The following is a 288,358-nucleotide window of genomic DNA, read 5'->3' on the forward strand; positions in this document are numbered from 1 at the left end:
ACCCCTCTTTCCCAAAAGAAATAAGGTGGAATTAGAAAAGATATCAAAAAAAGACAAGTAGTATTACGAGAGGCAGGGAGCGCACACCAGAAAAACTTACAAAGATTCTTCAATCTGGAACAGAGACCATTTAATCTGAAATATACTAGTGGTTCAAAAGATAAAAAGTGGAATGTAAAAGATTGTTCAGTGTCTCTTTCAATATAGTCAGTAAAGAACGGCAAGTGAGATGATCAGGGCTAGATTCAAAAATAACAGAAGGAGATCCATCTTGACCACTATGCTGTTTAAGCTATGGAACCCCTGGCCATAGAAAGTTGTGGATGCTAAAGATCATGCAGATTCAGAAAGGGAACAAACAAACCCACAGGAGGAAAATCCATCAAAGTCTTAAATGGATGTTTAGATTCCGGGCTGCTGGGAGAGTATTCTGGGGAGATATCAGTATGCACTTGCCTGTGCTTATTGTCTTCTCTTGCCACCTTCTACAGACCACTATTTCTGGTTTGGTTTTGAGGCATTCATTGGTGTAGCAATGCTACAAATTTAGAACTTCAGATTCTGGAAGAACTGCTTATTCTTATAGTCCTGAATCTTTCCTCAAATTTTACCTCAGCTTCATACTTGGCTTTGCATATTGGTACTTAATGCCTGAATGCAACCTTATGGACAGCAGTTTTATACAAAGGACTATCAACAGAATAGCTGTGGGCATCAGGTAGTTGTAGTTATAAATCTTAATAGAATACTTGATCTGCAACATTTTTTCTACCTTCTCCTGCCCATTGCAGCTGCTTGTTTCCATGGGTAGCAATCAATACTTGTCACCTTGGTGTCTATGTTCTTCACTATTATGGCCCTATGCAGGGAGCAGCAGCTGGTTTCATGAACACTCCTGCCTCAGAGATCCTACTGCAATAAGGGTCAGGCCATGTGAGGGAACCACTGCTCCACTGACCATTCACCTTATGACTCCAGTACATAATTTCTGCTTCTTTTCCTGATATGAGTCCTGCTGGAGTTAGGACAGTGTTAGATGGATCTTTGGTCTGACTTGGCATGACTTTCATTCATCATCATCACTATCTGCTTCCCTAACTTCACTCTCCTGCACACTTTCCCCTATGGTCTACTTCTCACTGCCTCCTAGAGTTGCTAAACTCTAATTGCCAATGCCTCTGCAAGCAGGAATGGCTAAAAGTAGCTAAAGAAAGTTGTGAGTAGACATGAGAGGACACAGTGCAGAAGGACATTTCACAGCTTACTATCTGGGTGGCAGCAGCAGTAATTGTGACTTTCTATCTCTTTCCAAAGAGATAGAAAGGATCAGACTCCTCGTTTTTCATTATTCCACTTTGATGGCTTCTTCTGTTTAGACTATCAGTTCTTTGCATCATACTCTCTCAGAAGTCTGTACCACTGCCAGCACAAAGGGGCCTTGACACTTGCAAGTGTTGTTGCAATAAAAATGAAGTCTGGTAGTTGTGGCAATTTTCAGTCTTGACCTTCTGTCCTACTAATTGGATCTGGGTAGGATCTTTCGGATCCTGTTCTGTTCTTCATGGCATTCCAGGCTAGGGAAGTAAAATGAGTGATCTGGCAGCCGGTTTAAGGCAAAAGCAAGGAAGAATTTTTCACTCAACACATTATTAAAATGGGGAATTCATTGCTACATGATGTGAGCACTAAATGAACAACAAGGGTTCAGGATATAAACTAATGGAAAGTAGGTCTATTATCATGGCTAGAAGTGCTCTGGATGCAGTTTCTAAACCACTGCTTGAGGGAAACTGAATACAGAGTTCACTTGATACATTCCTCTCTAAGAATCTTCTGCTGGACAGTATCACAGGCAGGCTGGTAAGCTACATGGATCACTGGTCAGACAAGAAATGGCTGTTCACATGTTCTTACAATATCATTTCTGTAATTGATTGATGTCTTTAACTCCTTGTCAGTGAGGAAAGGAGATGAAGGACGGATTGGCTAGTAAAGTAACCTTTGGTAGAACACAGTTTGAGATTCTTGGATGCCATTATAAATGTCAGTCATTAATGTTTTATTAGACTGGGCACTCCTAGCACACAAAGTAGTTAAGCTGACAGATTTGTACTGAACCTAATAATATCTGCAAGGTGAAGGTGAAAGTAAGGAAGCTAAGATTGCTTTAGCAACCGATCTGACTGCCTTAGTGAGTAAAGCTGTTCCCTAGTTAAAAGACCTAAAAGTTCCAAATATGGACACATTATAATTTTTCTCCTAATGTTAAAAAACACACTAACCTTTTTTTCCCTTTGTCTAAATATTAGGAAAATAATTAATAGCTATTAATATATTGTTATATTAGTATTTAGCATATGGACTGCAATACCCTCCTGAGGTCTCTGCCAGTACCAGGATTCACTGTATTCACAACTGTCGTGGTTTAGCCCCAGCCAGCAACTAAGCACCACGCAGCCGCTCGCTCACTCCCCCTACCCCGATGGGATGGGGGAGAGAATCGGAGGAGTAAGAGTGAGAAACACTCCTGGGTTGAGATAAGAACAGTTTAATAATTGAAATAAAGTAAAATAGTAATGCTAATAGTAACAGTATAATAATGATAATAATAATAATGATACACGAAGCAAGTGATGCACAATGCAATTGCTCACCACCCGCCGACCGATACCCAGACAGTTCCCGAGCAGCGATCGCTGCTCCCTGGCCACCCCCCCCAGTTTATATCCTGAGCATGACGTCATATGGTATGGAATAGCCCTTTGGTCAGTTTGGATCAACTATTCTGGCTGTGCCCCCTCCCAGTTTCTTGTGCGCCTGGCAGAGCATGGGAAGCTGAAAAAGTCCTTGACTAGCATAAGCAGTACTCAGCAACAACTAAAAACATCAGCGTGTTATCAACATTCTTCTCCTACTAAATCCAAAACACAGCACTATGCCTGCTGCTAGGAAGAAAATTAACTCTATCCCAGCCGAAACCAGGACAACAACATAACATAGATCTTGCAAGGACAATATTGCACTACAAAGGTTACAGCCTAGGAAAGCACACAGTGTACAGAAGATGAGAAGATATTGAAGCAGCCAGACAAAATAGTTTTGTGAACTTCATGTTTAAACAGTCAATTAGTCCCACTGGGGCAGCTGTGTCCTATTGCTCCCTGTGAAGATTCAGGAAGAAATGAATAGTGATGTTCAAGAATGGACTCTGATCAGTCCTGTCAAGACTGTGCTAAATCTGAGATATTCAGTATAGGTTCTTCTTCCCTCAACAGGAGTTCATCAGTGAGCACAATCAGATCCCTCTCCACAGGACACATAATGGTATATGTGAAACTCAAGTGTCACTCACTACACCATGTCTTAAATGAGAGTGAAAACTTCAAAACAGGGACATGCTGAAGACTTTTGTCAGCATCAGAAGATGGTTCTCCACTAGGGAAGGCAAAGGAAACCCAAAGGAAATTGGCATCTTGCCTTTTAGATGGAAGGCATTCAAAAATAAACTTCAGACAATGGCTCTAACACCTCCCTAGTGATTTTTACCAGCCAAGTATCAATTTGCAGTCACAGCTCAAAACTGTGCCTGCAGCTCGGAAATGTCATTATGGAGCACTGGCTAATACTAAAGCAAACACAACAACTGCATTTGCCTCTGCAGGACTGAATTCTGCAACAATGGAAGCAGACACTGTGGTCCAGATTCCAGGATCTTATGGACTCCTTTCCATTACAGGGTGTAAAACAATGCAAATTAAACACAATGCTCATAAGCAGGATGTGTTCTACCAGCTACGCAGTAAAAGCTATTTTCAGCTTCAGAGTTTCATTTCAGTTATTGTTTGAGCTGTGAGCTTAGGTAGTATATAAGGTGGTGGAGATTGGCCTACAAGTTACAGAAACCAAACTGTAATTTCATGTAAAGCTTCTCCACACAAAGAAAATGAAGAGGAAAAACTGGTTTTCAGACTCTTGCAGCGTAAAAATAATATAGCTGAAGACCAAAAGCTGCAATACCAGTTTCTTCTGTAGAATAGAAACAAATGTATCCAGATTCTGCTATACTGATGTCCTGGTTTCGGCTGGGATAGAGTTAATTTTCTTCCTAGTAGCAGGCATAGTGCTGTGTTTTGGATTTAGTAGGAGAAGAATGTTGATAACACGCTGATGTTTTTAGTTGTTGCTGAGTACTGCTTATGCTAGTCAAGGACTTTTTCAGCTTCCCATGCTCCGCCAGGCGCACAAGAAACTGGGAGGGGGCACAGCCAGAATAGTTGATCCAAACTGACCAAAGGGCTATTCCATACCATATGGCGTCATGCTCAGTATATAAACTGGGGGGGGTGGCCAGGGAGCAGCGATCGCTGCTCGGGAACTGTCTGGGTATCGGTCGGCGGGTGGTGAGCAATTGCATTGTGCATCACTTGCTTCGTGTATCATTATTATTATTATCATTATTATACTGTTACTATTAGCATTACTATTTTACTTTATTTCAATTATTAAACTGTTCTTATCTCAACCCAGGAGTGTTTCTCACTCTTACTCCTCCGATTCTCTCCCCCATCCCATCGGGGTAGGGGGAGTGAGCGAGCGGCTGCGTGGTGCTTAGTTGCTGGCTGGGGCTAAACCACGACAACTGATGTTAGTCTCCTTAAATCTCTGATTTTTCAGTTTTGCTGTTACTAAGTTACTGAAGTATTTTTTTTCCTATCTTACAGTAGATCGGACTGTTGTAATGCTACCTAAAGTACTTAGGACAGACAAGTCCTGCATGGGATATAAACCAACAAATATCTGCACCCTACCAATCACTCTCCATCTTAATATAGAGGTTTCAGCTATGATTTTTTGTTCTATGAAAAAAGGTTTTATTTCATTGTCCTATTCAGCCTACAGTCTTGATTGTGGAAGAGTCAGCAAAATCCCAAATTTGTTAGTAGCTCTATTGATACAAACTTGGGGTCTTTGAGTATAACTTGCTCAGGCATGGCCATTGGCCACAATGACAGCTCTGGTTCCCAAATTTGTGCTGAAAAGTACATATGAACAGAGGAAATGTGCCTTTAACCAGAGCTAGTTAGAAGCTGTAACAGTTCCATAAACTTGTGGTGCACTTCTGGTAAAGAGATAAAATGCAATTAAGAAAAAAGGTATACATAGTAGAAGTTAAATGTACCTTATTTGCATGTTTCAACAAATAAAAAAACTATGATAATGGGAAAGTAATGCTTGCTTCTTACCTTATAACCTTTTCATATTCAGTGTTGTCTGGGTAATCTCCAGAAAGCAGCCTGATTTCAACAGCAATCCATAGCAATGATTTTAATAGCAAAACTGGGAGAGTACTCAAGCTTCCAAAGGTGGGTTGGGAATAGAAAATATAAGTGCTCACCAAAAACTACAGTGTTTTAATCTTTTTCTCAACTACAAGTTGTTGAAGAACTCTCTTGAATTCCAGTTAAAAATCTCCAACTCATGACAGCTCTGCCAAGTTCTCTCTTTCCCTGGCAAAAAAGCTAACTCACTGAAGATCTAAAAAAAAGGGTGTCTTTTTTCCAGTTTTTGTTAACTACATATTCGGAAAAGTATTCAGAAACATTACAAACTAAATCATGTTTGATATTAGATATCAGCAGTGAAGTTAGAATTGATTTTGAATTCATATTGAATGAAGAAATTGTTCAAGGTTGAAGAAATATTGGAAGTCTTTCTTTTCTGTATCTATAGCTACAAAGTAAAGCTTTTTATGTTTTCTATAAACACAAAGTGGCATCATTCGTATGAACTGCAAATGACAGTTCAGCTCTTTGAAAGAAGTACAAGCGTCAGCTGCTACCTCAACAGTAACAACTGATTGTGTTTGCAAGGGCCAACTGTAGACTTCAACACTCTCCATGTATATAGAATGGATATCACACTGGGTTCTGAAACTGGTCCTATTGACATACAATCAACAAATGGTTAATGGGTAGGTGATTAGGGATCCCATGACAGAAGTGTCCCTTGAGCTGTTGCTGAGTAGTGCTCAGTACCAGGTTTAAAATCTTTACAATTAAAGAATTGTAGCATAGCCTTAACATGCTTAGATTCAGTATCCATAAAACAGGGGAAAAAAACCTCAAAAAATCTACACAGTTGCATTCACCTTCGAAAATAAGAAATAGATAAGACCACAAATGTTTCTTTTAAAACAAGCTAAAAGGAACATCTAAGAGAGTTAAATCTTTTCAAGCAGCATGGTGTTTATCTAAAGGTGCCTTACTAGAAGCACATGGTGAATGCATACTACCTATTAGGAAGTCTTATGAAGAAGCAAAATTATACCAACATGGCTAAGTGCCCTGGTTTCGGCTGGGATAGAGTTAATTTTCTTCCTAGCAGCAGGCATAGTGCTGTGTTTTGGATTTAGTAGGAGAAGAATGTTGATAACATGCTGATGTTTTTAGTTGTTGCTGAGTACTGCTTATGCTAGTCAAGGACTTTTTCAGCTTCCCATGCTCTGCCAGGCGCACAAGAAACTGGGAGGGGGCACAGCCAGGATAGTTGATCCAAACTGGCCAAAGGGCTATTCCATACCATATAACATCATGCTCAGTATATAAACTGGGGGGAGTTGGCCGGGGGGCAGCGATCACTGCTCGGGGACTGGCTGGGCATCAGTTGGCAGGTGGTGAGCGGTTGCATCTCTTTTTTTTCCTGGGTTTTCTCTCTCTCTCTCTCATTGTTCTCCTTTCCATTACTATTATTACTATTATTATTATTATAATATTTCAATTAGTAAACTGTTATTATCTCAACCCACGAGTTTTCTTACTTTTGCTCTTCCAGTTCTCTCCCCCATCCCACGGCGGGGGGAGGGTGAGCAAGTGGCTGTGTGGTGCTTGTTTGCTGACAGGGGCTAAACCACGGCACTAAGTAGGAAGATGACACATATAATTAGTAAATTCAGAAAAATAAAATGTTATCCAAAACAAACACACAAAAAAATCATTAACTCATATGAGTTAACTTTAAAAATACCATGCAAAACCACCATACTGCAGACATAAACTTTGGAAACAACTTTCAAAAAACTAAAAAAAACTTAGAGTAAAATAGCTACACACTGTTGTGTAGCCTCTTGCTTAATATGATCTTGGTACCTAAGAGCGGGAAAGTGTCATATTTGATGCCAATTCTTAACTATTATTCCAGTGGAGAGCTGGAGAATTAGGGATCAGTAAAGGACAAGTTGATAGGGTCTGTAACAGAGAATATAACTGATAAGCACATGGATAAATTTGATATCCTGGGGAAAAATTAGGATGACTTTGGTAAAGGAAGTCATGGCTCACAACCATGCTGGAGTTCTTTGAGGAAGTCAGTAAGCATGTGAGTGGAAGAGATCTGACTGGAGTCTACTTGCATTTCCAAAAGACTTTCAGCAAAGGCCTGCACCAAAGACTCTTAAAGAAAATAAGTAGTCATCACACAAGAAGGTGTGATTTTTTTTTGAGAAATAAAAGGTTTGGAAAATAGGAAGCAGAGGTACGAGTAAATACGAAGATTTCATTACAAATGAACATCACTTGCCAAGACACACAGAAATCTATGCTGGTCAACATATTCATAAATTACCCAGAAAAGTAAGTAATTAATTTACAAAGTTTGTTCATTAAATTATTCAAGTACTGAAGAGGACTTGCAGAAGGACTTCATAATTTTCATGTGTTAGAGGAACAGAAGATGATATGTAATCTATGTAAATGTAAAGTGCCAGAGGTGGAAAAAAAGATTAATTCCAATTTCACATATAAAATTATGTGACCTGGACTAGCTATTGCCATCCAGGACAGATCTTGTAATCTGCCGATACTTCTGAGAGAATGTCTTCTTAAAATTCACTAGTGGCTAAAGAGCAGCTGATATACAAACAATTATTAGAAAAGGAATAAAGAATAAAACAGAAAGTGTCTTTACACTATTATATGAATTGATGATGTGGTTCTGTTTTCCCCATCTCAAAAAGGATATACTAGCAATGTTTTCAGAGAAGGACAACAGTACTGATCCACAGAGCATCCATACAAATAGGGTCTTCTTGACTCTTCAGTTTGGAAAATGACAACTGGGATGGTGGAGGCAGGAGGATACGAGTGATTTGTCAAATCACTGGTATTAAAGACAGGTTGGAGAGACAGATCATTCATTAAAATTCTAGGTGCACATAGATACGAACAGGGACAGCAAGAACACGTGGGATTTCTCCATTGAGGTTCTACACTGGGCCAGGCCCTGAATCATCGGTATGCAGAGGGTGAGCTTTGTTTGACAGCTTCAGCCTGGACTATCTGGCCATGTCCTACTGCTGTTGCTACTTTCCCTGGGCCATCTAGACAGTTCTCCAGCCTCTATCAGTAGAAATTCCTTGAGACGGTTTCCCAGTTGCCATACTTTAACCCTGTATTTTATCATTTATCGATGTTAAGTTTGGGGTCAGGTTCCATTCCCTTCACCAGATTTTGGCCCATAAAGACAAACAGAATATCTTAGATATTTCCATGGCAATAAATGCAAAACTCCTATTCCTGAATCACATGCTAAGTGACAGATACATTCAGAAGTCTCAAGATTCCTCCCTCTCAGTTGACACACGGAATGACAAAAGAGCATATCAAATGTACCCCTCAAAGAGGCAGGACTTCCCAGCTCCTGCTACTTACAAAAGAGAGAATGTCAGACAGGCATGTTCTCTTACCTTGCTTCCAATATCCCAAAATGTTTTTACTGTGCCCATCCTCCAGCTGGTAGTCATAAGCCTATCCACCTCAATTTCTCAACTTTCTAATCCTTTCCCCTCTTAGCAAGCATTTGTAGATGCAAAGTATTTTATTTAGGAGTAAATGGAGAGCCATACAAGTTCTCTGCATAATTCAGAAAATATTCGTACAAAATAAGCACTACTTTGACCGACATATTTTAGAAACATATTAACTTAATTTTTCCTCCAACTTCTAATAAAGGGTGGAGCTAGGCTGAACGGACACTGTTTGGGTATCCTGCCTGTTACAGATCAAGTCCTAGGGCGAATACATGCACCTTAAACTACCCACCTTGTGCAAAAGCCAAACGTCTAACAGGCTGTTTGGCTGCTCCGTGCAGACATGTATTGTTTACTCTATTCGACTGTGTTCTGTGGAGCCAAACTTCTTGGAATGCCACTTAAATGTTGCCTGCCCCAAGGGAGCTCTGGCTTGCTCTCCACAAGGAATAGGACTGGCAGAATCCTCCATTAAAAATCTGTCTGTGAAAGAGTTAATATCTCACTAACACACAGTTTCTAACTCAAGATCATTTAAGGAAGAGTATGGATCTGAAAACAATCCGTCTTCACAGAGAAAGGCTTTCAAATTTCACTCTGAAGGCTCTGCTGTTCTGCTCTAATACCAAAAGCATTGTTCTGTTTCTCATCAAAACCAGGAAAACTAGATTTACCAGACATTGTATTCATCTAGATGGTCTCAATTTTAAGATGATTGAAAAGTTTTTTTGCATTCAAGTGCAATTCTGACCATTAAAGACCAGGTATCTTCAGTTGGCATGGTCTGAGTACAGGCAGGATGCTCTCACCATCTGTCAGGCTTTGGATGACATACTCATTTCCCAGATACTTTAGGGCACTGGGAGGGCACTTCAGTGCCAAAGGCTTAGCAGGAATTGTATTCTGTTGTTCAGCTAGCTGGCTGATTTGCTTATTACTTCTCCCTTCAGATGGCTGTTTCTGATTTAAAGCATATGTAGCCATTTTTTCAACCACCTTCAGGTTCCTCCTCAAAATTAACCACTCCATAATGCAAACAAAACCTGCCATTTCTACTATAGTACAAATGTAAACCAGAATTGATAACAATATTCAGAATACCTCAAGCTATAAATAACTAATTAAAGTTGCTACTTTTATGTGAATGCATCTAAAGTAAATTACACCAATTCTGCAAACTGAGTCACTCATCCTAATGAATTATCCACTCCACTATAGATATTAGCTCCTTAGAGCTGTGAATATTTTTACAGGGCTTTATTTTATAAAAACATAAACCCAATATGTGTATTAATATTATAGAGCAACTTGCAAGAATTGGAACTGTGATTTGTCTGAATTGAATATTTCAAGTTCAAGCATTGTGAAGTTTTTAAGATGGCCAAAAGTTGAAAAGAGCTGGAAGTCTTGTAATTTGACTGCACCTTCTAGGTTGTAGCATGAAATACTGAATTTCATGTTACTGTTGTGGGACTTCCAAAATCCTGCCTGCCTGATCAAAGACGGAACCCTGTGCACTAGATCCTTCACATGAGCACTGTCAGGGTTCCATTCTTATTGACTTAACAAGAATCAGAAGACTGAAGTTTGAAATGCTCCTCAAAGGCACAAGAAAAGGAGATATAGTCAAGATAAAGAAAGAGAATCCTTTGTCCTTCCTGAAATGAATGGTAATTTTGCAATGTACTTGACTGGGACAAGATTGCACCCATGGTCTATATATGGCATCCAGAAACTGAACTTTGATGCCTTGATGTCTTGCCTTCCTTTTGATTGCAGAAAGTTAAATTTCTAACTAATTTTGCTGAAGAGTGGAAGTTCTGCTTCTTACCTAGATTTGTTAGACTTCTCTCCCTTCTTTTCAAATGTCAATTATCTTCCAACATCTCAGAAACAAACTAGTGGGTATTTAAAATGTTTGCCAACAGAACACCTTAATAAAGAAGTGACATAAAAGTACAAGCTCAAGCACTGCCTAATCACTTTGAATTAAGCACATTAGCTTTTGTTCACTCAACTGGAAAACTAACATTTGCTCAGCTTGGCAACTCTTTGTGTTTACTGGTGTCTGAACGTAATGTACAGATCTCTCCAGCACAGTGTTTGTTCAGTACCTGTGCAAGCATCTACTGCTTGGTTAGATTAAGCTGACAAACTTCCAGAGGTATTTGGCATTCTCAAAGAAAATGTTTAAAATAAAAATCTTTAGTGCTTGGAAGGATCCTGTTTTCTTCTTTTCAGATTCTCCTCTGTGGAAATTGGTACGCTTCTATTGTCTGTGAGGTTTTGACTCAGTCTCATTTTTTCTTTAATGTGTGCCATTTAAGACGAACAATTCAATTAATAAAAGTTGCACTTCTTTTACCAGCAACTCAATAGCTATGGGCAAGGCTATCCTAGTCACAAAGGAAACTCACACAAGCTTTAAGTTAGCCTGCTCGGGAGGCAGTCCTTCTGTGGAAGCACAGATCTTGACAGGCTATATATCCTAGATTAATTGAAAGTCATGTCATGCAGGCTAGCACAGCATTGTCTTTTTCTTTTATTTAGAGTATATCTGAAGAAGGCTGGCTTGTTTCAGCAGCATGAGAGAAGGTATTTTAATATGCACAACAGTGAAGTTTTCATTTCCAGGGACAACTTTGGTTGTTTCCCACAAAGCTTTCCATGAACAGCCTGAAAACTGTTTTGACAAGTCATAGACTTGCATGCTTGACTTGCATGTATAGACTTGGTAATGCAAGACTTGCATTATCACTTACCTGTTTGCCAGTAAACAAAATCATGTTTGCAGTGTTTCTTTATATCTCAACCTATTTGTCCTTTCACCCTTTTAGGAAGGCAAATAAGAATCTAATTGTTCTTTTTCCTCTTCCAAATAAAATTAGCATTTCTTCCTTAAGTCATCTCAGTGTTTTCAGCATGCTCTGTTTGGTCTTTGACTGAGATAACTTTGTCTTGGATCATATATTATATTATATCTTAAACCTCCTCTTTCTCTCTTCTCTGCATCTTATTCACCTTCAATTTTCACTGGTATTTTCCTTAGCTCTGATACTCTTACTCCCTTCTTCCATCACTGATAATGTGAATTTTTTCCTACCTGTTGTCTCTCATATTTGTTCTTGGCATTAGCAAGGACTTCTCACTTTGATATCATTTGTTTCCATCTCTAAATTTCTCTCCTAGAGCTGCCAACTGGCTATTATTTTCTTAGCAAGCAGCACAGCTACTAGATCTACTGCACAAATACAAGATGATGTACATATGCAGAGCAGACATTGTTCTTAGGTGACCAAGCTGAATTTCTGCAGTGGCAACTCTATCCTCCCATATTCTCTGTCTTCCCTCATTGAGCATCATTTTCTCACTCTGCATTTGATGAATTCTGATTGCATAGTCTCCTCAACCAGTCTTTTGCTGCCATCTCTCCAACAGTTCTGCTGCTCACAAGTCTCTGACTCTCCTCATTCTTTCTGTTCTGTTTCATACAGGTTCCTATATGCATTCCTCAGTGTTTGATAGCTTTATCCTGTTTGCTGGACTTCCATCCATCCATCCATCCATCCATCCCTCCATCCATCCCTCCATCCATCCATCCTTCCCATGGTCAATTTTTGCACACACTTTACCAGCAATGGCCTCAGGATGGCAGATTCCCTTGGTTTTGGTAGCAGCTCTCTAGTCTCTCTAGACTGACTGTATTGAATAAGGTAGGATGAGAATATGTTCCAGCCAAAACCAGTGACAGCTATGCTTAAGAAGCTGTCTCTTAACCTTTTTTTTAGGGTCAACTAAACTGCAAGGCAGAAATCCCAGAAATATATGGTACTGACCTTTTTTCTTCTGTGTATTGTTTCATTTGTCATAAGATCCAAATGATACTGTCTTACACTGTAAAATAATCTCAAAATACTGAGCATAACTCTAGCTGTGATAATAAAAACTGAATATGAATCTTCAGTGCAATAAAAGAAGTATGACCACAGAACTGCAACAAGCAGATAAGGAGTATATGAACTGATTTGTATTATGGTCTATGCACACACAGCATCAAACTTCTGATGCTCATTATTTTCATTCAGATAGTTTGCAATCAAACAGTACCACATATCTGTGAAGGTGAAAGTGGTATTCAAGAAAAAGGTAAATATTACCAACTACTTTAAATGAAGAACTGCTCACAGACAGAACAGCTGACACTTCCCAAAGTCACAAAGGCTATGTCTACATTAGCAAGCAATACAAGAGGATCTGTAGATCAAAGCAGTTTGTTCTGAGACTCCTACATCTCAGCTGTCTGCTTTTCAGGGGATTTTATGCCAGACTAAGTTCATTTTGGTCACCTAGAATGAAAGTGGTCAGGAATATGTTTTGAAGCTCTCTGAAGGCCCAGTTCTCAGTGCTGGTGTCTCTTAGGGGCTGCTGTGCGTTTGGCAAGCTGGAGTGAAACTTCTAATTTCCACTGAATGGAACCTTGTTCTTATGCACAAAAACTGCTAACTGAACTAATATTTAACAAATTTTAATCTCTAGCAAATTGTACTTGCTTTACCTTGAGCAATGGAGTTTTCATACGAATTGTGGTCAGATACAACTAACTTAAAAGAAAATGTCCATCTTTCAAGCTCAGTATCTAGACCCTCAAACAAGCATATCCGGAACAAAATACTGAAAGAACCATTTGCAATTCTTACAAATATACTGAAATTCTGGGGTTTTTTTTATTTTTAAAGATTGGTGCAAATCAGCTGGCTGTGCATCTGACAGGTTTTTAAGGTGTCTAAAACTTATTTCACTTTAACGACCCACAGAAAAACAAGGGAGGTAGTAATGCTAATTAGCATCTTGTTAAATCCTCATCCCTTAGCTCTGATGCTGTTTGTCTTTCACACACTCCAAAGTCTTCTGTTTCTGAGTGGCATGGAATATTTATCCTCATTCATTCACAGATGATAGTCCACTCTGAGGCACATGAGGCAATTTATATATGAATACAGAAAAAGTCAAAGTGACACTTAACAGCAATAGCTCCACTCACACAGTCCCTGAGGAAACAAAGTTCAGTTGGAAGCAGTGTGGAAAAGGCAATGCAATCATCATGGTATTTTAAATTACTCACAACATTGTGTAACCCAATTAGGTTATGCTCTATTGGAAAAGAAATGTTTTTATAAGGCACTATTTTAGACAAAGGTGGATAAGAAAGGTAAAGATAAAGATCATAACTGGGATTATCAGTGATTCTCTGCTTTTGTGTTTTTGAACCAGCATAAATTGTATTCCTCCTCATAGCTTTTTTTTGCCAGGATATGTGCCAATGGAAAGTCTGATCAACTTTAAAAAACAAATAGCTTTGTGCGGCTGTTAGTGATATTCACTGGCTGATTTTTGAGAAAGCTTTGTGAAATTTTGGGAGCTGAAAGGTAATCATTATTTTTTTAAAAGTTCTAATTAAGATGTCAGGCTGGGCAGTGGAATGTATTTAGAATCCCATGTAATTTGATTGTGTTGGCCTATTTAGATAAATTGCTTTGGAAAGACAAATAAACCAGCTACTTAAAATGTCCAAGAGGCCCAGGCTTTGTTCCAGTGTTTCAAGTAACGACTGAAGCAACAGCATTTTGTAACTAACAGCCAACCCAATGACAGACATCCAAGTGTCAAAGTCTGATACAAAGAATGATACAAGCGCCTGGATCACCATCACTAATAGAATAAACAGTACACAGTGTTATTTAAGCACAAATGCTCAGCTTTTTTCCCCCTTTGAACTGCAGACCTTTGGAGACTAGCATTAAAGGAAATGAACACCCAAAGTTCGAAACATCTGAAGCTGAGACAGCGTCCTACATAAACCCCTGGGATTATTTGGGTTTGTTTAGTTAGTGTGATTTCCGTTCAGTAGATGTACTAACTCTGTATGACAAACCCAGGATTTAGAACATATTAATACTGTGCTGTCATTAACCTGAGACTCTAAAATCTATAGTACTATTTTTGAAAATTCAAAATAATCTGACCCATTAATATATATAGCCAGTTTATCAGTTTGCACCACAATGAACTTTACAGTTCGTTGCATTTTCCTTTTATCAGCAGGGAGTGTCAAGAGTGAGAAGGGTTAGAAAAGCGTGTTTGATTTCCAGAGGAAGTAGCTTGGTACTTTCTTGTCCTTGCATCCATTGTTGTAGGGTGAATTTAGGCATGGACAGCTCTCCCAAGAGGAGGCAGATGAGCTGCTGGTAATCTATCCCAATGGCACACTGATGCTCTTGGAGCACCTTTTCTTCCCTGGTCGTTGATTTCATCTGCTGCTCCTATGCAAAGGGCAGCATTTAAGCACTCGGTAGTGCTTTAGATTCACTCGTGTTTTGGGATTTTTTGTGCCATTGATTCCAACCCGGTTTTTCTTGCACTGTGCATCTCACGTGACACAACCACGGCTCAGTTTCAGGGGCTTAGAAGGGGAATTGCGAAGTTGCCAAAACAGATGAAACAAAACTTTCTCCCTGAGCTGGGGGCATGGCAAACACAGTAGGGCTCTGTGGCACTTTGGCATGGCAGCAGGGGCGTGCTGCCTCCCCAGGTCCCCTTCCTCTTCCCAGGCTACTGTGGATTATGCTCTGAACTTCCTCCAGGGTACCAGGACACCCAACTACTGTCATGCCACGCAGCACCAAGGAGGGTAAGAAAGGTATTTGCTCTTACTTGGGCAGACCTTCATCATTCTCTTGATTTTTTCATTTTTTGTTTGTTTTTTTCATTCTTGCTGTTGTTAAGGCGGGGAGAAAACATTTTCCTAGCTGGAAGGTGAACAAAACTTAGAAATAATTTTGCATGTCTTGGCAGCTAATGTACCTACTTTAACACTGCCTGAAGACTTTATTGGGAGGGATAACTTACATCCTACTTCCTTCCTGTTATTTGTATCTGAGTTTCCAGAGCTTAATGAAACAAAGTTATATTGAAATTTAACCTACTGTTCTTCTCTGCCTTTCTTTGAAGATAACAGGGAGAATAAAGCAATAGGATCTGAGAATGTTACTACACCATTAATTTTATGCTGGTACCTGAAGTACTAAATCAACCCAACTTCCAATTCGTTAATAAGATTTAAAGCAACACGAACAGAGTGTTATGGCACAAAACCAGAATAATCCCAAAGCCTTGGGGAACTGCAGTTCACATGACAGGCATGTATAGGAGAACCCAGCCAGGGCAGCAGGCAAATCATGTGAAACATTAGGTACAGGGTAGGCCCTGGTATGATCAACTTCCCCAGCGTGCTATTTTATATAATCAAAAATAAATTCTTCAGATTTCTTTTCTTTCCTTAATTAGCAAAGAAGATTGGGAGCAGGACTGATGTTTCCTGACAGCTGTAACCAGTCAGACTCCTGCCTTTTGAAGTATTTTTTTTTCCTTCAGTGACTTGTTCATTTTCTTTCAAGGTCTTCCTGTGTTGATTTACTCTCAATTCCCCTAACTGATATCTAATTCTGCTCTGTGCTTGGCATGGCTGTGCCCCCCAATTGCTCACTGACACAGACTTAAAATTAGCAATGCAAAATCTACAGAGGTAATTCAAGCCTCTTGCCAGTTCTCTTTAAAAATTTCAAAATTGGACAGTAGAAAGATATTTTACATTTTCTGATGAAAAAAGTGCCACTGCATTCTTTCTTTCTGCTTAGCCTACTAACAAAGGCAACCTGTTAGACTGTTTAATGTCATTTTTAGTGCAGATAAAGAACTTTACTGATAAATACCTTAAGTAGATTACTGCAGAGTCTTACAGTTAAAGCAAGGAGACTTGGGACCAGGACTCTTCCTGGCTGAGCCACAAACTTGCAGCTTTACTTTGGCCAAGGCACTTTGCATACCTGGAAATCAAGATGAAGGTTAAAAGTAGATATCACTCCTTACCTACCATAAGAAACAAGAGGGCAGGTTTCATTACAGGTTTGGCATGTAGGAAGAAAAGCTACAGAAACAGTGTGAATAGGAAAACGTTTTGCAGAAGTACGAGCTCACTGAGGTTACTCACTATGCAAGGGGCCAATTTTTACGAAACTATTCTCAAGCATAATACTGATTATTTTATCAACCATCTTCTTTGCATCCACAGTATTTGGCATGTAGCATTACAAATATAATAAATAATAATTAAAATTTCATCAAATACACAATAGAGAAGAGAACCAAACACTAAACAGAGTAATAGAGCATTGAAAAGTAGGCTTTTACATCTTATCCCCCGTATAGCTTCCAGCATCCTGCTGGGACATTGTTTCAGTACTGAGACAGATGGAAGAACAACCCCTCTTGAGTCACCCACATCAGTCCTTCTGGCACCATGGAGGATACTGCTGTCAGCAGCCCCTCCCTGCAATACCCTCTCTACTGCCTATAACATAGACACTGCTAGCAGTAGGCCAAGACTCCAGTGGTCATAGGAATTGTTACGGAAAAACACTCCTATATTCCACAAAACAATGGACTTCCCCCAGAATTGCTAAGCTTGAAAAAACTTGGACTCTTCAGGATCAGTCAAGGATGAAAACACTTCCAGATAGGCAGAGATGAGAGCTGATTTAAGAGCCCAGTTGCGTGTAGTGGCAGCTGACATTCTGCAGATTAGATTTTGTGTATGCTTGAACAAAACTGTGGCTGTATTGTAGGCTTGCCTGCACACTGTAGTCTCTCATAGAGGTTAATTCTTTCTGTGTTACAGCAGTCTGTTGAGATCCAACAAAGATTACATGGGCTTTGAATTCCAGTATAAACCAACAATCCAATATGAAACAGCAATCTTCTACTGTTCAATAAAAAGACGTAGTTGCAGTTACGCGCCTGATTAGTCTAGGCTACTTGAGGGAACAGGGGACATCGTTCCTCCCCCACTTCATTCAGAAACTTCACTTTGAAGAAAGCAGTTTTGCTAGACCCCAGGTGTCTTCTGTCCATTCATTCCCTTCAAGAATCTAAATGAGCTAGTCTCATTTATTTTATTAGCCAGTCTTATCTGTTCAGCAGAACAGCCCCGGTTCCTCAGAAAAATAAGTGTTCTCTTGAGACTAGGATGTGTCTAAGGGACAGATCCTCCATCAGAGGTCATGGGATCTCTGTTTCACACATTGTCTTCCAGGTGCCACGGAATAAAACCAGAAGGGTCCAACCTCTCTCCAGTAACTAATAACTGCAATAAATCTTTCTTCCTTGTTAAAATATTCCCATCCAGATGGGATCCTTGCTGCTAAAGCACTTCCAACATATCAGGCAGCCACAGCAGAGACTGACCAGGAAAGAAACAACCTGAATCTTTTATTTTCTACATTCATTTTAGAAGAACATAATTTATAATAAAAGAAAGGTCTTCAGGAGACATATATTACTATAATAAGAATTAGGTCACTTGAATTAGAAACTTGCAGGAGGCATATTCAAAAGGGTGACTACACCCACACTGCATGGTTAGGTGTCAGAATTCTGCTGAAGGATCTTATGGATGCTAGAAGTTTATACAGGTTCAAAAAATGTCAGCACAAATTCATGGAAGCAAAAAGAAACCTCGAGGCTATTATTAAATGCAAGACTATCACCACAGGTTCAGGAACTCCATGAAACCAAAATTGTTAAATACTAGGAAAATTCCCTTAAAATAACACATGCTATAATTGCAAAATTCTCAGTTCTGTTCCTTGATATCTGGAGACAGGATTCTAGATTAGATGAAAATTTTGTTTGAAATGGTACCACTGTTCTTGGGGTTTATGTTCCCAAAAGAGTATCGCCTTTGCATTCAGGTACTTTTTCTTTGCAACAGAGCATTTACACCTTGGGCAGTTTGCTCTGAGCTCAGTTCTTGCCAATAAATGTATGATGAAAGTTGGCTGAATCAGGGGTTACTGCCAGCCAGGGCCAGCTCTAGCCATAGCATCAAGATACTTCAAACTGGCAGTGATAGAACATGTGGAGTAGCTGGAACTGAGCAAGAAAGGTTTCCTTTGTGAATCTAACCAGAAAGATCGCAAAGGAGGTGGAATATATATAACTTTCCCTGGATTATCAAGAAGTTTCCTTACCAGAGGGATTATGTGCATGTTAAGTAATGATAAGATATCAAGAAGGAAAAAAATCTCTAACCCACTTCTGACTAGTTAATTGTCTTCTGGAAAAGGAGTAGCTGGCTCCTCCAAGGACAGAGGCTGGAGCTGAGAACAGGAGGCAGGAAAGAGAATTAGGATGTAGATTAGAATGGCTGGCAGAGAATGAACAGGAACAAGAAAGTAAATGAAGATGGACAGGTGTATGTAAATAACCCTGCTGAGCAGGAGTTTTGTGCACTGAGACCTGAGATAAAGGGTAATGAGCAGTACAGCTCCAGGATTTGGCCTGCTCTGAAAAGAGATGGAAGTCTGAAAAAGAAAGAGCTTGAAGACACAGCATGATGGGCCCTTGAGTCAACCAGGGATGGAAGGTGGATCATTGTAAGCAATCAACCTAGAGCAAATTCCCCTACAAAGATTTTAAGCAGGAAAAAAGAGGCATTGTCAGAACACAGTTTAGAATAATTAACTTTTCTAGAAAGAGAAATCTTAAAATGTTTAAGTAAAACAGAGTAAGATTAAAAGCATCTCTAAACAAACTTCCTCCTGCCCACAAATGAGTCCTTTCTTCCAAGCTTGGTCTCAGACCAGCAACATGGTGTTTTCTGAGATGTAGCAAATGATGTATAGTCCCTCCTAAGTCCTCAGGAATGTTTATTTCCATCACCTCTCAGGCTTGTCTGTTCCCTCCTTCTCTCTGCAATGTCCTATTTTTGCCTCTTGCTGAGCCCTCCCTCCCTGAGCGCCCCACCTCACATACTGAAAACTTCTCTGCCTAAGCACATTCAGTTACTCCTTGGGGAGAAGTCGTCTTCCTGCCTTTCTCCAAAGGCTGCTGACCCCATCAGTCTCTTTTTAAAGAAACATGACGTATAAACTCAAACAAATAAAGCAAATGTGACCCATTGCATGGGGATTACAAGACAAAAGGATATGGGAAATGGAAAGTTGCATGTGCTCTGAGGTAAGATCAACAGATGAGATGCCAAGAAAGCAACTCTCAGGAACTCTGAAAGAATGACCAAAAACCTGGCCATAAAATCTGAAAACCCATTCTCCTAACTTGATTTATGCTGGTAAATTTTGTTACGTCTGTATTCGGTGGATGTCCTAAAGGTTGAGTTTATTCTATTTCTACCACAAAATGGAGTTTACAATAAAGTAAAAGAAATAACACTGCTTTTCTAGACAGGGTAGATATGGGGAGAATTTTTGGAACCATCTCTTAGCAAAGTCATAGTATAGTTTGTTCCAAGGGACTGTAAGGAAATTATAAGCAGCACTCATCTCTGTCACTGTTGGTTGCAGCAGTCTATGCTAGATTCAATGTTATATATATCCTTGCCTGTTTGGAAGTTATCACAAAATTGACTATTAACTGGCTTGCACATTGCTGTAGACAGACTGTTTCAGAATTCTCAGCTCCTGAGATAAAACCCAGATTTTAATTTTCAGCATTGCCTATTGTTCTTATTCTACAGTTCTCGGGAATCTTTCATAGACCCAATCTTGTTCTCTGGCTTAGTTCCTATCTAAATTTGAGGCACCAGGAGGTACACAGGGCCAGGCCAGGAAGAAATACCACTTTGTAGTTCAGTGGGTTCCTAGCTTATAAAACAAGCATAAGGTGAGGTCCACACTACTGACCAAGGCCAGCTGGAGCTTCTATCTGAAGAGACAACAAATGTGTTTTCCTGAGACTACCACTAAAATGCCCATTTGCCCACTCTTTATATCAATCTACCTTCCTTACTCATTAAAAAGTCTTGTTTGAGCTGTGATGGGGTGCATAGCCAAGTGCATCAAAGATGTTGATTGACTTGTCCTCATAGTCATCCTGTCTTCTGGAGAACCATTGGTGCTTCCAGCAGTGGTTTTTCAGGCAGCCTTTTCCAGACAGTATTTGCGGCTTTTTTGATTCTGCCTAAGGATTACATATTCTTAAGGTATCCAAAAGGAGACTAGAATAAACTTCTTGTTTTCACTTGTAAAGGATCCTGTACGGTATTTGTCTGCCATCATGAAAGCTCTATTGTCAGGGGATGCATCTCAAGCTGAAGTCTCCATAAGCAGCTGTAGACTGGTACCTTCTTCAAAAGCAATGAAGAGATGCCTCATTACTTGAGGCAGTACACTAGGCCATAACACCATGCTACAGGCCATCAACACAAGACTGCCCCAACTAATGCTGATCCCCATTCAAAATTTCCAGCAGTTCTGAAATACCTTTCTTCCGTACCTATTGAACGCTGGGAGAATTCTAGAACTGTTACGGTTTAACCCCAGCGGGCAACTAAGCACCACACAGCTGCTTGCTCACTCCCCCCCGTGGTGGGATGGGGGAGAGACTCAGAAGAGTAAAAGTGAGAAAACTCGTGGGTTGAGATAAAGACAGTCTAATAAGTAAATCAAAAGCTGCGCACACAAAGCAAAACAAAAAACGCATTCACTGCTTCCCATCGGCAGGCAGGTGTTCAGCCATCTCCAGGAAAGCAGGGGTCCCTCATGCATAACGGTTACTTGGGAAGACAAACGCCATCACTCCGAACATCCCCCGCTTCCTTCTTCCCCCAGCTTTATATGCTGAGCAAGACATCATATGGTATGGAATATCCCTTTGGTCGGTTTGGGTCAGCTGTTCTGGCTGCATGCCCTTCGAGCTTCTTGTGCACCTTCGCCTCCTCGCTGGCAGGGCAGTATGAGAAGCTGAAAAGTCCTTGACTTAGTGTAAGTACTGCAGAGCAACAACTAAAACCTCAGCGTGTTATCAACATTATTCTCATACTAAAACCAAAACACAGCACTATGCCAGCTACTATGAAAACAATTAACTCTATCCCAGCTGAAACCAGGACAATAACCCATTCTTTAGGAAAGATGAGTTGAAACAAACTAATACAAAATTTGCATATGCATTTCTACTTTTAAAAGCTTTTCAAAGGCACCTGTAGTAAGTTTTCTTCTTTTTGTGGTATTTAATACAATGGGATCCCGGTTCCTAAGTGGTTTAGTAATGCAAATGCCATATAGTAGGATGTTCCTGGCATTTTTTTTAAATTGTGGATTCCTATGACTATTTATTATTCTTTTTGTAACTCTTTTTTTCTTATAAAGTGCCAGCAAAATTCCATCATGTTCTCTCTGGAGTACCTGTGACTTCAACTAAGCACTGGCCTTAAAAAACATTTTAAAATGTTTTGCTTTCACCATGTAACTGCTTTGCTTTCACCGTGTTCATTGGAAGCTGCAGATGGAAATAAGAAACACTGGAAATAAACACCACTAAGAAATTGATAAAAGCAAGGTAAATGTACAAAATTTCAGAAGTTACAGTGTATATAGGGGAAACCTATAACAATTTTTTTTAAAAAAAATTTACTTCTTTAAAAAAATATGGCAAACCCCAGTATCTTAGAGTTGAAGCTGCTCTTTGTTCCACAGCAAGGTAAATATACCAGCAAACATACATTACATAAAACAAAACAAAACAAAACAAAGCAAAACAAAAAACCCAAACCAAACCAAAATGGATTTGTACTTGAAATTTGACCTTCAGAACCAGTGGGAAAATTTTGAAAATAATAGTTTGTTTAGGTAGTGGGTTTTTCCTTCTCTTTAAAACCACTTGAAAACATGTTCATACTCACACATTACCAACTACAAATTCATCTTAGGGAAAATGGTGTAAGAAATCCAAGCAGTTCTGGAATTAATGAAGCCAGGTTTCCTATGGCTCTGTGCCTTACAGTGGAACTGTAATACTCTGTGGCTGGTGTCACCGCCAGAATTTTGTTATTTTCAGTAATGGGATGGTCTACCCAGCACCAGGCCTGCTGGCGTCAGATGGGATTCATCTTTCTCAAAGGGGGAAGAGGGTCTTTGCTCACAAGCTAGCAGGGCTGATTGACAGAACTTTAAACTAGACTTGAAGTGGGGAGGGGATAATATCAGGCTCACCCGTGACAAACCACGGGACGACACACCAAGGTTTGAGGGATGGGGTGCTAGCAAGGGCCCTCAGCCTGTTGCTCTGAGACATGCTGGGTACACTGGAGCATACTTGAAGTCTTACAGAGATGAGCCAGGGGCTCCTGAGGTAATAGCAGCCAACAAGGAAACACCAGTGAAATACCTCAAAGGAACTAAGGTGTTCCTCTAAAAAGGTGTCACAACTGACAGCCCAACTGAATTGTCTCTACACCAATGCATGCAGCATGGGCAACAAACAGGAGCTGGAAGCCGCTGTGCTGATAGAAAGCTATGACCTAGTTGCCATTACTGGAACTTGATGGGATGAATCCCATGACTGGAGTGCAGCTATCAATGGTTACAAGCTGTTCAGAAGGGACAGGTAAAGAAAGAGGTGCAGAGGGGTTGCCCTCTATGTCAAGAAATGGAGAGAGTGTGAAGAGCTGTCTCTAAAGAACACCCATGAGCAGTTTGAAAGCTTATGGGTAAGAATTAGAGACTGAGCCAACAAAGGGAACCTTGTGATTGATGTTTACTACCAGCCACCCAATCAAGGGGAGCCTATTGACAGAACCTTCTTACTCCAGCTACAGAAGGCATTGCTCTTGTAGGCTGTCATCTTGCTGGAGGACTTCAACCACCCTGACATCTGCTGGAAAAGTAGCACGGTGAGCTGTAGGCAATCCAGGAGACTCCTGGAGTGCCTTGAGGACAACTTGTTAAGCCAGGTAATAGGCAGCCCTACGAGAGGGGATGCATTACTGGACCTTTGGTCACCAACACAAGAGAGCTAATCAGAGACATCAAGATTGGAGGCAGCCTGGAATGGAGAGATCATGCACTGATGGAGTTCACAGTCCTGAGGGATATGGGACAGGTGAAGAGTAAAGTCAGGACCTTGACTTTTAGAAAAGCAAAATTCCAGCTGTTCAAGGACTTAGTCCTAACCCAGGGGGTTAGGAACCCCTGGGAAACTGCTCTCAGGGACAAGGGAGCAGAAGAGAGCAGGCAGACCTTGAAATGCACAGGCAGTGAAAGTTGGGAAAGGTATCCTGGGAAGAGTACAGGGAGAGTGCCCGGTCGTGTAGGGATAGGGTCAAGAAGGCCAAGGTGCATCTGGAGCTGAACTTGGCAAGGGAAGCAAAGAATAATAAGAAGGGCTTCTATAGGTATGTAAGCCAGAAAAGGAAGGTCAAAGAAAGTGTACCCCCCTGATGAACATGACTGGCAAATTGGTAACAACAGACAAGGAAAAGCCTGAGGTACTGAACAACTTTTTTGCCTCAGTCTTCACTGGCAATCTCTCTTCCCACATGTCTCAAGTGGATGGACCTCAAGGCAAAGTCCCTCCCACTGTAAGAGAAGATCAGGTTTGAGACCACCTGAGGAACCTGAACATACATAAGTCTATGGAACCTGACAAGCTGCATCCCAGAGTCCTGAGGCAATTAGCTGATGGGACACCACTGGCATCCTTGCCATCATCAACTGGCTGATGAACTTGGCAAGGGACGCCACTCTTCATGATATTTGAAAAGTCATGGCAGTCAGGCGAACTCCCTGGTGACTGGAAGAAGGGGAATGTTGTGCCCATTTTTAAAAAGGGAAGAAAGGAGGACCCTGGGAACCATTGACCTGTCAGCCTCACCTCTGTGCCTGGGAAGGTCATGGAACCCATCTTCCTAGAAGCTATGCTAAAGCACATGGAGGACAGGAAGGTGATTCAAGACAGCCAGCATGGCTTCACCAAGGACAAATCTTGCCTGACCAACCTAGTGGCATTCTATGATGCAGTGACTACATCTGTGGACAAGGGAAGAGCTACTGATATCTATCTGGATTTCTGTAAGGCCTTTGACATGGTCCCCCACAACATCCTTCTCTCTGAATTGGAAAGATATGGATTTGATGGAGGGACTGTTCAGTGGATAAGGAATTGGCTGCGTGGTCACATCCAGAGAGTAGTGGTCAATGGCTCAATGCCTGGATGGAGATCAGTGACAAATGGTGTCCCTCAGGGGTCCATATTGGGAACAGTACTGTTTAACATCTTCCTCAGTGACACACACAGTGGGATTGAGGGCACCCTCAGTGAATTTGCAGATGACACCAAGCTGGGTGGTGTGGTTGACATGCCTGAGGGATGGGATGCCATTCAGAGGGAGCTGGGCAAGCTCAAGATGTGGGCCCATGTGAACCTCATGAGGTTCAACAAAGCCAAGCACAAGGTCCTGCACCTGGGACGGCGCAACTCCCGTATCAATATAAGCTGGGGGATGAAGAGATTGAGAGCAGCCCTGTGGAGAAGGACTTTGGGGGTACTGGTAGATGAAAAGCTGGATGTGAGCCAGCAATGTGCATTCACACCCCAGAAAGCCAACTGAATCCTGGGCTGCATCAAAAGAAGCGTGGACAGCAGGTTGACGGAGGCGATTCTGCCCCTCTACTCTGCTCTGGTGAGACCCCACCTAGAGTACTGCATCCACCTCTGGAGCCCTCAGCACAGGAAAGACATGGAGCTGTTGGAGCAGGTCCAGAGGAGGGCCACAAAAATGATCAGAGGGATGGAACACCTCTCCTATGAGGAAAGGCTGAGAGAGTTGGGGTTGTTCAGCCTTGAGAAAAGAAGGCTCTGGGGAGACCTTGTTATGGCCTTTTGATACTGGAAGGGAGCTTAAAAGAAAGATGGGGACAGCCTTTTAGTAGGGCCTGTAGCGATAGGACAAGGGGTAATGGTTTTAAACTAAAAGACGGTAGATTCAGACTAGATATAAGGAAGAAATTTTTTACAATGAGGGAGGTGAAACACTGGAACAGGTTGCCCAGAGAAGTAGTAGATGCCCCATCCCTGGAAAGATTCAAGGTCAGGTTGGATGGGGCTCTGAGCAACCTGATCTAGTTAAAGATGTCCCTGCTCATTGCAGGGGGGGTTGGACTAGATGACCTTTAAAGGTCCCTTCCAACCCAAAGCATTCTGTGATTCTGTGAATACCCTCAAGCTCCTTCTCCACATTGTTACTACTGTAAGAACATATAATTTATATACAAGCAATGTGATTAAAAAATGTGGACCAACAGATACAATTATAGATTTTATTATAGTCTACATTATATAGTTATATTACAATTTTAGATTTATAACCAAATCAATGGCCCTATGCTTCAGAAATCAGTTCTGTGAGATGGGAAAGTTACATACCTATGTCAGGTATACAGACTGTAGGACAGCTCTAAGTTCATGTCACTCAGGTTCTCTGTTGCATTTCCCCACCCGACAGATTTTGGACTAATCTGTCCTTCCTCCTACTGAGAACAGCAGTACAAAAAATGCAACATTGATATGAAGGAAGAATTCCATATCCCAGTGAAATGCCAGAGGGTAGAAAAAGTGTATGTAACAAATTAAATTGGAATTTGGCTAGAACTTCCAGGTTAAATCATAGAAGCTGGCAAAAACTGTTGAGATGTATCAAGAAAAGTGATGACCAAAATCCTTATGCTGTTTTTTTAAATAATGTCAGCTGAGAGCTATTCCAACTTAATATGTTTTAGGCCAACCCAACCCTAAAACCCCAGAAAATGGGACTACCAGCAGGCTAGCAGTAGCTAGAGCCAAAGACCAGTTTTTTACATCCAATGAACAGCTATCATTCGTTAATATCAGTTACTAAATGTTCCTTTCAAATGTCTTTTTTTTAATGCAAGAATGTGTTAAAAATATATTTCTGCAAAATAGCATCTATCTGCTCCAATAAAATATAAAACATTCACAGTAACATTTGTCCCTGATGCTGTTTCGGTGGCATTAGTGACTACTCCTATTCAGGTACTGCTTGTGTGTGCGAAAACTTGTAAGCTCATGATTTCTGTTGACATAGCTACAGGCCACTGTCAAGTATCAGCTGCTTTTTCAACCTTACTGACCTTAGTTTTACAGGTAAAATTAGAACCAACATACTGATGTGTATTGGTTTTGCACAGCATGGCTTTGGTAGCTGGGGGGCTATAGGGGTGGCTTCTGTGAGAAGATGCCAGAAGCTTCCCCCATACCCAATAAAGCCGATGCCAGCCGGCTCCAAGACGGACCCACCGCTGGCCAAAGCTGAGCCCATCAGCAATGGTGGTAGTGCCTGTGCGATAACGCATTCAAGAAGGGGAAAAAACTGCTGTGCAGCAGCAGCTGGAAGAGAGGAGTGAGAATATGTGAGAGAAACAATTCTGCAGACATGAAGGTCAGTGAAAAAATGGCCTAAGAAGGGAAAAAAATGTTTGCCATAAAACAACTGCAGATCACCAAACTATGTAAAAGACATGCAAAACCTCGTAACTCCAAAAAGCAAGGGAATATGTAATTGAGGAGAACTGAATTAGTAAAATAATTACAGGCTTTCAATGAGTGATTTCTCAGCACATAAAGAAACTGTAGTTTAGCCATCTCGTCATGAGAAACCAGAATAAGAAAACTTCTTTATGTGGAACGATGCAACGCATATTATTTTTTTGGGGGGTTTACTTTGTATTTTAAAATAGAATGCAAGGCTTTGTTTTTCCATGAAATGCTTCCATAGAAATTTAGCTCTGTGGAACTTCCCAGCAACAATGATTTTTGTTCCATTAAATACTGTGGTGTCTCAGACTCTTTGCGTTTTAACTGCATCCCGTTCCAATGACTCCAGTGGTGTCTTTTATTTAAGGTAATAAATAACTTACCCTGGCATCCAGATGAAGCACACATGGATAGACCCCACCCCGCAGGTGGACATGGTGAACCCCACCTCACTTATACCTATAATGCAGACATATGCACCTAAGGTAGCTGTCTGTTTTCCCTTTTTACTAAACGGAGATCTAGTCAATATAGTTAGACCAGTTTGCTGCAATTCATTTGATCAAACCCTGGTGTTTACTTTGGGGTGAAATTAATGATGCGATAGATCCCAGGTACTCTGTGGACTACAAAGGCAGGTTCATTTAGATGGAGGCATGTGTTCTGTACAAACCCAAGTTCAGTCACATGAATCTTGTTCACACACTGTAAGAGGCTATAGGCAAAACAGCCTTGTCCCATTCAAGGACACCTCTGGAAACACTCAGTGATTCATGGCCAACGTAAAGACACAACCTTATTGTAACACTGTAATACATTGCCAGATTTATTTTCTTGGACTGTAATGGGAAAAAAATCTTTTACCTAAGTAAGTGTTTTAAACACACACTTTTGAAGAAAATGACTGCTTCTCACCTTGAAACTACCATCTTAGTTTTTAAACAAATTTTATAGTAGAAGAAAGAAAACAAAGAAAAAAATCCATGAGCACATTGTTGTTCTGAGAGGTAAGTTAAAAAGCAAAATCAGACAACATAAATCCACATCACGCATCTATATTTCACACAAAACAAAAAAGATCAATTACATAAAACAGGTCTTTACAAAAGTTTGGCAGTGTTAGCCAAATGAATACAGATGCTATGCACTGCTTGGAAAAATAATTTATTTTGTTAGCTTACAAAAATGACAACGTTTCATGTTACACTTTAAATTATGTGTACAGCTAGCAACTTTGATCCTGCAAAGGTACTATCTCCTGAGATGCAATAAACACTTGCGACCTTGCTTTCAGGAATAGCTTGGAGTAAGTCCCAAGTCAGCAAAAAGCAATGAAGTTTTATATTTTTGTTACTACATTATTGGCTAACATTTTATATTCAGATTGCAGAAACTAGGTACAAATGGTGACATTAAATTAACATATGACCTTTCCAGGTAGAGCCTTAACCAAACTTAAACATACCTGCAGACTCTGTGTTAAGCTATCAGTTTGCAGCAACATACTCATAGCACAAGACAGCTTTCATATACTTCGTACTGTAATCATTTGACATGATCTCAGCACTTAATATTCTGATTGGTACTCATGCTTTATACACAAGATTTGATTCTGGCTTCATATTGGTATAAATCAGGCATAGGCATTCTGGAGCCAATGCAGCCACACAACAATAAAACTGGTGTGCTGGTGTGACACAGGAGTCAGAACTCATGCGTGTAACCGAGTACCACAAACTTCACAGGTTGATGAGGACCTGTGCTTCAGAATAACATGGTAACAAGCTTTTCCTTTTATACTTCTACAATACTTTGTTCCTAAACCTGCAAGAGCTGTTCTGAAAATGCAAATTGTAGACTTGGTTTTATGTGCATCAATGCAATTCACAGAAAGTAATAGTCAAGCAGTAGTTTGGTTGGATTTCATGATCTTAAGGGTCTGCCTCTGCTAGCTTTAGTGTAGTCAGGATTTCCAAGCACACAGGATTAATTTTCTGTTTGACCAGTAAAGTTTTACAGCGTATGAATTTGTTTATGCATGTCTATGTCTATAAGAAAGATACATAATTATGTGAACAGGACTATACATGACATCTACACAGCTATTAAAAGTTTGAACACACCTTTCAGAAATCAAGGTTGAAGGAAACTGCACTAGTTCTGGTTACTACAGCGATGTCAGCTTCAGCATGCTGCCTTCTCTGGTGCATTTGACAAGAATGAAAAGTAGCAGCATGTTTATATGTACACACAGAACCAAACTCCTAAGAAAGGATAAATAAGATGAAAATTCAACAAAGAAAAGACAGATACACATTTTTTCACACAGATATCCCTAATATCCTGCTGAGAGTTGAGCTTACATGGGAATGTGGTCACGGAGCCTTTTATATTAAATCATAGAATCACAGAATCATTTAGGTTGGAAAAGACCTTTAAGATCATCCAGTCCAACCATTAACCTAACACTACCAAGTCCACCACTAAACCAGTTAAGGGTAGAGTAGTAATTTCATGTTTCCTGGCTTGATGGCTGGATTATTTTTTAATGAAGGTAAAAACTAGGAATCATTAAGGTTGGAAGGGATCTCTAAGATCATCAGTCCAACCATCAACCCAACACCACCATGCCCACTGCACCATGTCCCAAAATGCCACCTCTACCTGTTTTTTTTAACACCTCCAAGGATGGTGATTCCATCACCTCTCTGGGCAGCCTGTTGCAATGCTTGACCACTCTTTCAATGAAGAAATTTTTCCTAATATCCAATCTAAACCTCACCTGATGCAGCTTGAGGCCAAATCAGGAGCTGGACTCCTTGCTTAACTACTGGCAAAGGTCTTTCAAGGACTTTATGTCAGGAAATAATTGCATGTTGAAGAATTTCATTCCACTATGCCTATCTCCACTATATTAATAGGTACAACAAGGTTTAGAGGTATTAAACTGACCTTTCTGACTTCACAACAGTACAGAGACATCCTGCATTCATGTAATTTGTTGAAATTCTGCAGATTCTTTAAGATCACTTGACAGTGTACTGCAGTGGCAATAGTCGACTGGGAAATGTGATGTAATACGTTCAGTGTTACACATATAAGATGCCTGGGCAATCTTAGTTTTAGAATTTCCCAACCTAAATGCTAGATCACAAGACTAATTTTGTTCCAGTTTTAGAACACTAAATATAAAAAACACTATATTTTATTCAAATTAAATGAAAACAAAAGATCCAGAAACAAATGACTCATGCATCAACTACCTTAATTATGAGTGCTTGTAATGAGGTATCAGAATTAGCTGCTTTTTTAGTTATCCCCTAATTAAATAGAAACTAGCAGCATAAAGTGACAAAACATGTTCCAGAACTCAAAAGTGACTGACATATTTATTTCTCACACCCTCCAAGGAAAGAAAAAATTAAAAAATCAGCTTTTGCTAATAAGCACATATAGAAATTTCAGCTTCATAAGTGATTCACCTTTAAAACTGCAGTAATACACTAAATGGACACTCTTACCTACAGTCTAAATATTTATCTATTTGTCACTTTCTTCTGGTAATGTAATACCAAGGCTGAAATTTGAACATCTGATCTATCTGTTAAAATACATTGTGCCAGGCAGCACTCCATACATAGCACATCAGCTATTATCAATGGAATTATTTCAAGTCTGAGATTCAGTGCACAGTGCACATAACAGAATTTCCCAAAGTATAGGGCATAATTAAGTCTAAATCAAAGTGAGCAACTCTCTCACAATAAGAGATGACATGAAATGGGATTGATGTCTCTTGATTAATATATTCAGAGGCTTCAAAGATAGTCTATAAAAGGCTGTCACTCTAGTGAAGTTTAAGAAATTACTCGCATTCTGGAAAAATTCAGTGTTTCATAACTTTGATACTTGATTTTTCCATTTTCATAGAGATTTTTTATCTACAAAACAATAATAATTTGTCCCACTTTTTTTAAACTTTGTTGATTAGTCTTTTGTTAATTTAGAGACTTCTAATCAATCAATGGATAACATGCTAACAGATTCACATTGCGTGGCTAGTGAGCCTCACCACCGATGTAGCTCACACTGACTAAGGTTTCTGCATTTTCTAACTTTATGACTGCACTGGAGACCTCTCCAGTGAAGACAAAACAAACAACTCCATGGTTTCTGATGGAGTTATTGACATTCTGTTAGTCAAAACATATAACAAAAATTCTGCCAGCTACATGTTGTCTTCATGGTTGCAGTTGTTTGGCTGAGATCGTGTTGTCAGTGCTGCACCCAGCAGTGAAAGCCTCATTAAAAATGGTGCACTCATTGAGCTCCATACACAAAACAGCTTATGCCACAGATGCAAACTGTTCTCTTGGCCAGCAGTAAAACACAGCTCATCTTCATCGTTTTCCACACTAAGTACAAAACTGGGTCACTGGTGGTTTCTGTGAAGAGCCTAATGCCAGAACATAAATAGGGCTGACTTCCCAGTTCAATGCTTGTTTAACAATGTGAGTGACACAGAAATCCACATTTGCAGAATGATACTGTATGATCGGTTGGACCTGATGATCTTGAAGTTCTTTCCAACCTAAACGCTGCTATGATTCTATCGTCTTTAGCATATTTTAGTATTGCTTCTCAGAAATATTACAGATGTCAGCAACTGTTTCTACTGAGGGCAATTTGATGTTAACACACTGAAGAAATATACTTTGTAATATGAGAGGTTTTTAGGTTTTAGACTAAGCACTTAGGCAGATCTTGTAAATTAGTTGTAGCCTCTTTTTCTGCCTGGAATCAATAATATTTCAGGGTTATTGCAGCAAAGTCTATCCTTTACTATTTTCCTCTACAAACTGATAGTAGAATGAATGGTACCATTTAGAAAATCTAGAAAAACGTAGTAAGACACATTTACCTTTGCCTGTGGGATAATCTTGAAAATTAGGCAGCATGTGACCTGATATTAGTCAGTTTACCAAGTAGGTTTTATTTTAGTAAACAAATAAGAGTGGCAGAATTCATATGAAAGGAGATTATGTTATAAGAAACAACTGCCTTCAAAATTAATGTCATTCCCTGGGCATATCAAGTACCAAAACTATTAATGTGGGGTAAGTGAAGAAATGATGGTACGTCTTCTGACAAACTACTGCACTGTAGATGGCAGATGAGAAAAGCAGTCTAAGATCAAAACAACTCTGTTCTGAAGACAGATGAAAATAACAGACAACTCAGGAACAACTGCTGTACTTATTCAAGCAAAACACCTATTAAGGAGCCATGTCCCTAAATAAAGATAGCAGAATTATCCTAAAAGAGATATTTTATGCAGTTCTTGTATTTAAATGTAATACTTTAATGAAAACATGTTAAAAATCAGATTAAAAAAAAATTTAGTTCCAAACAGCACCAAGTAGGTACCTAAATAAAATTACTAGAAATTTAAAAAATGTCATCACTGTATATTTTCTCAAGGCTCATCATAATACAGATTTTGCCACTATTAAGGCAAGAGAAAACAAAATCTCATTCTTACAGCCTGAGAAATGGCAGACGTGCAACTTCAGCTTTAGAAACATGAGAGCTGGATGTTGCTGTATTTTAACCACAGCAATCTCTTTCATTTCTGTTGTCAACATTCCCAGAGGCACTAGTTTATCGATTTTTGAAAGACCGAGGTTATCAGATTCTGCTCTGCTGTACTTCTGTATACAGCACTAAAATGTTCTTCAGATTTAAAATCTAATGCAGTTCTTTACACAGAAAAGCAAAACAGTTCATACAACAGCTTAGACATGCTTATAGTAAAGTTGAGATGAATTGTGCTAGAGTGGAAAGTATTTTAGTATCAAAAAAAAAAAGCATCCAAGATGCTATCTTATTTAGGGATCACTTTTATTTAGATGTAAAAACTAGCTCTAAAGCAGTTTTTAAATTAAGACACCAAGAATAAAAGTGTTCTGAAATTTTAATTTAATCATGAGCTGCTTCCCATTCCTTCTACTACTAGTTTTCCTCTACATCTGCTTCTGAATTCTACAGTTAGATCAAAATCACAAGAATTTGTGTGATGCCCTCCTGCACATCCATTTTTGACAAGGTTGCATCCCCAGATACTGGCCTGCAACTCACACTAACTTCAGTATGAATTCCTTCTGTGAGGTGAAGACAGGGCTTAAAGAGAGATAAATATGTTACTAGCACACTTTGAACATTAAGAGTTTAACAGAGCCATGGTAAAATTCGACTGTAACAAGCAGTCCCACATAAATTCATAAATAAATTCTTCTGCATGTTGTAGATATGAGGATGTACTCGGGTTTCACACTACTAATTTTTATCCATAAAACTGGTTACAAAAACTGTTAAAAAAATACCTACTTATTTACTTTCAGGGTGATATTGGCACTTTCATTCAGGAAAAGTCTGTTCAGTGCTACACAGTGCAGACTATGCCTTGTAAGCCAGAGATGAACTGATATGGAGATTCCTTAGCTCAAAAGTGGATTTTAGAATAGTATTTTCTTTGTTCTAAGAAATTTTAATATATCTTCTGTATTTATTTTGGTGGGATAGCTAGTAAAAATGTGGCTGAGGTTTGAATATCCAAGGAGTACTTTTACCGACAGGCTTCCATCAAAAATTTGAAAAGTAAATGTAAGAAAATTGCTTTGTTTTACAATGTAAAATTTAATTTTTCATCCTGGACTAAGTTTTGTTTTTATTTTGACTTTTCTTCTTAGGATGACATAATTACATAATAAAAACAAATTAATTTGAATATTTACTGAATAGCATCTCAAAAGTAATTAAGAATAGGTGCTCTTAAGTCTGCTGTAAAACATTAAGGAACTGAAGGGCATAAAATTTAAAGGTTATTCAAGTGATAATTATCTGATTTTGAAATAAAGGGCTCGTGCATTTCTGAAAGCACAATATTGAATCACTGTATTTCAGGACAGCATTAAAACCATGGATGCCTGACATTAGCTTGTTAAATCTGTATGTACTTAGTACATACATACAAAGTTGCCTGATTTACCAAATCTTGAACAGAACAAAGAAACAAACCACCATTTTGAGGTGTGTTACCACATTTTTTGATTATTGAAAACTACTGCTTTGGGCAAGTATCGAGGAACAAGTCATTAAAGGGTTAAAGTATTAAAAAAATCTGATTACCAGAAGGGACAGCAATTTTTAAGATCTGAAATATACAAAATGTTTTATTAAAAAATTATCTGGTTTTCTACTTTAAAAACCGAAACTGGTCAGAGGAATATTATTTCAGGCCAATATGGAAAAAATATTATTTCTTAAACCACAAAGGGACACTTTCACATAATGTCATGAACGGAACTTTAGCCTTCAGTAAAAAGGAAACAAAAATTCACTTTGTAATATGAACCTCTATCAAAGGTGGAAGAGAGACAAATATTATATGCTATCTGGACTGCCATGCCAAGAGGGTAAATTTAAGAAAGAATTTCCTGGCTTTGGAGTCCATAAGCATACTCATTAAAAATTCCTCTTTTTTTTTTTTTTTTTTTTTTGTGGTTTGACTTCTTCCCTTCTGTTCCCCCAGCCCTTTTAGAAAATTTTAAAAAAGGATATAAAACTCTGCTGGAAACCCAGTCACATGGCCAAAGGCAAATATACTAAGCACTGAGCATATTTAAAGTCTTAAAGCCAGAATTATTCACCTCATAGACATTTCTGTCCTGCATTGTACAGAAATCAATTCAATACTTGTTGTAATAATGAGGGAGTTCGGACTGCTTATCCTTAGTTTTCTAACACTATAAAGCAGTAGTGATACTGTTTTAAGGAAACATACTTCAGATTTCTGAGTTACAAGTGAGGAAAAAAATGTATAAATACATAAAATGGTAAGAACAATAAATATCCAGATTTTTACAAATTCCATAGGAAAAAGAGAGGACATTATTTTTCTGTGTACTACTTCTCAGCTGAGACTCTTAAAGCCCCATTCATTTACCAACAGGCGCTTTACCTCAAAAATTGTTTCAGCTTCACTAAAGTGGGTTGGGCATACATTTATCCATCAGCAATCCATGCATCAGACCTCACTACAACATGAGGTGTTTTGAGAACACGATTTACTGTTTTACAATATATTTTAAAATGACCTTTCTATATTTTTAGCCATATTTTGTAGGTATCATAAAGTCTGCAAGCTGGTGACATTTTATTTTGCAATTCTTTGTTTCACCAGACGAAACAGCTAAAATATTTTAAACACCATATTTCCAGCTGTGCTCTGATCAATTAAAAAAATAAATTACAGATGTTGGATACACTTAGAGTAAGTTTAGTTTATGGTAACTGTAGCTTGAGCTAAACACTTCTTCAAGATATTCACACTCTTTGTAGATCATGACACAAACAGGTTTCTACTTGTCCTGTCTTCCCCAGAGTAGAAGTTTATTTGTTTATATTTTTGTCTTGGCCCTGTTGTTGCTGTTGAGATCAGAAGAGATGGATGTGCCTGTTTTGCTTTCTTGACCTTCTGAATGAGCAGATGTGCCAGAAGTCTGCAAAAAGCCAATGCCAGCACTACAATGCATAGCATTATACACGTAAAAAAGTTAAAAGAAAACATTTTTAACCAAATTCAAAATTTTTTAAATTTTAAGTAATTTAAGTGTATAGGAAATGAAAGGAAAATTAATTTTTTTCTCATTTCCTTGTCTTATTTTGATGTTCTTAGCAAGAAGTTCTGTTTGAAACAGGCAGAATACAAGGGGATTGTCAAGTAAGTGCACTGTCCAGAGAACCCACTGGGACTGTAGAACACTTCTTCAGAAAACTAAGGAAAAAAAAGAGAGAGAGAGAGAGAGAAGTTCCTGTTTTCAGGCGGCACATAGCAACCTGCAAATTATGTCTGAGATACCTACCTAAAAAAAGACAGTGTTTCAGAGAAGTAGGCTTCCTAAATATGAAAGAAGCCTACAAAACAAAATGGTTTCAATGGTGTTCATGTTGCTACAGAACTCTGATAGATTTGGCAAATTTTTTAAGGCACATTAGTAGTGATTCAGCCAGAAGCACTAGAGAGGAGAATAAAACAAGGACTATCAGAAGCACTTGCAGTTCTTTTGACAGCAGAAAATTCTGCTGGGATGTGCTGTTTGAGACTACAGTAACACAGAATTTTATCCAATTTGTTTAGAACAGAGATATCCAAACAAATGAAACTGTGCAATATTGTATTTCCATAACATTTTAAAATCAATGACACATCTCTTCTAATAGATGACAAAACAGAATAAATAAATGATCATTAAACCCTGCTATTAAAATTTTCACAGCCACATAGCAGTGCCCTTCAACATGCTTAATACAGATGGGTGAGATTCAGGTGCTGTTAAGTGCCCTACCAGAGGTCATCTGATAAAACTCTTCTGGTCAGAAGAATAATTCTAAACAGCTTATAAGAGATATATGCTGAACCTGAAATCAGGATATGAATTTCCACTAATTTTGAGGAACTTCGGTTTTGTTTAATATTTATCACTTCTTTGTTAAATGATTGTTGCAAACTGAAGAACCCAAAATCACAAATGTGTCTGCAGAACACTGTATGATGGCTCTCATAATAAATATTAGGACAAAGGTAATTTCTGAATAGTTTTTCATTATTAATAAAGTTATTAAATGTTATAAGAAACCAAATGTCAGAACAATTTCTGTACAAGGGTAAATAAGTTCATAAGATTAATGTCACAGATCTTTCATTTCATAATACTTCAGGAATACAATAAATTTAGTTTAGGAGGACTGCATTAAAAAAAAAAAAAAAAAAGAGAACAGCATAATCCCAGAAAACCTTTGGTGTACAAGTTACATAAATTATCACAAGAGTTCATTAGACTCACTCTTGGTGTTCTTTCATTTAAGTGTTTGGCAATAGCTGAATCATTATGGGTGTATCACTCCTCTAGCAGATGGAATTACTACTGTTCAAAACTAAAAAAGAGTGGAATGGAATTTACCACAGAGAAAGCTGGTGCGCTTTTGTAAAATGCTCTACTGCTTCCCTGCTTCTGCTTGCAGCTTCATTTCACTGACAGCATCTTCCTTGGTAGCACTTGTATCGAAAGGAACCATTCTTTTCATAAGTGCTAGAAATAAGTCAGACAAAAAAAGTAATTAAACATCTTCTGAGAAACACACACATTTTGCTGACCAATGTTTATAAGAAACATATATTTCATTATTCAATATTATAATTTACACAGCAAGTAATATGGTATTAATAACTATTCAATATTCATAATGCTATGAATTGAGAAACAGATTTATTTTTCTAGAGAAACAGATTTTAATACTATATAGTACAGGCATGGCCAAGAGCTTTCTTATACAGAAGAAACATAAACTACATTTTTAAAAATTTGATGACTCCACTAACATTTATTTTCCATTTAATTTTCCAGCATTTTTGTTTAAATAAGACAAAACAAACCACTTGGAAAATTCCTGAAGGAATATCTTTACCAATAGCATGGACTAAAGTCAATCAGTGACATTGAACATTCATAGGATGCCATACTGTGCATATACATTCACAGCAGGGTGCAAATATAATGCTTATTTCTAAATACATTATACTGCATCAAAATCTAGACAATATGAATTGACAGAACATCTTATGGCAAAGTGCTGGAGGAAAAAAGTCCAAGTATCCAAACATCTAGTAATTATTTAACAAAAGGCAGAAATTAAGGGAAAGAAAGTGGATATCAGTTTATACAACATACCCTTCTTCTAATGGCCTTCCTTATATACTTAAAGCGGTCCATCCTGATTGATTGTAATAAATACTCAGAATGCAATTTTTTAATAGTCCAGTGAAATTGTAGCAGTATATAACCGAAAGTTATTTAACAGGGAGGAAGTCTTCACAGTTTGATTAGGAGGGGTGAGATGTTTTCACTTTCAGAAGGAGAATGAAATCACTGCGTTTGGGACGTTAGTAAAACAGTGAGTTATTTTTTAGCAAAAAGTTAAATATTGGTCCAAAACTATACTGTATGCTATTTCCACGGTACCTCCTGTGGTCAGTATTCAAAGTAAAGTGAAAAATCATAAAGAAAATTCAATGCTAAACTAAATTTGCGTTTTTCAAAGTGATGATGTCAAGTTTCTAATCATTCCAGGTTCTTATCCTTGAGCAGCCTTAGAAGGTTTTGTTCTAGAATGGCATCCCACAGCATTGTGAAGTTACAATGTCTTTTTACTTTTAATTAAGTTACTTATTTATAAATGTCAATATAAATAGTCTTAAGAACTTATGAAAAAGTATACATAGAGGGGTAAAGACAGACATCAGCATACATTGCAGGAGTTAATTGTTATGACAATAAAATCAACATCCAGGACAACTTGGTTTTATTCAACCATGACCTCATTCCAACTATATACCATGTTGACACAAGAGTGTTTTGTATCACCAGAGCCAAAGGGTCAGAGGAGACTGTGATCCCAGCTACAGCAGCTGGAAAACTGGTGGCTATTTTCTTCTCCGTAAAGACACAGCTTATGAAGCCCCAGAACATAAATTCCCAACAACAATAGAAAGCCTCAAAGCTATATGGCTTCTGGGAAACCACCCAGGTTAAAACCTTGAAGTGATGAACTGTACAAAGAGAAAGGCAGGACACAATTCACAAAGCTAATGCAAAGCATGTGTAACTCTAGGGACCTTTGTAATACAAAATTTAAGAAAAATACAGTGGCCATGAAAAACAATCTCTGAGGATTATTCTTTAGATAACAACTAGAGTGACTTTTTAGGTCATTAGACACAACCATTTATGTCTAATAATACAGGCTGCAAACCATGTCCATTGAATGCTTCCTTGTATAGATTATTTTCTCAGTTAAACTTCTTCCTTTCTAAGAAAATGGGTATAGAAATAAAATCTCACTTCACACAGCATCTTTAAAATAGTTTGTTATAGAAAAGCTGTTATAATTGTAGAAATTATAGCACAAACATGAAGACCAGACATAAAACAGAATGTTAATGTTGATTACTTTTCGTTTTAACTGCCTGCTGCATTGGCAACTTTTTACTAAATATATATATATGTAAGCAGATTGTTGTTCCTTTATTTATCTTTTCATATTTTTTGTCCCTCTTTCTTCAACCAATTTTAAACTTAAATCCCAGGATCCCCCTCACAAATAAATTAAATTATATCAGATGTGTCTGCTGTCCTCCCTGGTGCTCTCTACAGGTCATAAGAGACCCACATTGGGAAGGGAGCTTTTAGTACTACTTATTGACTCTATAATCTGTAAGGTTTCATGAATTTAAGAGAGCTGGAGTGGGGAAACATTAAATCACAAAGGCTTACAAACTGCTCCAAAAGGTAAATGGAAAAACAGTCCATTCTGCTGTTTCTGAAGAAGTAAGGAGATAAATTAATCACAGAAAATAGGTGATGACATTTATAGGTACTTATTAAAAGCTAAAGGAGGTTTAGGAGCAAAAGACCTCAAATTATACTTGGCTGTCAAAGTCTCAAATTATAACTAATTAATATCATTACTGAAATTAAAAGTTCATGGCGTTTATGTGACTAACATCTCTGAAGTAGCTGATTTTATCATTTGCCACTCACTGGAAATTACAAGAAAAGCTCCTTAACATTAATACTACTGCAGAATTTTCACTGTCCTCAAGAACTATAACAACTTCAAAATACACACTTGATTGGTGGAGATCAGGTTCAGCATAAAGGTAAAACATTCAGTCATTAACCAAAGTCTATGGAGTAATTGCATACCTTGGTGCCATAAGCTACCACAGACATCCACAAAGGGCTGCAAAAGATGTGATGGGACCTATGGGAAACCTATGCCTTCCTGGAATGACAGCTAGAAGCATACTCTAGGACATCTAAAATGACATCAGGCATCTTCAATGCCTGTTCAATGTCACCTGACTTGCTCTCATACTTACTAAGTAGAAAGAACATATAATAGCACTAACTCTTAGCAGAAAAGTGAGAAATTAAGACCACCTTAATTCTATCAGAGTGAAATCAAATCAGGGATAGGAAAAATATTCTATGCCTACTTCTCTGTTTTAGCCTCAGCAAATTTGACTAATGGATTTTTATAGAATACAAGAAAGAAACTAAAACTCTAAAGATTTTTGTTTCCAGCTCCTTTCCCTTAAAAACAAATAGGAAAAAGTGACATACATTCACTGCTTTCTTAATTTTGCTTTTAAAAAAAAAAAAAAAAAATTAGTATTTTTAAAAATAGCTCTTTACCATCTGGGCAAAAGAACAAAACTAAAAACACTCTCGGCACCATTCTGGGATTTGGAAAATATGAAATATGAAGATCAGCTTAATTTATGATGTGGAAAATACCTTCCTAAGAGTTTTAAGCAAGAAAAAAAAAAAAAAAGTCAGCCATGCCTGAACATGGTTTCAAAACCAGCCTTCCCCAAATGCTGAAGACTTTGCAAATATTTCATAATGATCAACACTGAATCACTATTGTCTTTCATTCATCACTTATTTTTTTACCTCCAGAAAGCTTAGTGCTGGTAAAAAAACAGTTGAATCAGAGAATAAATACCCAGAACTGGTTCATCAGATTGGTATTCAGATCACATGGATCCTATTTCTCTGACAACTGCCTAAAATCGATTAAAAAGTACTAAGTAACAAAGTCCTAGCAAATTCCATTCAGGTTAAACAATATAAAGATATTGTAATATTTTAGGAACATTTATGCTGTATCTTTAAATTTCAGCAAGTTTTTGCAGTGGAATCACAGAGTTGTTGAGGCTGGAAGGGACCACTGGAGGTCATCTAGTCCAACATGCAGGCAAGGTACGGGTTATTTCTTTTCTATAACCCAACCAGGTTGAGCTGTACTTTGACTTGCAAGACTTTGACAGGGATAAGGTTAGGGAAAATGGAAAAGCAACTCAGTCAGGGGAAACTGTTCCTGAAGTACATATGAGATGGAGGCATTTGCTCTTATGCTTTATTCCCACTATTGTTATTCAGTATGCTCTGCAAAAAGTTATTAATCACAACCCACAGATTCTGCTGAAAGGAAAGGAAACCAATTATCTTTAACCTCATCAGATCAACTCAGGACTTACTGGTAAGCAATAATGTACTGCAGCACTCATTCTAAGATGTGAAGGTTTGAAAGTGCAATGAAGCCTGAAATAGGACTTTCCATTACAGAATGCAACTTACTGAATAGGTTCCCAGTACACAAACTGGCTACATTGAAAAGAAATAGAAGGTGATATCCTTCTGAAGAAAAGTATTCTGATATCCATGTGCTGATATGCTCAAAAAAAACCCTTAAAAACTTTTTTTTTTTTTAATTTTGACACTCATGCAAAGGTGCGCCTGTATGAGGTAAAGATCTAATATGTCCTATCTTTCACTGAGCAATTCCTAGCTGTATTAGAGATCCTGTGACTTTGCATGACCACAAGTTGTATACGCACTAGGGGATAGAAGGAATAGTTAAAAAGAACTATTGAAGTCGAAGCAGAATTAGTGAATTCAACTTTCACTGTTAAACTGCTACACAAGCATGAGACTAACTGGTACAAATGAAAGATCTGGGAAAGAATCCTTGGCTGAGGATGTCTCTCTGGTCCCTGAAAAGATACACAGCTTACACAGGTATTATCCTTCATGCAGAGATTCAAAATCCAAGTGCAGCCCTTTTTTTTGGCATAGGTTTGGATGACAAACAGAATATATTGTATGTCCCAGTTAAAAAAACCCAAACAACTGTCAGTGGGATGCAATGAAGTACTTCCTAGACAAAGACATCCAGCCAGTATCTAAAGCTAAAACACATGAGGACTCTTAAGATGGTTCTAGCATTTTTTTGTTGAAAAGTAGAGTGTCTTACTCTCTCAAGTAAAATAGCTTTAAAAGAGGAAAATACATTACTTGTAGATTTTTTCTGTGAAACAATACTTACAACCTGAATCGGAGAGCAGTGAGCTGGACAAAAAGCTGTTTTGAGTATGCCAACTAGAAGAGGGAGCAGCCACTTCTATATCAGAAATGTCAGCATCCATTTTCACATCCTATGGCAGCCAAATAAAAATAATTTTTACCTGTTAACATCACACAGATGTAAACTTTAACAAAAAACACACAGTAGCACACATACAGGTATATGCTGTGATTTCACACATGCTGGAAAATACCGATTTGAATTCTCAGAATTCTCAGTATTGCATTTAGGTTCAAATTAATTTGCTTATGAATTTCATGCCCATTTCATCATTACAAAATCTCTGAAAAAAACTGCTTTGCCTTGAGAAAAGCATTGGGAGCACTGCAAGTTTTTGTTGCTACAATAAGTTGTAAAAATGCTCTCTTTCCTGTTTACATCACATCTGCATTTCAGGACAAAGCATAGCAGCAAGGCAGACATCAGTGAATGATGAATTCTTCATCAATGAATGGTCCACATTAATTCTCTGAAGCTCCATGAGTAAGTGGTAATAAAAATTAAATCCATTTTCCCTGCCACTGAGGAAACTTGAAGTTCATTGATTTCTCATATCAAAATACCTGAAGTTGTTTTTCCTTTTTTTGTTAAGCCATTAAATGAAGTCTGAAGTACAATATTACTATTTATGGCTAGACCCATACAGCATAGCTTTTTGGTGAGTAAAGTCATTTGGTCTATAAGCTAAAAAAAGGCCATTTAAAGAAAAATCTCCATAAATCTTTATAAGCAAGGCAGCAAGTAGTCCCCAGTTGCAATACGTTCCAAAATAAGATTAAAAGCTTGGCTTGGTACCCAAATTACTCAGTTTCTTGAAACGAGAAGAGATAATAATGCACAAATGCATCAGTTCATAAAACACTCAATTTTGCTACTGAATTCTTACCATAAACAGCCTGAGGGAATTTTGTTAAAAGATCTTACAATTTATCATTCATGCTGATACTAAGATTTGAAAATTAAACAGAAAACAAAATAAAATTCAACATTAATTTAGAGACAGAATGTGCTTTTGTCCCATGACTGAAGAGGGATTTACTCCTATTAAGACTAATGGGAATTATACATATTAATCCCCTTATGTGCTGATGAGAGACTTAATATCTCAAGTGTACATAGCACAATAACAACTGTTAAAGAATAAAAAAAGTTTTTGTCTTTTCATTCTGCTTCCAGAAATACTATCTTAGAACAGAGCTTTTAAACAAGTAAGGTGCTTCTACCAGCATCTCCATTGCAAAATGGCTTTCTCTTTACAGAAGTTTTAACTTACAGAATGTGTCTTTTCTCATGTGCTTCATTTACAGTTACATCTGTATGCTGTGTTTGACTAGATGGTCAGTTGTTCATGGCAGAGAAACTGTCCTAAAATATTTGCTTCTATCTATCATAACATTTATCTTTAGTTTTCCTCTAGCTTTCTCTTTTTATTTTGCTTCAGTTGGTATTCTCTATTATTTATTTTATTTTTATATGTTATATTTATCTTCCTTTTTCCCAATTTTTTCTTTATCTACTATCACTCATCCCTTTCTTAGCTAAAAAATCAAAATTGTTGTACTTGACGATATTCTGCCAGCCTCTGGCCTCCTTTATTACTGGAAATCTTACATTTTAACACATACAAATAGAATTACGATTTTCCTGGGCTTCTAAGCAACAGGTATTTTAAAGTCATCTGACAAGACTACAGAGGAGTAGGAAGATTGAGTGGGGACAAATGAAATCATAAGAAAGGAAGAAAAATAACTGCTTTTAGGGGAACACTCAACTTTGGTTTCATTTTTGCTCCTTAAAATGAAAAGAGGCTAAGACACAGGATTCAGTAATGCCTCTCTGAGATTAATGTTGGCAAGCAAGCTGAAAGAAGTGTATTACAAGAAAGGCTAGAAAGATCATAACAGAGGAGAAAGATTAATTCCACAAGTAATTTTATCTAAAATGGTCAATGTAAAAATTTTACAAGAATTCTCTTTTTTAAAACATGCATTTTCTTATCACCTACCAAATATCTGTCTACTTTGTATAGCAGAAGCACTACGTTGTGTACAGCACATGAATCTAAACTCTCAGAAAGAATGAACTTTCATGTCCCCAAGCCTACACTCTTCCACCAATCAATTTAGGGACTCCCAACTGACAAATAGTAAATATAGTAAAAAAAAAAAAATAGTAAAAATAGTAAAATAAAAAAAATTAAACAACAATGCATTTGAGTTAGTTCCAAGGGAGAGTAAGAAAGGCAAGCATTAAAAAGGTTTTTTTTAGACTATGCTAGCCTGATCACTGAAATCAGATTAGCACCTGTCTGTTACTTGCTTTTGAACATTCTGTTCTATTTGTAACAGCCATGACAGCAAAGAGTACTGTATGTCATGTAAAAACCCAATTAGGCCTGACTAAATGGAAGCCATTAAATGCTATCTGTTGTCTAAAGAAAAAGGAAGTGTTTTGGAATCAGCTTCATACTGGATTCTGACTACAGAGTTCAAATCATGTGAGCTCAGTGAGTTCAGTCAGCTTAGTGCAATATTATACTCTACCATCAGCTGACTGCATTCCACTTAGCTTTTCAATGTTTTCCAAATTTCAATGGCTACTGAATTAGTAACTCTTGCGTGAAGGCAAGAGAAATTCAAGAAAATGAAGATTATCATTAGCAACAGACTGAAAATGAATCTGCCCTGTTTCTTCCTGTCAATTCTTACAGAAGAGTAAGAAGGCTTTTTCAAGTAGCTTAATACTTTCTTCTTAAAACAGCAACTTACTAAGCTAAAATACTCTGTTACTTATTTTACCTTTTCCACTTTTTAAAAGACCGACTGGTAAGTATGTCCTCATTTTACAGAAGGAAGACCCCTACGGAGGAGGCGGGGAACACAAACAGCTTAAAGTTTTTTGATGCATGGTATGTGATCCTAGATTTTGAGCTCAGCTGCTTAGAGACACTGGTAAGGTTCATTGCCAAAGAATCTTGATTTGATTGTGATACATAGCAGAAATACTAGCATGATTCTTCAGTTCTGATCACTTATTTCAACCATGTCCATACAAAATTGTAGTTCTGCCAAAGTACGCTGCTATCACAATAACACAGAGTGAGAAGTGATATGACAGTGAAAAGGTAATATGAAGAGAAAGTAAGTGGGTCAGCAACTGGAAAGGTGAACTCATTACAGGCAATGTTTCTAAACAAGAGCACTGGATTTGTATTGCAGGGAGTTAGGAAATTATGCTTAGCCCTGTTATCAGTCTGTTGAACGACCTTTAGCAAATCACTTCCCCTCTGTTCACCTCAATTTCTTTTATGTATGAAACAGACATCACACAGTATCTTTTGTAAAGAATGCAAAGATCAGCTACTGAAAAATCACTATACACGATCTAAAAATTAATCATCCTTTTAATGGAGGAAACAGGTTTCTATATTTATCCTTTACATGAAAGGACAAGGGAAAATTGAACAAACCAATCAAAAAATTGCTGTAGACAGCAATTTGACAAAGCAGGTAAACACTTCAGAGTAGTAAGACACAGCAAGACGCTTATCTGTGAAATTTTAAACATTTTTGGAAAGTATCCATGGTACTTTACCATGAAGACAACACTTCTGTCATCAAATTTTACATCAGCCATGGCAGTGACATAAAACAGAAACATTAATGTGTGATTTTAGTCTATGTTTGTACTATGAGTTAATATACATAAAATAAGCTTACGTTGCTGATTGAAAGTAATCGGGAAACAAAATTGTAGTACGCACACATACCTTGAATTGTTGGACTCTTTTTTTTGAATCTTTCAGCTGTTGCTGTAGAGAACTCACTATTTCTTTGTACTTCGTATACCTTTCCTCAATCATCTCCCTTCGGCAATGGGACTCCTAGAAATGCATTGAAAGATCTAAATGATTTTGTAATGTGAAAAGCAGTTAATAAATGTTGGCTGGCTATTGTAAACACAGGTATCGCCAAGGATTTTCAATACAGCAAGAATGAATTAATTACTAACTTTCAGAGGTTGAAATACAGGGGCCATACAAAAGCATAATGTTCCGTACAGAATATTAAAATGAAAATAGGTTAAAATGTGAACAGCCTCATCCTTAACTGATGAATGATTTCTTGTAACTCTTTCCAAAATTCAGTAATATCATACCTTCTAACAAAGAAGTTCTGTAATGGTGAAAAATTAATTACAATACTGTAGAAACAAGCACTTGAAGAAAAAAAGTGTTGTAAGGACATGGACTAAACAGCACTTTCAAATAAGAAAACAATGCTTCTCACTGAGCTAGCTAATGGTTCATCTGAATGAATACAACTACCAGGCAACTTGTGAGGCATTATCAAAGATTTACTTTCTCTCTCCTTCTCCCTTCCTATGAAAACAACGAGGGAAGAACTTGCTAGCAGTGGAAAGCAATGAACGGCTTTGAAATATTTCATTCATGCTACCACTTGAGAGTAAAATATGCTATTGTTCAAAAAATCCAATGTATTTTTTTCAAATAGAAGAATTAGTGAAACTCCAGACTGACATCAATCTCACAGCTAAGGTATAAAGCTTAGGTCTCTTGAATAATAAATTCTTTATTAAACGATACACAGTTGTTGGTAGGGACTCATCTTAACAGTCTTTAAGCATCAGGGAGAAGGACAGAGCTCGAAGTAAACCAAAGAATTTGGGTTCCAATCTCACGAATGCTGGCTAAGTGATAACTACAGCAAACCAGAAAATGACAATGTCATTTCATAGTAACGTTAAGCAAGAAAGTGCAAGTGTGAAGGAGACTGTAGAAACCCCACATTCAAGTTTCTGCTTTGCCTAGCTGAGAGCAGAAATTTTCCTTTAGCAGTGTGGAACCATTGGAAACAGAAGGCAAATGTCAACCTTTGTCAGAGCAAGAAGCTCTTCTGGGGATACCTGGAATGTGAAATTAAAACTATACATTGCAACAATTTTTTTCTTAAAAACCCCCAAACTTTTCAATCCACATTTGTGTTCCTAACTCTGTTGATGATGACAGCAATAAAACAGTGTACAATTATTAACACATGACCTCGTGCAAGAACACTCAGAATAAACAACGTTCCAAACAAATATGTTTTGAAATGTGTATGACTACCTCAGGATGAGAAATTCTATATAGCAAATAAAAGGCAAATCATTATGCATTTGTTGATCTGTGATTTAATACTGATTTAAAATTTATATTGTGCAGTGAGGTTCCAAATTCTTTTTTAGTAAACCACCAACTTCATGTATGGAAAGTGTATACAGTGGGTTGGCCACCTAGCCACTGATTTGAGGCTTATTGCTCTTGACAGTACTCCATCACTGTCAGTATGTCCCACTGTGTCCAAACAAACGCACCTTGATTTAATAGTGATACTGGGAAAATAAGTGACAATTATTGGCATTATGTCAAAACAAACAAACAAAAAGCTGTAAAGCTCACCTATTTTTGCTCATTAATTTAAATATTGAAATAACTGGCATAATTTATTTCATTACAAAATTTTCATTTTTTAACAAGTAATATCAGAATTCACCACTCAATAGAAATATTCTGAACCAGTAATTAGAATTTGACCTATTATGCCCAGTTATTAATGGTTGCTTACACTATGGAGCACCGCAGCAGTGTTACTAATTAGGACTAAATTTATAACCTCGAAAAAATCTGTATAAACATGAAAATAAATTTCTGTATGTTTTTATAATATGTACATATGTAATTTTAAATATCTTAACCTATTTATCTACACATATGGAGAGGACATTAATTAACCAAAATATTTTAGAACTACTGAAAGAGTCAAATGAAATCTTACTCCAATATCTTTGAAATCTTCTAACAGGCTCAGTTTCTCAGGAACAGACTCCAGATGGTCTAAAGCTACTCGAGTACTCTAAAGAACAGAATACAAGATAAGACATAAAAAAATTAGTCAATTCTTTCAGCCATCTTGAACATTAAAAACCTATTACATCTATGGAAACAGGTTTGTAGGTATGTATGTGTAAATTAAACAGGTCAACAGTAAACAGGCTGTTAAGGAAAAAGAAAGACAAAATAAAAGACATAGCACAGTTTCCTTAATTTGAGTCTCCATGAATAGTTACCAGTTTATTGAGCAGAACAATACTTATTTACAAATTTGGAGTTTATGTAGCCTTCAGAATGAAATTTTCTTTTATTACACTTCAGGGAGTAAAGTACATTTAATAAAAATATAAATCTATACTCACAATGTTTATAACTTTGTAGTTAAACACATAATAGAAACATCTTTTTTTTTTTTCAAATACAAACATGTGCAATTAGCACTTAATAAAATATAGAACAATCAAATTTCATATTTTTGGTTTAGATATACAGTATGTACTGCTGAAAGGTGAATTACCACTCTAGGGAGAGTTAGGGTTGGACACAACAACAAGATTTCACATCCACACCCATTACACAAAAAATCTAGTCTATATCAAGATGCAAAGAACTGAAGAAAACGAGTATCATGTTTTGGATTTTGTGCACAGGTGAAGTTGGTTGGTCATGCATGAAGAGTAGTCATGCCCCATAAGCCAGATGCCTCTGGAGCTTCTCAAAGGCTACCCTTCTATTATTTGCTGAAGAGCAAGTAGAAATAATACTGTTTGTACTTTCTGAACAACAGTTGGTATTTCCCCCGCAATTCTATAAATCACACTTCTTTGGAAAAGGTTCTATTAAACTGGAATGCAATCTGCTAATAATGGGCTTCATTAACCATATTACTGCCCTAGCACTTTAAAGCAAAAATCTATACAACAAATAAAATTCATCAATCCTGAAGTCAAATATCATTATGCTGTAAAGTTTGTGCGAACTGAGTTAACTTGCCCTTAACTATAAAAGCTCTGTGGCTAGTCTTGGAAAGCCTCCATCTAACCAACATGAAAAACACCCCATTTAGATCCCAGACTTAAGACCTGGAGAGACTAAAACTTTCAATCACACCAGGATAAGAAAAGTCAGTGGGAACCTCTCAGCACAGTGCAGTCTACTCCAAAAAGCGATGTTTTGTATCACATAAAGGTCCCTGACAGTCTTCAAAAGCAACCCAATGAGTCAAGACTGTAGCAGTGTACTATGCTGGGTATACAAACCATGCAACATCAGTATAATTAGCAAACAACAAAAATACGTTACCAATGATTAATACTGAAGGAACTGTCTGCAGGCTTTATTGTTATAAAAAAGTGTATATCCATGTAGGCTAATTCCCTAGAGAGGAATGTGATTCTTTAAAAGCATAGCTCATAAATATATTTCTTTAGTTAAAAATCAATCACATAAAAATTTATTAAAAAACTGAAATGGGAGAAATAGCAATGAAATGAACGCTCATGCGAGCAGGCAGCTTAGATAACAGTATCAATATTGTTATATTAATATTTTATTAATAATCTTAACCACGTTACAAACAGAATGGATATTATATATTGTATACCAATGTAATAGGTACATTAATAATTTAGTAATATATTAAATAGCATTATCTGTAATATATATTGTACATACATAAAGCAACATACAAATATTATATATTTATATATTATCATATATTAATAGCAGTATTATTAAATTATTTATACTGCTACCATGACTGTCTAGTGACCACAGATCTTTTTTCCTACATGCTATTAATAATATAGACAAGCAGTTACCTGCACAATGAACTAAACAAGCCATTGCTCCTATAATTTATAAGCAACATTGCAAATTACAATAACGTAATATATGAAAAGATTACAATAACATATGAAAAACCATCATGTTTTGCTTTGAACCAACCGCTTGTCAGCTTAATTACATGCTCTCTCATTCTTATAGTATAAGCGAAAGAGTACAACCAATCTCTATTTATCTTCTCTCTGCAACTTCTCATTTTACAGAGCTCTTGCAATCTTTCCTATTCACATCTTTTTCAGGCTGAAGAGCCCTAGTGTACTTAGTTGTTCCTCACATGGAAGAAGTTTTGTGCCTTTGATGGTTCTTATGTCTCTAGTTCTGTGGTTTTTAAGATGGAGAGGAGGAGTGAGGAGTGGAGAACCAGAAATGAACAACCTAAATGCAGACATAGCATCCATTTAGAAGCAATGATGTCTGTCTTGTCTGCTTCTTTCCTAACAGTTCCAAACAGTCAGTTTTTAAGATTGTAAGAAATAGGCTTTCCATAACAAATGAAGGTCAAGTTTCATAAAAAATGGGATTCATTTGTGTCTCACAGGACTGAACCTGTAACCAATATTCAGTCCCAATAAAATAAATTAGGTAGTGGACGTAAGACTGGTTTTTCTGTTTCTGTAATTATATGTATGCAAAAATATTATGTATGTAAAAGTATTTCTTTAATATCTGTAATTAGGAAAAATTTGTACTGGCAGTTAATATGCTGATGATATTAGGACCTGTTCCTATAAAACAACTACCTGGTTAAATCAGTTTTTCAGATATTTGGGTTCTTTTTCCTTATGAGACTAATGAGGTTCAAACAGTATCTCCGACCTTCTAGGAATAAACTTTCACCCTTAGATTGTAGGCTTAGCTAAAAAAGGTCTCTCTTATCCCACTGTGACATTCTGCAGTAGAAATGCAAGAGGCAATAGGAAAAAAATATTTGGGAATTCCCAAATCTGGCCCTTTTTTCCAGGATAATTTCTACTCTTCACAAAATGCAGAAGAAAACAAGAATACATTGCAGTCAAAGGTGCTAGAACAATAACAACTCCATTATCACAGGTGAGGGGAAAGAATTTTACAAGAAGGTTGGATGAATTGTTGCTTCAAGAACAATAGGAAGAGTAAGAAGCCTACAAAATGGGGTAAAAGAATTGACCAGCAAGGAAGGATATTTTAGATTTCAAGTAGTACAGGAAGAACTGTCAAAAGTGAAACAGAATAACCCAAAGATTCTTTAGTCATTTAGTGAGAACAAGAAAACAGAAATGAGACAGGGAAAATAAGGTGGAGATAATTTAGGTATGAACCCAAAACAAAATGAGTATTTTTGCTTTTCTTTTATACTAACACATTAATTTTGTTAGATTTTTAAAATGTACAGGAATTATACAAGACTAAATATATGAAGTTATGCCTGAAAGATAGGTAAATCACTTCCTGAAATAGGCAGCACTGAGAACACCCAGTACAAAAAAGTCCTTAATTGCAACGTTGACAACTGACCATGGCAAATACTGGAAAAAGCCTGGACAGACAAAAAGGTGCACACTTGTGCTGACTTCCAGTGAATAAAGTAAGGCAAATCAGTTTTGCAAAACTCAAAGTGAGAATTAATAAAGGGTATTTCTTCTAACAAGAAAACAGTACTTTCTTCTTTCTCACCTGCTGCATGAGAAAGGCAGTTAAGCAGATTTTACACTTAGATAGCCGTGTTTGGACCAAAACTAAAATTTATTGTATTATCTTCATAAGAAGTCTTGTATTTTAATGTGTAAATTTGCAATCAGTTTTTTTTACTTGCAAAATTCACCTAAGAAGATTTTATAAGGAGAAAAAAATTACTTTTCCGGTAAGAGATCTGGTTCTTTACCAGAAAAGAATTACAGAACCTGGAGGTATATATTAATAATGAGTGTGTAAAATGGATTCTTCATATTTTCAGGATGCAATCAGACAGGAGGCCTACATATTGTGTTTAAAGTGTTTTTCACAGATTATAGTGTAGAAATGTTTTTATAGCTGTAAAATACCTTTTTTTCCCCCAAAATGCTACTATACATCTCCACTTGAAAGTAAAATTGCCTAGATGTATCTATCAATCCCTAATGTTTCCCTCTTATAAGAATCAACCATTTCACTTTTACCACACTAACGCAGTATTCATTCATATTTCATGCTTCATTTACAATGGCCTTATGTTCATCAAAGCATTGATTTTCCACTCCATTAATTTATGATGAGATGCAATGTTTGCTGCTTCTTCCCAGAGTAGCCCCTGGTACTGGTTTATATGTGTGTTTCTAAGGCTGGGGAATCTATGAGAGACAACAGACCCTAAGCAATCCAAACTTAAATATATGTGAAACAAAATACTGAATCCTCATGTTCAGCAGTCATTCTAGTATCACAAAGATCTGATGGACACATGTGCACAAAGTTTTTTACTTTGAATACCAACAACTCCCTTACCCCTTCAGAAACAAAATCCTTCCTCACAGGGAACAACCCCAAAATTATAACATCCCTCAATCTTTCCTCTTGGTCCAGCACCAAATTAAACCACAAATATTTTAATCTTACGGTATAAATTACCTAACATATTTTGCTGAAGTATTGTATTTACAAACTGCAGAAAAATATACATTTGAGATGTCATACAGAGTTGAAATAAAGTTGCCTGGGACAGAGGACATAGTTAATTTAGTGGCTCCTCAGCATGCTATAAAGTATATTCAATTTACGGCAATTTTTTTTTTCAACTACAAAGATTTCTGTCTTTTTTTCCCCCTGTTTTAATAAAAATGACCTGTGATCTGTTCTCAGCATAAAAGGAACTCAGGCCCTAAGTGTAAGCCCATGTCTTAAGCCATCCCATTTTTCAGTTCTTTCTCTAAATTCCAGTGCCAAGACCTCATGTCAACACTGTCTGTACATGGAGTTAAGGAAGATGCTCATCATCTGTTCTCCCCAAGTGTCTCCTAAATATATCCCCTCTATTTCACATACTTTTGGGGGGGGGGGGGGGAAGAATAGCTGTGCCTCAGCTAGTCCTCATTAGTTACATTATTAAATGTAATCTTGAAAGCAGAAGACCAGCCTTCAGGTTATATGCATACTCAGTCCTTGTTTTTTTGGTTTCATCAAGAAACATGTGGATAAAGGATGATATAGGCTACTTCAATTTCTGAAAGGTTTTTTAGATTCCTAAAATTTAAACCTAACTTCACACATAAAATGATGGGCTTGAAGCTAACCGTTACTAGTAGACCATGGGGTAACTATACATATTTCCAAGAATGCGCTAAGTCAGTGCTCAATATCAATCAGAAAAGCAAAATCAACACTAGGTAAAATCAGGAAAAGAAAAAAAAGCCAGAGAAGATAATTATTCCCAAATATGAATCCACAGTGTACTTGCATCTTGACTCTTGACTACTGAGTGCAGCTGTAGACCTCTATTTCAGAACAGAAATAAGGAAGGTCAGAGAAGAGCAACAAGAATGATCAAAGCCATGGAGCACAGTTTCCATGTGAGAAATGATTAAATACAATGACTCAAAAAACCAGGACTCTTCAGCCAGGAAGACAGATGCCTGAGGGGAGAAATGACCAATTTGCATAAAATCAGAAGTCACATAAAGATAGAAAATTTTATATGGGTTTAAGCAGAAAACTGGGCAAGTTCATGAATGAGAAAGACCATGGAAGGGTTCCAAATTCATAGAAACTACATCTAAGTCTGGAAGTCTCTGAGCTTTGAATGGCTGGACTCGGAATGAATGAGTGGGAAACAAAATATACATCAGTTCTCTTCATACACTTTTCCCCAAGCATTTTATTTTGGCCATTGTTGTGATGTCTATAGCTGAGCTAGATTGACCTTTGGTCTTAACCAGAATGGTTCCTTTTATATTCTAAAATTCTCACAGTCTTCTGAGCAGTTTGTGAAGTGATTTGAATAGGATAACTCACACACTAACATTTTCAGGGTCAGAAATGTGTGCCTTTTTCATAAAACCAATTAAAAGAATGGTAGTGATGTGCAAATAAAAACAGAAAAAGAAAAAAGCCAAGTTTGTTAGGAGAAATTCAATAAAGAAGGCGGCAACAAAAGAATACGTTGAAGAATGGGAGGGAAAGGTGATGAAAGAGCTTTTCGTTTGCCCACAGAATTGGTCTGGTAATTTAATGAAATGCACAGCAACCTCCTCAATGCGGATCAAATGCCATACTTGTATCATTAATGACTACACTCTATTCGATTAAAAGAGATGGATTTAGCTGCACACATAAAATGTGAAAAAGGATGTTTGAAGCACCTGACATAGAGGGCAATTAAGTACTATTAACTTTTTTCCCAGAAATCGGAAAGCTGTATGCCATAATGCATACAAATAATCCTAAAGACAGCAATCACATCTGTCTGCTCATTGTTTAACAGGGAACAGAAGGTACTGATACAGTGCACTGATGGTACCGATAAGAAGAAGAAACACCAATTGTACTGACTGGAGCAGTATTAATGGTATTTTACTTAACAGCAGTCTCTTCCATAAAGCGAGTGCTGTTAATCTTTCTGTTTTTAAAATAAAGATTATTTACTTTGAAAAGGGGCGTTCTGTGTTTTCACAGAGAACGATAAAACAAATTACTCATTTTCCATGACTTCATACAAATACTTTGATGTTTAAACTGCATGTGAACAGTGAATCCTCCTATATTGATGTATTCTTGGTGATAGTTTCACACTGTCTCAAGGGACAGATCTAAATCAAAATCAGATACACATTTTATTTTTAGTCTCAAAGCTGCAATGCTAAATGCAAATAAATCAAAGCAGGTTTGTATATAGCCCTCCTAAAGTTTGCCTTTATAGTTGGTATATTGAAAACACATAAACATAAACCAGAAACAAAACTTCACTGACTTTCAAGTACGGTACTCCTTTCTTTTCTGAGGTAGGTAAAAACAAATGGCTATCTGTATTGCACAGATATTTTTGAAAATTAGAGCTGACTTAAGTACCAGTTAGCTAATCCCCAAAGAATACCCATAAAAAGATTAAATGCAACTGTAATTTTAACTGACTGCAATGCATGTCAGCAGGCAGTTACTCACAATTCAGATGAAAGATGTAATGTTAAAGGTGACCTATGATGACTTATTTTTAAATGGCCTTAGCATGTTGAATACTTAAATAGCAAGAATAGGATGCACCCAGCAAGTATAAAGGTATCCTCTGCTGTCTTTGTTAACACCTGTGAAACTATGCATTGTCAGCTTCTATCTCCAGCACTAGACTGATACATCATACACTTTTCTTTTACACAGGGTGTGGTTCTACTTAAGAAGCCTGAGGTTCTCTCTTTACTTTCATATGCCAGGCAAATTCCACGATAGCTGGGACATTCTGTGACGTAGTACATCATATGTATAGAGGTAACTTTAAGAGAAAACAAAAATGTATTTTTTATCTTTATATTCCACATATACCATTACTCCAATTATACCATTGTTTTGATGATTTCAGCACATCAAGAAATCAATTTACCCTTACAAAGATAGGCAACACATATAAATTTATCAAGTTACACAACATGCAAGTTCAATTGGCTTTTTTTTTTCTATACTACATTGTTTCATCAAAGTTTTAACTAGTAAGATTTTTTTTTAAGCAAAACCTATGCTTATACTAATGAAAAACAAAAGACCTTTGTTAACAAAGCACTGCAAATGTCAAACTAACTGAACTTTTAATTTAGACTCCAGATGTTTTTGCATGGGGTGGACCACATTTTAATTAAGAGAGCTTCATGAATGCTTCCTTTCCTGTTTGCAATGACATGGACCATCTCTTCTCTCATTCATGTGCACATAACATCCCTGTGGTAACTACAGGAAATGTTTACATGGAAAAACATTAGGAAAGTATTTAATGAATTTTTAGTTGTTTGATGCATACTAGCAGCTGGAAATGTGGAGGAGACAGTGCAGCCTTTTGGCAAGCCAGCTCTCTGTGAATCATCAGCTAGTACTCCGAGTACTATTGGGGGTCCACAGGACTAGTTTTTGAGATCTATTCTTTATTGTTTACTGAGATTTTGATCAAGACATAATTACTGGAATTACTGGAAATTAAAAGAAATATAACACAAGAGACAGAGTGTGTAAAGTAAAGCAATGTTAGGGGACACACATTCTTAAAAGTTATAAAGACTTCCTTGTCATTCATTCATGAATGCTATCTTCAAATTTCTGGAGCTTTGCAGGCTAAAAATCTTTACATGTAATTTTATGTTTATGTTTTGTATGCTAACAGTATTTCATCAAGCCTTCCAGAAAGCATTAAAATAAATTCAATTAACACAGCCTTCATGGAAAGAAGAAATATTGTCCAGTTTTACAGCCAAGAAAAATTGAAATACAAAGAGAAATGATTTAACCAAGGATTCACAGCAAATCAGTGTCAAAGTAGAAAAAAAAATAGGAATTTGGTTTATAGATTTCCCCATTTTTAATCAAAAGATGCACAACAATGAGAGGAAAAAAAATCTATGGTAGCATCAATAGGTGTAACTGATGTCTGTGTTCCTAAGGTTGTAATTTGTTCAAATATAAAACATTTAAATCTAAGATCAAGGACGTAGCAGCACATTAGAAACATTTTAGTCAATAGTCTGCTGTCAAAGAAAATTTAACTTGTTTTGTGATATATAAAGCAAACAAAAAAAAAGCATGCTATACCACATATATCTATGTCTTTCTTATCAAGTTATAAGCATCCTATATTCTCTGGAAGAATTCATAGATACACATTCACAGATGAAAGGCCAACATTTCTAAAGAGAATCCTGTGGATGCAACACACAGGATCTTTCTTTAAAATTATATTTACATACATATACATACTATGTTCAAAAAATGAAAGTGAAGACCACTGTATATTACTACTCTTAGTTAAACTAAGAGAAATAATTTAAGATATCTAAAGAATTACAGCCTTTTGTAATAAAGATTATCCTGAGATTTTTACTTTCTCTAATGGAAAATTGAGAGGATTTTGGTTTATTAAAATCTGGCAAAAACGTTCAATATTCACAACATGTGGAACACATCTCCACAATATTGAAAGGAACTTTCTACTTAGAGAATGTAAGGGTTGCATTAGGAGGAGTGTTGCCAGCAGGTCAAGGGAGGTGATCCTTCTCCTCTAGTCAGCCCTGGTGAGACACATCTCAAGTGCTGGGTCCAGTTCTGGGTTCCCCAGTATGAGACACACATACTGGAGACAGTCCAAAGGGCAGCTAACGTTCTTCAAGGGACTGAAGTATCTCTCCCATGAGGAAAGGCTGAGAGAGCTGGGATTGTTCAGCCTGGAGAAGAGAAGGCTCAGGGAGATCTCATCAATGTATACACATATCTGAAGGGAGGGTGTAGAGAAGAGGGAGCCAGGCTTTTTTCAGCAGTGCCCAGTGCCAGGACAAGAGGCAATGCACAAACTGAAACACAGGAGGTTCCATCTGAACATAGGAAACACTTTTTCACTGTGAGGGTGACTGAGCACTGGCACAGATTGCCCAGAGAGGTTGTGGAATCTCCATACTTGGAAATATTCAAAAGCCATCTGGCCACAGTCTTGGGCAACTGGCTCTGGGTGACCCTGCTTGAGCAGGGGTTTGGACCAGATGACCTGTAGAGGTGCCTTCCAACTTCAACCATTTTGTGATTCTGTAATGTATTGTATTACTGATGTCACTGTTGGAGTAACTATGAAGTTATTAGACCAGTCCTTAGACGTGCACCATGATTATTTTTCAATAAATAAATATAAAACTGTCATCCTGACTGCCAAACAAAGAGCAGTTTAATAAAGTTTACTGAGTTACCTACATTTTGTAACCTGCCTCTTACTGGCGATTTAGCAATAAACTCTTAGGCCGATATTTTAAATATTCTTTAACAAATACACAATAAAATATTCTTGATTACGCTTATCTGCAAATTTAGTATTCCAAGTCTCAATGCAAGTACATACATTTTTGTTACAATGTTATTTTCTTTCTTAATTTAGTAATTCATTTTTACAAAATAATGAAAAACATTTTTAAGAGAGGGTAATTTAAAAATAATGCTATATATCAGTTTTTGAGGGAATGGGGATTAGAGAGGTGACATTAGAAATATACATATATATGTTTAGTTTGTAGACTTTGTGCAAGTACACAGACTTGAATGAAATCCATCAATTAGAAAAGTTGTGCAGAATCTTATAAATCTATTTATTTCAGCATTTTTGGTTCCCACTCTAAATCTCAGTATTAGCCAGAAAGTGAGAAATAAATGAGAATGGGAGAGAAAGGCAATTGTTAAAACAAATCATACTCTTAACAGCAAAATAAATTATTTTACAGCAAAAAATATCAAAATGTTGGCAGAAGAAAATTAGAGGTGGCTGTATTAGGGAAAAACTAAAAGAACAAGTAAAGCACCAAATAATAGGGGGCAGAGGATGGATAAGTAGCTGGGTATTTAACAAGAGCAATAGATATGTAGGGGGAGAAGGCAACATCAAGGAAGAAAGGAAGAGGAAGGTGAGCATCAGGAGAAAAGAAACAGCTAGCTGCAAACACCATCAGAAGATTATAGAAGTTACTTGGTGGGAGTGAGCGGATGAAGGACTCGGGGAACCTTGGGAAAGTCCTCCACCCCCAGCAAAGGGAAGTGACACACTGGCTCGCCAAGGAAAGGAAAGGGCGAGGCAGGCAGGACAGAGGATCTCAGACTGCTGCTCCTTTCCCAGTCATTTTTATAAGATCAAAGAATAGCTGTGTTCTGGGAGGACCAGAAGGCCTTTGATGTAATGGTAGTTTTTGGCAAGACACTACAGAAGCAAACCAAGGGGATGAGCAAGTATTAACCCTTAGATTCAAGATTTCCTAAACATTCATACATACAATGTATGACAATCATGAAATAATCTCAAGAGCTAACAGCAAAATTTACTTATTGACGGAAGGCATATTGAGACAGAGAGAGAGAGAGTGCACCCTAAAATAGATGGTGTCAGGCAGTTGCATAATCTCTCTGTGAAATTCATTGGGCATTGTCACCCTTCCAATTCTTCTTTTAAAATGGGTGATAAATCAGAAAACTGAAGCAAATTTGAGCCTGCTACTACAGTAGAAGGATATAATAGCTTTTACGCTGCCGAGTGTGTGCAGACAGAAATTTGTTTTACTGGTATTCAAAACCTTACTTTCATGAACATAAAATATGAGTTACAACAAAATACATAAATGTTCATACCGAAAAGGAAATTCATATTAAATAACAATTTTGCAGAATACTTACAGCATTACTGGAGTTAACCTAGATTTACGACATTGTAACAAAAAGTTGAAACATGTCCAGAAAATCTGATCCAAGTATTCTAAGTAATGGTAACCTCACTTCTGGGTTCTCTACTGAAAGCAGCAAGCTGTCTAATTGATCAAAGGATATAAAATGCATATGTTCACTGGAATAGTTTCAGGACGTGGTTGATTTAAAATTGAATTTTCCAGTCTTTTATGTCAGACTAGTACTAGTAAGGCAGAGGAATCTGACTTGCAGCTTATGCTTACACAGAACATGATGTAGTTTACAGAAACCCACTGAGGTCACAGGCACGGCGTAGTAGCAGCATGCACCTACAAAATGCACCCTGACCTCTATGAGAATTAGATACACTTCCCATTGTAGCTACATCTGAAAATACAATACAGACTTTTTCCCCAGAAAATCATACACCCTTGTCTATAAATAATATACAGCCAAATCCTGTATGTAAGAGCTAAGCTACACTCAAGAATAAACTAAATCACCTTATTTAAAGATAAATCGTATTCGTTCTGGCAAAACATCAGACTACATAATTGATTACTAAAGGAAATCTAGTAATCAGGAAAATTACTTGTTAATAGTTATGTAATAACTAAATTCACTTTATTAAACAGTATTAAACCAAAAAAAGAGCCAAACAAAACACATAATCTCTAGTTACTCAAAACCTCAGTTTTGCCTGTACTTGTTACTCCCCTGGCACTTCTCATTTGAGAAAGCTGAAGGATTATTCCAGAATACACCTTGGTTCTTCAGCTCATTTTATATCCACTAGTGAGTCCATCTAAGTACCCCTGTTCTTCCTTCTTACCTTCCAGCTTCTGCTCCTGTCCTGTGCACGCTGCTAGAGCAAGAAGTGGTGTACCTATCTACCGAATCATACCGTACAACTGATCTGATTGAAGAAAAAGAGCCAAAAAATCCAAAAGCTTCTTGCGATGGGTACTATTTATTCTCAGGTTCCTTAAGGGAGTGACCAGATCAGGTGTCATGTCCTGAAGGAGGATAGTAATACAGCACTTTCCTTGGGAACCAAGCGAGTTGGCTAAGGAAAAAGGAGATCCAAGGAACTGTTGGCTATAGCAGACCGGCTGAGTCATGGGTAGGAGATGGAGCTTCCAGCTCAGACAGACTGCTGAGAGGAGAAGGAGCTGACAGGACTCAGAGACGATGCAAGGGACCCCCCTAGTTTCCTGTACCTCACAAAATCACTGAGTTAGATTAAGCTAGGCCTGGAAGGTTTATTCATGCAGAGCTCTGAAAAGAATCTGCTAGATTTCTGTCACATTTCTTTCCCAACTTTTTTTTACCTTAAGTTGCCGAGTTCATCACATGGCTACTACAACAATTTTACTGACAAGCGCAGGAGGCAGAAATGAGTAGATTGTAGAGAAAAGGAAGAGCATGGGCTGTGAAATATAACCTCAAAATATGTACATGTACAGTTTTCAGGTCATTCTGTAAAACAGTTTGTTTAGGTTACAGTCTTAATCTAAAGATTTAAAAAATGCATTTATTGTTAGACGTACATATCTTTTCTGTTGCTTAAAAAGGTATGCACAGCATAGAAACAATTTAAAAAGTGGCTGCAGGAGGCTTCATACTTGTGGTAAATGTCAGACAATTCTGTACTAAACCTCATCTACTCCTGTGCACAGCAATTTCTTCCCAGTATTAGGCAGAATAAGAATGCTGTGGAAGAAAATGCAGACAAGATTCCTAACCCAGCCATCCCATGGTCTTACAGGTTAAAAACAGCTCTGGAGAGCTGATGCTTTCCTATACATTTTGTACAGCGTGTGTACGTGTGTGTTCTGGCTTTTCCCTCTGTTGCCCCTTTTTGTATCTTGCATTTCATGAATCTTATGAACTGCCACCCTTCTGACAAAATTCTCCTAAGAAAATGCTTTTTCTACACAGCTTAAACATTTCTTTTCTCTATGTATTCTGTTTGAATTTGAATTTAATACCTTATGTCTCTATTCCGTTTCCATTGTCTATAACCTGAGTCAAATCACAGAATATGTGACTGGTTGTACTTTTTTGATGTTGCACTCTGAGCACTCAAATAACAGATAAGAAAATTTAACAAATACATGAGTACCATACGTATTATGTACCTATTGTTATAAATGCTGCATAGATACACAGCTATGTAGACATACACACTGTAAATGTAAGGATTCTTAAGGATCCCTTAAACAGCAAGCCTTATTCATTCTTTTGCTCAAGGGCTTTTCTACCATAGCTCATCCTGACACATTCAGACTGTATAAGTATTACTCTGTGTGTATTTTCTTTTTAAGATCAGTGAAGGGGGTGAGGAGAGAAAGAGAACGCTATCATCCTCTGAACTGAAACAGAGATATAAAGGTCAAACCCACTTATTATTTTAAAGTATTCACTATCAGCTATCTAACATCCAACTTTTCAGTACACTTAGCAATATATATAGCTGTATCTCCCCCTGAATTTAGCTGTTACTAAGACTTTGCATTTCTGAAAATCAGGCCTCAAAAGTCACAAAGTCAGATACCCAGAAAATAAGGAACACAAAGTAATTAACAGTCTGTGAAAAATTTAGTTTAAGTGATTTGCCTGACATCACAGAGGAACTTTATGGCAAAAGTAAAATGAGTCCCTTGGGAGCATTTGACAGCCTTAGTGATGACCATACTTTTCTTGCCTGCAATCTCAGGGCTTAACATTACACATCTTCCAATGTCAGCAATAAAGAAAGCAGTGACCGCTTTCAAGCTCTAGGATTTAGCATCACAAATTTGCATTCAGGTGTTACCTCCCAACTTGCAATAAGAAAGAAAATTATCTTTTACTGATGATAATAATCCTCTTCCTCTTCTATCTGAACAATAACTTACAAATCTTCCTTCTTAAAGTAGAAGAAATTAAAAGTATAAAAAGTAGAAAGGCTCCAGAAGAAATAGAAACAAACATTGTCACCAAAATATGGATTGAATTTGCATGGCATTGTGCTATTTGCAAGCAATTACCCTCTGCCTGTGTCAAAACAGCTCTGGGAGCAGAAAGGACAAGATATTTGCAGACAGTTTAACTCATGGTTTGTGAGAAATGGATGGCAGTGGATACATGCCTGACTGGTTGTCATGTAAGCAAACCATGAATAAGAGATGCTCCTGAACAGAACTAATGTCCTGGCAACACTTTACACTCACACAGCACTATGTAAAGTGCCACGACACTGAATCCCTACTCCCACAAGGCAGGAGTTCTAACTGCCCTCTGATTTACAAAGGGCCTTTTATGTGTGAATGTAAGCTTTTTTTAACATATTGAACATATTTTAAATATCTTTTTAAAATTGGAAGCTGTTTTCAGAGATGCACAGACAATCAGGAAGGATAAAATAATAATTTGCACAAGCAAATTTTAAAAGTTTGTGTTTGCAACCTTGATATTGTTTCAGTACTGGTTTCTTTAGATGAAATTTTCTGGATTTCCAATGAAAAGCAACTACAGGCCTGATACATACTGTTGTATGCATGTATGTAGGACATTCCTACGTAAGAGGAAAGAAGCAAGGTTCAGAAATGCTAGGGCAAGCTGAGACCCATCCCAGCTATTCCACCTGACAGTCTTACTAGCTTGGGACATCTGGATAATCCAGCTGCATTCATGGCATGTACATGCATGAAGGCTTTTGTCCTTCCAACTTAATATCTTATTAAATTATATTAATTAATCATTAAAATGGTATTCCTTCATGCTTTTAGTTGCAGTGCTGATGTGGGCAGATGAACTGATTCTGTCTGCACCTCCCAGCGTAAACATGTAAAAAGCACACGTAACAGTCACTGAAATGATCAGATCTGTCACATGGACCTCGACCATTAGGAGTGTTAGCAGCAGAAAAATAACATCCTTTGTATGGCTCAAATCTACGACATTTCTCTTCCCAGGGATGGGATGAGGATTGAACTGTACAGAAAAACTACAACATTACACTGTATTTCATATAACCAGTGCTCAAATACTGTAGTAAAAACCTAGACAGAAAGGTGCAGTGTAAAATAATCACATCTTCACTTAAAAGTAAAATGACAGTTAAAAACACAGAACTGCAACCTTGTTTTTTAAAATACATAAAAATAATATTTTCATAATTTAGAAAGATTATCAGCAATGTCATTGTGATTGCTTTGGAAATGATGTTAAGAAACTTACCACTTCTAAGGCCATAATACGTTCCTAAAAATAAAGTACAAGATGCCATTAGAAAGTAAAGAATATAAATGCAGCGTAAGTTGAACAATGATGAAAGGATTCTTTTTGGGTTTTTTGCTGGTCATATGTATGGTATTTTGTAAAAATCTCACTGAATAGGAACTGCAGTACTTAATTGGACCTCTGACCCATTTATCATACTATCTCACACAGAAATTTATTCCAAAGAAAAGAAACTCCCCAGAAACAAGGTAAGAAAGAGGAAAGAATTTGAAAAAATTTACTCCATTTTTTTTTTTCAAATAGTACCATTAGATTTCCAATATTGTTGATTTTACTCTTACGTATCCCAAAGTTTGATTTCTTTGTTTGATCATCTGTGACTGTAAATCTAGAATGTTTTGGAGTTCATGTCACATTAGCATCTGGTTTAGTTTTCTATTAGGCATTTTCTTAGAAAACTAGACAGTAAATTCCATATTATTATTCTGTTATCCAGCAATAGCTCTGAAGGATGTTTTATTAATAACAAGATGATGTTAGTCAAAGCCTAATGTCAGACAAAAGTCAAAATGCAACTAAAATAATCTTGTGTCAGTCTTAATCCAGCACAAAATATAGAGAACACAGAATTTATAAATTTACTGTATATATTTTAACATTCCGTTACCATTTAAAAGTATCTCTAAGAAAAATATTAAGCTAGTAAAATCAAGATCATGTACTCTGGCACTATGTCCTGACTAGGTATAATATTTTAAGTAATCTGAGAAAACACACATTCGAGTGTTTAGGTGAGCCCACATTTAGAGTACCTGACCATTACGACATTATAGGAACTCTGACCTTGCTCAAACACTACCTTTCTGAAAGTATGGGAGAGGAATTTTTTTTTTTTTTTTTTGTGTTTGGGTGGATTACACTAAGAATCCTTATACTTTTTTCTGTTCAATCCCTCCCTAACAGGTAAAAATGACTGTAATAATCTGGATTTATTCCTGCAGCATCCAAAGACACTTAGACAAGTCTGAACTGACTTCACTATTTTGGAAGCAACAGATACAACAAAAATCTATGATTTCTTAGACCAGTGGAATAATTTGGGAGCCAGAAGTAGTTCTTGACATTTGCAAGAATGTGAAAGTATTTTTCTTTTTTGTTTTAAGACTAGGTGGAAATGAGTTACAGAGACTCTTCTAGAGTTATTACTGTCTTATAAAACTTTAAAATAATGATTATATTTACTAACTGAACAGGTGTACGTATTTGTGTAAAATCACTATTTACATATTGTATATTCATGTATTTGTGTAAAACCAGTGTCCCTTGCATTACTAAAGGGCTAACTTTTATCCATATAATCTTTTGAAGAAAAGACACAGTTCACCCTAGTGAAATGTTTAAAGCTCATTCACTGAATGATGTTTGGGGTGCAAATGATGTTAGTTCTCATTAGCTGCTTACAACAATCATGCCTTTGATTACAATTCTAAACCATAGGCAGAAAGTGAGACAATACTGTAGAAAAAGTGACTGCACCAAGTGAGGGTGAAAAAAAAAAAAAATAAAATAGCATCTGGAAAAGACTAATTGGTTTTGAAGATGTACAAAAAACCAAGCAAGACTGTTCAGGGAAGTATGTACAAGGAAATATCTAAAGGGAAAACAGGAATGCACACATAAACAAGTTTGAAGGAAATCTAGTACACTATCAAAATACAACCGTTTAAAAAAATGCTAACATTTTGCCAGTAGTGGATGCCAGTAAACTGGCTGATGTTGGAACTGCATACACAGTGGTTCAAAACTCCCTGTGCATAAACCGATGATAAATAATAAAACAAACATACAGAGAGAAAAAAAATGCACTCCTCTTATCAACTTTCGGTTACAGGACTCTTTCAAAGTAGTGGGTTTAAAAAAAAAAAAAAAAAAAGGACAAAAATCTAAATTTTTTTTTTTTAAACAAAATGGAGAATGATCTTATCCCTGAGAGCTGGGAATCAAAAAACTCAGATATATGTCTCATATTTCCTACAGATTTATTTCACCTGTGTTTTAGTTTCTTATCTGTAAAACTAGGATAACATGAGGTTCTAGAATACTTAACTTTGACTTGTCCATTAAGAAATATTTGCTCAGTGCCCACCACAATGCATGGTAGTTGGGGTTTCCAACTACAATGTTGCATAAGCAAAAGTTTACTGAATGTTAATAATTTTTTTTCTCAGTGTATTAAATACCGAAGTCTTTATTCTTTCTTGGAAGCAGGTCTGAGATACAGACTGAGTATTTTAGTACATCAGAACAAATTTATGACAAAAGCTATTATGTGAAAAACTCAAAAATATTTATCTTGTGATGCTTGTTCCTCCAGAAAATTGCAGTGGTTGTTAGAAACACTCATATTTATTTAAAGATTCTGCAACAAAGCCCAGACTCATTAGTATAAAAAAGATGGTATTTACAGATCTTATAAATTTGTGGTGATAGTGAACAGTAATTGAGGTATAAATTTCTTCAGTTAAAAAGGACTACTTTGAAAAAAAGTCTTAGCATGCGTGTATCAGTAGGATGATTCCAATGGTAGAATAAATAGTGTTTTCAAAATGACTCGTATTAAATAAGGCTCATGATCTAGCTGCCAAATTCTAAAAACTGCATAAACTCTTACAATCTCAGCAGATAATTTTCTGAAGACTAGCACGTGATGTATTAGGAAATTTACCATGGGTAATTTATATTATCAACATATTTATATTTTCAAATTAAGATTCTGTATTTTATATTTATTTTTTTTTATTTATGATAGCATGTCACTAATTCCAAAGCAAATGAAAACGGCTTGCAAATGTTTTCCCAGAGAACATCCATACAGTTGAATATTGCAATTAGCACACATAGCATATTAGTTTCATGAATGCAGTCTTTTGTACCATGGAACAGTTTTCACAAAAAGGAAGGTGAAAACCTTATAATCACAGCCTTTTTTCTTCCAATGAAGAAAGAAAAGACATGAGGTTATATTCTTGGAGTGGCTATCAGAGAGAATGTAGAAAGTGATCCAGACTCCTCACAAGCTAAAAATTGTATTATGAGGAATATGAGTGCACATGTAACAAAAGAGCAAGCATATGTGTAATGAGAACATAGATATTATCTAGAACATATAGAAACTCTCATATGTAACTATATAAACTCACATATAAATATAAATTTATATATAACATAGAAACTCTAGTCATAAGTATGCAACAAGTTCAAAATGAAAAACCAAGAATACAGTGATGTCAGCCTCCTAGCTCCCAAAGCTCCCCTGTATCAAAGAACTGCATATATTACATATAGTTTCCATCTTGACACATAATACAAGACTAGAGTCAGGTTCACATAGACAGATGTGGCTATAAAGATTCCCACTGTCTCCTTAACAAAGTATTATTTTGTTTTTGTCATGCTAGCTGCAGTCCAACATATTCCCTGACTAGAACAACACATGAGAACTACTAGTCCAATACTTCCAGGAACAATCCTCATAAAACTGCTTTTTTTTTTTTTTTTCCTGTCCTTTGTGGTTTTCAGCTGACGGCATTGTAGAAGCACTAATTGTACTTCATTCAAATTATTTAAAGGTGCTCTTTGTCTCCCCGTAAAAAATGAGCAAATTAAAAGCATAATACAACACACATCCTTAGCTCTGGGGAATATTCTTGTTACGTGGTGCAGAGACAAAGCAAAGAACCTCATGGTATCCCCAGTCATCATTTGCCCACAGCAATACGCTGATTTCTGACAGATTTCCTCATGCCTCTAGCTCTTCTAAGACTATGGTCAGTATTCATGGCTCAAGTAACAAGAAATAACTCCTTCAGCCACGAAAACCTGATTGCTTTCAATTGTCTGTCCATAGTCTAAAGCATACAATCTTTCTCTCCGCCTGTTTTCTGAACATGCTTTACACACATGGTCTGTTTAGACTGTAGACAAAATGCATCAAGGATTGACTTACTACATATAATTCTCTGTGTATATAAGATACTTATCTAAACAGGACCCCAGGAATTGTAGACAAAAAAAATAACAACAATCAATATGACCTATTGTCTACTGAACCAAGGACTGAGTGGGACGTAATACCAGGGGAATCCTACCCAAGGACTGTAGGCCTTGGGGGCAAAGAGTACTCTTTTATTTGCTAGTGGTCCTTAATTTGACAGACAAAATTACCTTCTAGCAATCTACTTCAATAAAGCATTCATACATTAACCAACTATACACATGCTTTGCTGAACTGGGATTCAGAAGAAACAAATATTCCATGTCACCTGGTTAACAAAAGGAGAAGAGTGCCAGTTTCAGCTCTGGGAAACGCTGTATTTAAAGAAACTCTCTCTTTCCTCTTACTTCCTATGCTTTATATACTGAGATGCAACAGCCTGAGGAGATTCAGTCATGGTGACAGGAGTTGGTTTTAAAACTATTTGCTTGCAAAGCTGTACGTATTCAGCCACTGCAAGCTTAGAATACATTACACTAACAGAGGATCCCAGACTGGGAACATTTTGAAACATATTGACTAAGCTGGGCATAATACCATCTAGAAAAATAATAGATGTTTTTGCCGAGTACTTTGCTCTGAAAGCATGGGTATCTGAAGGAGTAAACTGCTATCAAGCATTTGAGTACAAAAATAGCAGTCAGAGCAGTAGAAGTCACACGCTGAAGCAGAACCACCAGTTAGGGAAGGGCATAAAGCAATTGACCAGGAACTTGAAGGACCACCAGAAATACAGGCAGGAACATATATGCACACAAGACACTGTTATGATGCAACTTTCTGCAGTATAAAATTACTCCCCATTCAATCAGAAGTAACATCATTAGAACAATTTGTCAACTAGAGAACTTCACATGAAAGCAGATGCAGAATTGCTTCACATGAAAGGAGATCTTTTTACATTGATGTAACTAGATATGCACCTGTGTAAACTGCTTGCGCAGACAAGCTCTCAGCCTTGTTGAACTTGAGCTGCCAGAAAGCTAGGCCAAGATTTTTGTTTGAACAGGAAACAGCTGGATTGGTGTGTTGTGTAACTTTTGGGTCTTGCAACTTGTATCTTCTTACTGGATCAAACCGTTTCTACACTAACTCTTTGATACCTCTAGCCCTCAAAATGCCTTCTATTTATTATATGAGAAGGCTTATCTTCAAAATCCTATGGTCAAAACTCAGGTGAATGCATAATTTCATTTTCCTTAACAGCCTTATCTTCATTAATTCCCTCATAAGCGCCCTGCTTCCAGTACACTTACAGAACACTGCTTCATTGATACACTCTTCATACTGTATCTAAACTTTTTATATTTATGTTGGGTATTGTTTGCTGTAATTTGTTGTTAAAAAATTCTTTTTTTTCTTCTGTACTCTGAAGAATACATACACTACCCTCCCTAATAACCTCCCAAGCCTCACAATTTAGACATTCCAGCTTGGTTTCGCTTTCCGAGACATTTTCATTTCAAAGGAGTATGTTTTCTTTGACTGTAATGCTTAAATACTATTCCAAAGCTGAGCCTAGGGTAAATCTCACTTTCTAAACACAAATTTAAAGTGCTTAGCACAAGCAGCTTTACTGCTAGATGCCATACAACGAGGATTTACTATATTGTAACAAGTCCTAGCATATATCAACTGGTCCCTTCCTCCTCAGGAAGGTGATTATGGACATTTAATGTTTCAGAGATTTAAAACACTTACTTAAAATCTTTTACTTACAGTTTTATTCGGAGGCACAGAAGAAAGCAACACAGCCCATAAAATCTAACCCAACCAATGAGTAGAATATAAAGCATTTTTGCAGCTCTGAATGCAGATTTGCACTGCCCCTATTCACATACAATTTCAGTGAGGCCAGCAGTATAAACAGAACAACTTCAGTATATAGTATGACTTAAAAGCAGCATTCTTGTCACTGATGGACTAGATTTATTGACTCAGGAGAATGCCAACTACTTTAATCTTCTCTAATGTGCAACTTAATTGGTGGGCAGAAACTCAGCAGTGAGTATTCTAGCTATCAAGTCTGTATTTAGCTGCATATATTTCCAAAGCTGAATTTAAGATACAAGGGAGTTCAAAAATCGTAATGTTGTAATACAATTTAGTAATTTTAAGGGTGACAAAAAGCGTAGCTAGTTAATTAAATAGAAAGTATACCTGGAGAGCTCCCATTTCTTCCTCTCTTCTGAGGGTCTTCTCTAGTAGCTCTGTAAAATGAAAAATGGAACTTGTAAATTCAAATTCCTGTCTCACGGCCTGACAGAAAAAGTAGTGTAAAACAGTCAGTCAGTTTTTTGGTTTACAGTTTTCACAATATTCCCTTTCAGTTGATTAAACTAATCGATGAAATGGGTCAGTGATATGATTGTTTCCAAGCATGGGCTGCTGAGGTGACTAAAAACAGTCACAAGAAGACAGTTTGACTGGGGGGGAAAAAGCATTCAAATTCACAGAAAAACTTGCCTATGCTTAAATCAATCTTTTGGTGTACTTTTAGAATGGAATGAAAAAAAAAAAAAAAAAAGAGATTCACTCTGAAAATTGATTAAAATAGATCATCAATGCTATGCAATTATATATGAAAAGTTACTCTAGGTTACTTTTTTAAACAACCAAGTAACATCCCCTGGGGAAACGAGTGCAGACAATTTTAACTATTGTCACAATAATTACCTTCTCTCACTAAAATGGAATAATTTTGATAACGGAAATAGCCAGTTCTCTGTAGCAAACATATTACAAAAGTTTTTTATAGTCTTTACACCATAAAATCCTAGTATCTTGTACTCACTTGTGTGATAATTACATACATTGGCACATACATGCACATATGTAACATTTCATGTTAGAAATTAATTTCTGTTTGAGTTCTGTGGGATATGTCACAAATTGCTTTTCTAGTTCATTCAAATATTTTTATGATTAAAATTATGTTTTTGATTAATTGCATCATATTTAGAATTCTGGGAAATCTTAAAAGTTATAACCTCACGGAAAGTAGGAAAAACAAAAAACATGCTGCAGGCTTATTACTATTTCAACTATCAGAACGTCACTCACGAGTTTTGCATGAGAAGAGCACTGCTCTAAGCCAGAGACTGACTTTGAATCAAGATATGCACCAGTTTGCTAGCAATTAGGAGAGTTATGAGATTATGAAATTGCCTTGACAACCTCATAGGACTGAATTCTGACTATTAATTCCCTCAGCATCCAAGTACAGAACAGCTAACTGAAAGTACCTGTGTATACTTCCTTAAGAAATAAAGATTAGTGATAAACACATCATTCAGTTATTAAAGATCAGCTTCAATGACTTACAACAGAAACTACTTAAAATATTCTACCATCATGAATTTGCCTTCTTTCCTTTATTTCTCTAATCTTTTACTTTTCTTTCTCCTTTCTCTCATTATGAAGACTCCTTGTAAGCACCCTAACCTGTTACCTCTTTTCTCATAGTTCAGTATCCATTTCTGACTACATGCAGATTATTTTAGACTTATTTTCAGGCACCAGTCCTTTAAAAGAGATTTTAGATAACATGTACAAAATTTTAGCTATTTCTTTCACAAGCAGAGAGGTTGACTTGCTGTTCTTTCTTCCTAGCTTCTGTGCGTTTTTTTCAAATCCTTTCTTAAAATTAATAAAATGACTGTTTCTTCACTTTCTTTTGGCACATTCACATTTTTCAGGATTATTCTTTGGTATGCTTTCCAGTACAGTGACTCAATTGCCATAAAAATTACTGTAGCTAAGTGTGCTGCCATCAACATTAGTTAGTGCAAGAATTTGGGTCTGGAAAGTGGCTGCCCTGTATGTTTTCTTTGGGTATATTCCAGTATTGTAACTGAGTTGGTAAAAATTTGTATTGTAATACTAGCTTTACAAAAAAAAAAAAAAAAAAAAAAAAAAAAAAGGAGGAAGGAATAAGTCTGTGAGAAAGCAATAGGAAATAAAGATTCTTCCTCATGTTCCATTCGACCAAAAAAAGATTCTTATACTTCACTTTGCTTTATTTTCATTCTAACACAATATTTGAGATTTTGTTGTACAGAGATGATTGTTCTAAGAGAAAAGTATGTTATTACAAGGTTCTTTTGAAAGGCCTTTTACAGATGTCAGGTGAGTGGAGCTCATTTCTGCTAACAGTCTCTAGATTTGAAAGTTCTTCATCTGAAATTAGGGATATCTAGAATCCATTTACTTTACTGTACCACTGCCTAAATTGGCTGTCTTGCAGGATGCTTCATAAAACTGTCCCCAGAAGGGCACGTAGATATTGAAGTGGAGCTATTTAACTGACAATATATACCTACTTTACAGAGTCACCCTTTATGACCACATATTTAAGAACAAAGTTCTGCATTTAAACTGATGATTGCATTTAGTACTCCGTCTAAAATAATAGCATGTTTTCTCCAAAGCTAAAGCAAAAAAAACCCAAACCTAAAAGCAATATATATTAAACAGCTATACAAAAAGTCCCATAAGAATACAGCATATTGTATCATTCTTTTAAACACTATTTATAATCACAATATCTTTGCTTACTTGATCTGAAAAGTTCTGTTGATTTGTTCTATAATTTGTAAAATACTTCTCATATTTAAGTTGTGCAAACACGTTTTATATATTCAGTGCCAGAAAATAATATTACAATAAATTTAAGATAGAGAATGAATGTGTCTGTAATATAGCAAAGATGGTCCCTAGCCCTAGTGGAGGCTCCTTTCCTTCATCCTTTGAGTTTCTGTAATTATAACTTTCTTTCCTAAAGGAAGTTTCACAGTGGCATGAGTTTCTACATTTGTGAACAATCCTGCTATGATAATTTTTCAAGGCCTCATATAACCACAGGATTCTTGGTTTTTTTCAAAGCAATATGTCATTATTCTTATGGGGTGCAGAACACATCAATTTATAGATTGTCTAGAAAAATCAGCATTAATGAAAAAGCATTACAAAGGCACCTTGAGGCATTGATGGTTCTTCCCAAAAGATGAATAATACATGGGAAAAGACAACAAGAGGAATTACTTCTAGAAATAAAGATACTCATCAACATATTTCCTTTTTTTACTTTTAGCTCAATATGAAGCTCACAACCCTATAATGAGCTATAAGCTAAAACCATTCAAAATATGAAATATGTTTCAGTTGTTTAATACCGCTCAAAATCAACAGCAAGTTCAGGATACTGTCTGCAAAATTAGGGATCATACTTTTGTGTAGTTTTACAAAAATAACATATTTACAGTGGTTAAACTCCAAATCATCTAAGGTTTATAACTCATTTAGCTATGCGTCAGTGAACACCGAGTGTCCTTGCAGTTATATGATAATAGCTTAGATTTATCTGATCAAGCTTCAGGAAATACACAGGTTATGATTTAAAACATTCCATAAGAATCATTACCTTTTGTAGTTTGCCTGACACTGAAACAACACAGTATGTTGCAAACCAGTGCAAATATTAACCTGGAGATGAAGATTTTTTATTCCATCATAACTCTCAGGTAAGTGAGGAATAAAGATATGCAGTTATTCACACAGACTTTTTTCACACATACACATACCACCCCCAGTTGTAATTTTCACTGCTGGTGAAAAGTATCAGAAAATAGATTTAGGAGCAGATATTTATTGGTTGGAATGAGTAAAACACAACTGTACTATCTTATTTATCCTAGCTGATCCATTAATGTGCCAATTACTATCTCTAGAATGTTAAAGCAGTTCAACTCCTTTACCTCTGTGCTCAGAGTAACAAAACTGGGAAAAAGAACATTGACTTTATATTACCTGGAGCAAGCAACTTCCTGAGAATTTGAATTAAAAATCACAGATTTATTTCAGAAAGAACACTGAACAGCTCTCATTCATTATTAACTAGGAAATGGATTTTAAACACTGCATGACCTCCCATTTTAAGAAACTGAAGATAGTGACAGACCACATTCTGCTTCACATTCTCTGTGAAGATTGAAGTGCCAGAAAAAAGTCAACAAATTAGATCAATACCAGAATTGTGTGTTCACCATTAAGAATTTAAATTTCATACCTGCTAATTCACAACTTGTTCTAGCAAAGGGGAACGCACAAATACAAAACTGTATACAAAATCAGTTCTTATAGTCACAGATATCTAGTCATATAGTCAAAAAACCCTAAAATGTGATTCAGATTACTCTGAAGTTGACATTTGCACTTCAATTCAGTTCTGTGTACATAGCTAATATGCTGTAAACAATCCAAGATACCTGCAAGCTGCCGGCAGATCTGACTCGAGACTCTTGCCCCTCTTAAGGAGCTGCAGATCACACAGAAAACCATATAGCAACTCATATAGCACACAAAATACTGCTACTCTATGGCATTAAAACAAACCCAGGTTATTACCAAAAAAGAATGGCAGTTTGGAGAAAAGTGACAATTTTTTTTTTTTGCATCATCAAGCTAAGAACAGTTCTCCAAAACACAAGTCAGGGCTTTAAGTTACACATTAGTAAAACTATTTTTGATTTGAAAGTTTTCAACCCTAGAAATTTAGGTTTGATGTTACACAAGCAAATGCCAAACTCTTGAGAAATCACTTAGACACCCTGCTTATTTCATCTTTAAATTTGCTTTGATCAAAAATTGCAGTATATTTATTTCAAGTCTTTCCTATCATTCTCACTTCAAATACACATCCCATGCCTTTCAATCATCGTTTGGATACATTTCCCACAAAGCTGCTGAAGCGATACTGCAGCATTCTTGTAGATGCACAAGGCAGCCAAGCAGGTTTCCATCAAGTCTGAAGGAATTTTCAAGCAGCTGAATAAACCAGTTTCTCTGAGCTAGAAATTACTCATGTTGCACATGCCTACATGGCAAAGTTTAATCACATATTATACCACTTACAAGTTTTTCCTTTCACACAATGAATCTGATGTGAAGGCCCTATTTTGGGGGGTGAATTAAGCTGTTCCTAACTGAATCAGTTTAAGCAAAATGTTTCAGAATAGATATGTGCATGGCTAGTAGAGACAGAACAACTGCAATTTCACCCTGTACCTGGGTTAGTATGATTCTGGTGAATGGCCTCACAGTACCGTGACAACAGTCATGGTCCAGAAACACTCAATATTAAAAGATGTTTCAATGAGGCTGGACCTTTGTACAGTCAGGCACTAAAACAACTGAGATGTAAAACACTACCAGGACTCGCTTCAAACATCTCTAATTGAAAGAGTACTTGCCATGCATGTAAGCCATTAAGGGAATTTCTACATAAACATGTTATTATCTTAAAAGAGCTCTAGAGAAACAGGTATTTCTTAGAACTTTAATTTTTGCTAGTGTAGAACAAGACCCATAAATGACGAGCATTTCAGAATGTGTTTAGGTAATCACTAGCAAGATTTAAAGAAAATAAATAAATCTCTGAAGTCAAAGGTGACAGTTTGACTTGAATACAACATACAGTATCTCTAAGATATAGAATATTTCTATTCTGCTAGTTTCATCCCCACAGCATTCATAGGTTTAGTGAATGAAGATAAAGCAGGGAGAAATCTCAAAAGTTATTATTTTGGGGGGAATTGTATTCATATATTTAATAGTTTTCACGACCAAACTCAAGAATCGCTGGTGGTTTTTTTTTTTTCTATTTGTAGCTTCTGCTAAACATAAAAAGTCTCAAGTGATTTTTAATACTGATTAGAGCTTTCTAGTCCATTATCAAACTGTTATACTAACATTGAGCACATTCCACTATCTTTAAAGATTATAATTCAGTTACCACCACTGCAATCAATGCAGTGCTCATCACCACCAAGAATGAAACAGCTGTTTATCTGTATCTAAATCAATAGTTTTCTCATCCACATGTAAAAAGGCCTCCAAACTGAAATGAGTACCATTTAGAAAAAGGGATTCCCTTTTGCCATATTCTTTGCCTTTATAAATTCTAGCCATTTATTAGCTACTGTAGTCTTTAGTAAGTAACATAGTCAATATTTCAAAAGAATATACTTTACACAAAACCTTGAAGTTTTTTTAATGAATTCATTCTTTTGATACCTTTTAGGTATACACTTTTATTTTTGCTGTGGAACTTCAAAGCAGATTCTTAAACCCACAGTGGTGCATTTGTTTGCATTAACCTGAAGCAGCACCCACAATCACAACAGAGAGTAAGAAAAAAGGCATGTGAAGCTAAGAGAGAAGGAAACAGTTCACTGTTCAGATTCCCTAAGAGATTTATTGCTATGCAGGAAACACAGCGCACTGTGTTTTCTTTCTATTCCCTGAGGCTTAGGCAGGTTTGATATTTTTTAGCACAACTTTAAAATGTTTGCATCTCCAGTGCTGGTCTGGTCTATATTTCCTTATTTGCAAAGATGCTAATCACTTCTGGCAAAAGGATAACATATAGAAGGGAAATGTAATCATTTGGGGGGTGTGAGGGACAACAAAGAAGTGCAACTTAAGATCCCAGATTATTCTCCATTCAAGTCATACTCGTGCTCATGGCTTTTACAAGACTTATAGGAATTAGTGGTATCTTACTTTGTCAGGCCTAAAATCATGCAGCCTATATCCCACTTCAGGCAGTAAGCACGAGTAGATATTAAGACAGGAGGATAAAAAAAAAGTAATCTTATTTACTCGAATGGCAGCTTCCAGCAATGAGCAGCTGAGAGAATTCCTAAGAAAAAGGACTTCATCTGGACCATCCACGATCTGTCTGACCTCCATGAACTTGACTGTTTCTTCATTGAACCTATTTGTTGTTTTGGATGCCAGAACATTTTGCAACAATGAGTTTCTATAATTGAAGCATATACTGTGTAAAAAAAATGCTTCCTTTTGTTTTAAACATGACATCTGGACTGTCAAAGACTTCTTTACATGTATAAATCTTGCTTCTCATTTACTTCCTTCAACAATTCCTCCTTATGTTTCATACCATTATTCCTCTTTATTATTTCCTTTTCACTTTGATTTGTATTTGATGCAGATACTCAAAAGTGAACTAATCTCCCACACTTCACTAGAAAACCTCTTCCAAATTTTCATTTGTCCCAAGCTGTCCTAAATTCTCATCAGTTCTATAACCCCTCTGTATCTACCATTACCTGAACTATTATAGTGTCTGCCTTACACTGAATTCAAAAGTACAAGAGTGGATTACATGTATTTCACATACATAGTTTAAATATACAAGATAATATGCCAAGCTGCTATAACCCCTTCTACAGTCCAAATATGCTTGCACTGGAATAGTTTGTCTGAATATGAGATTAAACACATTCAGAAAATTATACAAGACTACCAAACAAAGAAATTATACGTTCCAATATGCTGCTTATGCATTTTTAAGAGAGACCTTTATCAAAAGAATGAGATTTTTTTTTTCTAATGCTTACATAAGACTTTTTAGTTCTATTCCTGGCTCTGCCACTCATGTTAGTATCTTCCTGGGAAATTTTCTGTGCTTCACTTAACAATGGCTAAAGAAGATATTTCCATGTCTTCACAGAGACGATGTAAGTGCACTGAAATCTGCACAAAAGATGTTTTTATGAATGCAAAAGATGATGACAGCACAAAATTTCATTATGTCTTAGCAATCGCTGAACTTACCAGCTGGGAGAGAGATGTTAAACTATGTCTACCATATTTATTTTGGACCATACTGATTCTCAGTTGAAAGCTACTGCAGGAGGAGTAAGAGGGAGGGTTGTGAATATATACATAGTTAACATATCTTGAAAAACAGCTATAAGTAATTTATCCATTATTTTCCTTTGAATGACTTTTGTGTAACAGCCAACATGCAGAGGATTCCAAACAGCTTCTGAGGGACCCTAGGGATTCTAGTTAAATAATGACTGAAGAACAACTTCCCAAAGGAAGCATTGCTTCCTAGATGCTTTAGTAAGTTTCAGTAAGAAACACTTAGTGGCACAGACATATCAGAAGGCTAACCTTGAAGTGATAAAATAAAAACCTTGTCTTGTTCTGAATCAAAGATGGCTTCATTATGAAAATGTGATCAAGGCACCGAATAATGGTCTTCTAGCTCAGTGGGGCTGCACTCCTAAAGGTTTGTATATTTATGTATTATCAATGTATATGTATATTTATTTCATGTGTATTTATTATCCATAAATAAATATACATATATTAGGGGTGCATGCTGAAAAATTTTTTACTGATGGGGGTAAGCAAACAAAAAAGTTTGGAGACTAGAGCTTTATATTAAGAGCCACAGAACAATCTCAATTCTGGAGCGAGCAGACTATGGCTGACAGTCAGCATTCAGAACCTGAATTTTTTCAATACAGGCATTCAATTTTCTTAAATCTGAAATGTTTTCTTGGCCTCTGTTACTCCAAAATTCTTTCCTCTTTTATGTTAAGCTGCATATGTCATGGCATATTAATCAAGAGGAAAAAGAAAAGCAAAGTTCAAATAAAAGCAAGGTCTAATGAGAAGGATGTCTATAAGAGAAACAGGGTGGGAAGAATGAGGAAGAGGAGAAAGGGCTAGATGAATTTACAGTAGATGGACAGAAAAAGTATAGGTAGCATATTATTCAAAGAGAGGTTCTCCTAGGAGCAGTGGATCGTACCTAGAGACTTTACTGTTGCTCTTGAGTCCTTAGTGCTGCAAACCAACTAATTGTCATGAGGAATGCCAAACACGTCTTTGTTTCTGAAAGAGAACTGTCCGTATGGCAGTGCAAATCTTTATGGAGATTTGTCATCTAGAGCTATGAATGTCTTCTCTAAACAGCTGTCAGTATTATAAATTCAGAGGTGGTGTAAGTAATAAGTAATAAGTAAGCTGAATTCCAGCCAGAATATAATCAGGGGTCTCCTCTAGAATCTAGTGAGATGGTACGTCAAAATCAACACAGCTGGGATGGTAGCATATAGCTATTAACTCACAGAAGCACTAGAGAAATTGGTGAGCCACAACTGCAGAGCTATAGAAAACCTTTTTTGCAAAACATTATTTGCGCAACTTTTCCCTAGAGAGATGTAAAAGCATATGAAGTCTGACCACCTGTATTTCAGTTTTTGGCAGCCTCATTAATCAACCAACTTGTCTGGATCCTAAGTAGCCACTTTTCCGAGGCAGGAAGTACTAAATCTTCTATGTGAGAGAATATCCTTGCACTATGGACTTTAATCTGCTTCATCTGCTGCAGGATGACACCAGCACAGCTTTTCTTATTTGAAGCCTTTACTAAACCATGACTCTACTGACAGACAAGACCACTATGGGCTAAAGTTCTCTTTATGCCTCTATTTAATGATTTCTTAAAATTTTATTTTAATATATATTTCACAATAAATTTATAATTTAAACAGAAAGAACTACTTTCTTATCTGAAACAAGAACTACAGATGTCAAGAATGGTACAATAAAAAAATCAAAATGAACAAAAACATGAAAAATCGATCCAGTAAAGCAAAAGTTTCTGAAAAGCATGGCTTCTGCAATGAAAATTAAAATGGGACATACTAGATAACAAGAATGCAGTTGCCAAAATTTAATTTTTTTCTAATATTTTAAATTAATATCTTGGCTGTTTTGAAAACAGTTTGGAGTTTCAGGATGCTGTAATTTCCTGATTACAAATTAAATATCTACTTATAAAAAACTACATCCATAAATCCGCAGTAACCAGAAGGTTGCTGTGAAGATTAAAAACAAGTCATATAGTCATTGGTTGAATCTATCCTGAAATCAATGACTTAAACAATACAAAAAACCCCTAATATTGCATGCCACTCCCATCTTGTAGCTTTCTTTATGTCCTGTGTAAAATTGTATCGGTCAACAGTCATCATAGCAATCTTAATAAAGATGCCAGTGATTAAACAAACCAGAAGGCTAAAGTGTCAATATCACTTTTTTTTTTTTTCCCGTTTAACATGCTCAACTTAAGGATGCAAAACTGATAGAATAAAATACAGCAGGAAAAGACAGCATTATTACTGCCTATGCCCTCCTCTTATGTGAGCTAAGGAACATTGTCCTGTAACTGCATTTCAACACTTCCAATCAACATGAAATCCAAACCTCAAACAACAACTATGAAATTCTTCTAGTCATTGTAACTTCTGGGCTATGTCTTCTATTTTGCAGGTAAAAAGATTTTTTTTTTTTTAAGTGCAAGATGAACTTTCTTCATGGCAAACAAAATTCTTAGTACCATTAAACGTAGTAATTAAAATCTTTTTTGAATTTCAGTACCAGAGAAAGGCGTTTCAAGCTTCATCTTGCTTATTATCAAATATACAAATCCCAAAGAGAACTTGTTAACACACATACACTTGGTCTTTGAAAAGAAACACTTGATTTGGAGTATGTTGCAATGCTTTTCTTTTGGCTACTATTTACTGAATATCTATCAAAATATCAAGACTCCAACTCTTATACTATCTTTAGATTGGCACAGCTTGACTACAATAACAGAAGGCTTTTTTCAGTTATAACTATGCAGAGTTTCTTATGAGGAAAAAATAAGATTAAAAACCCTAAAAATAAAGATAACTGAGAAGATCATTGAGATCCACTGAATTTAGAAATTATTTTGACACTCAAGAAACTCAAAGAAAATGTAAGTCACAATGAAAATGTTGATGTGAATGGAAAATAACCTGCTTCATTGGCTTTTTGCAATCATCTACTCAGTTAGTTGCAGTTAGCCACTGGAATCCACGAATAAGTCTATCATTGGTTGGAGTAGCTGAACAAAAGGCCAGATAGAACACATTGTGCTCAAAGAGAGCCCTTTGACACTGGTCTACCAGGTTTACTGTATAGGAGAGAAGAATAGTAACTTGCAACAGTAACCCGCAGTTACTGGTCATTTTGGGTTCTGTGGCTTTTTCAACTTTTTTTAAAGATAACATTTTTTGGGTCAGCATACATTTGCTTCATCTAAGTCTGATCTCACTCATGATTTCTGTCCCTGCAAAGGTTTAAAAAGGGTATTTTCATTGTTTCAAAAGTGTGCTAGCTGAAGATGCTTTAAATCCCATTAGTAAATAGTTGTTAGAAACCATATTGACATAATCTCTAAAACAGTCTGATAAGTAACTGCCACTTATTCTACAAGTTTGCATGAATGTGAACTTGACAGCATGTGAGAAGCAGAATCTCCTCTAGATGAAAAATATCAGTCAAGATAAATGACAGCACTTCAAAGTGCTTATACTTATATATACACTTATACATGTGTTTAGTACTATCATGAAGAGCATCAACCACAATGATTTTTCAAGCTTCTCTTTGGGTAGGTATGGCCAGTCTTTTTAAAATAGCTTTAATCACAGTTTGTACAGAATTCTATCAGATTATCGCAGATGATAATCTGTGATAAGATAAATATGGTCTTCCACAAACCATGTAAAGGTCCAGACCAGGGGATGTGCATGAATGTATGTTAACTTTTGCCTTTCCATTCAGGAACCTGTTGTTGACCTGTGAATCACTCAATTGTAAGTAGGTGCAGATATAATTTCCTTGCTGAATTACTGCCACTAAGCATTTTGTGAAGATTATCAATGCTTCTAAGGCCTTAAAGACTTGATTCTACTATGCAATGCAACTGTTATCATATATATAGGTGTTGATTACTCATGCAGCAGTAACAATGCCAACTAGTGCCAGAATGCAGGCAAAAATGTTCCTATTATAAATAAATCTTGAGAACATTTTTTTTTTTTAGACAATGCTAGTGAATAAACACTTTAAATTTTACAAGAGGCTCAGAAGCCAGCATACTTTTACCCTAGCAGTCTAATAGTGCATTTATACAACAGTGAAGTCCTTAAATAAAGGAGTTAGCTTTAAATAAGCTAGTTTGGGTACTAATAACTGTGTAATTACTCCTACTTCACGCCCCACAGAAGCTAGTGCAACCAGCAGAAATGGTGCTAGCACTAAGCACTCCAGTTCCACCAGATGTGGTCAGATCGCATCATAGATTGCATTTGCAGATTGCATTTCCTAAAAGGCATGGGGGTCTCTTTGCTCTCCACTTCTGGTTGTGCATTGCACTTGCTTACGCTGTCCTCACAAAACTGCTGGATCTGGACCTCCACAAGGGTTAATTTAGTTCATTGCAATGAAAACAGAGTATACTGGCAAAAACCACAGACAGTCTGATGTGGCTAATAGTGAGTAAAATATGGTTATAGAGGGGTCCAATGAGGAACAGACATGAAACAAGGGAAGAAGCAAGTAGCACAGATAGGAGTGAGAGAAATAGGAGCAAGAATTTAGCCTTTTATCTGCAGTGACATTAAATGGCTCTGTTGTATGGGAAATTGCAGTCTGACCCACTAACTCATGATTATTTTGTATTTGTGTGTGTGAGCTGTAATCACACCTCTGTCTGTAGCACAGATATACCCAAGCTAACTGACCAATGGCTTTTTCCTCTCATAGTTTTGATTAGGCACCCTATTAAATAACCTGGAAAGAAAAAAAAGAAAAAACCCCAGACAGATCAGCATTATATAAAACAAAATGTAGTAAGAAATGTTCTCAAATTGAGGTTTTCAGAACAGTTGACATTTTAAACAGAAAATACAGCTGAACATTCTGTTTTGTCACTGCCATACAATATATAATTGTTACAATTCTCTCCTGAATGGAGAAACATTTCCTTTCTGATGATGAATAAAATCTTCCAGGAGTACACAGAAAGAAATTGAAACTTAATTTGTTTTCATTCACCAAGTGCAAGCTTGAAAAGATAATTTGTCATTTCTTGTTTTAGAAAATTATGTTGATATGTTTATGGGCATAGCGGCTACATAAAAATTATGGCATGGCATATATAAATGACAAAACAGGAAATTGAATGCCACTTTCTTCACTGAGTTCTCTGTCTTAATATCCTAGACTTTTCTTTTTTTTGATGTTTATCATCCCAGCCATATTTATGCATATCAGCAAATTTCCTTTTGGCTACATCTGAAAGGCAGCTGCATATCTTAATGCAAAAATACACAGAACTGATCTTGGACTTAACAGCTAAGGAAAGGTCAAAGATTATGGGTATGAAGTTTTTTGAAGCAGCTAGTACAATGCATTTGAATCGAAGTAACTGGGCAAACCAAAGGAGGCCGTCAGCTGCAAAAAGCTTTTCTAGCCAAGGACACTTGTTACTTGAGATGAGTAATTCTTTGGGGCTTAGAAGTATATTTCCTAATTGGGCTGTTTGAAGATCAGAGCTAAACAATCCATTTGCAATGTTCATAGTAAAGGACAGCAAATAACATAGGAAGCTGAAAGATACTGGTCCTGAAATTAAGTTTCCCTACCAATCTCAGAAAAAAGGGATCTTTTAGCAGCTTGGGCATTTTGATAAACCATCAGAAGAGTAAAGCATGCAAAAAAGTTATAGGTCTGTAGGATTCAGTCCTCGATAAATGCTGTAAGAAAGCGTCTAATTCTACTAGGTGGCCCTATGTTTCACTAAGGCCCATACAGCTTCTAAGAAAACATTTACTGCAACCAAGCATACACACACAGAGAGGTCAGCGTGTCTCATTGCAAAACACAGACCTTGCCCAAATTTACACAATTTCCTTCTTTGTAATTAGACAGGTATTAGAAACCACAATATAATGCAACCGCATTATATCTAACTAATGCGATGTTAGTTAACACCCCATCTCCCCACACGTCCTTTACAGGAAGACAGAAGAAACTGTAAGCTGGCAATTATTAAGAAAACCGTAATGGTAACTCTTATTCCTAATTTTCTCAACTGTAGTTAGGCTTTGAGTGTCTTCCTTGGTGGGACAATCCTGTTGTACTGTCCTATGGTAACTGATGATATACAAATATGACTTACAAACTCAGCTGGTAAACATTTTAACTTTCAGTGACTGGCAACATTTCACTTAATATCTGAAACCCTATTTTGAAAATTCTAATATCTAAATGCAATAATTTATTATTCCTTCCATGTAGCCATGTGCAAAAATCTACAGTACAACTATTCTAGTAATTTTTTCCAGAGAAAAACATTTAATACATAGATTTGAGGAAAAAAATCTCCTATACTTTAAAAGAGAAAATAATATTAAGAGGAGAATGATATTAAGCATTTAAGTTAGCCATTGCTTCTCATGTACAAGGGATATAAACATAAATTGATTTTTTTTTCCAATTTAATAAACCGAATAGCAAAACCAGAGCTTTGTTTTTCTCTTGTGCAGTGGAGTATATGCCATTTTCAACTGACACTTGACTTTTTACTTCTGATCAATCTAATTCCTAGAGACTGATCACAACAAAACCAAATTTACACTGCTGTTTTCACTGCGTAAAAAGGTAAGAGGGTATTAGTCTCAGAATGGAGATTACATGTGAAATGAATATCCACAGTACGAGCAGTATAAGAAACATATTAGAAAATTTTATTTGTTATGAGTTATGTTTATTATAGAATTGCTTATCCCATTCTCCCAACACTATATCATTTCTACACATAGACACATTCAATTAACTTTTAGCAAAGAAATGGCAAAATGACTGTCAGAATCCCACAAAAAAGCCACTGTAAATAGGAGAACACATTGTATATCCTACACACCTAATTCTGGTACCTATTTACATCATAGCTGCATGTTTGTTTAGTCTCAACAAAATGCTAGGAATAACTGAAGTTTGCAAAGTTGATAAAACATTTGATACAATTTTTACGAAAAATGCCTCTTGTAGCACATTTTTTATAAAGTATATTGACAAACAGAAACCTAGAAAGTGCTTTTAATAAGCTGCGGCATCATCTCCGAGGTTAGGAATGAATTCTCAGCAGTGTCAGGAATGGAGAGGTACCAAGCAAATAGTAAATGTGCTTCACTGGATATGCCCCTGAAGGGTGTAACTGTTATGAGACATAGGTTAAAACATGCATTGATCTGCTCATGCCTCTTGAGAACTCTCTACAGAAAACTAGTCTCTCAGAACATATGCTCAGTGTTGAAAATTCATACTATTTACATAAGATTTTTATATCCTTTAGCAATCTTAATAAATAGCTAAATTTATCTTCCCTTTTGCTTTTTATATTGCATAAGACAAAACACAATGACAGCAAATTAAAGCTCCTGAGCCTAAAAGTAAAGGTCTAAGCCCTAGCTCTAAAATAATGTTTTGCACTGTGAAAATATGGTTCTAAACTTTTTTCAGAAAACAAGAAAATAACCAAAACAAAAAGTTGGTTTTGCTTTTCAGAAACTGTTTTATACCTCTTACCCCAAAGTTTGTATCCTTTTCTGTGGATTCTATGTTTTTCCCCCTTTGTCTAATGTAATTTCACTTTGCTGCAACACTACCTTTTTGCTGCCAGCATATTTCAAAAGGTGTTTTAGTCAACATAAGGACCAGATTGTTTTTTTCTGCATGACAATCCACAGAATTAACAATGACAATAAAATACAAATCATAGACAACTTTCAGTTTCAAAATAATCATTGAAATGAATCACACTAGGTTTCTCTGACTACATCAAACTTTCTAACAGCCTCTTCCAGACCTATTCTTTACACGTAGTATAATGTCACAGTGCAACACACAACTGTGCTTCTCCTATACACATTTGATCCTTAAAGTTCATTTCTCCCAAAGGACTAACTTTATCAATTATTGAGATTTGTTCCCATTGAATAAGAACTGGTATTGTAACTTGTAAACGTCCGTCCTGCCTGTCCTGTCTTGATGCGTATTTTATATACTAGCAAACTGGTATACTTAGGCTGACAGACGACAGTATTAGAACTTCTCCTGGAATAAACTCTGTTTCTGTTGGATCTTGTTTGCTCTGCTGAGACACTGCAAACAAAGTCTTTAAAACAACTTAATTCAAGAAAACAGAGTTGTCTCTTACAGGCCCCAGATTAAGAGCAAGGCTCAGGAAAAAGAATAGTGTCAGATGTGCAACTTGCAAGCAGTCTACACATCCACCACATCAGGATAGAACAGAACATATGCAACAAAGTTTAAGGTACAAGAGACCTGACACTGCTTTGTCTTGACCTGGAGGCATAAAATTCTGCAGTCATATTGGTGATTCAGATGGAGGAAGAAGCTACACAGCTTCTGATGACCACACACTTCTTACACAGCTCTGTAAAAATGCCCTGATTACAACTGGTACCTGTATCAATGAACTGACACTATGATTAACGATGTTTCTTCCAAACCCAGATGCAGCATGAGTGGTTCCTGTCCAATACTGTAATGGTACTACTCGTGTAAGTTAGATTATTATGAGCTAGCAAATCATTATCAACTTGTGGTATTTAATACCTAATCAACAAAAAGAGAAATTAATTTCAAAAACCATACAAGATGAGTAGCAACAAATAAAATGCTCAAATTAAATCATACTTATTCTGTAGAGTACCATTTAAGGAAATAAGAAATTCTAACCTTGTGAACTAAAAATATTTTACATTAACTCCCATTCTTATGATAGTAAGAGGTTAGCACATGAAAAATGCATAATCATATAGCTGAATGACCTGTATAGTCATACCATTGATTCTCAATCACAGTAAGGATGAAAATTTTCATCATTCAGTAGTAATAATACTGGTTTTATTGTAAGTAATTCTTTGGAAATTAAAATTTCCTTCCATATAACATGCATAATCTGTTGATTACAGCAAGACTGCAAAAGAATTATTTTATTTAATCAAGCTATTTTAGAAATCAGAATCTGAAGTGTTTTAAGACCAGATCAAAATAGGAGTTCCAGTTGCAGTGTACTGTAAATACTTAGACTTTAAAATACAGTATTTTTTAAATTTTTAAAACAGCCAAAAAAGAAATCTTAGGAGGCTTCCATTTTTTATTGCCCTCACAATGAAATCTTCCACAGTGTCAGAAGTCAGCCTGAAGATGTTATACATACTATAAACATACTGTATATAAAATACATATATGGGGAAGGAGAATATATTTTGATCTTTTCAAATTTGAATATTTTTGCAATGTTAGAAACATTCCAACCTTAAAGATCAGATCTTAATCGTCTGTTGCTTGTTTCCTAGCACCATGTGTTTCACTGTAATACATGAAAAGTCGATGGTACAATGTCATTAAACCAGTCTTATTGTCCAAGAATGGAATATTAATCTTTTTCCAGCTTTTAAGAACGAGCATGCATATAGTAGAATACTTACATTCCACTCTTACTTAAGAAGCCATTTTAATAATAAAACATAGCCCAACATACTTACAATCCCTTTAATACACTTGGAAAAGGAAGTCCTTTCTTCCTTGAAAACAAGGATGACATGAAGCTATGCAATGCAAACTTCCTCCAAGTTCCATCACACATCTCATGCCTTGACAGAAGCAAGGCATCTAAAAAACTAAGTGTGCTGGTTTTGGCTGGGATAGAGTTAATATTTTCCATAGTAACTAGTATGGGGCTATGTTTTGGATTTGTGCTGAAAACAGTGTTGATAACACAGGGATGTTTTAGTTATTTCTGAGCAGTGCTTACACAGAGTCAAGGCCTTTTCTGTTTCTCACACCACCCCACCAGCGAGTAGGCTGGGGGTGCACAAGAAGTTGGGAGGGGACACAGCTGGGACAGCTGACCCCAACTGACCAAAGGGATATTCCACACTATATGATGTCATGCTCTGCATATAAAGCTAGGGGAAAAAGAAGGAAGTGGGGGCGACACATGACACATTTGGAGTGATGGCGTTTATCTTCCCAAGTAACCGTTACACATGATGGAGCCCTGCTTTCCTGGAGATGGCTGAACTCTTGCCTGCCGATGGGAAGCAGTGAATGAATTCCTTGTTTTGCTCTGCTTGCATGCGTGACTTTTGCTTTACCTATTAAAATGTCTTTATCTCAACCCATGAGTTTTCTCAGTTTTACTCTTCTGATTCTCTCCCCCAGTCCCACCACGGGGGAGAGCAAGTGAGCAGCTGTGTCGTGCTTAGTTGCCCACTGGGGTTAAACCACAACACTAAGTTCTCTGTCAATTTAAATATGCTCCTGGTAAAAATAGCCATTTGTAATATTAATTAAGAACTTGATAGGGAAACTCTTGATCACCAAATAGCTGTAAGATCATGACAGAACCCACTTCCTTCTTTAGCCTGATCTGGGCATATATTCAAGGACTTGAAAGGCAAAAGACTTTCTTAGTGTCTGACAGTGAGTTATATAGACTTTTTAATATTTCTCCTCTTGATAAATTGTAAAACAGTGATAATTATGAAAAAGTTTCTTTCTTTAGAGCAATGAGATTATCTTTTGAATGAAATTTTCTTTTTTCCTACTTATCTCAAAATTTCCCCAAACTCTTCTCTTAATTAACTAATACTATTGCTGTTCCCACTATACTTCTCCTTGGATTCTTTGCATGCTTTTGCTAATGTACCCTTAGTTGTGTTCAACAACTCAAAATAGAAGGACAGAGACCTAAATGAAACTACTCAGTTTAACAGTTCTTCATGCAATTAAATGCTTGTGTTGATTAACAGCATCAGACTGAAGTAAAGTATTACCTACATTATTTCCTGTAAACTGAGTGTTAAGCTTGCTTCATTGCTGTGTAAGCAAAAAAAGTAAAGTTAGATTTTTTTCCTTCAAAATTGTTTGAATTTTAAAATTCCTCTTTTAGATTATTTCCAGTTAACAGAAGAAATTAATATGGAATGAGATTGTAAACGGGGTAATAAAGCCAGGCACAAACTCTTTAAATTGATAATCTCACTTTTCAGCATGGATTGAATCTTTATGAATGCCTCAAAAGAAAAAGAAATACCAACCTAAAAGAAGAAGAAAGATGGGCAAAATTCAGAATAATTATTCTATTCTATTGAATTCTATTCAGACTAAGCAGTACTGTCTCTGGATCTTGAAGTTTCACCTTTATTTGATACTACTTCAGACATCTCACCACCAAGCATTAGCTAAACATTTTAAAGTTTACTTTTACTGACAGCATCCTAGGAGTGGAGTAGTTTGCAGGAGGGTGCTTCCACTCAGCGTCTCTGGAAACCATTGCTGCTTGAGCTAAAAGACACCATAGTGCCTTCCCCGAGAAGTGAACCAAAATTCAGCTTTTCTGTTATTTGCAAACTATATGGTTGACTGTCCATGATACTGCCTCCTTGGCATTGTCCCACCTCAAGATGGAGATAAGAGAAACATCCTAAACTCAACCTCCTTGAAAGTCACAGCATTTCTTAACGAGGTAATAGAAGCCAAAATACTACGCTGAAGAATGTATTTCAAAGGCATAACTACCACAACTGTACAAAAAGTGCTACTGATCTTCATAGCACACATTACTACTGAGGGACAAAAAGTTTCCATTATATTTTTTTAAAGCAGTAATTTCTTCAGTTTCTGATTCTGAAATTATAAAACAATATTTTGACAATTTTACAATCTTTGCATTATACTTAAGACTGTGCTAAATTAATTCTGTCTTTTGAACTCTTCCTTCATAAAAATGTGCTCCATGGATTCTAAGCACATTGCATTAGAATAAAATGCTTTCATTAAGATTTTCCATTTGATACAGTATCTTGCAAGAAATGGCATACTGTCTGGTCATTTGACTTTGCAAATGGAAATGTTTTTCCATACATACAACATTCAAATATTCTTTTCAGAAAATGCTGTTCCTAGAGCTTCAAAACTAATCAAGAAAGTGATGTTTTACGGCCAAGTCGTCAACTGCAATTAAAATCAGAAAGACAAACTTTTTGTCAAGGCAGCTGAAGTATGTGCAACATACATTGATGCAGTATGTACACATGGATGAAGTACATATATATTTCAATGAATGCGTTTTCTTGGTTTTGTACTTTGTTTCTTTCTCTAGTGGTACTTATCTCCGTTTACCAGACATACTAAAAACAATCGAAAAACCCACAACAAAATCATACTTAGAAGTGTTAGAATTGTGAAACAAGAATTAACATGACAAATTTTACAGTTAAATATTTTCTGTTAACAAAGATGTACATACTGGCAGTATATAATGTTGCACAAAGGTGCTGGTCAAATACTGGAAAATAAGTACCACAATATGAATATTTCTATTTAAAAGAATTTCTCAGAGTAGAAAGGTGGTCTAGAATTAAGAAATTAGACTGAGAAATAGGAGACCCAGCTTTATCCTTAGGATGTTTTTTGTTTTTTTTGTTTTGTTTTTTTTTTTTAAACATAACCAGAAGGAAGCATATTATCTCTATGACTCAGATATTGTGTCTGTCCAGGAAGAAAATAATATTTTACAGCAATAATGTTTAATAAAAGTGCTTAATAACTTCCAACTGGAGTCCTTCATAAAATAGGCAAAAGCATGCAAATCATGCCCAAGACTATGTTATGACCTTATCCTGAAGACGTAATAGACCCAGACACGAAAAATACTGTGACTCTCTTTGCCCACAATAAAGAAGATTCAAACATAAGTGCCCATTATTACAAGTGGATTTTTAATAAATTACAAAGACACACTTGTTATTTCGAAAAAACACTTTATAGCTTATTGTTCTAATCACTAATACTGTATGAACTATATAGTTAATGTGCTTGCCTTGATTGACTCAGAAGACAAAATCCTTAAAAATGTTTTTAATTACAAAATCCGTAAAGCATTTAGAAGTACCAATCACAGTTCCCATTCTGTAAAACCAAAACCAAGGAAACTCAGTCAAAACAGTAAAGGAAACAAAAGCCATATTTCAGATACAGCCAGTTGTTACCTTGAAGATGCTAATCAGAGTAATATGCTCGTTAAATTGATTATAACCTAGCAATTTGTCATACTTAAACCACAAGAAAGAAAACAATGCAAACAGATTAATTAAACAGTTAATTTAATCTTTATATAGAAAAAAACCCAGCTTGTTTTCCTTTTTTCAACGATTCACTTGTAATGTCTATTCTGTAATTAAAACTACTTTGTTGTATACAACCAACATTAAGAGTTGCTTTTACTGGTGACTGAAGCTCTTCTCAAATTGAGAAATTTTTTGGTAGTGAAATAGAATTTAAATTCCAATTCTCCAAATACACAATATCGTTAACACTCACTTTAGGGAAAAAAAGGGGGTTTAAATAGCATGTCAGATAAAAGGATATAAAAGCTGTTAACATATCAATGAACTACATTGAAATACATATTCTAATACAGTCTGAAAAATCCTAGGCAAAACCATAACATTAGCTCTAATTTTAAAATATACTGAATATATAATATAGCAATATGCAAGATTTCAAATACTTCCTTAATTTCAAGAGCTTTATTATATTAAAAATCTTAGACAGTAAGTTTCTTTTAATTTCTGTTCAAATTTCCAACATGATTCATCTGTATTTTAGACTAAATGACTTTGACTATGGCAATAGGTGGGAGGACCATAGAGCCCTTGGTTCAGTTTCATTTCCTGTAAGACAGCATACTATTTAATTAAACAGGCATCTTATCAGAAAGACTTTCCTGGGAATGTTATTTCTATCTAACGAAGACTGAGTGACAGCGCATTTCTGTTATGCACTTCTCAGGAAAATATTAAGTTCAAGACACAAGCTTGAAAGTGCCTGTGGGGTTGGTTTTTTTGTTTGTTTTTGTTTTGGGTTTGGGGTTTTTTTTGGTTGGTTGGTTGGTTTTGGGGTTTTTTTGGTTTTTGGTTTGTATTTTTGTTTGGTTGTGTTGGTTTTGCTTTTTTGGTTTTTTGGGTTTTTTTTTTTAATAGTTGTAAATCAGTGATACTGATTTGGTAAGGAAACACTATATAACCTGAAAACGTGACAACGCTTTCCATGCTAAGTCAAGGAGTTCTGATAAAGTACAGATGCTTACAAGGTTCTCTTTATTATGTAGTGTTAAAGCATTGTTATGCATACACTCCTATGCCATCATTTCAACAGCTGTAAAAAAAACCCAAAACTCAATAGTTCTTAGAACACCAGCTGTTTAGCTTGGTTTAAAGAAAAAAGTCATAATTCACAACAGGAAGAAAAGATTAAATAATATATCCTAACTATTTAATATACATTAAATCCCCATCCCCCAGGTTACTTTCGTTAATTTTGATTTAGTTTCCAGTATGTGTAGGTAAACCAAGAGGTAAAACTAATAAATTTAGTCTCTTACTGTTAGTGTGCACTACAAACTCAGCAATTTAAAGGACACATCATGCTTTCAAAACTATAAATCTGCACATAAGTTTCAGATAAGCATTTAAAGTATGCGATTCAGAAAGAAAGGAAAAAAAAAATCAAAAAGAAGTCTTAAAAACATCTTAGCTACAGTTTGATCCCATCTCTTACCTTCACTTTTTCACAATGGCAGCCATATTTTTATGAGTGCATAAAAAGATAATGGCAAACAAAAACAGTTGCATAAAATACTAAATAATTAGAGCAATGCATGTCCAGACTGATATTTCCAGTTTTCCAATACAAAAAAACCACAGGGTAAGATTTCCAAATGATTTGGCCTTATTTCCGTTCCTCTAAGACTCTGAATGCAGGTTCATTTTGGCAAAGTTTAAAATAAGTTAGAAGTCCTCCCTCCTCCTTCCCCCATCACATTAAAAAAACCCGAACATTATTTAAAGGGCAAGAACACTATTAAGAAGAAATTAATTATTTGATTAATAATTATATTTCAACTTATGCATTTTGAAGCTCACCAAAACCAAATATTATGGAGAGTTTCTCTGAAACCCTTCAGATTCCTTCCTTTATGTATGCTTAAAAAGAATTTTCTCTACTTCATCTTCCCATTCACTGTTCAATAAGAGATGACCTTAAAATACCTTGTGATGTTTCTTGCTGCCACAGAAAGGACTGTGTTGTCATACAAAGACAATATGAGGTAAAAAAAAAAAAAACCAAAACAAAAACCAAATGGGAAAAAGAAACAAAGCTGAAAGGGCAGAACAAGGCTTGAAATTATATTAAAAACAGTATCTGTACTTCATTATTAAATTAAATATAATAGTTCATAATACAAAGATTTTGCAATATTTTTATTTTCACTGGTTCCAAATTTTCTACTTTTTCTCAGTTTAAGCAACAGAGATTGCTCAGTGTCAGTGTACTTGTACTCAATGTACTGCACTGTCTCTGTATTTTGAAGTTTTACACTTTCTGCTTTAGTGTTCCTGGCTCAAACAAAAATTGAACTTACTGGGTTTAAAACAAAAAGGAACGTAATTTGGAAGATAAGATTTTGTCAAAGCAATGTTTTATCTAACATTTTGAATCTACCAAAAAAAGAGTAACAAAAAAAAATAAGTAACAGGCTCTTTGAATCTACATTTTCCACAGCAGTTAAATAACAAATAATCCTGACTGAACTTAACAAAAAAAAATTCCCCCCAAATTTAAATAAATGGATGTCTTGCTTCAGAGATCACGTACCAAATTCTTTGTAAAATATACTTGATTTACCCTCACAAGCGATGAAACTAGTAGCTAACTGCATGATTAACAGAGATGACACCATCACTGAAAACAGCTAAAAAATGTCTTCTAAAATTCGATTTTGTATCCTCAAATCTAAGAAAATGCACAACAAATATTTTTTTTTCTGACTCCTGATTACAATACATGTAATTAGAATGAGAACAGAATGAATGATAAACATAATGCATAAAGCATAACACCACAGACTTGCCCAGCACAGGTTTGTGCTTGTGACAAAAGCATCTAACATAAATCTATCGTAGCTCAGGACTACAATCATTACCTTCTTAAGCCTTACTTAGCAGTATAATCTATATCAGAGCAATTCTAAAAACATCATAATTTAAGTGTGGTTATAGAGTGTAGATGCTGAGAAGTGGTACAGCATATTGCTTGCATCACCTGGGACTTTACATAAAACACTGTTTGCAGAATATTGTATCTTTGAGATAAATTAAATCAGTGTAAGGTCTGTATATCAGGGCAATGCACCTGCTCTTCGTACATCACTATAGCCTTACTAACATCACTTTATAAAAAAAGAACAGATGTGGCCTTGCCAAACATATCAGGTCTTATTTTGCTAAACAATGTTTCTTTGTTGACTATCTATGTCTTCTCTGAAGTAGCACTATATTATCCTGAAACAAAAGAACTGTGCAGACTCCGTGTCTCAATGCTATACCACACCACGTCTAGTTTCTGTATATTTCAATATGTTCCAAGAAAGATTTTCTTGGTAGAACTATGTTGCAGAATCTATTTATACTAAGTTTCCTCTCTGTACTCATTCCCAGAGTGTTATTGAGCCTTAATGTAACAGAAAAATATATACTTTTGTATAGAAGGTAAATACAAAAGCATTTAATGTCTGTTACCTAAATCCACATACTCTTAACACCTTCAATTAAAAAATTATGACAAAATGACAATACCTGTAATATTTTAAAGGGATTTAAGCAGTAACAAACAAATAAAAGATTGCTTACAGCTTAATGTTGCTTTTTTTTTTAAATCACCAACTCTAACTGCACTATAAATACACAGGATTAGCTGTCTTCAGAACTAAATTCAAGATTATAAACACTCTGGCACACTGACCAATATGGCCAAAGCTAGTGAAATCTCACAAACACCGGGATGGAAAGATCAAGAACGGAACACACATAGGTAAATAAGGCCACAGCCCGAGCTCAACAGTCAATGCTATTCACCTAAGTTAACATATATTTTTGAAATAAACATGATATGTTGGAAGATAATAGCTCCCAAGCAATTGATTCTATCCTTCTGAGCTGAGGCTGGCAAAATAAAATGTGGAAAACATTCATTATCAGAAATTAAGAATTCAGGCATACACCAAAGAGAAAATAAATTAATGCATGAGATACAGTTTGATTACAAATTTTAGAGGGAGTGGACATGGTAAAAGATTTAAGGAGTTTGTGTACAAACGGAAATTTTTTCCTTGCGGAAAATAAAAATAAATTTGTGGCAAACATCTTGACTATGTTTTCCAAAAATGCTGATGTTCTACTCTTGATGAAGGGAAAGAGATGATACTTTCTTCTGACTAAACCAATGAGCAACTAAAGCAAATGTAAGTCTGTAAGACCAATGGGTGCTCCCAGGATCAAATACAGACTTTCACTGATTTCTATGATAAGCTTTTCAGATTGCTCAATCTGGCTAGACCATATAAAGTTGGATAAATCAAAGAAATTTGGGCCAGGGTACAATTCTTGGGTGCAATTCAGGAAGACAGTATTTTTCCTACCTTCAAGGATTTCTCTGTAATAATAATAATATCCTTGTGATCTGAATGAACTTTGAAACAGATCTGTAAGAACACCTCAGCATGCTCAGTGATTCCAAAATGCAAATGAAACCTAGTTAAGAAACTGGAATTTATATCTTTTATTTCCTGAGACCTTTCACCACTCCATTAAAATACTGAATACTTAATGCAATACTATTAAAATCAATTTGATTATGAGATCAAAATCACTTCAAGAGGAGAAATCTAAGACATCTTTATTTTTATCTAAAATGTTACTTACTGAAATACCCCATTGGGTGGCATGCTAGCTGAATAACTTGTTAAATAGTGAGCTGTATCCAAAGTACAAATCTGCAAACCTGAAATCAGAACCCACATCCTCCCCAGTTCTTAGGTATTTATAAACATTCCTAGACTTCTGAATTTATCATATCTCCAGGATGGTACGCTTATCAAGAAGGGAAGACAACTGCAGCCAATCTTGATGCATCACCAGAGAGCTATGAAACTTCTGCGACTCTGTAAACAATCCTGAAACTCTATACTACATTTCTGTATTTTCCTTCATTCACTATTCTCTCATTCATGAATCTTTATGTTAGCTTACTTGTCTTCATCAGGATTATACCACGTAGACAGCCAGTTTACCACCACAGGTAGGACTGTGATAATGTTAACACTTCTACAGAAATTCAGAAGGAGGATCCAAAAGCCTACAATATCCTAGATAATTACAAATGGTTCAGTGAAGAAAGGAAAAGACAAAAAACCCCCCCCGTAGTTCAGAGTTTTAGTAGACCTATTTAAGCTTATGTAACTTCCTGACACATGTTCATCAATAAACCAGTTTAAATACTCATCCTACCTACTTTTGGTATGTCCACCATAAAACTCTATTATTATTCTTTTCCCCCCAAAAAACATGAATAAACTATAGCATCAGATCCATTAAAGGAAAATCAACAAGGCAATTTCTTCAGAATACAATTTCTCTGTCTTTTTTTTATAATTTCTGATTTATGCAAACTTAAATAATCCCCCATAATCCAAGGAGAAATGGTTAGCGACCTGCTACACCACTTAAACACTCACAAGTCTATGGGGCTGGATCGGATCCACCCAAGTGTACTGAGGGAGCTGGTGAAAGTGCTCACCAAACTATGTTCAATCCTTTATCAGCAGTCCTGGCTAACCAGGGATGTCCCAGTTGACTGGAGGTTAGCAACTGTGATGCCCACCTATAAGAAGGGCCACAAGGAGGATCTGGGGAACTACAGGCCTGTCAGTCTGAACTCGGTGCCAGGGAAGGTCATGGAGCAGATCATCCCGAGTGCCACCTCACGGCACATACAGGACAACCAGGTGATCAGGCCCAGCCAGCGTGGGTTTATGAAAGGCAGGTCCTGCTTGACTAACCTGATCTCCTTCTATGACAAGGTGACCTGCTTAGTGGATGAAGGAGAGGCTGTGGATGTTGTCTGCCTAGACTTTAGTAAAGCCTTTGACTCCATTTCCCTCAGCATTCTCCTGGAGAAACAGCCATGGCTGCTCATGGCTTGGATGGGCGTACTCTTCGCTGGGTAAAAAACTGGCTGGACGGCCAGGCCCAAAGAGTTGTGGTGAATGGAGTTAAATCCAGCTGGTGACCAGTCACAAGTGGTGTTCCCTGGGGTTCAGTATTGGGGCCAGTTCTGTTTAATATCTTTATCAATGATCTGGACGACAGGATCGAGTGCACCCTCAGTAAGTTTGCAGATGACACCAAGTTGGGTGGGAGTGTTGATCTGCTTGAGGGCAGGAAGGCTCTACAGAGGGATCTGGACAGGCTGGATCGATGGGCTGAGGCCAACTATATGAGGTTCAACAAGACCAAGTGCCAGGTCCTGCACTTGGGTCACAAACACGCCATGCAATGCTACAGGCTTGGGGAAGAGTGGCTGGAAAGATGCCGGGCAGAAAAGGACCTGGGGGTCTTGGTTGACAGCAAGCTGTATATGAGCCAGCAGTGTGCCCAGGTGGCCAAGAAGGCCAATAGCATCCTAGCTTGTATCAGAAATAGTATGGCCAGCAGGAGTAGGGAAGTGATTGTCCCCCTGTACTTGGCACTGGTGAGGCCACACCTCAAATACTGTGTCCAGTTTTGAGCTCCTCACTACAAGACAGACATGGAGGTGGTGGAGCGTGTTCAGAGAAGGGCAACAAAGCTGGTGAAGGGTCTAGAGAGCAAGTTTTATGAGGAGCAGCTGAGGGAACTGGGGTTGTTTAGCTTGGAGAAAAGGAGGCTGAGGGGAGACCTCTACATCGCTCTCTACAACTACCTGAAAGGAGGTTGTAGTGAGGTGGGTGTCTGTCTCTTCTCCCAAGTAAGAAGTGATAGGACAAGAGAAAACAGCCTCAAGTTGCATCAGGGCAGGTTTAGATTGGATATTAGGAAATACTTCTTCACCAAAAGGGTGGTCAAGCATTGGAACAAGCTGCCCAGGGAAGTGGTTGAGTGCGCATCCCTGGAGGTATTCAAACAATGTGTAGATGTGGTGCTTAGGGATATGGTTTAGTGGTGGACTTGGCAGTGCTAGGTTAACGGTTGGACGTGATCATCTTAAAGGTCTTTTCCAACCCAAGAGATTCTATGATTCTATGAATTCTACAATTCTAACTTAATGAAGTATTTTTAGACTATATTAAGCATTCAGGGAAGTGGTTTGTGCTGGTGCAGACAGTAAGACACATCCACGGATATTCACAGAATCAGCCTTTCTGATAAAATGTTCCATCTAAAATCTGCACCATTCCAAATGCAGCAGAAAATATTTTCATCCATTTGCACTCAATTTGACTGAAAATCCATTTTGTTAAGTAATATTGTTGAGTATACTGCGGTGTTTAAAAAACTAATAAAAGAGTGAAGAGTCTTTTTATCAATTAGAGTAAATCCATTCTGCCTTCACTTGCTTTATTCCTGCACCTGGGTTTTGCCCATAATTTCATTACTGTCTTAGTATTCTGTAAGTACTTCTTCCATTTTTTTAATGTTTAAGTAACAAAAGCCAACCACCATTCTATCTCCTTAATTTAAATTTTCTATCATTTTGATACATTGCTTTCTGCTTTCAAGCTTAACACTTTTTTTATGCTATTAGCTGTGTTTTCTTTCTTCCTTTGGGAAAGTAGCTTTTCCAATTTTCATGTCCAAGTCATTTATACATTAAACTATTTACATGTTTACATTCTATTAGTTGCATCATAATTAAACCTGGGCTTCTCATTCAATATGTAAGAGTATTTGCCCAAGAAATGTAAATAGCAACTTTTTTAAAATAAAAAAACCTTTATAAACATTTAAATGTATCACTTCATGAATAACAGTACTCAGAACTCACATTAACAGACATGCATTTTATTATTCCTCTACCTTCTACCAACTTACAAAAAATAACTGATTTGGTGTAACAAAGGCCACAGTTTTCATATTAAAAAGAACAATCTATGTTGACATAACTGTGAAATAAGCAATTAAATTCACATGGAGACTGTAAGTCCATTATTCCTGCATACACCATCACATGTGCCTTCATTTAATTCAGTGGCACAAGAAAATGGTATTGAATACAAAGTCAACCTGCCTATTTCTTAGTGCATTAATAAAAAGATCTCAAAACTTTGTTCAATGTTTGTGAATATTATTATGAATTTCTGATTCCAGCTTCAACTTCAAAATTGGTATAAAAAGTGGTAAATAATGTGTAACATAAATAGTGTATAAATAATAGAGAAAATTTCCTTCCTTGGCATCAGGTAAATGAAATTAAATGATCCCAAGGCTATTCCACTTCCTCTGTGTACCAACAAAACCACCAAATTTTCTAAGGCTCCAAGCTTCAGTATCATATTCCTACTCTTCATACTAAGCTCACTCATGAAGAAAAGTGAGTCTACAGACCAACATCTGTGAAACAGTACTAACTATCCCTTTCAATAACTACCTCTTTCTCAAAGTAGCACATTCCTTACTCTAATTTATAGTTTTTACATTTAATCATCACATTTACATTACATTTACATTTCCTACATAGTCCCATGTTGAATGTTATACAGATGACAGCCACATTATGTCTTCTGTTACATCTATCAGTTATTTGGTAACTACCAGCTATCTTATCAAATGAATGAAATACCAGGAAGTTTGGCTCAGATTGCCTGTAGTATATCTCAGTTGTATTTTATTTTTCTGTCTCTAATTATTCATTCACTAAATGTTCATTCTAAAGTCTTGAATACTATTAAGAGTAGAGAACCTACTGCTGGAAGGCCTGTGACACCATAGCAGCTAAAGCTAAATAAATACACTGGTAATGAGCCAAATCATAGCAACTTCACCTGTATCCACAAACTCTGTTGACTATCAGATCTAATCAAACTAGAATGTGATGAAGTGAATCCTAAATTTGCACACATGAAGACTATTATTAATTGTGACCATGATTAATTGGCTTTGTAAATGGAAGTACCTGCTTCCCTCCTCCAATACTGTTTTTGTGGCAGTGTCCAAAAAAAAACCAAAGAAGCAAAAACCAAAAACCCCACAAACCCTCCTAGCCCCCCCACCCCTTACATGACCAGGTTTCAAAGTATATTTCATTAAAAAAAGGTGGAGTGTAAAGAGCAAATAAGGTGCTTAATAGTTACCTACAAACACTCCTGACTCTTTATTTCCCTATAAAACAGTAAACTCCATTACCATTAATTGTTTAAATAAAAAAGTTTTAAAAAATTTAATCTTTTAGGAATACTTTTGAGTGAAGACAGCAAGGAGGATGTTTTAGGAAAATCCAGCAACAGCGAAGTTATCTGTCTTCATCTGCTGCTATCTTCATACCTATGTGGCTCTGGATCCTCAGCACGTGCATGTATCCTCACCCCAGGTCTTAAACCAAACACTGGTCTGTATTGTCAGCATCCTGCCATCTTTTTCTAAGTCCTATTTCTCATCCTGCACTTGGTGGAATTTTAAAGCATGCTTACTGTTTTGTGTTACATAGAAAACTTTAACAGCTATGTAACTGTTATTTCCTTTTTCTTACCTACATTTAATCTGCATCCACCTCGAGAACTAGAGAGAAGAGAACATAATGTACTTAGAACTACAGAAACTGTAATGTCAAGTAACAAATGGAACTGAGCCTATTTGTAGGGAACAAAGGAATGGCCCTTATAAATAGGAGGTATGAGATTACATACTATTTTTTGTGCTCAGTGAATAGCATTACTTTTGATCATTCCTTTCAGTTTAATAATTTCCCACGATAACTTTGCCTATAGCTTGAAATTTAAATGCAGGCTGTGAAGTTTTCCACAAAGCCTAAACCAAATTAGGTACAATAGAATTAAACACTAAATAAGGTTTGCATTATTTCCTACGCACTTAAATTACAAAAGGCAAATAAGGCCCCAGGGAGATCATCTTAGCAGATAATTATTCAAATATAAGAACACTAAAACACTATTAATATTATATCAGGGTCTTGGCACTATCATTTTAAACAAATGAAGGATGACAATAGAAAAATTCAAGCTTGAAAGATCAAAGCATGTTCTCTTTCAAAGTTCTTTGTAAGTGACAGGATCTTACTATTCTTGTAAAGCAAATAACCTGCATTGTTCTATAAAATATTTACACGAATGCTTTTATTTGTTGTTGCTACTGTTTTTTGCTATTGTTTTATTTTTGTTACAATATTTCACAAAGCATTTTCAATAATAATTAAGTCATCTACCAGAAGCTATAACTACTTCTACTAACAAAATGATTAAAGAGAGTACTTATTCTGTCTGACAAAAAACTTAGGTCATCATTATCAGTACTAAGTCCTGAATGAAGGCCAGAACAAAGTTTTTAAAGAAAACACAAGAAAAAAAAAAACCTGAGAGGTGACACCTTCCTTTGGAAACTGAGGTAATAGAATACAATGAAAGTTCATACCATGACACAGTGAGGTATGCAAACGGTAGTCTAATATTACATAAAAAGATGCAAGCCAGATGACAAGTCAGCCCTATTTATAGACTATATAAACCCATAAGGCATGTTAATAGTTCTCAAGGTTTACCTATATGCAAACTTTCAGTAAAAGTACTTTATTCTCCTCCATAGGTCAGGTTAGCATCAGCCATTTATAGATGTCAAAATACAGTCTCCTCACCATGTAGCCTTCCATTTTTTCAGGCTTAGTTAGAACCTCCAACAAATTTTTATATGAAAGAGGTGGAACCAAAGAATCTATTTCAATATGGAAATTCTGATCCATGGACCCTGTGTCAATTAGCCTGTTTTCTCAGTGATCATTTTCACGCATTGGCTTTATCTCTTTTTCCTTTGATCACGTTCCTTTCAGCTCTACCTGTAGGATTCCCAGCTATCAACATTCTCCTGATGTGTTCACAAACTTGCTGTTCTGCTGGAACAGTACCTTAGAGGCAGAGTGTGAGCAAGTGTACACACATGTGCATGCACTGGAGAAGTAATATTCTCAAAACATTCAGTGCAGGTCTTGAGATAATGTTAAGCCTTAATGCCAAGAATTAACCTCAAATGACATTTCCCTCCCTCCTCTCTTCTCACATAAAAACTTCTGACTCCAGTTCCTTTGATTATGGAATTCTCAGCATTAGCTACATTATGCCTTTTATTTTACCATTATGCTTTTAGACAACAATACCTAGGGACAGAAATGTATCACCAATTATTACTATTATGGGAATATCATACAATGCTTTGGGTTGGAAGGGACCTTTAGAGGTCATCTAGCCCAACCCCCCTGCAGTGAGCAGGGACAGTTTTAACCAGATCAGGTTGCTCAGAGCCCCGTCCAACCTGACCTTGAATCTTTCCAGGGATGGGGCATCTATTACCTCTCTGGGCAACCTGTTCCAGTGTTTCACCACCCTCATTGTAAAAAATTTCTTCCTTATATCTAGTCTGAATCTACCGTCTTTTAGTTTAAAACCATTACCCCTTGTCCTATCGCTACAGGCCCTACTAAAAGACTGTCCCCATCTTTCTTATAAGCTCCCTTCCAGTATCAAAAGGCCACAACAAGGTCTCCCCAGAGCCTTCTCTTCTCAAGGCTGAACAACCCCAACTCTCTCAGCCTTTCCTCATAGAAGCAGTGTTCCATCCCTCTGATTATTTTTGTGGCCCTCCTCTGGACCTGCTCCAACAGGTCCATGTCTTTCTTGTACTGAGGACTGCAGAGCTGGATGCGGTACTGCAGGCGGGGTTTCACCCAGTAGACAGGCAGAATCACCTCCGTCAACCTGCTGGCCATGCTTCTTTTGAAGCAGCCCAGGATACAGTTGGCTTTCTGGGCTGCAAGCGCACATAGTTGGCTCACATCCAGCTTTTCATCTACCAGTACCCCCAAGTCCTCCTCCTCAGGGCTGCTCTCAATCCCTTCATCCCCTAGCCTGTATTGATATGGGGGGTTGCCCCAACCCAGGCGCAGAGCCTTGCACTTGGCCTTGTTGAACCTCATGAGGTTCACACGGGCCCACTTCTTGAGCTTGCCCAGCTCCCTCTGAATGGCATTCCATCCCTCAGGCATGTCAAACCACACCACTCAGCTTGGTGTCATCTGCAAACTTGCTGAGGGTGCATTCAATCCCACTGTCTATGTCACTGATGAAGATGTTAAACAGTACTGTTCCCAATACGGACCCCTGAGGGACACCATTTGTCACTGATCGCCATCCAGACATTGAGCCATTGACCACACAGCCAATTCCTTATCCACCGAACAGTCCATCCATCAAATCCATATCTCTCTGACTTAGAGAGAAGGATATTGTGGGGGACCATGTCAAAGGCATGCACTGATAACTATTAATTCTGGTTTTGCTCAGATCCATCATGTATGGATCAGTATACAGTGCACAGTTTCTAAGAAATCATCCAAGCACTTAATAAAAATCCCCTTTTGGAAATTAAGGGAAGCTTCTAAACATCAGAAATGTAAAGATATAGAATTGTCCTCCAAAAGCAGTAATGACCATAAATAAGATACACCTTTGAAGATAAAATGTCACAAATAAATTATGAACTGACTGTAAGGCCTAGTGACTCACCTCAAATCAACAACATGCATGGATTCTTCCTGACCAAGACCAAGCCTACCCTTCAAAATTTTACACTTCACCTATGTTTGGATTTAACAAGGATCTATTCTCACATGTTTATAACAACCAAAGTATTGATTTCTGACAGCAGAAAAAAAATCTTGGTTTAAGGATGAAAATAAAGATGCACTGTAAACTGTTTATGTTCCAAGTTTGCTCTAATGCTCTGGTTTTACTATAAAAATACTCTTTATTGAAACAATGTGTTTAACTAAGCCACAAGTAACACAGTATAAATGAGCTTGTACACAGATGAAAAGCAGAACGACAAAAAAGACTGAGATCTTCCTGTCTTCCTGAGATTTTAGAATAATAAGCTTACGATGAAAGCATGTTTCTCTACTCCTAAAAGCATTCTGCTCAAAGTCAAACTTCAAGACACTATAAAATACTAAAGTACAAGTACCTGAGCTGAAACTAAAAAATGGCTCTTGACTGGGGACAGTGAAGTCCATCCCCACCGGAACTTTACACTTCTCAATAAAATCTGATTAGTACTTCCCCTTCATGACAAGCATGGATGGTACAGATGCTAGCACCAAGCCTGGCACACAACACTCCAGAGTAAGAATTACATGCCAAGAGAGGAAGAAAACTATATATATGAAATACCACATCAGCAATGTCATTCATCTTAATTAGAACCAAAGCTTGTCCTTCTCCATTTTGCAATACAGAAGGGATGAGAAAAAAATTTGCCAAAGTTCTTTGTGCACACAATTTAAGCAAAAGAGATTAACTGCACAGGACTTGGGACTGCTTTGGGCTCACTCTTTTTGACAGACAAAAGCAGCATTACCAATGCTGCTTCAGACTCTTGTGTAATTCCTCTTTGCCCGGGTCACGGAATGTCTCAGATGGTGCAGTTGAAAAATAACTTCTACATCCACTGCCCATGTTGCAAACTCATGTATTATTCAGCCATTGTACTGGGTTGAAACGTAGTTGATTACATTTGCCTTTTTTGTCAGTAAGGGAAAACAAAAAACTTAACTGTTTTCTTGGTTATCACTAGCATGTTACCAAATTAGAGTTTTAGTAACTACTTGATAATATACACCTGGATGTGCCATAGGAATTATAATTAGTAGAGTTTTAAAATTCTTTCTCCTTTTTATTAACAAAAGTGGAACCAGCAACATACCTCTTTTTTCTCTGTGAGCTTCTTCCAAAAGTTTTTCTTGCGTTTCTATCTGTTTAAAGAGAGACCGATGTTCAGCCTCCTTCATCTGTGTAAATTGCTTGAGCTGTTCTCGGCTCTGCAGTAAGTAGCATCGTAGCTTTTTTTCCTTACTTTCTCTCTCCTTTACCTCCTCGCACAGCCACTGAAGCTTAGTCTATGTTAAAAAAAAGGGGCAATAAAAAGTAAAGAATTCTAATGAAAATAAGAGGACATAAATGTTAACTGATCAAATTATCTTTGGAGTCACAGATTACTCATTTGTACCTATTACTGAATAATGATAATAATAAAAGGGGACATTCAGATATATTAGGAGGACATATGTTGACCTTCAAAGAGTCTCAAAAGACAGATATATTTTGGCTGATAATTGTATGTGAAGAAGCAATACACAGGGGTTTTTTTTATTTTATTTTTTAATTAGGAGCATGAATTTGCTAGGGTAGGTATGAAAATTTACACTGAATTAGAGTATACATAGACACCATGAGACACTCCTTCCTTTCAGAATGCCTTTCTCTCTCTATTCTGCGTTGGTGAAATTGAAAGCATTTATCTACTCTAAAAAAAGTGACATCAATCCTTTCATGCAGAGGAAAAAGTAAAGAGAGCTCATAGATAAGATAGGTCATGGTCAATATAGAAAATCTAGAAGTGGTAAGAGAATACTTTCACACTGCCCATTTAAAACAAGAAAAAAAAGGGGGGAGGGGGTAAGTAGTCATTCATTCTAGACTTCCCTCTAGTAGCTAAAGAAACATTGGTAAGAAGTATATGCAAACGATTACTAGGTGCTCTTTGAAAGGTCTTTTTAATAATATGTCAGTGTCACTTTTTTAAATGAAGAAAATACTTCCCACATAACATTTCTCCTTTGATTCTGATCTCTCTCTGCTATCTATAGTGGCAGTCTTTCTTGGTCTGCAAGTCTTACATAGACCATACATCATCAATAACCTTAAATTATCTTATGTGCAAACAGTTGCAATTTTGCCTTAAGTCAATTCTCCTGTGGCATTGACCAGCACACCTTTTTACATGAAGGAAAAAAAAAAATGTATGTCTTCTACAGTTTCTCGTTATCTACTTTGATCGTGAGACACTTATCCAGTATCTTTTAAAAGGAGTAAGAAATGTGTTTAAGTGTATGAGTTGGGGGAGCAGGAGGAAAGCTGCAAAATGAAAGGCAAGGGTCACAAGTTACCGGTCATCACTTTAAAGAAGTTTTCAAGCATGTGTGCACTCACGTTATAGGATTCAAAAGCTTCAAACAAAGAGGGGAGGAAAACAGTTCATTTTCCAAGAATCCAATCTAATATCCTTTAGATTTAATAAATAACAGCCTTATTTAAAATCATTTCTTGCCTTGTTATAACCCCATAAGAGAAACTTAACCTGCTGACTACGTTCTCATGGGTTTTTTGTCTGAAAATAATTGAACCAGTACTAAAGACTATCACAGCAGTTACTTCAATGCATTTCTTGTAAAAGCAGCATTGCTATTTATTTCGCTATAGAGACAGGTATTTCTTGTTGATAGCGAAATTTGGAAAATTATTCCATCAGTTGAAATAACAGTCTCAGAATATCAGAATTATTGCCAAAGGAATGCTTTTGTCTTTTTCCTTTTCCCCTTTAAGTGTCTTTTCAAACTCACTTTCAACTGAATGATTATAGATGTTGGATATTAGCTTATTCAGTAAAATTTCAGGAGGTATTACCTTTGTTTCTGCTAACCAGCGATGAGGATCATTCAGCACCATTGGCGTAAGTGATATTGCCTATTGAATAGTAGAGGAGAAAGAAATAGGCATAAAACCAGGAATTAGACACAGAAAGGAGAAAGAGTCTTTCTTGCTTACTGGAAATTCATCAAATACTCTTTGCTAAAAATCCAACTTGGAAATCATATCTGTAACTGGTTTAATAGAACTATTTAACCATAAATTAATCACATTTAAAAGCAAATTATGCAAACTCATTGATACAAATTTTGTTTAAAGGTGCAACTTAAGTAAGTTGCAACGCCAGTAAGTTGTATTCTGAATCTGTACAGTTTTCCTGTAAGAATCACTACAATGATTCATTTCAAACATCCCCAGAACATATCTCTGCATCAAGGTGTATATTCTCAGTTTGAAACTATATGTCCTTTTTTACAAATGTCATAGTATTTTCAAAAAATACAATTAGACTCTACTTTAAAATGACTATTTCTTAAGAAAATGCCAACTTCAAAGTCATTCAACTGTTTTTTTCCTCCATTCTGCAGAACAATGATGGCTGCACATAAACTAGAAGTAGCAGAACCAATTGTTGTTAGTCATTCAACTGTTATCAATGTATCTACAGAAATGCTATGGGCAACATGATAAATGTCTTCTCAAAAAGTAAAGAAGGACAAATCCCCAAAATCTTTAAAATGTGCTTCATGAGGATGGCCTTAGTGTTTTAACGTAAAAAAAAAAAAAATCACTTGCTTTGAATATTTGGATAGGCATAAAAAGAAAACTGTAATCTTCACTAAGTGTATAAAAAGAAGATAAACTTGTGCTGGAATGCTTCACTAATACTTCATAGAATGAGAAAATGTGATGTGTCTTTTTTCTGCATTCAAACTGAATTACGTTAAATTCGTTTTAAAGGTACTTCTATACATGTTTTCTATATTACTTTTTAATAAAGTTAGTGATAATGGATCTTTTCTGTTTTCCCCCACTTTATGAGTTGCTACACAAGGGGAAGAAAAAAGTGTCATACACAGCTCTCTCAACTGAAATCTATTTAAAGTCAAGTAAACTATTAACCTTATGTCCAGCTCATCCTTCTTCTCATGTGATCCTACCCCATGATTAATACATCATGCCTTTTTCTCTTTTAAAGGTTTTGTGGGGTTTTGTTATTTTGTTTGGTTTTAGTTTACCATATTTTGCAACTCAGTGAGTCTTAATGTCCTTTTGGTCCTGGCCCAATAATTTTTGTGACTAGCGTATTTCTTTAAGAGGTATTTATATAGGCCTTATTAACTACACTGAGACCAAAGATGCCTGAACAGCACCATCTAATTATGTACATACATATGTTTTACATGAAAATTATCACCACATAAGGACACAGCTGAAAAGAAATGCTTTAGTAAGCATGTTGACCATGACTTCACAAAGCAATGCATACCTGAAAGTTGCGACTTACACGGCAACAAACCTCATTCTGTGCAACCACATTCAAGGAAGGCAGTATTCAGTTTATAATTTATGCATGACTGGTGTAGTTATTGCAAGCATAAGATTTTTTATAACAAAAGACTGATTGGAAAAATAAATCTGAACAATACATGTGGAATTCTTTGCTTAGAACACCACTACACGGTGATTATAAAAAATCCAGTACATTTTTCATCAGGGAAGATTAAGCCTGGTGTTTAAGTTCTCTGAATACAAGTATTTATCCATTAAATTCCTCATTGCTCACCTAAGTTGCAGTGACAACTTCTTATTGAAGGAACTTGTCAGAAAACTTGGCAATACCTAAAGTACTGGGCAGAGGAACAATATAACAAAGGAAACTTCTTAACTTAAAAAAAAAAAAAAATTCCAGACCAGCAGGCACCACAAAACTGTGTAACATTTGTATTCATGTTAGCTGTCTAATCAAAAATTCATATTCAAATATGTTTTAAATTTGCCAGTCATAAACAATTAAAGGGGATAAATAAGGAGAATTGTGAAAACAGGGATCAGCAAAACTTTATCCAGACAACAAACACTCTGCAGGAGGTGGGAAGCAAGTCCAAGAAGGCATGGTTCCATGATCAAGAGTGGCAACTATAGTAGATCACAAAGACTTAATAAAAAAAGACCTATCTCTAAGGATACAGAGGAGAAAGCTTGTTTGTCAAATAAGTTTTCTTAGAATTCTCATCTGTTTGTGTGCTGCAACATCTCAACTCCATAGGTAAGTGGAAAAAAAGACATAACCATTCTAAAAGGCTGAAACAAAGTTACTTCTCTCCACATCTTCAAACAAAACAGGTGAGGAGATAAAATAGAAAATAAAACAAAGAGAAAATATTAAAAATATAATGGATTTTTAGTGTCAATGCTGAAAAATTTCTATTTTAAAAGCAGCCCAGCCCAGTCAAGTGACCAGGAACCGTACAGTAGAAAGTGTGCTCTGTTTAAATAGCAAGACAAAAAAAAGGCATAATCTGAGCGTACTCTATGTTACAGCTAAAGCCACCAGGTCAAGCACTTGTGATTTAAGTACTCATAATGCCAGTGAGTATGGTGACAAGCTGAGTCAGATTGTCCGTTTTCTTTATTCTCAGCTGTGTACAATGTGGATTTAAGTCACGTACAATCATCTGGAGGAAGGAAGAGAGGGTTCTGTCCCTGGGGAGCAAATGAGAATGCTCAGGGAAAAAAGCTAAGGGAAGACAAGGGTTGTAGGAGAAGTAAAAGAGTGAGAAAAACCAAAAAGAGTTACAGCAAGCTACAAGTTTCCTGAAACTTTCAGCTTGAGTTTTCTGGATACAAGGACCTGCTCCACAAAAGAGGAGGTTATAAACTCTTTTCATTTCCAGCATTTACTCCTCTACTTAAAAACCAAAGCATCTAAATGAATTTTTATTAAAACGTTTCTTTCATTTTTCCCCAATTTTAAAAGCCTTTTAGGTCTTTCTTGGGGACTCCCCACCTCTAAGGAGGTGGCCTAGGAAAACCTGTCTCAAAATTCTAGCTGATGTAAGGACCTTTCACATAACCAAACAAAAGGAGAACTATTTCTCACCAAAAAAATTGGCAAAAGAAAGCAGTAATGATTAACACATGTGTAGATCTTCATAGTATCCCATTCTAATACCTAGTAATGTACATCTGTACCAGCTAAATATCCATAATCCTACTGTCCATAAATTATCTATACCATTTAAGCAATAGGTGACAACAAGGCATACAAATTCTGCTCCAAACATTCATTAAGAAAATAACAAAACCTGCAGCATACTTAAAACTTAGAATTACTTTGAATTTCTCCATGGAGTCCCGAGAAAAAATTTCACAAGCAGCATCAATTTCACTTCCTATCATGGTGAGAATGGATTCTTGTTCCATTTCTAAGTGATGCAGCTGATCCTTAAACTGCAATCTGGCCTCATCCATCCTTCTCAAATGATCTTCTTCATTGCTGATCTGTTTATCCTGGAGTGAAGAAGGAACAACAAACCAAAGAGAAGTTATTGCATTACTAATATAACATACATCATTAGCAATATATCTTTCAATCTTATAATCGCACTATACTCACTCATGCACTGAGTTCAGTTCCTTGCCATGGAAAATAATACCTTCTAATAGTACTCGTAAGTTCCTCTCTTGATTCTCCTTATTCTCCTGTAAATCAGTTATGAAGAAACTGCTACCAAATCCAAATCCAACAATCATAGAGCCTATTTTCAGAGTCAAAACCAGACATTCTATTATAAACCTCTTTTTCATGAGTAGAAAGAGAGCCCACAACAAATACTCCCCTTATTATCTTTTGCCCTGAACCAATTACAGGCATCTAATCTCTGTCATCACAAAAAGGGATCCCTGAAGGAAACCTGTATTGGCAGTCAGTGTGTTCTCAAAGGAAAAGTATTCAAAGAATATCCCATAGGACAGTGACTGGGACTGACGAAAGTATTTTACATTGTCATCCAATGTCAGAAAGATCATTAACTATGTTACATGTGTTTTTTTAAAATTCAGATTCTCTTCCTTTATATCTATAATAGAGCCACCATGTAAAACTGAACCCAGCAGCAGTTTTGTTATACAATATATAGAATTATGCTTTGTAATTAATATAACAAAACTATCTTGTGAGAAGTTAAATTGGTTCACACCTGTCTGCTGCTGAGATCAGGAGGATGTAATGCAGCAAAGGGTAAACACTTTAACAGGCACATTTCAGTATGTGCAAGTGCACTGAGAATGGTGAGAAAAGCCAGAATAATAATTTTGAAAATTTATTAATCATGGACCTCTGCAATGACAAGGTGTAACTGTTGAAATTGTATTTACTGGAAATCTTCATACACTACTCCATGAGACACCACTGTGGAGCTAGGTAGTTTCTAACATACAAGTTCTGTGAATGGGATACATAGGGAATCATGGAATCATTCAGGTTGGAAAAGACCCTTACGATCATCAAGTCCAACCATAAACCTAACACCGTCAAGTCCACCACTAAACCATGTCCTTAAGTGCCACGTTTACACGTCTTTTTGAATACCTCCAGGGATGGGGACTCAGCCACTTCCCTGGGAAGCCTCTTCCAATGCTTGACAACATTTTCCCTAATATCCCATCTAAACCTCCCCTGGTGCAATTTGAGGCCATTTCCTCTTGTCCTATCACTTGTTACTTGGGAGAAGAGACCGACACCCACCTTGCTACAACCTCCTTTCAGGAGGTTGTATACCTATATATGTATAGGTGTTACCTCTATTAGCAAAACAGGTGTTTTTTAATATAGGTGACATTCAAATGTAAGAAAGCCATATCTGATAAGCAGCCTGATTTTTTCATTTAGTTCATACAGAAACACTTGAATTAGACAGTAGCTATTTCAAACTGAAGGAAACACAAGAATTTTTAATATGCACAGATTCCAGTATTTCTGCACTACCCATATGGGAGTTGAAATAGCAGTTCTCATCTAGATCAGTATTCTGAAGGTAATAAGATTGAATTATATATGCTTCCAGTGTCAGTATTCTATGCTATCTCATTATTCACTGAATGCAGTCCATCACGTGCCAAAGTTCACTCCCAAAGACCATGACTAAAAGAGGATATAACTCAATATTTTTTCCTTTATTTTTCATCTGCTTGATTTTCTGGGTGTGCCAACATCCCTCAGCTTTCTACTTTCAGAGCCTACAGGAGAAACGAAGTCACTAATAACTCAGAAGTGCACAAAAGGAAAAGAAACAGAAAATTTTACCATTACTCTCTGCCCCTTCACCTTTCATGAAAAAAAGTTAAAATCCAAGCTACCTAGAATACCTATATTTCTTTGAATTAGTATTTGCAGTACGGACAGAATGACATTAAAAGTATAAAAAAATGTGGAAAAGGAAAAGAGATGATTATTTTGTAACACAATAGGCTTCTGCAATACCACAATATGACAGCTAGTTTGAGATTTCTGAAGAGGTAATATTATCATTTCCCCCATCCTAACACTCCTTCTGACAATCCACAATAAAACCACAACTGCAAATATTCTCTTAAGTCAACCAATTAGGGCAATCAAGTGGAACTCTCCACCTGCATTTATCTATCTGTGGTTGAGACCACAGGACTGTGTGTTTAAAAGCTTCTCCATTCTTTTTCAGCTTAGAGATAAGAGATCATCTCAGTCTAAAAACTGTATCTTCCCAATATTAGGTGAGGTTGGAGCTAGTTTATAACTGACTGCAGAAGACTATGTACACTCCTACAAACACATTTCCTTAATAATAGGTATTATAGCGCTAAAATCCCAACCTAGAAAAAAAACACATTTTGAATTTTCATTTGAGGTACTTTTTATTAGTCTGACAATTTGAGCTTTTAAAGCACTTCTTGTTAGTTTAAAAAGCTAAGACAAGTGCCAGGTTTAAGACTTCTCATTTCATACTTTAAACAAACAAACAAAAAAACCCAAACCAAAAACCAAACCACAAACCCCACAACCAAAAAAAACCAACAACAAAAAAACCACCCAACCAAAAACCTGCCCTAACATTTTTCTCTCTGGGCTATTAGTCACAGCATATTGACTGATGGACAGTCAGTAGATGCTGAAAATATAAGCAGTATGACAAAAGGAGCTAATAGCATTTCCAAACGATCACTTCACTTTACCTACATTCAAAATAAGCCCATTAGATTTTAAGCTCAACACCTAAGTGATATTGTGCATTTCATTTATAACAACAAAATACAAGTTGAAAATTAAATTGAAAAACATGAAAAGCCACGAAGGATCTACAATATCCATGGTCCTCTTATCAGATTTAAATAGTTTGAAACTATTGAGCTAATGAAGAATTATCTGATGAGTATTCAGTGGTCCATGTGAATCCATGTGAATGAACAAACCTCTTGCACCGTGTTAATATAAATGCCTATATCAAAAAAATTCTTTTCACAAAGATGAGAAATTACTAAATTGACAGAGAAGAGCAAGAACCTTCCAGCTAGATGCTAAAATATCATTTTTTAAAAAATGAGGCTATCATGAAAAATGTATAAGTAATTTCCTGCAGGATGCACAAATTTTTTTTGTTTTCTTGATTTTTAATCTAGGAAATCAAATTCATCAAAAATTAGAAACAATCATTTTCAATGTTGTCTTAATATGAATTAATCAAATACTGACAGGTATGTGCTTTACACTGGAGAAGGTAAAACTTCATCCCTGTACAGAAATACTTATCTGAAATCACAACGTTGCAGGAAGAGAAATTTAAGATATAAAAGCAGCACAATGTAAAATACATTGATGTTAAGAAAAACCATATTAAAAAGCAATGCTGTGGGACCAATCATGGGAAAAAAAAGCAGAACTCAAGAAAGCAGAAAGAGGAGTTACAAAATAAAATTCTTCAGCAACTCTGTATTTATCACTAGATTTTTGAAAAGAAAGGCTGACATCTCCAGGTTGTGAGACTGCAAAATAATATTTGATAGTAAGTATTAACAACCAGAACACCAGGCAACAAGAATGGTTGGCAGACAGCATCCATCCCTAGAAATACAATGCCAGTACAAGAAAGGGATGTGAATTTCTTTAAAGTCTTGCCATGTTTTAAATATGCAAGCAGAAAATAATTTTCATCAAGTTATTTAGAATTCCTTTTACCGTGCTTACATTGCTTATCTACTTCAAATTAGCTCTAAATTATTCATAACTGCATTGCAATTTTAAGAAAATGTGAAGAAAACTAGAAGTGTTTGGTTTAACATTTGTTAGTTACCTATATTAGAAATAGGGCAGGCAACAGGACTTATATTTCTGCCCCTAAATACTACCAGCAAATCTTTGGAGGTCTACAATTCATGACTCAGCCAAAGCACTTTTGCCTTCTTTGATTTATATAGAAACTGTGTACTACAGTATGACTGCATATATTCTTTAATATGTATGTGTATTTTTTGTATTTTAAGTTTACAATCTATTTATATAATTCATCATTTATTTTAGGTATTTATCAGCAGAGAGACTGACGAATCATGGTTAAAACCAGGTAAGTTTACCTTTTTCTCCAGTTCTTGTTTTACAAACTCACATTTCCGCCTGAGTTTTATATTTTCTTCTTCATTTTTGGTTAATTCTTCTGTCAATTTATCACACTCAATTTTTATCTTCTCCAGTTGTCGACATTGAGTCTTCACTATGCTTTTCTCTTCTACAAGTTCCATCTGATGGAAAATAGATTACAAAGTCACTATATTGGTACTTTTAAAACATTCCCAGACTGTAGAAGTTTCAAATCCGTGGAACATTATTACAGAAGGATAATTCTATTTAATTTTTTACATTTAAGTTATATTAAGTGCAATCACTTATCTGAACATGGAGAACCTATCACAGAACTATACAGTGCTTTAAAAGCAGTAAATAGAAGTCTCAGATTCTGCATTTCGACTGCTACCCTCATCAGTTTACATCACCGTAAGAAGCCCAGTATTTATGCAACTTTTCCATTACTGAAATAATTTGGAATCAGAAAGTCTAAAACTATAATTTCATTTCAGGACCTAATACTAAATTTATATCTGCAAGGAAATAACTGCAAAGATTTGGTATTTTTAATTTCTAGAATTGTGTGGGTTTAATGCTATTCATGGAAACACTGCAGAGAAAAATGAAGAAAACATTTAAGGGCCTTGGAAGGACTAAATAGGTGAGTGAATGAAGTATACTGGTTTCCAGTGGAAAAGATAACTGACAAACTGACAGATTTGAGAAATTCTCTAGAATATCTAGAAAATGAAAAAAAAATACACAAAACAAAACAAAGAAGGAAATTACACACCTATTACTCAAAACCAGCTTCATATTAGATGAATTGTGGGATGCAGTTACACAGAAAAATAAACTGCAGAGTAAATTCCTTCCTCAGGAAAAGCAAAAATTCTATTCTCCCAATTACACTATAAATATAACTTTTATGGGGAAGAAGGGTAAGGAGAGAAGTTTTATGAGTTAATTTAGACACCAGAGCTAACAGAGTACAAAAGCTCCTCCAAAGGACAATTCTGAGAAAGAACTTTGGTGTCCTAAGTCCACAAAGACAAGCCTGCAATGCCTCAAACATTTTCTGTGAAGACGCTTATAAAATGAACTTTTCAGTGCCTGCTAAAGGTAATTGTATTATAATGTCTATGCGCATGGAGACAATCCAAGAACCAAATTCCTCACTTATATTACCTTGGAGACACAATGGAGAAAGTTAATTTTTATAGTTTCTGGTATGGACAAGGCAGATGTGACGATAATTTAATTGATCTGGATTGAACCCATTTTCCATATCTGATAATCTTCAGGAAAAAAAGAACTACACTCACTTGGTATATGTACAGAAAACAATTCAAAAAGAAATACACATATATACACTATTTTATATGTATAGGTACTTATCTCTAAAATACTACATTAAAGATTAATACTTGGAAGTGCTGTCAGGCACGAGGACATTTTGTATTTCATTATTCTAAGAGAACAAGCCTGGTTTTAAAGCAAATGAGGGCATGTAGTAAAATTAGGGGATAGATTCAGAGCTCCTGAACACATAGCTCATTGGGGACCACTAAGCAGACCACTTCATTTCCTATGCCTACTTTATCTATCATTTTAAATAATAGAAAAGACATTATAGAGACATTGGTCGGGAATCCTTTAGGATGTTCTAGCAGAAACAGAATTAAGAAGCTTAAGCACCAGAATCTCAGTATGTGACAGTAAGATCCTTCTCAAAACTGACATTCATACAAAATTCTACGTTCTTCTCCAGCTCTACTGAACATACAATAGTTCTATGGTACCTCCTCTACTACACTAAAAAATCCTTAACTACCTTATAATTTTTCAATCCAGTGCAGCACTACAGAAAGTCAGACAAGAGTGAAACAGAAAGTATTACACAGGGGAGGCAAGAGAGGGAAAAACAATAAGGATCAAAAGTCATTTCTTTTTACAATCTATGCAGCAATTGGTCCTGTAAACACAGGGCTCTGCACCCTTGTTTTCCTGAACGTAACTCATCAAAATTCCTCCTCTAGTTAAGTTTAAGGCTTTGCATCTTAACGTGTTAAAATTCCCTTTACTCCAAGTCTCTCCCAACTGATCTTTATTCTTAGAGACTTTAACATTAACAACCTTTGGACAAGGTTATGTATATTCTTTCCCAAAAGCAGTTACAAAGGTTGGATGAGGCTGAGGCATAGCTAAGATCAAGATCATTACTGTAACAGCAAAAGAGGATTGGTTGCTGGGCACAAGCTTACCAGCCTGAAAAAAAAAGGATAGTAGGTAAAAAAAAATCCACCCTTTCAGTTGGATTTCCCTAAACTCTACCCTAAACCCACAACATTTAAATACAATTTCATAAAATGCATGATAAGTTTACCTTAATTTGGAAGAAAAGTACGTCCATAAAAGCGAAACCCAATTGCAATGTAATGATGAGTTCAGACAAAAAGCAACCAAATCACCTGCACGATGACACGTTCTCATCAGATCTTCCTACAGATGGATATGATTATCTATTTTGTTGCACTCACAGTCTTTGAATCAAGAGAATGTTGTGCATTATCATTTTGTGTACTTCTAAAAAAAGTTGCCTACCCTAATATCTTACAAAATTCATCTCCCTCAAGCCCTCTGCTCTTCTCTGTTTCAGAGACACAAAGCTGTAAAAAGAAAATGTTTGTAGATTAAGGATTCTGAGAAAGTCATGGCACTGTAAATGAAAGCAGGAAGTGAATTTAAATACTCTGTTTAGGTACAACCAATATCAAGGTCCTTACTGTAAGACTGACCTTTCCATAGAAGAGGAAAACAGTCACAATCAACTCTTTTTTTTTTTTTTTAATTACTGCCATCCAGAATACACTTTCCTTCTCTCCCCTTGATATTAAATGTACAGTCTTAATTTCAATGTCATCGTCAAAGAAAAAACACATAATTGGACAGATCATTTAAATAACAGTAGGCACATACAAATTAAGCCCCCAATGCTAAGCAATGCTGTCAAAATATTTTGATATTGATGATCCTACCACTAACAACCATCTAGATGTTTTTTTGTTGCTAGCTTCATTAAATGCTTTCTATGTTACCAAGTGCTTAGGAATTATTGTCAATTATTATGTCATGAATGATATACTAAATAACTAACCATCCTTTTCTAAGTAACCTCAATTCATAACTGCAAAAATGTGGAAAATATGAATTTTTAACTAGTTGCATATTTGTGAGAAGAGAAAGGAAATAAACATGCCTATACTACTTATGATGAAGTAGATCATGAATGACAAGGCTTTGATTAAGGAGTTTATAGTTTTTTATGGTTAAATTGATAGAATTTTGACATGAGCAAATTTTTAATTCGATGGGACTGAGGTGAAAAGCATATTTATAGTGCTTCAGAATTGCACTCAATTTTTTGGTAATTTACAACCTATCTGGAAAACTACTGCCTCCATTAATACGAATAGACAAATTATTATTATTAGGACATACAAAATACTATCTTACACATACATTTAACCATGTAATCAAAATGGCTTCAATAAAGATCAATCCATAGCTTATACAACTGTGGACAGTTAATTGTGCAATTTAGACCACTTCAACTTAACTTTTCCATTTTATTCAGACCACTTAAACCCACTAAAATGCTTGTTTTCTTTGCAATGCAATAGCCTTGAATCAGGAGCAAATGATGTAAACTAAAGACATTAACTTGTTTCTTCGTGAATAAAATACTATATTTCATCATTTACTTATGAACATAGTAACTTTCCTGAGAAATTGGACAGAAATTAGAAATTCTAAAAACTTTTTGAATAGAAAGAACTATCAAATTAACCTTAACAAGTGTTATCGCTATTCACATTCTGAAAGTGTTTCCAGATACAATGACAGTATTTCTGCATCACGCAATTTAAACATTTACAAAAATGCATCATCCCTGAAATAATTCAAGTTCTGTAACAGGGCCGTGACAATAATTGTAAAAATAACAGTTGAAGAAGAGTGTAGGTTAATGGTTGGACTGGATGATCTTAAAGGTCTTTTCCAACCTAAACGATTCTATGATTCTATGAAATTAAAACAATACAGCCTCATCTATCTCCTGTTCTGATCAGACATACCTATTTAATTTCTTTTAAACTAAGAAAAGCTTTTGACCTAAAACTGTTACTGTTACATTTTTTTACCCCGAACTTTAAATTTTCGTGATAACCTGCAATAAAATGTGTGTTAAATGTTTTAAAGCCCATGCTTTATTACCTTCATCACTCAATAGGCAAAAAAAAAAAAAGTGACATTGGAATTCTTCAGAATAAATACCTTTAGCATTCTAATCTGAGCCTCTGCATCATCCTTCTCTTGTTTCAGGAGTTTCATGAGCTCTTGAACACTTCGTTCATGTTTGATTTTAACATTTTGTAACTCTGATCTAAGATCTGCCAGCTCCTGTTGGTGAACTTCTCTTTCCATCTTCAGCTGCCTGGTAGCTGAAGTCATCTCTTCATGCTTAGATTCCTGCTGTTTCTGGAGATCTGAGAGGCTCTTATGTAATTCCTTTTTGACTTTCTCCTCTTCTGCTATTCTATTTGTTAGTTCCACACGTACAGAGCTTAAGTTTTTTACATCTGCTTGCATTTCTAAGAGTCTTTCTTGGTCTTTTTTATGGATCAAGTTACTAGTTGCAAGTTCTGTCTCCAAGTGTTCCTTTTCATTTTGCATTTGATTTTGTAGAAAGACTTGCTTTTTCAACTCATTCTCCAATTTATTTACAGTGCCTTGAACTTCTTTGATCTCTTCTTCAAGAGATACCTGGTGAGACTTCATTTCATTCAGTTTTACCTCTTTGCAGTGGAGGAGTTCTTCCTGCTGGGCTTTCTTTGTAAGCACATCATTCAGCTCTTTCCGAAGGTTTTCTATTTGGTGTACAGCAGAGAGAAGTTGAGTTCTGAGGTCATCCTTTTCTTTGAGGGCCTAGGAAATAAGAAAAAGAAATCCAGTGCAACCTAAAGTAATTACAGAAAATTGTTGGAACGAACAACTAGCATGCTTTGTTCTGTGAGAATACAAAATTTTTGCTTGTTATGAACTCAGTTCAAATGTATTCAGTGCTTCTTTAAATTTAGACACGGAACATTTGTGATCTCAAATATACACTTGCCCTTAAGTGATCTAGCCTCCTAAGCAGGGACAGTTTTGGTCAATCCCCCACTTTTCTCACCCTCTTTGCAGACTGAGATGGGTTTATTTGCTGGTTCCTCCAAATAGCAAGATGAAGGAAATGGGGCAATAGAGTAATGCAGCAGAATACAGGGAGGACTATAGGTCCATTTCATAGGCTGACTTGTTTTGATTGTTTTCTAAAATATTATGTATGAAGTATACCAACTTTAAATTATTTTTCAAACTGCACACAGTAGATGAACAAATAGCAGTTAAAAGCCTGGTTCACTCATGCATCAAAGCCAAGAAATGAAGACTTAATCTTCAAAATAAAAATCAGCCACATTTAATAAAAATTCCACTATTTTCCTAAGGAACTTAAGGGTTGGCGGTTTTTTTCAACATTGATATATTTCCGGTTAAAAAGATCCTAGAAAATGTGCTAAATGGCAGAAAAAATTTACACTGCAAGTACATGTGTGTTAGTAAATACTTCATTTCATTAAACCCATGTTGCACACACCATTCCTGATTCTTACTTATCTCAAGTTATAATTTAATTTTTTTAACATACTGTTTAAAATAAGAAGGAATTTACAGTACCTCTATCATAAATCACACACAACTACTACAGCAAAAAAAGTGATAAAGGGACAACAGAAGATTTTCCTGATGTATCTGTGGAGTAATTGCTGGAGGTGACTTAGACATTAAACTTAGATTTACGATTTTAGGAAAGGCACAGCATTGAAGAAGCTTTCCAGGTGGAATGCAGCTGGAATCTATTCCACAGGAAGTTCCCTAAGCCTGCAACCTTAGATGTCGGCAACCCCAGGGGAGCCTGGTGTGCTGACTCTAAGAGGAGTTGCCCATGGGGTGGAGTGGTGTGGAGACACCACGCCCAAGCTCTGCAATAAGGGTCAGAGGAGTACCACGGCACCAATAAGCTGCATAATTGCGTCCCTGAGCCAACAAACTGTCATGATTTTGACAAAATGCTGTCCTTTTGGTAAACTTTGCTCATTATAATATCATTATAATACCAAAACACACCTCCATCCCAAAAACTACCCGCCTCTAAGGTGCGACCACTCCTCACTGAGCCTGCACTCTGAATTTTTCCAAGCCTGTACCTTTAAAACGAAGCAAGAAAGTTTTACACCAATCATAATAAAGTATGTATGACTAGAGTAACTCAAGCTCCACCTGAAAGGTAAAAAATAGTATAAATTAGCCTAAGAGAGAGGGGATGTTAGGGAAGATACCATCGTGTGCTACTCTGACCTCTGGGATCAGTCAACGGGCTGAGCCCCTCTTCCCCCCCATCGGGATGCCTTTGGGTAAGAATCTAACACTTGGTTGCACCAAGCGCCTCCCCAGGAAATTCAGAGACCTCTATAGAGTCGGTTTTATGTCTTTTGATGCATCTGTGTTATCTATGCTTTAGTATTTGCATGTGCCTTGCAGTCAGTGAATTTATCACTGGTAATCCAAAGAACCTGTGTGTCTGTTGCTTTAATAAATTGCTTTGATTTATTGGTCTAGCCATGATAGTGGTCATTGAACACGACCAGATGCTTTAAGTGTGGCCGTGGTTGTTCATGCAGCACGACTAGACGAAAGGTGCCTACATTATTTGTGCATCCGTAATCGTGATAGTTCGGTGCACTGAACGTGACCGGACTTAAAACGATAAATTGGGTACCTTCCAAAGCCCTCTTGACACAACAGTATCACATAAGCTACTAGATTCTTTACAATGGCTTAAATACGTTTTTTTGCTGAATTTTACTGACCATTTCCACTAATTCCACAAACAGTACACATTTCTTACAGATTAAGGTTAACACTGTGCAGGTTAAAAATAATAAAACAATTGGTAATTATATCAAGAACAAGCAATGAAAAACAAAATACAAAAATACTAAGTCAAGGATATGGGGTAATGACCATCATGATTTTTTTCTGAAAAAATATCAGTATTTCAACCTCCCTAAAACTGTATTGCAATTCTAGATGCATGATTTGGCTAAAAAAGAAAAAGATTAAAAAAAAAAAACAAACCAAAAAAACCCACATATGTAACGTGCTTTGAGTATGTTTTCTACATTCCATACTTAGCAGAAAATACATTCCAAAAGACGTTAGAGATTCCACTATCATCCAATATCAAGGATAACCACATAGGAAAAACTTTAACCAAATTATCCCAATAACTCCAAGAGAATGAAACCTAAACAATCCTTCTATAGCCCACCCATTGTCTGCAAATATTTGGAACACCTCGTAAGATTGCAAGTTATGATTGTAATCCAATTTTGAAAGTTTGCCATCAACCCTTTGAAGTCCTATAACAGAAAGCAAAGACAACAGACTGCCGTTTCTCCTTTATTATTTATTTTTATAGAGTTTTGTCTCAGATGTTAATTGTCTATATATTTCAAAGCTGGTTAAATCATGTTCATCTAGCTCCCTGAAGCTTATCACAAATGCTGCATCTAGATTGATTCTTTCTTCATATGGAAACTGTCTACAATTTTGTATTGAGAACATGAAATATTGTTTGTGTTTTTTTCTCCTCCACAATGACGCACGGTTTATTTTATATTACATATCGTACAATAAAGAGATTTTCTTCAGAAGTGACACCTCAAACTTTTTGGCAAAATGCTGATGATTTTAAGAATATGAATGAATACCGACAGCATTTCTTAAATGGAGCTTAGACCAAAGTGACTGCATTTAGCATTTTTATGCATTTGTCACAGAAAAAAAGGTAAAATCCATGTCAAGGAGTCTTATGTAACACAGAAAATTTTAATGTGGACAGCCATATCAATTGCCATTACAAAGACCTCTCTGTGCATTTACGTGAACAGTGATTTCAGAGCCTTTTGGGGCTCCTCCTGCTTGTTATTCTCAACTCACTCATAATAGACAAATGAGAAGCAAAAATTAGGGGAGACACACATATGATTTCTAAATGATTCAAGTTTTCTTCCTTTCCTTAACACCTCCATTTACCTAGGCAAGAGATGACCAACTTCTTAAATGTTTGCAAACCTTATTTCCTCAGACAAATGCTATGGAATGAATTGCTGGAGCATGGATAGAACAAATAATAATAAAAGATAAGGAATATGCTAGGTAGTTCAGGAGAGAAACAGCAACCCTAGGAATCACAGCTTAGATCTGCTAGAGTTTATTAATTTCAACTCCGGTATTAGCCCCATTGTGGCTTCTCCTATACTTTGACCACGCTCATACATCCATATATACCAGTCTCAGAACAGATTACTGGATCAGGAACAACACAGGATGAATACAGACATCTCATACTTCACCCTGTATACCCCTTGACAACTAAAATCTTTGAGCAGGACGAAGCAGAGGATGGCATGGAGCCACCCCAAGCCCATCAGATTAAATAACCTAAATTGGATGCACATCACTAGAAAATAAGGGAAAAGAGGTGAGGGAAGCTCTATAAAACAAAAGTAAGCCGTACAATATGATAGACTGCACCAGCAGAGCATGTAAGTTAAGATAAAAGCTCATAGCATGAAGCTTAGCACTATACCAGCTGCTACAAGAGCGGGCACCTTTTGACCTAGCCACTGCAAAATACAAAGACCCACAGACTCGTTACAAACAGAATGATGGTTTCTACCACTATTCCAAGATGGGATAATCAGCATTAGCACTGATGTGAGTGCTTGTCTTTAAAGTAGTGTCAGGACTAGAAAAAGTCAAGGAATTCCACTAAGTCAAAAAAAAAAACAAACCCAAAAAACCCCCAAAACAAAACCACCAGTGTTTTTCCTGAGAAACTTCACAGGAGGAAGAAGAGAGGAATAAATGGTTTGCCACACTGAACAAAGACAAATGAAAAGCCCAGAAATATTATATAATTTTCAAATTGTTTTTTTTCAAACAAAAAGTTCTGCAAAACATAAGGAAGAGGCTGAAACAAAACATACATGAACAACATTAAAAAAAAAAAGTTGTTACAAAAATATAAGGAACACATATCCAGATGAATGGAAAAACCTAGGAACTGCACGGTAGGCATTAGCAGCACGTTCGTCCCAAATACAGGTAAGAGTGGTTTTTTTGCTAGAATCTCTACACATTCTCAAACAAAAAATATCTGGTTTTCTGCCTCCAAACATCAAATCCAAACTGAGTTGCAGTCCTTACAATGTTTCAGAACCTGTAGTCTTTATTGGCAGTAAAAGATGTCATTACTAAGCCTAGAGTCTGAGAAAAGCTCAAATACAGAATGGAATTAAAAATACACTAGTTGTGCCAAAGTCCATATAGCATTATGGTCTGCTAGCAATCTGACATAGATGGTGAAAGTAAACACCTACTTTCAAAGATGTGACTGCTGTCCACTACATGAGACAATGTATAACTTGAATATGGGTTATTACTTAATGGGATTAATGTTATTTTTTGTAAAAAAAAAAAAAAAAAATCATGTTATTTCCTTACAAATTAAGTAAAAATAAGCTAAGTTATGTTAACTGTTAATGCAAAAACAGATAAAGTAAAAGCAACACTCATAGAGCAACCTTCTTCTTCACAAGAAGAAAGCTTTGATAAGTAAAGAGACTGGAATAAATACTGGATAAATAAGAGAATGAGGAACTGCAGAACGGCTAAAAAATATTGCCACCTATTAGCTGTTTTATAGTTCACCAGAAAATTTGGTCCAGAACTTAGGGCAAAAAGTGGTTTAAGTCACAGTTTGCATAAACAAACTCCTTATCTTCATTTTTCAAACAAATGGAAAGGGTACAAAAAAAAAATCCCAGTCAATCTTACCTGACTGTTCTTGTCCATCAGTTGGTTGATAGTTTCATTTTGTTTTTCCACTTCATGATCCAGCTTCTTACATTTCAGCTTCCATTGGCGGATGGTTTCCTGTGCTCTCACCTTCAGATCTTCTCTTTTTTTCTCGGTCTCCAGCCTGAGTGCCTCTGAATGCTTGAATTCAGTGAGGTACCGTTCTGCTTCCTTGGTACTCTCTTCAACCTGTTGAGCTAACTCAGCAGACTGGAGTTCAGTTTGCCTACGTCCATTCTCACAAGCCTTGTAGCAACTCTGTATCTCCTTTAGCTGGTCCAGCATTTTTTCCTGCTGCTTCTCCCTGTTTTCCAGGTCAGATGTTAACACCTGGAATCATCATAGCAAATCATGAAAATTCCAACCCTAAATATACAGAATATGAAACCTTACCAAGAACATACAGCTATGTTAAATCACATTTCTATCTAAAATATGAACAGCATAAAAGATCTCCTTGACTACCAGGGAAAACCCTGTTAGCCCACAGAATCTCTCCCTTTGCAATGGTAAAGGATTTCAACACAAGATATAAAATACATGGTTACTCTATCCCATATTTTACTTTCTGCATTTGTTCCTCTTCTGGTTGTTGTTATTATTTATAATTTAAGTTTGAGAAGGAATCATTGACCAGAACCCTCATATGTTACACACTAGACAAATATGGAATAAAGCAAATAGTAAAATGTAAGGAGATTAATATAAACAGATGAGAGGAAGAAGAAAACTGGCAAGGAAAGAATAGCATTCATAACAAAAGTAATCTATAGTATATGAGCTAGTTGTTCCCCAGTTTTATGCTGGTTGCTTTTTATGGAAGCAACATGCTGAATAGGGTATTTTGGAAAGCACTGATGAATACAAAGACAATACAGAAGCTTGGTAGATGTTTCTAGAATGAAGTACAAAGATGTTTGAAAATGTAGCAAGCATATTAGAGCAAACATTAGTTGGCCTTTCAATACTGAAAGAAACTGAAACCACACATTTTAAAAATAACAAGCATTGCCTATCTTGAATCTGATGAGATTTCTCAGGACAGTCTCATAAGCAAGTCAGGAAGAGTGTTCTCTGTATATCTTCTGCAAGGGCATATTCAGAAACCAGTTATTGAAGCTTCACTAGCAAAACTGAATTTTAATAAGATCATCACATAAAATTTCACATTAGTGTTCTGTATTTCAGGCCTATTTAGACTGCTTTCATACCATTCAGTATTTTCATTAATGATTTAGATTAATCTAATAGGCCTGCTCTATAGTCAGTCAAAGATATTATCAAGATTCAAGGGATGGAAATACTTTAGAGAAGATGATTAGATTTCAGAACTACTGAAACAAATTGGAGATGTAGTCTGAAATAAACAGGGTGCAATTCAGGAGGGACAAGGGAAAAATACTTTGCCTAGGAAAGAACAAGCAATTTTACAGGTGCACATAGAATGACTGTTCAGACAAAGGTCCTTCCACAAGGTTGGGGGGGGTGGGGGGGGGGGGGGTTGGCTTGGGTTTGTTGGTTGGGTTTTCCCAACCCTTTGTGGGTTCCCCCCCAGCCCTTCTCCAAACCTGGCCATTACCTCCTGGGAGGCAATAAATTGTACCAGTCTTTTCAGGATAGCAGTTGCTGTTTGGAAAGAAAACTGCATGTCACTCTTGCATGTGAAAGACCATGGTACTGCCAGAAAATACAGACAGGAATAGACTGATACTACAGACAAGAACACTCAGTCCAGCTTGCTACTCGTACCCATGATGCAAAACAAGAGTAGGATTATCCACTGGACAATCAGTTGCTTACCTGTAGGATGAATATTCCTGCTCTAGACACAACTAAGGTATAGATAATAAAACAACAGGTAAACACATTATGAAATAGTTGGGAGTAAATCTTACACAGGTGGCAAAATGAAAGCAGGAAAGTCTTTCCAGATTTACAGTTCTATACATTAGAAAAACCCCATATATGTTATGCTTCACTATTATTTAAACATGCATTTTCAAGCTCATCAGGCAACACAACCAGGCCTAACCTTGCAAAAAGTCTTGATTCACAAGACAAAACAGCCAACCAAAAAAACCTCAGAAGCTACAACTAGCAAAATTTTATCAAAACGAGCTTAATTTCAAATGAAAGCAGAGATTACAATACCTCTTTGAAGGTAAGGATTTAAATTCTGAATGTGAAAAATAGCCCGATAAAATACAGTCAGACATTACATTTACCCTTCCACAGACTTTCTAAAATGGGTCATCATTTCTTCAGAGTCATGTGATTATACATGCTATTATCATTTCCCATTTCCTGTCTTTCTGGAGGCACCATAGAGGATGTCAGCCTAAATTGATGTACTATTCAACTCTGCATCATTAAAAAAAATAGTTATTTATGTGTAATTCCCCCAGAGAACACACTTCATTAATACAACTACAGTTCCCACAGACTTCTTAATGAAATATGAGTCTAAGCTTAAACACAGAAAACAATGTTCAGTTAATTGTAAACATTCATTTCACTGTGTAGAAGCAAATCTTAATCTCCAATTTATTGATTTACAGTAAAATGAAAAAATGGGAACATTTTTTTTAGATGTTTAATTTGCATGAAGAGGAAAAATGAACTTTGACATGGATGTACCAACATAAATGTGAATTTTAATGTTTTATTTTTACGATTGTGAAAATAAGATAGAACTTTGAAAATAGTTTGCACTTTGCTTACAAAAGTTAAGCAAGCACAGACCCAAAACAGTTGAAATCAGCTGGAAAACAGCAGCATAGCATATCAACATTTCATGCAGCTTCCCTTGTAGAGCAAGGGGATAGAGAAACAGGGGGTCTCCACACTCTTTGTTTTTATAATATCATAACAAGGGTCCCAAATGTACTGACCTGTACTTTTGAATTCCTATTTTGACATATGATAAACATATGTGTATCTGTATGTTAACGTGTACGCTGTTGTAAAATTCTGTCTGATCTATAAGGGTTTGCCCTGCTGGTATTTAAAACATTAAATAAGCAACTTTTCAGACATGGGCTGTCATAAAAATAAGAAAGTAAAAAATCTGGTATGAAATAAGATTTGTCACCTATAAACAGAGATAGGTTTCCCAGAAAGAAGAAAGCCTCTTTCCAGGTATGGCATATACATACATTCACACAAGGGGAATGGGCATACAGAAGCACTACTTGTTAAGAGATTTTTTTTTGCTTCAGTATCTTTAAGAGCACACTTCAAACCTCACTGTCCATGTACAAAGCTTAACTGTCTATAAAAACAAAGATTATGTTCCTGCCTTTTCATGCCTTGGACAATCCCAACATACAATCCCAATTTCTAGGCATTCTGTGAAAAAAGTAGGATGACTGATTGTTTACAATTTTAAAAATAGCATTTCTAACCGTATTGGGTTTGTGTGACAAGGTTTTGGTAGCAGGGGGGCTCCAGGGCTAGTTTCTGTGAGAAGCTGCTAGAAGCTTCCCCTATGTCCGACAGAGCCAATGCCAGCCGTCTCCAACACAGACCCACCGCTGGCCAAGGCTGGGCCCATCAGCGACAGCAGTAGTGCCTCTGTGATAACATAGTTAAGAAGAGGGGGGGAAAAAAACCCACTAACAGGACACAAACTGCAGCTGGAGTGAGGAGTGAGAATATGTGAGAGGAATGACTCTGCAGGCACCAAGGACAGTGAAGAAGGAGGGGGAGGAGGTGCTCCAAGTGCCAGAGCAGAGATTCCCCTGCACCCCTGGTGAAGCCCATGGCGAGACAGCTGTGCCCCTGCAGCCCATGGAGGTCCACGGTGGAGCAGATATCCACCTGCAGCCCGGGGAGGACCCCACACACGAGCAGGTGGATGTGCCCGAAGGAGGCTGTGACCCTGTGGGAAGCCCACGCTGGAGCAGGCTCCTGGCAGGACCTGTGGACCCATGGAGAGAGAGGAGCCCATGCTGGAGCAGGTTTGCTGGCAGGACTTGTGACCCTGTGGGGGACCCACGCTGGAGCAGTTCATGAAGAACTGTAGCCTGTGGGAAGGACCCACATTGGAGAAGGTCATGGAGGACTGTCTCCTGCAGGAGGGACCCCACGCTGGAGCAGGGGAAGAGTGTGAGGAGTCCTCCCCTGAGAAGGAAGGAGCAGCCAAGACAACATGTGATGAACTGACCACAACCGCCGTTCCCTGTCCCCCTGTGCTGCTCCAGGGGAGGAGGTAGAGAAAGTTAGGAATGATGTTGAGCCCAGGAAGAAGGGAGGGTTGGGGGGGAAGGTGTTTTAAGATATAAGTTTTATTTCTTATCATCCTACTCTGATTTGACCGGTAATAAATTAAACTGATTTTCCCCAAGTAAGTGACAGTAATTGCTGATTGATCTCCCTGTCCTTATCTCAACCCACGAGCTTTTCGTTATATTTTCTCTCCCCTGTCCAGTTGAGAAGGGGAGTGATAGAGTGGCTTTGGTGGGCACTTGGCATCCAGCCAGGGTCAACCCACCACACTAACAGAACAGTTACAGGCAAGTAATCTTTGCCATTTTGTCATTACCTGCCTGCACACATGTCAACATTGCGGTTGATTTGAAGCAACCCTTTACAACAATGAACATCTAGAGGTCATCAGAACCATCTTAAAGGACACAGTTTTCATTTAATGACTGGAAATAACAATCAACAGGGTCAGTAGAACATACCTTGCTGATACCCCTATCAGGCAAACACTGTTCAGAAAATAACTGATTTCTAGTTTTTGTGGAACTGTACTATCAGCAGAGAGTAAATAGTTAATGCAACACATAAAGCTCCATTAAGCAAGTTACACTACTATATATTTTAATGCCTAATTTTGGTTTTATGAGAATTAAGATAATTTTGATAGTAAGAAATAATTATGCAAATTACTGTTGTCATTGGAAGAACATTGTACTTGGCAGTGGTGGGCTATGAAAGTATGATCTTGTGGTTTCATTTCATAGTCGTGACCTTAGAAACTTAAGCTTTTAAATTTTTTTTAAACGATCTTTACAACTAAAAATAATTGGTAACTAAGCTAGATGCATAGCATCACATTTTTCAATTTTAGCATATTTTCAAAAAACATTAGATTTAATATACAAAATTTTATAAAGTAAATACCATGTGCCTATTGTTCGGAAGTTTGTCAAGACCTTCAGTCTTCAAAGCCACCTATTTTCTCTTAAAATAACAAAGTATCTTGCATAGAATGTTTATACATGCATCCTACTATGGATGCACATATGGTCAGTCTTGAATGTTAAAATAACACCTGGAATAAGTAGGTACCCCTATTTCCCCCCCATGTTTTATATCATTTGTACACAGACATCTGTAGGACTCTCAATCCTCAGTTTCCCTTCAGCTTTCTAGTCCTCATTTTCCTCTCAGGCACAGAATCTCAGTTGCAAAGGGCATTAAATATGCATGCAGACAATATGTCATAAAATGTTATCATTAATGTAAGGCACACAGCTTGACTGTTTCCTTTGCAGAGCTGTTTGTATGCACATTCTACTGCAGCCGTGGCCAGAGCAGTACTGAATACAAGTTCAGCACAGGCTGAAACTCAAGTAGGGGCTGTGTCATACACTGTGAGGACCTATTCTGGTATTATAATCAAGTGTTGTCTCTTCTTAGTCTTTACACAAGACAATTCTGGGTCCCAATTTTTCTAACCTGATTGATTTTATTGGTGCATTTTCATAGTTCCACAGCTAACAGAACCAAGGGGAAGGTATTCAAATACTCATGTCAACTCATTTGCCACCAACATAACATCAAATACTCTCATCCTGGCTTTAATATCAGAAGACTTTTTTATAAAAGAGAATTATGTTCATGGAACACTTAAAAAATATCATTAAGATCAGTTACTAAATCCTGGGGTACAACATATTAATGCACTAGAGATCCGAATGCAAATACTATTTTCAAAACTGATTAAAGTTTGTATCAGCCCTCAGACTGCAACATCACCACAGACATTCCAGTTGACAGGCTCTGGCTAGAGATGTCACAGAATAGAGGTGATTAACAAACAAAAACAGATGCAACATTTGGCCCAAGTAAAACAGTTGTGCATATAGTTTTCTACATACCCAACATCCCAATATGTAATCTAGTTTTCAACTTTCATAAGAAACTGGAGGGAGAGAAAGAGGCCAACATTTTCCAGTTAGAGCCTAGTTATTTGTCCGAAGTGTAAATTAATCACCAAAGGCACTAAACATGCGACTCTGCCACCATTCTGGTACCTCGTGTAGTTTGGACTTCTAGTCCCTAGCTTGACTACACGTATCATACTTTTGACCTCCATTTTCAACACCTAATTTAAAAATAAAATCACCAAAAACTGCAAAACGAAATTCATTCTAGGTATAGAAAACACAGTGTATTCAGCGCAACATTCCTTAAAACTTTTATGAACATTTAAAATGCAAGAGAGGATCACTCAATTTGCTACAATTTACAGAACTAATGCACAGTTATGTGCAAACATTCTATACTGGTAAGAATACAGGAAGCCACATTTTACCTCAGCACAGTAATTACATTAGTCACCTAAAGTAGATCTAGATGTATTTTTCTCCCTCCTCTCTTTTTTCTGTCCTGTATCTCAGCAGTGCAGTCACCAGATTCTAATGATAGGTAATCATGCTGCTTGTCATTGATACCATTTCCAACAATGCTATCCAAATTATGCACCCAATTATTTCTCTTACTAATTTTTCCTGAATGCGGAGCTCAGATATTGATTTATTCATCACAATGTGATCTACATCTCTTGCCAATCATATTGTATCTAACCACCAAGAACCATTAATCCAGAAGGTTTAGATTTTTCATGCAAGCGTAAATTCTGTGAATGGAATAATCAAAGAGTCATATATTTAATCAGTCAAGAAGTGTATTCATTCAGTAAAAGGTATATTGCACAAAATCAATTTCTTAAAGCAATGCCTTCTCCAGATGTTTCCAAAGCTTGAACTGCTACTTGTTCTGGCAGGTAATGGTTCATGTAAATATAAGACTCAGCTAAGACAACTTCCGCCCCCACCCCAGGTTGATATGTCATTTTAGATAGAAACTTTATCAAAGTGAATAGCATCCATACATTTTAAATCTATCTGTAGCACTATTTCATCATTTGAACTCCATTGACATGGCAATACAGGCTGGCCTGCAAAGGTATTGATTTCTCTTATTTTGTAAGAATATCTTTTTAAATTTAGAAAAAAGTGTTACTTATTGATTTTCAGATATCTTAATTGGCTCATATAATGGAAATAATTAGCTAACAGTTTCATCTTTAGAAGATGAAAAAGCTATAAAATGAATTTTAATAAGGATAAGTTCTTCATCAGTCTTTGTAACGCTGAAAGACTTGTATTACTGAAGAATTCTAATCTTAAACAAACCCATCAATAACTTTCCCTCAGAAAATTTCAAATATTTTAACAGACTGACTGTCTGCTGTTACACTCTACAGGACAATACTGTAAGGCTACTTTGACCTAATTAGAATGAGAAGTAATTAGTAAATCAAACAATTTCACAAGCATAAGAGTCTAAAAATGCCTATGGAGAAACTAGGGTATTGCATCTTTATAATTTGTGCACTTTGTTTATTTCTTAGCCATAATAGTCAGCTATAACGTCCCTGTACCTATATAGTTCCATGCAGAAAAACGTATTTAAGATAATTGCATACATTTGCAAGATCTTACAGAAGCATCCTCGGGTAAACTACAGCAACTGAAATAAAAATTTTCTCTATTAAATTTAAAAATTAATTTAAGTTCTAAACATGAGTTTAAGAATGTGATTATAATCTTTTCCATCCTCTCCATTTTACATCCTATTGTGAGTTTATGGCAGCTGTCAGGGACTAAATGTACAACACACACAACTCAAATTGTTGAAAACAATGACATTTAAATAAAACAAAACAAATTTCTAATATCACATGTACACCAGAGACAAGTGCGGTTACATGCTCCCCACTAACCAGAGATAAATTACACTCAAGTCAAACATGACTGGTCACTTCCAACTGGGAATCAGACTATCTGATAGGAGCAGCTGTTAGAACAGGCTTGACAAAATGCTTTGTTAGTAAGTAAGTTTAGAAATTCACATCCTTGCATTCCTTGATGTCTCATTAAAAGAAAAACACACTAGCTATTTTCCTGTTACTGCCTCTGTAGGAGAATGGCAGTGGGAAGCAGATAAGAAGTACAAAGTATTTTCTGTTGCGATAATCAGGGAAGTCAAAGATTTCTAACTCAGAGCAATGACAATGCAGCTGAGCACTCTTCCATCAGTATTTTCACAGAGCAGGAAATTAGTATTAGAACATCATTCTGACCCTCAAGAAAGCATGTTCTACAAGCAGAAGTTTAAAAAAAACTGGTTTTCTGTGGGTTTTTATCCCATTAACTACTGCCACCAAAGTAATTGGAACTTCTCAGGCCCCACAAAACAAAAAACCAGCATGTTTCAGGTTAGTCTGGAGTTGTACTGGCCAGCTAGAACACAAATGCTGATGGGCATCAGCAAATGAGTTCTGCTTGCCTTATCCTCTATAGGAGCACTCTAGGTCTTCTTAAACTTGTTCAATGACCAATTTTCATACAACATGTAGGAACTTAATTTGAGAGTTCAATTTTTTTTTTTTTTTTTTTTTTTTTTTTACAAGTGTAATTTGATGTATTAATTTGATTTAAATCGGCATAGAAGTTGACAAGGGAAAACAGCAGAAGTAAACGGAATAGTTTAGTCCTGTAAATCTATGAAAAGGACAAAAAAAAATTCCTACTTCTGAATTTCCAAAGTGATAGAACACCATTTCAAAGAAAAGTATCTTTATTAGAAGAATAAACAAAAAATACAAAAACCCCTGGCTTACTGAATGCCCCTATACAACAAATGTTAAGTACTTGACTACTGAAATCCCACATAGGGTTTTGAAAACATCCTCATTTCTCCTGACAGTCATGAAAAACAGTGGAAAACTGTTACTGTTCAGGGATCTTGCTACCAATGACAAATCGAGACAAGATCCAAAAATACAGAAATCTCCTGTCTTAAATGAAATGAGATATAAGGATGCAGTAGCCTTTTTGTGTTCAAGGTAGAAGTCTTCTAACTAAATTTCCAGTGTCAGAGACTGCTGTTATTGTTTTCACAGAGAATCACTTTATATAGTATGTGTTTACCATAAGTAAGAATGCTGATACTTATTAATATAATAATTAATTATTATATTGCATCTAATTGCTAAAAAAGAGCGTTATGATCTATTTTTGTTACTCTACTGCACTCTTTCATAGAACAGGGTATCCCAGCTTGTTTAAAGTTAAACTTTAGTTCTGAGGCATGATGGAATGGGGAATAAGGAAGTAAATACTAACTTATAAAAGTCATTCCAGAAACCATTATTAATGGTAACTGCCGATAAAACCAGATCACCTGCTCTTTGCACATGGGAAAAGGTAATCCAAGTCATGAATTCATGGGCAATAGTAAATATCTTTTTTTGTTTATTAATAAGATGGGAGAGAAAAACCTCTGCAAGCTCCGATCACCTTTCAAAGTTACTTACAGAATAAACTATGAAGAGCATGACGGTTACTCTTAGTTTTAAAGGTTGCTCCCTTATCTGGCATATCACCTACATTAAACATACGGGAAATTATTTTAAAACAAAACAAAACAACAACCAAAAACAATCAACAAAAAAACAGCTTACCTGTATGTGCATTACAAGCTGTGCTTTCTCCTTGTCCTTACGCTCTATGCATCTCTTTAGTTCTTCTACCTCAGACATTGCAGCATTATGACTCAGCTTTGCTTTAAGCTCTAAAATATGCTTCTCCAGTTCTTGCTTCTCTCTCTCATATCTTTCAACTACTATAAAATAGAGAGAACAGAACAATAGGCCCAGTAGAAAGACAAACTTGTGGTAAATTACTTTTTTCTCATTTCCCTTTTGGCAATTTTCTTCTCTACTTGAGACTATTCTACAACTATTTATTTTAATCAAAGTATCTGTGAAAATGACTATACCTATATCGTAACCTTTTACCGAATGAGACCATATTTCTGATTATCCAGTCATTTTATGGGGGTTTTCCCCTTTTTTCTCCCTTTCCCCCAAGAAAAAGAAAAAAAAAAAACCACCATAAAATCCAATAAAATAAAATAGGATGGAAGACACAATGGGGAAATTCTGGTATAAAGTGAAACTTGGCCACAAACTTCAAGGCCAAGATTTTATCCCACCAGAGTAATACCTCCTGATTTGGAAGTCACACTATCTGTGAATTTTATGTCCGAATCCTACAACTACAATAGAAGTTCTTGATGAGAGTAAGCTGTAAATTTCCTCAACCAGAAATTTAAAGGTCTTTAGTCATAAGCAACTACTAAAAGAAAAGAAAATCTCTGTTTGTATTCTTCCAACACATCTTTGAAGAAACAGAAATAACACAGTAAGGAGAAACACAACTGCATAAATTATATAAATGTATGTCTATATCTTAATAGCTCCAATACATTTTTTTCTTCATATTTTTACAACAGTTTTGATTTATAATTATAAAACAAATGGAAAAATTAAAATACGTTTTCATTAACATGAAAGGCGTATTGTTTCAAATAAATTCACTTTCAAGCAGGTGCATTAACATGATTGGAGAAAAACTATTAAAATTACTATTTCGTGTTACATTTCTGAAGCTAAGCCATGTACAAAATCTAGCCATTTTCCAGTGCTCTGTATGGGATTTGTAAAACGGAGTCATAGTCCTATTTTAATAACCAAGATAATTCAGCAGCTGAAGTATGAAAATATAAAAAGAAGTCATTAACCAAACCAATTAAACATTCACAGAGACACTGGACTTGCAGTCACTATTCCTCTATTATCTTGAGTAATACATTTCTATGTTAATAAGGAGAAAGATAAAGACTTTCTCTAATGCCTTTTTGATTATGTTTGAAAAGTTTAAATACAGATAGATAACTAACAATGTAGTGAAGACCTTGCTAAAGTGGTAATTTAATATGCAATTACATCTTGAAATTGTTTAAAGTATTTTTCTTCTAAATATAATTGTTTCATCTCAAATTCTAACATACTGCAAACAGAAGCCCTGACTGCATCATACTGGAAAATTTTCCTAACCTCTCTAGAACATGTTGTTACCCCTTAGAAATTCTACCAGAAATTCATCAGTCTTACTAACCAGCTACATAAATGACTTTTGCTATGATTTTCAAGATGGCAGAATTTAAACTGTAATGGACTGAAATGTAAAATTTCTGAAAAATTATTTAAAAATATTTCAAATATTTTTCTTCTGTAAAAACACTACTTTGCTGAAATTGTCTCTGATAATCTTCATTTGTTTTAACCATGCAAATCATGGTATTTTATCCTGAATTTTAACTCTAACTGCTATTTATTTGTTAATATTCAGGTGCCAGTACTTACTAACTTAAAGCTGAGGAGTTAAATGGCTGGTTTTGTTGAAACAGTAGAAGAATTAGACTGAAACTCAAAGACAGAATTAATATCCAAGCTAACTAACCAATTTGCAGGTCTCCAGAACAAAATTTGAGAGTTGTACCTGTTCTAATTCTCCTGTCATCATCTTGTACATCCTGGTAGTTCTGGCGGTGCATAGCAACATGGGAAATTTGATGTTGCAACTCTGCACGGTCATCTTCTGCTCTCAAAAGTTGGGAGCGAAGATCCTCAATCTAAAATGCATGTACATGTATCAAACGTTTAATGAAAAACAGAATGAAAGAGTAAATAGCATACTTCTATTAAACACTACAAAAACCAAAAAAGACCATACACAACTAATATTTATAAATAAATCTCAAGAGTACTGCAGATGGTAAATAAAAAGACAAATTACTTCCTAATTATAGGCCACAAAGTGATCATTCAAAATTAAAGGAAACATTTTAATTTGTGTTGACCACAGATGAATATTATTTTCTCTAGACCAAACAAAATGCTACCATTTTATACGTTGCAACTTTCTTTTTACATTGCTAGTGAAAATAGCTATACAAATTTAATAAGCAATATATTTTATTTAAATTCTAGTCATTAAAAATACAATGTACTGATTCTTAAGAAACAGGGACTTTTTACATTTTTCCTTTCTATCATATAGAGTCTAGCACTTACAAAGATTACATTGTGTACAGGAAAATAAAGAAAATATGACATACTAAAATTGAATTGAAGGAAAATAGCTCTAACTCATATTATCCATATGTGACATAGCAGTATAACCCATGCTCAGTGAGTTAAATTCAAAACAGTAATACAGCCAACTCAAACTTCTGCTAGATACACGTCAAACAACTAATGTTAACAGATAAGTATGCCAGTTGCCCCCTCCCTATTTATTTCAATCTTTTTCCCCAGCTCCTCTGAAAGAAAGAAGGATTAGAAATGTTTAGGAGAAAGGACACTTCTAAAGCTATAACCCATGTTCCTGCAACTTCTAGATTTAATCATATGTGCATCAATAGGTATTGTTTAGATGACACTTTAGATAGTTTTTCAGGTGTTTGTTTTTTATATATTTTTATCACAAGTTAGTATACAATACAGCAAATACTTCTAGGCCACTGGTTTATCTGAATTCACCAATTATAGCATGCACTTTGCATAACAATAATTACTAACATAGAAGTTGTTCTAAAGCATACTATGAAGGGCAGTGTTTATCTACTTAAAAAGTACCACAACTACTACCACTACTATAATTATCATATATGAACATATATACATAAAAGTTTGGAAAGCAGAAAAAGTATAACAAGAGCTCAGTCCGCATATTTTAGACTCTTAAACCTGTCTTTCTGTATTCTCTTTCCTCCCTTCCCAAAACAATGTTATCAGAGTATGAGATAGGAAGATTAAGTAAAAAGACTCAGACACAGCCTAATATGAAAACCTTGGGGTTTTCACCATACCAAAGCAGTTACCTGATGCAAAAGAGCTTCTCTACTGCCTTCTGATTCATTCAACTTTTTCCGGGACTGCTCCAATTCCTGTTCAAGCTTTCATTACAGAGGATGATGAAGAAAGAAAAGCAATGTATGCATCATAGTATTTTAACTATTTAATTCTGGCACAAATTAATCAATATAAGCATCTATTTAGAATGAGATATAATATACACAATATCGTTATTTGTCCAAAATTTTAAAGCAAATCCTCATTTGTACTAAATCCCTGCTATATTTATTTAAATTACATAAGGAGAATTTAACCTACAGTCTATAATTTTTGTACAATATTCTACATCACATGAAGATACAAAGTGGTATATATAATCCAAAACAAATAAGCACAAAAGCAAATCTTTACTGGGTTAAAAGTAAAATAGAGGAAGATAAGCTTTTTTAAAAAGTTTCAAAAACATTGTCCCTGGATTTGAAACATACTTTCCAACTCAAATTAAAATTAACAATGACTTAACATTTGAAGTCACCTTTGTTACATAAAGATGACATGCTTTGGTAGAACTGGTAATTCGTAAATTCTGTGCTTTTTCTGTGTTGTGCAAGAAGATGTATTTGAATTATTCTGGAAACAAGACGACTGAAAAAACTGAAGTCCCAGAATTTCTTACAATTAGAACTTTTCCTAAAAATATAATATTAAGGGCATTTAAAAATGTTTAATCAGAAATAGTCAAACTGATGACCATTTAGAAAAAAACAAAAAAAAGGCTACAAGATATTTTCTGACTTTTACCATAAATACTTCAAAGATCAAAGATCCACACGGAAATAAATATAGCTTTTGACAGCAGAAATTGTTATTGCAGAGATAGCAATCTCAAAGAGGATGCTGAGAGGCTGGCAAATAGGCAAAGTAAACAGGACCAGCATTAATGGAATGGAGAGAGTAACATAACATAAAACACTACATAGATGGTTTAGCATAATGAGGTATAATTTTGAAAGTATTGACAAAAAGGCTAAACTTGATGTAAGAGGGAAAAAAGCTAGAAAAAGTGTAATATGGCCCTAGCATCCTGCCAGAACACAAATATAAGAAATCTTGTTTTCTATGAACAGGAAGAGAGCAATATGTCAACAGATAGTTCAGTAGGAGTAATTAATAACAATGGTGCAAATTAACTAGCATTTGTTAGTTGCAGGAATGAAGAAAAGCTGCATCTTTGAGCTGCTGCAAGTAAGAACAGCAGACTACGCATAAATTCAGAGACAAATCAGAGAAAGAAATCAAGGATAATCCCAAAGTTATAACCTTGTCCGTGTGGCAGGATGGAAGAGTCATTAGAAGTAACACACTATAACTAAAGAGCACTGAAGGAAAGACAGAAGTTCAGCATAGCTATATTCACAGTGCCTCTGATGCAAAAAAACCCAAATTTGTTATCTTAAGGAGTAAAGAAACTTTTATCCTCCTGGTTTCTCTGAAAAAGGAAGCAAATGCTGTAACATATGACACTATAAAGTTATTTAAAACCAAACAAGAAAGGAGAAAATTAAGTCTTACTTGGTTCTTTTCACTTTCATATTTCACAAGTTTATTTTTCATGAGTTCTTCTGTTTCATCTGCTTTAGCATCTTGCTTCCTTAAAGCCTTTAGAGGGGAAAAAAGATATTGTGAACTTCATTATAAAAGTTATAGAAGTCTTCTTTGTAAGTCTGTTAAAATGAAAGAATCTGCTGATATATTTAAGAAAGAAGATCTAGACAAATGCTTTCTATGTCTAATATTTCCATGTGGAGCCAATATATATCATTATGAAAAAATAAATGTAAGTCTGTGCATAAACACACCCATGCATAGAACAGGGCCAAATACGAAGTAAAAAATACAGCAAAAACCTAGCACTAACATCCTTTCAATGTACAGAGCTCCGGACACTCAAAGCTGACCCCAAACACTTTGAGATGAAGGTCTAAGAGGCTCAAGAGATCCCCTACAGATAAGCTATGAACATAACAGATGAAAAGAATACATTCTCCAATATAAAATATGCATGATATGAAATACAATGCACTGTAGTAAGGAAAACACTACCATAAGGTTGTGTTGGAAGCCAAAAAAAGGAAAAAGTTATTTTTATCTGAATCTGGACAGATGCTTAGAATCACAGTATTAAGACAGAATCAACTGAAACTTTCCTGATCAAAAGTTACTGACATTGATGTGCTCTACTTGGCAGGGGGGTGGGGCGGAGGGTGGGAAATCCATGGGGACTTTTCCTGTCACCCCCTAAAACTGAAGTGTCTAAAAACATGTACATTCGCTAAAGCATCTTGCAAAAACTAAACTGCCTTGAACACCAGTTTCAAAATCTTTTCCCTCTGCAAACCCACACTATTTGCACAACATAGCCAAATCACTGGTAAAGGAATGCATTAGACATCACAGACATTAATGACACATACAATTTGTAACATACACAACCCAAGTCTGGATATCTCAAGCCATAACAATGTCATTGGCTCATCTTAAATATCACTTCGAAACACCAGCTGAGAGAGATCACTAGCCATACTGATAGAATTTGCTGTGAATTTGAGTAACTGTATTAATAAATCTTGTTTCTTTGCTGTGCAACACGACCAAGCAGTTTTCACGCTAGCCACAAATCAATTAGAGACCTTAGCATGCACCTTTTATTTTCATCCGGTATCATGAAGCATAAGTACATCTATCCTTCCACCATTACTTGCTAAAACTACAACAGAACAAAACCAGACACACATAGCCTGTACAGAAAGAAATGTCTTGTCTTCCTGAGCAGCATTTGTATTTTACATTTTAAAGGAATATCTCCTTAAATCAATATCCCTGAAATTTGCCCCTATAATTAGCGCAATTCAGTTTTTGAACATTTTCTCTTCACTGTATACTGGGGAACGATTTCACTGTATGATAACAGAAGGCAAGACATTAATCAACCTCAGTGAAGTCAGGCATTCAGCTTTAGAAACTTTGCTTTTAAAAGTAGGTTTGTGGAGAAAACAAATGGATTTATATGATTATCTCAGTCTGATATCCTCACCTCAGTAAACGTAAGTGTTTCAGTATAGTTTGGACTGCTTGAACAGTTTACGCTATAAACTGAGATTATGGAAGATATTTATCAGAACTATGCCACTGAAAATATTATGCTACATAAAGAATTAAGCTTTTAATCTTACTGACTCATAATCAGATACCATAAGACTGTAACATATTTAAGATATTTCTCTAAGTGTTCAGTACAGATTCAAGTCTATCATTCCAGTCAACTATAAAACTCAATGCTGCACACAGACCTGACACACTCCCATTTTACTCAAAAAGACTCACGAGAACTCCCAAAAACCTACATTAAAAAAAAAAAAAAAAAAAAATCAAAGATGATCATCACTTCAGTTAATCCATTACTGAATGAGGGTTTTTTTTCTTTAAATGACTATAAGTACCAGTTCAGAACAGCCTATTAGGGATATATGATGTGTACTAACTACAGTTGAGCTTAATTTTTACTAGCAAAGTTAGAAGCTCTGTTGTATGCAGCCAACCATATGCCAATCTTTTTTTTTTTAGCACTAAATTAGTAATTAATATAGCACCAAAAATGCATGTTTTAATGTGCAGATTTTGGTAGAGATGTCAGCATCATAAGGAAAACGTTAAAGCTGCGCTGGAATTAGAAATACTAAGAAAATTTTCAAAGATTTCCTTACTGAAAGCAAAAAGTGTGTCTCTGCATCAGTAGTACATCCTAATCCCCAGAAATTAATATGCCATTTCAACTTATCAGCATCAGTGAATGATATTTAGGCTAGTAAATAGCAATAACTTCAAATAAAAAGGCAGACTTTCCTATCACTGATAGCACAAATATGATGTTCAGTTTTATTTTCTGTATATTGTAAAAATAGCCCATAATAATTTCATTTTTAAGAAAGAAACAGTTCATATATATATCACAGTTCAAATAATACAAGAAGAATGTGATGTTACAATAAACTAAACATACCACATATGCACTGCTTCAACTGTGAAACATGCATCTTTCCAGTAGGTGCTAGTTAGGCAATCAGTTAACCAATCAAAATGTCATTAAGAAAGGGAAACATCTGGTCATCCACAGCCAAACAAGCATCAGCTGTTACTAACAATTCAGAAACTACATAGAATCGACTTTTACCTATCTTTTCTCTCCTTCTTATACTCCTTTTTAAATAATTCTCTCTCACTGCTTTGTGCCACTCATTTTTTCTCCACTAAAGGTTTCTCTATGTAAGGCTTCTCTTGGGAAAGGAAGGGCTAAAGAAAAAAAGTATCATGTAAAGATCCAACGGATTCTTTGATTTCATTTGTTGCCTCCAGAGAAGGATTTGGGTGAGTGAAACAGTCAAAATGGGAACTAGGAAGGGGATGCTGAGGACAGTGGTTCCAACACACGCTCCTCCCTGATGGCTCCCAAGCAGCAGGCAGATGCTGCCCAGGAGAGCTCTGCCTGGCAATGCTGAAGCACCAAGGAACAGGCCTACAGTCATTAGGATTCCCCTAATTCAGGATCCTCCTCTTGAAAGCATTAATGTCCAGGTTGGCCAGGAGGAGGCTGACGAGGCCTTAGAGGGGGCAGGCATGGAGGAAGCCACAAGGAAATGGAGAACTTCCATGTAAAGAGGTCTTCACAGCATGGTTTCGGGATGGACCAGCTAAATGTTACACTGCCTGCCTACGTGGTCAGAAACAGGCTCTTGTCCTTGACATGCTAGAGGAACTTCTGATTTGACCCAGTAGAGTAATTCTTACAGGTCGTTTTGAAGAGTTCACTAGCATAAGACAGTATTAGAATACCAACATACCTGGTATACCCCAGCTCAGCATACCTCATCCATATACAGTATATTGAAGCCCAAAACTTTGAGTAGATAAAATAATTTACTCCCTGCTAGACAGATATTTTTTCTTATATATGGGGAAAACTATGTGGAGGCCTCTGTAACAACAGTTCTCAATCTTTGCAACTTTTGAAAATCTTCCAATAGCAAATCATAACTTTTACTGCAATTTAAGCCTACTAACTTTTCTTAGGGTTTGGGTTGTATTTGGTGTTTTGGGTTTTTTGTTGTTGTTGGGTTTGTTTTTTTTTTAAAATAAAACCAAATTATTTGAAAGTAACACACAGACCACAAACTGAAATTTGCTCTTTCAAAGTGAGACTGATCAGTGAATTATATTCATACTAGCAGAAATACACAAGCAGACCAACCTCACGCTATATTTTAAAATAAGGTAAAAATGTACCACATCCTAATCTGAATGAAAATTCTTTCCCTAACTTGCTATATTAGCAGCTAGCGTGGGTCCGAGTATGCCACCTAGACACACCAGCCAGGCATTTAAAGACAGACTGCCTAGCTATGTCAGTGACAGATATGTATGAGACTTGCTCACCTTCCAAGACAGACTCAGATTCAAACTACAATCAAAACAGAAATCATTAGCCACAGGTGGCATAGCACAGAGCACAGGGGCAAGTATCAAGGACGCATTAAAACATCCAGATGGCTTAGAGCATAGATCAAGCTTATGTTTGTCTAAAAAGATCACAGATAAAGACAAGCAAAAGGAGAATTTTCAGTAATGCTTTTGACCATCAGTCTACCCCACTCTGTTGGAAAGTCCACCAGCCTCTTGCACTTCACAGTATGTGCACTGGGAGGCAAACAGAATTTAAGTATCCAGTTGCACAAAGAAAAAGGAAAAAAAAAGTTTCCTGTCCTATTCAAGTTACTAGCTTAAGGCATAACTATAGTTATTGCCTTACCACAGTCAGTGGGTTCAAAACATTCTATAAAGATGATTCTGTTCACCTAAAAAGTGCAAAGCATGAACACAGGCTCATTTCACTAAAATCCAGGAAGCCAAGCACAGGAATTAGTAAAGCTACCCAGGACACCAATGCACATAAAAGCTCTTTAAAGACCATTTTTAAGAATGATACTTGACCTTGTTTAGGAAAATGGATGCATAAATGCAAACAAACAGTACAAGGTGACCATGTCTTCATGTTCAAAATAAAGCATTGAAGAGTCTCAAAATAGTTTTAGTTTACACAACAAATATATTTTGTTAAAGCAACCCATATATACATGTCAGTAGCACTGGCAAGATGAGTATTATTTGTTCTCCTTTCTAATCAGAAACACATCTGTATCAGCAATATAGAAGAAAGTGAAGATGTATGTTTTGCATGAATTTCTTTGCTAATTGCAATTTTCTAATTTGCAGTAATTGCTGTTTAAACAGATAAACCAATACACACTAAGTTAAAAGATACATAAAAATGTAGAGAAAATAATTTTTATCCACCTACATGCAGCACATACAGACTACAGATTCAAAATAATAATGCAAGTTCAGATGTTAAAGATGCAAAATTTTATAAGTCAAACTTTCTTTATGGTCAGTATACAACTAGATATCATCTTTGTTAATAATCAGTATATGATTATAATAATAGTGCAATACAACGAAAAAGTTTGCACATCACACAAAAGACAGACAGAAAGACAAGGCAGACAAGAGAAAGACTGAAACAAATGTATCATCATGTCCAGTTAGACCCTGAAAATATATAATTTAATAATTGAGATTTAGGAAGATGATTCTCTTAAGATGGTAAAATACTGACAAGCAGTGGTCAGTTATGGGCACTGCACTTTCCTTAAAAATAATAACTATTAACATTTAAACCTCACAAGGTTTCTTAATTAAAGCAACTACTGATCAAATCCAAAAGTAAAATTTTATTTTGTTTGCTTTGAAATCTATAACAGGCAAACTAATGAAAATTGTCTCATTACATAGTCACAAATGCTTTAAATAGCATTTCTTAGTAAATCATTCAGGCCGTATTAAATGATAGGATTTCAGAACTCAGTCCAAACCCTATCCTCCTTCCAGAAATGTTACTTGGGAAGCATCTTGGAGAAATAAGAGAGGACAGAAAAAGACCTTAATAGAACATTACATCCACGCAATGATCACCACAAGACTGAGGCCACTGACAGAGCTAAGAGCCCATCTAACTCATAATTCAAATTACAAAGGACAAGACACAGAATAACAAACTAAAAAGCTGCTCTTAGAAATTACATAGAAACATGCTTCATCCAAATAACAATTGCAGCAAAATACTTAGTTATTTACTTTATTCTCACTAGGGTATGCAAAAGTACACAAAGCAATTCAAGTACATTCTTTCAAACATTCAGAAACTTAAGATACAGAGATACACACCAGGCCCTAGGAACATTTATATGTTATAAAGACTACTTCTTGATATATTCCTCAGTACATACTGTCCACATGCACTTCAAGCTCTCAGATGGAAAGCCTTCTCTCCTAATCAGTGTCTGCAGGAGGCATGTCTACTCTTCCTTCTCCTCCAACATATTGTATTTGTATAAATGGAGGACCATGTCATCGCAGTCCTCAATCCCAGCGTTATTAAAAGAAAGGGGCAACAGAAGAGGATGGACAATGGAAGATAAGGGGCAACTGCCTATTGAACCTCAAAGAAATTCAGGTTAGTGATAAGCAACATTCTGTTCTTAATGGACTGCCCACACGCATATTTACGTGGGTGAATCCAAGTACCCCACTCCAAATGGAGCAGGGACCAAAAAATTCCAAGACCATCACTATCCAGGTCAGTATTAGTATTGCAGACAAGTATCATTAAAAAAATTAGAAAAATGAAACCTAAATCGCTACCGTCATCTCCAAGCCTTCTTGCACAGAACCAGCACAGATATTTATTAGAGTTTACTGGCTCAGGTTTACCCCAAATGTGTTCATGCTTCACCAGTGAAGGACATCTCATTTACTGGAAAGCAGTTTGGCTGCTTCTTCTGATACTCCTGATACTTGAGGCCAAATATAAGCCACCACAACAGGAACAGCTGATTAAAAAGCCAAGCTGCAGAAAAAAGCAACTAGCCTCTCCCTATGTTGATTGTGTTAAGAGTATTTTCATCTACAATGTCCCCTAACAATCTTTGAGTGAGTACACACTTATAGGGATGCACTGAATGAAGAGATCCACCTATTTCAGTAGCCAGTCCTCAGCATCATCCTGTATATCTCATGAGAGATCAAAGGAGTGCACTGATGAGACTCAGATTCTCAGACTTGAGAATAGCATCTGCCATAGTTGAGTATCAAAGCAGCATGAAAGAACGTATTTCACAATAAGGAAGAAAACCAGCAATGTCATATATTGTGTTAAGAAGTTGCTGTTCTTAATGTACAATGTAGTCACACTTCAACTATAAGGTAGTCAAGAAATAAGTAAGCTTCCACATTGGGGTCTCTGAGAAACTCTGTTTTTGAAAATTCTCTTACCTATCAAGCAATCTTTGTGGCAAATGCTACCAACAAGTGATGGGTGATCAGTAAGGAAAAAGTTAAATGACATCAGATATTTTACACAAAATGTAATGATTCTTATCAGGATTTTTTTTTTTTTTTTAAATATTTACCTTGTAGGCTTTGCTGAAATTGCCTACTTAAAATATAGGATATTAAAAAAAAAACCCACATAAAAAGTGGTGTCAACTATAGAGTTTATCTAACAACATTGCTCAGAGATCTTTAAAGCCAAACTTAATTTTGTCTGTAGTACAGAAAAATAAAAAATACCTTAGTAAAATACATCAATTATGTTGATGCAAATAAGGAACAAATCAACAAGAAGCCAACTACTACTGAGCTTGAAAATTCATTGTTGAAATAACTTTTTTAAACTATTCATGTTCATAAATTCCAAATGCTTCATAGTCATGAATCACATTACACATTCTATGTGGTTTGCCATACTGAATCTATTAATCTGTAATATCACAAAGAAAAAAAAAATTGAAAAAAATCAAAAACCAGAAGCTCAAAAACTCGAATCTGCTACACCCAATTCTCAGACTGTTTTGGTGTTGGCATGTTTTCCCGTTTGTTTTTAATTTGAGATTAGATCAGTTCTAAACTTTTTGCCTACTTAGACGTTCTCATATTCCTATTTCTTCTATAATTCATATTTTATAACAAAGTAGTTTTCTGCACAAAGGTTTCCCACACAGCAGCCTCTCAGGATGACAGTACACAGAGGCAGTGTGTACAGGATCCAGACTATTTTTCTCTCAAAAACAAGTGTTTTTCAAAAGCTAGGGCGCAAGGTGGTCCAATTTGCCAATGTGAGAGCTAAAGATTGCTTAGCCAACTGTTCAAGAGATGTTGAACCATTCCTGATAAATGCAAACACCATCCAGAAGCGAGACCATTTTCTACCTAGAGAAGGACAAATTAACATGAATGTTCAATGGGGAAGGAAGATGGGACAGCTGCATGGAAGCTTGTAATAAGGGTTTGAGATCTAAGGACCTTAGCAATATTGGAGTCTAAAGACATCTGGCATGTAGGAAGTTGCAACTCTGTCACAAAGATGTTCTCCCAGCTGTTATGACAGCTATGAGAGAAGAAGTAGCAGGAAGAGGTCATACTGTTTGTTGCTACTGGGAGTGTAATAGAAGTTTGTTTCAAGGGCGATACTGTCTCCATATTCCACTGTAATCTGTCAAAGACTGCCTAATACCTACTGAAAGAAGCTCCCTTCTATGCTTGTCATCTGACACCACCAGGTTCTATTTTGCATGTTAAAGGTTAGAAGCTCCTGAAAAATCCATAATTCATTGCAACAGGAGTAATCAGTATTTTCTTAGGATTCCCAAATACAGTGACAAGAGTCCAAGAAATCCAGAGTCATGACTGAGATCAGCCACCCAGAAGGGCTATTTGGAGATGTGAGCCCATGCTTGAGAGAGTGAAGATAATCACCAAGAATGTAGCAGCAGCTATGAATGTATGGCGTATGGAATAAGCCTGTTCCAGTCAGAACTGGCTCTGAATCTTGGCTTGGGCAAATTCCTAATAGTAAAAGTTTACCAAGCAGACTGACAGGAGTTGAGCTTTCCTGTAAACTGAAAATGAGGACTACATATCAAAGTTCTGAACAGTAGTGTCAAAAAAATCTTTTAAATAGAAAGGGGCTCCTTAGGAAAAACGATTTCCACAAATATGCATGAAAAAAATAGAATTTGCAGGAGAAAGGATTAAAACATCTTCATCTACAGCTGAACAGCTTAGGAGAATGGAAGGTTAGGGATGTACTTAGTATTTAGTATTCATTTTGCATGAAATTCAAAAGAAGATCTACTAGGAAAAAAGGTATCCAGATTGAGGGTTCATGATCACATAGCCAATCACATGAAAGTCTTTGAAATGCATTTGAATTCATTCACTTGAATTCAAGTTTTCCTTCTAAGGAAACCATGGCAGTGTCAATGTATCTTTACAGATACAAGTCATTATCCCTTTAAAAGGATAAAAAAAAAAAAAAAAATCCTTCCAATCTGCAGATAACTCAATCAAAAGACACCATCTCATTTCATCAAGCATCCCTCTACCAGACTGAAGGCACAACCAAAGAATCCAGAACTGGACATAGCCATATTAAAGAGCAATGAAAACTGTAATAAAGCATTCCAGTTCTTTTCACCCACTAGGACATCAATAGGGGGAAAAATGAAACAGTAACTCTTTCTGAAATACTAGCAGAAGCACTACAAGCATTTTGATAAACATTACTTTTTATCTATATCAAAAGAGCATCTTAAATATGACCTCTCTGAAGATTCTCTAGCCTTACCTGAAATACAAAGCATCAATCTAAAATAAGGTTCCCCAATATCACTGCACAGTATAAAACAACTGCCTTCCAAAAAGCATGTATACTGTTGCTAACATTAAAAGTGAAAAACAAGGAATTGCACATTTCTTCTCAACTATAGTATTCTATTGCGTAGTTAGAGATAACATTGCAAATCATATCTTAAGGGGAGTGAAATAAAAAGTTACACTATGTTAAGACACAGATTTTTCCAGATAGCAGTAAAATCAGAGATGTATTTTTCATACATTTCCTAAAACAAGCAGGAAAAAAGCTACTAGCTGTCTCCAATTTTAATTCAGAATATAAACATTTGTATTTGTCTTCTAAACAATATTTTCTACTTCATCAGATAGCGCAGAACGAAATGGTTTGAAAAGCCATGAAAAGCTGTCTGGCCACTACAGTGCATTTGATTGCTTGTTGAAATAAACTGTTCATTGCAAGCAAAGTTTACATTTTAGAAAACAAAATGTTTTGAGACAATCCTGCTAATGACTCGCTTTTGTTTGTTTGGTGTTTGACGGAGGGCATAGGAGGTGTGTTCTTTTAAGGAATGTTTGTTCCAGTTACCAGAAAGGTCTAAACATAGACAAGACAGTATCATGAAGAACAGAGACTGTACATACCATCTGGTCGCCAGAACAAGCAGAGCTGGACTGATACAGTTAAAAGAATGTGCCAAAGATATGAGTACTTTTGCCAGTTTGACAGGTACAGGCTCACAAATGCAGCACATTCCTAACTTAATCCTGAATACATAGTAAGTTTTCATTTGCATACCTCTTGTAATTGAAGAGACATATGTCCCAGTTGGTCCTGGCGCCTTTCTACAAGCTGTCTTTCAGCACGCATTTCTTGTTCTAGCTCCTGAAGTCTTCTCTCTACCCGTTCTGATACCTTCAAAAGGAAAAAAAAAAAAAAAAAACCCACAAACAAAAAAACCCCACACCCTGCAGGTAATTAGTGTATCTTTTACCACGTATTAAGATAACAATGGCAAAAAGGTAAATAGAGTATGGGGCAGAAAGAAGAGAGAACACAACGTTTATTTTATTAAATAAGGTTTAGAATGGTGTAGAAAATAACTAAAGTTATAGCAGTGAGTACTCCAGAAGTACTCAAGCAGGAAACTGACCTGCTATCTTGCTAGCACTATCCTCCTTTAGGTATATGCATATTTTTCTCTCTACAGTGGTGATTCTACTCAAGTGCTAACTATCTCAGTATCAAGCTTGGTGCAGCTTAACCTGAAGCTGCAATATAAAAATCTTAGCTTCTCTGCCACAGGCCTGATTAACATCTGGAGAGTCATTTCTTTCACATCTCCAGTCTGTAAAACAGACCAATGTTTGCCTCTCTCATGTTCTGAAATTTGTGAGTGAAAAGTAGTAAACAAGAGCTAAGTACATGAGAATGACTGTAACATCACAAAATAATTACATCACTTTAAGACTTTTTCCCAATATTTTGTGAATCCATGTGTGAACTAATACAAATAACACTAGTTATTTGTTAAAGCAATTTGAATTATAAACACGATAATTCATCCTTAAACTACAATACCAGGACTACTTTATTTTTTGCATTTCAAACTGCTAGCAGACAGCACCCTCTCATGGGCAAATTAAATTTATATTGTTAAAGTTGAAGATTAGCAAGGAAAATATTTATGCATCATTTCTTCCCTACTTTAAAACTAATTATTTTAAACGATCGCTAGAAAGCAATATATCTAAATACCGTTCAGGTAACAGATAAAAAGAGAAAGTCTTAAAACACCATTCAACGACTAGTTTCTGATGTCTGTGGAGGGGAACAAGTTCTCATTTGTACTTTCACCATTAAGCACACTTCTACTAGCACTAGGCATATGTGTGGATAGAAAATTTTAACATGAGCAACACAGTTGTGTAGCAACAGAAACATAATTAAGGTTACATTTATATTCCGGGCTTCACGAGTACATCAGGTTTAAAGACTGTTTCAGTCTTTTTCTTTACAACAGAATACATCAGTTTGAAAAAATTTCTTGTTTGTGCAGTCAGATGAATAGTCAAGCTTACAGTTTGGAATTTGGTATTTTCTCTTAAAACCATCAGGAGATGCTCAAAAAATGTACTGCATCAAACCACATTCTTTCATGTAAGTTATGAAAGCTCTGCAGTCTTAATCCAGAATAATCAATTACTAAAAAATAATGCATAAAAAAACAAGGACCACATCACAACGCTTGTATTTGATTTGACAACTACTACTTTGTGTTACTTCTAATACTTCACAAAAATACTGCAGCTAACAGAAACAAAGATACTATGTAGCAGGAACAGAAAATAACACTTCATCATTAAACTTGTTATATTGTTGCTGAAAACTGGAAAGTATCTGCCATCCTTTTCTCCAGATATATCTAAAGGACACAAATGAAACAAAGCGTGGGGTTTTTTAAAAAAAAAAAACCAAACAAACCTTGGTTACAGGCAGAAGCTTTCTCAGCTCTCTCACACATCTTTTTCAAATGAAGTTAAGCAAAAGAACACTAAAGCTATTAAGAAAGAAAATGTTACTTTTGGATCTTTTGTCAAGTCTAAATTACACATCAGCCCCAAAGAAGATATTCAAAAGGAGAGGTCAGTAGCTTCCTCACTATCACGGGTCTAGTTCACCATATGCACAGCAGATGACGTGACATGAGGCAGCACTAGGCAAGCTTCAGATTCCTGCAAACTTCAGATTTCATTGCAAATTATCACTAATGCAGAATGAGTAAGAAGGTAACTAACGACAAGATATTAAGTGATTTGCCTTGCCTCTGACTTCTTTCAGCTCCCTCCAGAATACAACTGTCATCTTATTTCTAACAAGGTACTGAAAAAGATGCATTCATTGTATTTATCAGGTGCACAGAAATTTCAGAGTTTCGGACATAATCCTCTTTAAAAAAAAAGACCAACCAAAACAAACCACCAAACATTTTGATGCTACTTATAACTCATTGGGAAAAAAACCCTCTATTAAGAAACTATAGTTAGTATATACAGTATATTGCTAGCTCATACCCTCTGAGCACAGAGCACAGAAAGAGAAGGCTGGAAGAGACTTTGAAGGCTAACAAACTTACTGCCTGGCTAAACAAATGGTATCTATATCATTTTTCTACAAATCTATCTAACCTGATCAAAAACATTCACAGAAATCTTTTACAGCCTCCCTAGGCAATTCATTCCATTGCCTCTAAAATGACCTGGTTTTCCTGAAGTACAATTTTAGTCTTCCTTGCTGAGTTTTACACCTATTAACCTTGCTCTATCCTGTAAGTCACATCCAAGACTGGATATTGGATTGCAGTTCTGTTTTCCAACATACCTGAAGTCTATCTGCAAACGTAACAAGCATCTCTATATTGCATCACCTAGACTATTAATAAAAACTTCAGAGAGAACCAGATCAAGAATACCAACATGTAAAATTCACTTCACTAACCCTTCTAATTTTAACAGTGAACAGTTTACTAGTGACACAGGTACCTGGACACTTGTGTATTTATTCTAGACTGTATTTAGTTCTACCATATTTTACTGAAAAGCTTATTAGAAGAGTATATGAAATTCTGTCTGAAAAAACCCTCTAAAAATTGCAACAAGATATAGAAAACTAATGCTTCATCCTTAGAAATTCCTTCTGTGATATGAGTGTAATTTTTCTTGACAAATCTGTGTTGTCTGCTACTTAAGTTTCTTGTTTGTTTCCTCTTGGATGTTTACAGATGAAGTTCTGGAAAAATAATCAGTCTATTTTCTCCTTTTTCAAGATTTGTCCTTTTCCAGTATTCCAAGAGCATTTTTTCTAACTCACCCCCACAGTTGTCCATGAATACTCCAAAAGGACCATTAGTGGTTTTAAGATCACTTCAGATGGTTATTTAAATTTCTTAGCTAATCTGCACCAGGTTATTTCAAAATATTTTACATGCCTGCCTTCTCTACCCAGTATTTTCAGCTGAGGTCTTACACCCCCAATTACTGGTCACTAACTTGCAGCTTAACTTGTTGGCAAATATCAGTGTTAAAAAGGTGTTAAACAGGAATCAACTTTCTTGGCACACCATGTCAGCAGTTTCCTCTCTTCTGCAAGGAACAGGCCAATTGCTTTGGTCTCCCTGAGAAATGGTGATGTTACAAGTGAATCATCATCACCCTTGCTGTCTCTTTGTTGGTGCTTTCTACTGTCTACCACCTGGGCCTTTCCACTCTCATATATTTGCACTATTTTTAATGACTATTCTTATTAATCTAATTTAGTTTCCACTTTGTGTTCTTTCTCTTTGTGTGTGAAGTAAATGCAGAGCTTCCAATTCAGCCAAAGAAATACATTGCTATACTTCCTACACTTTGTTGTCAACTTTTCCTTTTTTAAGAGGATTTGCACAGAACACGTTTGAATATTTGCCCAACTCTCATTTCCTCCAAAGACTGAAGGGTTTTTTTGCATGTAATCAGTCATTTCATAAATAAAAAGTTTGCAACCTCACAAACTATTCCAAATATGTATGAAATAACAAAAGACATAGTAAACAAAGAACAAACCTTAGACTATGAGCAAATTGATTCCTTAAAGCAATAATTTTTTCCATCAATTTTTTGTTGATTTTTTTTTTTTTGAAAGCTAGAGCTTGGCATACAGAATGGATGACAATTACTTGAAGTTGTTTTAGGATAAAGGAATAGGTACCACATTGGTTAACATTTCTTCAGAAGGAAAGTATTTTCTGGTAGACAAAATGCTTACTATGAAACATTAAATTAGCATTAATCCTGAAAAAGAGGATTAAACAAAAGACAGCCTCATAAACACTACTTTTAGCCTACTTTTATAAAGAACAATACTTAGGAGATTATGGTCTTTCATTTGTGCTCCTCATTCCCTAGCCTCCCCAAAACTCAGCTGAAATTGGCCAACAGATTCAAACTCTCAGTGGTACAGAGCTGTCAAATATATTTAGACTTTGTGAGGGGTTTCAAGAAAATAAGATCCTAGACAGAGATGATCTCATAAATATCCCATTTAGGAAAACAGGGAGAGTTCAGCCTTTATTCCTTTGTTTTGGCTGTCAGCAAAGTACATGCATTTAGTCTGAACTTAAGCATTTAGTATTTCTAAAAAAATAATAGGTTGGAAGTATAAGAAAATAAAGCTAGCACTGAAGTCAGAATGATGCAAAGAAGGTGTCATGGGACTTTGTATCTTGGTGAGGAAGCATAATATAGGAAGAACATGAAAATTCTTGTACAAGGATTTAGATAACTAGGATATGATATAAGTTTTTGTAGGGTCACACAAACTCAAAAGCATTCCGGTGGTAAGGAGGAGACTGGGAAAAGAATGCAGAGACTTCACGCAAGTCCATAGCTTTATTATGTTGTACCTTGCAACAGTGCAAAAGAACCAAGTACCATCACTTGTGGCTTCCTCTGCGCTCTCTGGAAAAGCTGCTATGTCACATTCATGTCCTAGCAGTGTTTAGCAATAAAACTTCCTGGAATGCAGTAAACTTACCTTCTCCATTTTGGAAAATTTTGCATCATCACACTGTCACAGACTGGATCACTTATCACCACATTTTCCAAATTATTTGTAATTTATGCTGTGGAATAGCAGAAGTCCCAACACAGGTCCCCCCAAATCTGAGGCCAATCTTGTGAGGTATTTCTATGTTGGAACCTGCCAACAGTCTCCCTGGTCAAGATGGATGCAAAAAAACCTAACACATTCTTTCTCCCAACCTCTCCACAGATGTTACCTCCCCTGAACACCCTTTCTAGTCTGATGATCTTTTTACCTAGTGATACTACGGCATTAAACAAGGTTTATCAGCACATATAACTTTGCAACCTTTTTGTCACTCTTATTTTTAAACCTGCCTTATTGCATTTTTTTATTTAACTGCTGAAGATTATCTAACCTTGCTACTTCCATCATTTTGCTACAACTTTTGGAAGGACTCCTTTTTACCTTGTGTAGTTACATCAGGTATCTTTTGATCTCCTTCATGTCTTCTAATGCATTTATTCAAAATCACTACTGTAGTGTATTCAGATCACTTCCTCATTATCTGGAAATATTCTACCCTCTTCAATCCCCATCATTTTTCTAAGAAGCTTCTTTAATTTTGTGCAACTCTCTTTCAGCAACTATACATTATTCTAACAGGTTGAACTTTTTTGCTCCAGTAGGGATGCCAAATGTAAGCTTGTTTTGGTCACTGTTACAACGTGAATATTTCACAGATTAAAAGCCATGCACAGGACTCTTGTTTATAACAAATAACTGTTCTGCTTTGTTTTTTTTTTCTTGAACTTCTCTGCTTATTCGTTCCACAAAGCAGTTAATGCACCACCTAAAAACGTAGTTTCCCCAACATAACATTTATACAGTCTACACTGGTGTAGGCATTATCTCCCACAAGAATTATGTTCCCTGGTTTTTGTAGCCTCGCTGACCTTCCTCAGTTTGTCACAGAGCCTGTGACACACAACAATAGGGATAAAAAAAAAAGAAAAATTAGAAGCAGGTTAAGTGTTAACTCATTGATGATGATAAAGATATGCAAGTTATAACAAAGAGTGGACAAGTACCAGAAAAGAAATCCACAGAGAGATTACTAAATACAGAAAGTACAGAGATCAATTCCAGACCAAGAAGCTCCCAAGCCACAAGTGATTAGACTAGTATTGTGCAGAACTATCATTAGATGCCTTTCTATTCTAATACCATTCACTAAACATCCACTTTTTGATCATTCATCATACATGGCTGGATCTTTCCTAACCACATATTTCTTCTGCAAATTGAACCCTAGCAATTGTTTTAACCTTTCAAGGAAGTCTTTGAATGAGTGGCCTTTCTTATTTTTCCCCTCTTTTTCTTTTTTTTCCTCTCCTCTTTCTGGTCTTCTCTCCATTTGGCCAATGTTCTTCCTAAAGATAATAAACAGCAATGAGCAGAATATTCCAGCTGCAGTCTTACTAGTCCTACACATGAAAACCATCTCACTGTAGTTTACTGCAGCGTTTTGTGTCTTCACTAAAAGAACGTCATTAAACACTTCAGCTTTCATAGTTTTATTGGATGACAACGTTCTCTCCCAACTAAGAGACTTATTCTTCTGGTATTCCCCTTACCATTAACAAACTACAGAAGGCTTCCTTGTTACACTTCACATCTCTCATTTTTTGCTTCTCCCAGGTCGAAAGTTGTAACATTCAATTTCAAATCTTGAAATCCTACTACAGGAGGTCACAAAGAGCTAGTTATTTCTTTCATTAATAAAAGACAGTGGCTGCCAGCATTCCAGAGGATTCAGGAGGAAGATTTGTTTCTCTCAAAGGCATTGAACAGTTGTAGAGTAGCCAGTTGCAGCAGCTATTTCCTTGAGAATCAACTTGGTTAAAACTTACTGAGCTTGCTAATTTCCTGGTACATGATTGAGGAAAAATATAAGTATACTGACAAGTATGCCACAACAAGAAAAACGCAGAGTTTTGCAAGTAACAAGAACTCTTTATCAGATAAACTTATTCTATCCTACCAGGCTATTAGGAGAAAGCAGAGCTAACATTCTAACAAAGACAGCCTGTTATATTTTTCTAGGAAGGCTGACAAGGCAAGTCTTCCTCCACTGATGGATTCTATCATATCAAACATATAACTGGTACTGACAGATTATAGTCTCTTGAATCCCTGTCCAACTTCATCTAGAATCAGGAATTTACACAAGTACAATTATTAAGTCTGCTGGTGCCAGCAAGTGGTCTGTGCCAACAATATTGTTATCGGTAACAAACGCATCACCGAAGCTCTTGACAGAGCATTTCACGCAAATTCATGCAATTTTAGGGCAAGATGAATCACCTATGGGAAAATAAGGACACACAAAACTTCCTCTGAAAAGTCAGCATTGCTACTGATACCACATTAACACAAAGCATGCATTCAAGCCTTATGAGTCAAGAACTACCTACAGGATTTTCACCTAACTACTGAGGATATTCTCAACTTCTCTTGTTCCTACAGCAATACACTGTTTGACTTCATCTCAACAGCAGATCTCTTTCATATTTAAGTAATATAGACTGCAGAGTTAGTCTGCTTCCAGCAGATACAGGAGGCAAAAAAGAAGAGATGATCATGGTTGTCCTGCCTCCTTTGTTACATTTGTCACAAAGCCTTCAGAAAAGAGTGCAGCCCAAAGAGACTCCTCCTGTTTTGCTGCACAGATAAGGATTGAAAAAGACAGGGAGGTAGGGAGGAAGAGGAAACAATATTATTCATCATGATAACATGGGAAGGCTTGTATTTTTCAAAAGGTATCTTCAACAAGTATGATAGCATCCAAACCAACGTTCAAAGTTAAAAAGCAGCTTTCTCCAAGACAGTGAATTTTGAAACAGAAAAATTCACTACAGACACCTGTAAAACACTCATTTTTACTTTAAACAAGTACCTGAAATATAAAATTTGTCTTGCTGATTTCATTATGGAAGAGTAACATTATAAAAACCTATAGTAGCCTAGATAAGATCATGTTCAGATATACGTACTAATATGTGCTACTGATTACCAACACACACATTGAAGTAGAAGCCCACATCCTGCTTAGAATACTAAATATAAATCATATTTTCATGTTAGTCGCACTCACCGTTTCTTGTCTCTGGGACTCAGTGAGCTTTTCAGACAATTCTTCTAAAGTCTTTCTTAATTCAGCATCAGTCCTTTATAGAAAAATATACGTAAGACAATATTCTACAGTGCAAAAGCTAAATATCAACTGTGATAATTTTAAGCAGCAACAATCTCCTAGATTTTTATGCTACTTCAATTCTTTTTCTACAGCCTCTAAATTCCTAGCATAATTAGAGACCAGCCTCAAGTGGAAAATCATGGTAAAAAGCATTTCCATTCCTCAAGTGAAGATAACGGAGCATCTAGTTTGAAAGGCTAGGTCAACAAGTACAAAATTATGAACATGCCTACACAGTCCTTTTCAATAGTACTAGTTCCTACTAGGAATTAGTGGACTAATTCCTGTTATTGCTATTAGACAAAGTACCATATGTTGAGACAGTATGTACTTTAAAAATCATTATGGCCTGCATAAGAGCTTGCCTTCAAGAGACTCCAGGGCCAAGAACAAATAAGGAGCAAAGCTGTAATAAAAGAAATTCCCAAGTCCTTGTCATTTTGTCCATATATTAAAAAAGGGGGCAGAAGCCACATATACTATACAAATCAGAATTGATGGGTGTTATTTACATTTATAAATACTGCATAAGATGACATGGAACAAGCAATTCATAATATTGCTTTCATCTATATGTTGTGCAATTCCCCACTCTCCCCAAAATTATTCTTTTTAAATACAAAAGAACAAAGGAGTTTAAGAATTATTTAAAAGTGTAACAATTATTTTCCACACTATTCTTCACATGAAGTTATATTCTGTTTATACCGATTTCTTCTTGAAAGCTCTCGACTGATGTCATCTCCTAGGCGAACCTGCTCACTACTGAGATCTCGAAGAGACTGGTGGAAAGAATGCAGCTGTAAATTAAAGTACACAAATTAAGCCAAGGCTTAGGAACTCTCTTTTCTGTGATATTCCAAAAATATATCTATTGCGTGTATATATATACACACACATACATATTTTAAAATAAAGCAGATAAAAAAACCCTACAAAATAACAAAATTCCATGAATTGCAGATGAGCCTGGATGAGAGGATGAGGCTTGCATGCTTCTAATTCAATCAACTGTTCACAACACTTGATCATTGAAGTTTAATTTTCAGTACATTATTTGCTAAACCAAGATTTCCAACTATGGGGTTGTGGGTTTTTTTTTTTTCTATGGTTCACAGCTTGGTCATTTCAGTTAACTGACGCTGCACCATCTTTTTAACCTAATGCAAAGCAAATTGAAAGATCTGAACAGGTGAAGTCAGGAGAGACACATTTCCTGCTAATAAATGCTAGTAAAAGTGAGACAAAGTTCTGCCCAGCTACTTATCTTACTATAAAAAGATGGCATATGAAATTGTAATTGACCAAGCAGAACACCATGGTGTATTAAGGAACTACGAAGGCACTGAGGAAAGGCATTTTACCTTGCCAAAGACTTTATACACTCTCCTAGAATGCTTTTTTCAGAGCTTAAAAAAAAAAAAAAACCACAACAAAACCCCCACCCACCCAGCACCACATCTGTTTTCCTCTGTAAAACCTCCCATTTCCCCCATTCAGCAGGCCCCCAATTTATAGGCAAAGTTTCTAAGGGAGCATACAAAAAAAAGTAATAGGTCATCCATCCTTCATGGGGTAAAAAGTGACAGTTAATGCATCCTACTGCTGTCGAAAGCTCAGTGGCCAGTACCATCGTTATGAAAAACCCTGATTTATAATATCCCCTTGTTCTACACCCAAGACTTAAACCTGGATCTTCCACAGCCCAGATGACTGCCCTCAACATTCAGACACAGGCACTACCATCTCCCCTGTGTGACTATCCAGAAATTTCAACTTCACCCAAGAGACTTTGAAAAACACAGTGTATTTTCAGAATGTATCAGGCTGAGGAGAGAGACTCAAATGTATTAGAAGCCCATTCAGCTGGAAAATTACCTTAGCTAGAAGCAGTCAGAATGGGAATAAAGGGACCATGGTTACAGAAAGAAGAAAAAGCCACAGCTTTAGTTAAGCAGTACTGCTTTCTCTCTGCCCCAATTCCTACCTATGGTCATGGTCAATGACTACTTCTAGTTCATCATTCCTCAAAGTACACCCTTCTTATAAAACAGTTAATAATTGAGTAAAGCCATGTTCACTCACTGAAAAGCAAGAGTAAGGAATAAACCAGCAGTTATCATCAAAACAGGAAAAAAAGCTATTTGCTTACACAGTTACTTAATATAAACAGGGAATTTTGTATGCATGGTGGGAACTCCCTTGAATAAAATTTCCAAAATATTTATAGAATATTTAGAAGTAGTCTAAAATATTTCTAAGCTTTTTGGAAGCTTAGGAGGAAAGATTTCCGTATAACATTATTTCCTTCCAGGGATTACGTTCCACACTAGCCTTGGGGGAAGAAGGAATGAGGGGATAAGTAGACTGAAAGGACAATGAAACAGCGTTAAAGAGAAGTCTAGGAATTTCTGTAGCACTCAGACTTCCCAAAAAGTAAACCGAGACAATGTACTGTGGTTAAGTTTAAAATTAATTATTTGGAAGTTGAGACTGATTTAATAACGTCAACATGAACACCTTACAATCAGGTGCTTTAATATTAGTCATAATACATTTCTCCTGGACAAATTAGTCCACACAGAAGGATTCACTCAAGCAGGTCTAGCCACTCTATCCAAAAGAGCAAAACCAGGTACTGAAATCTCTTCTTTATCTATAGGATATAGAAAGCCTGTAATCTTATCCATTAAAGTAATTAATTTATTTTTTCTGAAGAGTCTGCAAGTAGACACAAGTTGAGGGGTATGAAAATTACCAGTGCCATACACATCCTCTCCTCCTCATATCATCTGCCTGAAGTACGGGGTCAAATTATCCTAGTCACAGGTCAGACCTAGAATTAAGACAGAGAACTAGCTGGCTCAAAAATCAATCCAGGCTACACTGAAGTAAACAGCAAAAGCACTAAGATCCTGTGCCATTAACTAAAGCAGAACAATCCCCTTTATAGCCACACTGGATTTCAGCATGTAGGTGAATGTTAATCACATATTCAGAGATTACTTTTCTTTCTCATATGTGGCCTAAAAAATACAGAGATTATTTTCATACATTCTTTTTGATGTCACTACCATCTGCATCTTTTTATCTATAAAGATAGATTTGCATGAAACTTCATGACACTGACAGATACAAGAGGTGACTGCCTAATGAAGAATGGCACGTAACACTGAAAGCAGACTTCATAGCTGAAACATTCTTAGCTGCATCATCAGAATAACCTCATTCGATGTAAAAGCAAAGAGCCTGGTGATGACGTATTGCCTAGTTGGGGAAGCAACTCCCATTAGTGCTCTGTACCTGGTCCAAATTATCTGCCTCATTGACAAATCGAACACTTGCAGATCTAGACCTTCGATGTTTATTGCCCTGTGAGTCTCCATAATCCCTGAGAGGAGAAGTAGGCAGGAAGTGGCGGTTCCCTTTATGAGATAAGAGATAAAAAAATAATAGGAAGACAAAATTTCGTACGGGAAATTTTTCATTTTGCTTCACAAAAAACATGTGTTTCATCTTGCCAATATCCTTATAGGCCACTTTACAGACAAAACAATTACTAAAGTTACATAAAATGCACAGGCATACTTCTTGTTTAGCTCTTCCCAGGGTGGTTGTGCAATTTAAATATTTCTGGAATACATGTATGTGATGGGTAACAAAGAGGTTTCCTTTGTTCCTCCAAGGAATAAGTAGTTTTTCCTCAAATTTTATTTGCCCAAACAACAGCTTTTCCTCCACCTTGATCTATTATAGCTTCAAACTAAAGTACTTCAGAGCTTTTACATTAGAAAAATGAAAGTTTTAGAGCTTTCTACTAAAATACATTAAATGCTACTTCTGGGAGGAATATTCCTCCCAAATACACCTTTTCCTAAAATATAATGAATTTTCAGAGACACGTATAAGAAAAAACTACTTTTCCGTAGGTTATACATTGGTTCAGTTTTTCCTTTTCCACTGAGCCTTACATAATTTTATCCACACATCCATAATCTTTTGCATTTAAAATTTAACTTTCCTTTTTGCTGTAAAGCAAGCTTCAGAAGCTGCAAAATCTTTTGGATTTAGCTTTAACTTGTATGTACCTACCACTCATGCAGTGGACAAGGAATTTTCTCTACTGAAAGAATTAATGTTTCATTCACATCTCTCGGGATATCAGCAGAAAAGACTATGTAGCAGAAAGCTGTGAGAATTTACCAAATAAACAACTGTGTAACTTAATGCAGGTCTCCCAAATTTGTAAACTGAATTTCTTTGAAGTAATCAATGATGACTTTTCACACCACTATCTTTACACATTTCTTAATTTCCTCTTTCCATACAACAGCTATATGGCATAATTTAAGCATACTCAAGCACCTTAAGTATTTTACCTGACACTCCTTCTCCATCCAGATCACTAGGGTATAAGCTTGAGAGAGAAGCACTTCTCATTCCAGAGTTTCGGGTTAATCGTTGGCTCCTTAATTGACCTATAGACTGTTCCAGTGTTTCTTTTAACTGCAGAGAAGTTACAATTTACTGAAATATCAACACAGACTGATTTAAAAAAGCATATAAAATATTTTTCAAAAAAGTCATTAAGAGAATCAAAACTATTTTTAAAGCTGTTTAAATCCCATCAAAACAGTGCCTAATGCTTTGGTCCTTTCCCATTTCTTTCTTTTTTCTTTTTTTTCAAATTTATTTAGAGAGACTAACTTCAGTGCCATCAGGAAAGAAAAGAAAAATAAAACAACAAAAAAACCCCAACAGATCTCTCTCAAAGGCTAATTACTTTTAAACCTCTCCAAAGCCTCACATGAGCTAAAAAAACCCACCCCAAAACATTCTCTCCTCCCTCTCCCTTCCTCCTCCCTACCCCAGAGAGCAGAACAGAATCTTTTCTCTACTATTCTTGTCCTCCAGGGGCATAATGAAATCACAGACCAAAGTGAAGTCAGCAGGAGAATAACATTGCTCTGTAACAGAGCACATACGGAGAGTACAATCTTCCCACCACTAGAGAATCAACAATAGCAACAATGAAATAAAGTTCTGAGCAGCAAATCTTCCTGACCCTGTGAGTTACATACCAAGTTTTGCATTGATTCACAATGCTCCTTAGCAGCCCAACTGTTACGAATTTATAAATGCAAATATACTATACAATGGTCTGAAGAAAATCTTTTTTAAGAAAAACATCATGAAGAATTCAAGAGTCGGACATTAAAATATTCAGCATCCTTGACAGAACCTAAACATATAACCCATTTGGAGCAAAATATTCTTATGTGTCTAATATAGTAGAAATGCTTGACTGACTATCATTGTGAAAAAAGCCCCAACACATCACCATCCAAATCAGAAAATTATTCAGGTTTTTCTTAAATATTTATTGTAGAAGGAAAATAGATTCATTACTTCCTGATCCCAGCTGCTTCTTCCCACATACCAAACACATACATCCATTCTACGCAAGTGGAAACTTCTGCTTGAGAAAGGGAACAGGAACTCAGAGAAACATGCTATCTTTCCTAATAAGACTGATTTTACTACATTATTTAAAACTCAAGCAGGAGATGGTTAGAGTCTCTAGATTTCTCCTCCATTTGAGCCATAATCAAAAGCTGCCTAGCATGACTAAGAAGAATGGACATTAAGTCAAAGCTAAATTTCAGTGATGTTTCACTCACATTGACATTTCCTAACAGAAAATCTTTCCAAAATAACGATGTTGAACTACATTTAGTATCGGCATTTGTTAAAAACAGACAACCTTAAATGGTTCCAATGCCCACTAGGAATTCCACAAATTCAAACCTAAGTAGAGCTTATAAAGACACAGAGCATTCAAAGAAAAAAAAAATTATGAGGCATATAATATCCCCAATTACTTGCATGCAGAGCTTGCGCATACTGATTTAGAAAGCAAGCTGTCTGAAGAAAACAACCCTTCTTTTCTACGTATTTGCTTTTTCTCTCTGTCTCTCTTACCCTCACATGCCAAATATTCCTACATCTCATATGTATCTGTTTCAAGGGAGCACCTGCTGCAGTTTGTTTGTAACCAAGTTATAAACTTCTCTTGCCCTAACAGAACTGATTGGTTTCATCCTTGCTGTCTAGACACCTGTTTTCAAACTTGTAGAAGCTTGATATTTAGGAGAATTTCACCCCTTCTACAATTTAGAGAAAGCTGGTCAAAAGATTCCAAAGCTGTTGTAGAATGACAGGGAAAAAACCTACACCAGTGTGATCACAATCTCATTCCCTGCTGTAATTCAGCTTTTATCTTACCACTTATTCATGCAAAAGAAGCATGTTCCCTAATACTCTATTTCAGCTATGCAACTTATACTTGGCATAGTGTCATAACATAACAATCTGTTTGGTGCTTATAAACAAGAAAAGCAATGAAGCTACAAAACCTGTCAAGAGTTTCATTATATAACATATTACTATAGTTTAATTTAGATTGCTCACATAAATATGAAAAGTTTCTGTTTACACCAACTTAACTCTTCATATATTCTGTTCATTACTACCAAGTTTTCAGCTATGAATGCTATTAGCAGAAAAGATTTAAGAAGATAAGATAAACTGAAAGTTGCTCACAGTTGCTATTGCTTCAGTTTGTTCCTTGTTGTATTCTCTGTATTGTCCTAGCAAATGGTCAACGTGTCTTAGATTTCTGTTTGTATCCTTAAAAAAAAAGTTTGAGAAAGAAAAGTCAAAACAGAAACCTCCTCTAATCAAACATTACTGTTGTCTTTATTATTCTTGGTTTATAACAGTAAATTGGTAACACAAGTGCTTTTGAAAGGGTCCAAGCATTCAACATCCTATTCAAGTCACCAGAATCTGAAGATGTATAGCACAGCTAAACAGAAGGGGCGGGAGGGAGGGAACCACAAACAAACAAACAAAACACACCACGCTATCATTTACAGTACAACAGGAAGGCCTCGGCCTCAAACAAAAAGTTTTATAAGTTTCAGCCACTCTGTAGAAACACTTTTTTAATGCAAGGATCTTAACGTTACCTGCCTGTAAAACAGAATTAAGTTAACTGAGAATTAACAAATTTTTGAAGATCAACACATTAGGTAAGGTCTCTGCATGAGCGTTCTCTGACCAGATGAAGACCAGGATCAGATGACAGATCTGCTGAAAAGCAGTCCACAAAAAGCAATTAGCTTAACATCAAAATTTCAGAGCAGCAGCTAGAAAGAGGTTAGACAGAAACAGGACAATACCAAAGAGTCCCTTTAAAAAATAGTCAGATTACATTCTTATCAACTCATCTCTTTTCTAGTTCAATGATTATTTTCCAGCTAAGAAGTTTTGAAGTTTAAATTCAGCATTCTACATGGATTTTTCTCTTCTCACATATTAAAATAAAAAAAAATTGCCAGCCAAACAATACTTCAACACAAGTGATAATACATAAGCCCACCCACCCTAGGTATTCAGAACTGTCAGCTGGAGAAGAATGAGAATGACTTCTCAAATAATAAATGGTGTCAAGACAGCTAAATGTCTCCTCCCACTTGCAAAACAGATTCAGAGACTTCCTCCGCTGCCTCCACTGAAGAAGCAGGAATTAGGTGAACACTTCTTCCTGCTTGGGTACGGATCTCTTACAAGTTTACAAATACTGCTTCTCACTGTGCATTTCCACATCTAGAAATACTTGAATTGTAAACTCTATCATGAGGGAATTGACTGCCTACATATTTACTTTATTAGGAACTGAGAAATTTTACATAGTACAAGGCAACAAAGATGGGGCTGGAACTTTCTGCTACAAAATTTAATGCCTCTTGTGACAATCTGACAAAGTTTATTTGGCATTATTCAGTTTGCTAACTTTTATAAACAGTATTACCAAACATGTCATTGTTTCTAACAACACCCTATTACTATCTGAAATAATGGCTGTATAAAAGTGTAACAAGCCACATACTTTCAGCTCAAAGGCAATATGATCAATTTCCCAAAACTTCTTTGGTTTGCACAGAAAGCAATGTTTCCCATCAGTAGAGTATTTTCCACAACTTCAGGAATGAAAATTTGACCCTATTTTACAGAAATGCAGACTCTATAAGTACTTTAAAACCATATTTTGTAAACAACCTGTAAAGTGCTTGCTAAAGTATGGATCTTCTCTGTAACTTCTTCAGCATCATAGTTCCGAGCTCTGTTGTGAGATGCTCTCAATGGTGGCCGCCTTCCTATTCGACCCCTAAGAAAGTTGTCTGAATCACTGGATGAATCTGCCATTAGTATCTTGAAACCTAGGCAGGAAGACCAGAAAAAGTAATGAATGTTAAGTCCTGATTGTAACTGAACAGTCTCTGACTTGCACAATATTCCCAAAGCAATTTCATGGACTCAGACTAAATTTCCATTAGCCTTTCTGATTCAGGTCAGCAGGATGTACTTTTGAAGCAAGTTTTCCAACTGCTCCTCAGTTAGTATGTTTGTTCACACTATGAAGCAGTGCCAAGATGCAAGAGGCAGAGCCCATTAGGAGAGACCTAAACCAAAAGATGCATTCTCACTACTTCTAAGTGTTCAGTACCCAGGATAAGACCATACTGCAAAGCAAATTCTCCCCGCAAAACATACAGTGGAAACATCAGGGCTTTATCAATTGTTCTGCTCTGCAGAACCATTCCCCTTTGCCTCACACTACTTGCTAAGCTGTATTCAGATTGGCCAGGGCCAACTAAGACAAATAACCCCAAATAACTAACTGTCTGAAGCAAGTCTAAGAACCAGCATCCTAATGACTCCAGGAGAACCAGAGATGCTATGGAAGAAGGCAAATCAAGTGTCTTAAAAAGAAGGGAAAGAAAATTGCGGCCAAGGAGTTATAGACTAACCACCTTAATTTAAATATGTGGAAAAAATTAAAATAGACTACTTTAAGTTTCCAGCAAAAGATCTGTTCTCAATAAACCCCGCAATCTATCTGTTGCTAGCAAATCAATCGATCTGGTATGAGTAACCAAATTTGTTATACAGGGAAGAAGCAGTAGAGGTCACTTTTTTTTTTTTTTTTTAAATACTTGGACACACCTGACATTCACAAAAGTAAGCTAAAGAAACGTGAACTAAACTAAGCTTTCCTAAAATGGAAGCAAAACTGGGTATCAGAACTCAAGAGAGCTGTTAAAAAGAATTAAGTGTCAAATTGGAGAGAAGTATCAAGCGAGAACCTAGACTGAATCTACTATATATTTTCATTAAATGACCTGATAATGTAATAGAATATGTTTATTAAGTTTGCAGCTGACACTATTTGTCCAACTGGACAAATACAGCAAGGAAAACAGAAGTTGGTAGAAGAAAGAGGGAAAAAAAGGCTATTCAAGAGCTTTAGTATTTCAAGTTGAATATGCATCAACAAGGTCATGTTCTAGAAAGAAAAAACCAACACCATACAAGATATAAAAATAAGGGTAATTTTGTAAATTGTGAAATATTACTACTTTTATCCAATGTTAATTCGACTTAACCCAGATTAGTATGTTGATGCTGGGGCAATTCACTTGACTAGAATTCAAAAAATCACTTGAGGCAGAAGAAATATGGCTTGTGAGGAAAGAATGGGGATTGCTGAGTCTTAAGAATGGCAAGGTAGAGGAGGAAAAATAGGATAACAATCATCAGACACGGGAAAAGAAATTATTAAAAGCTACAGACTGCTATGACCAGTATAGTAAAGTCACATAGTAACTGCTTAAAATTAAAACCCTCAAAAGGTAGGTTAGAAATTTTTTCTTAAAATATTACACACTGCAGCAGTTTGCCTAAAAGTCATGGAATCACCATCGTAAGATCTGTGTCAATAGCATCTTTTGGGAGAGACAGTCTGAGACTACTTTGGGGAAGAAGCAGATTGGCAAACTCTTGAACTCCCTTTGGCCCTGCAGTCAACACAAAAAAAAGCTACAGTAAAGGTGTCATTCTTGTAGCCATTAGAGCTGAAGTTTCCCAAAGAAATTATGGACGAGATTAAATTCTTATATTGAATTTTATACAGAGGCAACTTGGTGTTTTTCCAGAGCCTTATACTTAATTTTTAAAAGGTTGTAAATTTGTGTCCCCCAGACTTGGATAGAAACCTTTCAAACGTGAGAGTAAATCAAAGTAGTCAGTCTGTGCTCAAGTACACCAATATTCCTCCCATTTTCTGAAGAGATGAATTTATCTCATCTTCCCTCCCCTTATCTCACTAACACACATTTTTACTGCCAGTATCAGAATTCACTATTCCAGTGCCTCTCACTCTAGTCAGCTGAAATGAAGTCTAGATGAGGCTGAGAAAGCATAGACACTAAGCACTGTGAAACAGGAAATATGGGATATTTTCAAAGACAGACAAAAATAAAAGAAATAAAACACTGGTAGAAATAACAACACAGAATAATATTCATTTTTACCATAATTCAGTACAAAAAAAAAACCCAAACAACTTACTCTGTCCTGCACATTACTACGTCAAGCTGTATTTTCCCCTCGATCTTTACTAGAACCTCATACAGACATCAGCAAGGTCCATATTCCAGCACAGAGGTCGCAGGTATCACTGATAAGCATGAAATGAGACTCCTCCCAAAAAAGTTTGGCATCCCCTGTTCTAGAGTAATTTTCAATTCCTTCTGTAACCGCAGTGGCAGTTCTCTGGGCTAAACCATCTCTTTCTGATCTTACCAAGCATGACAAGCAGCACAATCACTCAAAACCCAATACGCAACTAATTCAGTGATCAAGTTCCTCCAAGCTTAACAAAGGTTTTCAGTTTCAAAGCATTTTGTGAAAATATCTTTAAGACACCAAGTAAAGGGGAGACCCTATTAATGGCCATACTAAGATTTAAGCACAAGATCAGCCTTATTAGGGATCAGAAATTCAACCCTGAGACATTAATCCACAGGAATCTAGTCTTCATCTATTCATGGACCTATGTACCAGTGTATTTTGCCTGTTACCATTCTTAGAGTCACAACACATTTAATTTTAATGATCATAGCAAATGGTTGATGGCCTGTATCTGTCATATATTATCTCAACTACAAAGTCATAGTAAATGTTTTGGCAACTCAGATTCTTCAGAACTCCATTCACAGTTTCACAGGAAGCAAATGCTCTTTTCCTCCAAAACTGGGCAGAAAAGCATATGTTGCATTTACTCTGTGTGTAGAATACTGCACAGAAGTACATCATGAGACCTAGAAAAATGAACCTTACATTATGCAGTTCATATAGCTTGTCTGTGAGTTAAACAGCTCCAAGTCAAAGATTAGGCTTAACTCTTAATTCCACCATGTCACATTTCTTTCTAGAAGCTGAGAGCCCCAAAATAACATCACTTATGACATAATCAATTTCACATTAGTGAAAGAGAACTTTTTAAGGATACTTGAGTAGACAGAGAAATTAAGAACAATGCGACATGTAAGAACATTCAAATGATAGGAAGTGTTTTAACTCATTTCCAGAGGAAATGGCATAAGCCAGCAGAATTCCAAAGGTTATCTATTGCATCTCAGCTGATGGGAACTAAATTCTTAAAAATTTCTCAAATTCTTTTGAGAGTGGGCCTCTGAACATGGCCCTACGTGTACCTCTAGTTAGACAAGTATTGCAACTTGTAATGTCAGCAAAGAGATAGGCACTGATAGAAATTAATGAAGAACAGCAGTTGAATTGTCTGCTGAAAACATCGTTTTGAGAAGTATCTCAACCATTAGAGCCCCAACTACTGAAAAGCTATGACACTGGAGAAAACAAAAGGGAAATGAAGATTTACGGCAGAAAAGATTAATGGGTTTGTTTTCAGCTGTCCAAAAATAGACTTAGTAGGATACTTACTGGCCAAAGACTGAAGAAAGGCTAGTAAACGAGGCAAACATAAAAGAAAATGCTAGACACAGGAGGATATTTTGTCTGAAGAAAACTTCCCACTTATGGTTAAGTAGCTTTCCTCTTTGATCTCATGAGCAACCTAAGAGGAACCATAAGTACTTTTAAGTTGAAGTTTTGTTTCATTTAAAGCAACATCCTGATTTTTAAAGGAATTACAGAAGTTTCATTTTAGATTAAAAAAAAACATAAAGAAGTAGAAATTTTTACAACTGTTCTGTATGCACATTTGCTTATTAATTTAAACCAAAAAAAAAAAAAAGCCTATTATCACTTTTTCCAAAAACCTAGACTGATTTCAGCACATGATCATACAACCTACTTGGCAGTGAGCATCATTTCTCTTTTACTGGTTTTTAGTCTACTCAAACAGATTATAACCTTTCTTGCACTGAGGAAAAACATCAATACCCCATATTTTCCTTCCCTGTAGGAAACAGGGCGTTTCAGTTTCACTGAAGACTCTCTTGTTAAGAGATCTGCAAGGTAAAGCAAACATGAAGTACAGCTGACAGTCTCAACAGCAAGTTCTCCAGCTCAAGTAAGCAAAAGATGAACTCCGTATACACAACCTGATTACTTCTCAAGTGTTTTATTTGTTTAGCTCCACGCAGACTAATCTATCACTAGGTAACTAACTTAGTGCTAAAGGCACGTTTGAAGCCTTATAGTTAAGACTGAGGATGACAAAAGAATTCGATAGCCATTCCAGAAAGGGACAACATGACACCTGAAAGGCCTTTTCCTCCAGTGTTTCTGACCCCGGAGAAGTTTTCAAAAACCCAGGATGGTGATCCAACATGGTGACATTTCACCACCACGCTTTCAGGCACCAGTACTACATTTTATTGTCAACTTGCGACATGACGTTCCCATCTCTCTTCATCACCACGACACAGAAAACGGTTCCTTCATACAGTTCACAAGGAAGCTCAGCTAACACCCTCTGCAAATCCTGCTCTCGCCGTACACGTATCGAACTTCACTAACACATGACCTCATCTCAGAGGGCCTCCGGGCCTCCCAAATCTTTTGCCCCTGACAGGACCGTGAAAGCTCCGGGGGCAGCGGCACACCCCCAGGGCGGCGCCGGGCACGCCGACAGCCGGGCCTCCGCCATGCCCGCGGGCTGCCCCCGCGGCTCCTGAGTACCCCCGCGGCCGCCGCCCCCTGCGCCTCCCGCCCCGGCTCCCGGCTGCCGCGCCGCCCGCCGCCGCTCACCTCAGCGCCCGCCCTCCCGCGGCGCTCCGCAGCCAGCCAGCCCCAGCGGCAGCGCAGCCCCTTCCCGCACGCCGCTCTGGCCGCAGCCCCAGCGCTGCCCTCCCCGCGCCCCCAGCCCTCACCGCACAGCAGCTGCGGAGGACGCCCCACCTCCCCGAGGCGAAGCCGACCCCTTCCCCGGGCCCGCCCCACGCACCTCCTCACCTCGCCGCTATGGCAACTTGAACTAGCCGCCCTGCCACCGGCTGCCAGAGCCGCCTTCCGGGCGCCGGGCCCCCCCGCAAGGCTCTGTGGGACAGGTAGTCCACGAGCGACGAGCCCGCCACAGGAAAGGAAGCGCGAAGGACTTCAACTCCCATGAGACTTTGCGGCAGAGACGCCGGCCGAGCTGGGTCGCGCGCGCCCGCAGGAGCGGTAACGGAAGGCCAGACCCCGCCCTGCGGGGAAGCCGTTGGTCCTTCAGGGGCCGCGGCCGCTCCTAGTGGTTCACGTACACTGGTATTTATAAAAGTTTTTGAAAGGTAAACCTTTACGAAATACACATTGGCGTTTACAAACACGACAGCTAAATAAACACGGAGAGCGGAAACAAAAGCTGTTGCCCTGGCAAAGCGGGTGTGTATGTTCCGCTTGTGAGGAGACTGGGCACCTGGCTGATCGGCTGGGAAAAGGAGTGTGTGAGCTCCTTAAAACAGTTTCTTACAAGGGAGACATCTCCATTCCTATCTCTTGACTTTTTCTTATTCCTTTAAGACAGGCATCTCCCTATTCACAAATCTTGTATTTAGTACTCTTGTGTGGAGTAAAAATGACCAAATATTACAGACTGCTATGCTGGCTGGCCTTGAAGAGAGAAAAAGGATAAAGAGTGCTGTGAGTGATCATAGCAAACATAAACTAGGCCTCTGAAACTTGGGCAGAACTTGCAATAGTCCTAAAATCACTGGAATATTTGGCTGCAAATCACCTGTAGGTGAGCACTCAAGCCCAAGGTAAATACAGTGGGTTGGGTTTTTTTAATACAGATATGTCTGTATTGCCTCTCAGATCCACTCCAGGGAGTGACCATTGATTGGCCTTGGAGCACAGTGATAAAGCGTGGCTGATAAACCATACTGCTTGCCTTCATTCCTATCCCACACGACTGTTTCATTTACTCCCCCACAAGTCTCTAATGCAGCGGGCATACTTGCATGCCATATGATTACAACACACTTCGGGGAGTGAGCCAGACCCCCTACGCTGGCAGCATCGACCAACAGCCCAGGCAATGGCTGCTCACCCCTGCTGCTCTGTCTTTGATCTGTGGTCATGCTCAAGAGACATTATCCTCATCTGAGCTGAAGGGAGGTGAGACACAGAACAGGAATGTGATGATACAATTTACCTCACTGTGTGCTGAAGCAATTAGTGAATAATTAGTGAAGAAATAAGTCTTTTCTGGCTTCCAATGCATGACCATTGCCCTGGCGTCTCTTCTGCAAACTGCAGCATGCTCAGGTTGTGCTGGCAGGTCTAAATGCAGGGTGAGAGTCAGGGCTTCTGCTCAGTCTCATAAGGCTGCTTATGGTGGTCTCTGGGAGACAGGCCCTGAATCTTCCTGAGCTCTCTGAGGGATCTCCTCTCCTCCCAGTTTTGCACCTGTGTCGTGGTTTAGCCCCAGCCAGCAACTAAGCACCACGCAGCCGCTCACTCACTCTCCCTACCCCGATGGGATGGGGGAGAGAATCGGAGGAGTAAGAGTGAGAAACACTCCTGGGTTGAGATAAGAACAGTTTAATAATTGAAATAAAGTAAAATAGTAATGCTAATAGTAACAATATAATAATGATAATAACAATAATAATATACAAAGCAAGTGATGCACAATGCAATTGCTCACCACCCGCCGACCGGTACCCAGACAGTTCCCGAGCAGCTGCTCCCCAGCCAACTCCCCCCAGTTTATATACTGAGCATGATGTCATATGGTATGGAATAGCCCTTTGGTCAGTTTGGATCAACTATTCTGGCTGTGCCCCCTCCCAGTTTCTTGTGTACCTGGCAGAGCATGGGAAGCTGAAAAGTCCTTGACTAGCATAAGCAGTACTTAGCAACAACTAAAAACATCATTGTGTTATCAACATTCTTCTCCTACTAAATCCAAAACACAGCACTATGCCTGCTACTAGGAAGAAAATTAACTCTATCCCAGCCAAAACCAGGACAACCTGGCAGTGGGCTTGCTCCTCCATTGACTCCCAGACTTCATCCACGAGCAGATTTCTTTTCCTGCCCTAGTATCCTCTCTCAGGCCACCACAGAGGGGACAAAGGCGTAAGGAGTGTGTCCTGGATGTGGCTGGTGCATGTATGAGAAGTGTGTTTGCATCTATGCTGAGTGTGAGCACATCTGGCTTGCTATCAACACAATGTTCCAGCGGAAGCTGATGCCAACGCCTGAGACTGCCACACCGGGCACAACCGCTCGTCTTAAAGATCATGCTAACCATGCATATATCAATTGTGAAAGTATCTAGTCAGCAAACAGCACTTGCTATCTATGTATATATTGGTCTAATGTGGTAACAGAAGGAAGCAGGTGCTTCCAGTGCTTCAAGTGCTTCAGACAGCTGGTTTTGCTCACAGCTACATTGTCAGCTGCAGCATTACCACAAACATTGTAACTCTTTCACATATGCATATGAAATAAGGCTTATGCCACTGATTAACTAGTTTTCCCAGCCTCATAAAGCTGAGGCTTGCTTGCTATAAAAAGTGAAATACTGAAGACTGTTACAGGAAACATGTAAGCAGGCATGTATGCCAAGACTCCTGGACTGTGTATATCTTTGTTGAAAAAGATCCAAACCATCAAGATCCCACCACTCCCAACAGAGAAGAAAGCAGCAGGCCAGTGATGTTTTTAGACTCAGCTGATTCAATGAACACCAGTGTAAGGTAACAAACTGCTTGAAGTTCACTGTGGGTTTTGCACCACACATTTAATGCAAACTTCTGGTGTCCTCTGTTCCTGTCAAAATTCAAGGAATGAGAGAGGGAACAGGTAAGTGTGATAGGGTTCTTGATGCGGGTTGCTAGTTACCAGTGTGATGAACTGTCAGCCCAGTAAAGTCTGTTCCTGGTACCTGTGCATGTTGATTTCCAGACTAGAGGGATGCATTAGGGGTTTTCTGCTGCACTTTTCTTTAGAGTAGGGAGAGGGCTAAGATTTGCATGCATGTATTGGTCACCATGTCCAGATAGGAACGTAAAAAATGTCTTGCTGGTCCATTTGGCCCAGCATACTGTATTCAACAGTGACAGCAGGAGATGCTATTTAGAGAGAGCACATGAGCCTGGCTACTTTCTGTGATCTAACCCTCTCTGTAGTTTCCTCTGGCATCCACATTTGGATCGTCATGTCAGAGGACATTTGTAAGAGGACTATTTCCTTTGGTATCTGTTTACAGGTCTGTAGCCCCTAAATTTGTATAATCTTGCCTGCCTCTCCAACCTCCTGGCAATGATTTCTGGAAGCTTACTTCTGGATGTGTGAAAAAGTGCTTTCTTTCTACTCTATGGCTGCATAATTTAAGGGGCTTTGCTGAAGGCTGTGCTAAAGGCTGATTGAAAATCTAAGTAAACTGTATCTAAGGTTCTGTTGATGGTTCAGAAGACTTCAAAAATATATGAGGAACATCTGTCTTTCAAAAAAGTTGTTTTGACTCTTCCTCCAAATATCTTATTTATACATTCATCCACTAATTTTATTCTTTATTATAGTTTCTACTAATGTACCCACTACAGTTGTCAGAGCTGAAACTGTATTCTTTGATTCTGGATTCTGTCATTCTGTGTTCTGGATTCTGTAATCTGTATTCTCTGAATCTGAAATTTATTTTCCTTTAGAATCTCTGTTAAATATTAGCATAATATTAATTAGTCCTCTGGTACAAAAAGGGTGTCAGTTGAGAAGTACACCACAGGCGCTAGTTCTGCTATTTCAATCGCCAAGTAAATAAGATTTTGACTGGTTATTTTTCTCAAGTTGAATTTATCTGTCCACAAAGAACTATCAGTCTGAGAATCTCTCCGAGCTCTTCCACAGTAAGCATAGAAACAAAACATCATTCAGTTTTGGGTTATGGCTTTATCTCCTCTACATGCTCCTTTTATATGCTAATTCATCTACCAGTCTTATAGACTCTGGCAGCATTCCTTGTTTTGTTGCATTCGGAAAGGGTTTATTAGTTTTTGTTTTTCACAAGTTGTTCCTCAACTGCTTTTAAGTTTGGTTTACTGTATTTTACACTTAGCCTGCTAGCATTTGAAAGAAAACTTTGTGTTCTACCCTAAAACATGACATTAACTTTTTGAAGGATTATTTCTTGCTTTTCATAACTGACCTTATCCTAGTCCTAACAACACTGGCTTTCTTATGCCCTTCCCAAAGCCTTCTTTACTAGGTATGCACTTGCAGTTTGGTGTCCTTAAAGATTCACCACGAGACATACAAGGTATTTTAATCGTGAGGGTGACTGAGCACTGGCACAGGTTGCACAGGTTGCACAAAGAGGCTGTGGAGTCTCTGTCCTTGGAGACAGCAGTCAAAAGCTGTCTGGACACAGTCCTGGGTAACCGGCTCTAGGTGACCCAGCTTGATCAGGGCTTGGGCCAGGTGACCTCCACAGGTGCCTTCCAATCTCAACGATTCTGTGACTTTCTGATTCTGTAATCCTTTCTGGATACAAACATACCTGCCTGAAAACAGCTTTCATAGTTTTTACCTTAACTAATTGCTTAAGTCCAAGGGGTAGTTTCATCTTACTGTTCTCTCTGAGCACTCTTAGAATTGACATCCTCAGGCTTTACAAGGCTTTACACAGCAGTACCTCCTATTTAGTCTTCAGCCAAATGAGTATTTCAATTTTCATAGCTTTTTCATGGCTTTTTCATTAAATAAAGCAAAAGGAGAAGCACAGGAGCTCCTTAAGATCCCATAACCATAAAACTCCATAACTACCTGTTCTTGAAGTCAAAGATAAATTGGTTGTATAGACATGAATTTTCAAGAACCTAGGATAATGTTCTTTCATGTAGCTATTCAAACACTTGATCTGATGAGTGGTGCTGTGTCAAAGCAGCGTGTCTAATGTAATTTTTTCTGACAGACAATAAATTATTTCAGCTACTGAAATAGAAACAGGTAGGAACTGGCATATCTTACAAGTGTCTAGAATGGCTAAACATGTTTTGATCAATCAGAAAAAAAAAAAAAGTCTTTATTCTGCTCTTTACTGAATTATTTTCCGAGTTTGAATACTTTCTCATACAGATATTACAAGATTTAACTGTTGATACCTAGTAATCCCTTGAGGAGTTTATGTGGAACTCCAATTAGAGATAATTGCTTCTTTGTTAGAACCTGTTGTGGTTTATCTGATTTGCGTGTAAACCACATAAGCAGTGCAAAGATACCATATCAAATCTGGCAGATGAGAATAATGTTACTTTTTTAAAAATCACCCCCAAAACAATGGAATTCCGAGCCTTGCAGTGCTTGAGATGATAGGTACTAAATGAGCGACTATGGCTGTCACTAGAGGGAGTATCTGTAACAGTGGAAAAATATGCTTGTCAATTTTTGCCATGTTTAAGTTAATAGGAACCTGCAGGGGTCTTTGAAAAAGTACCAAGAAAAAAACAATCTGCAATATACTGAAGATTTACAAGTGATTTTTCTTGCCTATTTGCTTATTAGGATCAGAGCGTAAGCCATATTAATTGATTAAAACTGCTTCACTTCTCAGAGCATACAGGATTTTTAATGTCTGTTCTTAGGATTATGTTTATAATTGTGGATGTACACGTTGGTGATACTTTTAATACATTAACATTTTTTAGTATGTAAGAAAGGAACATTTAATAATGTTTTACACAGGGTGGAAAGTTGCCAGTCACTCTAAGCTGCTAGATGCCATCACTTTTCAGAACTGACATGGTAAGAACCACCAATTATTGTTCTTTTTTACAGCCTAAAATACTTGCGGTCTTGACTAAGCTAAGCAACTGTGTTCTGTCGTTCCTTCAATACGGGTCATGTTTCTAAACCTCCTGTTTTCCTTACTATCCTGTGAATAATGCTCAGTTTGCCTACTTCTTTGTTGACAGATAAAGTATTCCAGACAACTCTATAAATGCAAAGTAAAGTGGAATAATTGCACAATATTCCCATTTTTCTGTCGTGTAGGGTGTGTCTTATTGCATGTAGCTACTTGTGTTTTTCTCTTCTGAATTTAAATTCTGATCTAGAGTTCACGGACCTCCCTAGCCTGGGGTTGTCTGTAGCTTTACAAACGTGCTTTTCGTTCCACCATCTGCGCTCCTGTTCAGGAAAACGTTGAACAGAAGGACCAGAAGGTGTCTGGGAGAAGCCAGAGCATGGCACCACAAGGCTCACGGCTCCCTCAGGGCCAGGAACTAGGAGCCACCGGGGATTCCCCCAGGGCAGCAGGCAGGGCCTGGGCAGCCCATTCCATCCCACCGGCCCAGTCAGGAGCCAGGCAGATGGGGGGCTCTGGGACAGCCCCAGCCCCAGGCACTGGGCACCTCCCTGGGGTTTGGGACGGGCCAAAGCTGGGCCAAGATGTCAGCCTGGGGGTCAGGCTTGGCTTAGCTGGGCCCACGGCCAGGCAGGGCAGGGCTGTGGGGAGCTGGAGACCAGCCCCAGTGTGGTGGCGCTGGGGCAGGGACTGATGGCCCTGGGGGCTGACGTGGGGTCCTGGGCTGTGGGCAGGGTGGGGGGAGGTCTAGAGGAGGCCAGGCAGGGGCAGTCAGGCCTGTCAGTGCCCTCAGCCATGACAGGCTGCTCTAGGAGGAACAGCAAGCTGGGAGCCAAGCGTGGCCACAGCACAGACAGTGACCTTGCCAACAGGACACAGTCCTGCAGCATCTCAGCAGGATTGGGTTGCTGATATTGACAGTCCAAGCAAGGCGAGGAATCAAACCAGGTCCAGGGTCCAGACAGGAAAAGCAAGAGACACCTGGAGACAAGACGACAATGTAGGTCCGAGGTCTATCAAGGAGACAGGACTGGAGAGAAGACCAGAGACAATGCTACCTTCCATGGAGGTCCAGAGTCTACCCAGGAAAACCAGTCAGCATGACAGGGCTGCAGGAATCGGGCTGGGAACAGGTTCAACTTTTAAATAGTTCAGGACCAGTTTGGGTGCCCAGGCCTGAGCTGACATGGAGCCCTGGAGCTGTCGCAGAGGGTGCGTGGTAGGCAGGTTGGCCAAGGCAGAGCCCTGACAGAGTGAAACAACTAAACTGTGATTGCAGACTTCTAGCCAGCAAATTCCTTAAGCATGCTAGAAACTACAATGTAAACAACATCATCTTGCGTAGAGCATAACTTTTCAGAATGAAGCCAGTGCCCGTGGAAACACCATGTGGTTAGCAACAGTCCTTTTTCTCCCCAAATTCTTACTGTTGATGTTCATGGCTCAGAACATGCAAGCCTAGTCTCAAAGCCCAGGAGGCAGTGCATCCAGACCTGGAGCTCTTCCCAGGCTGAAGTCGCATGTTCTGTCCTGTTTCCTTCAAGGCTATCAGGCCTTGAACAAGAGCTGTCCCTTGCTTCTCTCATTCAGGTTTCAAGCCCAGAAACCACGTATTAAGCAGTTCTTATTTATTCTGAAATCTGCTCAGAACATCTACAACTTCAGTATCAGCCTTGCCATTTCTTCAGTCTGCAATCTTTTATAGTTTCCATTTTTGATCCCTTACAAATAGCTGGGAAGATATTTATTCCTTCCATTAACACTTTCTGAACAACCACTGCTGCCACAGAGCAGTTGAGATGCCAAAGCTTCCAATGCCAATATCTACATGCATGCTCTTTTTCCTGCTAAATAAAAGGTAATTCAAAATACTTTGCCCTCAGTGAAAGAGCAACAAAACAAATTACCCTCCCTCTAGTTCAAGAGCCTGAAACACAGTTATTATGGAGCAGCTAATGCAGGGTAGGCTGTTAGTAAAGGTAAGTAGCATAAGGATACCTTTAGTACACCAAATCAATGAATATGATTTGGTTTATGAAAACCCACTGAAATGACTCAAAACTTAGGACTACTTATCTGCCCACCAATAACATTATTATTCCTTTGCTTAGTCCACACACAGTGATACATAAAAAGTAATGCTGAAGTTGGAATGAAAGTGGGGGGGAGGAGGGTTGCAAGAGAGTACACACAAGAGGTTGCAACAAATCACCCTGGCAGTGCTGTCATTAAAGAGGGGATACACATCCTTAGTCTATTCCTGCAAACCAGGCCATGTCGTGAAAAGTAAGGACTCCTCTGTTGTGCTCCAAGTCGTATTAGGTCATCAAGATTTATTATGAGAAAAGAGAGATTAAGCTGGAAGACCATTTTAATGCTGCTGCTCAAAGTTGACAAGCTGCCTCTGGACAGTGTCAGGCAATGTTGTTTGCTGGATGAAACAACTATGGCTTGTACCCCCTGCCTGGAAATCAGGTGTAGAATAGACTCATGACAGCTAAGAGACTTGGTCGAAAAGAAGACAGATATTCCTTTTGTGGTACATTTGTTTTGCTAGATGGCTTTGCACGCCTCTGTCAGCCTGTGTCAACCAAAATGTTTCTTTGCCAAAGCCAAAAAGAACTGACATTTTAATGTCCTATTGCTAATATAACATACAGTGTCCCCAGGACAAGCTGGATACTTTGGCAGTAAGAACAAGGAAACCAGTGGAGAATTTTGATATCCTGGGAAAACCCTGTAGGCAACTGTAGTACTGTCTGAATTCTGTAACATGTAGCAGATTAGGTGAAGTTCATTAAGTGGCTGATTACTCCCTTTGGGTAGAGGACCAAAGGCAAGCCTAACTCCACTAAACTTTTAGTTTTGTTTGGTCTCTGATGTATCTGCGTTTCATTTTTAAAAATTATGGCCATGTGGCTGCAGCAGTGTAAATCATGGAAACCACAACAGTATGAGAGCAAATAAGGAGGCAAGTCCTGAAGATCCTGGCAAGTCCCTCCTGCAGGATGGGTGGGCACTGAGGTGTTGTTTCCAGATCTGGGAAGGATCAGTGGGATTGTATGGAGCACACAATAAGGAACCCTGAGCTTGCACCACAACCTTGGCCTCCTTTCTTCTGAGTTTCCTTCAGAGATTAGTAAGATTTTGGAGTATTATGAAATGATACAGTTGTGTCCCACAACTGATATGATGGATGGATGAGAATGTGTGTCTTGTCTATGGTCCCCAAAACAGGAAGACAGGCCATGCCTCGTGAATGCCAGGCAACATTACCCTGGATGTCTTGGACAGCAATGAGGGGGTAGACTAACCAGTAGGTTGTTTTCCGGATTGTAGCAACTGTGGCAGTGTTGCACTTGCCAACCCTGAATTGCTCTGCCACACAGGATATGGTGTGGCTAGCTTCCACAGGGGACAGGATGGGAGTGGACAGGTTGGGATGAGATAGCAGCCCAGAAATAGGTGTGCTTTCACCCTCAGAACCTGTACTAGCTTGTGGCTTTCTTCTTCATGAAATTTGTCATTAGCCCTTGCCTGGGAAAGAACATGACCCCACCTCTGAGAGATGGCAAGCCTGAATACGTTGGTAGCAGCCTCCAGCAGCTCGGTCCGGCCTACATTGTACTGGAGTCTCCCTTAGCACTGACCAACGTGGTGAACAGTTACAGAGCTCCGTGTCTGACTTGACAACACTGAGTCACATCTTTTCCCTTGCTGTGCCTCAGTGGAGTGTGCAGCTCCCTTGTTCATCAGCCTTGAAATTCAGTGATCTCCCTCTACCTTCATTTTTATTTAGTCAGATTGGTATGGACACCAAAAAGTGGTGGTGGGTGGTGGCTCTTAGGGCTGCAGGGTGAGTCACAGATATAAGCAGTGTGCCAGAAGGATGTGGCATGAAGGGGTACGGGACAGCCAGGATTCCCAAGGGAGTTCCATGCAATGCAGTGTGAGTTGTCTAGGGCACGCTGTGGTAGGTGCTTCAGCTTGCCCCCTCACTGGGACACCTCTAAGGATACCCTTATCCTAAACAGAATATATGTATCTCATGGAATTCCTCACTTACACAAGTTCTAAGCACTAAAATATGTGTGCCTGATCAGGATTTATATTGTATTTCTTTATGGGCATAGTATTATTTGCTCACCTTAAAAAGATATGTTGAGGGCATTAATTATATTTAGGAAACACATACAAATGAACTGACTTGAATTACTTTTAAAGAGTTATATCAAAATAATATCTGATGTGTAGTACTCAGAACTTTTGGATAACCCTGATCTAGCTGGAGGGGAACTATTTACCCAAGAAGATTGTGGTCTAATATTTTACTGTGAGTATGTTACTTTTTCAAGTTTCCTCCTCCCAATGTTACAAACATTTTTGATGACATTTTGTTGACATTTTTCTTGTTGTGTGCCTACACATGCACAAAATCTACATGAAGGAGTAAACACTGGGATTTAGTTAAAAAAATTAAAGGAATTGAGGCAAAGTATTAAAGAACTTTCTTTACTGCCTCCCTCACTGAATTAAACAATAATGTTTCTTTTTTTCTCTCACTGCTTTTAAATACTTGGTTTTAGCAAGAGAATCTCTTGTTTATGAAGAAACCAAGAATTAAATGAGTATTAAACAGATTTTTTCAGCTTTTAGTATGTCTGTCAGACACAGATATGACTGCTTCAGTGTGGGAACCTCTGTGCCATGTCCTTTGTAGACCTGTGTCCCTAACAGTGACTGGAGTAGGTTGCTACTTAAGTGACAATAATTCCACCTGATTTCTCTCAAGGCTGGATATTTTTCCTCCATTTTTTCGTCAGGGAAAGGACTTTATCTTTTCTGATAATGTGGAAAATGTTACTCTCTCCTCTTCACTTTGGTCTCTAATCACTCTTTAGAATTTTCAGTGCTTTTTTAAACTGCTGTACGTTTAGCGCCTATCTGCTTTGCAGTGTGTGACTTCTCACTCGGTGTAAAGATCGGTTTTAACTTCACTGCTTCTGCGGGCGAGTTAGTCCTGCGCTTGCACAGCCCCCTCCCTCCTCCCTTCTGCAAAGACGCTAGGAGAAATGTCTGGGGCAAGACGTCGCGCCGCCGCCTCCGAACACGGCTCGGCGGGCTCGTCCCGCTGCCGGCAGGGAGCCGCAGCCCGGCTCCGTGCTGGCGGCCCTCGCCCGGCCGCCCGCCCCGCTGGGCCGGGCCGGCAGCCGGCTGGTCCGGGCCGGCAGCCCGCTGGCCCCCGCAGGGCCGGCCGCCCTCGGCAGGTGGCCCCGGCGCCCCGCGGCTGCGGGCGGGAGCGCGGGGGGCGGCGCTGCGCGGGTGGCGGGGTCCCGGGCGGCGCGGCCGGGCCGGGCGCAGCCGGGGCAGAGGCCGGGGGGACCCCGCGGGAGCGGGGGGGGCCGGGTCCGTGTGGGGCGGGGAGCGGCAGGGAGGGGTGGCCGGCGGCGTGGGCGCGGGGGGCCGGGGCGAGGGGCCGGAGCCTGCCCGAAGGAGCGGGGGGCGCAGGGCGTGCTGAGACCTTTCCTGGCCCCGCGTCGGGAGGAGGCGGCGTCGCCCAGCGGAGCTGCCGCCTTTCCCGAGCAGCTTCTCCCGGCGGGGCAGCGCCGTCTGCCCCCGCGGCTCCGGTGTCTCCTCCCTTCCCCTCGGAGAGGCGAGGGGCAGAGCGGGAGCGGGCGGCGGAAGATGCTGTGCCTCCCGGTAGCCTTCCAGTTGCTGCTGGTACTGGTGCTGGTGCCGTGCGGCCGGGGCGCAGAGAGGTGCCCTTCAGCCTTCTGCGAGTGTTCCGACTGGGATGACTACAAAATCACTTGCAGGGGCATCCACTTCATTCCCAGCCTTCCGGAGGACACCCAGACCCTGTGAGTACATCGGGACGGTCAGGGGAGACACTAGCCGGTTGTGAGTACTCGTCTTTTGCAAGCAGGAGATGCTCTGAGCTAATGCCCTGCGAGATGAGGGCGGGAAGTGGTGAGGGGCGAGTGCTGTAATTTACCTGGGCAGTACAGCATAGCGGGAGCGGCAATGTGCAGCCTCTGTGTGTGTCAGGGAGAGATGGAGACTCTCAAAGCTTACAAAGATGTGAAGACATTATCGTCCGTTGGGCCTTAAAAGCCCTGGGTAGGGTATGGGAAAATTAGTTACACAGCTGTTTGTGGGCAAACTGAGTGGAAGGCTGGCTCCTGTGTGGTTATCTGCCTAGGGGCTGAGGGGAAGGAAGGATAGATCAAACACAGTTTTGTAATTAAAAGAAGAACAGGAATTGGATGCGTCACCTCGCAAACAGTTCCACAAAGCTTCTGTGCACTTTCAGCTTCTTTGCCAAAGCCCGACAAAAAGAGTCCATGGGAACTGAGAATCCCAATATACCATCCAGGAGACAAAGTACTTCAGATAAATAAAAGCGTGGCGTATGGGACAGAGCAGCAAACTTGGAACCTGTCAAAGTGATAGAGCAATTCAAGTTCCAAAACCTAAGTGTTTAGTACCATTACAGGCACCGTAGAATATCTTGTCTGGGTTCGTGCTGCCCGTCCAGAAGAGTGTCCTGTGTCGTATCTGTCAGCCCCATAGAGATATCAGACAAATACTCTAGGGAAACCAAAATGGCACCAAGTCAGCTGTAACTAAGTGGCTGGATTACTCCTGGCTTTTGCTTTGTCTCATAAAGCACAAAATATTTCTAGTCTCCAAGGGAAGGTCCATTTGTTAGTAGATTACTTTCTGATAAAATAAACAAGCTCAGTTGATTTAATTGCAAGATAAAATGATAACAGGTTGTTTGGTTTATGTCTTGATAATGATTCCTGGGACTTGATTTGAAAATATTAGCCATTGAGTTATTGGAACTTATTTGAATGGACTCCTCGAGATTTTTTAACACCTGAAAGTAAAGGCTTGGCAAACTGATCACTTACCTGAAAAGACAGAGAAAAAATTATTTATGTTATTTCCATTATTTATGCATGCCTTTAATTTTTTTGATGATTAGACCACTGTATTTCAATTGATAATATTTTAAATTATATGGGTTTTGGTTTGGTTATTATACTTTTGTCTATGCGGTTTATTTAGTTTGAAATTGCAGTAATGTTACTGTATGTAACAGGTAGTATGTTCTTTGAAATCTACCATGACAAACTAGAAAATAAAGCAGTTTCAGCTTATAGGAGAGATATACCTTCATACAGGCATTTAAAGTAGTTAATAGAAACAATGAGATCACATAATGGAATTGGATACTTTCCTTGAAAATGCTGGTTTGGTGGCTGAGAAGTACCTCTCCACATACAGCTTCACAAATAAAGCACTTTGGCTGCGGGAGTTCTAGTGTTTTAAAAACCTGTTGTAACGGGGGCTCTAAGATCACAAGCCACTGTTTTTAAAGGACAGAAACACGCAGTGAAAATCTTATTTCCATGGAAAGAGTAATTAACAAAATCAAATGAGAAATATTTTTGTTTACTTTGGGTGTATTTTAATCATCCGTACCAATTGGGATGACCCTTACAAACTTCTCAAGAACTGTGCTCCCTACCATAGTCATTATAAGACAAGAAAAAAATCCAGATAATGTCAATTGTGATTTTATGGTGTATGGTAGAAAAGGTAGAACATGCACTGTATAGTCTGATTTGAAAATAAATGGGAAAATTCTCTAAGGGAATAAGGAAAACAAAGCTCTTTTCACACACACACACACACACACACACAAAAAGCATTTTTTACTTCAGTTTGCAGTTCTCTCTCTGGATAAGGTGTGTATATTTTCCTTCTGTGTTATTATTTGAATTGCTGAAGTTTGGTGGACTGTATCTAATTCTGTAGTCCCTAGCCCTCGGCAAATGACTTAATCTTTCTTTCGCTCCATATGTTAAATGGGAGTCATAACAGTTACTTGTATCTGTTTTTCATTCAGAGTGCTTTCAGATGCTTCAGACTGACTTACTTGCATGTGGAGGATAAAATAACACAAGGAGTTTTCCTGAGAGATTGTAAGATGTGTGCCCCTGCTTCCATCATGTTTTGCATCCTTTTGCCTTACTCCTTCCAACAGTTCTGAATTAAAGACAAAAGATTCCAAAATAATTGAAGTTTCTGTTAACCTTAAGAACAAATGAACACTTCTTTTGAAGTGAAGTATGTCGATGTGCCTATCTGCACATTATATGTTGAAACCCTCTAAAATTTTCCCCAAATCCCACAACTTTGTTACTTTAGGCTGTCGTGTTTTAACGACAGCTGGGAGATAAGCACCATACAGCCACTTGCCCACTCCCCCCTGATGGGATGGGGGAGTGAATTGGAAGAGTAAAGGTGAGAAAAATCGTGGGTTGAGACAAAGACACTTTAATAGGTAAAGCAAAAGCCATGCACGCAAGCAAAGCAAAACAAGGAATTCATTCACTACTTCCCATCAGCAGGCAGGTGTTCAGCCATCTCCAGGAAAGCAGGGCTCCATCAAGTGGAACGGTGACTTGGGAAGACAAAACGCCATAACTCCAAATGTCCCCCCCTTCCTTCTTCTTCCCGCTCCCCCCAGCTTTATATGCTGAGCATAATGTCATATGGTGTGGAATATCCCTTTGGTCAGTTGGGGCCAGCTGTTGTGGCTGTGCCCCGTCCCAACTTCTTGTGCATCTCCAGGCTTCTCAGTCAGTAGAGCATAAGAAGCTGAAAGGTCCTTGATTTAGTGTAAGCACTACTTAGAAACAACTAAAACATCAGTGTGTTATCAACATTATTCTCACACTAAATCCAAAACACAGCACTATGCCAACTACTAGGAAGAAAATTAACTCTATCCCAGCCAAAACCACGACGAGGTAAAGTAACTTTGCTTCTTGGTTGTTATGTGTGAACCTCAAGATTGCCAATTTTAAAAATTTATTATGTGGCTATTCAGTTTTGTAGGGTTTGTAAAGCTAAGAGACTGGTCAGTCTAGGAACACTTTGCCAGCTTTTGAAGATGATGGGCTCTTTTCAGTGCACAGGATCTTGAAACTCCAATTAAAGTTTTATTCCCATTATTCAGTCAGGACTGTTCTCATTTCTCTGCCCTACTTTAAGAGAGTGGTGTAAGCCTTTTTTTAACAAGCCATGCTTATAAGAAATTGCAAAAAATGTTTTTTTCCAAATTCTTTTAGTGGAAAAGTGTCATAACTTCAGCCAGGAAAGTGTGTCTGTTTTAACTGTTTTTAATGTATTTGTCCAAATATAGTTAATGCAGGTGCTTATCCAGAATGGCTGAGTGCACAGATACTGTTCTTGGAGATAAGTTTTTCAGTACAAGATTTTTTTTTTTTTCTTTTTCTGTGGAGTAAACAAAATAAGTAGAAAGAAAAAGGCTTTGTGTATTACAGGCAAAGCTTGTATTGTTGCCTGAAGTTAAGGATTACATACTAGTACCATGCTATGTTGGGAAAGCAGTTCTAAGTGGTATTGAAAAACAGTACTAGAAATATGAAATTAGGTATCAATAATTTTGTTGCATCTATAATATTTTCATGCCTCTCTCTGCACAGCTGACACCTGGCCTGGTCTGTGGCATTTTACCCCTGCCTGGCCCTCCTTTGCTTCTGCCTCTGCCTGTCTTTGACTCCACTCCTCCTTCATGCTGTGGCTGTGGCACTGTGTGCATGGGGCTGAGGGGATCCCTGTCCCAACCACTTGGCTGGCAGTGCTTTTCTCTTTCACCAGCACAGTGGTGGAACAGGGCAATGGTTGGTGCTAGAACCTCCTCCATATTTGGTGGAATATGCCGGGGGGAGATCCTGGCCTTTCAGTGCAAGCAGATCCACTAGGAAGTGGGGGTTAATGTCCGTGAAGAATTACTTACACTTACAGATCACCAAAACCCCACTGAACCTTTGTCCAAAGACATAATTGCATCAATAATGCTTGAATTATTGTAATACCTTTCTTGACATCATTATGATGAAATATTCAGATGGTATCATTATCCCAGCATCATCTCAATGCAGTTCCCAATGCTTTTCCTTTTATGAATCTATTATTAGTTGGTTTTAATTATTTTTTCTTTGGCAATAAAACTAATAAAGCTTTTCTTCTTATTTATTTGTGCTCTACATCACCTGCATTTGCAGACTAAAATAATTTCAACTCCTCTTCCTATCCCCAATATCCTCAATACCCTCACTTAAATTTTCCACCACTTAAGGACAGCCATAGCAAATCAGTCCGATGGCTCTCATCTAATGCAGTATCCTGTCTCCAGGATTTCCCTTCTCTTAATTTTCCTTAGATATCTGCATATAGAAATGATATGTGGTACTCTCCATGAGTTGCATCTCAGCTTTCAGTCATTTTTACCTGCAGGAAGTTTCTAAACTCGGTGTGGTTTTGTCATTACAGTAACCCTCAAAGGACTGCTCTTCTGTGTCCCTTGAGTTTCATGTCTGTGCATCATTCAGTTGTCTCTTGAGCCCATTTCAACATCCATACTATCCTTCAGCAATGAGTTCCACAAGTTTAACAGAAGTTGTAAGAACTCTTTTTTGTTGTCGTCATTGAAAATGCAACATTGTCCTCACATCAGCAGCTGCATACACATTTTCAGGTCCATGTTGTGTCCCTTAAGCCTGCTGACAATATTCTCATCTCCTCCCTATACCTTCTATAGCAAGCCAACAGTAGTGTCCTATGTTCCTTCTGATAAATGTTACTCAAAGCAGTCTCATCTGCTGCCTAAAACATATATATATATATATATATGACTGGACAGAAGGCAGCATCTTCTGAGTTCAGAGCTGTGTGACTGCTGAATGATTATTCCCCACAGAATTAACAAGGGCTGAGCCCTCCCTGCTTTTCTTCTTTTTTTGTTTCTTCCCCCCGCCCCGCCCCTGAAGGAATGCTAATAAGGTTTCTAGCTTGTACCCAGGTGCTATTTTCACATCACCATAATCAAATCTGGTTGAAATTGGACGAGAGGGAGTAAGGGGGGGACAGTGGAAGTGGCAGATAAATAGACAAAAAAAACAGTGCAGTCTTTAAGAATATGCTCTTTGCATGAGGTATTAAGCTACAATTCTGCATCTGCTCCAGGATATTGGCCTTAGGTAGGATACTGGTTTTTGATAAATGCAAGGTAGCTCACCCTTCAAGGGCAAGAAGCCCTGGCCTATGTATGTTTACTATGTTGGTAAGGGTGAGCATGCGGATACCAGGATAACAAGATGTAGTGAATAAGCTTGTCTGCTTAGTTCCCCATGCGGTTGTCAGCTTTTGATAAAAGAGATATGGAAACTGTGTAACATATTTTACACATTTACAATGTGATCTTTAGAACTAGCAATGATATATCGAATATTCTTAAATACTTATTGATATTTTTTTTTTAACTAGAGAACAAAATACAGAAGGACTTAACAGTTTTACCTGTAATAACTGCATCACTGGCATCCACATTTTTCATAAGCTTAATGAGTAGTTTAGAGCATTTTGAGTTCACAGAAGCTACAAGTAAAACTGAAGGAGATGGTGTCTCTATATTGAAAATAAACTAAACTGCTTTAAAATATTTTCCCCCAAATCTTAGTCTTAGGAATTGTCTGAAATTCAGAGATATTCTGACTTCAGGTAAGTCTGTTGTGATCTTTTTTATAGACTTCAGTACTTCAGAATTAAGTATGGAGCCTCATAAATACATCTTCATAAATAACCTTGCAACATAAGCGCATAATTATTAAACCAATTTTAATGATGAAGTACCGAGAGTCTAGAAGAACATGAAAAAAACTGACATGGTTAAAGAAACAACTGAAGGAAGCTATTAGGGCATCCTTCAGAAAATGGAAGTCATGCCCAAATGAGGTAATTTTTGGAAACTGGAAGTAATACAGTACAAAATATTTTTAAGAGAAACTTGTAATATCATAAAAACTCAGTATAATCTTCAAAACACAGAAGAAGGTAAGTGAAAAACTTCTATCAAACTGAAGTGTCAGTATGAAGCTTGTTTGAAACAAATTGAAAAATTGAATAGGATTAAATTCCCTGAGCCAGATAATATTTGTGTAAGAGTTCCAAAGACATTAAAATACGAAATTACTGCTTTAGCTACTGTAGTATATAACTTGTTTAAATCAGCCATGGTGACAGAGGAATGGAAGATCACAAGTGTAGCATAATTCTTTAAAAAAAATGCTTTAGGGAATACCTTGGGAGCTAAATGCTGGTAGGTCTGTCTTCTTTGGAAGACTGAAAAATAGGAAGGAATCCATCTGGTTTTCATAAAGAGAAAGCTAACCTCACAAATGTATATGCTAGTTCTTCAAAGGAATCAGAAATGTGAATATATTGATTTTTGAACTTGCATTTTCAAAAAAAATCAGCAAGGACCTTAGGAAAGACTTGAGACAAATTAGCTGTTAGACATAGGAAAACAAGCTGTTATATGGATTGACAGCAGGTTTATGCAAGGAAAAAAAAAGGTGGTAACAAATTCTTAATTTTCAGAATATAGGGAATTCATCGAAGGACCTTTACTTGGAACTATGACATCGAACAGTCTGGGTGGAGGCTGCTCCTTGTTTAGGCTGTTCCTAGTTTCTTTTAATCTGGGTGTTGTAGTAAGCTACACATAGATATGCTGTGATCTTGATGAGTCAGCTGCCTTCAATACATGCCATTTTTATATCCTGCTATTTCTCCCCAATAGCCTGCCACCAGCAGCTATTATTGGTAGCTGAAAAGACAAAAATCTTATTGTTCCCTTTAAGTGAGCCTAATTGCCCTTAGAGTGAGCAGGAATTACACAGATCCATTGCAGGGAGACTAAAACCTATAGTTTACTGGTTTAGCTTCATAAAGGTTGATAACACAGCTTCTTGCCTGCATCTTTTAGAAACTGGTCTCATAAGATTTCAGTAAGATATAATCTTAATTACATTGTAAAAAAATATGTGGGTTGTGATTGGCTTATGATCTACTGCCATTTAACTGTAGCAAAAAGAGAATGTTCGCTTTCTAACAGCTGTTTAAAACTCACTGTGAATGGTTACATGGTAAAATACATTCTAGTAAAATGCTGGGTGCTTGTTTGTGAACTTCATTTGTTTTCCCTTCTTAATAAGTTGTAGAGGCATAGATTTGAAGGCCGAGAGAGCTCATGGGAACATCTAGTCTGACATTCTGGATGATAAAAAGCATAAAACTTCCCAATAGGTACGGTTAATTAGAGCTCCTTCTCCTTTTTTATTTTTTGGGGTAGAAAAATCATGTATTGTTGGTTTAAAAATAATATTTAAAAGAATCGTATTAAAAAGAATCCCATACAACTGTTAACAAATTTTTCAAATGCTCAGTCATCCTTGCTTTTTGTCTGTGTTTGTGGCTACTGCTGTGCGGTACAAAGTAGGGAAGTGTATTTAGGCATTGAATTTATGCACTTTGAATGGCCACTCTGGAGTGAATTATCACTGTCTCTGCATTGACTCCAAGAAATTCAGGCTTCTAATTTTGATCCTCTGAACTGCACATAAGAAAAGTGCCAGAACTATCCTGGAGTAAATGGTTGGGATAAATCCTTTCTCTCCCGGGATGAAATCTGGGCAACTGTAGCTTTATGCCACTAGATTTTGTGAGATCTTTACCTGTCAGATGAGAGCCCCCTGCATTCTCATAGTTAACATGATCAAATTGCTCCATTTTTTTGATAAATCGAACAAGTTATGATCCTGGCATCTTCCACTGTAAGGTATGTTTTTCAATACTTTATATAAACCTGTGATTCCTTTCTGAACTGTCTCCAACATTTCTACCTCCTTCTTAAACTATGTTCATTAGAATTGAACTACCCATATGCATTATTAAACATTTTTGGGCATAGAGCTCCGATCAGTTATCCACTAAGCGTAAACCTTAAGTCATTTTCAAAGTCTTTGTTTTTGGGAATAGTGTCTAAGAAACCCATAAGAAAAATTTGTAGTCTGCTGTGCTTAAAAACATTTTTTTTCTGCTCATCTATTTCAATGCACATCATCTGCTTTACTCAATTTACCAAATATTTCAGCTCTCTGTTTATCAGTGACTTGTCTCCTTCATTATTTACAATTCTCACAAAATTTGTTTTCTGAGTTACGTCATTCAGCACCTTTAGCAGTCTCCTCATCAGAAAGTCTGCTTTCCTTTTTTGTTGAATCTGGTAGTATTTGTTGTTTGTATAGGGATCATAAGCAATTTATTGCCCTTGCCTTCTTTCTCTGTCAGACTGTTGTAGTGCAAACAACTTCTCAGCTGAAAGGTTTCTCATATCAACGTAATAAAAACAAGATAGTGCCATTATTTAAGAACCATTTCTGGACTTAAACATCACAGTCTAAATCTGAATATTCCTTTTAAAACAGAATCTTTCACATAAAGAGCTACTAACCAATGGGAGACCAAGTTTGCTGAAACTTTCAAGTCTTCCTATCTTTGGAGTATTTTTTTCATCTTGCAAAAGTAACTATTCCCTTCATTGCAAAACCAGAAGATCACTATAATGACATTGTCACTGAAAGGCATTTTTGTGTAAGAGTTGATCGCAGTATAGCAATTTTCCTTTTTCTGTCTCCCCAGATTTTCTCATTTCCTGGTTCACCTTCCTCTTGTAACTAAGTTATTTTAAAATTTTTCACAGTCAGCTCTTAGCATTACTACCTTAATAACTTCCTAGCATGAGTAAACATTGTTACCTTACTGTTTACCTCCCTTTTCCTGGTCATTTATGAATACTAAACAGCCTAAGCCCTTACCCAGATCCATGTGGAACTTAATTTACTCTTCTCCTTTGTTTCCTATTTTTAACCAATAATTTATTTGAAGTGTATTTATCCAAACTGTCACAATCTTGGAAATGAACTAGGCTTTTTTTTTCCCCTAAGGAAGAACTAAATTTTCCTTGTATATTGAAGTGTTTCCCTCAGGAGGAGATAATTGCATAAACTTATTTTTAATATGTAAAATCCTTATGTAAACACTTATACATGCTGGAAAGTAACAGTGAAAACTATTTCTTAAGGAAGATCTAATTAAAGATACAAATAAATGTATTACCTTAGAAACTGCTGAAGGTGCTCTCTCTGATCAGCCTCAAAACTTAGATCCATTTACTTGTATATTATCAGCCTTATCACAGTATTGCAGTACCATGCTCACTGTCTTTGGCAGTTTAGCTAAGATTCTAAACCTGAAGTGTTGTACAGTCTGAAATACCAGCTGGTACACCATTGCTTTTGTTACTGTTAATAAAACTGAATTGGCATGGATGCTGAGCAGGTTTCCGCACCAGCATTTGTTAGTTTCCATTGTCCTTCACTGAGGATTTTAGACAATCTGACAGGCAGAAAAAAAGTCTTTGAAAGGCTGCCACTGGATTTTTGGTACTGTTCTGGGTTCCCTTTTAAAAGAGGTTAAATTTTGAATGTCCGCGTGCATACCAGTTGCACTTCTCATACTTGCCTGTATTTAACTTGCACTGTCATCACCACAAGTCAACTCCAACTCATTCCTTACATTCCTCAAATAGGAAAAATCAAGTAAGTTACATTCATTATTTCATTAATTGTCTATATTACTGTCATTTGTGGACCAAAACCCTGTAACTGTGGGCATTGTACAAGGACAGGACATAGATGGTTCTTGCCTCCAAAAGTAACGTAGGGCTGCAGGTAGGTAGAGACGAACATGGGCATCTGTAAGGCAATAGAAAGCTGCATATTTACATATATAATATATGCACATTTCTGGAATAGGGTTGCGTTTTTTTCCCTAAGGTACAGCTCTGCCACTATTGTAATTTATAAATGAAAGACATTTAAGCTAAGCAAATATGAAACCAAAATTACTGTTTATGTGTGTTTTCAGTAGAAATTCAAGCAGTTTTGAAGTAACCTCCTGTGTAGTTTTACTTCTAAAAGTCCTTTGTTGTATCTTAACAGTATTATGATGACTGTTGCTTTACATTTCCGTATGTGCTTTTAATGTTTGTCATATATACAAAAAAATAAGGTTTCAGAGATCTTTCTGAATTTTAAAGTATCTCTGACTGTTTATAAAGGCCTCTAAGGTTTTTAAAGCCTGTTTCCTTTCTGTCATGTATGATCTCAGACTTTCTTTGTCTCACGAAACTAGATGTCGCTTTTTTGTTCAAATGGAATAGCAGGAAAATTCTTAATTTACATTCAAAAAGTAAAGAAAATTATTAACTAAGGTATGCTGTTCTATAATCCCTGCTCAGCTAGTCATATTCCAATCAAATTCCCTCCTTATTCCCAAATAAACATGCAAAGATTTCTTTAAAGGGACATGGTTCAAGGGGTCTGTAGTGCAAATATGACCTACTGAAACATTTTCACATTCTGGGACAATGACCTCTGTACTGCAACAACTTTTTAATCCATATGTCTGACATACAGAAATCAAGAAAATGAACAAAAGAGAGTTGAAAAAATGCTGTAATCATATGCAGATGGCAAGAAAGACAGGCTAGGCAGAAAAAGAAGACATCATTTTGGTGGAAAGGGTAAAGATTCTCCTCTTGTGGATCTATGGTACCAATTTTTCTTCCTGACCACCAGAAAAAAGGTAATGCTGTTGCTCAGAGTTGTGATTTTGCAATAAGTATAGATACACGTGTTCAGAATTACATCAGCAGCAAACCTTTTTTTCTGGGCTGCACAAATTTCAAAATTGCTATCAGGACTGTCTCAGCCTCAGTTGAATGCATGCGGTCATGTTCAGGTATGACAAAACATTGTAATGGAGATAGCTTCTGAAGAAGTCCTTGAATAATTTTTTTCTTTGTAACTGAATTCACCCACTAAGAAGGAAGAGAAATATTTTACTAATAGCTATATTAAGCTCTAGACTTTGATTTTTTTAACCTTTGTTCACACTCTTGTTGTGACAGAGACTTCCCCTTTTCCCAACTTGCATCAGTCCTTGTGGAGGAAGGGAGAAGGATTTCACCACTCAGAGAGGTTCTGCAGGAAAATTATGTTTCATATAGTCCTAGTTTATGTTATCGTCTGTGGAAACTCCCTAAATAATGGGTAAGGAGAAAACAGCATTTTTTAACATGGAGTCTTTTAAACTATTTTGATGGGCATTTCCTTTCTGACTAATGGGTCTGAGTTGAAACCAGCTTACTTCATTAGTTCCTGGGGGACAAGTGTGTGCATTCATAGAATCATAGAATGCTTTGGGTTGGAAGGGACCTTTAGAGGTCATCTAGCCCAACCCCCCTGCAGTGAGCAGGGACAGCTTTAACCAGATCAGGTTGCTCAGAGCCCCGTCCAACCTGACCTGGAATGTTGCCAGGGATGGGGCCTCCACCACCTCTCTGGGCAACCTGTGCCAGTGCTTCACCACCCACATTGTAAAAAACTTCTTTCTTATGTCTAGTCTAAATCTATTCTTCTTTAGTTTAAATCCATTAGTCCTTGTTCTGTCACAACAGGCCTTGCTAAAAAGATTCTCCCCATCCTTCCTGTAGTCCCCCTTTAAGTACTGAAAGGCTGCAATAAGGTCTCCCCGCAGCCTTCTCCTCTCCAGGCTGAACAACCCCAACTCTCTCAGCCTGGCCTCATAGGAGAGGTGCTCCAGCCCTCTGATCATTTTTGTGGCCCTTTTCCGGACCCGCTCCAGCAGGTCCATGTCCTTCTTGTGCTGAGGGCCCCAGAGCTGGACGCAGTGCTCCAGGTGGGGTCTCACCAGAGCAGAGCAGAGGGGCAGAATCACCTCCCTCGACCTGCTGGCCATGCTGCTTTTGATGCAGCCCAGGATATGGTTGGCCTTCTGGGCTGCAAGCACACATTGTTGGCTCATGTCCAGCTTTTCATTCACCAGTACCCCCAAGTCCTTCTCCGCAGGGCTACTCTCAATCCCTTCATGCCCCAGCCTGTATTGATATTGGGGGTTGCCCCATCCCAGGTGCAGGACCTTGCACTTGGCCTTGTTGAACCTCATGAGGTTCACACAGGCCCACCTCTCCAGCTTGTCCAGGTCCCTTTGGATGACATCTCACCCATATTAACTCTTTGGAGTGTCCTGGAGCGTAAAAACTTAACAATTATTATACTGGGTCATAAAGAAAGCTCCATCTCACCTAAGATCCTGTCCTAAACACCGACCAAAAGCAGATACCCCGGGCACAGGGTATGAATAGTCTTATATACAGGGATCAAATCAGGGGAGCCAAAGTTCTACTGGAGCTGAAACTAGCAAGGGATGTGAAGGGTAACAAGAGGGACTTCTGTAAGTGCATGGTCAGCAAAAGGAAAACCAAGGAAGCTGTGGGCCCACTGCTCAGGGGGGCAAGGGACCTAGTAACAAAGGATATGGAAAAGGCCTCACCTTCTTTGCACTGTTTGTTTTTTTTATCTGAGGCAATCTGTTTATGGTCTATCTTACTACCCATGGCTGAAAGATAGCCTTAAAAGAGTTTTCATATTGTGCCATCGAGGTAGTTTAACTCTTTCCTGAATTATACATAATTATACAGTTAACATGCTACGTTATAGTGTTAGGTTTCATTTCAATTACCTTTACTGGCTCTTCAATCTCTATATTTAATTATCTCCTTATCTGTGAGAGAAGATAGCTCAAACTTTCCGTGTTGTGTGACTCAACCTTTCTTCTTAAAGGTTGCCATTTAAAATGTTGGTTTTCATTAAATGGGGATATACCAGAGTTAATTGCTGTATACTTTGGTACCTTTGGTTTTGTTTCAAAACAAGTTTAAAAGATTTCTGTAAAATTACTCTATGATGCTTTCCTTAGATCCAGACAGATCACACTCACTTTCTTGAGATCAAGAGAGAACTAGTCTTATCTTAACATGTGTCAGCAGCTTATTATCTATGTTGAGGTGTAAATTGTAATGAATTTACTGTAGGTGCTATCATTGCTTCTACCTGAGTCAGTAGCATTGCATTTTACAAAATCCTGGGTATAATTGTTTCACATTGGCTTGGGTAAGGTATTAGGGCACTGTCTGTATTGCAGAACCTTAAATAGAATAGAAACGGTTGACATAAAGTGGGCTTTTTGCAGATGGGACCATTTTTAATTCTTGAGTAAAACAAGATACTTTTTCTACTCTCTAAAATTTTGGCTATCGTTTAAGAGACACCTAAGTGTGGCTAACACGCTGCTATACTATTAGCAGCTTCACAACTAAATTTGTTAGGTTTTTTGAGGCTTTTTAATGTGTTTCCTATGACCATGACGATGTGTAAGGGCTAAGCCCAGCAGAATACAAAAACATGTTTGAAGTTTTTGAGGAACTGAGATTGTACTGCATAATACCCAACCCTGTTTTGGCAGATCAGCATTTGACAGTAGTCTGTCTGTACTACATGTGAAATTATTCCATCACAGTTAGTGATGGAGGCAGATAATCTAGATTTTTTTTTTAAACCACTTCCTGAAATGGTCCAGTTTTCCAAATATAATCACCCTTTTTAGATTGTTTTGAGGTTCTGTAAACCCATGTTATGGAAAATATCAAACATTTCTTGATTTTGCAAATACATAAAAAGCCTGTACGAGTCAGATTTGTGAGAAGCTGCCTTCTTAACTGATACCAACAGAAAACATACTATTATTAGCTTTTTGCAAAATACTCTGTAAACAGTTGCTTAGTAGTTACAGTATTTTGTAATATTTAAGCTTTTTCTTTCCTTTTACAGTTATATCAGTAAGCTCTGTTAATTCACAAGAAGGCTGTTGTGTGCTTCTGAAGTGTAATGGGTTGGAAATGTAATGTCAAAAGAAAACAATGTAATGAAAACTGACTGCAGTAGCAATTCAAGATTCAGTGGACTGTAACACTTACAGAATTAGTCTGTTAAACGACTGTCGAAATCCTCTCCTAAAATAGAGATTTTTAACTCTGGTGTAAAACACTTTTTTGCTGTGAAGTTGATCAAGACTAGACATCTCCACATACAAGGAGAAGATAAAAATGAGTTTCTACTGCCCTTTCACCATTGTCTTTTGTGACAATGTGCAGTATTCTCATTTAAGTGAACCTCTTCTTAGCATCTACAAAAGAACTATTTGCAGTCCCTCTGCTTTTCTGCTGAGCAAGCTATGTGTGTCGTTAAAGCATACTGAAGTACTGTTTGCTGCTACTGGGAATGGGAATGGCTTTTTGTTTTGCACTTCCCAGCACTGGATGGGTTTCTGTGCCATGACACAGGAATTTTAAATGTTACAAACGTACAGGAAATGCTACTGATAAAATGACTGATAAACAATGAAAAAAAGATATATTCAATGTTCAAAAATTATTATTTTGATCTTCAGTAGTCTCTCTGGTCCCCTACTGTCACTCATTCCTGTTCTTTGTATGGTCACTTCATTGGATTATTGTATGTGTGTACAGTAAAGCAGTGCATAGTTTCTAAATAACTTCAAGAACCCTTAGAACAGTTTTTTCTATGACTCACCATTGTGGTTATGAACAAATCATTTCACTTTAATATTTCATGTTAATTGAGATGATAAAACATGCTAATTTTTTGGACCTAGTATATGTCAACATGCAGGATTTCTGTTTGTCAACAGAAGGATTACAGAAGTACTATGATGCCTTTTCAAGCAAAATATGTAGGTAAATATAATAACATGCATCAGATTTGAAAGGAAATTTTAAAAGTACAGATTTTTGTAAAATGCAGTATTTTGGAAGCATTTTATGTTGCAGCATGTGCATAAAACTATTTAAATGATTACCCGAAAGACAATTGATAAGATATTTTAATGGATTTGGTAAGTATTACTTTAAGAAAGCTCAAATCTGGTTTTGGCTTCAGAAAGAGTTAAATACTTTTACAAATGAAAACAACTCGGTGTTGTTCAGAAAATGAACTATTTGCAACTAAAACTTTTCTTTTTTTTCCTAAGTGTAGCCATTTCTTATGATAAGCCACAGAATATCCAGATATTGCCAAAGGTCAAGGAAAAATCTTCCAGCTGTGAGAAATGTGGCCAATGAATAAGCTCCATGTCTGTGTTTCATATTTACATGTGATGTCTCATCACATACTCGACTTCTACTTCCTTTATTTGATGCAGAAACAGCAGTTACACACTGGGTTTACAGGTACCCTGTGTACCATGAAGTGTATTAACAATTTCCTATGAGGAATGTTAGCAATATCGTACACTGATATGAACTGAGAATTTCAAAGGTAGCTCCCACTTTTGTTCAGAAATGTTTGTAGGCTTGGAAACATATTTCCCAAAACAAAACAGTTACTTAACTTATTTTTAGACGGGGTTTTTTTTTTAGTTCAATATTTCACTTAGTAATTTATTGTCTTTTCAAGTTTATTGTCTGTTCAACTTTGCCTTAAATAAGGAGAAAATATTTAAAACAGTTGACCAATAGTCTTTGTGTTTATGCATAAAGGCAAACATCAATGGAGAAAATAATTTGTATCCTTCAAATGTTAAACACAAAGGCCTTACAAAGACCTTACCACTGTGCAGGGCAGTTGTGTATGATTTTTATAAAAAACTGTTTTAATTTGGTGTAAATTGAAGTGTGACTTGTCACCATTTTAAATCCCAATCCTTTCCTTTAGATTCTTTAAATTGTATTGGCCTTTGCTGCTTTTTCTGAGAGAATATTTTATATTTGAAAAACAAATTTAGAAAACAAGTGATCTAATGATATATCCAGTTCAGGATTTTACTGAGTCACATATTTAAAATGCAACTTTAAAATTAGCAGTTATTTCTTGCCATTTCTTAGGGTATACAACTGTGTCATTACAAGGGTATTATTTTAATTAAATCTTCCGCAGAAATGTACAAATGCATATTGAAGTGTTATCTTCACTGTGATCATCTTACTATGACACCCTAGAAATACCTGTTGTTTGCATTTTGTATGGCCACCTATCTTTAGCATTGAAATGTATACTAAGCAAAACATTAAGCCACTATCTAGTTTCCTATTTGTTTTTTCTTCAGATTTTAGTGCTACCAATTATGTTTTTACCTGCTCAGCCAGCGTCTTTCAGCAGTTCTCTATATTAGTGCAGTTCCTCACAGGATTCTTCCGTACCACGTTTTTGCAGTTCTCAGTATCTCAACTGTTCAGGATTAAATACCTCTGCTTTGTAGGTATGGGAATGGCATGTTTTCTTCAGCACTGACAGTTCTGAAATCTATTAAACAACGTTAGCAACCTACTGTTTTGCTGGTAAATGGAAGGTAACATTCAGTAGAGCCAGTGTCTCCTGTAAAGTCCTCATTTTTTACTCAAATCCATCAAGCAGTGGGCGATCACAAATTGAGCAAGAATGAGCTCCGACAGTACGGATTGGTGTTTTCTGGTTGCTATATATTAGCAAGTGACCAACCTGAATTCTCGCCTGTCAGTCTGACAGTGTCCATATGCACCTTAGTATGCAGGAAGAGGATATGTTAGTGCCAAGAACTTACTTTCAACAGAGAATTGTCCCAAATGCTGACCTACACACTTTCATTTTGAAAGGCTCTAGTATTTCTTTAATTTCTTAGGATTAGGCCAGTTTTGACATATACTTTATGTTATTCTTTTGGACTGCTAGTTAATTGTGGGAAAGTATCTATGCAGACTTCTAGCAAATTCAGAAGTGATTTCCTACTTTTAGAGTTACTTTGCTGTGAGAGTCTTTTCCTTGCTTCTACCACGTTGGTAATACTAGCGTTAGACACTAGGTGGTAATCGTCTTCTGGTAAGCTCAGCATGTATTTCACTATGTGAAATGCCTTTTTATAGCTATTTTTGCACCACTGAAAGACTGTGATGCATTTATTTCATAATAATAATAAAAATCCCCATAATATTTTTAAGTTTGTTTAGTTTGTGTTGGGTTTAGTTGAATATAAAAACCTAGAAGTTAATGGATCAATAATTGTTTACCTAGCCAGTATCTTAGCTGGCATAGTTATTTATCTTATATAAAAGCTGGAAGGTCATTGATTGTTATAATTTTCTCAGAAAGATGAAATCAGTATGTAAAATTTGTTACTTTGTTTCACATATGGTCTTTTTTTCCCCCGGTCTTTGTGGACAACAGTTCATTAAAATACTTGTAGCTATTGCTGTCATGATTCAAATTCTAAATCATGTCATATTAATCTGAAATTCTTTGGATGGTGCCTATTTTTTTATTACATTTTGTAGACAGACATTTAAAAAATGCTTTAAAATGAAGAGGTTAAGTATGTAAAATACCTATGTACTTCCCTAATATATCTTACTGAAGTAGTATCACAGATACTGCTGAGGATGTTGTTAAAACCATGTATAATGGTTAGACATATGTTCGTATATTTTTTAATACAAAAAACCTGAAACTGTTTATATTTGAGGAGAATGTTGGTTTCACTTGTATTTTTCACTGACTATTTTCCTTCGGGTCCTGCTAAAAGATAATGTCCCCTCAGCGCTGGCATGGCCAACTAGATGCTTTTTGCTTCTTTATTTGGGGCTTCAAAGTAGCTGCAGGGATTGCTGCAGCCAGGCTGCAGCTGAGTGAGAAGGGTTTCCTTCTCTGCTGTTTACTGAAGCATGAGGTCAGGTCCCTTGTTACAGACAATTTCTGTGAGTCTGGGTGCAGCAGTGGTCCGTGAGAAGTAATGGTGCAACCACTGAGATCCAGGGAGTAGATTCAAAGTCAAAGAGATAGTAAAGGGGAAGAAAGAACCATCAAGCCTTGAACTCATCCAAGAGAAGAGACTTGTTTTCTGAATTTGTATGTAAGGTGGAGTTCTTTGGTAGGCTGTTGTGCACCGAAATGATCAAGTGTAAAGAAAAATTGTGAGAATCTCGGGTAAAATCGAGTGTATATAATAAATGGTACTTTAAACTAAGTGGTACATACTTTACAGCTTCCTTCCCAGAGCAGATTTGGGAAATCTAATGCAGCATGAACATTGAATTAATGTAATAGACATTGGAATAAATAGTTTAAGTGAACAGTTTAATATTTGTAGTTAGGCAAATGTTTCCATTTGCATTACAATATGTAATGGGGAGGGGGTGTCATTGCTTGATTAAATGAAGGAGGTTGAAAACCAGGGGTTGTTTTTTGTTTGAGATTCACACATGCAAAGTTTAAAAATATTAAAAAAAAACATTCTGTGTCGTTATATCATGCAGACCAATCATGCAATTTGCCTGTAAGGGTATATGGAAAGAGAGTGTCTGGTCCCCTAAGATTATCTGATCAAGGACCTTATCAAATGGGATGCTAAGGAAAAGGGAGGCAATAAACAAAACATACGGAGACACAAACCTCACAGAGAAACAATAACGACAAGAATGACAAAATAATGACAAGAAACCAGCCTGGTCAGTCACACTAATTGATGGGCTATCAAGAAACTGCAGGCATCACTTCAAAGAGGGGCTAACCTGGACTTCGCAACTGATAAGGATGCAGACCTGGGTGTCCTGGACATTGGGATGGGGGACTGATGGAATTATGCAAACTGATAAGGCAATGTGCAGGGGAAGGGAATCACGGGGAACAAAGGAAGATTAAACAGAAAGGGGTATAAAAGGGGTTGGTTACATGTGAAATGGGGCTGGTTAGTATGTTTGACCAAGCCCTGTGCTTGATCACTGCAGTCTCTCCTATCTTCTTACTAAATCCTCATAACTTTATTTATTATGTGTAGTCACAGTTGAAGTTATATTAGATTTTGCTGAAAACATAACTTTTACATATAATATGAAGGTCATATTTATATATGGTATAAACCTTAATGAAAAGAATCTATAGATGAAATCAGAGGAGGGGAAGGAAGACAGCAAATAAAAGGCTCACTTTACCTGAACCGGTGTCAAAACTGTGCAAAACAGGTGCTGTTAAGATGGTGGAAAGCTAAAAAGGGGAAAAAAGGAAAACTCAGAAGTAATCATTACAGTGTGTCTGTTTTGAAATGTTTAACACCTACCATCTGTACATTTCATAGGATTAATTAAGAATGTGCTGGGTTAAGGGTTCTTTAACACTGAACCTTGCAAGGCTTATAGAGCTCCCTGTTGCCCTCCATGCTGAAGCTACATCTCTCCCAGTCTCCTGCCTGCTACATAAAGTATGTCCCGTGAAGAGTATATGAATAAGGCAAACATGCAGTGACACTGTCCTGGAATACTGTCCCGGTAATAGTTTATGGTTTATGCACTTTCTGAACCTGAGAATTTGTATTTTATATGCCCAGCTGTGTTTTTATTCCATGATCTGTTCAGTCACTTTAGAATCCAGTATTTTTACCATTTCCTCTGGTACTGTCCCATCTCAGAAAAGGAATGTGTTTCATTTTTTCATCACCCGGGTCCCTGGCCTGTTTACCAATATAAGTCACTGTTGATTTAATTGCATATGAATATGCTAGGTTGTACATGAGGGAGAGCTAAGAAGTGAACACCCAAACTGCCCAGCCACTTCTGCCAACATCTAGCAAAGGAACAAGGTTTGACTATCCCAGTTAAATCTACCATCAGAGTCCTCATTCAATTGCTCCCATCTCTTACTCTGCAACTAAGTGCTCAGCTTCTTCATTTACCACTCTGTCCTGTATTTTTTTTCCTGCTCTGTGAACTCAGGTCATAGATGTGGCTGTTTAGCCTGATCTGGGCTTGGTATAGGGTACCAGAGAATGACGGGGAGGAGTAGTCATTGTCAGTGTGGTTCAAAGAAGGAATGCTCCCTCCCACCAATCTCTCACACGTGACAGATAGGAAGGGCACCCTACTTCTGCTGCCCTGTCTTGATGAAGGGCTTGTCTCATGCTTGGGAAACAAACGAACCCCCCAAGCCCCCACAACAGACCCCAAATTCTTGAGAAGCTTATAGCTAAATGCAGTTGTAAAAATCTTTTAAAAAGACCAGTGCTTTTTATAAATGTGTTTAGTATAAGGTATTAGATAATATATTACATATGCCTTCAAGCTATTGTAAGAACTTCAGCACTCAGTCAGGATTCATCAGCAATGAGAAATAAAGCTTTCAAGTAAATTACCAAGTAAGCCAGAGAGCAGTAGATATGTTTTCTCTTTAAATTTTCATGTGTTCTATCACATCTATGTCTGTAAGTTCTCATTCTAAGGGCATTTTGGCTACATAGTGCATGCTGTTAGTGCTAGTTATCAGATGAATAGGTGTGATTGAACTGGATGCATACATCTCCTATTTTTTCCCCTGAATTTTTTTTTTTTTTTCTCTAACACAACACAGTAATAGAAATGAAATAGTCAAACGTAGTATGCAGAGGCTCTGACAGTTAGATGTACATACAGATTGCCTGTACATCTCAAACGGAAAATCCCTTGATGTTTCTCTGGTCCTGCTTGCTAGGTACTTCTGATATTCACCTATTTCAAATATTTGAAAATGGTCACCTGTAAGAAATTGAATGCCTATCAAAGTTTTCAGTTTAACCTCCTTATATGCTGAACACTGACTTTTGTAAGTCATAGGCCAGATTCTACTCTTGTGCATATGTGCAGTTGAAAGAGAACTGGGATTATAGACAGTTTAATTTGAATTTTGCTGTAACTCCTTGGTGCTAGTCTTTCTCTAACTGTATTTACCATTCAACAAAAAAAATCAGCTATCCTGCAATTCTGACTGCACAAGTGGAAGTGAGGAACTCCTGGCTTCTGAGATGTAATTATGGCTTTGCTTAACATTAAAATAGAGGGCTGTTAAATGGATAGTCAAGAACTACAATCTGTATGAACAGTTAGTAGTGTTGCATATATAAGAGCAAAGTTTTTCTCCTATTTTTCTAATCTTGATTTATTAGTGGAATTTTTTTGTGAAATTGTTTCTATTTCTATTATTATTACTTTTACTTTGTTGTGGTTTAACCCCAGCTGGCAGCTAAGCACCGCACAGCCACTCACTCACTCCCCCCAACAGGTGGGATGGGGAAGAGAATCAGAAGAGTAAAACGAGAAGATTTGTGGGTTGAGATAAAGACACTTTAATAAGTAAAGCAAAACCTGCGTGTGCAAGCAAAGCAAAACAGAGAATTCATTCACTACTTCCCATCAGCAGGCAGGTGTTCAGCCATCTCCAGGACTCCAGGAAAGCAGGGCTCCATCACGCATAACAGTTACTTGGGAAGACAAACGCCATCCCTCTGAACGTCCCTCGCTTCCTTCTTCTTCCCCCAGCTTTATATGCTGAGCATGACCATATGGTATGGAATATCCCTTTGGTCAGTTGGGGTCAGCTGTCCCGGCTGTGTCCCCTCCCAACTTCTTGTGCACCCCCAGCCTACTCGCTGGTGGGGTGGGGTGAGAAGCAGAAAAGGCCTTGGCTCTGTGTAAGCACTGCTCAGCAATAATGAAAACATCCCTGTGTTATCAACACTGTTTTCAGCACAAATCCAAAACATAGCCCCATACTAGGTACGATGGAAAAAATTAGCTCTATCCCAATCAAAACCAGCACACCTTGTTTTAAGTCAGCTATAAATTGCATATTTTAATGGATTACTATTTATAGATTTTTTTAAAGTGCGGTCTAAAATAAGAGAAAATGACTGTGATAGAACAGAATATACTGAAGGCAACTAACATCACTAATTACATTGCAATTAATGCCCCTTGCTTAGTTTACAGAGCTGATTCTAGTTTCATTGTCTTATGCCTGGCTTAAGGTACCTACTCTTATGGCTCTTAAGTGATAGGACTAATTAATACTGAAACCAACAAAATGTTCATTCATAGTTAGGTAGCTCCTAACTGATAGGAGTGTAGGCACTAATCACCCCAAGAACAGAGTTCCTTGGTGCATTATCAAATAGGACACTAGATTAGCTGTCATAGAACAGCAAAGCACAAATAATGAATCAGTGCTTAGCAGTACTAGAAATACAGTCCTTAAGGGAGAGATGACATTATTATCTACTAGATGCTTAGGTAATGCTCTGTGCATTGATACTGTATGGTCATTAAAATTAAGTAAATATGTTTAATTTTGAATATTTCACAATCTCCACTTACGTATACTTGTATTTCTAAGTTAGTCAAAACCAGGGTTGTTTCTATGTGGTCTTATAGTCTTTAAAAAAGCTTCTTTTTCTCATTAATGAAAATAACTAGGCTAATTTTGAGAAACAGAGTCTTTGCTAAAGATTGTTTGGGAAGATCAGAAGGGAGTCAAAGTGGGAGTTTTTTCAGTTGTTAGCTGAATATCTATAGTACTTGATTTTTGACCAAGAAACTCTTTACATTCCAGGCTGACAGATGTTTGGGGCAGAGGAAAGCAAAAATGCAAAGTTCTGCACAAGCAGTCTAATATGTTTCTTATCAGTTGTTCAGGTTTCATTTTCTTGATATATGCAATGTAGAGTCTTTCAGGAACATACAGACTAAACTTTTGGTGTAAATATCAAAGCAGAAAGAAAATTTTAAAAACTTCCAAATTACTTTCTGACCTATGAAACTAAGAAATGCAAACTAAATGTCATCCTATAAAATTTAAAATGTTTTTCTGAAACATTTTCTTGCCATTTTAAAAATAACTCATTTAGAAAAAATGTGATTTGTATGCTTTTGTATCTTTGCAAATTTTGATAGCATGTTTGTAATGAAAATGACCTCAGACATTGGGTTCTTCTTTTTGTAAGTTTTTTATGGAATAAAGACTGAAGATTTTTTCTGGATTTATTGAGGCTTTTAATCTGAATGAGAAAATAAAGGTAGAAATAAATGGTACTACTCAGGTTAGCACAGGAGTAATTTTTTCATTAAATGGTTTGAACATTCTCATCTCTATTGTCTTCACCTTAATATAGAAAGGAAATTAAGTGAACCTATTAAATATGTAAGTGATCATAGTTACTGTTCTTCTCGCTTGGAAAACTAATGCATATTTTCCCAATGAGGTTTTTTTCTTTATTCTGAAAAATTTTACTTTATTCATGAGCACACTGTGGCTGGCTGGATTCTGGACTCACTTGCTAAATTTCAAATTGAAACATGTAGGTTTAAAGAAAACTTCTAATGCATGCAAGACAGGAAGAAACACAGTCCATTAATATGATGAATTCTCAATTATTCATCATATGTTCACACTGTATGTTATGGTTGGCAGGATGGAAGTCCTGACCTGTCTTGCCTTTCTTGTTTCTGGCTTTGGGCTTTAAATTCCAAAACTTGCTGCTTTCCCAGCCTGAAGAGCGTATTAACACAGTTGGTAAACTTGTGATCTTTATATGCAGTTAGACTGGGCTAAACTAAAGCTAGTCTATTTAAATTACTCTCATTTTTGATCCATCACAGATTGTTCTGGTTGAGAATTTTCTCAGCCTGTCTTCTTCCCACTCCAAAGAATTACTGTCCATCCCATAGCCTTCTACACACCACTGGTGCCTGGTGGTCCCCAACCAATAATTATCCCCAGGCTGACACTTGGGAAACAGGGACTGAAGCATTGATTTTTCTCTGCAAAGTTTTAAATTGCTTCAGAAGGTGGCTTAAAATTAGCAGTAATGCACCAGCCCACAGGTTTTTAAAACTCAGAGACAACTGGAGCTTTGCAAGTGGTTGTACACAAAGGCTGGCTGACAAGTTTGGCCCTGGCCCCAGGCCTGTTGCATTGACTCAATTTTATGATCCGCATAATCATTGACTCTTTGAACTCAGTCAGCAATCTGTTAAGACAGTAAGTAGTTGAAGAATGGCAGCTAACTAACACCAATTACTTTGTCAGTATATGCTACATGCTATTATCTAGTGTGTTGTTTATGTAGTAGGTGTATTACGTGAACTTGGAGTCTTTTAGCTTTGCTGACAATTTCTGATACTGTTTCACCAAACAACTAAGTTTTTGTTATGAAATGGGTTATTTCTTCTCTTCTTCTGCTTAAGCTTTCCTTCTATTTATACCTCACTGTCTCTCTTTTCTTTATGAGTCCGTTTATAAACACATCCTGTACCCCATAGGGTTTTTTGTCATATTTGCGGAATGCAGAGCCTTCCCGTGGGATGATAGGAGTGTACATTCCCTTAATTTATGTTTTTACTAAAGATAGGAGTGTACATTCCCTTAATTTATGTTTTTACTAAAGATGGAGGTTTTAAGAATTTCTACAGATATTTCTATTTCTTGTATGCAAGTTCCAGAAGCTTGACAAATCTTAAGATGATAATATCTTTGTCTGTGTATATCAAATATAATTATTATAATCAGATACTTCACATTATGAAACAGAAAACAGAATGAGGAAATCATCCTAATTTGTTTAATTTTTTTCTACCAAACTGTTCTTAAACAGCAGCTATGGGAAAAGTTTATCATTTGTTCTTGATTATTCTTCAGACTATTTATTGACTATAAATTATCTAAGTGTATTCCCAGCTGTACTGGAAAACCAAAGTTTACCTCATCCAGCAATGACAGGTGGTAAATGTAAGTTTAACAGACATTATAGGCTATTTTTCCAAAGCATTTCCTCCTTTTTTTGAGGAGTCAGTCTGCTAGAGATTCATTCTGTTAAGAGCTTGGCTGTTGATAAATATCTCCCTTAAATATTGCCTATTTTTCTGAAACCTCCTGCAGGTGGGTAAGATACATAATTTTATTCTCTCCTGAAATGCATCTTTAACTGGGTTTTAGCTAAAAAATAACATGCCATCCCCACATCAGAAGTTTAGGGAGGAAGAATGTTGTATTTATTACAAAGTATGTGGAGAATTCTGTGGAGGTAGTATGCAATTGCTCTAATTCAATTTTTGCTGGTATACCTGAATTTCTTTCTCAGAATGAGGGATGGGATATCTCTGTGGAGCCTGAAATGGTTAAAAGAATGCTTATACTCTTAATACATCATTTACTTCAATGGGCAAATATGTTTGCTGGTCATGCTCTGGGGTTTTGGAAGGTCCATCATTACCACTGAAAGCTGAGTTCCTAGGAAAGACAATGCAGAAGGTTGTAATTTACATTGAGGGAGCACACCAAGCAAACCAAGCTACATAATGAAACAGGAATAGAAATGAGGCAAAGATGGAAACATTGGGAAAAGGGAAGATAAGAATAGAAATATTGGAGCAGAGCTGGAGTTGTGTAGGACTTTTTAATGTTAAATTGTACTTACCAAAGGATAGTAATGGACAAACTTTTATTTTTATAGGAGGTTTATGGAGACTCATCTAAGAACAATTCCAAGTGACGCTTTTTCCAATCTCCCCAACATCTCTAGGATGTAAGTTCTGTTTCTGATATTATTCTTTTAGCTCTTTTATTAAAAATCACTTTCCTTATCCAAAATTCTCTCTTTGTTTATAAAATCTTCTGGAATTAAAATATTCTTGCACCTTTGCTACCTCACCACTTACATTTCAGAACTGCAGGTAATCATCCCCTTGTTTATAACCTGAACCAGCTATAGGAAGGCATACTAGGCATTTTTTGCTAAGAGCACACCTTTATTGAAGTAGATGTGATAAATAAGGCTATAAAACTTCTTTTTTTTCCAGTTTGCAAAATGTGAGAAATGGTTTCATTCATAAAAAATGAATGTATTATATTGCTGGTCCTGGCTAAAAATTTGCTTCCAGCTCCCAGCATGATTTGTAACTCATTTCATTGGAGTTTCTAGACTAGGGATGGACTTTCACCAAAACATTAGTATTTGACTGATGTGAGAGGGACTTCCATTGTGTCACTTCCTTTGTATGTAAACACATGCATGGATACAATCTGCAAATGCACAACCAGCAACCTCTACCTATTTGCCTCACATCAACATTTGTCCCATTGAAAGTGGCTACCCTTGCACTGCACCGCTCATTGATGTCAGCAGTCTTGAGACAAAGTTGTCCCACCTTTGTTTCTTCTGCTTGGTGGCTGGCCCATAATCTATCATCCTGTGCATGGCTATTTGATGCAGGGAACTTCCCTGCCATCTCCTAATTCACTCCCTAGAATCAGTCATGTAATTTAGAAGGGACCTCAGGAGGTCTCTAGTCCACCACCTGCTCAAAGTTGGGCCAAGTATAAGGTCCAACCAGATTGCTCAGGGCTTTATCCAGTCAGGTGCTCAGCTTTATCTGTGTCCACTGTTAACTAAATAAACCACCTTATTCAGCAAGAGGCCCATATTTCTTGTTCAACCTTTTATTACTAATGTAGCAATAGAACTCTTGTTGTCCTTGGCATTCCTTGCAAGTCTCAACTCCAGCTGAGCTTTGGCTGAATGGCTGAGTTGGACTACTATTTAAGAATTCATGAAACAGGACTTTGTGGGGACATGGAGGTCTACCTAATTATATTTTATAGTTTCGTCCAGGTGTATTGAAGTAATAACTTTCAAAAGTCCTTCTAAGTAATTGTTCTTGAGTACCTGCAGCCTCATTTACCATTTCAGTTTAATCAGATACATGGTGTATTGTTTTGGGTTTTTTTTGGAGGTGGGAATGTCCCTCATATGATGTATAGTATCATATATAAACCTGATAAACTTTGTTCAAAACAGAGTTTTATTAAATGTAGAAGGATGTTAACTCTTTTTCAGCTTTCAGTGACACATAATCCATTGCTTAGAAGCTTTTCAGATTTTAAAATTCTCAAACTGTAATGTTTATGAATTTGTAAAAGCACAGGTACTTCTCTAAAGATGCCTAGCCTCCAAAAAATTGCAGTGGCCAAAAGGCTGTTATACCAAATCTTCCTAACCGCCATGACACTGGAGGTGAGGAAAGGGTATTCACATTGTCTGTCTCTAGATCACTTAGGGACCTCATAGGCTAAGAATGCTTAGCCACCTAGTCACTCTCCATGGTCATTATGAGTCAATAACAATCTTTTGCCTATACTGTTTGGTAGTAACATGGTAACTGATAACCAGTCTGTTGCATGCTTTGGTCACATTTCAGTTGAAGAGGAAAGTCAAAATTACAAAGACATTATGGCCTTGAATGAGATGAATAGTTGCTTTTTACGCATCTTAAGATAATATGTTGGCATCCATGTCAGTTTATTTGGTTCATGATTTCAAGGCTACCTGGGAAAACAAATGTCAATATCTTCCCCTAATTATTCTTTAAAGGGAGTAGCTGAAGATGGAGTTTTACCTTTCCCCTACTCCACATTTATGTGTAGGAAAATAGCATAGATACAGTTAACATAGCAGTAACCTACCTAAAATCATGACCTGATGTAGTAGTGTTACACTCTCTCTCCTGCTGTGCAATGCTTTCTGGATTACCACATTTCTCTTTGTCTTGCTAATTTTAAAAAGCCTGTGAAGAATAGACAGTGGTTTAAATTTGAATAGTGTCAATGCTCTTCTGGATTTTTCTTATAGCATTAGTAGTACTGCAGCTCATGAACTCCTGCCTTCTTGATATAAACTTTGGGTTAAGGAACAAGTACCTGTATTTTAACTACAGCTCTTGTGTGTATGTCTTGGCCTCTAATGTACCACATCTCTCACTTGCCTCTCCCAGCCCATAATTTCCATCAGCAATGAAAATTACCCAATCATGCCTTGCTTTGTAAACTCATCTAGAAAATATTCTGAAGTTTTCAATAGGGTGATAGGGGCTGTGTTTACTGTTCCAAATATAGCACTTCATTTTGCTATATGGTTTCTACTACATAATTTCCACAAATAAACCTTTTTTCCCTCTGTACTGAATAGAAAATTTAGTTGTCCTCTTTATGAACCTTGTTTAAGCAAAAATTTTAGAGCTACTATTTCTCTTAAATGAATGCAGATCTATGTACTCCTGATAGCCAGAAATAGAGATTGTTTCCCTGTGCTGCTTTGCCACAGGAATGAAGCAAAAATATATTTCAATGAAATGCTCAAGTGCAAAGCTGATTCCTGTCACAAATGCATCAATGCAATGAAGAAAAAAGGTTTTATAAGGTATTCAGAGGCAAGAGAAATATCTGGTTTACATCCTTAAAGTTGCAAATACATTAAATCTTGGTAGAAGGGCTTCACCTGGTATTTCCTACTGACTTAGGACAGGTTGAACACTCAGTATTTTTAAGGTCAAGGATAAGGAACCCTTTTCCTGGGCTCAGGATGATGCTTTGGGGTCACATTCATGAGTACCTCGCAGACACCTGACCTGTAGCTCCCTGAGCAGTTTTCTCTACAGCTTCTCCACGCAAAGTAGCATCCCTGCATTGCACAGCGCTCTCTGCCAGCAGCCCCATGCAGAGCACAACATTCCCCCTGTGCAGTATTTTCCTCTGTGCAACGCAGTGCCTTTTCGCACCCCGTGCACACTGCTGTCCCACAGCCAGTGCCACCACACGGCTCCCCACACCTAGCATGCATCTGCACCCCAGTGCTCCCACACCTCCCCTGCCCCCCAGTGCCAGCCCATACAGTACAGCCCCAGCTCAGGGCTTCGATTGCCTTAGCTGCTCCTGGTTGTCCTCTCGTGAAGCACCCCGCGTGTCACGAGCTGCCCTCCATCACCAGCAGAGGAGAACAGGGGCAGCTGGTGGGCAGCAGCACAGGGGATGCTGAGGCTGGAAAAAAACAGAGAAAGGTGGAGAGAGGGTGAAGGAAGACAATAAGGGCAGGGAGAGGGCCTTGTTGCTACTGCTACGTGCCGATCTGCTTTAAATCCTGTGTTCTCAGGTTCTTTCTGAATGGGCAATGGCGATTAAAGTGTTATCTGCAAACAGGCTGTCTCTGAACCTGTGCATTTAGTGTTTAAGCTATGACTGTATTCACAATGGGTGTTGAAGGTATTTTGAAATCCTGCAAATTAAACACAGCTGGTAGGGAGAGGAGGTGCTGAATTGTAACATGCCTTCAAAATGGGAATTTAAACACACTTTCTCTCTTCTTCTGATGCAACTCCTTCCAGTTCTGATTGCTATGATTTTTATTTCTTACATTTAACATGTTGTATTATATGTTCATCAGCCAGAGCCCAAAGGTTTTTGGAGACTGAACACCTGGAAGTAAATGTTTATACACTACTAATACATGTTTCTGTTTGACATTCCTGTCTCAGAGGAGATTTTGAATGTGTTTGTGTGGTTTTTGGGTGTTTATCTAGATGACACTAAAGCAAATAAAACTACTCATTTCCTTGTCCTCAATGATATGTAGTTTAATTAATGTACACAAATACATCTGCTTATGAAGCAGAAGAATGGAGGTCAACACGCAAAGAAAATAAGCCATTTCCTTCCCACTTCTGTCCCACAGCTGAAAGACACAAAACTGTAACTCAGTCAGCTCCAAGCCATGCAGTATAGTAAAAATGTGACATGCAGCATGGTGGGAAGGGACGTGGTGGCTGTAGGGGTGAGGGAGAGGAGGAGGAATCCCCATTGCCACTCTTCTGCCTCTTCTCATATGTAAGAGAAAAGCACTTGCCTGCCTGATGTAAGGTGACCCATTTTGATCATGGAGCACACAAAAAGTACTCTCTAATTCCTAGCCCAAAGATGCAATGTTCATTATTCATTTTTAATTTCATTTTCTGTCAAGCTGATTTATATATACCTGTTTGCTACATAGAGCAACTTTTTTTTTTTTTTTTTTAATGTGTCATTGATATAACCTATCTTTTGGTATGTTGAAATGTAGGCTCTGTCAAAATGAAATAATTAATTTTCTTTTGAGACCAAACTCCAGTTGCCTGGGCAATAGACATTTATTGGTTACAGGAAAACAAAATTAAAGCATCTCACATAAATACCTAATTCTGCAATACTCAGTCGCAGAGGTACAGACTGGAAATACTTTCTTTATTGTATTCCTCTTTTATTATCTTCCTTCCTTTTGGAAGAGGCAAATAGCTTTGTAAAAGCAATATTACTGTAGAATCTGTTGGTTGTAAAATCTCTACTAGTTACTTTTCTGGTATCTTTTCAAACACTGTTGAATACATCTCCTAAGTGACCAATAAAAAGGAAATCTCATGTTAGAAGAGTTAAAATTAGTTCAGGTAATATGCTTTTAGCTCCAGTCTGCAGAGGACATAAATTCCCTTGGAACAGTTAGTTGTATTAGTCATCTGCTGGTGGTTAGAGCATGTATTGGTCACAAAGTATTCTTTCTGATTTTTTAAAACATTTTAAATATTTTTTAACATCCATTGAAAGAAAAAAAAAGATTTATCTTCTTTAAAATTTCCACAAAAAATAAAAACATGATCCATAATTGATTGTATTGAAAAGCCCTTCTGGGTTAAATGATCATATTTTAACTTGCTATTTACTATTACTACTCTTAATACTGTCACTGGAAAAAATTGAAAGAATGTTAAAAATCATCTCTGCTTTGTTTAAGGAACACAACACAATTATAACTGATGTAAAATATCGGTTGGGTATTTTTTAAGTTAAGTATGATTCTAGGTCTTTGCAGGTCTACTGATTAAAAAGGAGGAAAGGCATATGATACAGTCTCTTTATTATTATATTTTATTTGATTTTGACATCTAAAATTGACATCTAAGGCTCTCTAGTCAATTTAATTTTGTGCATTTAAAATAACGATCAAGTTGCTTAGGGTATGTATAACCATGCAAAATATTAAAACTGAGTCAGTAACTTCGATCAAGAGTATCAAAAGATATTACTTGACTATTTTAATAATAATAATAAAGAATATACAAGTAATTCCAATTATTTTAAAAGATCTATAGATTAGAAATATGATATAAAATATGATTAGAAAAGTAAATAAAATACAGGAGTACATCTTTTAAATGCTATTCCAGCATTAGTAAATTTTAAAACTAAGAGATATCTTGAAAGACAGAATCAGATAATTTAACCCAACTAGTAATAAGTCAGTTACTCTGAAAATCTGCACTAGTTAGTTGTATTGCAACTTTATTCGCACTTCAAAGCCTTTAACAGTAGTTCCAGTATTATCATCCTCCTAATGACGGTGGAGAGACTCTGAAGAGCTATTTTCTCATCACGTTCAGTAGATCACTAGCAGTACAAATGTGACTCAGTCTAAACTGTGTACAAATAAATATTTTGTAAGCTTGCTACCTGGTTTTACTTCTGAGCCGCATTACTCCTTACATCCTTTACAACATTCAGTGTATGGCTAGAGTTTCTCTCTAAATTCATGTCACAGCACATTTTTTTTCTCAGCAATAGTAAAGCATCGGTTGTCCTGATGATCTGCTTTTCTCTAGAGAAATTGTGACAGCTGTTGCAGTGATGGCCCACGGACCGTCTTTGTTTCTTTCCTTCCTTTTTAATTGTTCAATAGAGAGAAATATGCCAATTCACCTGAGGGCTAGATCCCTTTAGAAAACTTCAAGGTGATCTTAAGTGGGGAAAAGGGAAGATATATCATTCTGAAATGTGAAATATAGATGTTTGCTTTTGCTGCTTAATAGCACTGTTGTATTGTTTTTATTTAACTGTATTCTGTGGTATATTGTGCATCTAAGGCATCAGTCAAAATCAAAATCCTGTTAAAAGTTCCTCCCTCAGACACTGTCCGTGTGTCTGGCAGTGTCATGGCAGTTGGATAAGAAAAAGAATGAGAGGAAAAATAAAGTGTCATGATGGGCACTAGCCATGGCTTGCCAAGGTCTGAGACACGTTTCTTTTTCTGTTTTCTTGTGTTTAGCTATATCTCCATAGATGAGACACTTCAGAGTCTGGAAGCCCATTCCTTCAACAGTTTAAGTAAAGTCACTCATATGTAAGTACTGTAATTAAATAAATGAATACAGCGATACAATAAATTTGGGGATGTGTGGAAATAACATACATGTTGATGTTTGAATTGTCATTCTTGTCTCCTTTGTAGCTAAATATTCCTTTTCTCATTTCCTTTCTCCATAATGTGGAGTCAGTGCCTTTTTTGATCTGTGCTTTCTTTCCCTACACCTTTTTGGTTCCCTTGCTCTTCTGTATCCTCCCATAGAAGTGTAAGAAAGTGTAGTAAAAAATATGTGGGACTATATTATGAGCTTGATGGCAAGTTGAAATAAACTGCCCACTAAGAATTACTTGTGTCAAATTACTGAAGGTAAGTGTAAAACCGTAATATAAGTGCCAGAAATAAAATCAGAAGGGCCAAAGCATGGAGCAAAATGGCACTAGCTGGAGACATGAAGAATAATAAGTAATCATTCTGGAAGTGCACTAGTAAAACAAAGAGTGTTTATCTGGTTATTAAATGGAATGGGAATGATATGGACAAAGGCTTCTAGGAAGTGTTTTCATACCTTTTTGTTCTGACCAGTCCTCACCAAATGATACACTAGGGCAGTTACAAAAGTGGTAGGATACCTGCATCTAGGGAGTTCCTGTCATTCAGCAGTACCCTGTCAAAATGAGAAGGTAATGTATTGAATAGAGGTTCATAGGATTGATCCTGCATCTGGTACTCTTCCATGTTTCCATTACTGATCCAAATGAGGGAATCAAAAGTGTGCCAGTGTCATAAGGCTCAGCTGAGTTGCAGTTTGGCATAGTCCAGAGAAGATTTGTGTTTGCAGAGGTTCCATGGGAGAGCATTGCAGTTGTCACAAATCCAGACGACATTGTCAAAGAGGAAAGACTTTTGTGTCCAGAAAGAAAACATGCCAGAGGCAGATCTATTCTTTAAGGTTGTTGCAAGGGGTGAAAGCTGCCACCCATTTTCCACACTGTTGTTTGACAAAGCAGAAGTAATAATACCCTTAAATGAGATTAGGCAAGATTCATGTTAGGCTCTAGGAAATATTTTCATATGGCTAGCTTAAGTAAACACTAGAACTGTTTTCCTGGGGAGGTTGTCCCTATCACTGGAGGCCTTTAAAGCTGTGTAATCAGAAACTCCATAGGTCTATTTAATCTTCACTCAGAGAAGGAGATTGAAGTAGGTGATCTCTTAACAGTGCTCTATTTTCTATAATTTTTTTCCTTCTACTTTACACAATGTGAAACAGAAAGGTTAATAAAAATAAAGGAGATAATATCATCACTGTTACTGTAGATAGAGAGCAACTAATGCTGGAAAGTGGAAATGCTTCCCCTAAGAGTACCTGACAAGCAGAGCTACAAGTGGAGTCCAGAATCCTGAAACCTAGTTGAGCCCAATAACATGCTCCTGTAATATTCTTGAAAGAGTTTCAGAGGAAGGCTTTGGCGTGATAACAGTGCTTATCTTTGGTTATAATGCCATTCCCTCTTCTGTAGATGTTTTTTCCAGGTCTGTCGTCTCCATGTTCGCTTTTCCTCTTTCACAGTTGTTGTGTCTTTAGGATTTCTTGTTTAACACAAATGAACATTTAATGACACATTTACTGGCAGCACATTTTATAAGCAATGAATAAAGCATTTGGCACTATGCACTACAAATTCCTCATGTGGTACTCATTTTGTGGTTCACCTTATTAGAAGCTAAAGATAAAATGCTCTTGGGCCATTGCATTTCATTGCAGGATTCTTCCATGCAATATGCAGTGTAGTATCTTGTCTGTTTTAAATTATATGCTTATAAAGGCTTCTTGAGGATGGCTTGAGGTAAAAGGAGCTAACTGTCTAGATAGCTGTTTTCTATTGTTTCTGTTTTAGATTCAAGGTGGAGAACAGACTAGAAAAATCTCCCTCAGGATCTTAATTCATAACACAAAACTGATCTCCTCAAAGGGTAATGTAATGTAAGCCTTTGAATATAAAGGACTCTTGCACAAAATGCGCACTTTTAAATGTGTGACTAGTTTGAAGGAGTGGTGGATGTAGCTCTGGTGTTGCCAGTGCCTCCCAAGGCACTCATTCGTGTGATGTGCTCTGTAGCATTGCCTAATTTGCATTACTTTCTACTACCTAAAGGGTTGGTGAGGACTCTGAGTATAAACCTTTTCTCTTGTCCTCTTCCAGTCTCTAGCCACCCCCAAAGCACGTTTATATTCCTGCCTGGGAGGACCGAGAGTGCCCCTTGCCATAAGCATGCCTCTGTCACGGTTCCTCTAAAGCACACCAGCAAGGTCCAAAATCGCCACAGTAGTACACCCATGCCAGATCCAGGCCTGGATGTGCTGTCCATGACAGAGAAGCTGCAGGTCTGGGCAGGAGTCAGCAGAGCTCACTGGCACCTACACTCATGTCACCTATGGCACCAGCTGCAGGGAGGGCATCATGTGGAGGAGGTTTCCTGATCTGCTATACAAGGGTTATAGTAATGTGGGACCCCTTCTATTTCTCACAAGGCAGTACCAAAAAAGAAACTGTGCACAGACATACTAGATATAAATTTTTTTTTTTCTGCGCAAGAGCCAAAAATACTACCCAGGACAAGACACCAGAACTCTACTCACAAAAGCTATAGGCAGGCCCCAAACCTTTGCAGATAGCCCACGAAGAGGGGCTACCTCTACCACTCAAAAGCGCTTACCAGATTTTTAAAATCTGTTTGGAAGGCACATGTATTATTTAATCAGGGAATATCCAGGCATCTGACAAATTAGGCAGTTGCATATAAGCTTTAAAAGAAAGCAATTTATAAATTTGACCGTTTTTCTTAATTGCTTCTGTACCTCCTGTGATTTGTTAATGCTTATCGTTGTTGGGTTTGATTTACTTTCTAAAGAACAAGATTATTCAGGGATAAATGTATACATTGTGCTATGCATTTGTTTAATGTTCTCCATTTGCATAGTATTTTCAAAGTATTATTGCTAAAATAATACTGGATAAAGATTATCATAGAATATTTTAAAGGAGGTTGAAGTTACTCAAACAGTTTTGAAAAGAAGTCATTTCACAGAGTTTCATTTTCACAGGTTGTTTTTCATGGACTTTCCATAAAGTGCAGTTTCATCTTTTTAACCTAATTTAAACTTATACACACAGTTTCATTTTTAAAAAATTTGTTTTGAAACATAAGAACTTCTTAGGAGAAAATGTAGTGTTTGTGAAAGGGAGGAACTAATTGCTTTGGCTTGAGTCAAGCGTCATGTGAATAGGCATCCTGTGTTCGTCATCATTCCTATCTGCCAAGCCTGTTAGTGTACTTCAGCTTTGATCTTCAGTGCTCCATTTTCTTGGTCCTTATTCAGTTCATGTGCCTCTGTCCTGACTTTCTGTTCCTTCCAGACCTCGGCTCTCTTTAAGCATGGGTCACATTTTTATAAGCCTATGCCTGTCAAGTGCTGAGCAACTTCTGCAAATTAAGGATACTGATCACCTGCTGTATTTTAATGGGTCAGATTTCATTTTAGTTGTAATTAATGGCAAAATTCCCACTCTATGAAGATGAAAATCAGGGCCAAGGCTTTGTGGGGTTTTTTTTCCCCAACTGGGTTAAATTGGTCTCACAATTGTTTCTTGTTCCTTCTTTTTGTCTTTACCTTTTTTAAGTATGTCTGTGAGACAAAGTTAACATTTACAAATTCAGAACTGTCTCTCCCATACAATGGCATAAGTATTTTTTTTTCTAGATATAATTATGAAAGTGTCTGATCACCAGTCAGTGTGTCTGTGTAGTTGTCTTGCTAGTAGAGCTGCAGCTTGGTAGCATTACATTAAATAAAAAGCTTTTGCAATTAGGTCATTGTTTCTCAGGAAAACATTCCTGTGGAAGGAACCCCAGGAAAATTCATTCTTTCTTTTCCCCTTCTCTGTGTCTCTTCTCACTCTCCTCTGATCTCTCCCTACTCCCTCCTCCTCCTCACTCCAAAAGCTCTCTGCTCTTATACAACCATATGAAATGTCCTCTCAGCATTTGGGAACAGGGCCAAAGGTTATGGTTCAAGTGGCTTGCCCTCGTAGATGTGACGTCATTTGGAGAGCTGGTGGGGGACAGCTCTCCATCTCTGCAGCGAGCTGTGGTGAGCTGGAGCCAAGGGCCGGGGTGTCTTTGCCAGCCTCTGGGCCAAGGCTGTACTTGTCTTATTGGACAGCTCGGGGAGCCAGGTCATGGGACTTGGCACTGCAGAAAGGAGAGGTGGTTTGACACAAATATCTGAGAAGCAACTGGAGAGGGAGACTGAAGAGATTTGGGGGGACTGCTGTATATCTGCAGTGAATTTCAGGGCACTGGGACAAGTGCTGTGCAGAAAAATCTTGTTAAAAGCTGCAGTCTGGAGGTAGGGAATAGACTGTCGGGAGCCCGAGCCAGTTTTCTGGTGCTGGTGGTGCAGAGGCTTGACAGGTGCATGCAGATGAAATAACATGGATAGTTTGGCTGCAGGGGGAGAATGAAACATGGAAGTATATATACAAGTGAGAGAAGCCAAAGAAGCTATAGGCAAATTAAGTCTAAGAAGGTAGAGGGGGGTCTCAAGTTACTACATGAAAAAAAAAAAAGGCTGATTTAAAACATTTCAGAACTACTGACCTGGGTATCCTTACTCTTCGTAGGTATCTCAGCATAATGTAATTATATTGAGACTCTATGGCCAGATTTGCAATTTCTGGATTCTGGTCTTGAACGAACTCAAGGATGTGTCAGTATTGCAAGGCGGGTATGAAAGATATGTCTGGTAAATGAAATTTAGAAGCCACTTAAATATATAAATGTTTGTGCTTTTTTAAATGTTACTAAATTCATATAGGATGTTAAGTAGCTTGTTAACCTTTCTAGAAGTTATCTGGCAAACATGTCTCATTAATTAATTCATTAGTCTAATATTTGAATAGTTCTTATTATTAGTTTAATTATTAAATTCATTTGGATTTTGAACTAAATATTTATAACTTTGTAACTGAACACGTAAGTTCATAGTTATTTGTAAGTCTTGGCACAGGACTTTATATCATCAAGTGACTTTGCACATCTGTTCTTAACGTGTTAAACTTTTTTAAGTATTTTCTTTAAAAAGCAAAACTGAGTTGCTGTTCATGGACAGTGAGGTGGTGGCTTGATTGTGAACCTAGTACATTTCTAATTACGAGTCTGAGTGCCAGAAACAAAATTTAAATCACTGATTGTCTTTAAAGCACAAATAAGCCAATTCTTAATTGTTTCATGTACTTTTAAAAATAAAGCAGAAGCTGAATAGTTTTTAAAGTAACTTTTAAAGTAACTTTTAAAGTAACTTTGTCCAGAGAGGTGATGGAGTCACCATCCCTGGAGGTGTTCAAAAAACGGGTAGATGTGGCACTTCGGGACATGGTTTAGTCTAGTCTACCCTTGATTGGTTTAGTGGGGACTTGGTAGTGTAGGTTAATGGTTGGACTGGATGATCTTAAAGGTCTTTTCCAACCTAAACGATTCTATGATTCTATGATTTGAATAATTTTGTAAATATTCCACAAATAATTCTGTTAACTTTGTGGGTAGGTAGCAGCATCCTTTTTTCTTATGAGCAACTTTAAGTAATTTTAGTGAGGACTAAAATGCAAAGTGAAATATTTGTTCAGGGCACCTTTTGCTTCTCTGCATCAACAGTCAACAAAGATGCCTATTAAGATGCCTAGAAGATGGTTGTCTTAGGTTTTTTATATCTTTAAAACATTTCATTCCCAGAAGGACTCAGAATTGTTACATTTCTGTTGGATGCAGAATTTAAGCACTGTATGCTAAGATTAAGTTGTTTTTATAGAGCGTGTCAAAGTTCCAGTCACTTAAAATCAGCTCTCATAGACACTTAGATACCTGGAAACTAGCCTACTAGGGTTTTTTTAAGTATACTCTTTGGCTTTATCTGCATTTTAGGCAGCTAAAACTACTAATAGTTTTCCTAGAGCTGCTTTTCAAAGGAACCTTAACTTTCTAAATCAGTGGGCTTCAGTCTTTTCAATTCACCAATTCAGAAAAGCTTACTGATAAAAGTGCAAACCCTGTTTAATGAATCTACTGATAATCATAGAATCATAGAATCATAGAATGCTTTAGGTTGGAAGGGACCTTGAGAGATCATCGAGCCCAACCCCCCTCAACGTGCTGTTCTTAGTTTTTGGATCCTTTGGAAGTAATCCTTACACCACAGCAGTCTTTTGATTACAATTTGAAAATTACTATCATATAACATTTAGGCACCTTTGAGTGTATTACTCATGACTGATTAATGTAAAAGAAATTGTGAAATCCAGATTGTGTATCACTATCCTGTTAACTGATGACATCAGAACTATTCAAATATCTATTCTCCTTATGGGCTTAACTTCATAGGCTCCAGTATTGATGGAGCTTTAGATATCCTTTAATTCTGTGATTTCAGGGTGGGATTCCTTCCAGTACTCTGAGATTAATGATGTTTGAATGTGCAATACAAGGACAGCAGCATAGTTCATGAATGGAACTGAATTTGAAGATCTTTTTCTTTTTCACACATATGAAATGAGAGGCCACATATTTAGCCAGTCTATTGCAAGAGGCACATTTGACTGGAGAAGAAGTAGGGAAAATTGGATTTTTCTCATGATTTTTTTCTTAAGCATAGCATTCACTTTGGTCAAATCAGCTTTTACCTTTTTATACCTCTCTCATCCTCTTTCTCATCTATTTTGACTAGAGACTTCTAAGCAACTGGCTGTCTGCTGTTGATTTCTGCAGTGCCTACCACAATGAGCCCTTTTCTTCCTTTTGGGATTTAAGAAACCTCTGTAATACAAGGTGTAGGACAAAATGTAAATATAAATACAGTACATATTAAAGAATACTTCTTTCCTAATCCCAGCATTACCAATTCAAGGAAATCAAACAGCAGGGACATAAGCCTTTCCCCAATGTTCAGTTGAATCATATTGATTTCCTCACTCACATTATTTAAGCTTTTCTCTGGTTACTGTGCCAACTGTCTCATCTGGCAGTTTCAAATCTTTTATTCCCAGATTGATTAGTTTTTCATTTGCTTTTGTTAAACAGCACATGCCCTCTCATGGTCCAGTTACTTAATAAATGAAAATCTGATTGAATATCATTGCATTATTTTGTGCTTCCAATTTTAGTACCAACTGCAGATTTCGAATTCTTACTTTCAGTACCCTCATCCAAATAATTTACACAGAATACTATGAATAGCAACAAGCCAAAACCTGATGATCCATTTCTAGGCTGAAGGTTGATCTTACAACTGTCTTTCCCTGGAATATGTTTGGTCCACAACAAAGAAATATCTGGCCAGGAAGTTCATGAGTCCAGCATTTTAAATGTAGTCAGTGATGAAAAAAATATGTCAGTTAAAGTTTATGGAGCAAATTCCATTGTTGGGAGTGTGATAGCTACATAACTAATAAAATCATTTGAGAGAAGCAAAAGACTGACACTAAGAAGATTTCTTTTAAATACAGAAACAGTACTGTTCAAAGTAGCTAACAGACATGAAGAATATTTGAATACAGCACTGTAATAGCAGTTGTATAGCTATTAATTGCATCAGTTTAACACACAAGTAAAAGGCAAATCCTTGTCTCCCTGCAATGTTGGAGTAGACAGAGTAAAAACTGAAGACTTGAAAGGTGGAGCAGAATTGTTTTGTCAGTACAACAGTATATAGAGAGGTTGAAGTCTTGGTACCTGTATCTACATATTGATTTATCTACTGTCTTATGTCTCTTTTCCCACTTCTATTTCTCAGACAACCTGGCTGGGTCAATTTTATCCTGCAAAAATTATTCCAGTGGCAGAGGTATCCTTAAAACCCAACTTCCTGATACCTATATTGTGTAGGTTACTTGGCACTGTTAGGGCACAGTAAATTAAATACTACTGGTTTCTGCCCATTGAATCTCTGCTGAGTAGCACCACTTCTTGGACTGACTTAAGACCAGAACATCACCTATACAACCTGCACCACCATGCCATTTATACCTGTCATCTTCAACAAAGTTTTCTATATAAATAGCAAGAAGTGCTTCCCTCAGCCCACTGCTCCACAGCTAGTCTCAGGAGGAAGACTGGCACTGTTCTTCCTATACGGTTTCTGTATTAAGAAAGGCTGAGAGTTGTTCCAGCAGAGTTATAAGACCAGTGTCCAGAGCTGGTTTAAGGTAAAGAAATAGAAGCAAACATGCAAAAAGGGCTATCCCCTTTTGGAGAGAGCAAAGAGGCCAGGAAAGGAAAAGTGTGCATGTGATGGGGGCGGATATGGGTGGGGTTTTTCCACAAAGGGTGAAAATTTTGTACGTCTACTGAGTCTTGACAGGGAATTTTGGCACAGTCTGATTGGTGCAGCCAGGCTGCTGACTGTCGTTATGGATAGAAAAGAAAGAAATCTGCTGAAAAAGAGAGGAATGAGGAAGATTGAGGAACATTCCATTAAGGGCAGAGACAAACATTTCAGAAAAATGAGGATGAGTCATGATGCCAGGCAATGATCATGATGGCTGGAGGGTAAGCAGCCCCACCAACACACCTACAAAAAGCACCCAGCATGGCTATAGCCATGATCAGCATCAGGCTGATTCTTCTACATGTGCAGTCTAAAAGCATCTGTCACCTGGGTAGAAGCATTTAAAGACATAACTGTGGACAGTGGATGTAAGGAATGAAGTCTGTGCTACATTTTGCATCAGTATAAAACAAAGAGATACACTATCCTCTATACTGCTGGACGTGGCTATATAGTGAATGGTGTGTCCATTTCAAGTCTTGGAATGGAGTTAATTTAAGTGACTTGAGCCATTGTTTGGATCCACTGATGAGTTCTGTAAAAGAGACAAGAAAAATAATACAAAACACTGTTAGAGACATGAAGGAAGCAACCAGAAAAATAGAGCATAAAATTATAAGCTAAAGATGGTTGTAAATTGATACATTATACATCAGTACTGAAAGTTTTGCTTAGTTTTTCTTTTTTTTTACTCAAGTTTGCAGACGCAAAACTGTCACCGTGTTCAAAGTAATAGCCATGACCACAGGCTATTACTTTGATTTTAGGACCATGCAGACAAAGGATCCATAATCAAATCTCAGGTGCTTCTTCCCCCTTGCTTAAAATAGCCAGTCTCCAGGACCAGATCTATCCAGATGATATTTCATCATTGTAAGATTGCTCAGAAGGCATAGTGGTCTTGAGCTAGTGCTGGCCAGTACAAAAACTCATTGCAGGAATTGGGTCCCTGAAATTTCATTTTAACATTGCTGGTTTCTGTTATGATAAATAATTAAATATTAATGATCAATGTGGTAATGTTTCTCCCTTTTTTACAGTGAAATTCGAAATCTTAGAAACTTGGATTACATAGATCCAGATGCCTTTAACAACCTCCCACTTTTGAAATACCTGTAAGTATTTAGCACCTGTACCAGGTTGGCACTTAAGCCTCACAGATGACTCTTTACACTATACCAGTTTTGTTTCTTTGCATTTCATTTTGGAACCGATTGCAATGTTTTTCCCTGTTGCTTTATTTTAATGACAGAAAGCCAGCTAGGGTAGGGGTTGGAAAGTTGACTACTTTTGCAAGAAAGGAAAACATGTTCGCAAATTCATCAGTAATTTTGCCATTCTTCTTTTCCATTACATGTCTGGAATACACTAATGTTTCCTTGGCAAAATTCTGCAGCTAGCTTTCTTCTTATGATAAGTGTTGTCTTACTGTATTTTTGTAGGGAATAGTGGGAATAAGGGACACAACAGAAATATACACATCTTTTATATTTACTAGATATTTACACAGGGTTTTAAAGTACACCTGTCAGCTAAATGTGACAAGCCCATCTATAGACACTTGATTTCATATGACCTCTAAGGCAGAAAGAAATCCTGAAGAATTCTCTGTATTCCCATGAAGTTTCTAAAGAGCAGCACAGAGTAACCAAACCATGAAATTCCAAAATTATAGCATCAGAGAGAAAGATGAGAAAGAGAATAACTTCTGTGATTTTGAGTAATGTTTGGAAGACTCTAGAAAGGGCTCTGTGTGTGTGGTGGGGGTAGCGATGAGGAGGAAAGATTTTTCCTATAGATCTGAAGGCAATAAAAAGAAAGTAGTCAAAACAATTTCATTTCAGGAGGATAGTTTTAAAAACTGAGAACTATATTTTCTTAAGTTATTTCGACTCTACAGGAATTCAGAAATAAGGGGCATTAACTGTATTCACATTTGAAGACAGTTTCCCTTTTTAGAACTATTTGAACAGCTTTTAGCCTTAATGAAAGATAGAGGATTTGGGGCCCAGACTAATGTCTGCAGCAGCCTTAATCTCACAAGCGAATCCAGAGTCACTTTTTTTTTTCTCCATATCCACCTCACAGGCTACTTCCCCCTGCAGATCTGCTTAGCTGTCTTATTATTCTGTGTTCCCATCTTTTAGCTTCTTTAATTTATCATAAATCTAGTATTTTGATTTTTTTTTTTTAATTATTCTTGCATCCTTGTACTTTGGACAGTTGATTATAAATGAATTGATTGACAACAGAGAGGGTGAAATAACCATTCTGCACTGTTGAATGCTTTAAATATATTGTTTGTTGTTGTTCAGTGATCCAGTATATGTAATTCTTTCTGTTTCTTCTCTCTTTCAGTGGTATTTTTAATACTGGACTCAAAGCATTTCCAGACCTCACCAAAATCTACTCATCTGATGTGAACTTTTTACTGTAAGTGTATCCTCACAGCTGTTTAGAATACTGCCATCCTTAGATCCCCAGAAAACCTATAGTGAAGGTTTCTCTTTTGGAGAAAAATGTCAAATAAGTCTGACAAAGCACTTTTCCTCAAGCTATATTTCAATGACCATTAGTACCAAATCTGGAAAATGCCAGGTCACCTAGCACTATACATTTGACCTGGATGAGAGACATGGACACACAAGCACATTTCTCTTGAATTAGCCCAAGCACGATACACAACTTCTACAGAACTTTTGCTTTTATTTTGTTTTTGTAATGGCTGTGCAATACCTGAATTAGTCTGAAGTAGGAATACATGGGACCTGGTCTGACATACAGCCTGCTAACTTGAAGTCATCCTGTCAACATTCTTCTAACAAATTTGTGCTGCCATGGTGAGCTCATATTGGTCATTTTCTGATACTACTTTTTATTGAGCTCCTATATTGTTGAATCATAACCTCCACTGCCTCTCTGCCTTCTTTCTTCAGACCCCACCCTGAGCACAGAATACTCAAGAACAGGAGAACTGGACAATCTTGAGAGCAATTGTTTATCATTACACCATTAAAAAGCTCAGTGTTGGCTGCGCTCACATTTTTAGGAAGATTTTGGTGGAGATTTATTTTATCCAAAATACATTGATTCATACAATTAATGTTTTAACAAAGGAAACAGAAAAGGAGCTTAAAAAGCAAATTGCCAAAGCTAAGAAATAAAGTAGAGCTTTGAAGTCACTAGACCAGGAGCACTTTGGTTTCATAACAGCCTTAGTAGTGAGGTCAGCTCAGGCTGGCACAGCATGTCTTTAAGAAAGAGGACTACACATCTCCCTTCTGTTACTCACCCTTTTTTCATAGTAGTTGAATGAGATGATGATGAGATCTACCCCAGGCACTGTTTTAGTGCTGCTAAGAGGCATTCTTGTCAAGAATGGTCAGTTCCCACTACATTCATGGTCTGCCATTGGCAAGATGAACCTCAGAGTAATGTAGAAATGCTGGTTGTTTTGCTGAAGAGTCTAGACCTGTGGTGAGCAATGAGATCTTCCCTCTCAAGGATCTTCTGAGACTAGAGGTAAGCCTTGTGCCAACTCATGCTGCATAACCTGGAGCTGCTATATTTGCCTTGGCTGTAGGCCTCTGAGATTGAAACCTGAGTCAGCCAGAGCTCTGAGTGGGATACACCTACATCTTAAGAGCTATTAGGGAGTTCCTCAAAGACCAAAAGGGCTTTAGCCTAGATTAAGCTCTGCTAGATTGTAAATTAAACACTATACTTACTGAGTAGAGAGAACCAAGAATTAAATAGGCTAGATGAAACAGAAGCAGTTTATACAACCATTTGTGTCCTTGCTTCCAACAAACTCAGTGCCTTTCTAAGTGGCAGACAGGAAAACATTATTTTACTTATACCTTGAAAAATTTTGATAAAGATCACTAACAAAAATTAGACATGGTCTTGTATGCTAAAGACTTCTTAAAGAGTAGACCTGCACTTTCAAGGGAGGTATTTCTAAACATTGCTATTCAATGACAGATAGCCTTTTTGTTTCTTTCATCAAGAAAAAAATCTGCTCTTGAAGAATAATAGGTTTCTAAATGATGAATAAGGTATAGCTGGGGAAATAGCATTCATTATATCACTATTGGACTTTGAGGTCAAGCAACTTACAAGTAAACATTTATTTAGAAAAGTGAACCAATCTGAAAAATGTCAAACCAAAATAACTTGTGGTGGAAACCACCTACCAGTGAAAACTACTTGGAATTAAAATGGTTGCAGTACAGTTCAGTGTTAGCACATATATAGGCACATATATAGCACAGAAAAGGAATGAAATTGTTCCTGTCACACGGGCAATTGTTAGGACTTCTCGGCCCATGGATGTTATGGTCTGGCCTTACTAGACCACATCTAATCCACAAGCTGAAGAAAAGAAAAATTTGCAGAATATTTTGGTTTCCAGGCTCTAATTCAGGAAACAGCAGAAAAGGACAATCAGACACTTTGCTCTGCCCTTTGTTTCTACCAGCTTTTTCCTCTCTCTTTTCTCCAGTTTAGTCATAGTGACTCTATTTAGTTTTTCTTTGTCCCTTTTGTCACAACAGAGTTTTGGTCTGAAGATACATAGTATTTAATAAGACTGCAGAGTGGGAGTAAAAAAGTATTTAGGAAATGACAGATAGTGAAACACTCATTTGGACAAGAGTTGAGAAGAATCGTTAGCTTAGATCACGTACTAAGTTATTTCACTTGTGCTCAGTGCAGTTCTGTAAAGTGAAATGCCTCTGTCCTGAATAATGTATTATCTGTTGTCTTATCTGAACTTAGCTAGAGAGCAGGATCTCAGCTCTAAAGTCACTTGGGCTGGCTCAATTGACACTGCAGCATTATTTACTTTGCTAATTCTGTGGCTTATGAGACAAGGGACCGCTCTGTGCTGTTAACCAGTATAATCACGCAGGCTAGCACACCTCGCCAGGACTATAAAACCCATCTACTTCACAAGCTCACTTCCTGGATGCTGGAACATGCTCGATTCTTAATCATCCCACATGTATCTTCTGGACTTAGATATAACTAAACAAGTTATTCTACACTTTTATTTACTATCAAGGCAGAGAACAATTAATAGTAAAACTGTTCTGGAGAAGCTCTGTTGGGCAGATGTTTGATTGTGATGTTTTGTCTCCTTTTTCAGCGAAATTGCAGATAATCCTTTCTTGACTTCAGTGCCTGCAAATGCTTTCCATGGGCTTTGTAATGAATCTCTAACTCTGTAAGTTCTTCCAGTTTAAGTCACAAGGCAATTACCTCTCTCAAGCATATGGTAAAATGTTTAAAAAAACCAGTATCTCTGTCCTGCTCTCTAGTGGTTTGTAACAGAGAAACACCATAGACAGGTAGTATCTATAATCTAGTTTGCATAAATCCTTTACTTTGACAGTCAGACAGACGTTAAATCAGCCCTGCTGCTTTTCTTTAAACTGGCTTGACCAAAGTGGTTTTGCTTTTGTATGAGCCTAGTGCCAGTGAATGATTATATTGGAGAAAATCAAAGGGAGAAGTTTGCAGAGTTCTCCTTCTGTAAAGCTACAGCTTGGTTAGAACCGTGTCTAAATTTTTTGCAACCTAAGTGTGAAAACTAATGGGTGGCAAATATCAGAAGAATCATATTTGAAGGCAAATTGTTAAATAAAGTTCAGTTATGCAAGTCATACTCAATATGAGCCACAAGAAAGGGCTGAGGGGAGAGAAAAAATGACTGTAATGAGTTATGACCTGAACTAGGGGGAAGAGCACTAGAATGCAAAAGAATGAATTCTGAAGAAATTCTTAAAAAAATCCTTTTGCTCTAAGAGGGCACAAGAATGAGTTCTAAAAATTCAGGCAGGCCTGATAGTAAAATCATACCTATTTTGCTAGGTATTGGTTCCTTTAGTCTTCCTTAATCAGCCCTAGCAGAATTTTGTTTCCTTGTTTTTAGTTTGAGGGTGGGAAAGTTACAGCAAAGTGGTTTAGTCTAGTTCTGTCTTTGCTGTAAAAAGAAGTTAAAGATGGCACACCTGCCACATGGTATTCTTGATTCAGCTACACTCAAGAATGCTGCTGGGCATTTGTTTGACCTTGCACTATAACTGCTGCTTCTTCAAGAGATTAAATTTAACCCATCCATAAATGTGCTGTTGCCAAGAAAAATGACACATAAGATGTTAGTTATTCAGGTATTGAAACAACCCAAAATACACTGATTTTTTTTTTTTTTTTTTTTTTTTTTTGCTTGCAGCAAACTCTACAATAATGGTTTTACCAGCATCCAAGGCCATGCTTTTAATGGGACAAATCTGGATGCTATGTAAGTAGCAGATCATTCTCTTCTTTCAGAAAAAAAATATTTAAAAAATATTCTATGCTTGTTGGAGGCTTTCAAGTACATACCTTATTCTAATTATTTTTAAGGAGCAAATAGAGGACAGTAATTTCACCCAGCAATAAAAATATGGGCACTTAATGTGTTTTGCAGTGTGCTTTCATTTGGTATGTATATTTATAGCTCAGAAATAAAATTGTGGCAGGTAACTCCAGTGTGAATTTTGTTCTGGTTTGAAGCTATAATAAAATTTATTTTGATCAGTAACATTTCTAAGACAATTTGGAAGATAATTATGCTGTTTTACTTACAAGACAGTTTATTTTACTAAGTATAGGCCTGATAATGGTAGAAACCCTTTATTATTTCAAATCTCTTATTTGCAAAAAAGAGAGTAGTGTAAGGTGCTGGAAGCAATTCAGAGGAACCAGTCACTTGCACTAGAAATGAGAGATGGGCATGTCAAAAGCATGAAGCAACCATTTCAGCTTTCCCTTCACCTCCTTGTTATAGTTTCTGGAAAACTATATGCTTAGTGAGTGAATATCTTTTTTATACCATACCCAAAATCATCTGCCTCAATCATTAACACAGAACAAATCTCAATTCCAGAGGCTCAGTTCCAGTGAATACACTTTGGCACAGCTTACTCTGGTCCTACAGAGGCTTGACTGAAGAGTCTGGCTGGCAATCTCATGAGTAGAGATTTCTTCATCATGAGCTCTTAAATTAACCAGAGAGGCATGAGGATAGATATGATTATTGTCAGTACTTTATTTTAAATTGGGCTTGAATTCTATAAGAATTCTATAAGAGCATCCTTCACATGGTCTTAATCTTTCCCAACTGCCTTTTTTTCCTTAACAGCTATGTAGACTTCTTAATTTTGAAAATGCTTGAGTTAAACTAAAGATGTGGGATATGTCTTATTTTACTCACATTAGTTCAGTTACTTTGAACTTTCATATGAGAAAGGAAGTTTTTCAAGACAACATAGTGTTTGTACTAATGCCCACAGAAATTGCAAATGTAAAATATGGCAAAATGAACCCAGTGTCTTGACTGAATGCCTCTGAGCTGTATATGCAATACTTAAAACCTTTCTAAGCTTTAGCCAATGTATAAACTGTGTTGTTTCTTCCATTTCTTACATTTTGATGAAACACAGGTTGATGATTCTGTAGGAATTTTTCTTTTTGCTTCTCTGATAAGTGTGCAAGTGCTATTGCTTGTGGCCTCTTTGGAATTTTCCTTGTTATTGAAGAATCAAGTGAAAATGTAGTTTTAGAAGATCTGGAGTCCTAAACATCTGCTTTATTGGACTGGGTGGAAGTAGAGAAGCAGAAGACACATACTAGGTTTGCAGATACTGCTTGCTTACTTTCAGAAAAAGTTTGTAATTAGTATTCTTTAAGAGTATTTCAGTATTCGTTAAGAGTATTTCAATATTCTTTAAGGCCTCGAGGGTAGAGGGCCTTACAGAGAGATCTGGATAGACTCGAGAGCTGGGCAATCACCAACTGTATGAAATTTAACACGAGCAAGTGCCAGATTCTCCACCTGGGATGGGGTAATCCCAGTTTTACATACAAATTGGGGGACCAAAGGCTGAAGAGCAGCCCCCTGGAAAGAGATCTGGGGGTTTGGGTTGATGGCAAGTTGAATATGAGTCAACAGTGTGCCCTGGCAGCCAAAAGGGCCAGCCGTGTCCTGGGGTGCACCAAGCACAGCATAGCTAGCCAGTTGAGGGAGGTGATTTTCCCTCTCTACGCTGCACTGGTGCGGCCCCACCTCGACTACTGTGTGCAGTTTTGGGCGCCCTGATATAAGAAAGACATCAAACTATCAGAGTGTTTCCAGAGGAGGGTGACCAAGATGGTGAAAGGTCTCGAGGGCAAGACTTATGAGGAGTGGCTGAGGTCACTTGGTTTGTTCAGCTTAGAGAAGAGAAGGCTGAGGGGTGACCTCATGGAAGTCTACAGCTTCCTCAAGGGGGCAGTGGAGGGGGAGGTGCTGATCTCCTCTCTCTGGTGGCCAGCGATAGGACATGAGGAAATGGAATGAAGCTGTGTCAGGAGAAGTTCAGCTTGGACATTAGGAAAAGGTTCTTCACGGAGAGGGTGGTCGGTCACTGGAACAGGATCCCCAGGGAAGTGGTCACAGCACCAAGCCTGTCACAGTTCAAGGAGCATCTGGACAATGCTCTTAGTCATATGGTTTAGTTTTCAGCAGTCCTGCAAGGAGCAGGGAGTTGGACTTGATGATCCTTATGGGTCCCTTCCAACACGAGATATTCTATGATTCTAAGTGAATCTTTCCAGAGACTGGCTATGATGCGCTAGTTAAGGAAATTTAAAAAAAAGAATGAAAACCAGGCTTACTTTCAGGGCTTTATCTACCAGCAGTAAAAATGGTTTATTACAACAAACAGTTTTCTCCTAATTAAATCATATGACATTTACTTGGAGCAAAGCACTACTCCAGATTTACAAAGCAAACTAGGGAGCTGAACATCAGTGGTAAAGCCTTTATCTATTTGATAAACTACATTGAAATTTCTAAACTAATTTTCTGAAGTAGTTTGGTTACCATACACCAAGATAAGGTATAATTTTGCTAAGTGCAAGCTTGGAGATTTGTTGTTTCTAGCAGCAGCATTAAGTTAATGCAAAAGGCAAATATTTCATTTTCTGTATTCTGACATTTCTAATTTGAACTCTTGTTTATCTACCACTGTACAGCAAAGAAAGCACCTGTTTTCCTCTGGGTCTGATCCAAGGTCCTTTGGACTTGATGAAACTAGGAGCAAAAAGGAACTAAGAGAAAAAGAGCGAGGGGAAAAAATTTTTAATGGGTTTTGAATGATGACCTCAAGGAGGAACACAAGTAAAAAAAGAAAACAATCAAAACCAATAATTTGTTTTTGACAAATCATTCAAAGACTTCATGCTCTATCTGTAAATCCAATGACATTTTGGGAATCTCGGAGGCTACCTTCTACCATGCAGTGTGCCTTCCTACCACTCTTGCAGTGTTAAAAGACCTATGTAATTGAAGGAGGTCAAAACAATCAAGGCAGATATAGGTGTGGAACCATGCACAAATGGTTTCCATTACTGTACGGAGTGATGGCACTACCTAATAAATCTTCTCATCCAACAAGGATCTGTGTTTTATAGGAAACCACAGTATCGCTGTATACGTTTTATAAAGGCAGGGAACTAAAGAGCCAGGAATGAAGGGCTGAATGACACTTTTACTGAACAGTGTTCAGTAACTCGAATCCCTCGTTCTAACACATCATTAAGGTCCATGAACTGCATCATTCCCGCAGACTTCTGCAAAGTGGTGCTCCTGCACCAGTGTTTATTTCTATAAGGAAATTGGTGAGGAAAGAAGATTTTTTAAAATATATTTCCAGTGAATGGCAAAATATATTTGTGATGAGCTTTTACAGAGCTGTCTAAATTACTGAAATAGAAAGTGTGCAATCTCAAAATCTAATTACAAAAATAAACTCCAAAAGAATATATTTACTTTGGTATACGCTCTCAGGGATCGCTTATAATGCTTGTCTTAGCTCAGAGTCAAGATAAACAATGGTGTAGAAAAAACATACAATGAATCCTTAATACTGCTCATTTACCAATGCATCTCTTTTGCCTTTCTTTAACCTTCATTTCATAATCCAACAGGATGCATAGATACATTAACATGTTACATGTCCAGAGCCCATTTAATACTATAGCGGTGATACTTAAATGTGTGGCCAACATATTATTTTTCTCCTTGTTTTGTTAAGCTCTGCTGCCTTTAAAATCAGAAGCTGAAAGCAAGCAAGCAAGCAGATACTATCAAACAATACATAATTCCATAAGCCAGTGAGGCATTCCAACTAGGAATTTCAGTAACTTTACTTGGTTTTTAACTAAGTGATCCTTTGGAAGAAAATTTTGCAAAACCTCCCTGTTTCCCTAATCTGGCTGTTCATTCTTATTCCATCACTCCCAGTGCTGATAAAATTGGTTGTGGGACTGCAGTAAAACCTTATCAGTGAAATAATCCAGCTTAAAAAAAACACTGAGAAAGGTGTGTTCAGCTACAATATGGGGGGTGGCATGAATGACCTTGGACTATGGAAGAAGAGAAATAGAAATCTTTTACACATGTGGAATTATATATTAGTTAGTTGAAGTAGCTGGTCAGCATTTTTCATTCATAACCTTTACCCCCAGAAGAATACACTGTTGGTAAAAATAAAATACTTTATAAAAATATCTTCAGACCTTTCAGCATTTTGCATTTTTTCATCTCAGCTGAAGATTTTGAATATTATGAGTATTCAGGATTTTTTTTTTTCTTTTGCCATCTCGTGCTTTTCACGTTTGCTCTGCATCTCCAAAATGGTGTCCCTAAAGAGCTCCCAGAATGCCCTCAATAATTTAACTTTCATCCTTCTGTTTATTTTTAAGGAAGTTTTCTCATATATATGCATTTCTCCTGTTTGGAGACTATAGCTGTGGTATACTCTTCAGCTTTTTTGGTCCTACAGAGTTGCTGAATGTAACTGGTGGTTGCTCATATAAAACAGAGTTTAGACTGTAACATTTTGAAACAGAGAGTGCGTGCCACTCAAGCTGAAATTAAAAGTTGCTTTTCCTCATGCAGACTCTCTATCCTCTTGTTTTATGAAGCATCCATTGATAATGTCTGAATACTCAGTAGCTCTGTCATGCCCTGACATGACATTGTCCTGTTTTATATCGCAGTTATTACTGTTTCATGTCCTCAGAAGATCCTGCTCAGCATACTGCAGTCGTGTTGTTTTCTGGTGGGGCAATATTTTTCCCACTTACCCCTGGATCTTGAGTCCATAGAGACTCTGTATTATTCACTGGCATAGTTAGCTTACTGATCTGATTTGATTAAAAAAAGAAAAAAAAAAAAAAGATCTTCTTTTACTTATAGCACTGTGAAACCATCAGTATATCCTACTCCAGATGCATCATTTACTATTACAGATTTCCTGCATACTTTGCACTGTGGTATTCATGTCTATCTGTTTGCCCTCCACCAACTTTCCAAAATGACTATTATTCTAGTGTCCTCACTGAGGATAGGTATTCCACATCACCCATGTGATTTCTAAGACTTCCAACATTTGTTTAGATACGTGGGTACTGCTGTTGTGGTTTTCTTTTTGGCAATGTAATAATGCAATAAGCTATCGGTAACAACAGGATTAAAGGCATTCTCAGAAGGAGCTATACTGGCTATACATAAAGTTTGTTTGTCAAATTAATACTTACCAAAGTCTTATTCTTTCCATTTAAAAGAGGTACCTATGAAAATAAAAGGGCCTAAACAACTGAAATCAATTAACATCAGGAAATTGTACATTCTGCTGGGCCTGACTCATCTATGTGAAATCTGGCAGCTAACACTGCAGCCCCTCCTTGGTAAAGCATGGTTATGAACTTCCCAAAAGTCTCTAGCTGGCTGTTTCTATTTGTAAGTTTAAAGATTTTTATCACATATGTAAACTATTATATTTCAGGTTTATCACTCACTGTGATGTTCAAATATCAGGGGAAAATATTTCCGAATTGGACAAGCAATTATCTGGTTTTATAATAATGTCTAGTTACTAAAGCAGACAGGTTTTATTAGGTCAGGCAGGTTTTTGTGTTCTTCAAAACTACAATATAGATGTTGAAAACTTGGATTAATCCTTAGCTCTTGCTCTGGTTTTAATTTTTGTGTTAGATTTGCAGACAAAATCATGAGGAAATTTGCAAACTGAAGCAAAGGCTCACAACAAAAGTGACTAGGTTGTCATTTGTCAGGAAGTCAGTTCTCAGAAAACACAAATGTGAGGTGATACTGGAATGCCATATATTTCTAAAGAATGAAAGCGTATTTCAAACAACAATAGCTGAGAAGATGAAGTAAGCCATTTTCCTCTGTAAGAAACAAGGCTTTAGGCATGGGTAATGTCCAACGAATAACAGCCAGAAGTGTTACTCTGGCTTGGCTCCCTAAGTCTTTGTGTTGTGCATTTATTTCTCATTTCTCACTATGGTGATCAATATAAGCTTATATCCAGTGAATGTTACGGAAAATTTGCCAGTGACTTCAAGAAGGACAGGATTAGAATCTTTCCCTGAATTTTTCCACACCAAGAAACAATCACTCTGACTTTATTAGTTTTACAGCTAAACACCAGTTCAGCCATCTGAATTTGAAAGATTCTTCCAGCACAAAGATAAAATAGTGGCCTTCTGCACTTTCCTGAGTCAATTCAATTATCTCCACAGCCACCACCTCAAATGGTGTTTTTGTTACAGAACTTACAATTAGGAAAGGTTTGACCTTTGTTTCTTTGCCACTAACTGGTACAATGGACACAGCTCACAGCAGCTTCACGGACACCTTCTGAAATCTGTTGTGACAACCTTTCTGCGTATACTTTTGCCTCCCTAGCTACATCACAAGCTAGCTTTAAAATGTTTATAATAGTTATAGTACCAAACATCCCTCTCTGCTTGAGGTATTACTGCCTGCATCAGTAGTATAAAATTCTTTCTCCATTCATTTCATTTAATTTCTTTAATAGGTCTGGTCTACACATCATTTCTGTGCCAACTGCACTGTAAAATTTTATGAAATTCCTCTTTTTAAGATAACTGTGTTTAAATTCTGAGCAGTGTCACCTGGCTTCACTTGGGCAATACTGGTTTTCTCCTATTTCTCTCTTTTGCTGTGATCTCATCATTGGGAATTTTCTCTGCTTTTATGTACCCTGTGAAACATGACCTGCATAAGGCAGTCTGCAATCCTTGTGAAGTTTCTACCTTTCAGTTGGACTGAGGACCACATCGTCTTCTTGAGCAATGCTTTATGGTCATCATCTGCAGTCATCTTTTTCTTCATTCTTGCATTGCAAGGCCTCCACCAGCCCTGCGCCCTTCTTGGTGAAATGCCAAGCAATCCTGGTGCTTGTAGTTGTTGGGCCTGGGTCACCCACTGTTGTTATACTTATGTCACTATAAGTTCCTCTTCCTGCTTCTGCTGGACCTGAGCTACCTATAATATTGCAGTCTGTGGACCCTGTTGTTGCTCCTAGACTGCAGCCTCATGCTTTAATCTGCGGTTTGCTACTGGGGCCATCAGACTTTACCTTTTCCACTGTAGAGAAAATTGATAAAATTTATAAATGGGATAGTCACAGGTGCTATGAGTCTCTTCTGCCTAGGCACCATGGTCCTTCAGGGACTTTATAGCGTTGATCATTCTGCCATCATTTCATCAGGGGGAACATTTCCCTTGACAACTTTCCTTGGCAATTTTCTGTGTTCTCCTCCTTAATGGCTTGCATTGCATTTCTGCCTTGAAGTACAGTCCTGCAGCTGTACCATCCCCTTTGCTGCCTTGGTTCAAACTTTCATGTTTGTTCATGATGTGGTCTTGTGAGTATCATGTAATTTCCCACACCTTGTTCTGATGAAAGTAAAACAATCTATTTCACCTCATCCTCACACATATTTACCTGAAGATACAGTGTGTATGCATGCGTCTTTATGTGTGTGACAGAGAGAGGAAAAAGAATTAGGAACAAAGATAATTTATATTGCTAATTTATTTATTTATTATTTGTTGAGGAATTTAATTTATTTTCAAAATGGCAAACCTGTATTTTGTTCCTTGGGTACACAGAAAATGAAGTAACTGATTACGCTTCAATATGTTGTTGGGATAGGATGGCCCTTATACATATTGCTTTTGTAAATCTTGTTTAGGCAAGTAAACTCTGTCGTGGTTTAGCCCCAGCCAGCAACTCAGCACCACGCAGCCGCTCGCTCACTCCCCCTACCCCGATGGGATGGGGGAGAGAATCGGAGGAGTAAGAGTGAGAAACACTCCTGGGTTGAGATAAGAACAGTTTAATAATTGAAATAAAGTAAAATAATAATAATAAAATAATAATAATAGTAATAATAATATACAAAGCAAGTGATGTACAATGCAATTGCTCACCACCCGCCGACCGATACCCAGACAGTTCCCGAGCAGCAATCGCTGCTCCCTGGCCAACCTCCCCCAGTTTCTATACTGAGCATGACATCATATGGTATGGAATAGCCCTTTGGCCAGTTTGGATCAACTATCCTGGCTGTGCCCCCTCCCAGTTTCTTGTGCACCTGGCAGAGCATGGGAAGCTGAAAAGTCCTTGACTAGCATAAGCAGTACTCAGCAACAACTAAAACATCAGCGTGTTATCAACATTCTTCTCCTACTAAATCCAAAACACAGCACTATGCCAGCTACTAGGAAGAAAATTAACTCTATCCCAGCCGAAACCAGGACAAGTCAAGAGCTGCTTCTTTAACCTATGGATAACTATTTCCAAATCACTGTGTTTTGTTTGTTTCTGCAGCTATCTGCACAAGAACAAATACCTGGAAGTTATCAATGATGATGCATTTCTGGGAGTGCACAGTGGACCAACTCTACTGTGAGTAGCAGAAAATGAAGTAGAGAAAGCTTTAAAAATAATACTATTATAGATTGCATTTTCTTTCCAACCATTATTAGCAGCAGAGGAGTAGGAATGGGAATGGCATGTTTACAGAAAGAATATCAGCAACAAAAGCTGTGCTTTAGGGAACTGATTTGAGAAGTGCTTGCATCTTACATTAGAAATACTGTTTGTACCAATTTTTCTTCTGAAAGATTGTATACTACAATCTATCTTATGACTATACAATTGTAGTACAATCGTAATACAAACTAAGGACTCTAGTAGCACACATGTAAAGGAAATTGAAACAGACATGAAAAAATAATTTTAGACAGAATAAAGTTACTTCTGGTGCTGTCTTTTCTTGTTTCTCCTGTAATTTGGCTTCCAGTCTGATTTTATAGTCCTCCAAAGAACTCTTCACTAAAATTAGGAATCAAAATACAGAATGAAACAAAAAACTTCAAGAAGTTTAAGAACTTTAAGAAGAATCATATTCCCTGACTGAAATAATCTAGCATGTAACATGGTGCATAAGACTGATCACGGGGAGAACTGAAGCGGTGAAAGTGGGATTCCCTCCTCCACTGCAAAATCAGATGGTGCCAGCAGTGCTCACTCCATGTAAGAATCAGTTTCACTCTCTGCTTGTCGTGGTTTAGCCCCAGCCAGCAACTCAGCACCACGCAGCCGCTCGCTCACTCCCCCTGCCCCGGTGGGATGGGGGAGAGAATCGGAGGAGTAAGAGTGAGAAACACTCCTGGGTTGAGATAAGAACAGTTTAATAATTGAAATAAAGTAAAATAATAATAATAAAATAATAATAATAGTAATAATATTATACAAAGCAAGTGATGCCCAATGCAATTGCTCACCACCCGCCAACCGACACCCAGCCAGTTCCCGAGCAGTGATCGCTGCTCCCCGGCCAACCCCCCCCAGATTATTTCACATCATGATCATTTGATTTGCTAGTCCTAAGCTAAAGATCTTAGAAAGGTGTCGTGGTTTAACCCTGGCCTGCAGCTCAGCTCCACAGAGCCGCTTGCTCAGCCCCCCGTCCAGTGGGATGGGGGAGAGAATTGGAAGGGTAAAAATGAGAAACTTATGAGTTGAGATGAAGACAGCTGAATAATTAAAAAAAGGATGGGGAAAAAAACAACACAGAGGGGGAAAAAAAACCAAACCAAACCCAAGAAAAACAAGCGATACAACAAAAACAATTGCTCACCACCTACCGACTGATGTCCAGCCAGTCCCTGAGCGACAGCAGCCCTGGCAAACTTCCACCCAGTTTTTCTTGCTGAGCATGACGTCATGTGGTCTGGGATATCCCTTTGGTCACTTGGGGTCAGCTGTCCTGGCTGTGTCCCCTCCCAACTCCTTGTGCGCCCTCAGCCTGCTTGCTGGCGGGGCAGAGTGAGAAGCAGAAAAGCCCTTGATGCTGTGTGAGCACTGCTCAGCGGTAACTAAAACATCCCTGCGTTACCGGCACTGTTTTCATTCACAGATCCAAAACATAGCCCCATACTAGCTACTACAAAGAAATTTAACTCTATGCCAGTACAGAAGAGTACAACGTATTATTAATTTTTAATTTAATTTTAATGTAATTTTAATAGCAGCTTCAGGGACTTCTGTTACCCATGGATAAGCAGGAATTATTCTGCATGTGTGATGTAGGAAGGTTTTGTTATAAAGTGAGATATCTTCCAGCAACAATCTAGAGCAGAATCCTTCCACCTGAACAGATCTCTTGGTTGACCTTCAGGAACCAGAACTGTTTTAACAGGAACAAAATAGTTTCTGAAACTCCCACATACGCACTGCCTTAAGACAGCTGAAGTCAAAATGAATGAAAATTGAGTGGAACCCAACTATTTATTGTTGTGTCATGTCAATGGCCAGTAACATCTCCCACAGGAGACAGAAATGTGCTTGCAATTGGTGCTTTATTATACACCCCCCACTGTACCATCAAGACTAGTATTAATGAGTTAATTACAGAGAGACCAGAGATTTATTAACTTGCATAATAGCAATTAACTTGCATAATACCAATACAACCCTTCCATATCCCCCTTGGGCAGTGTAAGCGACGGCTTATTTTAATAAATAATTTGTTAAGTCATTTTTGGTTCAGGCATCTAGCTGTTGTTAGCTGGCATGGGAATTTGTGGACATTGGATCTTCCTCAAAAAGAAAGTTCCACTTACAATAGTGAAAATTAACTCTATGGAAAATGATTGCCAAAAGATAAATACTCCTTTTTCTAGGGCAATGAACGGCATTGCTTACCGTGGAAGCGGTATGGGGGGGGGGGGGAAGCAACATTTATGAAGCTCTAAAAAGAGACTCTGTCTTGCCTCCCTACCAAGCTGGCACAACTCATAGTCTCTGGAGTTCCCTTTATACACTCTTGAAGTGAGATAAGAATTTATGGCTGATAGAACATCTGCCCCACAGATCTATCATTCACTGGTTTGGGGTTTTTTTTTCTGATCAGGATTTCAGCAGCAACAGCAACTTAAAGGTTGAAATACTGACCTTGGACCCACTCTAATGGGGTAATTTTCTTCCATTTTGGCTTTTAAGAAAACCAATGAGAAAGATTTAACTACAAAGAATTGTGCCTGGCTATGTGTATGTTGTGTGTGTTTGGTCATGCTCTCAGACTACCTAGTTAGATGGTATATTTAAGTAGGTATTAAAAGGTTAGGTAAATTTTTTTAAAATTTGCACTTTACAATAGCAGAGGAAGCAGGGAGTGTGATCACTGAATAGAGGAGAACAGATGCCAATAATTCTGATTCCTTTGTCACTGCTATATATTCACATGGATGTGGTTGTATACATAAATTGCTCCCTTTACTGTCACAGTATAATGACAGTACACTGCTCTTCACCTGAAAATGAAATCTTGGCTAAGATTCAGCAACTCAGTGGACCTGATTTACTAAATGCATCAACAAGAGCTGCTGCCCAGAGCACAAGTTCGTCAGAGTACAATAAAAATATAATCAGGCTTATTGTTCATTTAGCTTTTGCAAAACATACAATCCAAATTCAAAACATTACTAACTGTTGCACAAGATACATGTGAGTAATTAAATACATTTAGAAAGCAGAAGTGCTCTTTAAAGCATCACTTTCCAATCTAGGAAAGGGTCCTACCTTAAGAGGTTCTGTTCTGTTCCTGCCACTGGGCACAAGCAAGTCTTCGCGCAAGCTTTTTTATAGTCACTTCAATTTGAGACAGATCTTCTTGACAAGTCTATCAGACCTCTTGCCCCTTCTCTTGTGTTTCTTTAAGTGAGCCAGCTATAGGTTAGCTGTAGTAGCAAGACATTTTCTGTGCAATGTAAATATTGCTGTGTTTAAGTAGCATCTTAGTTACCAATATTATTAGATATTAATGAGGATGACATAAGTGCAGTCAGTTCCCATTTTTCTGAGCAGCCCAAAATCAAGACTGATCATACAATGATACAGAACAAAGAAATCATTTAGGAAAATGTGTCTTCTGTATGAATGCAGACACAGATACTATAGTCTGGCAAACTCCAACTGCTTGGATTCACATCACTCTGAAGATTACTTATTATTATTTAAAACCTTTTCAATTCTATGCTTTCTAGTTTGAAGACAGCTGCTTATGCTGCTTGAAGTAGATTGTGAATCTGAATAGGTAATTGTCAAGACTGGATTTGTAAGGTAAAAAGTCCCCGTCAATCCTGCACTTCTGTCTGGCCAAAGTTAACACACACTTTGCTGCCAACAAAGTGTAGGCCTAGGTAGGGTAACTAAGAAGTTATCTTCTATTGGGAGACAAATTATCCCCAGACTCCCAGCAGGCTTTTCCATTTGCAATAGCAGCGGTACGGAAAGGTCACGAGACCTCTCAGTGGCAGACACCATACCATCACTTTACCAAACTGGGGATTTTGGAAACTTCCAAACTTGTGAGCCATTGTGCTTAATATGGCCTGTGGATGGGACCAACCATCTGCTGTTAGCCCTGCAACAAGATTAATCCTGAGCCAACTAGAATTTCAAGGCAGCTGTGCCTGTATCTTCCCACCAAGCTCCCCAGTTTAAAAGAAGCAGAGTTTTTGAAAATAAAAACTGCAATACCTAACTGCTTAAATAAACACCCATATACGCATACATAAGAGACTTCAAAGGATTCAGTAGGATAGAACAGAAATTATGTGGTCTTATAACTAATTCTTCCAAGCTGTTTCTTCTCACTGAACAGATCTTTCTTTCAGACTTTTTAACATCACTTGATAACACTCTTTGAGTTGCCACAGACTTTGCACGTTACCCTCTGCTCCATGGGAGATGGTTTCCAAGGCACAAGCCCTTGTCCCCCAGGATGTTCCTCCTGACCCAGTCATTTCTGATGGGAATGTGACACAACTGCAAATAAAACCAAAACAAAAAGGGATATTGCCCTTCTTGTTACCTTGTTATTTGACCTGCACAATGAACCATGACACTGACTTTCACAATTTAATGATGCAATTTTGTGAAAAGATTGTACCTTTTCTCTTTTTTAAGTGTCTTGCCTCACATTCTTAGATGCCCCAAAGCTCATCTCACAAGAATGAATAATCATTCCCAATCACCTTCTTTACGGTATGAATGGCATCTCCTATTGCTTCCAAGCTTTTCCCAAGAGAAAAGTCCTTATCTCCTCCTTATTACTTCATATGTAAACGATTTGATACTTTTAACCATCCTTGCTGTAGCTTTCTGCGCTCTTATTGTAAACTGCATATAGTATTTATAGCACTGCATATAGTATTTAAGATGCAGTCATACGAGATTTACAAAGTGAAGTCTTTCTGTTCTATTTTCTATTTCTTTCCTAAAAATACTTAGCATTCTATTTCCCTTCAACATTACTGAATAGCACTGAGCTGACATTTGCAGAGAGGACTCCAAGATCTTTCCAGAGTGCTAGGTAAATTAAACCCCACTGTCATCCACGTACAGTTAACATTGTTTTTTCCTAAATGCACTTTACATTGATCGATATTGAATCATGTCAATTATTTTACTGCTCACTTAATCTTGCAGGATCCTTCTGCTGCTTTAGACAATCAGCTTTAGCTTTCACTACCTTGTATTATTCTGTGTTGGAAACAAGCTTTGTTGCAGCTACTCTCATTCTCTTTCCAGACTGTTTATTCATATTTCACAGTAGCACCAGCAGTAGCCTAGGCTCTGTGGGCCTCTGCTGCAATGATGTCTATATTCAGATACCAGTTCATTTTCCATTCTTCCTCTAGCATGAAAACGTATCATCTGTTCCCAGGCTTTTCCCTCACTCTTTTATTTTTTTCATTAATCTAGGAGAGTGTTGTGGTTTAGCCCCAGTGAGCAACCACGTACCACACAGCCACTCACTCACCCTCCACCCTCGGTGGGATGGAGGAGAGAACTGGAAGAGCAAAAGTAAGAAAACCCATGGGCTGAGATAAGAACAGTTTAATAATTCAAATATAGTAATAACAACCATAACAATAATAATAGTAGTAATGAAAAGGAAAACAACGAGAGAGAGACAGAAACAAAATCCAGGAAAAACAAGTGATGGAACTGCTTACCACCCGCTGACCGATACCCAGCCAGCCCCCAAATAGTGATCGCTGCCCCCCGGCCAACTCCCCCCAGTTTATATACTGAGCATGACGTCATATGGTATGGAATAGCCCTTTGGGCAGTTTGGGTCAGCTGTCCTGGCTGTGCCCTCTCCCAGTTTCTTGTGCACCTGGCAGAGCATGGGAAGCTGAAAAGCCCTTGACTAGCATAAGCAGTACTTAGCAACAACTAAAACGTCAGTGTGTTATCAACATTCTTCTCATACTAAATCCAAAACACAGCACTATGCCCGCTGCTAGGAAGAAAATCAACTCTATCCCAGCCAAAACCAGGAAAAAGAGCCATTCCCCTAGTCACATAACAGCTTAGTTATCTCAACAACCCTTGATATCTGGTTTTGTCAAGGCTTTTCGGAAAACTCAATTCATAGTACAAACAGGATCATCTTTCTCCATATGCTTGTGCCAGAACATTTTCAAAGAACTCGCAAGAATTTGTGAGGTGTCACTTCCCTTCCAAAAAGCCTTAGCACATCCCATCAAACAGCATTTAACCATGTTCCCTTCCTGCAGGTAGCTGCCACCACCATGAGGACTTGATGGAGACCCATGGGGGTTGCTGAAAGGCCAGCCTTGTCTTGGTAAGGTCTAGTCCAAGATCTAGTCTACCAAGAAGTTTTGGTTTGGGAGGATAGCTCTATAAAATGAGGAAATTAGTGAAAGACAAAAAGGAGCAGGCCACTAAGTTGATTAATGGACTGGAGCATCTGTCATACAAGGATAGGCTGAGAGAGCTGGAAATGTTTAGTGTGGAGAAGGGAAGAGTCAAGGGAATCTTATCAATGTGTATAAATACTTGAAAGGGGCAGGGGGGGAACTGTGAAGACGGAGCCAGGGCCTCCTCAGTGGTGTCCAGTGACACAAGAGGCAACAGGCACAAACTGAAATACGGGAAAGTCCATTTCAACATAAGAAAAGACTTCCTTACTGCAAGGGTGGCCAAATGCTGCAACACATTATGTCTAGAGAGGCTGTGGAGTCTCCAATCCTGGAGATACTGAGAAGTCAAAAGGACACAGCTCTGAGCAACCTGCTGTAGGTGACCCTGCTTTGAGCAGAGAGGTCAAACTGGGTGATTTGGAAGCTCAAGTATTCTGTGGTTCTTTAAAAGATAAAATCATAGCAGGCAGCATTCAGACTCTTCTAAGAGTCAATTCAGGGGCTCAGTAGAAACATATACTAGCTATCAAAAAGGACTCCACAGGAACAAAAAAGTTTATGTGGTTGAAATCAACTATTTGCAACATATTCAAATATGTATGAGAGCAAAGAAGCTGTTAGAAGTAAAAAAGCCCTCCTACAGAAAGAGGAAGCAATTTCTAACTCAATTTAAAATCAAATACAAGCAAATCAAAAGAAAAAAAGTAAAGCAGAGCAAAACCAAGTGTTTTAGAAGCAATTTGTTTAAAGCATAAAATCAGTAATAGTTTTCATTTAGGTACAAGAAACCGGCCAGTGGGTGAGACTTCTAGAGGCATAAGAACAGCACTCTTAAGAAGCAATGCAGAGAAAAAAGCTGAATTATTTATTATTAGGGTGTTCAAGATGAAAGTGCTCAAACTATGTTCCTGCACTAGAACCTTTTTTACAGGTTTACTTCTTTGCAGAGTATAACTCTGAGAAAACATCTTGACTTCAAGCGTCAGTAGAAGAGGTTTTGGGACAAAGCAAAAAATGAGTGGAAAACACTGGCAGGACCAGATGACATTCACCTGGTAGTTCTAAAGGAAATCCACCTCCTCCACGAACTGTGCAATGTATCTACTGAGTTGGACTCAGTACCAGAGAAATAGAAAGCAGCAAACATAATAGTAAATTTTCTGAGAGTTTCAGGATGGACTGAGATAGAAGATATTAATTTCAGTTTATGAAGAACATTGTTTTAGTAATTACAATGTTTTCTATTGAAGTATCCCAGTAGGTTAAAATGAGTCTAAAGGTCTAAAGGAAAAGAGCTCTTCCAATGGAAGATGGGATTTCTTTAAAGCTTTTTTTGAAACTTTGTTTTTGCATATGCATTTGTATCTGAATGAGCTGTAATTTTAAAACTCCTGATATTTCTTTATCATCCATATTCTGCACTATGAGACATTAAAGACAAGAGCTTTAAAACACAGAGGAAATCACAGGAGGAATTCATATCCTACTTGAATTTGAATGGTATCAGAACGTAGCAAAGTGATATGAAATCCCCACCTCCTCTGGATTTGATTTTTGCTGTAGAATGCTATGAAACTCCTAAATTACTGTGAGAATCTGAAAAAATTCTGATCCAGTCGCTGGACATGCTGACATTTGTCTTTTTCTTCCTTTACCTAGGGATATCTCCAGAACAGCCATTGCTAACCTTCCAGCCAAAGGACTGGAAAGCCTTAAAGAGCTAATGGCCAAAAATACGTGGACTTTAAAGAAATTACCAGCTGTAAAGATATTTCTTCAGCTAATGCGAGCTGACCTATCATATCCAAGTCACTGCTGTGCTTTCAAGAGCTGGAAAAAAAACAGTGGGTGAGTTTCACTAACTTACATTCAATTTTAAAGTATGTAAGTGAAAACAATGTTTTAATAGCAATATAAAATTACATCTATTAGCACTTTTGTGACCATTTTTTTCTAGGTATAGAGGACATTCTTTGAAACAGAGATTATAATTTCAAACTGACAGAAGACAGAATTTTTGATATAACAATTTGTAGGACCTTTTGCAACAGCTCCTCCTTTTGCTGAGCCCAGAATTAAAGGGAAGAAAAAGAAAAGGATAATGTGCTGTAACATGTTATATGTAGAATGAGCTGTAGCAAGGCCTGGAAAAAGAAGTTTTGGAGGGGCTATAGCCTCATGTCTCATATGTTTTCTAACTGAAAAGCTCAGAATAAATGATTCTGTAATAACCTTGTAGACAGATTATCTCAAATCCCATTTTGGCAGGATTTCCAGCCAAACATCAGAACAGGTGTGGATAGCTTTTAGAAAGAAAAAAATACATTTACAGATGTCCTGATGCAACACAGTGAGTCATCTACTGGGGGGAGGGAGGGAGGATGACTTACTGTGATTAGCAGCAGAATTTTACTACAGAAGGCAAATCCATTGTAAATTTCTCCAAAGTTTAATAAGGTTTAGAGAATTCTTATCCAGGCCAGCCCCCGATTTAGGAAGACAGCCCCAGTCTTCAGTATTGCAGTATGCATAGTATATTAAAAATATGCTATGATAAGCATATGAATTCTTCAATAATAAACTCACAAAGCAATACGATTCACAATTACAACCAGACTGGGAAAGTGAGGACAGAAATAAAACAGAAGAGTGAAAAGATTCAAAACCTGGACAGGGAAAATGTGCAGAAAGAACGCAGCACAATCTAATAACTGAAAGAAACAAGTATTTGCATATCTGTTAGTAGAGATTAAAATTTCTCAGACTGAATTGTATGCAATCTCAAATTGTAAGTAATCTTGAATTCTACACACCTGGAAATGAGAAATGCTAAAGGTTATGTGACAGTGGATCACAGTGATCAAAAAATTTTATGCCAAATTGCAATTTTTTTCCTAGTAAAATACATGAACAATTTCCGAATACCAACAGATGCATCACACCATGAGGTACTGGATTCCCAACCACTACACTGCTAGTTAGCTGTAAAGCACCTACAAGAATACACACAACAGAAATTAAAATGATGGAAGTTCTGGGAGAAATTGATTTGTGAGCAAAAATGAAAAGGAAAGTACTACTGTGGGTATTATCTAAGCAGTTATAAACAGTAGATAAAACTCTTGTAACGTACTAAGAATGTAGATTTCAAGAAAGAATAGGGATTACGTATGCTGAGCAAGCCAAATTGCTACTGGGGATAGCTGATAGCAACAGAGAAAGGAAAAATATAGTTTAAAAAAAAGCCCAGAAACGCTCAAGCTTATTGTTCGCTATATGTTCTGTTAACAGAAATCTATCCAATCACATTTTTATAGCTATGTTTTCATTCATGGTGATTTGCTTTTCAAGTGTTCCCTTTGTTTACTCCAGCCAGACTGTAAATGCCAGCAGTGATTTCTCCCTCTACTCTTTCAGAATCCTGGAGTACCTGACATGTAACCAAAGCATCAGTCACAGCTTTCGTAAGAGGTCAGTCAAAGCTCTCAGAGGTCCATTTTACAAAGACTATGCGGAAGAATACACAGACCACACTGATACTGTGTATGACAAAAACATCAAGTTCACGAATTTTCACGAAAATTCTCATTATTACATTTTTATGGAAGAACACGGAGAAGGCAATCTTGGATTTGGCCAAGAGCTCAAGAACCCTCAAATGGAAGACATCCAAACCTTTGACAGTCATTATGACTATCCTGTCTGCGGAGGCAATGAAGATGTAGTATGTACTCCAGAGCCTGATGAGTTTAATCCCTGTGAGGATATAATGGGATATCAATTTCTGAGGATTGTGGTGTGGTTTGTGAACCTGCTGGCCATCCTGGGTAACATTTTCGTCCTTTTCATCCTTCTCACCAGCCATTATAAACTGACTGTACCACGCTTTCTGATGTGTAACTTGGCCTTTGCTGATTTTTGCATGGGGTTATATCTCCTCCTCATCGCTTCAGTGGATCTTTACACCAGGTCAGAGTACTATAACCACGCTATAGAGTGGCAGACTGGGCCTGGTTGCAACACAGCTGGCTTTTTCACAGTCTTTGCTAGTGAACTTTCTGTATACACACTGACTGTGATAACCCTGGAGCGCTGGTATGCCATCACTTTTGCCATGCGCCCAGATCGAAAGATTCGCCTCCGGCACGCCTTGGTTATCATGCTGGGAGGGTGGCTCTCATGCTTTCTTCTTGCCCTTTTGCCACTGGTTGGCGTCAGCAGCTATAGCAAAGTCAGCATCTGCTTGCCTATGGACACGGAAACACCAATGGCTGAAGCCTACGTTGTCTTCGTTTTAATATGTAACATTATTGCTTTTGTCATCATTTGTGCCTGCTATGTAAAAATCTATGTAACTGTGCGAAACCCTCAGTACAAGTCAGGGGACAAAGACACCAAAATTGCCAAGCGGATGGCTGTGTTGATTTTCACTGACTTTCTGTGCATGGCTCCCATCTCTTTCCATGCTTTATCTGCCATTATGAACAAACCATTGATAACTGTCACCAATTCCAAGATTTTGCTGGTACTCTTCTACCCACTCAATTCTTGTGCCAACCCCTTTCTTTATGCTATTTTCACCAAAGCTTTCCGAAGAGATGTGTTTATCCTGCTAAGCAAGTTTGGTATATGTGAGCATCAGGCTCAAGTCTACAGAGGTCAGACAATCTCAGCCAAAACCAGCAGCGGCTCTTATGGGCAGAGAATCAGCCGAAGGATAGGCCAGATTCTTACAAGCATTCAAGACCCAGTCAACGATTACCTTCCTGCTGTGACAACACAGAACCAAATTCTCATGGAAGAATGCAAGCAAACTGAGCTATAAGATCCCAAAGTATCACAGCCACAATCTGGTCAAGAAGTGGTTGTGCATACAGTGAATCGAGTGAGAAATAACATATTTTCCATATACTTTTTCCCTAGCCTACCCTTTGTGATGTCTGAAAGTACCTTCAGAGTGGTCTTCTTTTAGAAAAGTCACTCATTTGAACCTCTTGTCTCATACTCTTATCAGTGCAGGTCAAAAGATATTGTTCTGATAATAATGCTGGAAGTAGATGTGAATGCTCTACCTAAATAGGAACATTAGTATATATGAACTCAGCAAGTATGAAATATACCCTCATCTGAACAACTTAAGGAAGCACCAGACCAAGCATAAAACTTGGGGGTACTTGTGTAACTAAAAAAAGAACATAAAGTTTTAAAATTAAAAAAAAAAATTCAAGGTTGAAGTTCTCAAACGCCAGCTGCCTATGTGTCAAAAGGTTCAATTGGTTTTCTAATAGCAAATTTCTAAAACTTCACCAGGGCCTAAAATGGAACAGAATCCTTCTGCTTCTGCCATCCTGACCTGAAACAAAGCTAGTCTTTTGTTTGCAGTTCTTGGTTTAGTTGGGTGAGGTGGGAAAAGAAGCCTCTTCATATTGCCTTTATAGAGGTAAAAGGCAAATATCATTGATTTTGCAGCTGTTCATAAGATAACAGGTAAGAAAAATTAGGGCATTTGTCTTTGTGTGCTGCAAAAATTCCCTTACTATCACTCTCTCACTTTCTGATGAAGCTACTTAGGAGATGGTTTAGTTTGAATTTGTTTTGAAGACCAGTCTACCCGGTCAAATTAATGGGGTTTGTATTCTTTTGATGGCTGAAACTTAAGATTGTACTAAATTTTCTCCCAATTATCCATTCTTTACATGACTCCAGTACTGTTTAATCTGAGCACGTTTATTACTTTGAACATCCTGTAACTACTGCTTTCTCACCACTACTGCTATCCCTACTTACCCCTCTCTTACAGGGCTGGAATGACTTTCAGCACTTGCTGTGTTGAGCTGCCTCAAATCTACACTTAGACAAAGGGAGTGGATCATGCCTTCAGGTCTGAACTGAAGGCTAACTGCTAGCTCCTCCAACATGTTTTAAGAACATCTCTCCATCTCATAGTGAGATCTGTTATCTGACTTTTGTTATGTCTGCAGTACAACTACATAAACTGCATGGTTAGCTTCTGGTTGGCCACAGCCTGTCTGTAGCTTAGACACATACTCTCCACACTGTGCTTAAGGAAATCTTGTCTTGTTTAGTATCTTTATTGATGATCTAAATGAGGGGATTGAGTGCACCCTCAGTCAGTTTGCAGATGACACCAAGTTGGGTGGGAGTGTCAATCTGCTGGAGGGTAGGATGGCCCTGCAGAGGGACCTGGACAGGCTGGACCGATGGGCCGAGGCCAACTGTATGAGGTTTAACAAGGCCAAGTGCCGGGTCCTGCACTTTGGTCACAACAACCCCATGCAACGCTACAGGCTTGGGAAAGAGTGGCTGGAAAGCTGCCTGGCTGAAAAGGACCTGGGGGTGCTGGTAGACAGCTGGCTGAACATGAGCCAGCAGTGTGCCCAGGTGGCCAAGGCAGCCAACAGCATCCTGGCTTGTATCAGGAATAGTGTGGCCAGCAGGAGCAGGGAGGTGATTGTCCCCCTGTACTCAGCGCTGGTGAGGCCACACCTGGAATACTGTGTCCAGTTTTGGGCCCCTCAATACAAGAAAGACATTGAGGTGCTGGAGCGTGTTCAGAGAAGGGCAACAAGGCTGGTGAAGGGTCTAGAGAACAGGCCTTATGAGGAGCAGCTGAGGGAACTGGGACTGTTTAGTCTGGAGAAGAGGAGGCTGAGGGGAGACCTTATTGCTCTCTACAACTACCTGAAAGGAGGTTGTAGCGAAGTGGGTGTTGGTCTCTTCTCCAAAGTAGCAATAGGATGAGAGGAAATGGCCTCAAGCTGCGCCAGGGGAGGTTTAGATTGGATATCAGGAAGAATTTCTTCACGGAAAGGGTAGTCAAGCATTGGAACAGGCTGCCCAGAGAGGTGGAGTCACCATCCCTGGAAGTGTTCAAAAAATAGGTAGATGTGGCACTTTGGGACATGGTTTAGTGGGCATGGTGGTGTTGGGTTTTGATGACTGGACTGATGATCTTAGAGGTCCTTTCCAATCTTAATGATTCCTAGTTTTTACTTTCATTAAAAATAATCCAGCCACCAAGCCAGGAAACATGAAATTGCTACTCTACCCTTAATTGGTTTAGTGGTGGACTTGATAATGTTAGGTTAATGGTTGGACTGGATGATCTTAAAGGTCTTTTCCAACCTAAACGATTCTATGATTCTATGAAATCCAAGCTCAGATACAAGGAACAACCCACAGTCTTTTGCTCCAGTGAAGCACTAACACATTCTTTTGCCATACCTGCTGCTAGATGGGGCAGACCAGGATCAAGCTTTGCTGTCCTCAGTTCATCCATACACCAAGAACAAACGAACCAGGGCCTGGATCCCTACAGCTCCTGCAGACATCAGAACTCAGGGTAGGAACTGCTCTGCACCAGCTTCCTTGTTAACACTTGTGTAGCCCGAGTGCCTGGTTTTGACAGCAGAATCAGTTGTTCTCAGACAACTGTAGAGACTAGCTCTGTAGGACTGCTACCAAGATTGCCACTGATCATTTCACTCATCTATTTGGAAAGCTTACCATGAGAACAGAGAATATTGCATGAATCTTTGCCTTCGGTTAGGTATTTTAAAGTTAATTTTGTAATATCTATACTGTTTTTAATGGAATTACAGTCTTTGAGGAACTATTAACTTGAACAGACGATAGTCTGATCTTTTATAATGTGGGTTAGTAGTATCCAGAAAAACATAATGGTAGAGCCATTATGCTAGCTACTACAGCTGGAAATTGCATGACTGCCAATGCCATGTACGTACTCCAATTCAAACTCAACTTGATTCCATATTCCTGATTATAAATGCAGGCTGCTTCAGTGAGCAGAAACAAGGGCCTAGATTCACCAACTCTATGAGATGGTCTCATTAATTAAAAAAAAAAACCCAAAACAAAACAACTGTCATTGTTAACACCATTAAAAATCTACAATATTGCATTATAGATTAATTTAGCTGCTTATTTTGGGGAGGGGCATGCTTCCATTTTTGGTTGGTTCTCAGCAAGCTTTGAAACCAAAACTGCTGAAAACCATGCAAATAATAATTTATGACCTCCTCTTCTGTGATCTGGATTCACCCAGTGTTAATCAGAAACCTAAAAGTACCTTAAGTGTGCAGATCAGCAAAATTTCCTACTCTTGAAACAGCTGCATTTGGACCTCTGGCCATGTCTGAGAGTCCCATACAAAATGCGTTATGTTGAGATGCAACTGCCGCCCCCAGGTTCTGTCACCCTTCTGATACTAGTATAATCATTAGAGAGAGAAAAAGTTTCCCAAGTGCCTTTATTTAGTATCTCATCAGCAGCTAAGACAATCAAGTTCTAATGCACAAACTGTACATTTATGCTACAGACTTCATAGATACTAGCGTACCAGTGGAAAAGAAAATCCAAGCTTGAATCATTCTTTTTCAGAAAGAGAGGAAAGACTAAATCAACATTTATTTTAAAAGTGCTTTTAAAAGTAACATGGATGACTTATTTCAAACCTCTTTACCTTAAAACAAACCAGAATATTTGTTCCATGGAAACTAGTAGGACATTGGAAAGATGTGGTTTGTTGGACTGATTGTAGTATGGTTTTGAATTAATACAGCTGTTTGCTGTTACTAATAGACAACGGATATATTTACACATTATTGAACTTTTTTATCTCCCATTGTCGCATATATTTTTTTGTCTATTACAAGAATTCTGTGATATTGCCTTTATGAACAAAGTTTGATATTTCTGGTTTATGTCTTGCATATGCCTTCTTGTGTTTAACTTTGTAAAAATATTTTTAAAACTATTGGAAAGATCAAGACAACAGACTTTAAATAGTTTATTTGCCAGACTTTTTCTTGTAAATGTTTGTATCCTATAGATGTTCTCTTCCATTTCTGCTCTGATCAATCCCTTAAGCCATTTTTGGTTTTGCAGATACCCTTATGTAATACTTGCTATTTTAAATCTGTCTCAGCAAAATGTATTATTTCCGGCATTCGGTACATATTTTCTCTAGAATACTTTAGAAATAATGCAGAGCATTGGAATAAAGTGTTTTGTTTGAAATTGTAAGAGGCTCAGCAAGTTTTTCCTGAAGGTTTTAAAAGATTTTTCCTATAAAAGTAGTTAACAGTATTTCTCTTGCACTCAACTTCATTGTTCTCCTTGGCTGGCCTACAGCCAAAAAGACGGACCACATGACACACTGTTTGACAGAGGTTTGGGGTTTTTCCCCACTACTAGCTGGGAAAGGGTTGTCCTAAATGGCCATCTCAGTGCAGCAGGGATGGAAAGGAACAGTAGTAGTACTGTTGAGCTCTGGGGTTCCAAACCATCATTAATTACATCCAAGATAATCCAAAGAATCACCTAACAGCCATGAGGTCCTCTTCAAAAGACTAAATCTGGAATCTGATCTTTTCCATTCTCATTTCTAAACCTAACATGTATGTGACAGCCACAGGGACTAAGGATTGGATACTTCATGAGAAAACACTTGCACAGTAAGAAGTTTTCGTGGTGAAGAGACTCTACTGCAGGAATTCTCAGAATAACTAATGAATCTGCCCATATGCAATCTTACAGAAGATCCCTCCTTCCCACTAGGTCTTCCATCAGAGCAGAAGTCCCTTGTCCCATATTTGCCAAAATTTATGCTTCCAAATTTTATGTTCAAGTAATTCTTATCACATGGGGAAAAAAAAGTTATTATCTTTGCTATATGGTTCATTGCATTACCTGGAAAAAAAAACATGTGAGGGACAACTCCCACTGTTGAAAACTGTTAAAGTGCTCAAATATCAGTTAACTCTTGACATACCCTCCCTGTCCCAAAAATCTCAGCAGACTTCAGTATCTGTGCACCTTGCCACTGCCTGTAATTGTGCTTCCCCCCTACGTGAAGCTTTACAGTGCAAGGAAAGCTTTTTCTCAGTTGTAGATGCTAACTAGCATCACCTAGGACCATTAAGATTATAGGCAAGAAGAAAACCCAATGGGCCAACAAGTGACAAGGAATGAACAGTTCTTTCCAGGAGGTGTATGCTCTTCAGGATATGCATAAGGGACCTAAAAAAGGAATGAACAGTAAGATAACAAAGTTTGCCATAATATTAAGATATTCAGAGCAATAAGAAAAACAGATGGCTATGAAGAACCATAGGAAGACTTCTTAAGACTGAATGACTGGCAAGAGGAATTCAGTGTATATAAATATAGTGTGATACATGCAATAAAAAAAGACAAATTGATATCTTAAATGATGTTCTCTGAGCTGACAACCCCAATTCAGGAACAAGATCTCAGGGATACAGTAGACAAGTCCATGAAAATATCAGCTTATGCTTCCTGGAGATCAAAAAAGCAAATCAAATTATATTATTGGGAAAGGAGCAGAACATAAAACTGGTAATTATTGTATCACTGTATAAATCTGCACCTTGAATAATGTAGCTCTTATCTCTGCAACAGAAAAACAGTATAAAAGAAGTAGAAAAGTTTCAGAATAGGATAGCAAGGAGAATGAAAGGCTTGGAGTTACAGCTAAGGAATCACTAAGTAAAGTAGGACCCCTCGGACTAGAAGGGAGATGACAAAGCTCAGTGAAGTCATTGGCAGCCAGGAATAGCTGAGTTACTGAATTTCTTGCCAAAGGCTGCTGTGGTTAATAAAGTTTACATGGGTTTACAGAGAGACTGAGAATTCATGGAAGAGAAATCTGTGGAAAGATACTAAAAACACAAAACCTGTCTGTCTCAGGATGCTTCTGAACTGCGAATCCATGGCAGATGGGAGTACTTGGGGAGTGTATCACACATGCTTGCCTATTCTTTTATGCTTCACTTGCCACACCCCGTTAGCAGCTATCACAGTCAGGATTCTGGCATAGATGGACTTTGGTCTGTTCCATGGCAGCCACTTTCCTTGTGTTCACACAGTTCCCCTATTCAGACTGCAGACAGCTTCAACAGCATCTTCCTTCAGTAGGCCTGACCACAGAGCCCGTGTAGGTAAAAAAATCCAGCTGAGTGAAGGGCGTATCCCCTGCTCACAGCACTGCCTCAATGGATTTGACCTCATGGCTCAAGTGAAAGGGCAGAGGCTAGCTGCCTTCTCTCAAAAGCCTGCACAGAAATGGGAAGAGCCAATGCTACCACTCTTCAGGGATTCGGCTGGCTCTGAGATTTCAAATAGGAGAACGGAAAATCCTGTTTCAGGGTGGCAGAGAATGCCATTATTTTCTCTACATAAACTTCTGTGACTCTATTTGCATAATTTGGTGGTAATACATACACTATGAAAGATTTCTTCATTCTCAGACACTGTAGAAAAAAAACTGTGAAGTTGAGCTGGAGTCTTAGTTATGAGGACTTGGAACTTTCACTGAGCAATTTAATTTAAACTGGCTATAGCTGACCTCTGCTAGTGTCCTCTCTCTCCACCTATAGAGAGATGTGGGTTTTTTGATTGAGTAGGCATCTGTTCTAGATGACACCATCTGCAACAGGTCAGCTGTACTCAAAATAAAGCACACCCTGCTATGGTACCCTGGAATCTGAAAATAGCACAAGTAATAAAAGGAAAATTTCAAATCACTACCATAGCATTTTGGTTTATTAACATAAATAACATGCACTTTTGTTTCCTTTCTTGCTGGATAATTTAAATATTAATGCTCACAGCATAGTCTTTGGAAAATCTGTACCAAAAAAACTCCTTAAAAAAGTGAAGTTTGATTTCAGCAGACCTCCTATGCTTACGTGTTAAAATGAACCAAGCCTCCCTTCCAGGCTGTTTGAGCAGGCTGATGAGTAATAGCAGCATAATCTGTATTGTTTTTCTACCAGATGCCAGGCATCCTCACTCTAAAAACACTCAGTAATCAAATGGTTTCTGGGTTGCAGTTAGAATTGGACAGGGTGAGGCACAAAGTTAGCTGGAATCATGCCTTTCTGTTATACACTCCCCTCCTCCTTGGTAGCGATTCTGAAAACATCTGACATTATACTGTACTTTGATGCAGGCTTTGTGGGCTAAGGCACAAGCTGTTGAAGGGCCATCATCATGCCCTGGATCAGAAGATGGTTAAGAGGTCTTAGTGACGCACACCGAGAAATTCTGACAGCATCACCAACCTAGAATTCACACTGGTTCAATAATACATCTGCATAAAGCTGAAATACTTTTGATGTGTTCAGTCACTTCCATCTGGCCCGACTTATTTTTGTGCAACTAGAAATCATGATGTGAAAGTGAACAAACAGACGCTCTATGAGGTCAATATGCAGAGTGTTTCATCAGCAGAACCCGTCAGTTCTAACTTCCTATGCCCACCCTACACCTGCCCCCCATGCAGACACATTGGTATAAATTGCCACAGTACCTCAAATTACCAGGTTCTCAGATTAGACAGGATACCAATCCTGCGGAAATTTGTAATTTTTGTAACTGCCTGTCCTTATTTTCCACCTTGAAAATATTGGGTAACTATTCCAAAACATGGAAAAGTCTCATCAACTGTAGCACAGGACTTGGACGTCATTGGGGCCATCCTGAACTTACTCCTTCCAACAGTTTAACTTCCGCAGGATTAATACGAATCAACTTGAATCTTACCCTACTTTTTGGGCAGGAGCTTTCTGTGCTGCCCTGATTATATGCAATGCCAAGCCTTGTATGTATGGTCATCTGAAGTCATATCCTTCCTGTTGCACATCTGTGCAGTTCAGTTGAAGCTCATGAAGCTTTGTTAATTAGTTAGAGGAGGAGCACACTCATTTTGCTTCTCAGCTATTCACTACACAGCTGTGCTGAGGAGTCTCCTCCGGGTTCTCTATTTTCTCTCTTTTAAGGAATGAAATCTGTTGTGAACATCAACTCCATTCACAACGCATATCTAAAAGCTCACTAAACAGTCATTACAAAGTGACTGGAATTGTTGGATTGTTACTTACGTATATACCGTGATACTTTTTATAACACCTACTTTGCTGCCAAGAGCCTCCCTGTTGCAAACACTGAGACTGATAACTGGCTCGACTGCCAAACCCGTGCTGGCTGTCTTACAGCTGAATAGTTTCAGCTGAAATGACAGTGGCTTTTCTTTGAAAAGTGAAGAAAAACGACAGCACTCCCTGTCTTTTGTGAAGGCTAAGCTGTAACAAAGCAAATCCAAGCAGTAACACAGGTTTTAACAAAAAACCTTGCCACTGCAAATTCTGAGGCACTGTCTGAACGTCTGTCTTCTCCATGGCTCGGTGCTGACTGGCATATGCACGACAGCACTGAAATACCAAGCAGCAAGAAGGTTGTATTTGTGCTGCATGTACAATGCTGGTTTCAGTTTGACTGTAGTGAAAGAATTCCTTAAATCATATGTGGATTACTGCTGCTGCCTAGAGGGAGCGGTGGAAACAACAGATCAATTCTTTTTTAGCCAGCTACACATTTCCAATTAAACCCAGCAATGCTATGTGAGTATAAAGCAGCAAGAAGTATATTTTGATAAAAGACAATTAGGAGGGGTGGCTGACACACTGGCAGATGCACCTCCCCATGACAAGTCCGGGGAAAAAAAAATGTTTTTTTTATTCCTTATATGCACTTCTCTTTCGACAACTAAGTATGTTTGCACTCTGATTTTTTTTAAAAGGTTGGCTACCTTCTTTTATCTTTATCCCCTGTGCTCTCTGTTTCCTCTTTCCAGATTCTCTTTACGTTACTTTTCTGTACTGTGGAAGAACCCCCATGGTCTATTTGATTAATACTTTACATTTTCCACCTATTTATCTAAAGTTATTTAAGCTACATGGCAACATCTATGCAGCAACCTCAGGGAGAAATTACAAACCTGTTTCAGGATATAACAATGATTTAGACAGAAAACAAAAGCCAAAAGATATTCTGAATAAACATTAACAGCAACTTGACCTGCTAAAATTAAGAACTGCTCCACTTTCCCTCTGCCCCCTCCCAAAACCAACTTAAGTGATATGTGCAGAAGTGTCTGTGATGTGAATATATTTCTTTAGCTAACCAGTTTTTAACATCAGTGTCATCATCACACTTAAGCCATTTGTCAACTCTCTACTCATACACAGAATTTTAGTAGATGCTGCTTTAATGTTTTAAAATTAAAACTACTTACTAAAATCAGACAAATTCAGTCTACAAAAAATAGTATGTCAGAAATATTATTTCCAGCACTAACGCTTTGTCTTTGTTAAAAGCTCAGACAAGGTAAGCTCAGAAGGAAAAAGCTTCCATCCTGCAATAATTTGAGTTTTTGGGAAAGAAGGCAACCCAAGACAGAATAAAACCTACAAGCAGAATTTCCACAGGGTGAATTCTGTGACACATCCTTTTTCGAAAAGCTGCCCTCTCCAGAACACTGTTTCCCAGAACACATTACCTGTTGAATCCGGACAGCCCACCTGCAGTCAGCCCGTTGTTCCTCTGAGGGGCAAGGTCTGTACGAAACCCTTGGACACCAGTACCGCAGGACACGCAAGGAGCCCTGTCTGGGGGGACCATGCAGCAGGACTCCTAGGAGAAATGGGAATAAACCTTTGGAAAAATCAGGAAGCCAGGTGGTTTGGCAGAAAAGACTGCCTTCCTTATTTTGCTAGTCCAAACTGTTTTCTCCATCACCAGCTGCGAAGGGTTTTTCTTTACCTTGGCATTAAATCCTGCCCGCTCCGGCACTTGTAAAGCAGCATCCCAGCTCTCTTGGGATTCAGATGTGTCTTCTGCCCCAGACATCTAGAGGGCTTGCCTGCAGTGCAGTTCTGCTTCACTTGGCACCTCTAGCAAAGGAAAAGCATTTCTACCTTGACAGAATCACACGTCCACACGTAACGCATTTTTTGTGTTACAAGATTTTTTTTTTTTTAATTTTTACAATTTAATGACAGTCTTTGTTTTGGATTTGTTATTGAAATATACAAATTAAACACTTGCTGTTTTCAATTTCAGTAACTTTTTGTTTACAAAACTGAACTAAAAATGAAAACAAAAACCAGAAAGTGTAAACCAAATACACCCAGCTACGTATTTTTTTTAAAATCATTATCACTAAAAGGCATTTTAAAATACCAGCTCACCAATATCCATCTTCAGAGAGGGGCTTTTGACCCATGGAACTGAATGGGCAACTCGGTATCATTTGTAATGCTATTTTCAATTATTTATTCTCTCTCTGTATTACCTCATTATTTCAGATAACCCTCTTTCAGGTCACATAAGGACATCCACATTTATACTACGGAAAAAGATGTAACTGCACAGGCATTTCACACAAAAATAATTAGGCAAGTCTTCACTCCGAAAAAAATTGTTGTAAAAATTTTCTGAATGTTCTATATCCACGCTGAAGGTCAAAAGTAGTTCAACTGCAGTTCATTTGACTGTACTATAAATGTCATTACATCTGAAAGGATTAGAGTGGTTTTGGCATAATCCCATTAGTGGTGAAAAAAATAGTTTGAAAAAAGAGCAACAGAGTCTGCTCTGAAAACAAGTGGCAAAACCTTCAGTCTTTAACAGAGTATTTTACAAACAAAAGTCCGGGTTAGAAAAAACAAAACAAAACACAAACTCCAAAGCTGACACAGTTTAAGGCAAGTTGTAAGGAACGTGTAGTTGAAACTAAATGGGGATATACTGAAAGCTATGCTAATATCCCAAGATTCTTATCCTCTCATTCCTCTGCAATTAAAATAATAAAACCATAAAGAAGTCAAACCAATGGGAAAAAAATCGGGTATTTTTAAATATACTTGATTTTGTCCCCAAAACATTCTTGAAATACTTTGCTCATGCACAGCTGGGAAAGCACAATTAACATTCACAATTATGTTCTCATCTTTCCTTACAGGGATGAAATCCAGCTTTTTTTGTGTTTTAACTTGAGTTTGCTACTAATTTGTCAGCATTCTGCTTTCCTTCCTCTTTTCAGGGTCCTTTTGAAAATATTTTGGCCAGAACAGGCCATTTTTCCAAGCTGGTTTTTTTCCTTACACAGTACGCAAGCTCAGACTGCAATGATCTTTTTTGGTAAAACACCTTAATTTCTGATAGTTATTTATCCAGAATAATCTCCAAATCCTTTTGAAGATGACAAGGCAAATTTTATGGGAAAAGCAATGCTGTTTGTTTTTTTTTTTTTTTTAGATTTGCCCAAGCGTTGAGGGCTGGAGGACAAGAAAAGTATGAGGGGAAAGAAAACCCTTGAGCATTAGAAAAAAAAATACCACTCCTCGTGATTCTTGGTTTGCTATACTTTTACACTATAGCTGAAAGATTACTTCAAAATCACCGCATTCCAAAATACAACCCCCCATACAGGCAGTACAGCCTATAGCTTACATTCTTTCTAATTATATTTAGAATTTCAAGTTCAAAATTTAGGTTTAAAAATAAAGCACATATCACGTCTCAAGATACTGCTTTTAGCCAGGAACTAAAAAGATGTCACCTGCTTACACTAGAAAGCAATTCTGCCAAATCAGTTTCACTGATGAAGATGCAACCTTTATGATCAGCCAGCTATCATCCAAGAACTCTGTATTTTACTACTTGATATTGTCTTGCTTTTCCATTTACAGGACTAACATCCAGATGGCACACCAAGTTATTCAACCAATCTTGTCTCAAGATCTAAGTCTCAAGTTACCATAGGGAGAAAATTCTTAAATAAATACGGAAGTCTGGCCTCAAGATTAAAATGTGAATTTTTTATAACATTGTGATGATGTTAAATGGAAAGTCTGCAAGGCAAACTCAACAAGCAGGTGACAGTGAAGTTACCTGTGTGTGATGAAAATAAAATGAGAATCTTCAGTGTTATTACACAATAGTCATTAAGCCTCATATATTAAACAAATGCACATGCAGGATAGTAAATGAAGTGGCAAACATTTTTAAATAACATCTTTAATTAAAGTTTTTGCAAAGGCAAAATATTAAACTTAAAATAGGTCTTAGTACATCAAAATACTAAGTTCTCTAATTGTATCCCAAGCATGGCCTTTGAAACATAATATCCTGTATATCACAGAGGAGCAACCTTGATCTGCAATTGTACAGAATGAATTTTACAAACATAATAAATATATTTACCCCCTTACACATAACAGTATATGTACAACAGCAGTTGACAATAGTAGCTCAGAACAGCAAAAAAGGATATTCCCCCACTCCATAATCTATTGGTACCCTATGCACCCTGGAACATGTCTCATTGGATGACTGTACATATAGCTAACCCACGGTAGTTCTTCCTGTTAAAAAAAGCTCCTTTTGTTCCACAACGTCTAATCCACCGAATAATAATTGAAAGACACACTGCATGAACTGCCTGAAAAAAGTAGACAACAGGGAAACCAATAGACTGGTTTTTACACATTTCCCAACCAATCAAAGCAATGGGAAAATGAGACTTTAAATGCCAGACACCAATACATAACAATATGCAAGTTTCTTCATCTTGTATAGTCACTAATCTCAAAGTCTGAAAAGAACTCTAATTTCAGTTGGGGGTGCGTGGTTGGGGTGGGGTGGCACACAGTAAACCCCACGATGCTGTGTAAGGCAGCCCAGTACCAATCCAGTGTGCATTATCCTAAACCCACTGTTCACTTCCTAGACATCTTACTGCATTCTATTAGGAAGCTTTTGCTTCGGGGGAAATTTGGGGGGCTTTATTGTTTTTAAAGGAGCTTTTACAAATTGAAGAGATTGAATCAAAATGAACTTTAGTTAACAAGGTCTTTAACTCCTTCACTGGAATTACAAAATTTTTCTCTGGTAGTGTTATATGGTGACATAATTACTGCTAACTGTCAAGCGGTGGAATTATTTTCACAGACTCAATGAAGTTTACTTTAACACTCCTAACTGTGCAGCAGAAATAGAAAAAACATTTATTAAAAAAAAAATCTATTACATGACACAACACGTTCTTTGCTCTTTTCTAGAAACTGTGCTTCAGAATCACGTATCATATTCTTGGAAATAAACTCGGACCACAATTATCAGTTTAAATTGTGTTTAGGAAACCGAATGATGTTCAAATGCAACTTGGGAGTACAATGCAGGAACAAGGAGTATGAACCCTCAAAGAATCTCGTCACTAACCAGCAACTGAAGGGGAATAAAAACATATTTTATTTAAATAGTCCAATATAAAGTTCCTTACGTGACTAAATTCTCTATTATCTCTGTAACAGAAAACATATTAATTTGTTTTCAACTTAGATGTTTTAAAATGATTGCACACACTAAAACCCAACAGAATTAGAGAAAAAAAGTTGCTTTTCTGATTGAAGCACTGCAGGAAATTTACTCTCTCGGGAATAAAAAAAAAAGTATTGTCATACTGGCAAAACAGGTATTCTGCAAACTGAAAAGGCACAAGACTCCCAATTTTGCCCAGTTGCTCTGCAAGTTTTCATCAGCCATCATGGTTATAATTATGAAGTTATCTTTCCCCATTTTTTCCATCAGGATAAAGGTGCTCCATTATCTGTGCAAATTTTAACATAAGCCCTCTTGAAATCATTAATTGTTTCCATAATACTGTAAATGGGGGGGGGGGGGGGGGGGACCAAACAAAAAACTATTTCCAAGGCGGGGAGGAGGGGGGGGAATCATTTATGAACTATGAACATGGGAATCCCTTGCCCTCTGAAAGGAATGGTTTCTTTGGAACCTAATGAAATGGTCTGTTCAGTTACATTGCTAAAACCATGATTAAAAATTCAAGTACAATAATAAAATTAAGCAAACTACATTCTTACAGCAAGCTGCTACAAATAAAATGAAATTAAAACATGCTTTTTGATTTAAAAAAGGAACACTTGATGTAGCAATAAGAGCACAGTTCGGTATGTTCATGTTTGACTGGCTTTCTGAAAACTTCACAGGTATTTGTATTTGAAAACAAAACTTCTTTTCTGAAAAGCATACGATACAATTAGCTTGCAAGAGACTGCAAGTTCAGAAAGCTTCTAACATCCTTCAGAACAGGCCAAGCTTAAGTTACCTTTACAGTTCTGCTATCCCTTAAAAATAAATAAAAAGGCTACGCAGCTCCTAGTATAGGTATGTGGGTGAAAAAAAATCCCTAAGATGTATGAAAACAAAGTGTTGTACAAGTAATCTGGGTTCCAGTAGTATAAACAGGAATCTATAGCTAAAGGGATTTTTCTTCCTTTTATTGGTTTGGTTGTGCAACGTTACGGGAATTTTTCTGAAGTCCACTACTTAAGACTTACTGGTAACAGATATGGAAAAGGTGAGGGAAGGAATTAGTTGGTACATTATCGATTACATTGCAGTTGTACATAGAAGTGTCAACAGTGGTAAAAAAAAAAAAAAAAAAAAATTATCTGCTTTGTTCAGAGGAAAGCAAAACACCGATCAGTTTGAGATACCTTGAATCCCCAAGCCAAAAATGCACTCTAAATAACAATTCCATTACTTAAGAATGAATTAGAGGAAACATCAATTAACTTTTCATAAAGCTTATGTATGTAGATGGCTTACTGACAACCATATGGCTCTACACATAGCCTACAGGCAGTTTTAGTCTGTATCAATGAGAGCACAGGTGTACAAAATCACAGCAAAAAACCCTCTCTTTACAATGTCTTTTGAGTTTTCTAAGTACTACTGAGACTATGAATGCACTTGGAAACAATTAAATCAGACAGAATGAAAATTAGAGCAGTTGTTATATACTGCTAAAACAGACTTGTGACTTTGTTAAGTAATGTTTAAAGTTTCGTTCTTAAGCAAAAAAAGGTCAGAAATCATGGTTCAAATGTCTGCTTCTGAAAGTCTTCCCCAATTTAGTTAAAATTATCTTTGCTGTGTCCTTCTTTCATCTTCTTTCCAAGCACCCAATGAAACATAAAACTTTTTTTGAAATGGTGAGCCACATGAACATTCCTTCCTCAACAGTTTCTGAAGTATAATGCCCATTCCCTCTCCTCTTTCCAAAGTAGCTGCATTTCAAAAAGCAGGGTGTACAAGAATAACCTATGCATGAAGAAAAGGCCTTCCCTTCCTCTCCTGAGAAGTGAACGAGGGAGCAGCTTTTCACAAAAAACCCAAAAAAACCCAAAACCCCACCACAAAACCACACCTCTGGAAAAGGCAAGTGAAAAAGTGACTACACAAGTTTTAGTGCATCCGACTGCTTAATTTTCTGTTACCAAGACAGTCTAAAGATATTCTATCAAAATTTGTGTTCTCAAAGCTGTGCAGCTCTCTTCATGAAGTTATATGCCACCTGGAAACTTTAGAGAGATTAACTACTGCAGGTAACTTATGGCTATACTTTTTAGTAAAGCAGATCTTTGATTAACAGAGTTGCAGCCAGGATGTTAGAATTTTTATGTAATTTTTCTGTATTAAAAATGTAGTCATTCGTGTGGTCTGTTGAATTATTTGTGGATGTCTGGACTACATATGTAGTAAGCAGGTGAAGGAATGCATCTATTACGCCATCATCTACACATCTGATTCAAAAGGTCTCCAAAAGCCTTTTTTAAAAAAAAAAAAAAAAAAAAAAAGTGGAAACTGTATTATTCGTTTCAGTTCAGTGATGCTGAACCACCACCAAACAGCAAGAATACAAGTAACAGGTTAAGCAATCTGACTTTCGTGCGGAGGAGCTACAGGTGCTTAGTATTTAAAAAATACAGCCCTAAATAAAATGTATCACTTACATGAAGTTAAAATAATTCTGAAATATAAATGATCATTTTACCATTTTGTAACTGCTAGGAACAACAATCTGTTTATGGGGAACTGAATTGAAAACAACAAATAGATATAATAATTAATGAGCATATCAATTAAAAATATTTTCCTTATACAAGTTATTTAAAATTTAACACCTTAATTCTTACCCTTCTGTACAAAGCTTGCACGCAGTTTAAGTAACATTCTGACCATCCTCACTACCAAAAGGAAGTGTTCAAAGCAAAGATTTGTACACACAATAAGCATTTTCAGATTAATAATCTATCAAAGGGAAGAGTTCCTTCAATCAGTGGAAGAAGTATTTTAAAATCTTAAATCAAGGGAAGAAGGGGGGCAGGGAGGGGAACAAAGCCTTACATGCTAAATACCAGCTGTAGGTACCTGTATGTAGAATTGATAATTAAGGTATTCCTAACACACAAAACCAGCTCCCAGACAATGCTATAGCTGCTACAGTCCATGGCTTGCTCATCTGAAGTAGTGTCTTTGTTGCCACATTTTACCTTTGTTCCAATACTTTTGTTTATTGTTTATTTATGATGTGCAGATACACATTTTGATTGGAGTATGTGTCCAAGTCTCAACCTTTCCTGCTTTTGATTTTTTTTCCTCTTACAGGGAGTTTTTTTATTTTGTTTTGTCTTTTAAAACTTCACCATTCTGCATCCCCAATGGCTTTGGAAAATACATAATCTCTTCCGTTAAGATTCATGATGCCATCTTTGAGATGAAATTTCCATTTGTTTTTACTTCTATGAATCTAAAAACAGGGAAAAAAGTTGAACTATTACTCTGCATCAGAAATAGATAATAATGCGTAAGTAAATTATAAGGGCAAGAAAAAATGAAAATAACTATTAGACATACATTACTAAATTACTACAAATATTTTGAAAATCATTTCTGCATTTAGCTGTGAAAAACAAAAACTAATTATGCATATAGCAGTATTTTCTGGTTTTGTTTTTTAAAACAGGGACAGCAACTGTCACAAAAAAATGCAAGCACAGAGGCATTCCAAAATCCAAAGCATATAGCACATTTTTAGAGGTGGTTGGAAAGGAAGAAGAGAGATATATCCACCTGTGCTGCTTTATTTTGATTAAATTCTCTTTGATTACAACAGCCATGAAACTCCACTTGAAAGCCAGAAATCCCCATTTCAACCACTGTTAACAGAAAGACTAATGTTTTAAACCAGCCCTGAAAAGGTCAAACACTATGTTTTATTATTTGCACCTCTTGTCTAAACTCCACTCTGCATGAAAACTAGTTTGATTATGTTATGTAAAAATAGATAGCAGGCCTACTCAACTTGCTACTTCTAATCAGAGTTTGACCCTGGCTTTCCGAAAGTTATGTTTTGGTTAAAAGGCAAGTGCCTTATTAACAAGGTTTTCAGTCTGAAAATCTCTATGGTACAAAATGCACAAGCTGATATAGAATATATATACTAGTCTTATATTCTATAATTTCTCCTCAATGGTGAGTCATTGTATATGATTTTCATTCCAATTCTCATCGTAAAGTGTCAAGTGAGAAAGGTAACATCTCCAGTATTGGGGATGATGGCATGAAGCTTCAACTTTAACCTATAGTCTTCCCAGTTAAAATATTGGCCTTTTCAAGGCTTTGTTTAAAAGACATTTCTAAGATTAAGCTGAGAGATCAGTCCAGCTATTTGCAACAACCCAAGAACAGGACAGGGAAAAAAAGTAAAAGAAAGAAAAAAAGACAACATTCATTCCATTCTTGCTCGCCAGGGAGTCCATATTAAAGGAGCCTGTGACGTAATGGATCTTCAAGCTATAATGGATATAATGTTGACAGTGGATAAGATAAAGAATAAAACAACAGTTTTATTCATATTCTCTTTACAAAAATATTCTTTACAGAAGTAACTCTTCTTTCTTCATGCCCATTCCCAAACAAATACTACATGACTACAGGAAGCAGGTTGATCAATGTGGTGAAGGAGATCAGAGAAGATACAAGCACAAGAAATAGTTGTAGTATTGGAAGACTTCAATTGTCTTATGCCTACTGAGTAAACACCAACATGCAGCACTGAGGCTTTTTAGATACTACACAGCCAAGTCCTACTTCATGAAGAAGCTAAGTCAGGAAGCCACAAAACATACAATCCTTTTCTTGGTTCAAGACAGTGTACAGGGCTTAAGTTAGAAAATATCACCAGAACCAACAGCAACTACGCAAGACAAACATTTTCCCAGGGGTAATAAGAAGTCAATAAATCCACTAGAAGAGTGTTTAACTAAATTTATGTTCTTATGTTTCATTTAAAATTAAAGGAAACTGAAATAATTCAGTATAAAGGTGGAAGAGTAAATTTTGCAAAAACCTAAAAACCCCACCAACCAAAAAAACACCTCCCCCCACCCAAAAACCCCCACATACTGTAAGCACATAACAGATAAATACCTGCCACCTATCAAAAAGTGCATCAGAAAGAGCAAAAGACCACCAGTACAATTAAGCAGCAGGACAAGATATTAAAAGAAAGCAAAGATCTTTCATAAAGCTGAAATACTGTCCAAAAGAGAAAAGATTATCATAAACTTTTGCAGAGAAAACATAAAAGTGTAATTAGGCAATCTGAAAGAAGTTAAAAAGACTTTACAAAAGGCACAAAACCAAGGAAACGCCATTGCAATTTTTCCATTTCCATCAAGGACAGGAAGTCTCATTATCTAGTATCAGTGCTGTAGAAGCAAACAATAAGTAGCACCAGAACAGATATGACCATAGCACTCAATCAATTACTAGTACTATTGTTTGGTCTGTGCTCACTTTAAGCTAAAAAGTCAGTGGCAACAGCAAATAAACGAACAAGGAAAGACCTCACTTATATACTCTACTTGCCCTTCCAAATGGTATCCAACAAAAACCCCTCATCAGAAGCATTTGAGCTGCTATGAGGTAAGAAGGAAGGTCCTCAGATGAATAAATAACTGAATAAAGATGGGAAAACAAGGGTAAGAACACTGTTTTTACAGAGAAATGAGATCATTCCAGAAGAGATTTGTGCTGGCTGGAGTCTGCATCTTTTAAGAATTCACTAATTATCTGGAAAATGACAAAACATCACTGAAGATACAAAAGAACAGTTACTGAAGAGCTGCAGAACGTTTTTACTGCCCTAACTCATTGCATAATAAAACAATGGTGGCATTCAATGTATATGAAGGGAGTAACGATGGAAAAAACAATTCCAACTTACATGGACAGAAAAAATGATGGGTTTGAGTGGACAATTACAAGTCAGGAATGAGATCCCAGTGTTCTAAGACTTTTCCATGAGAGCATCAGCTCTGTGTTCAGCACAAATGAACTATTGCAGAACATTGCTACACCACTTAATAAATTGAAGGTTAGCCTGTGTTATGAATAGCTCTGATCCTCCCTGAACCTTATCTACCTCTATCAAATAAGATATGGAAGAATAAAACAGATCTGGAGAATGAAAGTAAGAATAAGCAAATGTTTGGACAGCTGTACAAACAACAACCAAGCAAAGCGTAGCTCTGATTTCAAAGAGATGACTGAGGAGGGTTATGATGGTCTGCAATATCGTAAAAGGCACCGAGAAAGCAAAGAGGAAACACTCTTCTGAATAAAAAACTAGGAGGTATATCATATGAAACTAATGAGTTAAAAACCAGGTAATTCTCCACACATCACACAATTCATTTATGAAACTTTCTGTTGTAAGACAAAGTTTACAAGGATTCCAAAAACAATCAAATTAATTTCTGACAAATTAAGGAAAAAATCCTCTGCTGGCCATTTGACACAAAGCCACTCTCTCTCCCTGAAGAGACAGTTCACAGAAGGATGGTAAAATGCTCTACACGAGCATCGCTGTGTTTGCCCTTGTCTCATTCTTCCAGAGGCACCACCATCAGCTGATGCAGGACACTGCGCAAGCGGGAACTCTGCTCAGAACAACTGAGCTGATCCTGTGTGTTTTATAGAGACAAACTGAACCACAATTGCTTGGTAAGTGATGCATTCCTTTCAGAGCACTTGGCACTAGAGGTTAACGATGGACACTGTTCCCTACTGAGTTCACCTTCTTAACTTTTAAGAGGGCGAGGATTTCAGAGTAGTTCCTGTTGCTCAGCTTTAGCAGCTCCCAACAAGCTTTTCTGACTGCTATTCTGAGGTTCCTCACTATCCTCATGAACTGCCTTGAAACTAACAGTTTTGGATTACAGTCTGGAGGACACAGATGGCTGGAACGTACATACTGATACCGCTTCCCTCTATCTTAAATTCTCTGTTGAATCTGATGACAAGTCTAAGCAGAGTCTGGGTATAACTGAAGACTTTCTAACCAAGCCATCCTTTGCAACGTAGGAGTCTTTATTCAACAAGCTTACAGCTTTTTTCTGCTTTAAAAAGGATCCTTATTCATTGTAGTCCAATTAATCTAGCACAGGAAAAGAAAGAAAATCCACACTGAATAATCTTTCTGCATACTACCTCAGTAAAAAGGTGTCTGATATCCTCTAGACACATTTAAAACAATTCCAGACATGGACGAATCCTTTCATATTCCAGGGCAAATATGCAAGAAGAAATTAGTCATTACAGAGGAGGCAAGACAGTTCAGCAGAATTTAAAGCAAAATAAGCAAAAGCATTCCACATTGCCATTTCAGTAAAGAATGCATAGCACAGAAAGAACCTTCTCCTCTGCCAACTATTCTATCATCAGGAAAGAGATATTTTTAGTGATCAAGGAATAGCTTTCCACAAGTCTAAATCATAATGACTACTACTTTCATCCATGGCCACAGCAAATGTACAAGCTTACTTACAATAGTTCACTTCTCCTGAGCCCAGAAGACTGACCTTTTGTTAAAGGTCACAAAATGACATGATGAAGAAAAAGAAAATGCAACCAAATTTTTCTAAGCTCTACTCATTACCAAGTTTAGTACAAACACGTCACACAAATGTGTTTTAAAAACAAACAATAGCTAATTCTTATATAACCATTCACATTATAATCTCTACAGATCTACCTGTACTTAACAGTCACAAAGATATTACTTAAAAAATATGACTTAATAGGAAGAGGAACAGAGAAAGCAGAATTCTTGGATTCTGTTATGTAGAGATTACCTTATCATACTGGCACACAACAACATTTTCTGTATCGAACAGTTCTTGTCCTTCCTCATCACTCACATCATCTTCACTGTTAAGAGGCTCCTGAAAGAAACACATCCAAAGAGTTATGCTCTTTAATAAGATCAGAGCTGTTACTTTGATTACTCACATGAGGCTACAGCCTTGTCTATGAACTACAGGACCTAAAATGCATTTGACGTGGGGAATATTAGGCTTTCCAGCAGAGGGCTAATGTACATACACTTCCTTCCTGCCCTCCATCCTGAGGAGATGTCCTTACCAATTTTAGTCTGGAACTTCAGTGTCCAGGCCAGATTCTGGGCACTGCAGCCTTTTGTCACCACAACCATTCTTGCTCCTTTACTATAAATGTTCCGGTGCTTGCAATTTGTCTTTACAAAAAATTCATCATTATGCAGATTTTCATTTTTCTAAAGCATCTAAGCAGTGGAAAAGTGACATTAGTCACATCACTCCCCATGTGCCATTAAAAATAGAAACTCCATGACTTATTCACGTTTGAGGTACCACAAACAGAAAAAGACCTCAACACATGCAGAAAGTTTTTACAGGAGGGGAAAAAAAGACGCTTTAAGATGATCTTGCAGAGATACATACAAAATAACTTCTCCAGACCTTCTAAAATGTATTTTCATGTCCTTTAAAGATTACTTTCATTTTTTTCCTCTTTCTGCTAAGACTCTGCTCCAGCAAAAAATTTGGGGATTTTTTTTCATCTCATGCAACTAACAAACATTTGAAAGCTAAAACAACCTCTAATAAACACAAAACAAGTTTTCTGAAGTCTTCTGTATAATCCTCATCTTCCCACCTACTCCCAAATATACAAGCTAAACAGGGGAGATGCTAGTGAGAGAAGAAAAGGTTGTACTAGAGGTCCTAATTCTTTCCAAAGTAATGCTATATTTAAGTGATTTCAAAAGCTTTAAGGAGCTGGTCCACTCATTAAGTAACTGCTGACGAACAAAGGTAGCAAAAATAACAGATCTCTGGCATGCTGATAATAAAGTCCTAACTTTATAATACACTTAATATTTAAGCATGATCACCTATACTTAATAAGGCAACTATTAAAACATTCAAACTGACATCAGTGCTGATCAATATAATGGAAAAGTGATGTGAACCCAACCTGTAAATTGTAACAGAAAAATAGGGTTAGGCACCACTGTAAATGTACTACAGAAAACCCGATTTAACTCCTTGATAAAAATTAGAAGTTTTACCTGCATATACTGCATGGGTGATACAGACTGTGAAATGCTACATATGCTCCTCATCGGCATTTTAAGCGGAATCTTAAAATAACTGCAAGGGCTGCAGAGAACTGTGGAAGTGATCTGACAGTTCAAAATGCATTTTAGGGATAGATTTAGGGAGTACCAAGTTTCCTGTCAGAGACTGAAATAACAGTACTTTTAGCTTATTAGTATCTCTCCTCCCCCTCTTTTTTTTAATTTCTTATTCTTGTGGGCCTTTTTGGTGCAACACGCCAAAACTCAGTAAGAACCACTGGCTAAAGTCCAAAACCAAGCAAATTCAAAGTCTAGATTAAGCACATATTGTTAGGAATGCAACAAGCTATGAAGAATATTCACTCCTGCTCCTATCTCCCGATTTCGTTAAATCAAGGTCAGATGTGTTCCTAGAAGGTGCTTTATAAGCAAATTTCAGTTGTCAGGCTTGTTCTAGTGTAACAGAAAGCAACAGACTATCAGCGAGATACAGGTCAGACACATCTATTGGTCCCTTCAGTGAATTAAGTATAGGCTCTCCTTTTTGTCAATCTTCCTAACACCTTGCTTTTGTATGCACTCAGTCCCAAGTGGAGTTGACTATTTGTTTGCTTATAAAGGTTTCGTAATTTCATGGCTGACCTCTCCATAACATCAGAAATATTACTGCTGAAGTTTTTAAAAGGGCATTCATGACAATTAACAGTTTTTGCTGTGTCCCCGCCTTCCCAAGCTGCATTTCAAGGTGCTTTGCTAATACACACAGTTTCCACAACTTCAATATGGGAAATAAAAAACTTGAAGTACAAGGATGAAAGTTACAGTCTCAAAATGACTGATATAATATTATTTGAAGCATATAGTTTTCTTTCAAATATTGCAAAAAAATTAGAGTGAAACACAAGCATTCTCCAATTTTCTGAAATAATGTCAAGTTTACCTCTTCAACCTGGCCATCTTCACCCCCATCTTTTTCTTTGTCTTCCTCTTCATCATCATCATAGTCTTCTTCTTCATCTTCTTCTTCTTCAGATGATGTGTCCCCTGCTCCATCAACTTGGAGAACAAGTGGTGCTTGTGGCTGTGCCTGTTGCTGTTGTGGTTGCTGCTGACCAGCTGCAGGAATCTGTGCTTGAGCCGGTGTAGGGGCAGCCACTGTTGTAGGTATGACCTGTGTTTTATTTCCTGTAAACAGGATCTGCTGAGGCTGAATAATCACTCCTGTCTGCTGGGAAATCCCTCCAGGGATAGGAGCCAAAACCTGATGGAATATCATTGCAAGTAGTGTGGCTGCTAACATAACAGACTACCACATCACTTACAGAAAACAGTTAAAGCATATCAATCTGACTTGCACTAATTAGAGAAACAAGAGTTACAAATATTCCACCTATATCAGATACATAATTTCATCTTCAGTAACATACCTTCTTTCACTACTCGGTGTTCACTGTCTGCATTTTGCATTTTTAAATCTAAGAAAACCTATTGTCTTTTCATTCTAATAACGCTAGCACTACTGCCACACCTGAGTTCCAAGCACAGCAGAGGAATGTTTAAATTCAAGTAAAATACTATTTTTAAACCTTCTCTATAAAACATTTTAACTTTAAACTCTCTACAAATTGTTATTCATGCTTAAACTGCAGAACTGTGACACAATGCTAAATTCAATGCTTACACAGTCTGGACACACAGCTGACCTTGTAACTGAACAAAAGTCCTTGTAAAACACTGTATTCACTACTAAAATAACCAAGGGGGATGTGTGTTTTGGTTTATGTATTTTCCTCTATACGTTATGTGACACAGAATCGTTTTAACCATTAAACAGATTTTTAAAAGGATGCAGACTAGGATTATGCACATAATGTACTATTATCAGGGGACGTACAAAAGAAATTTTAAAGTGCAGCCAGACAGATTTTGGCAAGAATAAAAGTGACATTGAAAATGACATTTCAAAATTGTTAATTTTTAAAAAACACACTTCTTTAACACAATTCTCTCATACTTTTTTTTAAATATACCATTTCTGACTTTGTCTTCTATTTCAATATGCTCAAAAAAATGGAAGCGTCTTTAGTAATTACTATAATGTTTTTTCTTTCAAGTGTACCTATTTAAAAGCTTTTCTTTACCTGCTGTATAACAGGTGCTTGTACTCCACCAGGCTGCATTTGCGGTATGACCTGCTGCTGTAGAACAACTGACTGCTGTGGCTGAATGATATACTGAGCTCCATTTGCAGTTCTAACTACTTGGATGATCTGGCCTGTAATAAAATAAATATCAAATTAATCAGATGTAGAAATTCACTTTTAAAATTATCTTAGTTTAGAAGCTTGTTTCCTGGAAGAACACCAATGAAAATTAAAGGAGAACATTTGTTTCACTTTCACCAGTGAAAAGATACTATGCTATAGTTTTTTGTTTCTGATACAGCTGCTAACAGGGTTGTTTACCATCTAAATACGACTGTGAGGTATGCAAGCCAAAAGTAAGTTTACATATGCAAGCCAAAGTCTAATCCTTTAACACAGCACAGTATTTTAAATATTAGCTTCCACTTACGAACACACCTCATGTTTCAAAAGATAGATTTTACAGACAGAAAGACAAATGAACACATACCAAAATAGGAATACAGGTATTCACACCACAAAAAATCTTTCTACTGCTAACTGTGGTATTTCAAGGGTCCTGTCAGATGATGTCCTTTCCTCAGATTATTTTCCCTCCAATTACCACATTACAAGAAATTCCTCTATGTGTAACCTCCTTTGCAATATCATCGTGCTGTTGCCTTTTTGAAAAATCTATCCTTACAGGTATTATCCACCTCTCCTTTCTGTTCCCATAATGACTGTACTTGACTTTCTTTTATTACCCTATAACTTTATCATTTTATACCTTTCCTCACTTCGCAAAATATGTCTTAAGATGCATACACCTTTGGAAATGGCCTCCAACTCTGAAAAGCAAGAGCTAGGATATATTCCAACATTAGTTTTTCACATTTCTAATCAGAAAGATGGAGGAGAGAAATTAAATTAGATAATCCTGAACTTCATACATTTCCCTCAAAACTGATTTTATTTCCTGTTCTCCCTCCACAGCAAAATGCAAAGCCCTATTTACTGAAATAACTAAGCATATCTGAAAGAAGAGACTACCCTAGCCCCTTGTTTAAGAAAACATGCTACAAATATTTGTAACTGAAGAAAAAAAAATTACAACCATAACAAAAGTAACAAATGTGAGCTGCAGGTTGTTCTATCTATGACAAACATAGATGTGCTTCCTTAAAAATTGGAAAGATTTGAATTTCTAGAACAGCTACACATTTACATTTTATTTGAACTACATATCCATAAAACATTCAAATGTTTAAAGCAGGAAGGTTAAATCCCAGGTGATTCTAAGCAGACTAGATGAATTACTGTGGCAAAAGCAGCAACTGATTTTAGATAATGAGCTTTCTCAGATCTTCCTTTACTCTCCACACAGAATAGATCTAGAATCAAGTTTGTAAAATCAGCATAATACAAAAGTACATGAAGCTTCAGATAGCTGTTTATGGAAGTAACATTTAATTTTATTCTAAATGTACAGCATGACTATTTAAAAATGATAAATCTAAAATAAAATTAGCATTGCCAGCAAAATTAGAAATTCCACTGTGTGTGCTTAGCAGGTACGAGAAACCTGAAGACATTCCTCATCTGAAGTCACAGATGAAATGATCCTGCTCTTTTATAACCAGTCTAGTATCTGTGCTCAGATCATGAATCACAAAGCTCAGAAATAAGCAAAGGGGAGCGACAGCAACGCCTGTCTTCTTGCTTCATGTGCTTCTCTAAAAAGTGGGGAAAACTTGCACAGAATCTAACCCATACCACTGTTAGGTGAGAACCACAAGGTATGTAAGACTAGCAAGTCAGTGAGCAAAAGAGTCCTGGAGTCTAGTGAAGAGATTGCACTACCTTGTAAGGGTGGATTCCCAGGTTCTGCTTTTTACCAATATATAGCAGGGAGTAAAACCCAGAATTTCTCCCTCCCAAGCACCCTTAAAACCATTGCTTGATCTCAACGTTAAGACAGTTACCTGAATTTGTAAGTATTTGCTGAACAGGAGTAACGCCAGCAGGGAGAGCCAACGTAGCTGCAGTGGCTGCAGCACTCTGAAATACAAAAAAAGCTCTTTAACCACAGATGTTATTGCCAGTGTTTCATCTCACAACATACTGCCTGAAGGTATGTACTTTTTTATTGCTGTTTGCAAAGTTTGCACAGAAGTTTCTTCCGCTATTGAAATGCAGGCATTAATCACCTGTACATTATACTACATATGAAAACTATTTTCCTTCATCCTTAATAGGAAGAAGACTGAAGCAACAATCACTAAGCATCACACCTTAACCCAGCTCCACATGGTTTTCTTGGTTTATCTGCAAACTCAGCAGATTTTTTTTTCCTCCTCTGCCTTCTCTGCTGATCTACTAATAGAGTACACCACCACATTGCTCATATGGCACTTTTACTTACACTTTTTCAAAGCAGCTAAAGCTACGGGCCTACAAATCTGAAGAAACATAAGGTACTGAAGCAATGATCATGTTTGCCTGTATTGTTTTCACAAAGAGTAGTAATCAGGTTTGCACTTTTCTTCATTCTGTAAATGATTTGCATTTCAAGTCCCACATAACACAGCTCTTTTGAGTGAATATATGCATGCAGTGTACTGACTGCTCACAGAATGACTAATTTTTTTCTCTCAAGACAGCTGGTTAGAAGAGAAAGCCGAAGACTCTCAACAGGTGATGATTTGAACTTACAAGGAAACTGAATTCCAACACAATTACAGGAGCTCCAAACACAAAAATCCGCATTAAGTCCTTAACTCGCAGAGGGAGATGGACTTCTCCAGAGGCCTCTCCATTTCAAGGGTCTAAGTTCAGCTGCTTATGGAAAAGCTTTCCTTTCCCCACTATAAAGGAACCATGGCCGATTACTCTTTGCTAGTGAAAGGTTTTCAACTTTATGGCTGGGTAGAGTGCAAACTTCCTGTTTATAAGAAATATGATCTCCACATACTGGCCGGTCAATATAGTAGTTACAACTGCCAAAATTAGGGATCACCAAGCAAAACTGGAAAGTGCTTGTCTACACCATCACATGCCAGACAAAGGCAGATGAATAAACTCTCATTACTCTCTGCCTTCCAAGACACCCAAGGTCTGTCAGATCCATTCTTTAATACAAACTTAAATGTTTCTAATAAACACACACAGTAATTCCAAATCGATTCTGTAATTATTTACTGAACAGCAGTCTTCTGCGATACACAATTAAACTACATTTTGACAGCAGCAGAATTTTGAAAGCATGGCATACTCATTTTTGCAATACCCATCAACAAGAGCTAACTGAATGAGACAGGAAAAAAAAAAAATTTAACTGTTGGACTTGGTAAGTTACAAAGCTCATTGAAATGGTTGTAACATGTAAGAAAAAGGTAGATGATAATGTGCTCTCGGCCTCTGGGTAAACCACGCTATTTGAGTAACGAAGTTCAGGTTCTTTTCTATAGTAAGATCAGCAGGTACAGACCAGTGAAGGCTAAGGAAGCTGCTGCAGCTTTGACTAATCACTAAACTTTGTTTCACATGCTTTTACAATAAAAGTGGTAAGAAAGTAATGAATTCTGGTCTTAATACACATACTTAACTTGTATTAGCTGTTGTTTTCATCGCTTTGCAAGCAATTTTTTTTTTTAATTAAGCCAGGGTGTTTAAAGCAAGATAAGATAACCAAAATTAACCTTTAGAGATAAAAACTGCAAAAAAAGTGTAAATAGTCAGGCTCAGTTTTATATGCTATTACAAAATTAGTCAATGTGACCAGAAAAGAGTGATGTGAATTGCTAAATAATGTCTCATTTGACATAAGCTTAAGTTTCAGAGTAGTTAATATTTTTTCCTGCATCTAGCAAATACAGTATGCTTGCATCAGCAGTTAATAGTGTTGTGTTGGTATATGACGAGCACATCACCATGCAGATTTATACCAACAGTACTCCAATTCCTGATTAAAAGTTTTTGGTTAAACACATTTAAAGCAGAAGATCAAGGTAAGTCCTAGATTTGTCATCAAAACTGAAGTCCTGGACTACTGTTCCTAGATTGTCAGTGCAGCAGCAAAACTCAGAAAGATGGCAGATGGCTTTACCAGTGTGTCCTAAATTACTTTTACGGATCTGATGACTAATACCAGATTTGTGTTTACTATTTAATCAAAACAAATTACGTAATGACAGCGTATGCATGTATAAACTTCTGCTTTTCTTACCATGCCCGACGCATTCATGTGCGGTATCAGCTTGGAATCTGGCACAATAACCTGCGGCTGAGGTGCTAGAAACAAAAAAATAGCATTTCATGAAAACTATGCAGTTTGCCTAGAATAACATCCAACCCAGAATAACTTACAAAGAACATCAGTCAAACATCAGCTGAGCTTCATAACAAAAACACCTACTGAGCAGCCTCTGATCTTACTAAGTTTTACTCTCAAGACAATATACAACAGCAGCTCTGAGAGGCGATACAGCTATTTTGGCTTTACGGATCTTATTTCAAGGGCTTCAGTTACCTACTCTGACCCTAGGTAAAGCAAGATTTAAAATACATTTCTGAAATTAAAGGTACTAGTGAAATGTTGATAAACTTGCTGATGTCCAGTATGAGAGTTCTCCAAAAACATCAGTTGACACTGGTTAACTCTTAAAACAGATTTAAGCAAGGATTGTTGCAAGATGAAGAGTATGTTAACAGGATGCAGCAGTTAGCTTGAGTTAGGTCTAGTTAGCATAGCTGTTTAGCATAAGCTCATGATCTTCGCTGCCTTTCTAATGTAGCAGAAGCAGATGAAATATGATCAACCACCTGTCCCAAACAACAAAATAGTTTTGGTGTGCTAAAGGAAATAGATAGATAAACTATGCAAACAACCTGTTGATCGTCTAGAAGTGCAAAAGTGTCCCAGTCTATGGAACAAGCAGGTTGCCAGGGCTAGTATCAGTGACAGTAAATTGGAAAACGACAGAGCAACTTGAACAAACTAATCGTTGACAAGGTATTCTCCATCCAATCCTATAACCAAGGACACTTAATGGGGATAACGGAGTTTCTGGAAAAGATTCTGGGGAGGGAAGCCCCACAACCTTGCACCAAAATCAGAAGCCATCTCTCCAACTTTCAGGGGACCCAGGGAGGGCAAAAGAGCCCAAGGAAATCTCATGACCCTGTGCCAGGACCACTCGCAGGACAGCGGGAATCACCATGCCAATCATTCTGATCTCTCTCTGGGACTGCACCAGGTCATGCAAGAACTACTACATTATCTCCCCCATGGAATAGGGAAGTCAAGTAATTCATAGAACTGCATGTCTGATTAAAGTGCTTTGATATCCTCATTTCATTTAGCCTCCACACTGTCATTTGGTCATAAGCCACAACATTGGGCAACAATAAATCACTTTTAAGTGTATTACTATAAGCAGGATCTGACTCTACCCTAAGACACAAACAGGAAGACAAGGACCTCCATATTAGTGGAGGGAAACCTGGTCAGTAGAGTCACAGCTATTCAGCTAAGGAGCCACTAGAGGTCTTGGTGAGTAAACTTTCCAGGCTTTGCTGACTAACTCAAGCCGAGACACCCACATTATTTCAAGCCACGTGCATTTAGGGGTCTTAATCTCAAAAGGAATTTTATCATAACAGTCAAAACTGATTTATGTCCAGCCAAAATACAAAGTACTGTAAGAAGGAAAAAACCCAACCCAAAACAAACAAACAAACAAACCAAAAAACCACACCAAGAGGAAAAGCCCCAACAACGGGTTCTTGTCACACTAGTTCTCTTCAGTTTTGAATATATGGTGGTTGGGTTTTGGGGGGTTTTTTGGGAGGCGAGGGAGAAATCAACTCATAGCTATCTTTTGTGCCTATGACATCATAGGTTCTGATCCATGAAATCTGATAAAAGACTGAAGTCTGTGATGGACTACCACACAAATATTTTATGCCACAATTTTAATAGCACACTGAAAACTGAACTCAAGCATTTCACAGGTGGCAGATTTGTTCACACAGCATATATGCTGTAAAATCCAGCAGTATTTATCTTAGTTTTCAAAGGAAATCGTAATTGGTGAAAATGTTTTCCTTAAATTATTAACGGAGAATACACAAGACAATAATTACAAGAAACAATACTGTGATGGCTAGCTAAAATATACCTTGAACATCCACACCTACACAGTGTGCAATCTTTTAAGACCACGAAAATACCCAGCCATTATGCTTTTCACTTGAAACCTGTTCTAACATGAAAAACCATCTGCTACATACACTCAGACTGTCATACAAGTATTTTTGACATCCTAGCATCCACTTATGCTAAATAATAATGTATTTTTAAATTAATTTGTTCCCAATGACACTAGTACCTCACAACTAAATTGTCAAATACATATGTATATTAGCTTGAAATTAGAGCTGCTAATGGATTTTTGACAGAATCTGAAAGTCATGTATCTGAAAACCTAAGTTACGTAGCAGAAGACCAAGAGAAGAATTCAGCTTTTCCAAAATCTTCTGAAGAATATGACTAACACAAATACCAAGATTTTTCGTGAAGACAGCTCTCTTGACACATTAAATAGAAGCAAGCAGAGACAAAGTTTAACATAAAAACACAAAGTTATCCATCAGATAAACATCCTGCCCTAGATTTAGAATATGCTAAGGAGTTGGTCTAACTTGAGAGTCTTTTGCCAAAGAGATGAGAGAGTAAGTCTGACCTTGCTGAGACGCTGGAATAAGAACCTGTTGTGGCTGAGACTGCTGCTGCACAGTCTGCTGCGGCTGAGGTTGTGTGTGATGGTGGTGGTGATGATGCTGCTGTTGCTGCTGCTGCTGTTGCTGCTGTTGCACCTGCAACAAAAGCTGCTGCTCTTCTGAATGGAAGCCATCTACAGCCTTGGACTGCATCAGCTTGTTTTCCCACAGCTAGTTCAGAAAAGGAAAGAGAAATCTCTGTGTACAATTTTTACTCAACAGGATTTGTAACAATATAAAGACAGTACTCCAAAATTGAATTTGTTTTCATTGTTTATCTTGTGCAGTCTGCTTAGCCAAAAAGCACTTGGGCAAACACAAACTTGAGAGATAACTCCACAGCGGTAACGTTTTAAGAAGAGGAATTAAATATCCCTTAAGAACTGTCAGTCCAAGTTTAAGCTTTAAAATTCTCTCCTTCTTCCAAGTGTGGAAGATTCGTAACAACCCTAATGGACACATGAATAGAGATAAACTGGGAACTTTAAATTAGCCTTCAAGTTGTCACTTCTCTACCTTCTTTCTTTCTTACCTCTTTAATGACAAAAATAATTCTTTACTACAGCTTTTCTCAAGCCATTTCTTCTTGGAACGCCTCAATAGAAGGTGTTTGAAGACTGCTGCCTCATAACACGCTTCAACAGAAACTACCAGTATACCTAAGATAATGCATCTGTACAAGCATTTACACAGTTTCTACCACAATATCAAATTCAGCTTCTCCAGCCCTTCAGCTCGATGTCAGCTGACACACCTCCCAAGAAAAGCCACAGGTGCAAAAAAACAGCTCTTGCAAAAGACAGCAATGCAAGTATTCATAATACATCAAAGTCAAAAAAACTACAGGCACCCAGGACTCCTCATTTCAAATCCTGCTTAGGGCTCCCTAAACCTTCCTCTTCAATACTTCGTTTTCCTTCTTTTCTCTTTCCTCATTCAATCTCTTCTGACATCATTTGAAGAACATGTCTGTGACACAAACACCAAGGTGCTTTTCTTACAGCGCTCACTCCATTTCCACCAAGCCAGGTCATGATTTCATGGAAAAAAAGTCTTCACCTGTTTCTGTTGAGTCAAACTCAGAATTCCTTTCCTACTCCATCCTTTTTTTAGTACTTCAAAAATACTGAGAGTGTGGGACATCCAGCTTTCTGAAGAAGTCCCTATTCAACAGCTGAGATAAGCAGGCATCTACTTTCCTAGTCCTCTTTTATGTTATTTCTTCCTCCCCCCCTGCCCCTGCCTTTTGTCTTCCCTTTTGAAGGGCTTCTTTTACTCAGGAAGAATTTGAAGAAGGCCGTAAGAGACCCATTAGAGCTCAGGTCAACACCCTGCTTTTCTTTTGGACCCATGGTAACAGTTCAAACCCACTGTATGTAAAACAATTCTGAATCTGAGAGCTTCAGAAAAGTGTGATGCACACGATGCAATTTATTACATACCACCCCCCAAAAACAATACTGCTGCAAACCACAAACCATACATGCAAAAATCCGACAATGTATCTGACAATGCAACTCCTCTTCTTCAGACAAGCAGAGCACCTGTTTTATTTTTCCTGCAGAGATACCTTAAGAATTATCTGCCTCTAAAATAACCATATTCTCCCAGATTCTCCCCTTTCTTTTTTAAAGATATAACATTTTGGTAACTGAAATAACACTGTGAATTCAGATGCCTGCTGTTAGTTTATGTCAAGTTTGACATGCCAGATTAGGGAAAGTAAACAAGGTGAGCAGATCTCTCTGTACGGCACTGTAATTCAAATGATACGGGGCTACAGATATGCACACTAATACAACGCTTAGGTAACTAAAAATTAGTATTTTTACGGCATATAACTGTACACAGGTCTGAAAACCAATTGCTGTATTGGTCTATTAAAAAAAACTTTGAAGTAGCAACTTACTGTTTTGAGTTCCATAAGAACTTGTTCATCCACTCCTTCATCCAGAAAAACTTCTCTGACATCATTGATGACATCTTCAATTACAGACCTGTACAATTTAGGCTTTAAAAAAAAAAAAAAAGTAACTAGTCAGCATTGCTTTGAAAGAAATTTATCACTTTAACGTTAAAATAAGATTTTCCCCCCGCAAAAAAACCTCTCAAAACTGCATTACAGAAAACACTGCCTGTTTCCAAGTGACTAAAACATCCAAGAAGGTACAAATCGGCAAGAACAGCTCAAAGGAGGTGGAAAGGGAAGGGACTGTTCGCTATCTTTTGTGACATAACTATGGGACAAGAGTTTTCAATCCATGAGGAGTGCAATTCAAAACAGAGAAAAGGAGATTGTTTTCCATTCAGTAAATTTGTTTCTTGCTTGCCAATGTACAAACTAAATATGCAAAACTATTTGCATGTGTGCAAAATATTCATGTCAAAGAACATTAAAAGTTCAAAAGGATATTAGATAAATACGGAGAAAAGAAACTTGTTAGTGCTTGCTTGTTCAACAGGAACCAGATACGGCTCAGAATGATCTTGAGCTGAAAAACGTGAAAACTAGAAGCATTCATGTGAATGCCCTGCTCTTCCTTACACATCTGTTTACAGAAGCTATTGAAGACAGCATATTAGGCTAGACAGACTTCTGTTTTCAATCAGTACTTTTTTTTTTTTTTTTTTTACATTAGAAATTTTTCAGGGGGAAATACCAGAAATACATTATTATTCTATTACGCTGATTTCATGCCTAAACTGTCAATGATAAAGTGAACTGTCAATTCACTTCAGGTTGCCAAAAGAAGTTGTGGAGTCTCCATCCCTGGAGACACTCAAAAGCTGTCCGGACATGGTCCTGGGCAACTGGCTCTAGGCGGCCCTGCTTGTGCCAGGGGGGTTGCAAGATGACCTCCAGAGGTGCCTCCCAACCTCAACCATTTTGTGAATTTTAAAATGCAGGTACAATTTAAAAAAAAAAAAAAAAAAAAAAAAAGAACATAAATACTTAACCTTATCAATTAAAGCACAAAATTTAATTCATAGGACCATAGGATAATTGTACTATGCATGTGCTGTACCTTTTAAACAGTACAGCTTGGACCTCCCTATATACGTGTGAGCCTCAAAGGTATTTTGGTTGGGTTTCAATATCTGTGCTACCTCATAGCAAGGTAGCACTACAAGCTCTAAGTTAGGGTTGATCAATGTGCAGCTTGTGAACCATATATACTTCACTGACCACTGAACTTTGTGTAAGCCGACATCTTCCTTTACCCTGTTCCGTAACTTCCTTAAGCAATAAATCCCACATGACGTCACACGCATCAGATATGTTGTATATATGCAAAACAAGCATTCTGTACTCGTGCAGTGGGTTTTGCACCCCAGGAGGGCTGTGCTTTTAATACACATGGAGAAAACCTGCACCAAGCACACACAGTTAGTCCAGCAGTGCTGGAACTACACAAATTTACTGCACACACTTGAAACATTTATTTTATATATGTTGCTTAATGCATCCCAGAAGTGTTGAATTTGTTACAGATATACTAGAGATTATATTGGACACATGTTAAATAATTGTTATGCCTATGTTGTGGAATAATGGTGGGGGAATAGCAGCACATGATTTACTAGTCCAGGAAAAAGCTGAGTGGCTAATAAGCACAAAAAGAAGATTAATATTTTTGCTTTAAAATGTAAAAAAAAAACCCCAAACACAAAACCAAAAAAACCAACACCCCCTCCCCCCCCTAAAAAAAACCTTAAAGAAGGTCCTTAGTGTTTAAAACAAACCTGGCATTGGGGCATACTCCAATGATTTCTCTTACTAAAAAACCAACCAACCAACCAACCAACAACAACAAAAAAACAACGGAAAAAGTAAGAAAAGAAAGAAAAGCAAAAGAAAAAAAAAAAACTCCCAACAAAAACCAGCATACCACTCTGCTGCTGACCACACGTCAATATTTTGTCAAATGGCATGCTATCAGCACCCTATTTTTTTCTTCATTTTACATTTCATCAGTTTGCCACTCTGCAGCTTTAAAACATGCTGCTGCAAATCAAGTAGCTGAAATATTAGAATTCATCCTTTTGTTACCCCTCTCTCCAAAAAACTTTTGGTCCTTAAGTAACAGGGTAAGTTTACGGTCCTTGAAAACTACATTTAGAGCACCTATGTCCAAAACTGAACTTCTCCAAAAGAAACAAAACATACCAGACTACTTGCAGATTTTTTTCTTTCAAAATAATACTGCACGCTGACATATCCAGGCTTCAAGCACAGCATTAATTGTGCTTATAGAGACATTTGAAACAGACTTTCAAAGCCAGACTACTTTTGAGCGCTAGTATTTTAAATCTGCGTAGTAACTTAGAAATACCAAGCATGATTAACAGGATTATTTTTCCACTTAGATTTAATTCATAGCAGATGCAAAAAGACATTCTACTTAATAACATTAAGTCCTATTATTTCTGTAATTAAACAAATGGCATAAAGCTTATATGATTCAACTAGCACAGAAATGCTGCTTAACCTATTCCATATATTGTCCCTTATTGTATTAAAAGCATCTGTTTCTTGACACTAAAACCACATTCTGCAGATAAACATGCTTAACCTCAGGCATGCGAGTTACTTAAGAGAACTACCTGTACGTCTGAAGTTACAATGAAAATTCCTGCACGATGGAGATTGCATTTTCTCCTTAAACCCTCCTCTCCCTAAAGCATGTATTAGGCCCGCTTTTCTAATAAAAAATATTTTACACAAACCGGCCCTAATAATTTCCACCAGCAGTTAGCTCCGCCTGTCTCCAGTCAGGCATTTTTGTAAGGTTTATTCACAAAGCCTCTGCAGTATATAAAGCCCTAGGAAAAAAATATCAACATTCAGATACAACAAACTGACCCTAGGGCCCAACAGTTTGCTTGGTAATGTTTCCTTTTTACCCTGTGTAGTAAGTAGAAAAAGATTCCAAGAACACGATACTGGTTTCTAGTGCCCAGCATTAGTTTAGCAAGGGAGCAGAAAGGCAGGTTAAGAGCATAGGTGTTCCCTCTGCCATTGACACGGCATCCTTCGGCACAACTTCCAACAGCCCACGCCAGCGGCTAAGCCCCCTGAAAGACAAGAGCACCGCAGGGGTGCAGCGAGCCTAGCGCAATACGTGTTACCGAACCCACAAGCAGCTTGTACGTGCACGTATTATCTCTCTGCATGAGCCACGCAGCGCACTGGATCTAAAGATGGGCGAGAATTTTTGGACCCTGCTCTAATCACCCAGTATCGTGATACACAGTACACTCACGGCTGTATGATTAGAAGGAAGGGAACACAGAAGAAAGTATCTGCATGCTTATAATGAAACAGCATCTGTCTGATTTTACCTATATATGTTTACATAATAATCAGAAAAATCCTGTCCAGTTGAAAACATTCACTTGTGTACACTCCTACTGAACATCCAGCCCAGGCAGATGCAACGCGTTCCACAGAGGGAGCAGCAATGCCTTCAAGAGCCATCCATAGTGAAATTTTGAAGAATATCACAGAAGGCTCTTTTCCTATCTTGACAGAGGCAAATCCAGTAAAATTACGAAACAGCCTTAAGCCCTGGTCTTTAAAAGGAAGCACACTGTATTGTTTTAGATATACACCAAGTGTTGGCTTTAAGTATTATTTATATGATGCTCACACTGTTTATACAAACCACCTAAGACTCTGGAGTTGAATGACAAAATTGTTTTCATACACTGCTTACTCAAAAAATAAACATGGGAATACAATTACTGAACAAGTCTAAAGATGGGATAGCCAGGTGAGTTAAGCTTTCCAATAAATTTCCGCATTCAGTCAGAGAAAGCAATGAGAACGTAATGGAAGCTTTAAAGATTGCTATTAAAATAATCATGCTTTCATCTGGTTTGTATTAAAGTACCTCCCTCATAAAGAGTACATTGCTGTAAACTTCAAGCTCTTTTAAGAGCAAAATACTCAAATCACTCTTCAATAAACACTATTCCAAACACTTACTATAGATTAAAGACAACAATTAAAATTCCTGATTTATTAGATACAACCACAAACACATAGAAAAAATTTGAAATCTAGTACTTCCCCCCCGGGAACATGAGGAAACAATTATATCTCACTTTCTCTGTGCATCTTGTAAAGAAAACTCCAAGCATGGTGAGACTGCTACACACACAAACACACGCACCCCAAATGCAAGGAGCAACCAGCAAAGTATTTTAAGAAATGCCACATGCCTTTGGGGGCTTACACTTCCTACATTCCTTTAGTTTCAAGGGTACAAAAACTCCATCTCTTTGTAATTATTATCACAACACTTGGGATTTCAGCAGTTTGGGTTTCCAATAACCAACACATTATGGAGAGCTATAGCACAGCACACTTTGTGCATTTGACAGCAGTTTGTTCCTGGTTGCTTCTGCAGTTATCCCTGAAATGTTGCTAATCTTTCATCTGTCTGTGCAGTTACAGCTGGAAGCTAGCTATATGACAGCCAGAAGAGCACACTGTAAAGGCAACTAGTTTTAGTCCCAATGACATCAAAGATGTGCGTAAAAAGAAGTAACACACATAATCTACACTGTAAGCGTTAAAATTAGAGTTTTTATGTTGTTGTGGAGTTTTACAAATAAATTACCTTTGTCACCTACACAATCTTATAGGGCATATAACTGTTAGCATCTTGTATTTGTCCTTTATTAGGAAGAACAGATTTCTAGCAATTCAGATTTGATCAGGTGCCGACGTGCTACTATTGACACATTAGGCTCAAAGTCTAGCTTCCTAAAGTTACCACCTGGTTGCAGTATTTTAAAATGTTCCTATTCATCTTTAGTAACCCCTAGGGCAAGCATCCTGATCCTCGCTATGGAATGAGACCTGAATTTGACAAAGTTGACCATGCACTATTGGAAGATTTTACTACTTAATTAAAAATTAGCCTAAAGCATACTTATTTGAAGCAGGGTCATTTTAGGCTTGGCTTTTGCTATTCCAAACACAATGTTCAAACACAGATACCTTCCAAGAGAACTTCACAGAAGTTATGGCAGTGCAGAAACATAGCCGAGAGAAAGGAAGTCTTAGTAAACTGTTGAATCAAAGATTTTTGCAAGTGCTCCGGAGATTATTCAATATATGTATTTTGCTATTCAGTACTAACTTGGTCGAAAAAGAGAAGCAAACCCTCTAACTACTATACAGAAACAGATCCTTTTCTTGCAATCAAAAAATAAAGCCAGAAGCTTATAAACAGAAGGACAACTAACAGACTCCGATCACACACATTCTATACGCATCCTACTGAGTAACTGCCCTGTATGTAACGGCTCACTTCTTTCCTAAAATATTCCGAGTCCAAATGTGACAAAGTATCAAAGCAATGATGCTACTTTGCAATTGCAGGACCCTAACTCACAGGCAAGTCTGTAAAATTTCAGATTTGGAAAAAAAACCTAGGATGTTTTGCATTTTCTTTTGTATACTGTTTTGCAGGATACCAAATATTGTAATTAAACCAAATATTAGCGAAAATTCTAAAACCTCTGCTCTGCCTGGACTGCAATAAAATATTTGTACACTTTAGTCATCAGAAACGCACAGAAATCACTGAGTAGCATCTGCGGCCCATGACCCACAGACAAAACTTTAATATTAACGTTACTTTTAGGGTGACAGCCGTAGTCAGACCGTGGCAAAGCGCCATAAAATAAGTACCACATCTCTCCTTGACGTACTGGGCAAGAACCGTTTACTCTCCCCATCCAGCAGAAAAAAAACTGCTTCGAAGCACTTAACGGGAGCACAGGAGCATGTGCTAGCTGTATGCTAAGGACAAAACCAAACAACACAAAAACCCCAAAAGCAAAAAACAAGAAGGAAAGGAAAAAAAAAAAAAAAAGGAAGAAAAAGGTAAACGGTTTCAAATGCAGGAGAGGATGAAAACTGTCTTTGTGCAATGCGTAAAAGCAAGGGAAAGTCCATTTTTACCGGCTAGGAGACACCACCAGCACCACCCCCCCCGCCGGCAGCAAGCAGCACGGCTCCGCAGGCCGGTGGCGACGGGGACGGGCGGCGCGGAGGGAAGGGAGGGAAGGAAGGGAAGGGAAAGGCGGCGAAAGCCCGGTCGGGATCCGAGGGACAAGCCGCCCGTCTCCCAGCCTCCGCCGCGGACGCATGCACCTCCCAGCCCGCGCTCCGCGGCTCGCTCCCTATTTAAAGGCTGATGTGGTGTTTAAATGGAGAGGCGGTGACGTGGGGCTGGAAAGCACCTTCCCATCCTAGCAGAGTCTATATTAGAGAGCGGCAATAGCTCTATATAAACAGGGCAGCCACAGGGAGGAGGAACACAAGGAGCAGGCAGGCAGAAAGGCAGGGGGAAGCCATGATGGATCTGAGAGCCACAAACAAGGGGGCCGAGCCCGCCGCGGGGCCGCCGGGACGCCGGGTTTGTCTCCTCCAGCGCTTCGGGGCGGGGGTCGCGGCCGGGGGGCGCGCAAGGGGGAGAGGAGCGGAGAGCGGCGGCCGGGGGGGCTCGGTGGCCGCGCAGGTTCGTGTGACTGCTTGTTGCAAACCTCCGTGAGTACAAGTGCAGCAGCCAGCCACCCGCCAAGGTGCAGAAAGCACGAGAAGGGAACGGGGGGGGGGGGGGGGGGGGAGATGATTTTTTTTTTCCCCCCCCTCTTTCTCTCTTTTTTAAAATAAATAACTGCCTCGCTCGCCGGACAGAAGTTGAGGGCTTTCGCCCGGCTTAGCCGATCCGGCCGGGCTGGGATAAGTGCTTTTCAACCATCGTCTCCTTCTTCTAAAGCAACATAAAATGGCTCCAGCGGAGCCCGGGCGGGCTTCGCCACCACCGACACCACAAAACCGAAACCTGGCTCGGGCGCCGCTTCCCCTCGCCCCGGGACGGCGGCGGAGCGGGCGGCAGCGCCCGCGCTCCCCCGCCGCTCGCCCCGGCTCTCGCCCCTTCCCCGGGCGGCTCCCTCCGGCGGCGGCGGCGCCCCCCGCCCGCCGGCCCTCCCTTCCCTTCCCTTCCCTTCCTCCCCTCCCCGCCGGCCCCCCGGCCCGCGGGCGGCGGCGCGGCCCCGGCCTCCCCCGCGGGGCTCCGCCGCCCGCCCCGCCGCCCCCGGGCCGCCGCGCCGCGCCCCCGCTCCCGCCGCCCCGCTCCCGCCGCCCCCGGCTCCGCTCTCTCCCCGCCGCCGAGGCGGCCGGCGCCGGGCGCCACAAGTTGGCTCCCCGCCGCGGGGGGCGGGGGGGGAAGCTGCCCCGCGCCCCCCGCCGCCCCTTCCCGCCGGGGGGAGGGGGCCGGGACCGCTCGAGGCGGGCGGCGGGAGGGAAGGGAGTGCGGGGGAGGGGGCGGCGGGCCCCGCCGGCCCCCTCCGCCCGCGCTGCCCCCGGGGCCCCCCTCGCCCCCCGACCCGGTCCTTACCACGGGGTTTGTGTTAGTCGAGCTCGCCATGTCCCGAGCCCCCCGGGACGCCCCCAACCGCGGGGGGGGGAGTCGCCCCTAAAACAATAAACCTGCCCGGCTGCGTCCCCCCAGAGCCCGCGCGTCCCGCCCCGGCTCACGGGCAGCCCCGCGGCCTGGCCCGGCCTCGTTCGCCGGCCCTGGGGCTGCAGCCGCCGCCGCCAGCCGCCCGCTCTGCCCGCTTCGCCCCTTTATATAGCGAGAGCCGAGCAGCTGCGCGAGCGGCCAGGG

At 37.6% G+C, this 288,358-nt stretch overlaps 3 protein-coding genes across 6 annotated transcripts; 1 reads left to right on the forward strand and 2 right to left on the reverse strand.

Moving 5' to 3' along the window:
* Window positions 1-37,264: 37,264 nt before the first annotated feature.
* CEP128 (centrosomal protein 128) lies at window positions 37,265-164,477 on the reverse strand. The gene is made up of 23 exons (XM_075712880.1): window positions 164,325-164,477; window positions 162,804-162,890; window positions 160,580-160,706; window positions 159,504-159,625; window positions 156,909-157,000; window positions 156,099-156,171; window positions 148,181-148,297; window positions 138,151-138,237; window positions 136,605-136,679; window positions 135,221-135,353; window positions 133,339-133,499; window positions 123,555-123,905; window positions 117,885-118,535; window positions 113,561-113,725; window positions 109,289-109,465; window positions 105,989-106,048; window positions 104,229-104,421; window positions 69,790-69,839; window positions 63,573-63,596; window positions 48,097-48,174; window positions 46,029-46,142; window positions 42,221-42,329; window positions 37,265-37,359 (listed from the first exon to the last, which is right to left on the reverse strand). Exons 1-23 carry the CDS (start codon window positions 164,469-164,471, stop codon window positions 37,265-37,267), a joined length of 3,288 nt encoding a protein of 1,095 aa, XP_075568995.1. The 5' UTR covers window positions 164,472-164,477.
* A 16,594-nt stretch (window positions 164,478-181,071) lies between these two features.
* TSHR (thyroid stimulating hormone receptor) lies at window positions 181,072-247,410 on the forward strand. Of its 3 annotated transcripts, XM_075712602.1 has the most exons (10): window positions 181,072-181,247; window positions 206,551-206,622; window positions 212,998-213,072; window positions 222,457-222,531; window positions 223,775-223,849; window positions 226,566-226,643; window positions 227,652-227,720; window positions 236,173-236,250; window positions 244,245-244,433; window positions 246,003-247,410. In XM_075712602.1, exons 1-10 carry the CDS (start codon window positions 181,072-181,074, stop codon window positions 247,408-247,410), a joined length of 2,295 nt encoding a protein of 764 aa, XP_075568717.1. The 3 variants fall into 3 exon arrangements, with proteins under 3 accessions (XP_075568717.1, XP_075568718.1, XP_075568719.1); XM_075712603.1 differs by lacking the exon at window positions 212,998-213,072; XM_075712604.1 differs by lacking the exons at window positions 206,551-206,622; window positions 212,998-213,072.
* A 14,368-nt stretch (window positions 247,411-261,778) lies between these two features.
* Window positions 261,779-288,181, reverse strand: GTF2A1 (general transcription factor IIA subunit 1). Of its 2 annotated transcripts, XR_012831158.1 has the most exons (10): window positions 288,089-288,181; window positions 280,579-280,680; window positions 278,633-278,840; window positions 276,115-276,179; window positions 273,872-273,947; window positions 271,905-272,038; window positions 270,704-271,024; window positions 268,499-268,588; window positions 263,730-264,108; window positions 261,779-263,125 (listed from the first exon to the last, which is right to left on the reverse strand). XR_012831158.1 is itself a non-coding variant. In XM_075713414.1 (9 exons), the coding sequence occupies exons 1-9, from the start codon at window positions 288,116-288,118 to the stop codon at window positions 264,001-264,003; spliced, it is 1,134 nt and encodes a 377-aa protein (XP_075569529.1). In that variant the 5' UTR covers window positions 288,119-288,181; the 3' UTR covers window positions 263,137-264,000. The 2 variants fall into 2 exon arrangements, 1 of the variants encoding a protein (XP_075569529.1); XM_075713414.1 differs by lacking the exon at window positions 261,779-263,125 and having other exon boundaries at window positions 263,137-264,108.
* Window positions 288,182-288,358: the final 177 nt, after the last annotated feature.

Source organism: Pelecanus crispus, chromosome 6, assembly GCF_030463565.1.
Source record: "Pelecanus crispus isolate bPelCri1 chromosome 6, bPelCri1.pri, whole genome shotgun sequence".
Lineage (NCBI taxonomy): Eukaryota > Metazoa > Chordata > Aves > Pelecaniformes > Pelecanidae > Pelecanus > Pelecanus crispus.

Excerpts from the sequence above, each read along its gene's own strand:
- GTF2A1 (XM_075713414.1), bottom strand. The coding sequence starts at position 288,118 with ATGGCGAGCTCGACTAACACAAACCCCGTG. Across the intron at positions 278,841-280,578 it reads TTCTTATGGAACTCAAAACA|CTGTGGGAAAACAAGCTGAT; the intron begins GTAAGTTGCTAC and ends TTTCTGAACTAG. Across the intron at positions 268,589-270,703 it reads AAGATGGCCAGGTTGAAGAG|GAGCCTCTTAACAGTGAAGA; the intron begins GTAAACTTGACA and ends TGTTTCTTTCAG.
- CEP128 (XM_075712880.1), bottom strand. The coding sequence starts at position 164,471 with ATGGCAGATTCATCCAGTGATTCAGACAACTTTCTTAGGGGTCGAATA. Across the intron at positions 118,536-123,554 it reads TGATGGACAAGAACAGTCAG|GCCCTCAAAGAAAAGGATGA; the intron begins GTAAGATTGACT and ends CTTATTTCCTAG. Across the intron at positions 63,597-69,789 it reads AAGAAATGGGAGCTCTCCAG|GAACGTATTATGGCCTTAGA; the intron begins GTATACTTTCTA and ends CTTTATTTTTAG.
- TSHR (XM_075712602.1), top strand. The coding sequence starts at position 181,072 with ATGCTGTGCCTCCCGGTAGCCTTCCAGTTGCTGCTGGTACTGGTGCTG. Across the intron at positions 222,532-223,774 it reads CTCCCACTTTTGAAATACCT|TGGTATTTTTAATACTGGAC; the intron begins GTAAGTATTTAG and ends TCTCTCTTTCAG. Across the intron at positions 227,721-236,172 it reads GGGACAAATCTGGATGCTAT|CTATCTGCACAAGAACAAAT; the intron begins GTAAGTAGCAGA and ends TTGTTTCTGCAG.